This window comes from Motacilla alba, chromosome 6, assembly GCF_015832195.1.
Source record: "Motacilla alba alba isolate MOTALB_02 chromosome 6, Motacilla_alba_V1.0_pri, whole genome shotgun sequence".
NCBI lineage: Eukaryota > Metazoa > Chordata > Aves > Passeriformes > Motacillidae > Motacilla > Motacilla alba.
Window position 1 is genome coordinate 3,845,054 of NC_052021.1, and position 283,725 is coordinate 4,128,778.

At 48.2% G+C, this 283,725-nt stretch overlaps 7 protein-coding genes and 2 long non-coding RNA genes across 16 annotated transcripts in view; 6 read left to right on the forward strand and 3 right to left on the reverse strand.

The window, feature by feature from the left end:
• Nucleotides 1-1,562: 1,562 nt before the first annotated feature.
• RNLS (renalase, FAD dependent amine oxidase) lies at nucleotides 1,563-73,985 on the forward strand. The gene is given in 9 exon segments (XM_038140979.1): nucleotides 1,563-1,654; nucleotides 1,656-1,690; nucleotides 1,823-1,919; nucleotides 2,630-2,772; nucleotides 4,091-4,249; nucleotides 47,636-47,809; nucleotides 52,670-52,845; nucleotides 58,709-58,827; nucleotides 73,078-73,985. Coding segments are annotated over 9 exon segments (1,026 nt in total). The 5' UTR covers nucleotides 1,563-1,577; the 3' UTR covers nucleotides 73,124-73,985.
• On the forward strand, nucleotides 4,298-18,237 carry LOC119702619. The gene is made up of 3 exons (XR_005257400.1): nucleotides 4,298-4,381; nucleotides 15,506-15,685; nucleotides 17,914-18,237. It is a non-coding gene; the product is annotated as an uncharacterized LOC119702619 (long non-coding RNA).
• Nucleotides 73,986-108,864: 34,879 nt separating the features above from the next.
• On the reverse strand, nucleotides 108,865-158,098 carry PTEN (phosphatase and tensin homolog). The gene is made up of 9 exons (XM_038140156.1): nucleotides 157,629-158,098; nucleotides 141,899-141,983; nucleotides 137,546-137,590; nucleotides 132,308-132,351; nucleotides 128,929-129,167; nucleotides 123,491-123,632; nucleotides 120,860-121,026; nucleotides 113,747-113,971; nucleotides 108,865-112,476 (listed from the first exon to the last, which is right to left on the reverse strand). Exons 1-9 carry the CDS (start codon nucleotides 157,705-157,707, stop codon nucleotides 112,291-112,293), a joined length of 1,212 nt encoding a protein of 403 aa, XP_037996084.1. The 5' UTR covers nucleotides 157,708-158,098; the 3' UTR covers nucleotides 108,865-112,290.
• On the forward strand, nucleotides 157,792-160,627 carry LOC119702556 (translation initiation factor IF-2-like). The gene is made up of 4 exons (XM_038140820.1): nucleotides 157,792-158,414; nucleotides 159,487-159,655; nucleotides 159,841-160,056; nucleotides 160,187-160,627. The coding sequence occupies exons 1-3, from the start codon at nucleotides 157,792-157,794 to the stop codon at nucleotides 160,012-160,014; spliced, it is 966 nt and encodes a 321-aa protein (XP_037996748.1). The 3' UTR covers nucleotides 160,015-160,056; nucleotides 160,187-160,627.
• Nucleotides 160,628-160,882: 255 nt separating this feature from the next.
• Nucleotides 160,883-176,883, forward strand: ATAD1 (ATPase family AAA domain containing 1). 4 transcript variants are annotated; one of them, XM_038140154.1, is made up of 11 exons: nucleotides 160,883-161,066; nucleotides 162,699-162,826; nucleotides 163,406-163,580; nucleotides 164,888-164,986; nucleotides 165,214-165,334; nucleotides 167,176-167,376; nucleotides 168,573-168,679; nucleotides 170,414-170,503; nucleotides 172,253-172,303; nucleotides 174,446-174,582; nucleotides 175,456-176,883. In XM_038140154.1, the coding sequence occupies exons 3-11, from the start codon at nucleotides 163,419-163,421 to the stop codon at nucleotides 175,574-175,576; spliced, it is 1,089 nt and encodes a 362-aa protein (XP_037996082.1). In that variant the 5' UTR covers nucleotides 160,883-161,066; nucleotides 162,699-162,826; nucleotides 163,406-163,418; the 3' UTR covers nucleotides 175,577-176,883. The 4 variants fall into 4 exon arrangements, with proteins under 4 accessions (XP_037996082.1, XP_037996081.1, XP_037996083.1 ...); XM_038140153.1 differs by lacking the exon at nucleotides 162,699-162,826; XM_038140155.1 differs by lacking the exons at nucleotides 160,883-161,066; nucleotides 162,699-162,826 and adding an exon at nucleotides 162,843-162,863 and having other exon boundaries at nucleotides 174,446-174,552.
• A 1,724-nt stretch (nucleotides 176,884-178,607) lies between these two features.
• On the reverse strand, nucleotides 178,608-206,662 carry PAPSS2 (3'-phosphoadenosine 5'-phosphosulfate synthase 2). 2 transcript variants are annotated; one of them, XM_038141038.1, is made up of 13 exons: nucleotides 206,608-206,662; nucleotides 193,122-193,227; nucleotides 191,485-191,720; nucleotides 190,635-190,773; nucleotides 190,253-190,371; nucleotides 190,033-190,146; nucleotides 189,276-189,387; nucleotides 187,666-187,686; nucleotides 184,912-185,117; nucleotides 182,953-183,088; nucleotides 182,130-182,398; nucleotides 181,435-181,664; nucleotides 178,608-180,689 (listed from the first exon to the last, which is right to left on the reverse strand). In XM_038141038.1, exons 1-13 carry the CDS (start codon nucleotides 206,626-206,628, stop codon nucleotides 180,548-180,550), a joined length of 1,851 nt encoding a protein of 616 aa, XP_037996966.1. In that variant the 5' UTR covers nucleotides 206,629-206,662; the 3' UTR covers nucleotides 178,608-180,547. The 2 variants fall into 2 exon arrangements, with proteins under 2 accessions (XP_037996966.1, XP_037996967.1); XM_038141039.1 differs by lacking the exon at nucleotides 187,666-187,686.
• Nucleotides 206,663-216,744: 10,082 nt separating this feature from the next.
• Nucleotides 216,745-234,313, reverse strand: MINPP1 (multiple inositol-polyphosphate phosphatase 1). The gene is made up of 5 exons (XM_038141065.1): nucleotides 233,729-234,313; nucleotides 232,987-233,175; nucleotides 232,032-232,129; nucleotides 230,549-230,682; nucleotides 216,745-220,433 (listed from the first exon to the last, which is right to left on the reverse strand). The coding sequence occupies exons 1-5, from the start codon at nucleotides 234,267-234,269 to the stop codon at nucleotides 220,034-220,036; spliced, it is 1,362 nt and encodes a 453-aa protein (XP_037996993.1). The 5' UTR covers nucleotides 234,270-234,313; the 3' UTR covers nucleotides 216,745-220,033.
• A 2,979-nt stretch (nucleotides 234,314-237,292) lies between these two features.
• On the forward strand, nucleotides 237,293-240,046 carry LOC119702660. The gene is made up of 4 exons (XR_005257414.1): nucleotides 237,293-237,417; nucleotides 237,978-238,092; nucleotides 239,671-239,741; nucleotides 239,844-240,046. It is a non-coding gene; the product is annotated as an uncharacterized LOC119702660 (long non-coding RNA).
• An 18,786-nt stretch (nucleotides 240,047-258,832) lies between these two features.
• Nucleotides 258,833-283,725, forward strand: part of SGMS1 (sphingomyelin synthase 1) — a 93,008-nt gene continuing 68,115 nt past the window's right edge. For 2 of the 4 annotated variants that reach the window (XM_038140219.1, XM_038140225.1), the window contains exon 1: nucleotides 258,833-258,964. The gene's annotated coding sequence lies outside the window, so the exon portion shown is untranslated. Of the gene's footprint in view, nucleotides 258,965-275,234; nucleotides 276,579-283,725 lie in introns of those variants that run through there. The other 2 variants (XM_038140220.1, XM_038140226.1) reach the window with 1 other exon arrangement.

Sequence of the window (283,725 nt, forward strand, 5' to 3'; positions counted from 1 at the left end):
ACAGAGGTGTGTGACATGGGTGTGTGACACGGGTGTGTGTGTGACACACTGGGGTGTGTGACACAGGGGTGTGTGACGGGTGTGTGTGACACACTGAGGTGTGTGACACACTGAGGTGTGTGACACAGGGGTGTGTGACACAGGTGTGTGTGACACAGGGGTGTGTGACACAGGTGTGTGTGACACAGGGGTGTGTGACACGGGTGTGTGTGACACGGGGTGTGTGACACAGGGGTGTGTGACACAGGTGTATGTGTGTGACACGGGTGTGTGTGACAGGGGTGTGTGACACGGGTGTGTGTGACACAGGGGTGTGTGACACAGGTGTGTGTGACACAGGGGTGTCTGTGTGTGTGTGACACAGGGGTGTGTGACACGGGTGTGTGTGACACAGGGGTGTGTGACACAGGGGTGTGTGTGTGACACGGGTGTGTGTGACAGGGGTGTGTGACACGGGTGTGTGTGTGTGACACAGGGGTGTGTGACACAGGTGTGTGACACGGTGTGTGTGATGGGTGTGTGTGACACAGGGGTGTGTGACACAGGTGTGTGTGACACAGGGGTGTCTGTGTGTGTGACACAGGGGTGTGTGACACAGGTGTGTGTGACACAGGGGTGTGTGACACGGGTGTGTGTGACACAGGGGTGTGTGACACAGGGTGTGTGACACGGGTGTGTGTGACACACGGGTGTGGGTGTGTGACACAGGGGTGTGTGACACAGGTGTATGTGTGTGACACAGGTGTGTCTGTGTGTGTATGGGTGTGTGTGACACAGGGGTGTGTGACACAGGGTGTGTGTGACACAGGGGTGTGTGACACGGGTGTGTGTGACAGGGGTGTGTGACACAGGTGTATGTGTGTGACACAGGGGTGTCTATGTGTGTATGGGTGTGTATGACAGAGGGTGTGACACAGGTGTATGTGTGTGACACAGGGGTGTCTGTGTGTGTATAGGTGTGTGTGACACGGGGGTGTGTGTTTGTGTATAGGGGTGTGTGAGTGTACAGGTGTGCACATACAGGTGTGTGCCCAGCACAGATCTGTCCGTTCAGAGGTGTCATTCCAGGTGTGTGCCCAGCACAGGTATGCCTGTACAGAGGTGTCATTCCAGGTGTGTGCCCATCACAGGTGTGTCCGTACAGAGGTGTCATTCCAGGTGTGTGCCCATCACAGGTGTGTCCGTACAGAGGTGTCATTCCAGGTGTGTGCCCAGCACAGGTGTGTCCATACAGAGGTGTCATTCCAGGTGTGTGCCCACCACAGGTGTGTCCGTACAGAGGTGTCATTCCAGGTGTGTGCCCAGCACAGGTATGCCTGTACAGAGGTGTCATTCCAGGTGTGTGCCCACCACAGGTGCGTCCGCGGGTTCCCGCGCGCACAGGTGCCGTCTGTGGGCGTGGCCTCTCCCGCCCCGCCCATGGGCGTGGCTCCCCGGGGCCGCGCAGCGGTGCTGCAGGCCCCGCCCACCGCGGGGCGTGTCCTTGGGCGTGCCCGTGTCGGCGTCGGTGTCCGGGGCGTGCCGGTGCCGGTGTCACTGCCGGTGTCACTGCCGGTGTCGCCGCCGGTGCCGCGGCCATGGCGCGGGTGCTGGTGCTGGGCGCGGGGCTGACGGGCGCGGCGGGCGCGGCGCTGCTGCGCGGGGGCCCCGCGGGGACAAGTGGCCGTGTGGGACAAGGCGCGGGGCGCAGGTGGGTCCGGCGGGGCGGGGGGGGGGGCGGGGACGGTGGGAAACCCGGGCCTGGCGTGCTCCTCGTGTCATGTTTGCGTGGTGGCATGTGTGGCGTGGCGTGTCGCCGCGGTCTCTGACCCCTGTCGCGCAGGGGGCCGCATGAGCACCACCCGCTCCGACCACGGCAGCGCCGACCTGGGCGCGCAGTTCGTCACCTGCGAGCCGGAGCTGGCGGGGCCGCGGCTCAGGTGAGACCCGCCCCATCCATCCCGCCCCCCATCCCTCCCCATCCCTCCCCATCCCGGCCCCATCCCGCCCCCGGCGCTTCGGTCCGGCCCCATCCCGCGGGATCGGGAGGGCTCGGTGGCCCGGCGTGGGGACACGGGGGGACACCGCTGGTGCGGTCCGTGCGCAGGTGTTTTAACCCCTGCCGACACGCAGCCCCCCGCTCGCTGCCCTGCCTGCGGGACCTGGGGGCAGGAGCGGACGGGGGGAAGCCGGGAAACGCGTGGGTTGGGATGAAAGGCGCGGGGGTAGCTCAGTGTGCCTTGGGGAAGGGGACGGAGGTGCAGCAGCGGTGTGAAAATGCAAAATTTTGCCTGGAAAGCAGCGAAAAGGCAGGCGCGTTTCAGGCGCCTGGAATATTCCTGCGCTCCGCCGTTGATACGGAGTTCCTGCTGCTGTTCAGAGCTTTAGGGGGCCGCTGTGTGTTCCTCTGCCTCCGGGTCAAGCTGCTGGTAGTTCCATCACAGGTAGCCTTGCTGTCAGGTAAAAGGCCAGGCCCAATGCAGTTAGCAAGGTAGCTTGTTCTTTTCTTGCTGCATTTATGCGTAACCTGCCTTGAAGTGCAGCCTGTTGAAATTCAGGCTGGTCTTAACTTTGCTTGTTAAGGGAGCGAGTTTTCACGTGTATTTCCGCGCATTTCATCCGCATTTCCTGTGTATTTCTTCCTTTCTAGCTTCTACGAGGAGCTTGTCACTCAGGGCGTCCTGGAGCCGCTGACCGCTCCCGTGGAAGGAATGGTGGTGAGAGAAGGCTCCCGCAATTTCGTGGCCCCCCAGGGCATCTCCTCGGTTGTCAAGTTCTATTTGGAGCAGTCAGGTAATGCTTTTGGGTGCCTTGGTGCGAAGGGGAAGGTTTTAATGGCTGTGTTTTTGGCGGTGCCTTTGAGCGGTCTTTCGGATTTCCATCCCTGATGATGATGATGATGTTTAGTTCCTCGTTGGTTTGGGTATGTCTGGAAGTCGCCTGGGTGGATAAACGTGTCTGTGGGCTCGGTGAATTTCCGACTCCTGCAGGTACAAAAGTCTCTGTACAAACAGAACGCCTCCTGTGTAACTCGGGGGAAGAGGGGCGAGCTACGCCCTGTGTTCTGGGGAAGGATGTGACCTGCTGGGCGGGGAGCCCTTTGGAAAATGAGTTGAAACTTTCTAACTACTGCCTTAGATGTCGTGTGGCACGACCACGTGTACAGTTCAGTGACTTATTTAACCCTGTCCGGAAAAGTTTGAGCCGTGAGAGTAGTCCAGCTTTGGTCCTTCAGTGCAATTGTTTTCATTTTTCTTTTTAATCATCTTATTTTTTAAAACCCTAATCTTATAGTAGCTATAATAATATAATATATATATAATTAATATATAAAATTAATAAATTATAATTAATTATATATAATTAATTAACATCTATTATATAATAATATAATATATAACTAAGAATAATTATATATAATTATAATAATATATAAAATTAATAAATTATAATTAATTATATATAATTTATTATATACATTATATAATTAATTAATATCTATTATATAATATTATATATAATTAAAACAATTATATATGATATATTTTATATATTATAGAATTATATACAATACACTTATATATTATTAATATACAAATATATTTATATATAAACATTATAATTAATATATAAATAAGAATACAATATATTATTATATAATATGTAATAATTATATGAAATATATAATTAATATATAGATCTATTATACTATATAATATATTATATATAGTTTATATACATACTATATACTTTATATATGTATGTATATGTATATATGTATGCACATATATAATTTATATTTTAGATATTATATTTTTTACATATTCTATATATATGATATATATACACTATATATTATATATATATACTAATTTTTATAATTATAAAAATTTATAATTTAATTATTTTTATATATATATGCGTGTGTGTGTATATATATATATATATATATATATATATATATATATATATATAATTAGCTATATTCCTGCCCTCTGGCAGTGGGAAGCCATCATTCCCCCTTGTCCCCCTTGTAATCTCTCTCTGTGCATTTTCCCTGTGGAATTCCCTGCTGTAAGGTATTTATTTAGCTGCTGCTTTTTCCCGCCAGGTGCAGAGGTGTCCTATGAGCAGCACGTCACTCACATCTCCCTGCGGGATGGCAGGTGGGAAGTCTCCAGGAAAGCTGGGCCCCCGGAGCACTTTGACGTGGTGATTCTCACCATGCCTGTCCCACAGATTCTCCAGCTGCAAGGTGACATTGGGAACAGTAAGTTCAGCCCTCGGGATCGCAGGTGTCGGATTTAAAATAGCATTTGAGCATCTCGTGAAGCAAAAAATAACACTCGGCAGTCTGAGCTGCTTAATTATTCCATCAGGACAGGCTGCAAAGTGATAAGAGGTGGGTAATTTCGAGGCCACACGTGTAAGACTTTGACAGCATAAAGTATCTAAATGGCTGAGTCGGTTTTGAATCTGATCTTTAATTTTTTCCCAGAACTTCTAAAGCAGGGCTTGTCTCTGTGCAGCTTGCAAATAGTAACTGAATTGCACGAGTTTTCTGGAGCATTTCTGTAAAGAGAAGTATCTTCTTACAACCCCTGATTTTAAGCTTTGTGCCTGAGTAGGTAAATGTTCTGTTAAGAACAGGACTTCTCTGCTAGTTGCTGTTTTATGAGGCCTCCCATTTACCCTGGAAAATAATGGTGAGTTTGGCCCAGGTGGGGCGGTCTGATTAATAATGAAAGAAATAAAAATAGAATAAGAAATAGCATAGAAAATTAGAAATAAGAAATAGAAGAGAAGTAGAGGGAGTGTTTTTTCAGAGCCTTGCAGAGGTTCTGCTAGTCTGCACCTCAAGGCCTTCCCCAGCTGGCACTGATGTCTTTGCAAATTGTTTTTCTTGGGGTAATTAAATCCTTTCCTTGGCCAGAAAGCAGGCTGCTCCCCTTCAGAAGGTGTAATTAAGGTGAACAGCTCATTTCACTTGCTCTTGAGAGAGCTGGAGCTGTCAGATGCTTCCCCACAGCATCCTCTCTTCATATTCTGTGTAACTGCAGGATTGACTTTTATCTGAGGGAATCCAGCAAGTTTTGTCTTCCCCTCCCCTTCTTCCTGTTTCTCCTCCCCTCTCTGCCTGTTCCCTGGGCGAGACCAGCTTCCAGATGTCCATCCAGCTGTTTAATTCTGCATCTCAGGCTGCAGGACTGGCTCCCCCTGCCCCAGAGCTCCTTGGCAGTGGAGCCACGGGCACCTTTACTCCTGGTCCTTCAGGCTGAGAGCGAAGTGGGGGGAAGAGCAGATGAGGAGGGTGTTTCAGAGCCTGAGCAGGGTGCAGTTTCAGCTCTGTTTTGACTTGCAGAGGCTCGGGTGCATCGCTGTGTGTAAATCTCAGGGATGTTTTGGTTGTGTGTCAGAGGGCCGAGTTTTGCTGGCAGGGAAGGGAGCTTTCCCTGGATTCACCTCACTTGGCATTTAAGCTGCAATTTCCTGACAGCTGCTGAAAGGAACGGGCGTTCTCTCCCCTCCACACTGACACTTTTTAGTTATTTGTGTGTGCTCTGGTCTCCCTAATCCAGGGGTGAAATCTGGTGGTTCTAGCAGGAGCCCTGTTAGTGCGTTCCTGGTAGCAATTCCAGCTGCTCCTGGCAGGGGAGGCTCCTGCTGCCTGTTGGAAAGTTCCCTCTGGCTGTCACTGCGGGTGACAGGGCTCTGTTGCTGCCCTGGCATGGAACAGGAGATGTGCAGAGCTGGGGGAAGGGGAGGGCTTCCTCCTGTGTGGCCAGCTAAGGGTCACGTGTGGCCACTCCGCCGTGTGAGCAGCCTAAAGGGAAGGGGACAGGGTTTGGGAATATTCCCTGCTGCTCTGGGAAGCCCTTATTGAATAGAAGAAGGGCTCTGGAGCTGGATGAAAGATGTGCCTGGGCAGTGTTAATCCCAGTGGCTGTTGTGGTTTGGGGTGAGGAGCGTTCAAGGAGCAATTTCTGGCTGTTCCTGCTGCTCCATGTTACATCCCTGCTTTGGCAGCTCCTTCATCAGGGACATTTTTGGGTTTAAAGCTCTCCCACATCCCCCAGGGCCTCCGTTTTCTTGCCCCATCTGAGGCTGCTCCCTTTTTGGGCCAGTTTTGCCAGGGGTTGAAGCGCTTGGCTGGAGACCCGTGCCAGGACCCTCTTGAGCCACTTGGGTATAATTTGGCTCCCGGTTGACATCCAGATGAATTTTTAAACGGGTTGTGGTGAGGCACTGCTGGCATCAATGTGCGGATAAAGGCTGCAGGAGAGGAGAAGGAGCAAAGGAGCAGCTGGGTGGGGTAGGGGATGCTTTGCTCGGCTCCATTAGTGAGGGTTGGGATCAGCCTTTGACATTTGGAGAGTTCAAATGACTTGCCAGAGGTGGGAATTCACCCCTCTGGAATTCACCACTTTCCTGTTTGAGGGAGGAGGTCTTTTTCCCCCCCTACGTGTTTTATAAAAAAAAAAAAAAAATCACTTATTTAGATGATATTTGGAAAAATTAATATTTTGAAACAACCTCTCAAATTTCACATTGCTGTTTTGAATACTTAAACCCAGCAGACTAAACTAGACTGGATAGTTTTTGTGTCCTTTGACCTCTTAGATGAGCCTGACCGTGATGTCATTGTGTGTTTAGGAGGAGACAGAATTTAGTGGCCTTTGGCAACCTAAAATTACCATTTTATATGGGCTGAGTGAGAAATGAATGCTCCAGATTTACTTCTCTTGTGAGAGAAAAGCCAAGTCTTAGATTAATGGAGAGGTTAGTGTGTAAACATGCCCAATTTTTTAAAAAGTAGAAATAAAACAGTTAATTTTTGTAATAAACAGTGTGTGTATCTATATGTACATATATATATATATATTTCACCTTAATTTTCAACCTTTATTCATTCTTTCTACAGTTATCACACCCAAATAGATGCTAATTATGCAGTTGCATGTTTAGTTGCATATTTAGTTGCATATTTAGCAGCAGCAGAGCCAGAATTACATCCAGCATGACTTCCAGTAGCTGCTGGATAAAGGGTTAACTCCTTGCAACATGTTTGGAACAACAATAGGTGGCAGCAATCAAATGATGTTTGGGACGTTCAGCTTGAATAACTAAATTAAATTCACTGCACTGATTTGGGCTTCACGTATTCTGGTAGTAAATACTGGGGTTGTGCAGCAGATAAAAGGGAAATGAATAAATGTTTCTGAGGTTTGTACAATGTCAGTTCAAGGAAGGGAATAAATTTACCTGAAAGTAGGATCTTGGCAAATGAAAGGACAAGATTTTGCAAACTGTTCATTGTCCAACAGTATTTCAAAGGCGCTGGACTGTTAACAGGCTGCTGATGTTAGAAAAATCCTGGATTTATAGCCCAGATTCCATGTGATCACTGAGCAGTGCAGTTCTTCCTGTGCATTTTCAGATCACTTGGAGAAGCCTTCTTATCAGTCCTGGTTTTTAGTTTAAGGCATTTGGCCACATGGCAATTTAGGGTAGCAGCAATTTGCAGTAGGTTTTTTTTTTTTTTTTAATTTGTGTGTTCAGAATGTTTTCATTATGTTGCTTTCCCTGGAATTTCAAATTACAGTTCTGCATGTTTAAGCTGCTAATAAAACAGGATGGCTTGGCTTTTGTTTCCAGCCTGACCTATTTTTTTTTTTTTTTTTTCCATCTGTGTGAATGTCCCACATGTTTTAAATAATACAAGCTGATGAGAAGATACAAGTGAAATAGGGCTGTATTTGCGTGGGAAGGCTTTATGATGTGAGCTAGGAAAGCACAGAACTCTGATAATTTTTCACGAGTCACAAGTCCTTGCTGAGTGAACGTGTTTATTTTTGGATAGCGCGACGATAAATTCGGAATTCAGTGGTTCCAGTTCCAAGCAATCTAAGCAGGGCTTATCCAGCTCGGAGCTCTCATTACCTAACAGATCTGAAATGCCCACTGTAAACATGTACACTGATTTGTTAGTTGCTTATCAGGGAGCCGAGGCCGCGATGTGGAAATATTTGGGCTTTTTTGGAAACATATTTGGAGGAGTTCTTGGTTGGGCTCCTTTTAGAACCTGGCTGGGGAGCACCCAGTGCTGCCTGAGCCTGTGGCAGGGGAGGGGGTCAGGGGTGAATTTGGGTGATCCCTGGCGTGGGAGTGTCAAACACAATATTGGGGCTGCAGCAGCACGTGGAGCATCCATCCCTGAGCAGGAAACCCTCCTGTCCTGCTGGGTTTTGGGGCAGGATTCACCCCGGATGCAGGGCCAGGCTGCCCGTCCCTGTGTCCCTGTGCTGCTGCCAGCTCTGCCCCAGACCTTGCCCAGCAGCACTGTGGACCCTCCTCTGAGGACATCTCACCATTCCAGCAGGGAGATGGAGATTTCTGTCCTGCCATCCCTGAGTGGTTTGGGTTGGAAGGACCTTAAAAGCCATTGTGCCACCCCTGCCGTGGGCAGGGACACCTTCCACTGTCCCAGGCTGCTCCAAGCCCTGTCCAGCCTGGCCTTGGGCACTGCCAGGGATCCAGGGGCAGCCCCAGCTGCTCTGGGCACCCTGTGCCAGGGCCTGCCCACCCTGCCAGGGAACAATTCCTAATTCCCAATATCCCATCTAACCCTACTTTCTCCCAGTTTGAAGCCATTTCCCCTTGTCCAGGCCCTTGTAACGAGTCTCCATCTTTTTTGTTGGCTCCTCCAGGCCTTGCAAGGCCACAATTTGGTCACCCCAGAGCTTCTCCTCTCCAGGCTGAACCATCCCAGCTCTGCCAGCAGAGCTGCTCCATCCCTCAGACCCTTTCCATGACCCTCCTTTTGGGAGGTTGTTTTTGTTGGTTTTTTTTGGGGTTTTTTTTTGTCAAGGATTTGGATTTGCTCTTGGGGTGGTCTGACAGGCGTGAGGGAGGCAGGAAGGAGAAGGTGGCACTGGACATCAGGGGAGTGTCTGAGGAGGAGCAGCTGCCACCAGAGCCTCTGTGTCAGCCTTCAAAGCAGGGAGCAGGGCAGGGCTCCTCTGTGCTCGCTGCCTGCTGCAGCTCGGGTATGGCCTCTCTGAGGGAGTACTTCTAAAAATAAAGGCTGCCTGAGCTGGAATTGCACATCAGGAGGAAAAAAAAAAGAAAAATCAAAGTAGGCCGTGTGTATTCTTCAGTGTGTGCTTGGCTTAGTGTGTTTTTAGGTGTTTTTTTAAATATCTATAGTGCTTATCATGGGCTTATCCTGCAGTTATTGAGCACATTGGAAACCTGGTCTGCTTTTAGGTGTTTTTTAAAACATCTACAGTGTTTATCATGGGTTTATTCTGCAGTTATTGAGCACATTGGAAACCTGGTCTGTTTTAGGTGTTTTTTAAAATATCTACAGTGCTTATCATGGGCATATTCTTTGGTTATTGAGCACACTGGAAACCTGTCAGACGTGCTGGTGCCAGTGACCCTCTCCATCTGGGGAGTGTGGGGATTGAACCCCCTGTGTGTGAGCAGAGAGGCGGCCTGGAAAGGAGGGTGAAATCCAGTCTGTATTAGATAAAGGGCTGCTTTGCATTTTGGTGTTGTCAGCTGAGGCTGCCTGCCTTGGGTGGAGAGCTGAAGCTCTTGTTTGACAGATGTCAGGGTAAAACAGAAGGAAATCCAGATGCAGTTTGCTGGAAGAGCAAAATATGCAGCTTCTTCTCTCCAGGCTTGGTTCCCCCTCCAGGGCTGCCCATCCTTTGGCCAGCCCAGTGTGCCAGCTCTTAAAATGTCGCCCTGCTGAGAAGGTGAGTCCTGCTCTGTCACAGCATCACCTTTCAGTGCCTGGGGACGTGGCAAAGCATTTCCTCCAGCAGCCCCTGCTGTTGTCCTGCCCAGCTCCAGCTGCAGCAGCACAGCTGGCTGTGGGACCTCAGACACGCTCCCCCCACCCATTCTCCCCCAAAAAAAGGGTGGGGGAGTTATTTTTAGCAGCTCCAGTGGTGTGATCCTCAGTTCACCATGTGGCCCACAGACTTGCTGGCACATCCTGCTCTTCCAGCAAGGGCAGGGAGCAGCTCAGGGGCTGGGAGAGTGGCTGAGCCCTCTGAATGCTGGTGATTCTGTGGTTGGAGTCCTAAGCTCAGGTTTCCTGTGCAGTCCCAGGAGGGATTTCAGAGCACCTGCACGTTAAACTTGCAGCAGATTGTGCTGATTTAGCTGGGCTGGTTTGGAAAAAAAAAGTTACTTTTTTTTTGTGTGCTGACGCTTTCAAGTCTGCCTGACGTGGCTGTTTGTAATTCCTTAAACCTGGATGTGCTTCTCCTGCCCCTGCAGCCAGGGCTGGCTTGGCAGTGTCCTTCAGCACCAGGGCACTTGGTCACAGACTTCATCTGATGCTTTTTTAGCTCTTTTGTGTCATTCCAGTACCCAAAATAGAGAATGGGACCACAGGCACGTGGGATCAGCTGAAGGTGCCCAAAGATCAGTGGTGTGCACAAAGTGGGGTTTTGTTTTCTGCACAGTAAAGGTGATGGTATTTGAGCCCAGGACATACTTGGAACAGAACAAATAAATGCTCTGAAGTTTGTTTATCCCAACAATAAACACAGATACCTCTCAGTTTTTCCCAGTCTTTGGTTCTCTCCAGGGGTTAGGTTCAGATGGAGAAATCTTTCCAAAGCTGCTTTTTGCCATGGGCCTAAAAGGAGGGGGGGGGAAGAAAAGTTCCTTGCCAAAAAATGAGACCAAACTGAGCAATTCTGAAACTTCTCTATTTGTGTCTTGTGGGACATGTGTTTAATGAGCTGTGCTGTAGGAGGCTGGGATGTGCTCTAACATCTCATTCTTCAGGAAGTCCAGTTAGGGCATTTTTACCAGCCTTGAATTTTCAGATCCTGAATCTAAAATGGTTTTGATGGTTGGTTTTGGGATGTATGATAATGTTATGTGTCACCTCTCCCTTTGAATAAAATATATTTTTTTTGTTTGAAGTTTTTCACTTAGGTTTTTTTTTTTTTTTAATATATTTGGGAAATCTCTCTCTCTCTCCTTTCCTGTTACCAAACCTTCTGGGCACACTTGAGAGACATAAATGTGCAAAGGTGACCACAGGCTGATTTGGACTTTACAAACTTCTTTTTGATGTGAAATCTGCCACTCAAACTGTGGCTTTTTATAGAGCTGAAAACCCTTGAAAAGTCTGGTGCAGGTTTGCAAGCAGTCTTTACATTTAATTGCTTGCTTTGGGATTTATTTATTTTTTAGTGCTGCAGTCGAGGAGGCAGACAAAAGCCTTCACTGGACAATGTTTTTTAAATGTGTTCTCATAGCTGAGGCAGTGCTTCTGGACTGGATGGGGTTTTGTGGATTTCTAGAGGATTTTTTAACAGTTGCTAGCCACTCCCATCGCCGTAATTGAGACCATTCTTTACAAAGATTATCTTTACCTCCCACGGACATGTCTGTGACCTTTTCAGTTATTTTTGCAGTCCACATCTGGATTAAAGCAGAGAAAAATTACTAATTTTAAACCTAATGAGGTTTTGGCTCCGTTGAGTCAAACCTAAATTTTGTGTGGAGCCTGCTGTCAGCTTTCCACACTCGGCTTGGTCATTTCCAGGAATGTTGGTGAGCTCTTGGATTAAAGGAGCCCTAGGAATAACTCACCCTCAGGCACCTTTTGTAGGAATCAAAAATGATTTCCTGAGCCATCAGGTGAGATGTTACGGATGGGTTTGGATTTACCCGTGCTGCCTTGGAAGCCCCAGTTCACTACCGATGCCCTTGCTGTTCCTTAGGGTTTTAATTCCCTGTTCTGCCCACCTTGTTAGGGATGCTCAAAGCACTGTAACTCTTCAAAAAACTATTTAAAAACAAAGGGCTGGTGTAATTTAGGGAATGGGATAGGCTGGGTGAGGAGTGAAGGTGGGATTGGTCACCTTTATTGGCTCAGCTGATGAAGCACCTCCTGTTGGAGCAGTGGACTCTGCTGCCACAAATTATTTCGAGTTTAAAGAACCCTGCTGAAATGGATTAAAGCTGGCTCTTCACTTGATTTATTCCACAGAACAAGGGACACGCAGATCAGGCTTTCCAGAGTCCACCAGGAGCCTCCATTTCTATTCCCAAAGTCATCCTTTGGACATCCAGCTCTGCCTCTGCAAGGCACAGAGGATGGGTGCACACCTCCCCTTAAAGAAGGATTCCCTGCTCCCTTCCCGTTGCTTTTATACTTCAGGGAGAACGGGCTGGATGCCTGTGGAAATTCAGGAAAATAGATTTTATTCAGTGAACTGTGAGCAGGCAGCAAGTGGTTTAAGTGTCTCACAGGCTGTGGAGTGAGTGCAGAACAATGAGGTGGTGTCTGGGTTTGAAAAGCACAAAAGAAATAGATTTGCTGTCTGTTTCCGTGTCCATTTCTGTGTGGCACAGTAGGAGGTGTGTTTGGGATGGCTGAAGAGAGACCTTTTCGTGTATTCTGATTTAATCCGTGCTGCTTGCAAAACCAGCATTCACATTTTCTAATGGGAATTATGCTCAAAACCAACTTAAAAGCAGGGAAAAAATATTAACTCTGAAAAGACCACTTGGTTTGAACTGAACTACAGCTGAACTACAGCTAGGATTTGTGCCAACTGCATGGAAAAGATGCATCTTTTTCCCTAAGACAGAATTTAGCAAAAGCTGAGTTTTCTAGGTGGAAGAAAATGCCACGTAATTCTTACTGGAACAAGGAAATTTGCCTCAAAATTGGGGTTTATGTGCAGATGGTCGTAGGTTTGAGAGGAACCTTGAAGCTCAACTCATTCCATGGGCAGGGACTCCTTCCTCTATCCCAGGTTTCTCCAAGCCTGGCCCAGCCTGGCCTTGGACACTCATAGTGAGAATTAAATAATGGCAATTTCCCTGTCTTGTTACCTTTTTACGAGATGCTGGCCCTTTGCAGACATTTCGTAAGGCATCAGACAGTGAATGACACCTTTAGATGTCAGTGTAAGTCTGTCTGCCTCGTGCTGGTGCTGCAGGATCCTGGCCCTGTCAGCATCTGCACACTTGGAAAGAGGTGAACAATAATATAATATAACATAATATAACATAATATAACATAATATAACATAATATAACATAATATAACATAATATAACATAACATAACATAACATAACATAACATAACATAACATAACATAACATAACATAACATAACATAATATAATATAATATAATATAATATAACATAATATAATATAACATAATATAATATAACATAATATAATATAACATAATATAATATAATATAATATAATATAATATAATAATATAATATAATATAATATAATATAATATAATACCATATAACATAACATAACATAACATAACATAACATAACATAACATAATATAATACAATATAATATAATACAGTATAATATAATACAGTATAATATAATATAATATCAATATAATATAATATAATACAGTATAATATAATATAATATTTTTCTTATAGATCACATAATTATTAATTATATATAACATAATTATATAATATATAATTTATATTTTATAGGTCATATATTATTATATTTATTATAATATATTTTATACAATATGTTAAAATATAATAATATAATAATATAAATAGAGATAGATAGAAATCTATAAATTCATATAATATTTATTATAATTACATAATAATAGAATATGTAATATACATATAATAATATATATTATATAACAATATCATTATATATTATATAATATATATGATTATATTATATATATAAAATATAATATATAATATATGATGTATATATTATAAATATCTATATTTCTATAATTAATATATAAATATATATTTATATATTCTTTATATAACTAATAAATGACATATCCATGGTGCTATCAGAATACTTCCAGGAAGACATCCCAGTCTCAATTTGATTTCTGCTTAAAATCCTGGGAGAGGCTGTGGTTATGGCAGGGTTTTTAAACTTATATAATAATATAAATAGAAATATCTAAATTTATATAATATATAATTATTACATAACTTTATATTATGTAATATCCATAGAATATATATTATACAATAATATTATTATATAATTATACATTGTATAATATAGATGACATATCTATTATGTATATAATTTTATTATTTTTATAGAATTAATATATATTTATATATAATATATATTATTTTATTAATTTTATAGAATTAATAGATATATTTATATATAATATCTATATAACTAATAAATGATGTGTCTGTGGTGCTGTCAGAATGCTTCCAGGAAGGCATCCCAGTCTCAGTTGGTGTTCTGCTGAAAATCCTGGGGGAGGCCATGGTTGTGGCAGGTTTTTTCAGCTTCACTCCTCCAAGTTTTTGCCCCTTGGTTCCGAATTCTGTGTGATTTCCCAGCTGTCCCCTGCCTGTTGGTGACAGTCCCGACGCCTTTGCTGCTTCAGGCCCTGGAACACCAGCAGGTGTTTGGGAAATAAATGTAGCACATCAGTTCAGACATCCCTTCTTTGTTTCAAACCCTCAGGAGGTGGTGGAATGCCTCGGTAATCCCACGGGGAAGGGGTCTGACAGTTCCTTGGGAGCCGTTTGAGGCTTGTTTGGGAAAAAGTTTCTCTTTCATGTCTTGGAAGTGCTCACAAAGCTGTGGTGGTTTTGGATCCTAAGTGGGATTTCCAGGTGGTTTGCTGGCCTGAACTGGGGCTTACATCAATCCTGATTTTAAGGGGTTTGGCTTTGTGTTTTTTAAGCCTGCATCAGTCTTCTGGCAGTGGAGCTGTGCTGCTGATCCACGTGTGTTTATAGGCAGTGAGAGACTTCTTACCTGGTGTATTTTCAATTAGAACTTGTTCTTTTCTGTCAGGTTTCCTTCAGCCATAAATCCTGTCTCCCCACTTCTTTTTGTGTGTGTGTATTTTATTGTGAAGTCAAATGTCGGGGTGCTCAGTATTAACAGCAGTTTGTGGGGGTTTAAGGTTCAATTTTAAGTGAGTACCTGTGTGATTTTTTTAAATCTTAATGGGGTTTGCAAGGCAGAGAAGTCTGGACAGTGTTTTATGACATCAGTATTTCACTTTGTTTTGTTTTTTTGTTTTTTTTTTTCCCCTTTGTCACATTTATCTATTAGAGTCAATAGTCACCACCAATAAAGGCATAAGCAATTTTCCAAGAAACAGTTCCTTGCAGCAGGAGGAGTTTGGCTTTAGAACACAGCATTTGGTATGATGCACTAATAGCAAGGATTTTTTAATTCCATCTGGTATCTTTTTTCAGCCTCTGGTAGGTTGCAGCTGATCTGTCAATAACTTTCAAGGCATCGTATTTTTATTTTCCCCCCTCCACTGTGTGTCACATTTTGAGCATTAGGATTTGTTAGCCGTGCCTTCCCTTCTCACAAGCCAAAAAAAAAAAGGAGAGCGGGGATCCAGGTTTTTGAAGTTGTGCACTTGATTGTGTGTCTAATTTATGAAAGCTGGCGAAATTCTGGCAGAGGAGGGGCCAGCTGCAGTCAGGTACAGCTTGTTTAATTTATCTCTGTGCTTCCAGAACATGTGCTCTGCATGCTTGGCTGCGTGTCTAAATCCTTTGCGGAGTCGTGACAGGAGAGACAGGACTCAAAATGAAAGAATGTGTGATAAAACAAAAGAAATAAACCAGACAAGACACCCAGGACACGTGATCCACTCGGAGCCACATGAAACTGATTGCGGGTGAAGCATTACAAATGTACGCAGCTTTAATTTAATTTAATTTTCTTATTTTAGCCATCTCTGGTAGTGATTATGTCTTAGGTAGATCTGAAAACCAGGCGGGGAAGCTGCTTGAAAAACAAGCAAAGATCCCTGTTACTAATGGAAATGTAGTCATTTAACAACATTTAGCTGTCAGAACTCTGGAGTGGGGCTGTGGTTTGCACGACAGAGCAGCCCCAGCTTGGGGGGAAGTTTATCTTCCCTTTATCAGTGTCTGAGTGTGGGGTTCAGTGCTGATCACACGGATGAAGGTTTGATGAGCACTCCTGAATAACCTGGCCCTGCAGACTTGCTGGCTTGCTTTCCCAATATTCCTTTTTTTTTTCCATCATCCCACAACTGCAGCATTGGAAGGTGCTGCTTTTGGGTTTGCCCTTTTTCTCCAGAGCAGCCTGACCAACAGCTGAGAGGCCAAAGGATGGGAGAAAACAAAGGTAACACACAGTGGGTGGGCTTTATATGTGTCCAAAATACCTAGTGCAGACCCAGGGAAGAAAGCTGCTCGTGGGAGAAATCATTGCATAACCCAGAATGGGAAATTAAATATTATACAGAGAAAAAAAGCTCTGGCACTTCCCCTTTGGTGTGGTTTTGATCAGCAAAAGAAGTCCTGGTGGGAGGGAGAAATGAGGGGGTTTCTCTTTGCTCCCCACGTTCCTGGGTCAGCCTCCCTGTGTCACAAGGGCAGGTGTTTGGAGAGAAAATAAGGAATGGAAAAGAAGAACGTGGGGTCAGTTATTTCCCTGGCGTGACAGGCATGGTTTGCAAAATGTTACAAAGAATTAACAGAATGGCTTGTTAAATTCCATAGCTGAGGGAGTCACTGGGCATCACTGAAGTGTTAAATGTGAGGACAAACCACTGAACTTTCCAACCAGCTCTGGAATAAATCTGTTATTAAGGGTTTTTTTGCTCAAACAGTGGATTAGTGATTTTTTGTTTGTTTGTTTCCTCCCCATCATCGTGAGATGATCTGGAAATCATTGAGGTTTCAGACACTAAAACATCACAGGTACCAGTTGACTCCAATTCCCAACTGTTTCAAGGGAGAACACAAGAGAAGAAGCCAAATCACAGAATTCTTCTTAAAATTAAGTCTCTTGTGCGTTCACCCTGCAGAATGAATGAAGAAATGAACGTGTTTTTTATCAGTTTCTCATCAAACCTTTCTAGAAATGTATTTGCATTCCCTCAGCCCTGCGCTGGGGCCGACCTGAGCAGGCAGCAAAAAGGGGAGAGAGATGAAATTTTCCTTCTGAGAGCATATGGTTTTATTTAGAATGTGTTTCACAACCGTGACGTGCAGAGACAGGGTTTACTTGTGCTCCACACTCCCACTCAGCCACTCTGCAAGGAAAACTGCACTCAGGATTTTAATAAAAACAGGAAGAGTGCATGGATGGAGGTGGAGATTTATTCTGTCAAAGTGAGGATAAGCCTGGCTTCACTAAACCAAAGAAAAACAACTTTTATTTTCTATTTAACTTTTTATTTAATTTTTATTTCTAATAAAGTAACTTGTCTTTTTAATTTCAATTTACATTAACTTTGATGTTTTTACACGCCCTGAGCATGCTGCTTTGCATGGTAGCAGGTGATTTCTGGCTGTAGAGTAATGCTGTGTTTTCATCAGAAAATCCACTGGTGCTGCCATGGGAATGCTTGGAGGGGAAGAGTGACAGAAATTAGTCCAAACACAGATATTGCAGTGTGTGCATGGACAGAAAAATCTGTCCTTGGATAAAGATGTAGCTGTCTTGTTTTTTCTACCACCAAGATGCTGATAAGCTGCAGCCTCGGGGTCTGATCACATCCAAGTGCTGCATCTCTTGGTACTGCTAAAACACCTTTTTTTTTTTTTTTTTAAATGGGTGGTTTAAAAGCTGTTTGTTCATGTTCCCCTTTCAGCCTCCTGTAACATTTATGCATGTGACAGAACTGCTGCAAAAAGGGAAGTACAAGTATTTCAAATATAGATGTTGATCTTAAACCTGGTGACTTTTGTATGGTGACAGTTTCAGTGTTGGGTTGTGGTGGAGGCACAAGGGTTTGTCCTGTACCTGTGTCCTTCCAGAGTGTCCCAGTTTATAAATCCAGCTATTTCCAGATTCATTCCATGCAAAAGTGAATTTTCTCAGTGATGACAGTCTCACACTCATCCAGTTTTTCTGCAAATTTCTTTTTTATTTCCATTGAGTGCAGGAAAAGCAGAGGTCTACAGCTGATGTGGGGCAGGGTGGTGATCTGCAGTCCCTGTAAAGCTGAGGAAATTCCCCGTGGAAGCCACTGGAGCTCCAGTCACATTCCAGCCAGTGAATTTCTGCCACTTCCTGTGCAATATGGACTCTGTTTCTCCATGAGGACAAAAGCCTTTGTTCTGCTGAGTCACACTCCAGAAGAGCAGGCGGCTGCACAAGAGTTGACACGCTCTTCCTACTTCCACTTTTCACTTTGTACTTCTCCCCTCTACTCGCTTCTGCCTCTTTTTGGTGTTGCACTGGGGGTTTTTTTTGGGTTTCTTTTGGCTTTTTGGGGCTGTGGTGTAGCAGGCAGGTCTTTTCTGAGCTGTGCTGCTGTGGCTCTGTGGTCGCGGGGGTCACATTTGCTGTCCTGCCTCCTTCACCTACAGCCGCCTTGGGAAAGAGGGAAGTGGAAGACAAGGCTCGGCTTTCACGGCATCCCCCAAGGGGATGAGTAAGAGCAAATTGTTCTTTTTGAGGTGCCTCCTGCCCTTGTTTGATTGTCTGTGGGGACACACGTGAGGGGTGCAGCCGTCGGGGCAAGAATGGGATGTGATCCATGGAAAAGGCTGTGTGACGAGGAAATCCCCACGGAAATCTCTGCTAGTTGCAATTAGAGCAGGTTAGAAGAGAGCGTGAGCGTGGGAAAAGGGCTGGGGGTGAGAGAAGGGGTAAAGGAAGGGCCCTGTGGGTGTCACCTCCAAACTTGCAGCGGGATCAGAGGCTCGATGTGACATTCCTGCGGTGCTGTGGTCACTTCAATCCTTCTCCCTTCCCTGGAGGCTGAACCCCTGGAAGCAGCAGGGGGGGGAAACCCGTGGTGGAATAAACCCAAACAAACCCCAGGATTAAGGTTTGTGCTCAGATGCTTTAATCCATGAAGCGGAGCAGATTGCAAATTATTCCCAGGGGAGATTTTAATGGGGTCTTGAGGGCTTCATCAATTGCTTTTTGGAACTTCTGGCACCTCACCTTCTTTTGCTACAGTGGCTGCTTGCAGCTTTATGATGTTGTGTGTTTAGCTCTAGGAAAATCTGTGCTTGGAGAGGGTTTTTTTTTCCCCTATCAATGTTATTAGTGGGGTTTAATTAGGATTATTGCTCAAAATACTGATGGGCTAAGCTGATTGAAGCTCTCTGAATCAAAACACAAGGGCTAGGTTAGACTGCAATAAAAAAGCAAGGTTTTGTTCCTGTGGGAAGGTATTTTGAGCCTCTTTTTTACCTCTTTGTCACTTGGAGCACATCCTCCACCAGAAGAGTGCACTGCAAGATTTAGCTGCAGTTTGGGTATTTGTTTTACTCAAAAATTAATTTTAAATTGAGTGCCTTCAATATGAAATTGGTAGGAGACAGCTATGAATTCCTGGGTTTGGGTAATTATCTCGTGAGATATTTGGCAAATGAAAAAAAAAAAAGTCCAATAAAATTCAGGAACTATCCATGCAAATTAAAAAAAAAAAGTCCTCACACAAAGAGGAAGAGGAAATAAAATATGGAATCCCTGAATTCAGGAATGGAAGGAAGAAGTGAGAAGCAGTCAGCAGAAAATAAAAAGCTGGTTATTAAAATTGATGGAAAATTTGAGCAGCTGAAAAAACCCAGAAGGATTTGCCAGTAGGTGCTGGATATTTTCATGAGCATGCAGCAATGCCTTCTCAGAACCCTGATGAAGTGGGGGTAAAAGAATCCTGGAAAAGTGTATTTAAAAAAAAAAAAAAGTGAATTGACTTTTAAAACCGTGCTGTCATGGTGTAATCACCAGCAAAGAGAGGGGACCCTGGGTCTGGCAGTTTGTGCAGCTCATCCTGCTCACAGTTAATTGCCAAATTTCCACTGACCCTTTTATCATAACTAGGTTTTGCCTCAGTTCTTTCTTCCCCCATAATGAGGTTTGAAGGGTGCAGTTGCCTCTGTATCCTAGAAAGCCAAAAGAATGAGGGAAATGACTTTTGCAGAGCTGCTGGGAGTAGGAGGGGAATAAATAAATCCAGCTGAAAGTGGGGACAAGAAAAAAATGTTGATTATTTTTCCCCCCCCTAGGAAAACAAGTGGCTAAATTGAAGTCCAGAGGTTGTGTCCTCTAAAACCTGACTGTCACCTGTGTCACAGCTCTGCCTCCAACAGGCAGGATTTCAGCCAGCTGGAAAGAAAAGGAAGAAATAAATATAAGTGGATGCCTGTGTAGTAAAAAGGTTTTAGCAAAGAGGAAGATGATGCATGTATCAGCTTTGCAGAAGAGAAAGATAATTACTGTTAACCATCTTTTTTTTCCCCCTTTTATTTCCCCCCCTAACTGTTACTTGATTAACATAATCAAGTTACAGAGGGAGCAATTGCTCTCAATTAGTCCTTGGTTTGCCAATTAGGGCTTCTCCTTCACTCTTGATAAAGGCAGGGGAGCTTGGTGAGCCTCAAAATGTTTCTGTTTTGTCTGTGCAGGATGTGCTGAACTAATAGAGGAGATGACTCCTCTCAGCAGCTTATACCCTGAAATGATCAAAGGCACAGCCACACAGTTATTTAAGATACCTTCATGTCTGAGAAGATTTAGCACTTTTATTTCTTGGCACAGTTCTAAATCTTCCCTAAAAAGACACTTCAGAGTAAATAAAAAAAAAAAAAAAAAAAGAAGAAAAGCTAATTTGGTAGGCCTGACAAAGCTGGTACAAAAGATGACACAGCTGTGAACTGATTTGAAAAATCCCTTTAAAAACAAAGTGTGCGCAGCGTAATTTGGAATATTTACTGGGATGAGCCAGTCCCTTCTGTAGTTCTCTGGGTGAAAACCCCTAACATGTCAGATTTTTTTTTTGGTTTTCCACGTTGGTAAGGCAAGAACTCCCCATCCATTTCTCAATCAGCCTCTGCCCTTGATGACTGCAAGGTTCCCAGCGCAGGGAGCCGCTCATCCCTGGGTTTACAGCACCCTCCTTCCCAGGGTTATTCTGATGTTGGCAAAACCACAGAACCAAGAGTTGGTTTGGGGTGTGAAGGATCTCAAAGACCATCCCGGAGTGGGATTCTTTGTCTTGGCAGAGGTTTGCCAGCGCAGCACAGCACTGGCAGAACCTTACAGGATTTAATCAGAATTCTCAGCCCCTCATCGACTGGGTTAGCACTCTCTGCAGAGGAAAGGATTCTTGTTTTTCCAGCATGAACCTGTGATTGGAGACCTTTCAGCCTAAGTGAAATTCTCAGAACCTGAGGGACTGATATTTTATTTTTATTTTTTTATTTTTGCTTTTACAATAGCTACTGTTCAGTGAAGTGCCCGTGCCAAGATACTGCCAGGAGCACTTATCTGTCCTCAACAGCAAACAAAAAGTGGAGGCGGAAGAGTGAAATAAAAAAAAATAAAATATATATTGTTCAGTCAGGATAGATTAATAGTGGTGCACACAAGCCACACTTCCTTGTGGGTTATATCAGTTCTTTGTATTTTTGTACGGTCTAAAAATGTATTTCCTTGCCTTTTTAGTTTGTTTTTTTTTTTTTTTTTTTTCCGTTTGGGGAGACTGGATTGAGCGTTCCCTTTCTGTGGGAACAGTTGCTACCAAAAATGCTTCGTTTTGCTGTGTAAAAATGTTCATTTCAGGGCAGTGCAAATGCTGTGCTTTGACTGAGTTTTAGCACTTTGGGAGGGTTGTTTTTTCTCCAGAGGTGCTGGTGGAGAGCAGGCATCTCTAAGGAAGCATTTAGTACCTTTCATTTAGGTAATCAAAGAAGAGATGTGGACCTCTGGACACAGGAGCCCTGGGAATTGAAGAAAATTAGGGAGAATAAATCCAGCTTTGTGTAAATTCAGGGTTTTTTATGGGGAGGGCTGCGAAGCACAGGCACAGGGTGAGGTTCTTGCTGGAGGAATTCATTTGGATGTGTGTTGACCTCCCAGATGGGCACAGATTTCCCCCACAATTCTGCATTTTCTCTGTTGCTTTCTGGCACTTTAGGAAGTAAAGCAGTGCTGCACGGGTGTGGTTATGTGTCACATGGCCAGCCCTAAATTTTAGCACGCTTTTACAAATCAATTGTTCATTGCCACACTGGGTTTTGTGCTCCAAAGCCTCTCAGTGCAGTTTGCAGTGAGATGTGCATTCATTGCATCTCCTAAAAGCTAATTAATGAGTTGTAAATCTTTCATACTGAACAAAAGACAAAACTGCCAGGTAGGAAATTTTTTTTTGTAGGGCCAGTCCTTAATTTCCCTTTGAATACTCTGAATATTTTACTAGATTAATTGCAGCCGAGTGGCAACCTGCTGAGTTGTCATCAATAAAGTTCTTTTTATAAAAAAAAAGAATTAGGAGCCCTGGTAATTCAGACACTTCTAATTAGGCCTCATATCTCTGGTTCTATTTTTGGGAGGCATTTTGGCTAGCTGCAAGTGAGTGTGCATAATTCTGATGCCAGCTCAGCCCTGGCACCGGGGTTGATGTCAGCGCTGTCACTCGCTGGGGCTGCAAGTCTGAGTCACCGATTGTCTTGGGATTAGAAATCTCCTGCAGGCTTTGGGGAGGTTCTCCCTGGGATTTGGGACTTCCTCAGAGTGATTTTAGAAGGATGGGGAGAATCTTTTAATCTTTTGTGTCCCTGTGCGCAACCAGCAGAGGGGATTGACATTCTGGGAGCTGTGCAAAAAACATTTTCTGGGTTTTTTTTTTAATTTTTATTTTTTAATTTTAATTTTTTTAAATTTTTTGGGTGGGTTTTGGTGGGCTTTAATTTTTTTTTTTTGTGATTTTTTTTGGTCTTGTTTTATTTTTTTCCTGTGAGTTTTTTGTTTGTTTTTGGTTTTTTTGGGGTTTTTTTGTGGTTTTTTTGTTTGTTTGTTTGTTTTTCCCAGTTTATTCAGGACTCCTGCTGCCCAAGAACCCCAAAATACCTTCTGCGAAGTTTCCTCTGATTTTAATCAGCATTGTGTTATTTTTTCATCATCTGGGGGGAGTAACAAGGGCAAATCCTGTCTGCTCTTGGCTAAATTTTATTCTGCCAATCCCACTGTATGGAGCATGCTAGAAATGATATTTTTTAAAACTTTGTGTTTTGATTTGGGAACTAATACTACTTTTTTTTTTTTTTTCAGCTGAGATGACTTTATTTGGTTATGATTTTTTTTGAGTTTTTTTCTGTTCAGTTAGGTAATGTGAACAGGATAATTGGTAATAAATTGTCTATAGCTTATCCCTAGCAGAATATTTGAGATGGAGACGTGGGGTTGTGATATTTTGTGAAAATCCCTTTGCTAGGATTTTCTTCTCCTGAGAAGCTGAAGGGCCTCAGCTTCAAGTGTGAACAATTTGTGATCTGCTGCTGTGGGATGCAGCAGGTGCTTCCTCGATTGGTCAGTGTGGGATGTTTCTACTTGGTGGCCAATCCAGGAGGCAGCAGCTCTCGGACTCTCTGGGAGTCACAGAACTTTGTTATTTATTTTTTTCTATTCCTGTCTCGCCTTCTGATGAATCTTTCTCTCTGTTCTTTGTAGTATAGTTACAGTGTGGTCTTTTTAATGTAATATATATCATAATATAATAAACCAGCCTTCTGAAATGGAGTCAAGATCTCTCCTTCCCTTCACCAAGTCCTGACTGCCCAGAAGACCCACGGCAATAAATGGTGACCCCACATGTGGCAATAGAGACCTGCCTTGAAACCCACACCACTGCAGTGAGCAGTTTTGATGGCTTTTGCTGGCTGGCACAGGGATGATGAGCAGGGAGAATCCAGCTCAGGGTGTTGGAGCTCCACCTGTGGCTTTGGTTTTCATCCTCTTGTTCAGGTTGGTGAGGCTCAGCTGCAGGCCGAACCAGGTGTGATCACAGCAAGCTTCACCTTCGGGTGATTCTGAAGAGAATGCAGGAAATTCTTGGAGTTTGGGGCTGGGTGGACAGTCCAGCAGTCGGCTCACATCAGGATGGAGCTGAACAGCAGAGGGGCCAGCAGCAGATTTATTCAGGCAGCCTTTAAATAAAGGCCTGCTGGGGCAGATAGTGAGAGCTTGGAGCTGCCTCCCTGTTCCCTCCTCATACTCCCTTTTATCATAACTAGGTTTTGCCTCAGTTCTTTCTTCCCCCATAATGAGGTTTGAAGGGTGCAGTTGCCTCTGTATCCTAGAAAGCCAAAAGAATGAGGGAAATGACTTTTGCAGAGCTGCTGGGTGTAGGAGGGGAATAAATAAATCCAGCTGAAAGTGGGGACAAGAAAAAAATGTTGATTATTTTTCCCCCCCTAGGAAAACAAGTGGCTAAATTGAAGTCCAGAGGCTGTGTCCTCTAAAACCTGACTGTCACCTGTGTCACAGCTCTGCCTCCACAGGCAGGATTTCAGCCAGCTGGAAAGAAAAGGAAGAAATAAATATAAGTGGATGCCTGTGTAGTAAAAAGGTTTTAGCGAAGAGGAAGATGATGCAGTTATCAGCTTTGCAGAAGAGAAAGATAATTACTTTTAACCATCTTTTTTTTCCCTTTTATTTCCCCTTTTATTTATTTATTATGATAGTAGCTTCAAAGCAGCAGCAATGTTATCTGGGAGGGCAGGAGTTCAGCTTAATTTTCAGTTGTATTAGTATTTATAATAACATCAATATTAATATTAATAGTAATAGTAATAGCTATATAATATATTTATATATAAATATATATTTAATATATAAATAAATAAGATAAATACATATAAAATAAATTATATCATAATAACATTTTGAATATTTATAATAATTGTTATAAGTAATTTTTATTGATACTATAAATTAATATTGTCAAGTAATAGTATAATTAGTAGTTATCATGATTATATAAATTATCATTTATAATAGTTGATTATACTTATTGATAATACTAAATTAGTATTTAAAATAATACAATGTAATAATAACATAAATATTTGATATATTATATTAAGATATTAATAGATGAATATATTTAATATATAAATAAAATTAATATATATAATAATAAAATATATATAATAATATGTTATGAGTATTTATAATATTTTTTATTAAGTATTACTAATAATATTAATTAATATTATCAATTAATAGTATTAATAGTATAATTAATTATTATGCTTGTATACATTATCATTTATAATAATGGATTGTAATTATTTATAATAACAATAAAAATTAGTATTTATCCTTAAATAATCATAATAATACAGTCATATAACAATAGTAATAGCAACAATAATAGAAATAATAATAGAAATAATAATAATAATAATAATAATAATAATAATAATAATAATAATAATAATAATAATAATAATAATGGCAATAATATAACAGCCATCAGTTGCATGCAGAGAACTGTTTGGCAAAGCCTGTGCTGGTCTGGGTGGAATCCCCTTCCTTCTGCTCGGGGTTTTTTGGGGTGTTGGAGTCTTGTCCCCAGTCAGTTTGGAAGCTGTGTCCTAAATTCCTCCCCTTGAAATGAAAAGGAATTCTCGGTCGAGGGCTGGACTCTGCTTTGGAGGCGTTTCCCAGCCTGGATGGTTTTGTGGTTCCCAGCGTTCAGATTCCTGTTGCTGGTTGATATGAGAGCAGGGAACAGCGGAGGCCGTGTTGCTGCTGCTGTCCCTCATGCAAAGGCACGGTGTGTCACTCAGGGCCAGAGTGACACTTTTCAGTGACTCGAGCCCGCTGCGAGTTTGGGTAGAGAATTAAAGATGCGGGGTTGAGTCCCTGGGCGGCTCTGCTGGATCTGTAGCAGAGGTGCGTCACCGGGGGTTTCTCGGGATGGTTTTATAAAATCCAGCCGTTGTTTTGTTTTCCTTAGAGGGTTTAAAGCCTTTGATTCGGAGGCTGGTGGCTGCATCAGAGTAGAAATCAGTGAGCTGTCTTTGGAACCTCTGTAGGCACCAGGAAGATGGGGCTGTGGGGGTTTTCCTCTAAAAAAACCCCAGAAGGGTGAACTCTGTGGGACACAGGGACAGAATGAGCCCTGGCCCGGTGACCTGCTCACTGTACCACGGCCTGGGGGTGGAATCCCCCTCCAGGGCCTCTCCCAAAATCCTCCAGTCTGACCACAAAAAACCCCCAAAAAAACCAACCAAAAAAAAACCCCAAACAAAACAAAAACAACCCCCCCCCCCCAAATTACAGAAAGTATATATATATATATATAAAAAATATATAAAAATACACATGTCTATTATATAGAAATATACATAAATATTTCTATTTATATATAAAGTATATGAACATATTAAGATATGTTTTATATATAAATATATAACACTATACATATTATATATATATTTTTATATATAAATGTATAACACTATACATATTATATATTTTTTAATATAAAAGTATATACTATATATATTATATATATTTATATAATATAATATATTTTATATGAATATATACGACTATATTATATATATTATATATAATACTATATATATTATATAGTATTTTATATATATTATATATATATTATATATTTATATATATAATTATATATATTATATAATGCGATATAAATATATATAAATATATGTATGTAAAATAGAAATAAATATTTGTATTTAATAAATATGCATAGATAACAAATAATATATAGATAAAGAAATAATATGTAATAATATATAATATGTAATAATAAATATATATAAAGCATAAAATATATTAATATATAACATATAATTTATATATTTATAAAATATATAAATATATAGAAATAATAATATATTAAATAATATCTATTTAATAAATATAAATATGTATATATGTATTAAAAATGCACATATATTTATAGATATATAAAGAGATATATATTTATATAGCTATATATATTAAAAAATATATATAAAATTAAGTAAAAAATATATTTAAAAAAAAAATATATATATTTCCCTTCCCAGTCAGGTCTCCAGGAAGCTTGGGGCAGCAGGATCCCTGGCTGGGCTGAGTCCCAGCTTCTGGAGGTGCAAATAACCCAAATTGTCTCTGACTTTCACATTTCCATGCTCCCCCCACAGAGCTCTCTGGAGGAAAGGTGGTTGGGGTGATGCTGCCATTGCATTCCTCCTTCCCTCCCTCACTTGCCCAACTGGATTTATTTTAAATGGAACTCGGGCTGGTTAAACTTTTCACTTCTCTGTTTCCAGGAGGATTTTTTGGAAAACTCTGGGGTTTCTTATTCAACACGAACGCAGCTCACAGCCTTAAATCCACTGCAGGGACCATGGAAGTTTTTTTTAAACGCAACTTTTTAATGCAGGTTTTTAATTTAACTTAAATGCAAGGTTTTTTTTTTAAATCACAACCTCACCACGGAGCAATCAGATCATTTCTGTTTTTCTGGCTGAAGGGAGAGAAAATAAATTTGCAGAATTTGAGCGGCAGTAGAGCTCTTGTTTTCATTTTCTCTTTCTGAGGCGCTCCTTGCACTGCTGGATAACCCCAAATTTAAAAACCCTGTGTGTTTTGGGGGGTGATGTGCATACATTTTCGGTGTTTTAGTTTCTCTTGGGTTTGTTTTCCCTTGGTGGGGGAAGTTTGCAGTGCGTGGGAACCCCAGGCTGAGCGAGCAGAGGCTGGGAATTGTTCTGGGATCTGTCATGCAGAAAAAGACCTGGAACCTCATAAACTCCAGCTTGGGATTATTCTCCCAGTCCAGCAGGCTCTTGCTCTGAAGGCTCAGCAGCGATGAACTCCTCATGTGTGGTTTTGCCTTCTTTAAAATGTGTGTGACTTTCTGAACTTCTCAATGACACGCGCCAGACAAGCCATCACAACCTGGCCTCGTGGTGCTATTTATTGTTTGTCTGGCTGTGAGTTTGCTCTTCACGTGTGCTTGGTTCTTTCGTGTTCCTTTTAGAGGAGCTCCCGCTCAGAAGCTCACCGAGCACAGGCGTCAGGGGTTCAAAAGAGTGGCTCTCTGTCCCCGCAGTGCTGTCTTCTTCCAGAAAAGCTGAGAGGAATTGTGCATGCAGCTCCTGTGGAATGAAAATTGGGCACTTGATATTTAATAAACAGAGCTCCGCTTATCATATAAAAAGTAGGAGACTGCTCATTGTTTTCATTTATACTCCTAAGTTGCCCAAGATTTGGAATTAGTTTTTTTTTTTTTTAAATACAGTTTTTATCTAGGCTGTGAAATGTCCTATTAAAATGCTCATTAATGTTTCTTTTCTGGAGCCCCATTGGATAAACACGAGCAAATGTTTAGTTTTGTCTGTTTTTACAAGTGACTTTGATCATTTCACCATTCCTGCAGTTTTCCACTGAGCTAACTTTATATCAGTCAAATTTCTTTCTAATTACAGAATTCTTTTCAAGGAAACACACGAGACCTTCTTTTGTCTGTTGATTGTGTGGAAAATTGGAGAGGGAATAGGGCACTCAGGGAAACAAAAAAAAAAGGCATTCTTGGGCCAGGTAGATCTATTATTTGTATTTATCATAAAAATCTATCATAAAAATCTAACAAAACTTTTTGAGTGACCTTATATATATTATTGTGGGGCGGGCAGAAGAGCCACCTGGCCACCTCCACTCTGGCAAATCCACAAAAATTCAAAGTGATGGGGAACAAGCTGGGACCAGTTCAGTGCTGAGAGCCCATGCTCAGACAAGGTTATTTTTTTCAGTTCTGTTCCCATTTTGCACACCAGAATTCATCAGTGGGACGGGGAGATCTGGTGTGTATTTTTTCAGTTCTGCTTCCATTTTGCACACCAGAATTCATCAGTAGGAAGGGGAGATCTGGTGTGTTCTTAAATATATGATGTCACCAAACCTAATGTATTTCACTGCCAGGCTTTTGGGGGGAAACTGGATGAATGGGAAAGGAAAATCTCGTGGCTGGCTGAAGAGCTGGCCCTCCTTAGCCATTCCAAACCAGTAGAATTACTGCATTTTCTCAGTAAATCTTACTTGTTTGATCCTTGTTCTGTGCCTCTTGCTGTGTCATCTGATGAATGCCACGAATTAAATATAGTACATTCATTTAAACCACCCACAAATAGTCCCTTCCTCCCTATCTCAGCCCAGCCAGCTTTAAAAATAAGTGCTATGTGCTTTTATTTACCACATCCTGCACCGCATGACACTTCCAAGGATGCAACCAAGGAGAGCACATAGCAGTGCTGTTCCATGATTGGAAATGAGATTACAGATTAGAAGGCCCAGAGGGACCACTCTGACCAGATAAAACCGTGCCCTGGAGGCCACAAGACTGTTTTAATTGGGGCCAATCTAGAAAGAAACATCCAGTCTTGGCACAAACACTTCCAGTGATGGATGAGCCAAAGGATGCTGGGTGCATTCGAGTGGGGATCGCTCTGGCTTGTGATATTTCAGCTTTTGGGAAGGGCGAGAGGTCTTCCATTCCCTGCCTTTGATAGATTTATCTCTCCCTTTAAATCCTGCCTTGAGAGAAGCCTGGATTTAGCTGGCTTTGCCGGGCTTGCAAGTGAGAAGTGCTCTAGTGAATGTTTGCTTCCCAGATTTCTGCAGTCCCTGTGGGATTGAGTTGTTCCTTGGCCTCCTCTGCGTGGGCTGGACAGAGCTCAGTCCATGAGCTTTTCATCTGCAGCAGTGCTTTCCAAAACTCCTCATGGGTCCTCACCGGGGCTCCTTGCCTTTCTCTCGCTGGATAAACCTGGATTTAAATCGTACGAGGTGTGCTTCCTATGCCTGCTTTTCCTCTGGTATTATCCCTGCTGTCCTGATGGGTTTTTGGGGGGAGACCAAGAAGCTGGTCTTCTTCTTACAGAAAGCAGTTGGTAACGGGGTCGTTTGAGGAAATTGAGGGGAGACTGTGCCTGTGTTGTACCCTGGAAATAAAAACACAAAGAAAATGCAATTTATGTGAAGAACCTTCCTCCTCTTCTTCCCAGCAGGCTCCTGGCACAGCCAGCACTCCTTAAACCTGGAGGCAGAAGCCCCCTTTCCTCCCTCCTCCCTTGCACTTGGTTTGTTTTGTTTGGGTTTTGGTTTTTTTTTAATCCAGAGTTAAAGTTTAAGTATTCACCTTAAATTCTGAGCTGCTTTGACCATGTCTGAAAAACCAAATATTTAAAAAAAAGCATAAAAATTTTAAAAATTGAATATTTTCTGTGCTGGTGAGAGATGACATGAAGCAATCAGGAGGCAAACATGCTCAGTGACACTGAGGATGTGGCCGGGATCCCTGGCTGGCCCTGCAGGATCTTCCCACAGTTTCCCCAGGGACAGGCAAGTTCTTTTGCAATTAACATAATTGACTGGGAAAGAATCCTGCTTGCCTCGGGGTAAGGAACTGTGGGATTAAACCTAGACACACGGAGGGGAGGCTGCAGAAGGATGGGAGGCTCTGGGAACATTCCTGCTTGGAGTAGGTGCCCTCAATGTGGTTTACACACAGATTCTGAGTTTCTCTGATAGAACGGTGCTGAGGTGGCTTTTACATTTATCAGATCCTCTCAGCCTTGACCCATTTTACCAGCATGTAACAAATTCTTGTCATAATGCATCATTTTCTAAAAACCTCCTTTTTTTTTTTTAAATTTTCTTTTTTTTTTTTTCCTGATTCTCTGATTTACTTTGAGTAAAACTTGGGCTCTGAAGCTGTGGGCAAAACTGCCTTGGGTGAGGCCAGGACATTTTAATGACAATCGTGAAACATCGTAGACATGGGATCTTAATTCTTCGTGGTCCACACCACAGATTTGAGCCAAATCTGAATTAAACCTCAGAGCTTAAATCCTGGTTTAAAATCCCTTTTTAACTTTGCAGCCAGCAGCAATTCCGTGGCGTTGCAGGAGGTGTGTGCGCCTTGGAGCTCCCACCAGCTGCTGTTCCAGGGATCCCATTCCAGGAAAAAGGAAGGGTGGGATGGGAAAAAGCCCCCCATGGCCAGGCCAGTGGGTGCCTGGTGTGCTCTGCAGAGCCCAGTTTGTTGTGGAAGCAGCTCTGCTGTTGTGGCGCCTCCTTTAATTAAGGCTCTGACAGTATTTCCATAATAAACCATATTTTAAAAGGGTTTATTACTCAACTGTAAAATCTGCTGCAGGCTGGGACTTGGACTAGGAAAGCTTCATTCTTTAAGTGTTTTCTGAACTTGAAAAGCTGTTTTTTTATTTAAAAAAAAAAGTGTGGCTGTGAAGAAATCTTTCTTTGATCATATAGATGAAATCTTTATTTATAAAAAGAAGAGTTTGCAGTCCTATAAACAATTGAAGTGGCTGGTGTTGACTGCATTGCTTAGGGTATTTTTAACCATGAAATATCCATTATGGTCATTCTGTAATTTGATGTAATTTGAATGCTGATGTATCTGATTGTGTGTGTGTGTTGAAAAGTAAAAAGCCTCACTTAGGGCTGGGGCTTTAGTGCTTGATGGATTTCAAGCAGCAGAGGAGAGGACTCCTGCCTGTTAATAACCTTCCTGTAAATCACAACAAGTGTAGGAAGGGACAGTGTGTTAATGCCAAGCAAAACTGCAGCTTCTCCACATGGTTAGGATACACTTGTCCTGCTGTGCTCTGTTTCCAGCCAAAGGCCAGAGTCAGAATAGCATCTTTTAATGAGGGGAGTGCATTATGTATGAACTGACAGAGCACACCAGGACATGATTTTTTGGAAAGAATTCTTTTTCCAGATAACTGGACAGGTTTTCTTTGTTGTGTTATGTGGTTTTTTTGGTTGGTCTGGGTTTTTTTCTCCTTGGTCAGGTGAGAAAATCCCTGCAGTGTCCTGCAGAAGGGGCTGGGCTGTAATTGATTTTCCCTTCTGAACTGGTTCTTCAGAGATTTCTGTAGGACCAGAACCCGTGCCAGCAGGATTTCAGCAGAATGCTCTGAGACACAACAAGGTTTTCCTGGTGTTTTTATTCCTCCAGAAGAAATTTCCTCTTTTGGGCTGGCTATTTCAGCTGAAAAGCTCTGCCGTTACTTACTATGAATGTGATAACATTTAGCTGCTTATTCTGGATTATATTTAGACATACACAACTTGATCCAGGGAAGAGACCTAATACCCTGGAAGCCTGGACCACTCACTTGATGGGTTTCTGTTGCCTTTGTGACAATCCTGAGTTCCACAGAATGAAGGGATTTGTCAAAAATAAGTAGTTTCCAATCCTGGTTATTGAGACTGCAAGATTTTTTTTCCCTCTGTCAGTTTTTGTCAGAGAGCTTTGATTGTATCATGCAACTATTCAAAGCTAGAAATACTGTTTTTACAGCTATCATGATAGTATTTTTCATGTGGTTACAGTGGTATCAGTTTTATTCTGCAGCATCTGGGGGATTTGGTTTTGGTTTGTTTTGTTTGGGTTTTTTTTAATCCAGAGTTAAAGAGTCACCTTAAATTCTGAGCTGCTTTGACCATGCCTGGAAAATGAAACGTTATATTTTCTATGCTAGTGAGAGAAGTTGAAGGGAATGAAAAAAATCAGAAGGCAAACATGCTTAGTTTTAAATCTTGACCTGGGAGCTGGAGAAGCTGAAGTTTGATCATGGAATGATTTGGATTGGAAGGGACCTCAAAGCCCATCCAGTGCTCCCAATGCTCCCAGAGCTCCCAGAGCTCCCAGTGTTCCCAGTGTTCCCAGTGCCGTCAGTGCTCCCAGTGTTCCCAATGCTCCCAGTGTTCCCAGTGTTCCCAGTACCGTCAGTGCTCCCAGTGTTCCCAATGCTCCCACTGTTCCCAGTGTTCCCAGTACCGTCAGTGCTCCCAGTGTTCCCAATGCTCCCAGTGTTCCCAGTGTTCCCAGTGCTCCCAATGTTCCCAGTGTTCCCAGTGGTCTCAGTGCTCCCAATGCTCCCAGTCCTCCCAGTGTTCCCAGTGCTCCCAATGCTCCCAGTGTTTCCCAGTGCTCTCACTGCTCCCAGTGTTCCCAGTGGTCTCAGTGCTCCCAATGCTCCCAGTGTTCCCAATGCTCCCAGTGTTTCCCAGTGCTCTCACTGCTCCCAGTGTTCCCAGTGTTCTCAGTGCTCCCAGTGCTCCCAGTGTTCCCAGTGCTGTCAGTGCTCCAAATGCTCCCAGTGCTCCCAGTGCTCCCAGTGTTCCCAGTGTTCCCAGTGCTCCCAGTGCTCCCAGTGCTCCCAATGCTCCCAGTGTTCCCAATGCTCCCAGTGCTCCCAGAGCTCCCAGAGCTCTCAGTGTTCTCCAGTGCTCCCAGTGCTCCCAGTGTTCCCAATGCTATCTATACTCTCAGTGCTCCCAATGCTATCTATACTCTCAGTGCTCCCAAAGCTCTCAGTGCTCCCAGTGCTCCCAGTGCTCCCAGTGCCTCCTGCCCAGGCTGTCCTGCCTGCAGCTCTCTGTGTCTGGCTCCTGTCCTGGCCTCAGCCCCTGGCCCAGCCCCTCAGGGCTGTGATTTTGGCTCTGGGTTCATCAGGGATGGATCTCGGCGTTTCCTGGTCCCGGCTGTGCTGCAGGAAAACCAGAATTGCTGACAGGGGCTGAGGGAGTCCCTGGGCTACGCTGGACACTGGGAAGTTGTGTTTGGCTCTTGGCTCATATCCAGGCTGGGGAAGGAGAGAGGTTGCTCCCCTCAAGCCTGCAGGGTAAAGAACTACTTCCTAATATCTAATCTAAACCTAATATCTACTTTTAACCTTCCCTTCTTCACTTAAGGCCATTCCCCCTTGTGCTGTCGCTCCATTCCCATGGGAAAAGTCCTTTCCCAGCTGTCTTGGAGCCCCTCTGGGCTGCTGATATGACAGGAGAGGCTTTGCACGGGTCTCACAAACTGTTTAAAGTTGGGAAGGTTGTTCAGTCTGTGTCTTTTCCCTGACCTGCCACAGGCCATCCCTTCCTTCCCATTCTGAGCCGAGCCTGGTCTCTCAGATGACAATAAAGCACATGTAGGCTCCCCTCTGGCACTTCAGCAGAGAAATCCATTCAGGGTTTGCAGAAACCATCAAAGATGGAACACCTGTTAGTTAACCACCTGCTTTTGAAAACTTTCCTTTCCAGTTGTTGCCTCTTGAGGTGTTTTTCTGGGAATTCTCTGTCTAGAGAGTGCTGAGCCTCCTTAATTATCCCATCTCCCAGACATTTTTTTTATTTTTTTTTTTCCCTCCAGCTCCTTTTTAAGGTCAGAATTTGTCATTTCAGGATGCATCAGGAATTTAAGCTCTCCTCCTCCTTGCTACTCCAGCTTCCTGCATGGAAGGTACAGATCCTGCAGGGCTGCCCACTCCGGCAGACTTTGTGCCATTAGCAACTTTCCATTGCCATTTACTTCATTGTTTGTGCACTTTTACACTTCTTACCCATCTCTGCAGGGACCCACCCCCATGGCAGCTCCTCTCCCATTTCATGGGATCAGGGAATCACAGGATGGTTTGAGTAGGAAGGGACTTTTTAAAAATCATGCTACTCCAACCCCCTGCCATGGGACAGGGACACTTTCCATGAGACCTGGTTGCTCCAAGCCCCGTTCGAGCTGGCCTTGAAAAATTCTGCATTTATTGTATTTTTAATGTGTTTTAGCATCTCTCAGCTCCTGGTGGGCCTGGATAATTTTTCAGGTTGGGTTGTGTGTTGTCTCAGCCTTTTCTGAGAAGGTGGAATGAGCCCTGAGCTTGCTTGGGGCTGGTGGTGGTGCTGAGCATTCAGTTACAGAACACAGCAACTCTTAAAGTTATTATGGGGCCTTTAAGCTATTCTGCCTTTGTAGAGAGATCTGCTATGGTTCTGCTGTTCAGAAGAGTAAATAAAACCCACAGAGCATATCTGGGAGGAGAACAGCAGCTCTCTGGGTGCTTCTTTTCAGCAGTTGCAGTGGAAATCTTTAAAGAGACTTTCAGACATTCAGCACCGACCAAGGCAACTTGAATTAACCCAAAAGAAAACTCCCTGCCAGTTCAGTAAAAGGAGCCATCCCATTGTTTCTTCTGAGTTCAGGGAGACAGAACATCTGGCATGGGAATGCACGGAAGGGGCTGTTCATCTCAGCTGTGAGCCTTCCTTCTGGGCTGCCTCGGGAAACCTCAGCTCCACGTTTTCCTCCTTTATTCCCTTGGTTCATCTTTCACTTGCTTTTTGAAAACTGTTCCCTAAAACTTTGAAACTTTTTTTTTTTGTTTGTTTCTAAATCTGTTTCCTCTGCTGTGTTTTCTGTTGTCTTTTCCCCCTGTCCTGTTGCCTTGCATTTAGTGTTATTTTTCCTCTGTACAAACTGCCTTGGTTTTCTCATCTGCCCTTTTGCTTCTTTCCCTGCTCCTTTACCCAGTCCCAGGTTTTTTTTTCCCTTTTCTCTCCTGCCTATCCCTTTTTTATCCACTTCAGATTCTTCTGTTTGCCGTGCTGGAACACAGCAGAAATTATGTTTTCCCCTCTCCCTTGCCCTTTTAGTTACTGAAATATGCGCATAAGAATTCAAATGGGCTTCTAAAAATAGCAGAAGGATAAAACTGTTTGTTTCAGCTTTTCAGTCTTTGCTTTATTAGAACTTCTGGCAGGAAAGGCCCAGAAAGTCTAGAACTAATTCAGCTGCAGGGAACAAAGAAAAAAAAAAAAAAAGAAGAGGAAAAAAAAAAAAAACCTAGAAAGAAATATGGCCACAACTTATTTGATTAAAAACCACCCATAATAAAACAAAAGCCCCAAATTTCACCTGTGCTCTGTGTGTGGACAGTGTCAGTGTGGCACGTGGAATCCAAAGTGGCATTTTATATCCTTGATTTCAGTCTCTTGATTTCTGTGAGGAGGTTTATTGTGTTTTCCACAGTTCTGGTGGTTCCTATGAAGCCCAGAAGAACTTGGTGCGGGTTTAAAAAAGGAAAGGTTTGTCAGGGCCATTTTTAGCGGAGATGAGAGTCCTGTAAAGGGTGAAAGATCTGATGGATGAGAATTTCTTCCTGCAGGAAATGTCTGTCCAGGCTGGCAGTTGTGAAGTCCTGGCATTTTCCATTGTCCAAAAGCTTCTTCTTCCCCAGCAAGAGGATTTGCTTCCTAAGACTGCTTAGATAATTCTCAGATGAAAGTAAATGGATTTGATTTTTTTTATTATCATCCTGTATGCAATATTATGAATGTTAAACTTTAAACTCCATCCAAATTTGGATCTGTAGATGTTTGTGAGGTGATTAGAAGGATCCCCAGCCCTGTGATGCTCCAGTGTTATGTAGCTTTATCTCAGGATGAGGATTCCTGAAATGGTGTGTCCCAGATTCTCCTGAACTAATTGTTACAGTGCAGAAACCTCCTAAAAATAAACTTTCTCATTAGCTGCTAGGTTTTATAACAACTTTTCTCCTCAGAATAAGAAGAAAGAATAAAATATTCTTGAAAGAATAAACTTTATAGCTTTGTTTCCTTCACCATAACCCCCTGAAGTACTGATAATGCAGACAGGCACAAAAAAAGAGAAAAAAAGAGGAAAGTTTGGGGTGAATTAAAGGCTGAGACAGGGAGCTATTGGACCTGATTAGGCAAAAGATGATCATCAAAAAGCTTCTAGTGCCAGGTGGTGGAGTTCTGTGGTTGCACAGGCCCACTTGTGATGTATTGTATGAAGCAAACGTTTTCTCTGATGATGAGGAGGCAGATGAGTGTCTCTGCCTTGTGTCACCTCTCTGCCTTATCCCCTACTTTCTTCCCTTTAAATCTACTGCACCTCCCTCCTGCTTGTCTTGCAGGTGTTGACAAACCAAGCTCGGTTCTCTTGGCTGTGTCTTAGCAGGATGAGAATTTACCCTCTGAAATAATTTGTATGCCTTTGGAAGCTTGAAAACCTCATTGGGAGTTTAAATTACATTTAAATGGATTCAGTGTTCCAGCTTGTGATGAGATTTATCCCAACAGTAGAAAATCACAGACTTCCTCCAAATATAATATAGGAGTTTTTTGGTTTGTTTTTTTTTTTTTGCAAATATTTGTGTGTGATTTGTCATGAATTTTCTGGCACCACTGGCATAGTCCCTGTGCCAGTGCCTTTCCTCCTTTCTCACTGGTAACTTTGTCATCCTGATCCTTTTGCCTTTTACACATTCCACAGCAGGTGGAATGAGCAGTGGGATTTGATATTTTGTGAGGTTTCAGCTCAGCCATCCAAGGGAGAGCACAGAACTTTATCAGATGGGGAAAAACAGCTTCTTGCTGCAGCTCTGCCCTCCTGGGGGGGGCTTCAGGATTGTCACAGAATCACAGAACATTAAGGACTTGGAAGACACCTTAAAACTCATCCCATCCCACCCCTGCCATGTCAGGGATACCTTCCACTGTCCCAGGCTGCTCCAAGCCCTGTCCAGCCTGGCCTTGGGCACTGCCAGGGATCCAGGGACAGCCACAGCTGCTCTGGGCACCCTGTGCCAGGGCCTGCCCACCCTGCCAGGGAACAATTCCTTCCCAATATCCCATCCATCCCTGCCCTCTGGCACTGGGAAACCATTCCCTGTGTCCTGGCACTCCAGACCCCTGTCTAAAATCTCTCTCCATCTTTCTTGTTGGCTCCTTCAGGCCCTGCAAGGCCACAATTTGGTCAGCCCAAAGCTTCTCCTCTCCAGGCTGAACAATCCCAGCTCTCTCAGCCTTTTATACTGACTGCCTTCAAACCCCTTTTCTCTTTGGGATTTGTTCTGTGCTGCATTTTTTTTTCCCTTCTTTGCTTTCATACTGGTCTGTGCTTTCCTGTGGTGGGAGCAGGATAGATTGGGTGGCTGATAAGGTATTTCCTGTAAGGATTCACCTCCGTAAGGGGATCATTCTTTGCAGATTTAATAAAAGAAAACCATGCTAAATTCTGGTTTTGTTTGTAGCGTCACAGCTTGCATCTCTTGGAGAAGTCAAGTGTCCAGCTTACTTCAAGGTATTGCAAAATCCCCATCAGCCTGCACTGAGGTTCTGCTCAGGAGAAGGTGGCAGTGAGCAGAGCTGGCAGAGGACCCCTCTGAGGATGGTAAAATACAGAGGCAACTTCAGGCCAAACCTCTGGAACAAGGAGAAGCAGCCTGGAAGCATTTAAGCTGTGTGACAGATAGAAACTCACAGCCATTAATAATATCAGAAAAGGGAGGCTGTTTATGATGGACTGAGAAAACAAAGCTGAACGCTGAGAATGAGCAGTAGAATAGACATCCAGAAATTCCCTACAGATGTGCAAGGTCATTTAGTTCCCCAGCAAGCATTTTTCTTAACTAAGTAAGGCAGCAGACAGATCCTTCAGTGTTTAACACTGTCTTTCCTTACCAGTAAAAACCACATGGGAACCACAGCTGGACTGGCAGGGAGAGGGGGGGATGGCAGCAAACCACTTCTTGGCTGTGCCTTCCACTTCGGCTCTGCCTTTTTGGGAGGAGTGGGGTTGGTAAATCCCACATCAGGAGGAAGAACATGATAATTCAGTTTTAACAAGGGAGAAGCTGTGCCTTGGGAAGGTGACCGTGGTGCAGGTCAGTGTGGTGCAGGAAAGGAGGTGGCTCCTGTGCAGGTTGCTGCTGTTTGTGCATCCCCTGGAGTGCCTGCAGCTCTGCATTCCAGAGGCTCCAGAGGTGCCATCCAGAGTGGATGGGGTGGCTCGGTGGCCTGGGACTCCTCAGCCTGGCAGAGACAGCTGCAGTGTGTCAGGAGTGTGAAGCTCTCCTCCAGCACGGGCACTGGGAAGCCCAGGAAGGCTGTTTGGAGTGACTCAGAAAATTTCCAAAAGCAGAGGTCCAAGTAGAGGTAATACTGAAACTTCCTAGTCTGGCCTGAATGGGGGGGAAAATCCCCTACAAGTCACCCCAAGGGGGTTCTTTTCAAAGTTGAATGCAATTTCTTTGGCTTTTTATGTGCACGGCTCTACCCTGTATTCCTTCCTTCTGCATCCTCCTGGTAATGAACCAGATGCACTTTAAAAAGAGAAGAAAATATGTTAATATCTCGTCTTAAGTGGAAATTTCCAGAGGCCAGCTGAATCCTTCCTCAATAATTAATGCCTGAAAGCATTTTCCTCCAGTTCTTATTTAAATGGAAATAGCTTTGGTGTCTGATATTGTGAAGCTGCATTGCACTGCCTGGTATTGCTTTGCAGGGCTTGATGTGAGCTGGGAAACAGGGAAGGGTTTCCAGGAGTCTGGCTTTCCTGGGACCTTGTGGGAGAATCCCAGTTGCTGTGTCCCAGCCCTACAGGCCATTAGGGTCTTGCTTCAGCCCAGAAACCACGAACATCAGGCAGATCTAATTCAATTTATTTGTGTGTTTCTTCTGCCTGAGTCACAGCACGGAGCAATAATCCACCCTCTTGCTTGGTTGCCTTGAAAAGCTTTTAATGCTATTTCAGCAACTGGTGGAATATTTAAAGAAAATAAATCCTCCTGGCTTTATTATTCAGCTCAATGCTGTGTACAGTAGGTGAAGAAGTTATTTGCTAAATGTTTTATGATGGTGATTATGTAAGTAATGAGCTTTTACGTTTTGGCACCAGAGAGTACCAGAACTGTGTGTAGTACTTTGTAACTTGATGTAGGAAGGAAGCTTAATTTGCAAATTAATCCAGTTTCATCTTCCTGCTGTGCCCTGTCATTACAGGGGACTTAGAGGAGCTTCCTTCCTACATCAAGTTACAGAGTAACTTGTGCAAATTAATTTGCAGATTAATCCGGGGGAAATGTGACAACGAGCTTTATTTTTTAGAGCCAAGCTTTTCCAAGTCTCTTACCTCAAAGGTAAGGTCTTAACATCTATGTAGAGATCCCTGAATAAATCAGATTTTCTCGAAGATGTCTTTGGTTTCTGTCAGCATCAGTGCCAGCTACAGGAATTAGTGGGCTCTGTGAGAATAACACAGTAAAAATGTGGTTTCGTATGGAAACTGGATTTGCAGTCCTGCTAATCTGCCACATGTATCATCTACATCTCCCTCTAAATGCTTACAAAGCAGGAACTGGAGTGTACACGTGCATTTTCTTTTTTATTTGGGCTTTATTGACTAATTTCTCAGGGTTCTTTCTAAGTGAATCTTATTTCCAGTCATGCCCAAAGCCTCCTGGAAAATTCTGGGGTCCTTAATTCCTTGCTGGAAGGAGTTATTCTCTACTGGAGGCTGCACAGCCAAACAAAACTGGAAGAAATTTCCCAGCTGAAATGTGGGCATTTTGAACCATGGCAGGACTGGCTTCCTTTCCCCAGGCAGGTTGTGCTGTAACCACAGGAAGGGTTTGGATGGTGAAAAACACTCAGTTATTGTCTTCTCCTTTAGTTCTATTTGCTTATAAATGTCAAATCCTGTTCTTCCCAGGGTGGAAGCTTAGCAGAGGTTCACATTTTCAACTGGCATTAATTTTGGATCTCAACCATGGATGCAACAACCCACAGGGAGCTGCATTTCCATGCTGTGGTGTGTGGCCATTGCACGACCAGATTTTGGGTTGAGTGTCAGCCTCTGCCCTCACAGCTCAGCCCTCCGAATAACCAGGCTGAAAAGTTATTTTCTTCATGAATACAAACACAAGGAGATGTGACTGTGATGTCAGCATGGGCATTAAACCCACCTGAGAGTGAGCGTGCTGGCTGAAGAGAGCAGCGCGGAGCTCCTTGGCTGTGTGTAATGCAGGGTAAAAACAGGGAGTTGGGGATGGAGGATAGTGGTTTGCCAAATTTAAAAACTGAATTGTCTATTAAAAGTAACAAAAATATTATTGCTTTGGAGAACAGAGCTGTTTTGTTTTTTTTTTAAAAAGTATGAGTTGAGCATTAAAGATTTTGGCAAAGATGCCATGGAGCTTCTCCCCTGGTTGGTTCCTCATCCCTCCTCTTTCCTTTTTTATTTTTTTTTTAATTTTTTTGCCCTTCCTGCAGGAGGCGGGAGTGGGTGGCTCTCAGCCCCTGTGCCAGCTTTGCCCCCTGTTCTAGGAAAGGTGCAGTTCCATTCCTCTGTGGGTTTAAAACTTGAACTTGTGTGGTTGTGCAGGAGATGAATGGAAATATTTCTTGGGAAAATGCAGGGTTTTAGTTTAATACTGAGTGAAATACTGGGGACAAGGAGCAGTGCCCATAAACTGAAACACAAATTCCACCTCAACAGGAGGCAGAACTTTTTTCCACGAGGGTGGCAGAGCTGCCTGGGCAGGGTGTGGAGTGTCCCTCTCTGGATTCATCCCAAGCTCACCTGGAAGTGCTCCTGTGTCACCTGCTCCAGGTGACCCTTTCTGCACTGGATCATCTCCAGAGGTTCCTTCCAACCCAGCTCTCCTGTGATTCTGTGAATCCCTAATAATCTCATCAAGAGCAGCTGATGGACAGTTATCCAAGCTTAGTTCTCAAAATCAGAAGTTTCATTAAAAACTTAGTTCTGCTGCCTTTTTCTCCCCCAGCATCTCTTTTCCTCTTCACCATCTGCATTTCTAGATCTGCCTTTCCTTCATGTGCCACGGGCTCGAGATAATGAAGCTTTGTGCCAAGTGAGCCAGGGCTGCTGTGATTTGAAGGAATTATTCAGGTCCTTATTGTTGCACACACACACAGAGGTGAGGGATCCCAGCAGGATTATTCCAGCAGTGGGAAGAATATCCCAGCAATAACTGCATGTAGTGACCATTTCAGTGCAGACGCAGCCATGGCTGCCTTTAACTGTTACGCTGCCTTTTTAAAAATAAAAAAAACCAACAAAACAACAGACTTCTGAGCTGTTTGATAAGGAAGCTGGATTAAAACCCAAGCCTTTCTCATAACCTCTGCTCCCTCCTACGCAGAGCAGCAGCAGGAACAGGCTGCGGCCAGCGCGGTGGCAGAGGGCCAGTGGCATGGCCACTGCTGAGAGCGTGGCCTGCACGGCCTGTCCTTTGTCCCCACGCAGCTGGGGAGCTCAGGGCAGCAGCTCCTGGCTCTGGAGAGCAGTGGGAGAGGTCTCTGCTGGGGAAGGAGAGCTGGCCATCCAAGGAGGCTTTGGTGTGTGAATGAACGTTGTGGTAATGCACCAACCTAAGTCACCTCCTGAGCAGAGCTGTGACACTAAACTGTCCCTGCAGGTATCATCTGAGCTGCCCATTCTGCTGGGTGAATCTCTGGAGATCCCTCAACTTGGTACCTGAGCTGAAAATATCTTTGTAGCCGTTTAACCACAGTTTCCTTTTCAGCTTTCAGAGCAGTGCTGGTCACTGGGCACTCACAGATGCCCTGTCACCGGCAGGGTCTGAGTGATGTCTGGGGATTTGCTGCAATAAAATCTTAAGCAAAGCAGTCTAAGGAAACCACAAAACCTTTTGGGGCACAGGGTCAGTGGTGGGGTTATTGAGGACATGGCTGCAAGAGAGGCAGGTGGTCTCTGAAGTCAAGTGGGAGAAGAAGTGAAGAAGGTGGAGGGTTTCAGGTTCTGGAAGCTGCAGGGTGGCTGGGCAGTGGCAAAGTCACAGAGTTCAAGCCAGGCTCTAATGCTATTCCCACTAAAACAGAATTATTAGAATAAGAAGTTTGGAGTGAAAGAAGTTAAGATGAAAAAGAGCCATCTTCTCCTGAAGTAAAAAGTCCAGCATCCTCATATTTTGCAGTTTTAATAGCACTTCCATTCCTTCAAAGTACTGCCCAAAGGGGTTTTTTTCCCTTACTGCTTTGGTGGCTGCTCATGTCTGTTAGCTCTAGATTTAGTCACCTTGGCAATACCTTAATAAGTGATTTTGAGCATTCTAGGCAGTAGCTGCTGTGCACTAAAGCAGAAGATAGTTCTGGCTGTTTATTACCCTTTTTTGGAGCTGCTGATGGTCAGGATGCAAAATCCCCTCTGCCACTCAGCAAGACTGGCTGGTGAAACAAAGTGAGGGATTTCCCTCTCATCCCTGGAAGCCTTTCAAACCAGGATCTTGGTTTCTTTGCCCAAGTTTGCCCACACACCCTTAGGGTCATGCAAGAGCTGGCTCCAGGTGTCCCAGCTGAGCTCTGGTGTCATGTGGTGACTTCATGGGGACATGAGTCCCCACAAGCTTTTAGCAGTACTGGATTAGCAACAGCGAAACTTTCCAAAGCAAGTGTTGTTTTAAGTACATCTCACATCCTAGCATCTGCTTTTCCCTGCAGTCCTGCAGTGGTTTCTCCCTGTCCCCAGCACTGACTCATGGTGGCTCTTGCCCATCTCTGCTTGCCCAAAGGTGCAGTTGGGAGCCCAGCCCTTGCTGGAGCCTCTGACAATTGCCACGAGCTGGAGGCGAGGGATGCAGCTGTGCACTCCTGCAGTGCCACTCTGCAGAGCAGGGTGTCTTCAGACTGCCAGAGGGCAGGGATGGATGGGATATTGGGAATTAGGAATTGTTCCCTGGCAGGGTGGGCAGGCCCTGGCACAGGGTGCCCAGAGCAGCTGGGGCTGCCCCTGGATCCCTGGCAGTGCCCAAGGCCAGGCTGGATGGAGCTTGGAGCAGCCTGGGATGGTGGAAGGTGTCCCTGCCCATGGAAGAGATGATTTTTAAGGTCCCTTCCAACTCAAACCAGCCTGTGATTCTGTGATGTTGCAGCCTCCTCCTGCACTTTCTGGCAGAAAGAGTAAAAAGCCCAGGGTGAAACCTTGATCACCCCAGTCAGTTCCTGGCTGCTGGAGCAGCTGGGTTTGTTTTTGCCTCCCTGGCTCTGTGGTGGGAGGCTGGGCTCCCTCCTGGATGGCATGGTGCCCGTGCTCCCAGCCTGCCAGCTCCAGCCTTGGCTCTCCTCTGTCCTGCTGGCCCTGATGGCATCGCTGGGTCCTCTCCTTCCCACAACACGAGTGAGGCAGTGAGGTGACATTAAAGCCCTGGAACGGCAGATAAAAGGCCCTGGCTGTATTTATTGAGTGTTACAGATAAGTAATCCACTCTGCTGTCAGTGTCTGCAGAAACAGCAAATAAAGTATACATGCCCCTTGCTTTGATGTGATGAAATCTCCAGAGGACACTCACTTCAGTGGCGCTCGCAGTGCAGCTGTAGCTGAGTCTTGCAGTGGAAAATACAAGATTTTCATGTCTTCGTGCACCGCTTTAAAAATATCACCGTGGCTGTATGCTGGGCAATTCTGCGTTCTGAAAGCTGGGGTTGTTTTGTTGGTTTTTCTTTTTCCAAAATGTTATTAAAATCATCTTAACCGTTTTTGTTGGAAGGGGAAAAATTAATAGTTATGTTGTGGTTTCATACTCAGCGTTAAAACAACAGTCTGGTTTTCATTTAAACCAATAAAAGTATGGAAATTCAAAATGAAGGTTCCCTCCATGTCCTTAGATCAACTTGTTGGCCTTGCTGAAATGCATCAGGGATGGAGCAGGGGAAAAACCTCAATCCTACAACTCTCAGCTTTGTTTTTGCACATAGCTCAGCTCCTTTTGTCGCTGGATTTCAAATTTGACGTCACTTTCTTGCCTGTCTTCTCAAGCTATAAAAACTTCCTCGATTTGGTAAATGTGCAGCTGCTTAGAACCCAGTGAACCACAGACCTTGTTTGTTTTTTGGTTTGTTTTTTTTAAGAACCTAAGCAGTAGTGAAGGAAATTAGTTGGCAAACACACGTCAGTAATAATGCACTTTCAAATTTTGGGGTGTGAAGCTGACTGTTGGGGATGATGGGTTTTAGTCAGTTCTGGTTTATGGTGTGGTCAGAAAGAGAGCAAAAGTGCAGCTGGGGCACAGAAAACCCCAGCCAGCCCCAGGGGAGCAGCCCTGGGCTGGGGTGCTGGGGGATCCCCATCCCCAGGGATGCCCTGATGTGGCCCCAGTGACCTGGGACAGCTGCCCTGAGCCTGGCCAGGGCTCCAGGGCGCTCCTGCAGGTTCCCTCCCAGCTCTGGTTTGGCCTGGGGCAGGCAGGGCTGGGTCTGGAGGAACCTTTTTTCACAGAAAGGGGTGCTCAGGCCTTGGCAGGAGCTTTGCAGTGCCCATCCCTGGAGGTGTCCCAGGAAGGGCTGGAGGTGGCACTCACTGCTCTGGGCTGGGGACAAGGTGGGCACTGGGCACAGGGTGGGCTCCGTGGGCTGGCAGGGATTTTCCAGCCTCAGGGATCCTGTGGGAGCTCCTCTGGGGTTGACATGTCACCAGGTGAGCAGCCTGTCACTGTCCCCAAAGCACCTGCAGGCACTGGGCACTGCAGCAGCCTGTCCTCAGCCTGGCTGCTTTCCCATCTCCTCAAGGCTTGGAAAAGTCACTTCTTCCCCAAGCTGCTCCTTCCCTGGCCATGGGAACGAGCTGCCCTGGCTCTTTACAGCCCCTGGATCTGGGAAGTCCCAACCCTGGAGCTGCCTGCCTTCCCTCTTCTCCCCTCTCCTGGCCTGCCCAGCTGGGCTCATGTCCTTCCTTCCTGCGCTTCCCCATCACCCCCTGGCCAAGCACCACGTGCAGGGGTCTGTTTACACCTGACAAAATCTCATCTTGTCCTCAATCACCTCTCTGCTGTCCAGCATCCATCCTGATGACCCCTGACGCCTCCTGAAGCTCTACAGCTGGTGGAGGCAGCTCCATAGGGACATGGTGGGTCTCCAACCAGGTGCTTCAGAGCCAGCTGGCCCCCCCAGCTTTGGCAGCACTGAACGTTGTGAAGGTTGTACCTGCTCAGGGGCTCCCTGTAACAAACCTGGAGCAGATTCCCACCCTGAGGAGCAGGGAAGCTCGGCTCCATCGTGGGGGATTTGGAGGAAGTCTTGTTTGTGTTCCTTTCCCCAAGGAACCTGGACAAAGGGCAGTGTTCTAGATGGGATCTTACAACTTCTTATCTGCTTGTTTGTAGGACTTTCCTATTCTTTTGGAGCACAGCAGGAATGTGCAATGCATGGAGTGGGATTATTTGTGGCGGCTGTGGGAAGGGCCCTGGTGGTGATGGACACCCGGGAGCCCAGCTGGGCACAGTTCCTTCCTGAGAGGGGACAGGGGGTGGGTTCTGTGTGGGATCTGTCCCCTGGGCCGTGTTTCATGTGTGCCCTGGCTGGGCTCCTGTGGTCTGCCAGGAGGAGCTGGGACAAGCCCCAGGGAAATCTCTCCCGCTGCTTGGAGGAGAGCCTTGGGATGTTCCTGGATGTTAAGCTCACGGGAGCTTAGGCCAGGGAACATTTCCAGCAGGGAGGGATGGGAAAGGTCCTCTCCTGCTGGCATCCTTTCCTCCAGGGCAGCCCTCCAGCCTGCCCCACAGCCCTGCCTAATCCCTGCCTTCCCCTCCAAGCCAAGAAATCCCTCCCCATGTCCTGAGGGATGCAAGAGCTGGAGGGAAGCTGTGGAAGAGGATGGAGGTGACAGCCTGCAGGAGACAGTCCTGCCAGAGCCTGGGTCAGCCTTTGAACAGCGCAGAAATTTGGGATGGAAGCCAGTGCCCTGCCTGGGGCGTGCCAGGCTGCTCTGGGCCTTTGGCGTGGCGCCCAGGCACCCAGGAGCCCTGGGTCCCAGGGGAGGAAGAAAGCAGAGTGACCTTGGAGTAGATCCTTCTTGGGAAGGTCTGAGTGCAGGGGTGAGAGGCAGCTGGACCCCTCAGCTCCTTCTGGGAGGGAGAGCAGGAGAGGGAAAGGGAGCTTCTTCAAAGCCCTTCGTGCTCAGCCAGTCCTGCTTCCTCCTTTGGCAGCTCCACCACCACCTACTGCCAGATGCCTGCTTCTCCTCCTTTCCTCTCCCCAGGTTTTGTGGCTTGGTCAGTGCTTCTTTCTGCTCTCCCCATTTCTCTGTTCCCCAGCGTATTTGTGGGGAAAATATGAAAAAAAAATCCCCAAGTTTTTTTTCAGTGTTTATATTTTTCCTTGGGGACATTTCAGGGTTGGTTTCTGGTGGGATTTGAGGTGGAATCTGACTTGTGATCCTCTGCTGTGCTGGGCATTAGGTCAGGCCGAAGGGGGAGACCCACCAGGAGCCCCTGAGCTGGGAGAGCTGGCAGGACACAGCCCTGTGCCATGAGTTTGGTCAGCCTGAGCCATTGTGGGGTGAGCTGTTCCTTTCTTCATCCAGCATCAGCTGAGCTGTTCTCTCTGCGTGTGCTGCTCCAGCTCACAGAGGCCTTGGACAGCCATTCAGTCACAGGAAGAGAGACATGGAACTGAACTCCACAATTAGCCAAGCTGGTGGATTTCCCTGTGGCATGAAATTAAATAGTATTTGAATGCTCACCGTGGGGCTAATGCTACTTTGTGCAGCTTTTTATGAAGATTACGAAGTTGCAGCAAAAAGCAGATCTTGGTGTAATTAGAAGAGTTAATCATAGGGAGGAATTAGGATTCATATTTGCTTTGAAATTTTCTAAACTGCTTTAAGATTCCTTCAGCTGAAGGAGCTGAACTTCACTACAAACCTTTTGTATGCTGAAGTGTGGTTTTCTTCATTCATTTGAATTGCAGCACAGAAGTCACAGGGCTCTTCTCCCCAGAGGTTCAAGAGGCTCTGAGTTCATTTTGCTGATACGTGAAGTCATTTTGGTGCTTGTCGAGCCATACAACCATTTGCTTGATGTCCTTGAGGCAACCCAAGCATTTTATTGCTATTTATTCACCCTTTGAGACAAGATTTGAAACAAAAAGTCACCAAAATCATGGAAGTTTCAAGTCAGAAGCTACTGAGGGAGAGCTGGGAGATGAACCCCCAGCAGCTGGGGGAGGGTCGTGTGTGAAGGACACGCTCCACATAATGCACCATTAAAACTTCATGAAGAGGTGTCCCAGAAAAAAAAAAAAAATACTACAAAGCACTAGGCTTAATAATAAATTCTTAGTTTTAGCAGTCTGGTCATTTTCAGGAAGGAATAATCAGCTTAACCGCAGCATTCCCATATTTAATGTTCTGAGCGGAGAGGGATTGTCTGATTTTCTTTTCCTTTTTTTTTTTTTTTTTCCCCCCCCTTTCACAGTAATTAATGAAAGTCAAAAGCAGCAACTGGAATCCGTGAGCTACTCATCCCGCTACGCCCTGGGACTGTTTTATGAGGCTGGGACAGGGATTGGTGTCCCCTGGGCTGCTCAGTACATCACCGATAATCCCTGCATACGCTTCATCTCCATCGATAACAAGAAGCGCAATATAGGTCAGTGCTCCCATTATTCCCCTTAAACACAGCCACAATGGAGGGTGCAGAGCATGAGAAATGCTGTTTAATTGAGTGTTGCTGCTCTGAACAGAGCAAGTATTTAACTCCCAGCCGCAGCGGATGGCGTTTCATGTCACATTTGGCCTGTAATGAAGCACACAATGAGAGCGGGCCGGCCCGCGGAAAATCGGCCCCCAGCACATGGTTTATGTTACTGCGTTTATGAAACCAGTGTCAGGGGATTGGAGACATCAAAATGTTGCTATTCCAAGAAAGAGCTGGGGTTCCTTTGTTTAAACACTGATTCGTGCGCTCGCCAGTTTGGCTCCCGTCACCCGGTACTCTACAACTCCTGCTCTGTCCTCAAGGCTTGGAAGCAAGAATGACTTGGATAACTGGAGCTGCTCAGCCCAGTTCAGAGGTAGCCAGGCTGCTTTTGTGATCAGGGAGAGTCCCTGAAATGGCTGCACGTGCTGCGTAGGGCTTGGAGAATATCCCCCCAAGACAGACCCTTCTCCTCTCTTTCTGGAGAATGGCAGCTGAGGAGGTGTGTGTTTTATTTATTAAACGTGTTTCACCTACCAGGAGTGGGGTGGCAGAGAATAGCTCAAGAAAAAACACTGGCTGACCAGTTAGAGTCACAGAATCCAGCATGGTTTGGCTCGTGAGGGACCTTAAAAGACCCGAAGTTCCACCCCCTGCCATGGGCAGGAACACCTTCCACCTGTCCAGCCTGGCCTTGGGCACTTCCAGTGATCCAGGGGCAGCCACAGCTTCTCTGGGCACCCTGTGCCAGGGCCTGCCCACCCTGCCAGGGAACAATTCCTAATTCCCAATATCCCATCGATCCCTGCCCTCTGGCAGTGGAAGCCATTCCCTGTGTCCTGTCCCTCCATCCCTTGTCCCAAGTCCCTCTCCAGCTCTCCTGGATCCCCTTTAGGCACTGGAAGGGGCTCTAAGATCTCTCCAGAGCTTTCCCTCCTCCAGGCAGAACACTCCCAGCTCACTCGAGCTTTCCTTGTAGGAGAGATTCTCTATCCCCGTGCAAGCACAAATTTATTGTTTTCCCTAAGAATTTAGTCTGTTGATCTGAAAAGAGTGAAAAGAAAAGTGAAGAATGGCTGGACTGGCCAAAATAATGATGTAGCCACCCTGATGTGCTTTCTCCAGCAGGGACTTTGGTGAATATGTGAAAAAAGAGCCTAAGGAAAGCCAGAGTGATCTTTTTTTTTTTCTCTGGCATTGTCTCCTTGTTACTGACAGTGTTCAGCTGGAGATTTTCTTGCATCTGAGATTCTGTTGCCATTGTTGTGTTCAACAAAAAGCACCTGATAGTTAATAGGACATACTGATGTTATCCTTACCAGTGTCAAGGAGGAGTTCACCCATACTTTCCCCACCTCTCTGCACATGTGGTCTCAAAGCCCCAGCACCAAGAGCAGCAAATATGGAACTATGATGGAATCATCTACAGCTTTGCTGTCTCCAGATGCAATTGAACCAAGCACAAAGAGCATTATTTGGGGCATATTGTTAATATGTAGAAAGTACCAGAACATCAGTGCTGACACATACCTTCCTCACTGAAATTTCCCTTGAATTGTGGGAGAGTTCTGTTTATATGAGCAGATTTTTCCGAGAAGAACAAATTGTGTGTGTGCCTCTTCCTAGGAGACAGGCTTTAGACAGCACAGGCAAGGGAGCTTGAGTGTGAAATTTATTTACATGTGAAGTCCTGCAACCAAAACACACGAATAAAAAGTTCCTTTATGCTTGCTTTAGCACATATGCAAGTATTTTGCAACTGCATTTTTCTTTCTGTGCTTCTGACTGTCCTGCAGCAGATTTCAGTGGGAGGCACAGGAGCACCTCGCTGTCCCTTTTAACTCCACTCCACTCATCATCTTCCCACTCTTTCGTTCTTCAACCTTGATTATTTGGCCTCATCTGAAGAAGAGGATGGTGACAACCAAAAAGCAAACATTCAGAGAAAGCAGAGTTGCCGGGTGAGGCAGCTGAGATCTTCCAGAGCAGTCATCATTCCCAAAAAGCCATCACTTTCTCCAGTTCTTTCTTCACCTGATGTATCCACAATAAATGGAGGCTTATCTCACCCTCACTGCCACCTCAGATAGCAGGTTTTTTATAAACAGCCCTGAACAGTAGAGATCCAGCGGAAATAACTATGGCTGGTAGTTGTCCCCTGCAGGAGGTTTGGAACTGGATGATCCTCAATCCATTTTATGATTCTATGGTCCCGTGACCTTTCTGCTGAGGGACTCAGATAACATCTCCCTAAAGCAGGTAGTCCAGCCCGCAAAAGCCAACAGGCAAAGGCTGTTGGAAGCCCAGACTGTCCTTGTCACTCATCTGAGATGTGGCAGTCCCTGCCTCGACTCAGTAAGGCAGAGGCATCCAACTCGTGGGCGTTTCACCAGCGAAACCCAAACCGGCCTTGTAGTCACGCAGCGGGGTGGGTTTGATAAAGCAATTTCCCTGATGCCCCCAATTCCTGGTGTAATCAGGAGCCTCCAGGAGGGAAGGCTTTTTCCAGCAGCTGAGGATGCCAGCTGCTGTGGGCAGAATCCCGTCCCTGCCTGCAGAGGTGACGTTACGTAAGGGAGAGCCCACCAGAAGCGTGTGCTGAATTCCCCGTGTGGCGCGCATGAATATTAAACACTTTGTGGGATTGGCTGCCTCAACCACCCCATCCATATTTATACCAGGTCGGGGGGGACAGTGGGAATTCTCCAGCATCAATTATTTCTGGAATACCGCAGTCTTTGCATCTCTCTGCATTCCAGGAGGACTAAAGATAGATGACACATCAAAGGGGAAGTGGTTCCTTTCTTTTGCTCCAGGATTGTGGGGTTATGTAATTTAAAGGGAAGATCTGTCTTGCAGGTTTTTCAGCATTGTATAATTCCTGTGTATCCTCCTCAATTTTGAAATAGAGATTCCATCCCTTCCTGAAATAAGAATTTTTAGGAAGACGAATGAGTTAAAGAACTATTTAAGTTTTTGCCTTGTTACACAGCCGGTTGTGTTGTAATCCTCTGCCAGCCCTGCCTGCCTTTTACAAAAATAATCAGAAACGGTTGGTAAGGCTAATGAAATGCTGGGTTTCTGAATATGAAAAAGTTAGTGCCATTCTTTCCATGACTCCTCCCAAATGTGCCTTGTCAGACTTTATTCCAGGGAGAATATGGGACCTTAGGAACCACGGGAATTTCTGAGGATAACTGGGGAAGCTCGCTGGCCCTCCTCCCAAACAGCAGCGTGGCATTTTGGAAGTGACCTTCCACCTCTCTTGCTTTCTAGGTGTAGTAAAGTTGATCACTGCTCTTTCTAAACTTTTGGATAGTGTTTATGAGGCCTGCACATTGACTTCTCTTTTGGCACCGTGTGAAGCCTCCCAGGGAGCAGGGATGCAGTTCCAGCCTGTCCAGAGGTGTCCAGCTTCTCTGCTGCCCTCCACACTGCCCTCCATGCTGCCCCCGCAGCATTTCCTTCTTCCAGGGTTTGTTTGGTGTGGAAAAAGCCCTTCTAGTCCTCCTACCCAGGACCAGAACGGGGTTCAGATGGCGAAACACATCTCCCCAGGAAGCTTACAAATCCCTGAGGAAACAAACACATTGTGATTATATGGGGATCCATTATGGCTCCAGGTTTTGGGCAGCAAAAAAATACTCAATGGTGTTCCCCTAAACTGAGGAGAACACTCCTGTGGGAGATGTGTGCCTGCCTATCACATCCATGCACAGTTTTCTGCTGGAGACCAGGTTGTAACCCTTGGATGACCCCTGGGCACTCCAACAATCGTTTTTGGAAAGCTGGAATGTGTCATCTTCCCAGAGGGCATCTCTGGCTTGAGGAGCTGGAGATTTCTTCAGTGGCAGGGCAGAGATAAGGAGTTTATCAAGCTTGGTGCCTAACAGCCAGAATGGTCAGCAAGTGTTCAACCACCTCTTTCTTTGTGGATTCCTGGGTCAGAAAACACTGTTTGCTGAAAATAAAATCTTCTAAGAATCTGCTAGTCCAAACAAAGGTCCAACCAGGAGAGGCTTCCCAAGGAGGGATTTGCTGGGTAAGGGAGTGAGAGGGAATCATTTGATTGAACAACCAGCTCAGCTGAAATGCAGCATAACCCACGTCGTGTCCTTGCTCCATCCTGCTCATTGGGGCACCCAAAAATCCCCTAATCCAGCCAAATTCTCTGGCTGCTGGTTGTTAGGCCACGTCTGTAAGGTGGCAAGCCAACATGGCAAGGGGACAGGAGTCACCTGCTGCAGAGAACCTGCAGCCAGCCCCAAATGTAACAAAGCCTGGCCCTTTCCAAGTCTGCTGGGGTCAACGTCAGCACTTGAGCTATGATTTCATAGATGAGAACAAACTTTGGTGATAGGACAAAGGATGATGGTTTTAACCTGAGGGAGGGTCAATTTAGATCAAATAAAAACCCCAATTTTTTTACAGTGAGGTTCTGGCACAGGGTGTCCAGAGAAGCTGTGGCTGCCCCTGGATCCCTGGAAGTGTCCAAGGCCAGGCTGTTGCAGAGATTGTCCTCCCTGACCTGTGTTGTTATTCCATGTGCTTTTTTCCCACTGGAAGAACAGACTGGTACCACAGATATTTTTGTTCTTATTGACTCCTAGGCCACAGGCACAATTGTCAGCATGTGGAGAAGGCAGGTATGAATGAGCAATGCTTCAAAAGCACCTCTCCTCTTCCTTTCTTTCTTCCAGAGTCTCCTGAAGTTGGGCCCTCAGTCGTGGTGCACACCACTGTGACCTTTGGAAGTGAGCACCTGGACTCAGTGCTTCAAAATCACCTCTCCTCTCCCTTCCTTTCTTCCAGAGTCTCCTGAAATTGGGCCCTCAGTCGTGGTGCACACCACTGTGACCTTTGGAAGCGAGCACCTGGACTCAGACCCCGCGGAGGTGCAGCAGATCATTCTCAGCCACCTGCAGAGGATTGTGCCCTCCCTGCCTAAGCCAAGCAGCATCAAGTGCCAGAGATGGAGATACTCCCAGGTACTCAGCTGAGAGGACCTGCTGGGGCTGCGCTTTCCATCCTCGGGGAGCAAGAGGAAAGGGGATGGCTGCTCAATATCCATAGCACGTTCCTCCACGCAGCCAAGAGCAGCAGCCAGGGCTGGCCAGCAAAGCCAGGTCATTTTTAGCCATTTTTTTACCACCGTGGGCCTGGCTCAGCAGTGAGTTATGCAGCTCTCCTGGTAAGCAGGGGTAGGAGCAGCATACAGGAAGGAAGTAAATCCCAAGTAATTCGGTGGGATTTTCACTGGCATTTAAAAATCACGACTCAATACATCTCTCTGCATCCCAAAGTATGTGGTATTATTAGCAGAATTCCCACCCTGCCACAGAAGAGCAGAAGTACAGACAAATAATTGTTATTATTTGATTTGGCTCAGCTCAATTTAACAGAATGTTATGTGAAAAGTATTTTAAAGTAAACTACCTAAGGGTAATAATAGCAAAATGTGTATATTTTGCAGTCTTCTTTTAAAAATCCAAGGAAATTGTTGGCGATTTCCTAAAGTATTGGAGTGTATCTCCATGTTTACCCAAAGCCTCTCAAGTTAATTTACATTGGTGAATTTGAACGTGGAGGTTGATGCAAAATATTTACTTTTAAAGCAGTCCCCTGAAAATTTTTCCTTTTTTGAAGTTGCTGTGGATGGCTGTTGTGGAGTCTGCTCATACCCCCTTGATCTGCATCCAGTTTGGGAACCTGGTCTCGTTAGCACAAAGTTTATTTTTCTGCAAGTAAAGTATTGGTGGCAACCTTAGCACGGGTGTTAATACTTATAAAAAAACCCCATCAAAATCGTGGTGTGTCCTCTAAGTTCCTCTTTATCAGTTCAGAGGGGGTTTTTTTGGACAAACAGGTGGCACTGCTAAGGTTTCCTGGTTGTGACATCTGGTCTTTTCTCCTGCCTTACCTGCTGAGAGCTGCTGGTGCTCACGAGAGCTGTGGGTGGGAGCAGGGAGAAGAGTTGGCTCCAGCTCTGGAAAGGGTTCCCAAACCCCATCCACCTCCTGCTTCTGTTGCTGCTGCCAGCAAGGGCTCCGAGTCCAGCAGCTGCTGGTGCCACAGGAGGAATTATCACCAGCCTGTAATTTGGTGGATGAATGTCAATATGTCTTAGGTTGCAAATAAGTCCCTGTAGGTCAGAGCCGTTATCTCAATAAAGAGATCTCTAAAGCCACCCTATAAAATAATCACTGCCTAAATGAAATATCTGGGGCAGAGCTCCCTCTTTCTCCTAAAGCTCTCTTTACTTTCAATTATAATAAGCTGTTGCCACAGAGGCCAAGGGAACTGATAAGATGGGTGCCTGTTTCCCCTGGCTCTTTTAGTTGGGATTTATCCTACTTGTTAATTAAATCCGGCTGTAACATCCTTCACATGGCCAAACACAATCCTGGGATTAAAATGCAGACATTACAATTATCCGTGGCAGATGAGGGATTAGGACTTCCAAAATTCTACTGACACTGCTTAGCAGCACAGCTGCAGCTCTGGATCCCTTTGCTCTAATTATGGTGAAGGCACCATTAGCATTCCGTGCCAACAGCTTCCCAGCCCACCACTTTTATGGAATTACTGAGGCTGGGAAACACCTCCAAGATCTTTGACCAAATATCAGGAGAGGTAGGAGCTGTTTGGTACAACCAGCACCAAATAAGCACTGGGTAGCCAAGAAGAAAGGACACTCAAAAAAGACTTTTTCTGCCAAGTCTTCCTGCATTGTTTGTACTCAGCTCGATCTGTGAGAAAAATTCAGGAATAAATGAAGTACTGACTTAAAACTGGTCTGAGGGAGAAGCTCTCTCTGGATTTGCCATACCTGGATAGACTCCTCTGTTAAGCTGAATAAAGGGTGAGGGGTTACAATTGGTTATTTCAGCTAGTTTCCACCTTTGGGGAGATGCTAACACCCAGTAGCAGAGAATGCAGCCACCATCATAAATGTGGGTGCTCTGCAGCTCATCCACACATGGCAGTGGCAGAGAATGGCTCAGCAGTGGCCAGCTGAGGGTACATCTGAATCCGTGGAAAAATCCCCTGGATTTAGCAAGATTCCTTGGAAGCTGACAGCCCCATGAGGGGATACAGCAATGGTTTCCTGGGTGGAAATCCATGGAATGATCAAAAGAAAATTGTAAGAGTATCATCCTTGAGCAGGTTGGACAGAGCAGGAACTTCTGCATGGAAAGGGTGCTCAGGCCTTGGCAGGGGCTGCCCAGGGAGCTTTGCAGTGCCCATCCCTGGAGGTGTCCCAGGAAGGGCTGGAGGTGGCCCTCAGTGCTCTGGGCTGGGGACAAGGTGGGCCCTGGGCACAGCTGGGACTCCGTGGGCTGGCAGGGCATTTCCAGCCTCAGGGATCCTGGGATTTTGTGATCCAGAGACAGGAGGTTCCCTTCCCTGTGTTGGACCCATTGGCAAGCCCCACTTTGCTGATGTGAGATCACCCTCACACCTTTTTAGATCTCTACACCAGGGTCAGACGAGTCATACCAGCTGAGAATAAAACAGAACAGGCTGTAAAGTTTCTACATTTCCGCACACAATTAAGTTTTACTCTAATTATTCATCTCCCAGAAGTAAGTATTTTACTGTGGCACTTTGATGGTTAATGTTTGGATCTACCTTTTGGAGTGGGAGGCCGGGCTGGACAGGGCTTGGAGCAGCCTGGGATAGTGGAAGGTCCCTGCCCATGGAAGGGGGTGGGAAGAGATGATTTTTAAGGTCCCCTCCAACCCAAACCATCCTGTGCTTCTGTGACTGCTTCTCAGGAACACAGATCTTTCTGGTGTGAAATTCAGGTAAATAAAATACTTTCTCTTCCCACTCCCTTTATGTCCTTCATTCTCAGGTTACCAGAGCTGTGCCCAATTGCCCAGGACAGATGATTCTTCACACTCAGCCTCTCCTGATCTGTGGGGGTGATGGATTCACTCGTTCCAACTTTGATGGCTGCATAGAGTCTGCCATGAGCCTTGCAGAGGCTGTGAAGCCTCATTTACAGCAATTTCAAACTCGGGCTGCTAAACTTCCTCTAGATTTGATATGAATTTTGCTGTGATGGATCGAATTTGAGTTTAACATCATCATCATCTTGCAAAAAAAACAAATAAAGGAAGATGTATCGGTGCGCTGGAAAAATTATTGGGATGGAATTAAATTGAATTTTCCAGGATCTGTGCTCAGAGTGGTTACTTTGGTTAAAATAAGACTTTCTCTGGCTCTAGGCAGAGGCATGGAGCTCCAGCACTCTTGCCAGGTCTCCTGATACTTTTACAGCCCATGAAAATTATGTCAAGGAGAGGAGCCTGACTTGAAGCAACACAAAAATCCATGAAGCTGCAGAGTTTATTCCTCGGAAACTCCTTATTTACTCCTTGTCCTAGTGACAGGACAAGGGAGAATGGCTTCCCACTACCAGAGGCAGAATTAGAGGGGATACTGGGAAGGAATTGTTCCCTGGCAGGGTAGGCAGGCCCTGGCACAGGGTGCCCAGAGCAGCTGTGGCTGCCCCTGGATCCCTGGCAGTGCCCAAGGCCAGGCTGGACAGGGTTTGGAGCAGCCTGGGACAGTGGAAGGTGTCCCTGCCCATGGCAGGGGGCGAAATAGGATGGGCTCAGAAATTACTCTGAAGTTAACCAAGAAATAGTTTATTTATTCTAAATTACATTTTCACTTGCCCTTCCTCTTCAATCACGTCTCACAAGTCTAGTACCCCTCTACCACAGCACTGAAAATAACAAAATATACCAGACAGAATTTAAACCATTAGAGGAGTACGGTTCAGCCTCTGTTTATCTTATTTTACCCCTGCATTTCACCCAGATCTGACATCCTGTATCACCCCAGCTGACCACTGTGATTTACTGCTGCCTTTGGCCATTTCTGGTGGAGTATTTTAAGTGACACTAAGAATTTAAGACTTGTTCATTTTAAAAGTAGGCAGAAAACTGGATGTGAGGCGTCTTTGGCTCAATGGTTGTTCTCTGAAGAGCTGTGGTGCTCTTTCAGGGGCTCTGTATCAGCAGCAGCCTCTAAGAGCAGCAGTGACAGACCAGTGCAGATGTCTCTGACTCCTCCTTTCAGCAATCTCTCAGCTTTGGTCACCCTGATGCCTCAAAGTACCCGAATCACAGATTCAGAGATGCTTTTTGAGTCATGAGGTTTTCAATTTGGAGCTTTTTCAAATCCTGGTGAGTCTCAAATTGCTCCTTTCTCAGATCCCAGAATCAATGGGGCGGGAAAATCCCTGCCAGCCCATGGAGTCCCAGCTGTGCCCAGTGCCCACCTTGTCCCCAGCCCAGAGCACTGAGTGCCACCTCCAGCCCTTCCTGGGACACCTCCAGGCATGGGCACTGCAAAGCTCCCTGGGCAGCCCCTGCCAAGGCCTGAGCACCCTTTCCATGCAGAAATTCCTGCTGAAAATATCATGCCAGTCCACCAGTTCTGCAGCATCTCTCCAGGTTAAGATGATTTAGGTAAAACCTGCTTGGGTTTTTTTTAAGGTGGAGAGGAGAAGCTGTTGGATGTGCTCCTCTGGGCAGCAGGAATGCTGGGAGCAGGGAGATAAGGAATTCCCACACAGGGCGGGTGGCAGGGTGATGTTTCAAAGAGCCCACTGTATCCAGAAGGGTGGCAACAGAAGAGACTTGTCTGCTTGATTTCCTGGGATTTCCCCTGATTTTTGATTAACTGGCAGATCCATCCATTCCAGCCTTGTTCCCAGACAGCAGGGATGGCTGTGTCTGCTCTCATCTGTGCCACGAGCCCAGCCACTGCCTGAAGTGGGACTGGAGCCTTCCAGCTCCCAGACCACGATGTTCTTGTCTTCCTCATCACAAGGAAAGCCAGGGCCATGGGTTCTCAGAGCCCTTCAGCTCCCAGCTGTGGTAACTTCCACCCAGGGAACATCCCATGGCAGGGCTGGCCCGTGGCGCCCTGTGCAGCCACTGCTCTTACAGTGGGATCAGGGAATATGGGAACAGGGCTGCAATGGATGGATCTGCCATCAAAAGTCACATCCGTCCAGGGAAAATCCCAGGAAATCAACCAGACAAGTCTGTTCTGTCTCCAGAGTCCTGGGCCGTGGTTTTGTGCAAGCATATGAAAATAATTTAAGAGATTAATTTAGTTTTGGAGACTTGGGGTTTTTGCGTAGTTTTTTTTTTCTCTTTTAATTATTTTTAAAAGTCAGCTGCAGGTGGGAGGTGCTGCCCAGCTGAAAGCAGCCCTGTGACCACATTTCCTCTTGGTGGAGGGGCAGCTGTGCTGGTGCAGCCCCAGACTCAGAGCAGAGGTCTGTGCTGCTGCAGTGGCACCAGCGTGGGGTGTGACACTGCCAGAAGAGTTTCCTCCTTGAGCCAGTGCAAGGAAGAGGAACCTGACCCTGTGCCACCCAAACCGTGTCTGGGTCACCAGCCCCAGCCCCAGCCTGGCACCAAGGGCTCTGTGGCTGCCCGGGCCAGGGCAGCGTTTGCTGGGCTGCAAATCCCAGAGTGACCAGCTCCACGGGCTGGTGACAGGCCACAAGGAGGCTGTGACAGGCCATTAGGAGGCTGTGACATGCCATTAGGAGGCTGTGCTGGACCCAGGAGCCCAGCTGCTCCCAGGGAAGGACCAGGGCGCTCTCTGAGCACCTTGAGCCCCTGCGCAGAGATTTCCCCGGGGCCAGAGCTGGTTTTGCCTCTAATCCATCCCCTGGCTCAGCTGTGCTGTCCCTAAGCCGCTTTGTGTGGCAGAGCTGGAGCCCTGAAATCCCAGAGCCTTCTGCTGCTGCTGTGCCCTGATCACTGCAGCTCCTCCCTGTCCCCCTCCTTGGGATTTGTGCTTCGTTCCCACTTTCAGGTGGCACCTCCAGGATCAGCCCCACGGGGCACGGAGCAGCCCCTTTGCCGAGGAGGAGGAGGAGGGAGAGTGACTGGCTTCATTTTCAAGAAGATCCAAGCAAAATGTCTCCCCTGGAGGTAAAAAAAATGGAAACAAGGGAGAGAGTTGTGGCTTGTTAGAATCTGAAATGCAAGGAGCTCTCAGAACTTTGGGCCTTATAAGCCAAAGCTTAGAATTAAACCCAGGATTTGATTTTGAGACCTTGGAAAAGGCTTCCAAACTTAGGTGCTAGAAGGGAGAATGTGGATTTTATAGTTTAAAGCAGAGACATGTTAAGGTAAAAAGAAGTTTAGAGTTTAAAACATATAAAGATAAAAGTAGTTACAAGGGTAAACAAGGAGTTTAGGATGCAGTACTGTAGGTTTGTGTGTCATAACATGATTGGCTAAGAAAGCTTACACTGTGACATGAGTCCATAAGACAAAATATTTAAAGATTAAGTAAAAACCATAAATATCCTTGTTTTATTCGTCAATAAACTTACTTAAGAAGTGAACTTACTTAATTAGTCAACTTACTTAAGAAGTCTTGTAACTAGGGGTCTTGTGACTTTCTAAACCACACGACAAAGATGTCAGCCAAACTCACCCTTCCTACCTATGTAAAACACAAAAAAAAAAAAAACCCAAAAAAACAAAAACAAAAAACCCACGTCATCAAAAACATTTTAGAAGTCCCATCTCTAACTCTTTCAAAAATCCCCATAACGGCTCAACCCTAGTGGAGAAATTCCATGTTGGGTACAGGGGGTGCAGGGCAGGTTGCTGTCATCTGTGCTGATGAAACCCCCGGAGACCCTCGGAAAACCTCTCGCTTCTCGTCCTCTCCCAATTTCCATCCCAGCCGGGCGTGTGTGGCTGTCACCCCCGTCGTCAAACATCTGGGGAAGGGTTTTCAGCGCCGAGGGCCCGCAGGGGCCGGCAGCCAGCGCCGTGCGAGCGCTGCTGTGGGAAGCGGAGCCCGTTCCGCCGTGCCCCTGCCGCCCGACCGCCGCGCCGGTCACGGGGCCGCTGCGGTCAACCGCAGCTCAGCTCGACATTATCGGCTGTGCACAGGGCTGCAGCCTGGCCCGGGCCACCTCCTGCCTCACCTGGGCCGGGCCCGACAGCCTGGGCCGGGCCCGACAGCCTTCCTTTCTCAGCGCTATCGGCCGCTCGCATCTCCGCCGCGCCGCGGGCTGCGCGCCCCGGGCTCCCTGCGGGCGCCGCCGGCATGCGAGAGCCCCGGCCAGGGGGGTGGCCCTGCTTTTTTCCAGGCTGGATTCGGGGGAAATGGTGTGTTAGAGAAAACGGGGTGGGCAGCCAGAGCTGGAATATAGGTCAGCCTCTGTCCCGGCAGCTGGCTCCCGAGGCAGAGCGCAGGGAAAAGGGATGAGCTGGCGGCAGAGCGCAGGGAAAGGGGATGAGCTGGCGGCAGAGGAGGGGATCGGCCGCTCTCCTCTGCTGCCGGATTATGTTCTTTTCTGACCCAGAGATGGGGTAACTGACAGGCCTTTATTCTTTTATTCTTTATTCTATTAAACTTTCATTCTATTCCTAGTCTTACGAGAAGAGTGAGATAATACAGATCTTATAATTCGCACTATTCCAATCAGAAACTATTTCTTAATTACAATACACTAGAAGTGTTTCTTATACTTATAAGTCTTATATATACTTATATAAGTATATATATATATACTTATTCTTATACACTGTAAGTGTTTCTTAGCCTATCAGCTTTAGCTACACTATGCTGTAAATACCTTAAAACAAATCATCTAAAATTACCCCTGTAAATCTTACCACAATGCATCTTTCATAATTCTATTTCTCCAAAGTATCTAGTCTTATATTTATAAAACTACCTTTAAAAACTTGTTTCTAGTTCTATTCCTCTCTTAACAATATCTGTCTTATTCTATAGCATTTCCAGGTCAGCATTTCTTTTCTCAAAGTTTACAAATACACATTATTTGAGCCTTCTGTTAAGTTTTCAAAATCTTCTATAAATCCACTTCCCACACTTTGCCACCTTCTCCAGCGCAGAAAATCCCGAACTCAGCACCTCGAATTTAGCCAGGCACGGCCGCCCGTTCCCGTTTGCAGCAAACCATTTACACATTCCCCGGCACGGGAGGGATGGAGCCCCGGGAACACGCCGGGACAAAGGGATTCTTGTTCTCGGGCTGCTCACAGATGTGATGCTGCAATAGCCACGGGCTGTGCGCGGGTGTTGCTCTGTACAGGGAGAGCTGGAGCGAGTCTGGTCCAAATCGGATCATCAGCACCCCTCATGCCGCTCCTCTGGGGTTTGCTGCCTCCCTCAGCTCACCTGGGTAGTGCAAATCCCACTTTCCTTTGATTTAAAAGGCAGTCCTGGGGGCCAGTTTGGGAATGCAAGCCCAGCAGGACGGGAGCAAGTGTAAATAGTCCCTGTTGCACATCACATCTCCAGCCGGCCCCTGGCCCTCGCCAAAGGATTTTTGAGCAGATCTGTGTTGGGCAGAAACCCGGGGTTTCTGCCTCAAATGTGGCTGGAGATTGTTCCTGGCTGTTTCTCCAGAGCTCATCTCAAGTCCACCCCCTGCATCGTGTGCTGGAAGTGGGAAGTGAAGCAGCAAATGAAAGGGACCCTTCTGCACATGGTCCTTGACTGACCCTTTATCAACCTCCTGCTCTGGGTGGATTTCCTTTAGGTGTCCTGGGCTTTTCCCTTAGACCTTAACTCACAGGTAGGATTGATGCTGAGTGAGCAGCTCAGCTCCAGAGAGAGGAATTTGGTCGGGCAGGGAGAATTTCAGGAACAGTTCATGCCCCAGCCACACGGTCAAGAGATCCTTGGCCAAGGAGGGGACATGAATTGGAGGAGTGTGTTTTTCTTTGCTCAAATCTGCCAAAAAATAGGTGATTTTTTTTTGGTGGGACTTGTCTTCTTCTGTCCTTCTTGTCTGCAAGTATTATTTTTTAATTTGGTCAGTAAGAGAATGATTTTTATTTTTTTTTTGGTAGGGATAATTTTAAAAAGATTGCTTCTGATTTTCCCTGGAGGTCATAAATGGAGATGAAAATCCTGAGCCATATTTGCTGCTGCAGTGTACACACAGAGGACTTCATGTGGGGGTGCTCAGCCTGGCCTGGGTCCAGGTAGTCATTCTGAGAGGAATAAGATATCCAACTCCTAAACTAGTGAGAAAAACAGAGCTGGGACACTGTGAGGCAGATTTTCTGCCTGCATCTGTAAGCACAGGGTGCTAAAGAAATCCCTGCTTCCAGGGAGCGGCCAGAGGGTTAATTTTGGCTCCCTCTGCCTCACTTTATTCTTTGAATAATGAAATTAGTTGTTCCAGAGTCTTTTGAAGGGCTGAGCTGAGCCTGCTTGCAGAACAATACACGCTGTGCTCTCGATGTGAGTGCCCTTATGGTGAACTTTGAGCTACACATCTGCTATAAAGAAGTAACTCTTATTCCCAGTTGGCCACGGCTAGGAAAGGATTCCAGCTCCATCCACGCCTCGGCACAGTTCTGTTTGCTCCATGCAAGCCTGGCCTGGGAGCACAGGGCTAGGAACCATTTGGAAACCTCGTTAGGACGCCCCGGCACGTTCAGCTCTTTCCCTGGGCAGGGAGAGCTGGAGATGAGCCCTGCAGGAGCTGAGCACGCGACTGAGCTCCAGCCCATTGCCAGCAAAGCCCCCTAAATCCAGCATCAACTTCCCAGCTGGGCTGGAAGCTGCTCCAGCAATTCCCTCCAGGTGCTTTCGGTTGGTGTTGAGAGAATCTCAGAATGCCCGAGGCTGAAATGCCCTGCCAGCCCATGGAGTCCCAGCTGTGCCCAGTGCCCACCTCGTCCCCAGCCCAGAGCACTGAGGGCCACCTCCAGCCCTTCCTGGGACACCTCCAAAGCTCCCTGGGCAGCCCCTGCCAAGGCCTGAGCACCCTTTCCATGCAGAAATTCCTGCTGCTGGCCAAGCTGAGCCTGCCCTGGCCCAGCTTGAGGCCCTTTCCCCTTGTGCTGTCCCTGTTCCCTGGCAGCACAGCCCGACCCCCCCTGGCTGTCCCCTCCTGGCAGGGAGTTGTGCAGAGCCACAAGGTCCCCCCTGAGCCTCCTTTTCTCCAGGCTGAGCCCCTTCCCCAGCTCCCTCAGCTGCTTCAGCTTTACAGCAAAGCTGGTCCTGCAGGCTTCACTTTTCCTGCTCCCTTTGTTATCCCTGCTGCTGGGGCTGAGGGATGCCCAGGAGGGGCAGTGAGGGTGGGCAGGCCCTGGCACAGGGTGCCCTGAGAAGCTGTGGCTGCCCCTGGATCCCTGGAAATTTCCAAGGACAGGGTTTGGAGCAGCCTGGGACAGTGGAAGGTGTCCCTGCCCATGGCAGGGGCTGGAGTGAGACAGGCCCCTTATCTTTGTAAGCCAGAAAAAGCAGGACAAATGTGTAGGAAGGAGACTGAAATGGTGAGAGCGCAGAGTTAGGGCATCTCCCTGGAGACCCTGGTTCTCAAATGGACATGCCATTTGTTAGTTATTGCAGGCAGCACTGATGGTATCAGTGAAAACCACCAGTGGCAAAATAAGTGGCAAGCTGTGGGTGTCACAGTGTCACCTTTAGCATCACCAGGTGTCTGTGTGGGATGATTCATGCAGTCACAGTGACTTGGTCACACAAGGTGTTAGATCAGATGGTTTCTCACACCATCTCATGGAGTTCAGCATGAGAAAAGACAAGCTCTGTTGCCTTTTCCTCCTTTGCTTTTAGGGTTGTTGTTGGCTGTGGGTCAGGGTTGTCTCATTTGAAATGATTTTCCCCTTACAAGCCTCACTTTTGTCTCTCATCCTCTCAGCTCCTCTTCTTCATGCTGGTGGGACCTCCATCCCACATCAACATCCCTCTACACCTGCAGTGGGAGGAGCTGTGCCCAAAAGTGAGGTCTTCTCTCCAAAACCAGCCCTTGACCACAGGCTTTTTACCCAAGCCCCTAAATTTGAACTTGTGGAGTGAAAGTCATGGTGAAGAGCACAGAAACACAGATTTGGGGCAGTTCAGTCCTCTAGAATCAGGGACTGTTTTATTTCCCTCACATGTTGCAAGAGGAGCAGCTTGGGTTCATCCCAGGATGCTGAGGAATGGTAAAACCAGGATTTCATGCAGTGCTTGATTCATTCCTGTGTCTTTTTCCTAACGGGACCGACTGCAGCCTGAAGCAGCAGGACTTGACAGGCCTTTTGTCCCTGCCTCGAGGAGCCCATGGAACTCAGTAATTCCCTCTTCACCACACGGCGAAAGAACTGCTCCATAATCTTCTTTTCCAAGGCAATATAGGCCAAGCATCTTGATCCTTTCCTTTTCAGCCTGGATCATGGTGGAGACGCTGGACATGGCTGCAGGATCCTGTAATCCCCTGGGATGTCCAGGAGCATGCACCCTGTGCTCTGCAAGAATCAGACCCATGCCCGTGGCATTCACATTTTCTGGAAAAATCCCTTCCCCCAGGACTTTTCTCCTGGGAAGCTGAGAAGCCTCAGAGAAAAAGGAAAACAAGTTCTTATCTCATTTGCTTCTCCTGTGTTGTGCTCAAACATGGAATGTGTTTGGAGATTTATCCACAGGTGATTGTTGCATTGGATTCTGGTGTGGGTTGTTTCCACTCATTGGCCAATTGGGACTCGGGAGAGAGAGTCATGAGTTTTCATTATCTTTTTAGCCTTCTGTAAATATCCTTTCTGTATTCTTTAGTATAGTTTAGTATAGTATTCTTTAATATAATACTGTATCATAAAATAATAAATTAGCCTTCTGAGAACATGGAGTCAGATTCATTGCTCCTTCCTGCAACGGGGTACCCCGCAAATACAATACATGCCCAAATCAGAATCCTGCTGCAGCACCTGCCCAGAGACCTGGCTCTGAAGGGCAAGTTCTGAAGGGGCTCCAGGAGCTGAGCTGCTCCAGTTTGAGCAAAGCAACCAAGTGGGGTCTTTTTCCCTGGTGGAAAAACCACTGGAGATGGCTGCCGTGGAAAAGCGGAGTTATTGCCAAACACGGAAATGTTTCCTGATCTGTTTACTAACATTTGGTGCTCCTTTCTGGATGGTGTTCAAACCCAAATCCAACCACCCGCGTCAGCAACTTCCTGCCCTCCTCCCCACCCTCGGCTCCTGCACCCGGGGGAGCAGCAGGGATGGGAAGAGCTGGTGAGAGGCGAGGAGGGAATTGGGCTGTTGTTTTCATCTGGCAGGAGCTGTCCCAGGGATGCTGGCGCCAGGAGGGGCTCAGGGACAGCCCAGAGGCGTTCGTTGCATGCCACGGTCCCCGGCCGGGTCGTGGCAGGAGGGCACGGACAGGCCCTGCCTGCCCAGCCCCTCGGGCAACCCAAGGCCGTGCCAGGCCGGTTCCTAATGGCAAATAAATAGGATCTCACAATTGTGTCTTTATGATGGGGATGTTTACAGCTGTCCCAGGCTGTGGGGGAGGGATGGCAGGCACGGCCGGTTCGCGGCTCCCGAAAGGTCAGCGTGGCTTGTGGGGCTGCCGTAACCCTCCGACTACAGCAGGCCCAGCACAGCCTGGACAGCATTCCACGTGCCTCTTGCTCTTTGCCCAGGGCAGGAGCAATGCTAAATCCAGGGCTTTTTACCTTTTACTTTCTCTGCAGGTTCGCCTGTGTTTGAGGTTTCAACGTTTTCCGATCTGGCTATAAAGCAGTGGGATCTGGGGTTTTACTTCCCTGCTCTGCTTGAATCATAAAATTACAGGTGAAGAGAATGGTTTGGGTTGGAAGGGAACTTAAAGACCATCCAGTTCCTCCCCCTGCCATGGGCAGGGACACCTTCCACCATCCCAGGCTGCTCCAAGCCCCAATGTCCAGCCTGGCCTTGGGCACTGCCAGGGATCCAGGGGCAGCCACAGCTGCTCTGGGCACCCTGTGCCAGGGCCTGCCCACCCTGCCAGGGGACAATTCCTAATTCCCAAAATCCCATCTAACCCTGCCTTTGGAAATGGGAAGCCATTCCCTTGTCCTGTCACTCCAGTTACTGATGCAGGGTCCCTCTCCAGCCTCCCTGTGTCCCTTCAGACCCTGGAAGGAGCTGTGAGGTCTCCCCACACCCTTCTCACAGCCCCAGCTCTCCCAGCCTGGCTCCACAGGGGAGGTGATCCAGTTCCCTCAGCAGCTTGGTGCCTTCTCTGGACCTGCTCCAAACAGTTCCACATCCTCCTTTTCTTGGAGCACCAAAACTGTGCACAGGAACTTCCCTGCCCATTCACGCTCCTCAAGGGAGCTGCTGGCTCTGAAAACCCACCCTGAGTGCTGCTTAGGAGGACAGACACCCTTCTCAAGTCCACTTCAGCTCGAGTCTACTCCACAGGGCAGATCCATCCTAATCCAACCTGTCCCTGCCTGCAAGATGAGCAAAGAGCAGCATTTTGCCAGGGACACTCGTTGCTCCACAGGTATCAATTCTTCCAGGGCAGCTCCCAGTTTCAGTGGCTTCAGGTCTCTGTTTAATAACTTAAAGCTCACTGTGTTCATCTCATGGTCTTATTTATTTGTGGCAGAAATCAGCATTGAGTCCCCACAGAAATTGTTTACTTTGCTGTTGTCAATAGAAACTAAAGGTCAAACAATCAGAGCCGAGCCCGTGGTTCTAACTCAGTATCTGTTTATGTTTTTGCTGATGAGTATTAATAAAAATATTTGTTTGGCCAAGGAGGCTTCACGGCTGAAACAAAGGTGGCCATGTAGTTGAGAAGTGGGGGAAAATAACCCAAGCCTCCACTCAGCAGAAAGCACAGGCTGAGGGAGAATTCACAATTGCAGTCACCTCCTAAATCCATCTACACTGATCAAGGTGGGTAATTTCCCCTACAGATGCATCCCAGCCAGGCTGAGGCACCACAGTCCTCACAACAGTATCTCCTGATCCCTCCAGCTACTTGGGCAGCTCTTTACACCTTTAAAAACACATCTGTGCAGGGTCCATTGTAGCTTTTTAATGAGAGAAGGGCGAAGGATACACTTGGGGACTTTGAAAATAGCCCTATCTGGCACAACGAACAATTTTCTCTGGCTTCCCAACTTTCCATTTACAAGAGTTTTGGATATATGGCTTAAGCAAGGCTTGGGGGTTTTTCTTTTTTGTTCTTGTGTGTCAGATTCTAGTTTCCTTGGGGAAGAAATTGAGGGAGGGGAGGTAAAAGCATCTCTGGAGTCAAGAGAGTGTTGTACTTTCTAGATGCTTGAGCCCTCTCACTCCACCTTGTTCCATCTCTGCCAGACCATGCCTAGGCCCTCAAGCAGTCTGCACCAAAGCCTCTTCCTTCCTTGTGTGAGTTGGATTAGAAAAGACAGGCTCTGGGATTTTGGAGGTGAATTTGTGATGCCTGGCTAATGGTTAAGAGCTCTGTGTCATCAATAACTGAAGCCCACTTGTCCCTTCCCAGTGAAGAACTGAGATTGTTTTGCTGAGGCTCAATCAATACCAGCCACCCAGTCTGAAACAAGGACTCACTGGAATGAAACCTGCCTCAAACTGGGAAAGAAAAAAAAAAAAAAAAAAAGAGCGTGGAGATCTCGTTTTGAAGTCATCTGCTCAGAACCTCCTTGGGTTCAAAGGGTGCAAAACTTCAGTAGCATCACACGATCCGCTCTGTTAGCACGGGGCTGTGAGTAATTCCGAAACCCTCACCTCTGAGGTGGAGCCAAGTGACACAAAGCGAATCACCCACAAGACCAGGACCCTTTTCTGCTGGCAAAAGAAGCTGAGAACACGATGCAAGGGGCACAGGTTTCTCTGCTTATTCAGCATTTTGGTCGACTTGGCTTTTATCCTGCCAATATTGCTCTGTGGTTGGATCCTGAGGCAGCCTGTGAGTAGTTCTTTTACTCAGAAACCTGGTGGCACAGGTGTTCTGAAACACAATGGTTTGGGGGAGTTGAATCTTTCCATCTCTCAGTCTCTGAACTCTGGGCTTCATCATCAGGTGCTCAGCTTGATTGAGGATGTAAAGCAGAAATCACTTGCTCATCACATCCGTCTTCACAAGGGAAGGTCTCTTTGATTTCCTGTGTCAGGAGAGCATGACAATGTCTGTATTGTTGCAAATGCCCTGAGGCCAGTACCCCGCCTTGAGCTCTGCCCAAAAACCTGGGGAGAGGTGTAGGAACAAGGAAAACATGCAGGGAGATTTCACCTGGGGGCTCTTGCAGCTTCTGGTTCTTTGCTGCTCAGGGATTTTATGAAGTGGGTCGTTTTGGAAGCCACCAGCACCCTGCTCATTCCTTAACTCATTCATCACCCTTTTAAACTCACAAAAACTCCTTACATCCCTAAAAGCAGTGGACTCTGCAGGGGAAATGTGTGTCCTGAGAGCAGCACCCTTCTCCTGCCCAACCTGAACCTGTCTCCAGCTGAAGCTGGTGCCATCTGCTACACTCTAATTTCTTACAGCAGGACCTGTCATAGGCAACCAGGCGTAAATAGCTCCTCCTACAGAAGCCATTCCAGCTCTTCCATCCTACCCCAAGCTTTCCCAGCTCTGTTACCTCCCTTCTGAGCTGGGGAGACTAAAACTGCTCCCAGGGCGTGGTGGATTTGTGCAGCAGCATCGTGGTGCTCTCCCTTCCTTTCCTGGTAATTCCTCACAGCATTTTGGCTTTTTTTGGATGGTCCTGAGCAATGGACTAGTTCTTTCCAGAGACCATCTGTCTTGGTTTGAAAAGACAGCTGTCTGCTAAGGAAGGCAGGAGCCTCTCCTGAAATGGAAAATGTAAACCCCCTCCCTCTGAATTATTATTATTATTTTGAAATTAAGAGGCTCTCGGGCAAAGATACGGGATTAGGAATAACAGTTCTTTATTAGGAAAATTAAAAATACAAACGCAACAGTACAAAAAGATAAACAGAGCCAGAACAGGAGCTGACCCCTGTGGGTCAGGGTGGTGGCAGCCATTCCGTGGTGGCTGCAGCCCTCCTGCAGTGCCAGCTGTGCTTCTGCTGGAGTAGGGATCCTGGACAAGGCTGGAGTTTTCCTCTGAAGCTCCAGGGCTGCTGGAGATGGGCCTGGTCTCCCTCTGGGAATGTGTGAGAAGAAAGCTGCTCCTCTGGGAATGCAGTGAGAAGAAAGCTGCTCCTCTGGGAATGCAGTGGCAAAGGCTGCAGTGCTGTTCCCAGGCTCAGATTGTATCCAGGTAGGAATGCTTGGCTCCTCCCCTGGGCAGAGCATCTCCCATGGGATGATGGAATTTTATCAGCCATGCAGGGACACTCAGTGATCATGGACAGAAGGTAATTAATAATTAATGGCCCATGAACAGAAGAGGGAGGGAGGATTGGCTGTGGGAGAGATAAAGAAAACTGCCCAGTTAACAGAAGATAACTGCCCCACCTCTGACAGACAGCGATAGAATGCACACACCCCCAGCCACATCTTTCAAGCTCAGACACCATCCACCAGAATGTGGGGATGTCATTCTGGGGTGCTGATAGCAGTCAGAGCCAGTCACCTCACTGGTGGCATTTGGGCTATTTTCCCTTTGTGAATCACTTTGCACCCAGTTAAGGAATGGATTCTTTCAAGTGTCCCTCAGCTTTACCATCCTGCACTTCCCTTTTTTCCCAGGTAGCCAAGGAACGGGCTGAAAATGTAATATGGGAGTTCCTCTGCTGCAACTTGTGCTGGTGAATCTGAGGCTCTGGCTGTGCCCTTCTGAGCAGAGTCCATACCCCAAATCCCTCTAGAATTACCTCCATGCCCACTGACCTCCATCCACACTGGCACCAGGGGCTCCCGGTGTCCCCAGGGCATGGCAGGGACATGCCTGGAAATGGGGATGGAAATGGGGATGGTGGCACCTACAGCTGTGTTTTGAGCATTGCTTAAGTCCTGAGGAATGAGCCTGGAGCTCCAAAAATCTGCATTGACAAGGAAATCACATGGCTGTGCCTCACACAGGGGCAGTGAGCCAGGGGTTTGCCCTGGTTAATGAGCTAAAATGCAAATAAAGTAAATATCCTCATTTGTGCAGGATTCCTTCTATTTTGCATCAGGGACAGTTTGGTCTCCATCCCTCAGAGGGCTATAAGCCTGTTAAGACTAAAATAACAGAGGCAACGTCAATCCAAGGAGATGAGGATTTTCTATTTTATTTTATGGCCAGTGGTGTGTCCTCGTATCTAATATTGGATAGTGAGACACTCGTGGTTTAACCACCCTATTCCTGTGCTCTTCTAGGAGCATTCCTGGGAAGATGCTGGAGTTCAGCAGCTGGAAATTGGAAATCCCAGCACCTTTTCCTGTATTAGCCACTGCTCTGTGCTCAAGGAGAGGTGTTTTTGTAGGGACACTTTGGAAAACCCCAGAAAAAGCAAATTCTTTTCTCACACACAATTACACAGCTTATTTCCTTTCATAAAATATCTGCTAAACACCTGCTCAGCTTGAGCTCTGCTCAACATTTTTGACGTCTCAGGAGGTCCTGACATCTCCAGTGGCATCCTCAGAGATTCTTCTGCCCCCTTTGGCAGGCCCCATGATGCCAGCCCTCTTCCCTTTGGTGGGATTCCCACCCATTCCCACTCTTCCCCAGCCATAAAGTCCTTTCTTCAGTCCCACCTGCCCTGCCTGGGGGCTGGCACAGCTGAGGAAAGATTGGCCTGGCTGCCCCTACTTCAAAGGGTTGTTCCAGGGATTTCTTAATTAACCTCACACCCCACTTAAGCAAGGTGGAAGCACTGAGGCTGTTCCCCATGGAGGCACAGCTGGTTTGGGCAGGACATTATTTCTTTTTTGTGCGTGGACTTAAGGGCTGTGTTAACATTTTGGCACGTGGCAAGAAGTGCAGGGGAGGTTTCTTCCTTCTGCCTCCTTCTAAAACATCGAGGAGCTTTTCTCTGGATCTGCTGGCTTGCGTGGGGAGTATCCATAGGTTGAAAAGGGGAAGTTGGAGACCTCAGGCCAGCTCACTTCATGGATGTGAATTTGGCACTGGGAATTAAGCTCTTGGTGGAGAGACCAGCCCCAGGAAGGAGGGAGGGATGCAAATGGAAATTACCAGCTTTCTTGTGCCATCCTCTGCTGGGGCTGGTTTGCACCTGGGTCTCCATGGGCACAAGTTGAAGTGTGATCACTGCAATGCACCTTTACTGAGCAGCAGGAAGGCAGCTGATAGCCCACATCTGGGTGCTCCTGTGTTTGTGCCTTGGAGAAAGTTTCTGGAGGATTTGCAAAGGGGAAATAATCATGGAATCCCAGAACGGTTTGGGTTGGAAGGGAACTTAGAGATCATCCAGTGCCACCCCTGCCATGGTCCAAGCCCCATCCAGCCTGGCCTTGGGCACTGCCAGGGATCCAGGGGCAGCCACAGCTTCTCTGGACATCTTTGCCAGGGCCTGCCCACTCTCACAGGGAACAATTCCTTCCTAATATCCCATCCATCCCTGCCCTCTGGCAATGGGAAACCATTCCCTGTGTTCTGACACTCCAGGCCTTTGTAGAGTCTCTCTCCATCTTTCCCATCAGCTTCTTCTGGCCACAATTTGGTCCCCCCAAAGCTTCTCCTCTCCAGGTGAACAATCCCAGCTGTGCCAGCCTTTCCTCCCAGCAGAGCTGCTCCATGCCTCTGCTCATGCTGGTGCCTCCCCTGGGCTCTGTGCAGCAGCTCCAGGTCCCTCCTGTGCTGGGGCAGCTCTGCAGGTGGGCTCTCACCTGAGCACAGGGGCAGAATCCCCCCCTCCCTTGCTGCCCAGGGCACGGGTGGGGGGGTTCTGGCTCCCAGCTCTCACCCCCAGCACCCCCAGGGTCTTCTCCAGGGCTGCTCCAGCTGCTCATCCCCAGCCTGGAATGATCCTGGGAGTTGCCCTGAGCCAGGGGCAGCACCAGCACTTGAGACCTCATGAAACATCCCCTGTTTTAACACCAAGGTTTCCCCTGTCAGGTCAGTGTTACTCCCACTGCAGCCCAAAGGAAAGGACTCGCTCAGAAATCAGTAATTTTACTTCCATCGTGCCATTATTCTGACATTCCACCAGCCGAGGGTTCCTCAGCAGGCCTGGGGGTGCTCTGCAGGCTGCGGTTGGTGCTGAGAGGAGCAGAACCTCCCCTCCTCCTCTCTGTGAAAACCCCCTCATGAGACTGATAATGGAAATGGAGGTCATGACGCAGGTGTGTCTGAGAAACCCTCTCAAGTGATGGGGTGGGGAAGAGCAACAGTCAGGGCTCGCTAGATCAGCAAGCTGTGACCTTGCCTGCAAGGCGAGCAGGCCACAGAGAGCAGCCAGGTCTGTGGTACAACTTTGAGCAGAAAGCTGCTCCACTTTTAGGCGAGAAAAACGACTCTGCAAAACTCAACCAACGAGCAATGGAAACTAAACTTCAGCTTTTTGAGTTCCCACACTTCATAAAATATATCTGGGGTGTAAGAGTTTGCGAGAATGAAGAAGTGCCTCCCATCAGCCCCTGCTTGTCATGGAGGATCTTCGATATCAGCTATTGAAACACACCCTCAAGGGCAGGTGCAGCTTGCCCAGGAGCCTGGGGGGTTGCAGGAGGTCTGCACCCAGCTGCCCCTCTGCCCCTGCAGAAGCTGATACCATTTTGCAGCCTGGCACCATCAGCCAAGGGAGGTTTTTTTATAATTTATAGATGGATCTTAGAGATTGGACCACCAGTTTGCTCTGCAGTCTGCTCCTGTTTCCTTCACCTGGGTTTTCTTCAGCTGATGCTGAAGAGGACTCTGACTGTAAATCAATGGATTTATGGCCACGGAGCCTTCCTGACTGGATTTTTTTAATCTTCCCTGTATCCTCTTTGTCCTGTGCTCTGAGGCATTCACAGGATCAGGACAGGCAGGTGGGACAGTGTCTACGCTCATTCTCTATTAGGTCATTTTTAATTAAAAGCAATTCGTTTGGGGTGTTTCCAGAGTAGAAACCAGACCTACCTTGACTTATAAGGGGATAACACTCAACAATTCACCAACCCAGATAAGCAGTGTGACAAATAAAATATCATGATAAATAAAAAAGCCATGGTAAATAAAAAACCCCATGATAAATAAAATATAATTAAATTTTTAAAATAATGAAATAAAAATATAATGATAAATGAAATGCAAAGATAAATAAAATATTATAAAAATTAATTAATGGATATTTTGAGAGATGGCAAAGGTTGGCAACCCTCAGATCACAGGATCAAGACAACCTCGGTTTGTGCCATAAATCTCCATCCCTGGCTGGAACTGGGCCTGATTTTGGAAAACAAGTGTCCTTCCCCAGGGCTTGGTCTGGGTTTATTCTTCTATCAAACACTTCTAATTAAAAAGAACACCAAAACTGAGCCTTTTTTCTCTCTTACAGGATCCGTGAATGCCTCGTACAGGCAATAAATGGAGATTCTTCCTGACCACAAACACCACCTGTAACTTTTGCTTGTTGTAGCTGTGACCAGATGCTGGCACTCTGTGTGCCCCTGGAAATCAGGCACTCTCCTCTTCCCAGCCTCTCCAAGACCCTCAGCACTCTGACTCACCGTGAAGCGGAGGAGGGGAAAAAAGGAATGGGAAGAACTCAAGGCAACTGCTCGTAGTGTTTTATTTCTCCTGGATGCAGTGAAAGGGAAAGAGAACTTTGGGACTGAAGACAATAGATATCTAACAGTGATGCTGAGGTGTTATTTCTCCTTGGATTTTTCTGTTCCTCCTTTTCAGCAAGCAGGAGTCTGTGGTTTTGGTTCAAGCCACTGTTGGGAGGAGCTCTGAAAGCCAAACAACTGAAGGTAGAAATAAAAGGCGGAGGTGAAGGTTTCTTTGGAAACCAAAGCAATCTCTCTAGATTTCAGCTCTCAAAAATTTGCCAGAGCTCAAAGCACAAGAGGTAGGTTTTTTTTTTCTGCAAGGCTGTGTCCACAAATATCCCAAACACACACCTGAAAGTAAAGATCAGTGAAAGATCATCTCGTTCTAAACCCCTGCTGTGAACAGGAACCCCTTCCAATAAACCATCCAACCTGGCCTTGAGCACTGCCAGGGATCCAGGGGCAGCCACAGCTGCTCTGGGCACCCTGTGCCAGGGCCTCAGCACCCCCACAGGGAAGGATTTTTTTTCAAATTTCAACTCTAAACCTCCCCTCTTCCAGTGTGAAGCTGCACCTCCTTGTCCTATTACTACACATTCTTGTGAATAGTTGTGTGGTCTCTACTCCTGACAGCCCAAACCATGAGCTGCTGATCCTTCAGGTGTGACTTGGGTTGGCACAAACCCCTGGGGCAGGCCAAGAAAATTCCCAAGCATCACCACTCTGCTGCTAGGGAATTTAGGGTCAAGGAGTCCAAATCTAGAAAGCAAATGAAGGTTGGAGCTCAGATCCTTGGCTGAGTTGGAGCTGATATCACCATCATTGTGGTTTTCCATGCAGGGGGCTGCAAGGGAAGGAAGCAGTGAGAGATATGAAGTGATGCAGGCAGACCTGGAGCACCACTGATGGCTTGGGAAGGCTGACCCAGAACAGAGGCCAGACAGAGTTAAGGAATAAAGCAGGGATTTATTAAAAGGCCTCCATGGATCCACCTTGGGCAGCACAAGAGCCCAGCCAGGGCTGCACCCAAGATGAACCAAAATGGTCACAAAATGCACAACCGGTCACGGAGTCTCTCACTTTGATCAGTTCTGCTCCATTTGCATCTTGGAGTTCATTGTCCAGTTCCAGCTCCAGCCCATGCAGTCCCATCCTGCTTGTTTTTCTCTCTTCAGTCCACATTGTTTGTGCTCTTGGGCCTGAGATTTGGATCATTTGTCCTTGGTCCCCAGCTGGAGAAGGAATTGTTTTGTCTCCCTGCTCTGTGCAGAGAGCTCACCATCCCTTAATGTGAAGCTCAGACCCGCACACTAAAGCAGCACAGAATCTGAGAAATAGAAAAGCTGAAACCTGAGGCATCACCACCTGGGTTTGTAATGAGGCTGGGGGTCCTGCTGCCCAGCTCTGTGCCAGCAGGCAAAACCACGCTCCCCCATCCCATGGACCTGAATCATCCTTCCCTGAGCATTCCAAGGGGAGATGCTGTGGTGCCAGCCCTTGGATCTGGGGAATCCAGGTGGCACAGCCAGATCCAGGGGAGTGGTGCCAGCTGCAGGCTGTGCACAGGGCTGTCAGCACCACCTCCAGACATGGAGTGCTCCAGGAAAGCTCCTGAGCATCAGCCAAGCAGGATGGCTTCCAAGCTCCTCATCCATAACCCTCCAACTGGGAAAGGTAGCTCACCCTCCCTGAGCCAAAAATGGAAAGGATTAGCACATTTCTCATCCCCCAGAGGGAACAGGAGACTGTTTTACCTCTGGAAAATGGGTTGTAGTCACTGACTGCTTCCTAGGGGATCATATTGCCCAGAAGTCCTTGTAAGTGGTTTTTTAGAGGGATCCCCATCCGAGCACTCCATGAATAGCTCCCCAAATGCAGAGAGCCAGCACGGCAATCCTACCCCCAGCACTTTCAGGAGGTGACATTTTGCCAGGAAACACAGTGCTGGGGAAGCTGATAACTTGCCCTGGGCTCTCCACATCTCCCAAAAGAGGAGCTGCTCACAGCCAAGGCCCTGGAGAAGCAGCTGGCACAGGGCACCGCAGCAGCAGCCCCTGATGCCAAGGGGATCTCCAGAGCTCATTTCCTTAGTCCTCCTTCAGCCATGCCTTTGTGCCACTCCGGGATCACAGGTGCCCAGCTGAGGGTGAGGTTGGGAGCCTGGGCAAAGTTCAGTGACAAAACGACCTTTGCAATTCCAGCAGCACACCCAGGAATGGGGCAGGCAGTGAATATTTCTCCCTTTCCATCGTTTCCTCTCTGCCCACAGCTTTTTTTGGAGATTTTAGTTTTGGTTTTTCTTTAAATATCAGCTGTTTCAAAGCCCGACACCGAAGAATTTCCCCCCCAGTTTAAAAGCTACCCCTGAGTGCAGAAAGCTGAAATTTGGCAGGGAAACTGAGAGAAGTTCCTTGGAACAGCTTCCTTTGAAAGATTTGGGAGTTCAGAGTTCCACATCAAGGTTTCTCAGCACGTTTTGCACCTTTTTTGTTTTCAGAGCCCCATAAACAACCTGCCCTGGGAGATTTCTCAGCACATTACCCGTGCTTCACCCTTTGGGCAGAGAAAGCCAGGTTTGCCCAATTTCCCTGGAAAGCACTGTGACCATACACCAGAACCTGCTCCAAGGAGGCTTCCAGTGACATTTTTAATCTCGTGTCCACAGCAACACCAACGTGAGTGGCTACAAGCTCCTAAATTCCCATGAATGGGAAAATCCCCAAAAAAGGAGCTCTAACCAACAGTCCTCAGAGGTCACAACAGCTCAGCCACAAAGAAGAGAAGGTCTGGGGTCTTTTCTGCCTTGGGTTGGGGCTGGTTTTATGCTGGGTTTTAGACTTGCCTGTAGATCTTGTGTAATCAAAAATAGAAGTGTAAATTCATCATCTGCTTTGTTCTGTGCAAGTAATTCTCTATTCACAGCTCACCCTCATCCTGCAGAGCGACTCACATGCTCTGGTTTGTTACGCCAGCATAGTCTAATTCCAGAGATCACAAAAATAATATTCCAAGTCTAATCCCAAAGAAAGGATTACCAGGGATCAAGTCCATTATTTCATGATAAATCCCTTTTATGTCTTTTTTTTTTTTTCCCATCAGCGATCAAAGCAAGTGGATTTCAGCTCTAAAATGCTGCTGCTGTGCAGCAGAACAGATCCTTGCTCAAGGCACAAGGCTTTACATTTACTTGCCTTTTTTTTTTCCTTCCTCCTTTTTTTTTTTTTTTTTTTTTGCACAGTATCAAAGGAGATTTATTTTTTCCCCCTTGCCAAAAATAAAGTCTGGTCTAGATTCTCAGCTGCAGCTGAGAGCACTGGGAAAGAAAGTAGCTACAGCCCATTTTTGCAGCTTCCTAATCTTGTAGGACAGTTTCTAATCTTCTCAAATTGTCAGCAGCCCATCAGAGCTGTTTCTTCCTTTGAGAGTCCAAGCTGAAGAGAGAAGCTCTGACTGTAGTGAGGGGAGATTTAGAGACCACCAAAGGGTTTTTCCCCCCTCTAAACACAAGGGCAGGCTTAGCTCACCAGTTGCAGTGTTTTTGGCATGGCTGTTGCCCCAGTTTGCTGTGTGAAGCTCCGAAGTGACACGGGAGCTTTCGGCATCCCCACTGCCCAGGGGTGGGACACTGCAGCACCCTCAGCCTCCTGTTGTCCATAAAGCACAGCCAGAGCCACCAGCCCCAGCACTGCAGACCTGCTGGCCTGGCTGCTGTGGGCAGAGGCAGCCACCTGCTCCCCCTGCATCACATCCCGTGGAGGACAAAAGCAATGCCAGCCTGTGGCAGCCTGCACCACGTGCCATGTGTGAATGGCACAAACTGGGCAAAGCAGGTCCTGCCTCCTTGTTGGAACCCTGGCTGCTGAGGATTTCAGACTTTCTGTGCTGACAGGCACTGACCCCCCAGAGAACACTGCGTTTGACCTGAGGCCGTGGAGAAAGCTTCCAAGATTGAATAATAGAATTCAATTCTATCTGAGTGAATGATAGAATTCAATTCTTGCCATAATCTGGGATTGTGGGTGTGGAGTTTGAATAGAAGTGTGCAATGTCTCATGGTGGGAAACTCAGAGTTTAAGATTTTAGAATATAGTAATATATATAAACTAGATGGAGGTTTTGGGGTGGAGGCTGGTCCTTCTTCTTTACCTTCTTCTTTACCTTCTTCTTTACCTTCTTCTCCATGGGTTTGGGTGGCTTTGTGTAATTGGATAATAAAATCCACATTGTGGGCCAGGGGTGGTTGGTTATTGGGTTAAAAGTAAAAATAATTCAGTTGTCATTTCTTAATTAGTTTTTCTTTGAAAGGCCTTGTAGAGAGGGAGATAGGGCTCCATTTTCAGTTTGTTAGAGTGAAGTGCTGTAGAACTCAGGGTTTGTGAGACTGTAATGTAGATAAGAACTAATAAACATCTGAGTCCAAACAAGAAACACCATCCACACATTTAATCCTGACCTTGGCAGAAAAAAGAAGCAAAGAATCTGCACCTCCTCATGGCTCCTCCACTGACTGGGCCGTATTTTCAGTCCTAATCTCAGACTATTGGGGTTTGCTCTGCTAAAACCAACAGGATGATACAGGTCAGATCAGTGATGGTGAAAAATTCAATTATGGTTGTGCCATATGCGGCGCTATAAAAAGGACTGAGCTGTACATATGGCTGGAGAAACAAACAGCACAAATGCCCCCACACTGGGATGCCCTTTAGTCTTTCAGCACTTTCTACACGGGCCACGATGAGAGGAGGGAAAGTGCCATCACTTGTCCTTGTAAAAAAATTGCCAGCCTTCAAATGTCCCTCTCCACCACCCTCCAAAGGACCAGGAATCACCTCCTCGTGGAGGCTGCTTGGAACACCAAGAGCCTTTGAGGAGGTGGAGTTGGCCGGCCTTGTGGCATGAAAATTTCCACCAAAAATTATAGAAACATTAAGGTTGGAAAAGAGCTTTATGATTATCCAGGTCAACTATTAACCCAGAACCAGCAGCATTACAAAAAAAAACAGATTTCCCCAACATTTCCTAAAAAAAAAAAAAAAAAGAAAGAAAATCTGCCTTGTTTCCCTAGGGATGCATGGACTCCAGGGCTGGGAGTTGAACACCTGTGGACACAACCTAAGAAGAAGAATGCTGCCTGTGCTGAAGGTTCATCCCTTTTCCCAGGAATGTGGGCAAATTTCAGCCCATCTCTGGGGGGCAGAAATGAAGCAAAGCCTGCTGATTAATGCATCAGTCCTGGAAAGTCCAGCGGAATGGAAAACTTCCCAATCCACGCTTTGGAGTCACAGGAACCAGGCCTCTCAAGACCAAAAACAGAAATGGGAGGAGGAGGAAGGTCTCAATAAAGAGGAGATGGGGTGGAAGTTGTGCCATCACCCCCCTGGCTCTCCTTGTGCCATCGTCCCTCGGAGCAGTGATTCCCAAGGGGCATGCATGAGATGATCCAAAGTGCAGCAGGAGGAAACACCTGGATGGCAGCAGCACGTTATGCAATTTATAAACACACACTCAACTGAGGTGCAGCTTTAAAAATGGCCTTTGCACAAAAAGAAGTCTGGAGACCACTGACCTGGAGGAATCACCAGTCCCAGCTGGAATTTCAGCCCAAAACTCAGCTGTGGGGGAGGTTTTGGTGCCAATCATAGGCTGCTTCCAGGGAGAAACAGCGTGTCCCAAAATTCCCTTTCAGCCTCTCGTGGAATAACCACCAGCACTGCAACATGCAGCAAAAGCCTCTGAGAAGTTGCCATCAACTCATCACAGAAAACAACGATAAAAAAAGCCCTCAGTGGATTGACCAGTGTTCAAAAATACATCCAAAGGATGCTCTTGCACGTCAGCCTGCTCTGGCACGCTCCTTCTGCACAGGCTTCCAGATGGTCCATCTTTTTAGCCCTTCCTTTATTTTAAGCGGACAGCCTGAGGCACAGCAGGACCATATCACTGCTTTATTTGAGAGCAGGGGAAAAATGAAAGTTCTCCCAGCAAAAAGAAATTATTTTTCTAAAAATAATTACAAGACAAATAGTTCTCAGATTTCCTTTTATTCTTGTTATTCTTCCCCACGCAAGGCCAGTTTTCGGAGAGCCCAGCTCAGCAGAGATTTCAAGGAGCCTCTTGGTGGTTGATAGCCCCTGTATTGCAGTTACTGAATCCCAGATTAATTTATTTTTCGAGTCTAAGTCATGCACTCCACACTGGACAACTTCAAGTGCAGCCAAAGAAAGCCTGTACATTATAGATCTATTTATTAGACAGTTTTCAAGGTTTTCCAAAAGGAACCTGCTAAAATGATTTCACACCCTCTTTCAGTAAAAAAAAAAAAAAGGAATTAATTTCTCAGGGTCTGCTGTGGAACCAATCGACTTCAGGAGGCAAACCTTAAATCTTGATAATTATGTGCTGTTTAGCTGGGATACTATAGCAGGTGGGGGAAAAGCCAGCCTTGCATCTCCGGGAGCTTCAGGACTGTGAACTGAATCCTGCCACCATGTCCTGAAAAAAGGAGGGGAAAATCATCAAGAACAGCAAGCACATACAGTAGGAATCCAGCTGCTTTTTACCACTTCCCTCTTCCCTCTTTCCAAAGCCTGCTTGATGGGAAATCAGCAGAGGGGAGGGAAGGAACCCACCCGGTGATGCCACCAGGTCCAGGCTGTCACCTTGGAGTGACTCACGTGCTATGGCTCCCTCCAAAAATGCGCAGCTTCAGCACACACCCAACGAGTCCCACAGCCCCCAAATTAAAGAATCTGTTGGTTTGGGAACCTGGATTGAGGCCAGATCCTCCCTTGTGCCTCCTGGCCCTCCGTTGAGAGCTCATCCTTGGGAGATGCCAAGGGGAGCAACCCGAGTCAATCAGAAACACAAAGCCACTCAGCCTCCAAAAAACCCCTGGATGGGAGTCAAACAATACAAGTTTTGAGAATTATTTTAGACTAAATTCTTCCTCAGGACATGATCTCCGAGGGTGAAAGCTCGGCCCCACCAAGGCCAAGAGCAAAACTCCTGCAGACCTCAGCAGGACCTGGCTCCCACCCAAACCAAACTTTTCAAGTCTCAGTCAAGCTCCTCAGCTGCAGACGTTCATTTCTATTATTTCTGCAGCCTCTTTGTCTCACCAAAAGGATCCTTCCGCAGTGGCCATCCAAAAGCCGTTGACAAGACAGAAGAAATTTAATTTGCAGCTGAAAAAGAAGCCTATAAATTTCTTTTTTGTTTCCCCAATTAAAATCAGTGTGTCTGTGACACGGTCTCCAAGCGTGGTGGTGTCAGTCTGGCTGGTGCAGGAGTCTGACAGCCCTCAAACCCTTTGGGGACTGGGATTATGCCCTGTTCTATTCCTGCACAGCCCCTCACCCTGCAGGACCCTGCGTCTGCTGCGGGAGCCTTCCAGGGACCATGGTAAAAGCAATTATAAACACAAGCATTTTGATTTCAGCCCTGTTGCCTCTCCCTGTGCCAGCATTGTTTGTCATTCCCAGCAGACCCAGGGCATTTTCTCCTCCCAGGGAAGAGCACTGTGACAATGATGCTGGAAGTGCTCGCTGCTTTGACGTTTGGAGCCACGGTAACGAGTAAAACATGAAGCCTCCACTTTGTAACAAGTTCTGTGATTTCTGATTTGTTTTAAAGCTCCTTTAAAGGAAACCAGAAGTTGCACCAGTCTCCATTCTTGCTGTCAGAAGGAAACATCCACGTGGCCACTGGGGATGGCTCAAAAACACAGCTCTGAGTGTGCCATAAAGCTGGAAAACAAAGAACAGCCCATGCTGGACTAGTTTTGTTCTTGGAGATCACCCTGGTCACCCTGTGGCTGGCAGGGCTGAAGAACCATCTCACGCCAGCTCTGTGGCCTGTGACCTCATGAGCAGAGGTGACCACAGACAGACACCTCCTTCAACCAAGAAATCAATGCCAACCACCACAACCAACCTCTCTTCCCTCTGCTCCCGGCGTTAAAATGCCATGAAGTTTTGTCACAAGAGGAATTCCCCACCCCAAACGCCACAGGTTCAGACCCCAATTCTTTACCAGAACCCCAAAATTTTCCCTGTAAGCTGGCACTTATGGGATGGTTCTCAGCAACCAGAAACACAACAGGCTTTGGGAGGAAAGAAAATAAACCAGGTCTTGCTTCCACCCTTGTCTCCTCTCCACAGGCTCTGACAGTTTTTGTGCAACGGGAGCGGGGCCGCGCCCTCCTCGTTCCTATAGATGCCAAGTTGGTGACTTGCCACCTTATTGGAGCCCACAGACCTCGGGCTTGGTCCAGGGAAGGAAGTCAGGCTCCAGCAGAGGCAACTGCATTGAACTTGCTCAAACACGCAGATTTCCAGGGCTCTCAGCTCCCACAGCCCAAAGGACGTTGCAACACCATCCCGAGAGCCTGGCCTGCCAAAGCAGAGCTGGTGTCCAGGTTAGATCCAAGCCACTGCAGGGAATTTTAGACCCTGGGAAATGCAGGGCTGCAAGAACAGGTAGAATTTCCTAAGATTGTCCAACAGGACATGGGAATCTTGAGCTTTCATGTGGTTTTCTTCACTCACATTTTTCAAGGAAAGGCTGGGAGAGTTGGGATTGTTCCGCCTGGAGAGGAGAAGCTTTGGAGTGACCAAATTGTGGCCTTGCAGAGCCTGAAGGAGCTACAGGAAAGATGGAGAGAGACTCTGTACAAGGGCCTGGAGTGCCAGGACACAGGGAATGGCTTCCCACTGCCAGAGGGCAGGGATGGATGGGAAATTGGGAATTAGGAATTGTTCCCTGGCAGGGTGGGCAGGCCCTGGCACAGGGTGTCCAGAGCAGCTGGGGCTGTCCCTGGATCCCTGGCAGTGCCCAAGGCCAGGCTGGACAGGGCTTGGAGCAGCCTGGGACAGTGGAAGGTGTCCCTGCCCATGGCAGGGGTGGCACTGGATGGGCTTTAAGCTCCCTTCCAACCCAAACCATTCTGGGATTCTAAAAACTACAGGAACCATCCAGCTGTTCCAAAACCCTTTGGGTCCTCCAAGAGAGATGTGAGCAGGGGACAACAGGGCAAGCTTGAAGACAGAGCTTTCATAGACATAACTAAGTTCCTGCAAGATGGCCTGGATGCACAAGCTTAATTCTTGTTTTGGAGTGGTTCTCACAGCAGTTTGGCTCATTAAATAAAATCTTTGGTTGCATTCAAGCACACATCAGGAAATGTTCCGTTTGCTGGATGTGTTGGTCATCTTGGCTTTCCCAGCTTTAGAGTCACAGAATATCCTGAGCTGGAAGGGATTCACAGGGAACATTGATCCAACTCCTGATCCCAGCAAGCCCACCCTGGGCATGCCTGGAGCAGTGTCCAAGCTCTCCTGGAGTTCTGGCAGCCTCGGGATCGTGCCCATTCCCTGGGGAGCCTGGGCACTGCCCAGCACCCTCTGGGGGAAGAGCCTTTCTCTGATCTCCACCCTAAACCCTCCTTGCACAGCTCCAGCCATTCCCTGGGTCCTGTCTCTGGTTGCTGAGAACTGAAGAACCTCTGGGAATAATCTGCTGCAAGCTGCTTTGCCAGAGAGAGAATTTCACAGGCAAGTGACTTCTCCGGCACCCTCAAAGAACCAGCTGAGGGAGTCATGCAAAATTTCTCCTTCCTCCCTCTCTCCTCACCTCAGATCAACCCCGTGCAAGGAGTCTTTAGCTCTGCAGTCATCTGTGAGTCACTCGTGGCACCTACACACATGTAGCCACCTGAAGCAAGCTCCAGCAGAGGCAGGCTCTGTGCTGCAGGGAGGACACCGTGTTCCCCTGGGCTGCACATCTCCCTCCCTCGGCAGCTGCTGCAGAGGCTGCTCCTTCTGCCACGGACACCAGAGAGCCCTGAGAAAAGAACCAGCCCCAAAATTCCACCAGCAAAAGGAAAAGGAGGGAGGGGGGGAGATAAAAATTAACAAGAGTATCAAGTAAATATAAATCAAGGAATCACTGAGGCTGGGAAATCCCTGCCAGCCCATGGAGTCCCAGCTGTGCCCAGTGCCCACCTTGTCCCCAGCCCAGAGCACTGAGTGCCACCTCCAGCCCTTCCTGGGACACCTCCAGGCATGGGCACTGCAAAGCTCCCTGGGCAGCCTCTGCCAAGGCCTGAGCACCCTTTCCATGCAGAAATTCCTGCTGCTGGCCAAGCTGAGCCTGCCCTGGCCCAGCTTGAGGCCTTTTCCCCTTGTCCTGTCCCTGTTCCCTGGCAGCACAGCCTGACCCCCCTGGCTGTCCCCTCCTGGCAGGGAGTTGTGCAGAGCCACAAGGTCCCCCCTGAGCCTCCTTTTCTCCAGGCTGAGCCCCTTCCCCAGCTCCCTCAGCCCCTCCTGGGGCTCCAGCCCCTTCCCCAGCCCCTTCAGATGCTCCTCATCACACCTGTGCTCCAATCCTTCCAGCTTCAGCACAGCTGGATGGGATATTGGGAATTAGGAATTGTTCCCTGGCAGGGTGGACAGGCCCTGGCACAGGGTGCCCAGAGCAGCTGTGGCTGCCCCTGGATCCCTGGCAGTGCCCAAGGCCAGGCTGGATGGGGCTTTGGGATTTGGAGCAGCCTGGGACAGCAGGGGTGGAACAGGATGGGCTTTAAGGTCCCTTTCACCTAAACCATCCCGGGATTCCATGGTTCCTTGTTAGCTCAGCTCAGAGGGATGTGTGTGCTCTTTCAAACACTGGATGCCCTGACAGAACCACAAGATGAGCTTGAGAAACTACAACAAGGGGGAAATGCAAGGTAACATCAGCCAGAGTTGTGGTTTCTCTGGAGGGAGCAGACATTTTCTCTACTCACCAAAAAACCCAAAACAAACAAACAAATGAACAAACAAGCAAAAAATAAAAAACAAACCCCAAAACACCCAACACCAACCCCACTCAAAAAAAAAAAAAAAAAACAACCAAAAAACAACAACAACAACAAAAAAAAAAGCCCCAAACAAAAAAGACCAAACCCAAAAAAGGTTATTTATGGGACACTTATAATGAGGAGGATAAGAGCAGTTCACAAATCTCCAGAGAAGGCAGCAGACTAACCCAACTACAAAATAAGTGCCCAGGAGACCTGTGAGGACTGAGAATGGCCTCAGGCTGACAAACTCTCATACCAAAACAACCCACTGCACTCTAGTAAGAAGTCCCACCCTTCTGGAAATAATCTGGTTTTTTTTGACAAGTTTATGGTTTCAGATATTTTTGAGGATTTTTTTTTTCACACCAAAAAGGTTATATGTATTAGAACTGAAGCTTTTCACAGAAGCCTATAGAAACATGCCTGATGCTTGGAAGCCTTCTGGGATGACACTTAAATTCCCCCTATTCAGCCCCTGGATTTGAAGCCAGATTTTCCACCTTCGGTTTAGTACCTGATCTGGGATATCTTCTCTCTGGGATCTCTTCTTCCCAGACTGAGATCCCCCCTCTTGAAGCCTGTGGTTGCATTTAAATTATTTGGCTTGGCAAGGTGAAGTGACCCAGTGGTAGAGACATTTCCCTTTGCAGGATTTTCACATTGTGAGGCCTCTGATCACCACAGGGAAAGTTCCCAAAACCTTTTGGCTGGTGATCCTACTTCCAGTTTCACTTCCAAGCTTGTGGCCCCACTTCAGAATCCTTTAGGCTCTGCTGTCATCTGCAGAGTGCCGTCAATCCCACCAGCCTCTGGACCTTCTCCTTGGGAAACCACTTACACTGAATATTGTCACTGCTCACCTGGAAGGCTTGGAGCACACTTTTCCTTTGCCTGCTGATGCCTCAGGTTTAGCTTTTCTATTTTTCAGATTCCGTGCTGCTTCAGTGTGTGGGTCTGAGCTTCACATTAAGGGATGGTGAGCTCTCTGCACAGAGCAGGGAGACAAAACAATTCCTTCTCCAGCTGGGCACCAAGGACAAATGATCCAAATCTCAGCCCAAGAGCACAAACAACGTGGGCTGAGGAGAGAAAAACAAGCAGGATGGGACTGCATGGGCTGGAGCTGTAACTGGACAATGAACTCCAATATGCAAATGGAGCAGAACTTATCAAAGTGAGAGACCCTGTGACCGGTTGTGCATTTTGTGACCATTTTGGTTCACCTTGGGTGCAGCCCTGGCTGGGCTCTTGTGCTGCCCAAGGTGGATCCATGGAGACCTCCTAATAAATCCCTGCTTTATTCTTTAAATCTGTCTGGCCTCTGTTCTGGATCAGCCTTCTCAAGGCATCACTAGTAGCAGTAATTAATTCCTTTTCACCCAGCCCAGGTTATAAAGGGTGTTTCTGATCCCAGCCCTGAACCTTTGTGGTTTTTCTCGTTGTGGCATTTGCCCATCGTGCGTCAAACGCAGCAGCGCTGCACCCTGAGCATCTGAGCGAAGGTTTGACGAGCTCTTGTTTCCACATTCTTTTGGCCAGGGCACAAAGTCTGGTTTGTGGTTTCAGATTAGGTCTCCAGCATGTGACGTGAGCAGGCAACACCCACGCTGCTCTCCAAGCAAAGTCCTAGTGCTGAACCATGGAAATCCCAGGATGGTTTGGTTTGGGAGGGAACTTCAACTATCCAGTGCCACCCCTGCCATGGGCAGGGACACCTCCCACTGTCCCAGGCTGCTCCAAGCCCTGTCCAGCCTGGCCTTGAGCACTGCCAGGGATCCAGGGGCAGCCACAGCTGCTCTGGGCACCCTGTGCCAGGGCCTGCCCACCCTCCACATCTGTGATAAATTACTGCAAATTTAGTACAACTGTTAGACACAGAAGGCAGTGCAGTCCATGTAACTCTCTCATCAGTTCACACACTTCAACACCCTGCTAGATCACAATCTTACCCCGTATCTTTGTGGCCATCTCTTCTTTTGACATTGCAACCAAGTAAAAAGAAAGAATTGCATGCTCTAACTAACGCGTGCTTAATCTGGAAATCATTTTGCTCTTACAGCATGCAAGAGCTGTAACTGTCCCAAAAATGAGCTAGGTCCACGGGGGAGCATCTGCTCTGCTCTCTGGGTTAGGGAGGATTCAGTAGAAGACCACAGTGTCACCCTGGGAGCAGCTGGTGACAGCATCAAGCAGCCCCTCTCTCTCTGCATGCGCTGCCCAAGGCAAGGCAACATCAGGTCTCCATTAGAAGATTCTCTCCATGCTCAGCCTGGAGCTGAAGTTGTCCTGCCTGGTGGCTCTCTGGAGCTCCCACAGGGTGCTCATCCTGCCTGGACAACAGACATCCCTTCTTTCCCTAAATCCACAGGCAAACAACACCTTCCCCTACAACTCCTTAATCCAACTTGGCCAGGCAGCAGCACATGTCAGCCTGGGAGCCCCAAGATGGGCTTGGGCAACCTCCCCATCACCAGAGTCTGCTCCTGGCACAGAACCAGAACAGCTGTGGCATTTTCCACCCAAGCAGTGTGGGGGGACAAAGATCCCCTTGGTCTCTGCATGACCTGGGGTGTGTGCCCACCTTTCCTCCGTGGACAGCTCAAGCTCTCCAGGTCCGTGTCTGTCCTCTGTGTTCACCAAGAGGTGGAAGTGGAGCCCCCTGTCCCTGCTGGACTCGCATTTAAAAATGCCTCTAAATTAGGGTCTCCCCAGTGAGGGAGGCTTGTCTCAGCCTGCTGAGATGAAACTCCCCACATCCTGATGTCTGCACAGGCAAAGCTGGGGGTTTCTTTCACAGAATGCCAAGCACAGCCTGTGCTTGCACCCTCCAAACCCTCACAGTGGAATGATGGGCAAGGTTATTCCCTGAGAATTGTTAAAAACATTGAACCATTTTTTTTTTGTTTATTTGTTTGTTTTGGGTTTTTTTTTTGGTTTTTGTTTTTTGGTTTTTTTCCTCAGTAAGAGATCTTGAAAGGAGCTCTTGCCTGCCACAGGTACTTCCCCGTGGTGTTTAGATAAATGAAACAAGTGAGTGCAAGAAACAAACCTGCATCAGAAACAAACCCTGTCACTGCTTCATATTTTTGATCAAAAGGTTTTGTTTGCCTTGCCCCCCCCCCAAAAAAAAAAACCACCAGAAAGTTCCTGTGCCACACAGAGCTGTTTTCAGAGTCAGTTGGAGGAAGAGAGTGGGTCTGTTTTACTCAGCCTAGGAATTAACAGCATGCTGTTACTACAAGTTTGCACACAGGGCTGAGGCTGCAAAACACACCTTTTTTGAAAAAAGAAGAAAAAAAAGATAACTAGAAGCTTAAGCTACCTCTGAACATTGAGGTTGCAAAAGTTTCAGTTATGCAAGCACACATTTCCTGGGTGTGAACATCTGACAGGCAGTAAATGAGGTGGAGAAGGAAGTTAATAAATGAGCACAACCAGCACAGTTGGAAAGTAAGTGGATTTGAAACTTTCTAAATAAAATCAGTCATTCAAAGCTCCGTGCTTGCAGCCAGCCCACGAGGCATCTCGACTCCACAGCTGTGCACAAATGCTTGCAAGCACCTCTGCAAGGCATGGCAAAGGGGAAAAAGGGCATTTACAGCTTCCTTGGATTTTGTGGAGGAGAAATTGGTGCTGCAGGCAGGATTTCCTTGTGTCCCTTTCAAAACACCACACCTGTTACCTGAGAATTTAAACCCCCAAACATCTATTCTTGCTTTGAAACAAACCCCTGGGCTGGTCTCCCTCCTCCTCATTCTCCACGGGACCCCACACTGGACTGGCTCCAGTTCGCAGGTGCCTCTCTGCTACTGGGGGCACTAAAATGTTCCCAGTATCCAGATGTGGATCCTCATGATGAGCAGAGAGAATTATTTGAGCAACCTGGCCTAGGGGGTGGCATCCCTGCCCCTGCCAGAAGATGGAATGAAATGGTTTTTAAGGTCTAAACCAGTCTGGGATTCCATGGCTCTGTGATCCCCCCCTGGGACCCCAGACCCCCTCCAGCATCACCCTCCTCCTACCACCTCCCCATCCCTTTTTTTCCTGTCAGTACTGCCCATGTGGGTCCCACGTCTGTCATAGGAGCACATTCCATCCTTGCCATCTTTCCCTGGGTGTAAGAAATGGTATCAGCTTTCCCTCTAAAGACAAACTCTTTTTGGGAGCATCTCAGTGGAATTTAGACCTGCTAGCTTCCTGGAGAGCAAGTCCAGTCTGCACCCTCAGTGCCAAAACCCAGCCAGAGGGACGAGCCCCTTTAGATTTTAGCAAGCAGGGAAATAATTCTGCAGCCAGCCCACGATTTACTATAAATTTCCCGAATATTTTGTGATTTTTCTGTGTGCCCGTAGCTCTCCATGATTTTCCACCCCCTATCACTACTATGTTTGAAAGGCAAACCCTTACTTTGTCCCAAATTCCCTCTGAGAAAATATCTCAGTGTTCAACACGGAAGCTCTGAGCGCCTCAATTTGCTCCCTGTTATCAAATTCAGTAAAACACAAATCTCCGTGGCCAAATCCACTGAAGAAAAAGTGACAACAAACCAAGTCACAGGAACTCCCCATCCAAAAAATAACCACGCGTCCATCATTAGGGGTTTGGTTGCTCGTGGGGAATCCCAGCTCAGCAAGGTCGTGCTCCGTCACTCCTCGAGCTGGATTTGATTTCACAAAGGGAGAACAGATTCAAGCAGGAATTTTAATCTCTTTGTGGAATACAAACCACAAATTGAAGCGCTGACAGTGGTGCTTCTTGATTTGTTATTACCTGGGACTGGAAAAGAGGGATTTTGCCCTTGGGTGGGTTTCCAAGCAGAGGGGGAGCTCCATCCTCAGGACTCCCTGCTGGAGATGCCAGGTCAGCGTTAGGGACCTCCAAGGGGGCCTCCCACCCAATCAATTTTTTTTTTTTGACTGGAAAAAACCATTTTTGATGGATTTGTTTATTGATTGCTGTGTACAGTGAAGTTTATAAGGTATTACTAATAATATTGTTATCATAATAATAATATTAATATATATAATAATGTATATAAATTTATTTTGTAAAGTTTTTTAGTTAAGGTGTGAAATGTTCTTGTTTCAATAAGTTGTTTAATTATGATCCATTGTCTGCTTTAATTTGATTTGTTAAATTTTTTCGTTTTTGAAGTTGCTTGTTGATGGATTCTCAATGGTCAGATAATACAATATATATATATAATATAATTTTTATATAGTTTTTATATTATACATAATTTTAATGTAATATAATTTTTAAAAGTTTTTATAGTTATGTGTTAGTAAAAGAAAATTTATGGTGGTTTTGTTTTGACTGTTGATATCAAAACAAATAGTTTTGATAGTTTTTGTTTGTTAGTTCAGTTTGATAGTTTAGTTTTCTGATAGTTTGGTTCAAATGTTTGATAGTATTAAAATTTGTTATTATATTATTAATAGTGATGGAAGTAGCATTGATTTTTAAATTTAGTTAATATTTTAATTGGTTTAATTGTTTTAGTGTTATAATGGAGGTAAGTTGGGGTAGAAATAAATTTGATGTAACTTGTTTTGTAGGGCTTTAGCGTTTGAAAATGTTATTATAGTTTTGTTTATAATGATGGGTAATATTTTTTAAAATATTTTTAAATGTTTTTTTGTGTAGGCCCACATTGGCCAACTCCAAAAGACCTGCTCAGTGTCCATTTAAAGCTGCTGTGAGGGTGGGGTGGGGCTTAAACAAAGCCCAGGTGGAAATTCAGCTGAGGGAACCCATCCCACCACAGGGGCTCTTCCCTTTTCCCTGCTTAATTAATTAAATATTAAATAAAATATCATTATTATAATTTTTATACATTTAGTATAAATTATATTATTATATTATATTATATTATATTATATTAATATGTTATAATAAAATTAATAGCATATACTGTTATTGATATTAATATAAATATTTTATAGATAGAACGATTTAAATATTACATAAATTAATATTAAATAAATTCTGAGCACCTAATTAAAAAATATCTGAATTTTATCGTGCAACCTCTTATTTACATGACCACTTCCATCAAGCTTTTTTCTGTTTTCCTCCCATCTCGATTTCCAGAGGATTTTTTGCCGTGGTGAGGTAAAATAGGAGCAACAACAACCACCATGAGATGTACAATGGGATGGCCAAGGACCCATGAGGCCAGGCTGGACACAACTGTGACCAAACAGCACTTCTGCCCTGGGGCTGGGGCCAGCAAACTCCCAGGGACTGGGAAAAATTCAGCAGCACAAAAAAAGTCCATGAAAACCTGACAACCATGGCTTTTCCCCTCTAGAGCAGCTGATACCACCAAAATTTTAATTTTTTAAAATTTTCTTTTTTTGTTGTTTTTTTTAGTAAAAAAGAGCACGTGGACAAGACCACCCAGGAATCACATCCTGGGGCTGTTTTCAACTCGAGGGACGGCCAGACCCAGCAGCCAGTTTCCAGCCTGTTGACGAGTGCCTCGCGCACATTTCGATGTGTCACGTTCCGTCTGCCCTGAAGGACAGAAACAAGACCTTGAGAGGTGCCAAACATCTCATCTGCGCGAGATTCGGCGTTTAAGACCGGCCAGAAAGGGCTGAACTCGGTGTTTTCCCGGGATTAATGTTTCCCCTCGTTGCTGCCAGGCCTTAGATCAGCCTCCACCTGGAGCTCGCAGCCTCTCTGAGAGCTGCCTCCATCCCTCTCCAAAAGCTCCTCAGCCTTCTCCAAAGCTGCCAGGAGCTCCTTGTCCAGGAGCCAGAGGTGTAATTTTGGCTGCTTTCCATTAAGTAGTGCCATGGGAGGGCATTGCAGTGTTTGCCCACCAGGCCTCTCCCCCTCAGCGTCCCAAAGGAGATTCTTCTCGCTTCAAGGGCCTCCAACACCTTCCTGGTCAATTTATCCCACAGAATGATTAAGTTGGAAGGGACCTTAAAGCCCATCCAGTGTCACCCCTGCCATGGCAGGGACACCTTCCACTGTCCCAGGCTGCTCCAAGCCCCATCCAGCCTGGCCTTGGGCACTGCCAGGGATCCAGGGGCAGCCCCAGCTGCTCTGGGCACCCTGTGCCAGGGCCTGCCCACCCTGCCAGGGAACAATTCCCAATTCCCAACATCCCAAAGCAGTTTCTCTCCTGAGCTCTGACCCCACTGCCGTCCAGAGCTCCCTGTTTCTCTTCCCCATCTCCTGCAGGCCGTTTCAAGGCCTGCTGGGGTTTCCACTTTGAAGGCAAGTCAAACCCTCTTGTCTTCCCCTCCACACCAAGCCAGCTTCTTCTGCCAGCACCGCCTTCCTGACCAGGCCTTGGACCTTCCACTGGAACGTCCTTGAGCAGCTCCCCACGAGCTGGGACCAAAGAGCAGCTAATTCCTACAGCAGTGCCCAGATTCATCTGGTGCCGAGCCCTCCTTTAATGGATTTCATTTGCACTGGGAGACTTTCCGAGGTGGAATTACTGTCTATAACATTTAGCAATTCCAAGAATATTTTATAATTCTGACAGCCTGCATCACCCTGGAGCCTGCCATGGTAAACATACTCTCCCCTGTCCCTCTCCTGCAGATGGCAATTTAGGGGAGGTTTCGTGTTTGTTCTCGAGCCTGAGCCAAATTCCATTATTCCCTTTTTTTTATTTTCCTGGAAGGACATGGACCTGCAGGCATTGGAGAGGGTTTTCTCCCTTCCTTCTCCACATTTCCAGTGGTTTGGTGACAGACACTATTTGCAAGAAGCAGAATCCTGAAGGTCAAGTGCCTTTCTAGGCAGGGCTTTGAATTCGGCAGTGGGATATCCCAGGAAAGCCATCCCACCTGGTCCAAATAATCCCAGGAAAACCATCCCACTTGACCCCAATAATCTCAGGAAAGCCATCCCACCTGTCCCAGGAAAACCATCCCTCCTGACCCCAGTAATCCCAGGAAAACCATCCCTCCTGACCCCAGTAATCCCAGGAAAACCATCCCTCCTGACCCCAACAATGCCACTGGAAAACCATCCCTCCTGGCCCCAGTAATGCCAGGAAAGCCATCCATCCTGACGCCAATAATCCCAGGAAAGCCATCCCACCTGATCCCAATAACACCACTGGAAAGCCATCCCACCTGGTCCCAATAATCCCAGGAAAACCATCCCTCCTGACCCCAGTAATCCCAGGAAAGCCATCCCTCCTGGCCCCAGTAATGCCAGGAAAGCCATCCCACTTGACCCCAATAATGCCACTGGAAAGCCATCCCTCCTGACGCCAATAATCCCAGGAAAGCCATCCCACCTGATCCCAATAACACCACTGGAAAGCCATCCCTCCTGACCCCAGTAATCCCAGGAAAACCATCCCTCCTGACCCCAATAATGCCATTGGAAAACCATCCCTCCTGCCCCCAGTAATGCCAGGAAAGCCATCCATCCTGACGCCAATAATCCCAGGAAAGCCATCCCACCTGATTCCAATAACACCACTGGAAAGCAATCCCACCTGGTCCAAATAACCCCAGGAAAACCATCCCTCCTGACCCCAGTAATGCCAGGAAAGCCATCCCACCTGGCCCCAATAATGCCACTGGAAAGCCATCCCACCTGACCCAAATAATCCCAGGAAAGCCATCCCACCTGACCCCAATAACACCACTGGAAAGCCATCCCTCCTGACCCCAATAATGCCAGGAAAGCCATCCCTCCTGCCCCCAGTAAGGGGAAAGCACAGCCTTGCAGCACTGGCGCCATGAAGCTCCACAGCCATGATGGCATTGGGTAGTATTGAACTGGAGACCCCCAGCAGGCTCTTCTGACCTAAATTATTCTCTGATTCTAAGCCCATCCTCTCCTACACTGGACCCTTCACCAGATTTCTCCTTCTTGTTCTCTCCCCTCACGGGGGATGTGCCAAAACTCCTCAATAATTTGAAAACCATCTGAACACAACTGGTTTTCTAGAGATTTAAGGGGTCACAGTACTGTGGCACTGGGTGGAAAAATATTTTTGAAGGTGCCAGAGATTGTTTATGTAGAAAACAAGTTAGACTTTAATAACTTCTTTCTCTTTCCAGGAAGAAAAATGTTTCACAAATTCTGACAGACGTTGGTTTTCCGTGGCAGGACAAAACCAGCGAAGATTCCTGCAAAATACAAATTGCACAACAAAGAGAGCTCATAATTAATGGTAATAAAGAGCAGGTTTGAAGACTGCAGAAGCAGCAGTGGTGACTTCTGTGAGGTGATCAGCTCCAAGGGGTTTCATCTTCCTGTCTTTTCCCCCCTCCTCACCCTGCAGAGCCTTGGCTGGAGCCCATCCAGAGCCATCCACAGCAGCTTCCAGGGACACTAGGAAGAGCAGCATCGATTTTCAGCCCCAAAAGAAGCATCTGTTCCAAGAGCAGCCCTTCACCAGGCAGCACAGAGAGACGCCACATTCCTCCCCAAAGCCTTTGCCTGATCATGCCTTTGCTTATGCACCAGTCCAGGAGATGGCTGGGGATCACTTCATTTCCCCAAAGTAATTAACACCAGTCCCGTGGCCCGGCTCTGGCCCGTGACGAACGAGGTGTGAGGATTTGTGGCTCCAGGAATAGCTGGGCTTGCATGCAGCAGCCAGACAGGAGATCCTGGCTTGTTCCAGGGGGGATTTCTGCCTTGCTGAAGTGGCTCCAGGCAAGCTAAGTCATTGCTAAGCGACTTCAGGTCAGCTGCTGGAGCAAAATGGGAAGAAAGTGTGGAGAGAACTGGATTTGGGAGGTGCAGGGGCATTAAATAAGTTCTACTCAGAAGGTGATCCCAATTTCAAAGGGAGCAGGACTCCTGCCAGGGCTAGGATTCCGTGCTGGGCATTCACACACACACACACACAGACACACACACACACACATCCTCCATGCTCCTCCTCCACAGCCCCATCCAGCCTGTGCTTCCAGGTCAGGGAAGGAAATTGTCCTTAATCCATGGCAGCCACGGCGTGGGCTGGGGGCCAGCAGAGGAGAGGCACGGATGGGCAGAGCAGATGTTGCTCCAGTGACTGCAGAAGGCAGGGTCAGGGGTGAGCAGGAGGGATCCAAGAGGGAAAGAAAGAGGCTCCAGAGGTGCTACAGGGTGGGATTTTTCCTCCAGCCTCACCTCAGGAAGCCCTTCCAGGAGATACACTCCAAGGATGCTCGTGCTCCCCAGGGATGGGGACACACCTCAGTCCTGTGAATCCCTGTGAGCCCAGGGCCTCCTGCCACTGCCAAGTGGGAAAACTCCAGCACAGACCCGAAAATCCACGGCATCCACTGGCCTGCCCCGTGTTTACAGCTCAGCCTGGGCCAGGCATTCTCCTAAAAGCTCCCACAAAGCCCAAAGAGGAAGAGCAAGGAGCAATGGGGAAAGCCTGGATATCTCCCACTCTTCCATGATGGAGCAAGTCATGGCTTTCATTGTGTGACCCACAGATGTGCATTCCCCAATTTCAGGTCCCACTTTGTGACCCACAGATGTGCATTCCCCAATTTCAGGTCCCACTGAATACACAGATGTGCATTCCCCAATTTTAGGTCCCACTTTGTGACCCACAGATGTGCATTCCCCAATTTTAGGTACAATCCACTGAGCTAAAAGAGGTGGGAAGCTGGGAACCCACTTGTTTTTCTTTGCTTTATTTGTTTTGCTTTCTACAGTGACCAAAATAATTTCATTTTTCTTTTAAAATCCATACCCAGACATTGGCCTTGCTTAGGATAAGCCCAGTGTGGGCTATGACTGAGGGAAGCAATTTGGGATGGGGGAAGGTGTCCCTGCCCATGGCAAGGGGAGGAATGGGATGAGCTTTAAGGTCCCTTCCAACCCAAACTGTTCCGTGATTATGTGATTTTATGATTTTTTTAAAAAAATGGTAACAAACATAACAAAAACCAAGTCATAAGAATGAAGATCAACCAAAAGGAGGATAAAGGTTACAGCTGCAGTGAGGAAAACCTTTGGAAGAGCTGTTTATTTTCCATGACAGAGCAGCACACTGCCAATCAAGCATTAATCACCACAGCTAAAGAGTTCAGTTGAGGATTCTCCCCCAAGAGAGGTTGGACCAACGGGGTCAAAACCTCTGCTTTTATGGCTTTTTAGAGGTTCCTCACCACAAAGAGACAGCTTGAACCTCTTCACTGCAATGATTTCATTTTAAAATATCCTGGGAAGTCATTTAGATGTGAACAAGCCATGGAAAATGTTAGCCTGCTGGAGGATTTGGGAGAAAGACAACTGAAAACAGAAGTGAGAAACGGGGAAATTTCAGACTGTGGCTGCAACAACCCAGCATCAAGGGATTATTTTTTTTTTAATATTATTATTATTACTACTTAAAAAAGAATTTTACAAGCCACAATCAATAAGGTTTGGCCAGTTCATTTTCCCAAATCCCTGCGAAAGCAAGTTTGAGCTCTCAGGAAAGAGCAAAAGCAGCCATGCCATGACGCACAGAGGAATTTCAGCAGGGGCAGCGAGGACTTTGAGGAGCACAAGCCATGCTCTTGCTGCTCGAGCTGCCTCCAAAGCAGCTGTTAAAACATGCTGGAAGATATCAAAGCAGCTCTAATGAACTTCCTGCTCCAGCCCTACTTCAAAGTATTTCTGAGTTCTCAGAGCAGAGCTGGCACAGGGCAATTTCTGGAGGAGGGCGTTTTCTGGGGGCTCGTTCGCCGCTGACGCCAAACACGCCTGAGGTTCTCCAGTTGTTGGTTTTGTTGAAAAAGTGGGCAGAAAAAGGCTTCATCTACAAACCACTTTAACACAGGGCATCGCCTATCACGGGGGAGGAACCCAGCAAAACACCAAATCAACCAAATCCTTCCCTAAGGCAGCAGCTACTGAAGGATGATCCAGGCTGGTCCTTCCCAGAAACGTTCCTTTGGGATTCCTACTCCATTTTACCTGCAAAGCTTAAAGCAATTTTGGACCAATTAGAGTTGCAGAACCCCAGGATGGCCTGGGTCAGAATGCACCCTGAAGACTCAAAATTCCACCCCCTGCCATGGGCAGGGACACTTTCCACTGTCCCAGGGTGCTCCAAGCCCTGTCCAACCTGGCCTTGGGCACCTCCAGGGATCCAGGGGCAGCCACAATTCCTTGCAGTGCCTTTGCTCACCCAGGGCCACCTCAAGCTCTGGAATGATGCTGAGTTTTGATCCAATCTCTCTTTTTTCTTTCCCCCCTCAGTCTTGAGACATATGCTCCTGTGTTTATTTACCCGTTTTGTTTTGATCTTTTTTTTTTCTGCTCCAAGAGACATTTTCCCACATATCCACGTCTGCCTCCACTCTGCCACGCCAGGATCTCCATCACCATCCACTTCAGCTGTGAGGAGAGCAGTAATAGATTCCTCCTGTCCCTGCCTGAAGCTCTGCCTCTCTTCCAGCCTCATCCCACACCACTCAGACCTACACAAACCCTTGCCATGCTTTGTTTGAATCATTTGATTCCCAGAAAAAAAAAAAAAAGGGAAAAAAAAAAAGTTGTCACGGTTAAAAATAGAACATTTTTCCGCTCTGAAGAACAAGCAGCAGCATTCCTGGGAATTCAGACAAATAGCATTGGTCAGGAGATGTCTCACAGACACCAGTGACATCCCAGAGCTGCTCCTGTGCCCTGTGAAGCAGGAAAGTGTTTGGGATCCCTCTGCCTCCCACTCTGCGGGGTGAAATCAGAAGGGATGAGCCTGTTTCTGACCGTGCTCCATGAGAAAGGGTGGCTGCTCTCCACAGGGACTTCTTAATTTATTTAATTTTTTCATTTTAAAGAGAAAATGCCTCCTGGCTAAAATGTGATGCTGTTTGGAGCACAAGCCTTCACTAAGCACAATCAGCAACACCGATATTTTTACCAAGGTCAAAGCACCATTTTTGATTTCCTGTTTGAATATTGCACACAGTATTTCACCTGTCTGTATGCAATACAAGTTACCTATAAGAGTGATTCCATATATAATAGTGAATTAAAGTGTACATAATTATGAAACCATGTTCAATGGCTTGTGGAGAGGAGATTTTCAGGGAAATTTTCAGAGAGCTTCAAATGCTCCATTTGATCATTGGAGGTCCCTTCCAGCTGAAAATATTCAGTTCCAGTCAGTCACAAATCACCCAATTTGAATTTCACTGGGAGTTGCTCTCAGTTTAATTGAATTTCTTTAGCGACATTAGCTTGGGTTACATCAAGGCAAACAGGGAGCTTCGTTTTCAAAGACATCTGCAGTATTTTGGGAGCCTTTGGGCTCTTTTCTGAGAGGGAGAGGAAGGGCAGATCCCAAATGTCACCGACCCTCAGCTACACTGAAATCCCTCCAGGCAGATTGGGTTCTCAGGACCTGCGCTGGAGACCTCATGAATGGAATGTGGAAAACCTCTGGCACGATTTACACTCCTTGGGCAGAGCCTCACAAGCACATGGCACAAATATCTCACCTCAGAAAGAGCAAATTCCTCCCCTGGCAAGCTGGGGGGGTAAATGAGCACAGCTCTGACCCAGGCCAGGTGCGGGGGACAGCTCCCACCTTTGAACACTGCCACGTCCCCAGAGCAGGGGCAGGCTTGGAAACCACATCCCTGAGCAGGAGACCTCGGTGTGGCTCGAGCAGACGTGCCTGGATAAGTTCCTGTGGTTTCCAGCAGCACCAGGTCCCCTCAGGCCACTCTGGTGGATTTAATTCCCAAATAATCTCCTGCTGCATCAGCTCCCAGCTCTTCAGCTGGAGACAGTGCTCTGCACACTCGGGTCCCTCCTCATCTGAGCTGAATCTGGAATAAAAAGTGTACAAGAAAATGCCTCCAAATGCCTCCTGAAAACATCTCCATTTACTGGGGAGAAAAAGAAAATCTCTTACTCTATTCAATAGACTTGTGGGCAGATCTTACAGCACAGCCTGGAAGCTCACTGCTGTTGAACTGAACAGGTGAGGAATCTTTCCAGCTCAGGATTTATTTTTCTTTTGAATCACTGATTTGGCAAGGGTTTCTCATGGGAAAGCATCCATTTGAGCAGGGATTTTCTGTGCAAGCAGCAGGGTCATTGACAGTGTGTCACAGGGACAGGAGGGCAGCAGGGAGAGGAAAAAAAATTCAGCTCAGGCCACTTATTTAGGGTCTAACTCATTAAATTATTAACGGTGATGTGGTAACAGGAATCCAGCTAAATCAGAAAAGCAGGAAAAGCGGCAAAGGGGAAGGTGGGAAGGACACCAGCCCTCGGGAGCACACACCCTGTGCTGGGAGATCAGCAGGAGTGGGAAGTGGCTTCGTTTTTGGGCCTTTGCTGCCACATCAAGAAGGACAAACTCTGCTCAGTAGGCATGTCCATGGAGGAGAGAGCCAGGCTGTTGGCATTTCCTGCGGGTTTAGGATTTGCTGTGGATCTGCACAGGTTTGATGTCCACAGGTGCTGGATTCAACCTCAAGCTTTGGCTCCTGCCATGAAAGCCCTCGGATGGAAGCCAGGTGTCTGCCACCTCCAGGCTGAAATGGTCCAATATCAGCAAATTTTGCCTATTTGGGAAAAGAGAGGGAAAAAAAAAAACCTTTAAAAAGATGCTGCATCCACCTGAGGATGCAGCTCCAGCTGGGGGAGGCTGAGGAGGTCAGACCACAGGGGTGCAGCTGATTACGGCCCCAAAGGGATAAATCTCGAGGTGAGGAGGGTGAGAGCAGCACACGTGGCAGCGAGTGGCTCTGCTTTTCATTTCTTTGTGCTGCAGAGGCTGAAGGAAAGCGGGCTCTGAGAGACCACAGCCCGAGCTGCGCCGAGCACGGCGGGGCCGAGGCACAAATCAGAGCGGGGACCACATCAGCTCGTGGTGAAAGACCACAGATCAGATAAAAAGTCAGCTTTTGGCAGCAGCTGGAACAGAAAAACAGAAAACCTGCAGCCCTGGTGAGACCGAAGGGTCCAGAGGCTGCAGCCTGTGCACAGCCTGTTTGCAAAAGCGCTGGGCTCCTCTGAGGACACAGGGAGAAAAAGCCTCACTGGGGCTTGGGTGACAGCTGGGAGCACAGCACAAACATCACCCCTGTTTAAGACACTCCTGAAAGGGGGGATTAACCCTTCCCCGGCCACCTGCACACTGCCAAAGCCCCACGAAAGGAATGAAAGCCTGGGTCAGCTCCCAAATGCAGCAAAGAGGGAGAAAACAGGTGAGGAGCGACGGCCACGGGAGGTAACAAATCCTTGCGAGGCACGAGCACGGCTGAAGCAGCTCATTAGTTCCAAATGCTCATTCGAGAGCTCCTCTCTCCCAGTCAAACCACTTAATGGGCTTCAGAAGAAGGAAACACGTGCTGGAGACGCTGGAGATAGAAAGTGCTGACTTTGATCTCGTGATTTGAAATCCAACAGGCAGGGCAGGGAGGGAAAGTGCTCCAGCAGTGAGGGCCAGGGGCACCCACAGAATCACAGAATCACAGAATGACTGGGTTGGAAGAGACCTCCAAGATCATCGAGTCCAACCCAGCCCTGAGACATCAACTAAACCCTGGCACCCAGTGCCACATCCAGTCTGTTTTTAAACACATCCAGGGATGGTGACTCCTCCACCTCCCTGGGCAGAACATTCCAGTTCTTTATCACCTTTCTGTAAAAAACTTCTTCCTAATATCCAGCCTATATTACCCTTGGTGCAGCTTGAGACTGTGACCTCTGGTTCTGGAGAAAGAGCCCAACCTCAGCTGAGCACAGCCACCCTTCAGGGAGCTGCAGAGAGTGATGAGGTCACCCCTGAGTCTCCTTTTCTCCAGGCTGAGCACCCCCAGCTCCCTCAGTGGTCCCTCACAGGGACACCCGTGGCCATGGCCCACACAAGGTTTGTGCCACATGGGACAAAACCCCGGGAGAGCCACCCTGGCCTGTGTCACCACCAAACTCGTGTCACAAGGATGGTGACAAACTGAGTGACCTCTTGGGGATGCACAGGTCCAGCAGCCACAGCTGTGCCACGAGGGAGCAGGGGGAAAACCAGCCTGGCTCCTGGAAGGGGGATTCTGCCATGGCAGAAAACCTGGAGATGTCTGAAGTATTGCATTCAGGCTTGGAGGCTTCAGCCTGGAGGGGGCTTTGCCAGAGATCTCCAAGAGGGCCCAGAGGAGGAGGAGGATGAAGGGCTGTCCTTCCACTGCCTCTTGCAGCAAAAGGACTGGGAGTGGCTGACTGAATTCAGGAGATGTTCCCTCACTCCCCCCCAGCCCCTGTGAAACCCCTTGTCCAAAGGGCAGAGAATGCCAAGAGTTTCTGCATCAGTGTGAGGGAAATGGGAGCAGTGCCCAGGAGATGAAGGTGTTGGAAGTGCTGAGCACGCAAACCACTCCAGGGTCAGGAGGTCCCTGGCCAGCAGCTGGTTCTGGTGAAGGGCTGATCTCAGATGTGCATCCCCTGCTCTTACCCATCCCTGAAGAGTCACCTCTGTTGGGATTCAGTGCCTGTGATGACTCCCGAGGTGTTACAAAGTCCTTTTTCTCCCAGCCCTGATCCGAAGAAGAAGCCGAGGCTCGTCGGTTCTGCTTCTCAAGGTTGTTTATTTTTTCTTATCTATGACATTCTTTCCCTGACCTGCAGAGGTCTGTCCAGCAGGTCGAGCTGAAGGCACAGTGCCTGCCCTTGGGGTGGTGTTAGTTTTTTATACTAAAAACTACGTGTACTTTATTTACAATAATTTTCCAATACCCATCACCTATGTTAGACAGTCTGTCTCTACTCTAAACCAATCAAACAGTGCCACCATCACAGCAGAAGATGGAGGACAAGAAGAAGGAGAAGAAGGACAGGACATGCCCAGATCCCTCCATCGTGCCTCTTGAACCCCCATTCTAATACCCCAAAATTCTACTTTTTCACCCTGTGACAAATTAACCATCGCTCTGCTCAAACTCTTGTGGCTTGTAAATCTTCACACAAAGCTAGTAATTTTTTCCATGGGCTAAAATCGAAGGCACAGGTGTTTTAGACTCCATGCCAAAGTCTCTGAGCCCCCTGCCAGGGTCTCGAGCCATCCAGGGCAGCCAGAGGAATGTCCTGGGTTCTGACAACCTCCAGCCACAGGGCAGGACACCCATTTCGTTGAGCCAGAAGCCCAAACAGTGGTGCAGTTACACAGTTGTACATTCAGAACTGTTCCTCTTACATTGTAAGGCTTTACAGCAAGACACTGAGCTAAATAAAACCACAAAACCAACCACCCAAAGCAAGTAGAAAGCAGTGGGCCATTCAGTTCCTCTCAGGTTTTCCTTTAGATGTCGTTATGTGGACATCCAGCTCCTTTTACCTCCCTCACACCTCTTGGTCCAGACTTCTCGCCTCTCCTCTTGCCTGCAGTTAAGCCAAGCTTGCTTTGTCTGGAGGACTTTGACTCTTGGCAAAGTCAGGAGGCTTTAATCAAACGCTCTGTTGTGCAACTGTTTCCATCACTGAGCTGCATCTGGTCCCTGAGGTCTCTTAATTCCTCGTTAAGGAAGTGCCCCACGTGGAGAGGGGCGAGGGAGGACTTGGGCAGCACTCCACAGGCTCTGCTGTGCACAGCTGGCAATGCATCCCTGCAGCCCCGCAAGCAGATGTGCAGAGGAGCCCAGCCCCCAGGTGTGGAATGTGCAGGCAACCCCAACGAGGGAAGAGATGAGAATCTTGACTCCATGTTTCAGAAGGCTGATATATTATATTACATTACATTACATTACATTACATTACATTACATTACATTATACATTATATTATATTATATTATATTACATTATACTATATTACATTATATTACATTATATTGTGTTACATTATATTATATTATATTACATTATATGATATTATATTGTATCATATTATATTATATGATATTATATTATATTATATTATCACATTATATCACATTATTCTATCTACATTCTATTCTATTACTTATACTACTATACTATATTACATTACATTTACATATATATTATACTATACTATATTATATTATATTACATTACATTATATTATATTATATTATATTACATTACATTATACTACATTACATTATATTACATTATATTCTATTACATTATATCATTATATTATCACATTATATCACATTACATTATACTATATTACATTGTATTACATTATATTATATTATACTATACTATACTATACTATATTATATTAATTACATTTATTATATTACATTCTATATACAATATTATATGTACATTATATTATATTCTATTATATTACATTATATTATATTATATTATATTATATTATATTATATTATATTATATTATATTATATTATATTACATCATATATATTATATTATATTATATTATATTATATTATATTATATTATATTATATTATATTATATTATATTATATTATATTATGTTATATTATGTTATGTTATTATATTTATATTAATTATATTATCTATACTTCTACTATACTACAAGTATGGAGAGAAAGGATTTATCAGAGAGCTAGAAAGGAATAGAATGGTAATAAAAACCCGTGGCTGCTCAGAGCCTCGGCACAGCTGGACCATGACTGGCCACCGAGTGAAAACGATCCACACGAGACCAATCAAAGATGCACCTGTGGCTAAACCATCTCCAGAGCACATTCCACAGCCATCAGATAGTTATTGTTTACGGTTCTTTCCTGAGCCTTCTCAGGAGAAAATCCCAGCAAAAGGATTTGTCAGGAGGACGGGACACAAGCAGCAGCAGCAGCAGCAGCAGGGCTGCTCCTGCGTCACCTCCCAGGCAGGGCGATGGAGAGGAGTCCCCCAGAGCTGCAGGGACAGAGCGCAGAGGTGTGTGACCCCTGAGCCCTGCTCTGGGGCTGCCAGCACGCAGGAGCAGCCCAGCTCCCCTGCAGCTGCTGCGGGAAGTGGCTGCTGTGTGAGGAGCTGCAGATGGGCCGGGCGCTGTGCTCCGTCCCAAAAAGGGCCGTGAGCTTTGTCACAAAGATGCACCTTCCAAAGGGAGGGCAAGCACTGAGGAGAGGACATCAGGTCATGGCCACTAACCTGGGTCAAAAGCACACCTTGAGCACCCTGGCCATGCAGGTAGGGTACTCACTGGACAGTCTTGACACTACTGTGATATGACAATTGCTGCTGTAGACACCTCAGATCATTTTTTACCATCTCAGAACACACCTCTACAGCATAGTGAATGTTGCACGAGTCTTTTTTTTTGCTCCACATTTTGCCTTTTTGACAACCTTGGCTGCACTGTGTAATTATTTTAGAGAAAAGAAAAAAACATCTCCTGAAGCAAAGAAATGGGGGTAATGGGGGTTTTGGGCAGCGCTTCCTGGCCAGCTCACGCCACAGCACCTGGGTGAGGGTGTAGGTGCTGCCCAGGGCCCCCAGCTGCTCTCAGAGGACTGTCTTGTGCTTCACAGATCCCCCAGATTATTTCCTTTCCCAGCCCCTCCACTCAGCCCCTCCCTGGCTGGTGGAAGTGACGCCGAGGCACGTCCACCTCCTCATGCTGCATTTGCTCCCTGCCAAGAGCCACCTCAGGGGCTGCCTGAGGCTGTGTCCACCCCTCGCCTCCTGCTGCTGTGGGCATGCTGTCAAATCCCTAAAAAACAAACCCCAGCTCCCCAGAGGGGCCTGGAGTGCTGCCCTTGCTCTGCTCTGAACCAAAGGGATCAAAGCTTCCCACTCCCAAGGTTTTTTTCCTTTTGCCATGAGGAAAGGGGAGAAGAGGTGTCGGAACTCAGAATGTCCCACAGACATTCTCGGACGTTCCAGACCCAGGTCAAAAGCATCTGAGACCCTGGCATGCAGCCATTCAGCATTCAAAGCCCTGTGGCTTTGAATCTGACCCATGGAACAGTTTACCAACTTTGCAGGAAGAACAAGAAGTCACAAAAGTTTAGATATTGTAGTAGAAGTAGTCACGAAGTGAAGGGTAGGATTTCTGAGTGCTGTACAGGGGGGTTTAAGCCTTGTACACAGGGGTCCAAGTTTTGTACATGGGGGTCAGGGGTTCTAAGATGGAGGGATTTGGGTGTGCCCTGTCCTCTTTCTTTCTCCTTCCCAGCCTCCATGTCTTTGGTGATGCTGGCACTCACAGATTGGTTTAGAGTAGAAAGTCACCATTCAATACAGATGATTGGCGTTGGGGGAAAAGTATAAACATGTAACACGTAATATATGATATAAAAGATGGCACCAGCCCCCTGGGAGGGCAGTGTGCCTTTGTCTGACCTGCTGAACGGGCCACAGCAGCTCAGGAGAAGAATCTTTTAGATAACCAACAATAAACAACCTTGAGACCAGACAACAGAGGACTGCTGAGTCTTTCTTCGAAGGCACGGGTTGGAGGAGAGACTTTTCCATCTTTTGGGGTCATCCCAATCCGGGGGTGAAACCCCACAAAGAGGGATGAGGATGGATGGAGAGGGGAAACCTCTGCAGAGCTGAGCAAGCTCCCGATCACAGCCTGGGACCTTCAGCAAGGACACAAAGGATGCAGCATGAACAATGGGCTGGCTTAGGGTCAGTGATACTCCCACCTCCAGCATCCAGCTGCCTTCCAGCTGTTGGTCAGGAGATGCTTTGCCAGAGCTCAGTTTTTTGTCCAACAGGTAGAGCTTTATCCTGTGTGAATGTCAGACAGATCTGCTCATGCTCCTCTACGATGAACTCTCCGGATCCTGCTCTGGGGGAATGAAGTCTGTCAGGGGGAGCTGACAAAGAGATGACGGTGGCAAATTCTTCTCCTTGCAGAATCTTTCTTCTATGCTTCAACCTTCAGAGCAAGCCAGAGCATTCCCTGGAGTGCTGCAGCACAGCCCCCACCCCCAGAAAAGGACACAGACTCCTTGGGTGCCATCCCTTCTCCTGCTTCAAGGCACAAACACGTGAGCTGGGAGTTCCTGTGCAAAGCTTCTCCTTCCTTTCCACACGAAAGAGGCAAATTAAAAGCTGAGAGGATGAACTAGCTGGGGTGAAAACAATCCCAACCTTCCTATTTGGCTTTTTATCACTGCTCTGTGTTCCTCAGCTCAGTGGAGCTTCCAGCCCTTCCCCTTTCCCAGGGGGCTGCAGCTTCTCCAGGAAGCCCCCAAGCCCCCAGCCCTCCCCAGGCTGGTTTGAAGGGTGCCCACCTGGGAACCACTGAACCTTCAGACACTCAAAAACCATGGACCAGAGCTGCTTTTCTGCACGTTCAGGTTTCAGGGAAAAGCCAAATCCTTCCCAAGAGCTGATATTCAGGGAAGGGGAATAACTCCTTTTCGTGTGGTGAGTGGATGTTATCAGTCTCCTCTCACTGCTGCCTGAGCTTTACCATCCTCCAACACAAATCCCAACGTTTTCCTAAGCTGCCTGCAGTCCCAACTCCAGTCTGGAGCTGTCAGCCCTCCTGTTTCCATAGTTTCAAACACTTTTTAAAGCAAAGGATCCCCAAGCCATCCTCCCAAAGGCCTCTCCCGCCCTCCAGATGCCTCTCAGACACCTCTCATCAGCTGCTCCATCCCATCCTTGCAAAAGCCCAGCAAATCTCTACAAACATGTGCCATCACCCCTTTCCTCACAAGTTCCATGCCTCCACCCACGAGGTTTCACTCTCCCATTACCAAACCCTCCTTTACATTAAAGCCTTTGCTGCCTTCTCCTCCAAACTCATTAATTTCCCTTTAAAAGGCTCATTCCTGCACAGATTTCCATTACGGAATCCTTCCCATTCTCCTGCTGCCATGGGAGGATGGGGCAGCCCTGATGTCTCTGTGCAGGCTGCTGGGATTCCTCAATCCAGCGTTTCCCAGCTGCTCTCGGCCTCCTGCAGACCCCACACAACCTTCATGCTACAATTATTTTGTCAAAGGCCAAAACGACACCAGCAGGGCCTGAAGCAGCCTGAATTACACACAAAGGGTAATTTAAAGCACGAAGCTCAGCCTCTGGAGTATCACCTTTTATCACCTTAAAACCCCTCCATGAACAGGAAATCACGAAGAAAAATCATGAACATATTTCAGGGCTCAGCCATGGGAGACAAAGCAAATTACCAAGCACAGGAGCCCTCAGAAAGTAAAAATAAACCACACTAAGCCTGGGGTTTTTTTCAATATTTCTGTAGCCAGTACAGCAACATTTGCAGCTGGAAAGTGTAGGCCAGCAGTTCATTAGCAAGTTTTTTAATTCAGGTTGCTCATCACAAGCCCCATCGTTCCCATTAGACCAGAGAAACACATCCAGGTTGTGCAGAGCTCACCAAGGCAAACACATCTGCTGAACCTGCACAAAACTGATGTTTCTCAGAGCTGTTTTTTCTTTTTTTATTTTTTTAAAGGCAGCCTAAAAGTGTTCCTCCTTGCTGTGCCTTCAGAATAAAGCTTGGTAGACAAAAAGGAAAAAAAAACCTCCACAACCAAATAAAAACAACCAAACAAATAAACCAAAAAATCCCAGGCAGCAAATAATTACCTGTCCTATATTGCAACACAGAGCAGTGGCTGAGAAGTTTGAAAGCACAGAAGATAGGTGGGAAATGAGAAGAAACACGTGGAAAAATGCAAAACCAAAGAAATGCCATAAAAAAGCCCAACTAGGAAAAGTCGCAAAGAACAGGGAGCAAAAGGCAAAGAAACAAGCAATGGGTTTTATTTTAGTGGGCCCATCAGTTCAAAATAAAGGGGTTTTCTCATCTGCCTAGCACAGGACTGTGCAGGAAAAATAAAATAAAAAAAAATAGGAGCAGAATTACCAGGGACAGATGTGGAAAGATGGGGTGTGAGAAGATACCAAAGAATGAGAGGGACAAGAAGCCAAAGAAGCAATTCAAGTTCTGGTTTTGAGAAGACACTGAGCTGGCTCCTCATGTGACCTCCCTCCCTTTGCATCAATCTCCAGCTCTAGGGGTGGTTTGCTGGCTTTTTTTCTTTCAGTCCAGCTCCCCCTGCACCCAGGTCACCCCAGGGAATCAGGTCAGACTGACACAAACATGGCAGGGGCCATCACTCATTGCAGAACCAGCCAGCTGCAGAAAAACCACTTTGAAATTCTCCTACCGGTGTCTTTCCTTCTTAAAAGAGTGCAATTTATAGCTCTGCTGCAGCTTTAAAAGAAGACACAATTAATTATTAACCACCCCTTGGTGGCTGCCTGGAAAGGGACCTGAAGGAGCTGAGCTGCTGCTCCCTGGGCTTGGGAAAGCTCAGGCAGGCCCTGGAGCTGGAGAGGCTCAGGGGACATGGAAAGCACAGGTGGGGGGCATGGAGCACAGGGACTGTCCTCTGGGCTGGCACCCAGCGCCTGCCTGGGAAGCTCTGTCACCACATGGGTCACCAGAGTGGAAAAAATGACCATGTTTGGCTAGAAACCACATTTAGCTGCTGGGGGCTGGGCAATGGGACTTTGGGTCAGTGGGACAGGAGTGTAACAACAGTCAAATATAACCCTCTGTCCACAGCACTTCCCACCTGTCTCCAGAGCAGAATCCTTTCACAGAGAGAGATCTGTATTAGTAGAAACTCCTCATCGTGCTGAACCCTGTTCAGACCACTCTCCTTTGAGCTTCCTGCCCTTCCTCTGCATCTCCCCACCCTACTTTCATTTTTTCTGGATGCAAACCAAGCTCACCAGAGCGAAAGGAGCGTGCACGGACAGCTTGGGCAGCACCACGTGCTGAGGTGTAAACCCTCACCTGTGGGGTCAGCCCCACCTGGCCAACACTGCACCCCACAGAGCACCCAAACCTTCCCTGTCCCACCAGAACTGGAGGTTTTTGGAGACGCTCAGCCAAATGTGGGCCAGGGCTGGCGTTAGCAGCAGTGGGAAGGAAGGAGTGAGAAGAGGCACCTGAAGTCACCTGATTTGGGGGTGCAGCAGAGCACCCCGGCTCCTCCCCATCCCTCTCACAGTCCTGCAGGCCCAGGGTGTCCCTGGAAACAGGGAACACCACCTAGGATTGAAGTGCAACTTTAAAGCAACCAGAAGAACCCCTGAATCACCTACTTGAGCTGCCCTGAGAGTGGACTTGATGATCTCAAAGGGCCTTTCCAGCCTCAACAATCCTGTGATTCTATAGGGAAAAATGCATCTCCTCGTCAATGAAAATCGTCTTTAGGAAAAGAATTCACAGGGGGGACTCAGGTCTCATTATGCAGCAGATGCAACATTACCTTATTTACAAGGTGAATTTTGAAATGAGTTCTCTTGGAGATGAAACAGGCAATCCCAGAATGGTTTGGGTTGGAAGGAACCTCAAAGCCCATCCAGTGCCATGGGCAGGGACACCTTCCACTATCCCAGGCTGTTCCAAGTCCTGTCCAGCCTGGCCTTGGGCACCTCCAGGGATCCAGGGGCAGCCCCAGCTGCTCTGGGCACCCTGTGCCAGGGCCTGCCCACCCTCACAGGGAAGGATTTCTTCCCAGTACCCCTCTGGCAGTGGGGATCCATTCCCCTTTTCCTTGTCATTTGCGTCCATCCTGCAGCTCCTCAGGCGCTGGGGACAGGCACCCGCCCCTGTGGTTTGATGGCCCAGGAGGTGCCCCTGCCCCTCACCAGGACACCAAAGTGAGGGTTTGATATCCCTGCACACATCTGGCCCTGCACTGCTGCCCTGCTCACACCTCTGGACCGCAGCAGCCTCCGGAGCTGCAGCTCCCTTCCAATCCCTGCGTGCACGAGGAGCACCCGCGGCTCCCAGCAGCACGCTCCAAATTCCACAGCTTTACAAGCACGACGAGCCTCAGCCGTTTGCCAAGCTCGGAACACTGCAATAAAACACCCACACGGTGACAAGAATGAGACTTTAATCAGTTTTAAGTGGAGTTTTAACACTAAGAGATAAAGGGTTGTTAAACACAATAACAAACGGACATCTGATTTGTATGAGGCATTATCCTGTACATGTCATACTTGGTTTTTGTGTATTCTCAGTTACACACAGAGCCACTGTTGCACAGCACAATAGTATTTGAAGAGGCTGAATCAGAGTAAGGCTGCTTAACAGACTGATTTTTTTTTTTTTTCCTTTTAGTATCTATATATATATATGCTATATGAAAACAGACTGGAAATTTTGAAGTGGCAGAGAAAGGCAGCTCTGCCAGCACGCTGCAGTTGGAGCCCCTTTTAGTGCACAGTCCCACCCCATCCATCTGCATGCACGACACTTTCCAACAGTATTGAGAAGGTAAACGAGGCACTTCGTGGCAACCACAGGCATCGTTAACATATTGCACACATTTGCTAGGACTAAACATGGAACTTGCACACCAGCATCTTCTTTTTGGATTATTTGAAGGTGGTTTTTTTGTTTTGTTTTTAATTTGGAGAGCTAATTTTGATGCTGCATGTAAACTCCACTCCAGTTTACAATGTGTGCCCCGGGGAGGAATCTGGAGGCTGATTTTGCACAGCTGCCCTGGAGGAGCTGTGGCAAAGATTTCCACTGGGGCTGCCCAAGCCCAGGGGATGCTTCAGGGCCTTACAGTTAAGCTCTTACCAAAGTGATGCCTTCAGGTAGTTTCAGACATGTAAGCTCTTGCACATCCCAACAGGCTGAAGCGTACAGTCTGGAAACTCAAGGAAAGATTACCTACAGAATGCAGCTCAAGCTAATTATGAATACTGTCATAAATAAAGTTTTAATAAGGACTCAAAAACCTTTCAGTCATAGCAATTCTTGTCAACTTCTATGGGGGTGGTAACTGAAATAAAGTATAGGAGAGTATGTATAATATATATTTATATATATAATATATATATATAATGCCATTTTTCCATTTCCAATGACTACACCATAAAATGTAAGCAAGGCTTCTCAAAGACGTCGAAACATTAAAAAAAAAAATTAAAAAAAAAAATAAAAACCCTCATTCCAACCTTCACATTCCAAAGGAAAAATAACAGTGCAAAAGCCCATCCTTGCGTCCTGATTCCCGATCCGGCGTCACCGACTGGAACTGCACCATCCAATCCTGATTATCCAAAGTGGGACACGCAGCACTGCCAAGATCCCAATGCTATCCAAGCAGGAGCAGTTTGCTTTATGAAGCACAACACAACTTTCAACTGTTATAAACCAGACAGGGTGAAAACACGATTGGAAGGGTAAGAGTTAAAATTCCTGTTCCCGAGGGAAAACCACCTCCTGCTCGTCACACACGAGCACTGAACCTTGATCCATTAAAGTCTAATTAAACCTGTAAGTCAGAAGTGTTACCAGCTTTGTTAGAACAATGAATTTGAGGAGCAGAATTGACCAACAGAAACCAGGTAAGAAGGAAAAAAATTCTTTAAAAGCCCTTTACACCTTGGTTTACCAATTGTAATTAGTGGAAGTCCTGCCTTGTGTGGTTCAAATTCCAACCATTAATGCTGCTGTACAGGGCTCTGACAGATCCCGTTCAGAATTCTGGCTGAGAACACAGCTCATGAACTTCCGTGTCAGCACCAAGAAGTTAATTAAGCGGGGGGATGTGTGCACTACACCCTAAAAAAACCATCAACTGGGGTCAGCTGTTGATGGCCCCCCCTAGAGGGGCCCATTCACATCTGGATGTGCCAGCAGCTGGACTGCTGAGCCACCTCGGGCTGGGCATGACAATCACCCACCAGAAGCCAACTCTGAGCCCTACCCTAGGAACAAATAATCCAACACTGCCACTTGGGTTAGGAAAACAATTTGTCGGGTGGTTTGAGGGGTTGTTTTTTTTTTGATAGTAATGTATATGGGACAAGTTCTGCTTTTTAATCTTCATTTGCAGCGTTGAGAATTTACTGCAACACTGGTTTCCTGTCTCTGGTGTGTAATGTCCGTTTTTTACACATTGCAGGTAATGAGTATTCAAGTAAAATTCCCTAACAGTTAATGACTTTTTTTTTTATTAAAAAAAAAAAAGTGTGCAAAACTGCAAAACTCATTGTAATAGAATGTGTAAGGTCAAAGGGGTGGAACGGCTGACAGAGGTTTGATTGAATAAATGCATCAGAAATCTTCCAAACAAACACTAACCTGGAGAATCTCCAATGACATTTCCTGTGCACCATTACAAAATCTTTTTATATTCATGAGAGGGGAAAAAAAAAATAAAGCTTGCAAGGCAGCACATGAAGTATTCACAGCAGGAATATGATTGAAAAACTACTAATATAAATGTAAGATGTTGACTGATGTTTTTGCACTAAGAGCATCTGACTTTTAGCACTGGCCTTGATTACACAGGAGATGGAGCAGCCATTACAATTCAGAAAAAAATCCCAATAAATCATTGTCAAATTTTGTAACCATTTGTTTCAAGCTCTTACTTTAGTTGATAGCCTCCACATTTGTATGGTTAAGTCATTGTTGCTGTGTTTCCTTTTGTTGTTTTTTTTTTTGTTTTGTTCTCTTTCTCGTGACCCAAATTCCTTGTCTCCCTTCATAGCGTGGGTCTCGTGGGTGTCGTGAAGGTTCATTCCTGTACCCCTAGACAGAATCACTCTCTCTAGCTGCCTTTTCTAGCACCATTACACTTAAAAAAAATGAAAAATGCACAAACAACAAGCAGTGACAGCGGCGACTCCTCACCCATTGTCCCGGATGAATTAGGGCAGCATGCTGAGGAAAGGTGCATGGAACAGCCGGATATGGTACACAGGCCACGCTCCTTTCCGAGCATCACCTTCCAGCCCCCATCCAAAAAACATGCATTAGAATGTAGGAAAAACCTTCTAGAAACATCTCTTAGCCAACTGCAGACTTTTCTGTTGCCACACAAGTGCAAAAAAAGGGGCAGGATGTGAACCTGTAAAATTTTTTTTTTCTTTTTCGGTTTTTGAAACTTCGTTTGGTGACAGAACACAAAAGGAAAAATTCCTACGCATACACATTAGGTCTGTCTCCACTTTTATAAAACTGGAATAAAATGGGAAAGTGCCATGTTTATAGTTCCTAATTGAAGTTTTAATGTCCTTTGACACAAAAAGGTATATACATAAGAGCTACGTAACCTTTCTTTAACCCCCCCGACTGGACAAGTGTCAAACCCTGTAGATTTCTAGGGCAAAACAGGATTGGTCAGGAAAGAATTGTTCCTATAACTGGTAATCTGACACTATGTCCTTTTGCCATTTAGAAAGGTCCTTTTTTTTTTCAGTTTATTCAAGTTTGTCTGTCTTCATGGTTTGTTTTTTTTTTTTTGTATGGTTCTTTTTTATCTCTGATAAAAAAAATATTCAGACTTTTGTAATCTGCGTATGCTGATCTTCATCAAAAGGTTCATTCTCTGGATCAGAGTCAGTGGTGTCAGAGTATCTATAATGATCAGGTTCATTGTCACTAACATCTGGTGTTACAGAAGTTGAACTGCTAGCCTCTGGATTTGATGGCTCTTCTACTGTTTTTGTGAAAAATAGCTTCACCTGGGGAAGGAAAAAACAACATTTAAAAAGGGAACCCAGACTTCAACCGAGCACAAGCAACAAAGCAATCTTTAACAGCACAGGTCCTGGCTGCCCTGAGTCACACCCGTGGCTCCTCTCCCCACAGAGAGGTTTGCCAGCCTCTCAACACCCCCCCTGGCAAAGCAGCAGGATTTTCCAGCCCAGCTGCAGGAATTGTGTCTGGCTGGGTGCTCAGGTGCTCCTGAGCTGCAGCAGCAGGACATCCCAGCATAGCCTCCTGCCTTCCCCAACTCCCAGAGCACCAGGAGATTGCACAGGAATGAACAAAACCCTCTCTAATGGGTGACTCCTGTGTGGGCACTCTGACCCAAGCAATACTCCAAGCAGCTGTGACCATTATCTTCAGATGAGCTCTGGCTGATCTTTTATGAGCAAGTCAGAACATGCTGCAATTCTCACAAATGCCTTTTTGCATGTTTAAAACTCTGCTGGCAGTGGCTCATACTCCCCAGAGCTAAAGTGCCAGGGTAGGATATTCCCAGAATCACAGGACAGCTGGGCTTGAAGAGACCTCTGGAGATGATTCAGTCCAAGCCCCTGCCCAGGCACAGGAGCACTTCCAGTGAGCTTGGGATGAATCCAGAGAGGGAGACTCCACACCCTGCCCAGGCAGCTGCTCCAGGGCTCTGCCACACTAATGGAAAGAAGTTCTTCCTCGTGTTAAGGTGGAACTTGTGTTTCACTTATGGCCTTCTCTTCTCATCCTGTCACTGCAACAGTGACAGAACAGAGCCTGGCACCCTCCTGTGCCAGCCCCTGGAGATGTCCGTGTGGATTGATGGGATCCCCCCTCAGCCTTCCCTTCTCCAGACTGACCAGACCCAGCTCCTGCAGCCTCTCCTCATCAGAGAGATGCTCCAGACCCCAAATCATCCTTGTGGGCCCCTCTGCTTCCCATGGAACAGGCACAGCTGCAAACCAGCTCAGGAGTTCAGTGAGCCCAGCCCACAACTCAGGCAGGGAAGATGCCACCTGGTCACCAGCTCTCCCAACCTCTGAAGGCTTTGACAAACACCTGGAACAACCTGAAGACTTCAACCCCAGCCTCTCAGCATGCACCAGCTCCCCAAAAAGCGGATAAAAGCACAAAGCTCAAAGCTTTGCTAAGTGATGGCAATACCAACACACGAACTCGGCTTCTACACAGCAGTTGCACATGGTCCCTCCAAAGACAAGACAAACAAATCATGCAGCTTTTCAGCTTTGTTCACACATAAAATATACTGACCTTGAAGTTTGGAGAGAAATATCTGTTGGCTTTGTCTTTATTTGCTTTGTCTAGATCATTTTTTGTTAATGTAAGGATTAAATATTCCTTATCATTATCTGAGCGCTCTGTACTGAAAATACCATCAAGTTCCTGATCTGCAACTAGACTTCCATTTTCTACTTTGTCTGAATTTTCATCCAGTCCTATGAAGAATGTATTTACCCAAAAGTGAAACATTTTGTCCTGGGGGAGGAAGAACACAGAAAACAAGCTTGCTTTAGTATTCACTAATGGCACGTTAATTAGACTGCTATCAGCATCTGGTCAAAAACAGATTTGTAGTATCAGGCAAAACTTGGTTGGACAACAGTATGTCATTTGTTACATCGCATGCAAAGGCATTTTCACCACATCTCCTGCACAACACACAAAAATCTGCATTCATCAAGCTCAATTTTAACCAATTAAGCTTTTAGAAGTCGCTCATAGAGAGCCAGGCTTAAAGCTATCATACCTGCAATAAAAGCAGATGATAAGAACTTTAATAAACTTAAACTTGCAATCACAAGGCATAAATAGATTTTTTTTTTTGCTCACACCTTGCCAAGCAATCCCTAAACCCAACAGACAACCTGTGTGAACCAGGTGAGGTGAGTAATACCGAATCTCCCTTGCACCAGAAAGCTTTTCTTATCTTTATACAGAAATAGCTACAATTGAGCAAAACCACAAAGCAGTAAAGGATTCATGGGTGCTTTCATGCAGTCAGAGCTTTGCTGAGCAGCACTGAGAGGAAGGCAGAGGCAGTGCCTGCTCTCCAGCAGGAAGTTTTTAAGGAGAAGCTGAGGCAGTGGCAGCTGAAGGATGTTCAGCTCAAGCAGAACTTGACAGATGACCTTCAGCAGTTTGATTCTCCACTCTGCCACAGTCCCAGCTGCACCAAGAGGCAGGACATCCCTGCATCAGAGATCCTGAAGGCTCTCTGAAGGAGAGCCAGCTTTCTGCCAGCCCGGAGCTGCTGTTTCCAAGGTCAGCTCGGTCCTGATGGCACAGCAAACCCCTCTCTCTGACACTGAGCCACATCCACCTGCTCTTTACACACAAAATCTCCTCTCTGACTCTGATGTGCCTTTTCAGGCTCAAGACCCAAGGTGCAGATGGCCAGTTCTCCCCACAATGGTCAGTACTGCTGCTAAAGCTGCAGGGAAAGGAAGCCATTGCAGAACCTAACATTCCTTGGTATTACACAGCACCAGAGCACAAACTCACTCCTTCTGAGCTAACTTACATATTTTGGTTTACCAAGGAGCTCGAATTCCAATTTCTTACTGGAAAATCCAGGTCCTGCCCTATCTTCCTATTCATCTCTGCTGGTAAGGAAGCAGGGGGGAAATCAGAGGTGGAACAGAAGTGGTTCCAGTGTGTGTGACACGAGCAGGCCTCCTGCTGAAGGCAGTCTGGCACCAGCAAAATACCACAGCATTTTCCTGAGCCAATGAAAGAGGCAGGGAAGAGCTGGACTACTTAACTCACACTCATCCTCCTCAAAAATTTATTTAAACAGGATACTGGGAATTCACAAGTGTCCCTCTCTGCCAAAGGTCAGCAGACTGATTTTCAGTATTTTAGGTAAAGCCTCCAAAACCACTTCCAGCTTGTCTGCAGTTTTGTAAGCACCTGAGAGACCCCAGGACAGAAATTAGAAATCCAGCCAGGAACACTTCTGGTAGCTGAGTTCCCCACTTCACCACGTGCCTCTCTCCAGCACTTTGGGAATCAAATCTAGCAAACGAGTTGTTTGGGGAGTCTACCAGACATTTCCCAGAGCCACGGAGTCCCTTCAAGCCATCCCACCTCTGAAGAAGCCTTGTTGGAGCCCATCCATGGAGGCAGCACTTAGTAGGTTCTTGCCAGGCCCTGCTTATACATTTCCCACCCTCCTCTTTCCCCAGGAACAGCCGTGGAAATGCCCTGCCTGGGTCTGGAGTTGAGGATGAATATCCTGGGTTCACTCTGCTGATGTCTCTGCCCCAGAGGAAGAGGCAAGCTCAGGGTACCCCAACCCAGGCTCCTCCTCACCCACACAGTGAGTCCCTCAGAAAGAACTCCAAGGAGGTGAGCAGTTTACTTCTGCTCAAAGCAAAGGATCTGCTCAGGTCAAAACAGAGACAAGCAGCAGCTTTCCTGCTGAAAGCCCCTTTGGTGCTGGTCCCCAGTGCCACCCGTGTCCCCTCCTCACGCTGCAGGGGATGGATGGATGGAGAATGGCTCCTGTCACCAGCAGGAAAGCAGTGGCACAGGAAAAGAGGCCCCTGGGTGGGAATCAATGCCAGCAGAAGCAGAAGGCACAGTTTTGTCACCGTCAGCTCCATGAGTGCAGAACCAGGAGGGATTTAGTTGGCACTTTAGGAGCTCGGGGGACTCAGCTCCACTGACAGGGGCTGACAGACAACAAACCTCTCCCTAGACAGCTTTTAATCTGTGTTCCTTGGGACAAATTTGCAGAGGTCTTCAGGGACTCAAACTAAACACTACAACTCAGCTGAGCTGGTCATTTCTCCTTTTATCTCCCTCCAGCTTTTTAAAGCATCAAGTTATTTTCCTTTCCTTCCCACTGCACAACTTAATTAGCCTAATAAACTGAGTTCATGGGTCTTGGAACATGGCATGGCCACTCAAATTGAGGGAAGACTTGGTCATGTTCTTCGGAATTAGCTCTTAAGGCTGATAACTGTGTCACTGTTTTCACAGAAGAGCAAATCCATTATTCAAAGTGAGGATTCAGCTGAAGCATCAGGACCCGAGATATTTCATGGGAGACAGGGAAGAAAGATGATGTAATATGGGCCAAAGACAGGAATTTTAAAAATCAAGGCATGAACTGAACTCAGGCTTTATATAGCAAATCAAAATACCAGACCAAGCACTCGCATAACACAAGTTAATGAATAGACTTCTGGAAAAAAAAAAAAAGTATTAGAGACTGTTTTTCAATGTGTTTTGCTTCACTTCCAGTTACATCACAGACATCTGTCTTAAAAAAAAAAATAAACCACAGATGTACTTCTTCCCATAACCAAATCTGTGCCATAAATCTCCAGTGCAGTATCAGATGAGACAGAGGCTGATTTAATCCCACAAATCTAACAAACAGTGCTTGTCCCCACCTCAGACTGACAGAAAAACATTCTCCACTCTAGAGCTGGTCTCTAGCTGCAGACTGGGATCCAAATGCAGGATTTGGGGAATTAATCAGGAGTTCCCATGTCCTCCTGAGAGCTCAACTTTTGCAGAGATCCCCAGGCACTCACAGTCACTCTGCAGCACCCGCTGAGGGGCTGGAGACGCTCTCCAAGAATGGGGATCTTGGTTCAGCCTGTTCCCCAGGCCTGCCTGATGGAACTTCCTGTACCATTTGCAGATCAACACTGAGTCTTCTGACATTTTCAGAGTTCATTCCTCAGCGTTTGTTTAACAGCAACTGCCCAAAGTCTTGTTGAACTCTGCAGCAGAACTTATCTCTAGACTTGAGAGATGAAATGCAACTGCTCAAACAATGCTGTCAGCCCTCCTACGCTGGAGTCTGGGGATAAAACACCACTGACTCTCACAAATTAAACCCACATCAACATTTCCCTCTCATTTGTACTGGGAGGACTCCCAAAAAAAGGTCTCCTTCAGCCCCAGGCTGTGGAGGCAGGAAGATGAGGAGATTTCTGTATTATTTTTAAGCAGACTCCCATTGAAGCGAGTGATCTAAGGATACTCTGAAATACTTTCAGATTATCATGTCAACATCAATAACTGGAAGAAAAAGGCTTTGCAGAGATCCATGGAAGCAAAACTAGAGGAAAAACTACAAAAAACCCCAGCAAAACTACAGCAGCAGTATGAGATGGGAGAACAGTCAAGCTACAAGAAAAAGCCATGTTCAAGAAAAAAAAAATCCCCCAAATTACAAATTTCAACCCATCAGAAATTCATCCACAGTCACAGCACTTGAGCCTCAAGCCATTTTGTTCTCATGTGGGCATGCATTTCATTCTTGAAAGGAAGTAGCTACAGCTCACTGAAGAAACAGTCTGAGGATAAAGTAAACAACTTGATTAGACAAGAAAAGATCAAGAGCTGGGGACTTCCTAACTGATGCCAGGTGACAGAAACCATGGAAGGGATGAAACTTTTCCAAGGCTGACAGCCCTGTACCAACACCCCAGTGGCACCAATGGTCCTGAGGCTGAGGTCAGTTCCCAAAAGCCACCGAATGTGCTTAAATTGACTTTTGCCATTAAAAGGAAGGATATGTGGCTGCTTTAAATCTCACACTGACTCTGCAACATTAGGTGCTTGCAGTCATTCAGGTTTGGTCTGGTTTATGGATAATAATTTTATCCAAAATTGAGGAGGGCCCTCCTTAGAGAGAGCTCTGTTCTTCAAAGGATTGGGAAATTTGGAAGCAAATACAGGTGAGGGTATCTGGGGCACTTCAGCTGAGATCAGTGTTATCAAACACCAAACCAGAGCCAGGGCAAAGAGGTTTTCTTCATCTCCAGTGATGAGACACAACAATTCTCCAGCCTGAGGCTCAGAATGGATCAGGAATTACACTTTTAATTCATATTATTAGGGTTTTTATTACGCTACAGTTAAAATGCACACTGGTCAATATGTGATGTCTTTAAGACTTGTTCAGCTACCTATAATCTGCTATCAGAAAACCTGGGAACAGCAAGAACCAGTGACAGGCAACAGAGTTATAATTCCACTTTTCATAAACCTGGTTGATAAAGCAGAAGCTCTGAAAGAGAAGATGCTGATGCTCCTAATTATGCTGCTCCTCATGAATTAGGTGATCATTGCATAAAGGGATCTTTAAAATACCAGTCTCCCCAGTGGAGGGCCTTCAGTTTTGGGTAAAAGTTGTGGAGCTAGTTGATGCAGAAAAAGGAGCAGGACCAGATGTGAAACAGCTGGACAGAGAAATGTGTTCACTTTGAGCCAAGGTAGGTTCTTCTGACACCAACGTTCCCCTTGGCCCTGTTCCCACCTTATTCACTTTATGCAACAACCTGTGCAAGGACCATGTGGAAGGATCATCTCCTTTGCAGCAGAGCTAAGAGAGGTGATCTTACCACAACTGTGGAACATCTCACACCTATTTTCCTCTGTCCTCCATTCATACTGAAAGCTGAGGCAATAAGACACTTGATTCAACAGATATTTTAGAGAGATTATCAAAGGTGTTTTTTTAACTAGGTGATGAAGGGGCAGTTTCCATCTCAGAAAAGTTTGCAGATGTGAAAAGAACTACCTTCACCATTTCTTTGGCTCTACCAGGCCAAAACAACTGAGAAACTGAGCACCTCTGCACTATCTGTAATCCACAGAACCCAGATAGTTTGGGTATTTGATAAGAATAGACAAAAAGGAAAAAAAACACACCAAAAAAAAAACCCCAAAAACACCAACCAACTACTCAGAAACTACAAAGATTCTTAAGAAATGAAACCACAATCTGACACTGAAATGAAACTCCAGCACAGTAATCCTCCTGCTGTGGTTCTGCCCTTCTACACACTCTGCAGCATGATTTGGGTCTTCAGGAATCTGTGGGTGCTCATGAGGGGCTCTCATTACACTGCCTCTGCATCTCAGTACTCTCTCCAGGGGTAAAACAAATTTTAAAACGAATTTCCAGGGGTAAAACAAACCAGCAGTTTGTTCCTGGGGCTGCAGAGCCAAGATCCTGACCTGAACACTGGTATTTCAGGGATGGGCAGGGCAGCACAGCACTTCCCATCAGCTCTGTCTGCAATCCATGCGTTACTGGAGATGGCAAAGGAACAACAAACTCACAATCCACGTAGGAGAGGCTAGATAAATGTCTCAGGTGTTGGGGCTTTGCATCAGCTCCTCCCTGCATCCCTTATGTTCAGCTCACAGTACTCATCTGGGTGCTCCTTCAGAAGTCTCTTCTCAGAACTGGCTGCCTGCATGTCAATAATCTCAGCTTTGAAACAGAATTTCTACTTTTAAAATGCTTTTACAGCCTCTGTACTGCACATAACTGCACTGACCAACTAAAACATCTCTCAAACAGGCAGAGAAGGAAAACAGGGCCACTAAGGAACTGTCCAGAAACTTCTGCATAAACCAGCACCTGAATTTCACACGAGCAAGCCCACACAACAGTGTGCATGTTTACTCACACACAGCTGGCAGCTAAAACCTGTGTGCACAGCTCTAAGTGATGTTACCTCATCACTTCTCTGTCTCCTGATCCACTCGAGCATTTCTTCCTTTCATGAATTCACTCACTGAATGCTCTTCAGTTTGCTAACCTCCACTCAACAGTGAGTAAGTACTGATGAGGAGTTTTAAGTAGCAAATACCAAGGTAGCCTTTAATCAGCACAGTCTCATCCTCACCTTTCACTCTGCGAGATCCAAAGTGGCTCCACGAGCACCAGAACTAAAGACACTCAAGGATTCAGCTTTAAGAACTGGCTGACTCTGGTTTCAAAGTAAGTCCTAGGTTAATTTTTTTTTTCCACTGAGACTGAGACTTCCACTTTTTCCAACTGAGACCCTAATAAAATCCTCACTCTGAGGGAATTCTCTAAACCTCTCATGTCAAGGCACTGCAGCTGAGAACAGAGAGGTGGTGGAGGAGATTGCAGAGATACTTTTACAAAGTGCGTGGGAACTCAATTATCTCAGAAATTCAGCTAAATTTGACAGATGGGTACAAATCAGCCAACAGCACAGACAGGATCTTCTGTGCCTGCTCAAACCTCAGGAAAATTTAGTGAAGAAAACAGCTGGAGTTAACTTGCTCAGTATGCAAGTCTATTTTTAGAAGGTGAATGTTTCTTCCTCAATTAGATTACTCACTACTACCCAAACGACTGCAATACAGAGCCAGGATCATTTTTACCCAACCTTTGTACTTCATCTCCCAACTCCCCAAACATCCAACTTTCATTTTGTGGTCGATTGGCTCCTTGGGAAAACCAGACATCAAAGAATTAAACGCCATGATTACACACGCCTAAAAAATAACCAACATCCCAAGCCCCAAGCATCAGGGGCTGGCTTGACAACGTTTTTCAGAGAAAGCGAGGAAACCAACCTTTTTCAACATCTTGTTCTGTTTGTGGAAAAATTCCACTTTGATATCACCGCATACCGGCAAAGGTTGAGGGAATTCAAAGTACATGTACTTGTCTTCACGTCGTGAGGGTCCTGAAGGGGAGGTGAATATCTTTACCTTTAGCTGGTACACCACAAACTGAGGATCTGTGGGACAAAGAACAGAGTGGCTCTCTGTGAGAAAAGCCTCCAAAGTGGCCAAAAAAGCACAACATTGGTAGCAGAAACAAAATCGTGAGTTATGATATTTCCAAAGTTAGCTAAATTTCTCTTAAGGGTTTAACACCACAGGGGATCAAACTTTGCCAGATGCTACTGGAAACAGCCTTGGAGACTTCTGTCCTTCATGCCAATACTTTCAGGCCACCAGGGAGTTCCTAAAATGTTATTTCGTTTTAATATAATGACTGTAAAATGTGAATTACTTGACTGTTCCTCGCATTTTCCCCCTCCTCTCTATTGCACAGACCAGAGTGAGAGGTTTTATTCTCTCTCCCCTCTTCTTCCAGTTGTGGAGTCGCTGTCATGTCAGCACAAACTCACTCTGCTCTTACACAAACAAGCAGAAACAAGGACAAAACTGAACATTAATATCAAAAACCAATCAAAAGAGCCTAAAAGCTGGTCCTGTAAAATACCAACACCAGAGAAGTGCCAGCCATGGCATCACTTCCCCAATTAAATCTGCAGGGGTAACACTGAAATTAAAAGGAGCTTTTGGTCCAGTTCAGGAAGAGGTGCTTTGGATATGCTCAGGTCAGACAGCCCTGGAGAGCTGTGCAAGCCCCTGCAAACACACCCACACTGTCCTGCTGAGGGGCCCAGCGATGAAACCCTTACTGGCAGGCTCAGAGAATCCCGGGATGGTTCAGGTTGGAAGGAACCTCAAAGACCATCCAGTGCCTCCCCTGTCACTAAACACCTTCCACTGTCCCAGGCTGCTCCAAGCCCTGTCCAGCCTGGCCTTGGGCACTGTCAGGGATCCAGGGGCAGCCACAGCTGCTCTGGGCACCCTGTGCCAGGGCCTGCCCACCCTCACAGGGAACAATTCTGTGTATCTCACCTGAATTTCCCCTCTGGCAGTGCCAAGCCATTCCTCCCTGTCCCATTACCACAGCTCCTGCTGCAGGTCCCTCTCCAGCTTCCCTGTAAACCCTCCAGACCCTGGAAGGTGCTGTGAGGTCTCCACACTCCCTTCTCTTCCTGCCCTTATCTCCCTCAAACCCTCAGAGCTGTGAAACTCTGCCATCCCCTCATTCTGCCCTAGAGGCTGGACTCTGCTCTGTCAGTGCCTTCAGAGCAGCAGAATGATACCAAGGAAGGCAGATTGAAAGTTACCAGGTCGGTAAAATACTGCCAACACAGCTGACAACACAACTAAAGACACACCACCATCGATTTCACATGCTGAAAAATCACTGAGAACTCCACAGAAACTTCAAATATTGCAGCATACAACTGCTGAGCTTGACAGTCACTTTATCTTCTCAGGTGCTTGGGCAATCTGTTGTCTACCCCAACACCATGGACACACAAGTCAGCACTCACTTGAGCAGTTCAGCCTCAAAAATACAGCCCAGTTCATCCAAAACACAAAATAAGTGGTAACTGCAGAAATCTGTAACCTCCACACCTCCTCCCTAAGGCAGAAGGATTTTGGCAGAGGCTCCTCCCTCCCTCCTCCTGTACAGGCTGACAAGCTGCTCCATTGTTTCTTGTGTGTGTTACATGTTCAGGTACCGTCTCACAACAATATTAACAGGGCAATTTTAATCAAAGCCACAGGAGGCACTGGAATTAATTACACATTGCTGTAATCCCCAAAGCAAAACCATCAGATTTTTTCCACCAACAAAAACCAAGCACGCAACACAAGGCAGTCACTGCCCTGTAACACAGCCCACAGGACAGAGCAGAATTTGTTTTTGTATTTCAAAGCTTCACAAAATCTGCTGTTCCTCACTAACACAGTGTATCAGCAGATGAGATTAATCATTTACAGGTGTATTAATGCTTTAGAAGCCTCCACATAAAGAAAAGTTTACTCCAGAGTTAATTAGGTATTTACCCAGTTGAACTGATTCATTTATTTTTTTTTTTGTTTTTGAACATCATGGGAAGAATGATGTTGCTGCATTGGAAGCCAACATGCCATTAGGCAAATGTTTTTCAGCAATTCATGTTTCCCAAGAGTTGCTGTGTTAAAAAAAAGGGAGGCTTTTCATAAAAGTAAGGAGCAAATACCCAAATATACATGAAATTGTGGAGATTGTGGAGTCCCCATCCCTGAAGGAGTGGATGTGGCACTCAGTGCTCTGCTTTGGGTGACAAGGTGGGCACTGGGCACAGCTGGACTCAATCTTGGAGGGCTTTTCCTGCTGGAATCACTCATCTTCAAGCCATTAAAACACTTGCATGTAGGAAAACAGTCCTGAGTGCTTCACAGCCTACACTGGGAGATCCCAGTGGACAGAGCCCACAAAGCCAGCAGAGTTTGGACTGTGAGGTGTTTCCGTGTGATTTCCTCCAAGATGTGCAGCTCCTGGTGCCATCACCCCATCCCAAATGCCACCAGGCTCCCTAGCAGAGGTGAAGGGCTGCTGGTACTTACTGCAAGTTCCGCTGCTGAACATGGGAATTGTTTCAAACATCATCTTGTGGAACAGCAGTGCCACCGGTCTGTAATCCAGGTGATTCTTTAACAGGTAGCTATAGTAGTACACGTAGCGTCTCTGACTGGGAATTGTCACTCCCTAAACAGAGGGAAAACAAGGGTCAAAAACCTTGGAGCAGCATCACTGAAGGGCTCCTGCCCATCACCTCCAGCCCAAAGAACAGCTCAGTCACTGCTGAGCAGCACACAGAGCAGGGCACTGCTCTGCCAGGAGCTCAGGGGATGGAGCACCTCTCCCACCAGGAAAGGCTGAGGGAATTGGGATCCTTCAGCCTGGAGAGGAGAAGCTTTGGGGTGACCAAACTGTGGCCTTGCAGTGCCTGGAGGGGCTACAGGAAAGATGGAGAGGGAACCTGGAGTGACAAGGACAAGGGGGAATGGCTTCCCACTGCCAGAAGGGATATTGGGAAGAAATCCTTCCCTGAGAGGGTGCCCAGAGAAGCTGTGGCTGCCCCTGGATGTGTCCAAGGCCAGGCTGGAGGGGCTTGCAGCAGCCTGGGACAGTGGAAGGTGTCCCTGACATGGCAGGAGAGCTGGAACAACCCTCTAAGGACTCTTCCAACCCAAACCCTTCTGTGATTCTGTGCTCTCCAAACATCCATGCCCAGCAATGAAGCAAAGAATGCAGATTTTTCTCATTTCTTAAAAACAAACACCACAGACACCCTGAGGGTCACGTCAAAAATAGTCTCATGCTGCTGCTTTTTTGGGGATGAAGAGCAAAAAATGTTTAACAAGAGGTGCCTTGAACATACTCAAACTTTAAAGCACCACCACATTAAGGAATTCTAAAATCTACCACTACAGGAATTACATTTTGACAGCAGTTTAGATCAAAAGACTAATGTTTGCTAATATCACTGTACTCAAGACTGGTGCTGACTTCTCTTTAAAAAACATCCTGGAATATTTTCCCAAAAATGTGGAAAGTTTCATTAAAGCAGGCCCAACAGCCCAAAGTGTTCAAACTCTGAGGTAAAACATTTGCTTTGAGAGCATAAAACCTAAGAATGTTTTTATTACTGATTTTAAATCAGCTCAAAGCTTCAAATAAGGGAAAAGTTTTAAAGCTTTTAGAGCCAATACTTTCAAGTAAAATGGATTGAGATGAAAAATTGTTTCATTTCCCAGAAAATGCATTACATGGTCTAGAACAACCTGTTACTGCAGACTTGCAACAGCATCAGTAAGGAATCTGTCTCATTAATAGCTGACTGTGGAATTGGAATAAACTGGAAATAAACAAAGATTTTTCATACACAAGTCTGTGAGCATTTGGTGACACAACCTAGACCTCGTATTTCTATAAACTTTTAGTTTCACCTCACAACAGCCAGGAGCTAAGAGGAGCCAGAGTGCTTTTAATTTAGTAAACCTCTATTATGCACACATGAAAATAGTCACTTCCTGCCATTTTTTTTTTAAATGTTGATTATTATGTCTCCTTATCACTTGAGCTGCTTCTAAACTACACAAAAGCCTTTTCCCTGCAGCACTTGCACAATGACCTTCCCAAGCAGCCTTGTACACTGGCCCTGCTTTTGGCTCACATGTCCTCATGCTTATCACACCCACTCCTTAAGGGAGCTCCAAAGTTCTCCTTCCTGGGATCTGAGCTTCAGGACTGAGCAAATCCCAGCCCCAGCAGTGCCTGCCAGGGCTGCCAGGCAGGAGGAAAGCACAGAGGTGAGGAGAACACGTGCTTTCCTGCCCAGAGCTTCCCCAGGCCATAATGGATGTGTCCTGAGGAAAAACCCCAGGACACCTGGCCAGGACAAGCAAGGCTGGGAGCAGAACCAAGGGAACACTTTCACACTGATAGTCAAAACCACAGCAAAGCCAGCTCTTGTCCAACAGGGCAGTTCCAGCCCTGCAGCCACAGTCTGACTCCCTGGAGACACAGCCCTTAGATCCTGAGACCCTAAAACCAGTCCCACCGAGGCAGAACTCGGAGTTCTCCATTTCCAAAGGTCTGAATTCCAAGCAGAACACTTTTCTAACAAATTAACAATACTCCAAGGGGTGCAATCAACCAGCACTCGCTTTTACTCCAGAAGAATAAGGACAGGGAAGCAGTTCAAGCTTGTATTTCCCATCTATCACTATTTAAAAATAAATGTGAGATAAACTCCTCTGGTCCCTATGCCAGAGCTTCCCAGGGCATCCCAAACATTGTCAGGTTCTCCTCTCAACGTAGCACAGGCAGGACTATGAAGAACAAATATTTTGGAAACGATATTCCCACAGTCCCTTTAGAACACACCCCACTGTGAGAGTGCAGCTGCAGCCTCAGAGCATCAGGTTTGGCAGAGGGTGGCACCTGAGCACGTCCCCCAGACAGACACCACAACTGATGAGCTCTGACACCAGACAAGGGAACTCTGCCCTGCTCACAGGGTCATTCTGAGGCTTCCTCACACAAACTAATTGGGTTTCACTTCCTGTTCTGTTATAGCAACACCCCAGAAACACAGTATGGTCTGGGTTGGAAGGGATTTAAAGCCCATCCAGTGTCACCTCCTGCCACGGGCAGGGACACCTTCCACTGTCCCAGGTGGCTGCAAACCCCAGTGTCCAGCCTGGCCTCGGGCACTTGCAGAGATCCAGGGGCAGCCACAGCTGCTCTGGGCATTCCCAACCCTCTCAGGGTAGAATTCCTTCCCAATATCCCATCTAACTCCACTCTGCCTGCATGAAGCCATTCCCCTTGTCCTGTTCCTCCAGGCCCTTGTAAAGAATCTCTCTCCATCTTTCTTGTCAGCTCCTTCAGGTACTGGCAGGTCACAGTTAGGTCACCTCAAGGCTTCTCTTCTCCAGGCTGAAGAACTCCAATTCTCTCAGCCTTTCCCCATATGAGAACTCTTAGGAGCCATCCTTGAAAATAAAACTGTATGGTGCTCAAAGAATGCTCCTGAGTGGATCATCTCCAGCACTTGAACAGCTGATCCCTATCCACTGAGCTTCTTTCCAAGCCTAATCCTCATCACAAAACCCTCCAAGGCAGAGGCAGGAATAAATAAAGGCCTTCTCCAGCTGTGGAAAGGTAAGCTGCCAGTCTTTGTCACCACAGCAGTGTGTCAGTATCTATCATAAGAAAAAAAGTGGGATAAACTAATCACTTCTCAACAGTGGAAGCAGCAGCTTCTTTAGAAGACTTCTTGGGGGTTACTTCTTCCCCAGCTCTGACAACAGACATATATTGGCCTTTATCCCATTTCAGGAAACCCTTTGTCTCCTTTGGTTCACAAGGAAAAGAAAAGTCACTCGTGGTGGAGCCAGACAGACACAACCATGCAGCCCACACTTCCTAATCTTCAGCACTCCCTTCTTCTGACTAAGCTCCCCCCACTACAAAGAGTTTCAGAAGCCAAAAGAGGCAGCTTGTAGAGGAAATAAAATACCCCCTGAGAGGGTTTGCTCAGAGACAGCCTGGGCTCTGCCATGTCTTGCTGCCCAGCACAGGAACAGCCTGTGCAGCAACTCTGAGCTCACCTCCAACAACTCTCACTTGATGGTGCAAAGGCCTCCCCGGAGCTGCTTCTCCCAGCAGGCACTTGGGAAAAGCTGGCTCCAGAAGTACTCAGGGCTGTGCTCTTGGCCAATTAGTCATACTTCCTCTTGCAATTAGACTCACACTTCCTGCCAGCACAGCCTGAGCCCTCGCAGCAGCACTCTGCTGTGAACATTAATGGCAGCAGTGATTGTAGCTGGGCTGCTCTCAGCAGCTACAGGTGCAAAGTTGTCCTTGCTTTAAACCAAGAAAATCTGGTCCCTGTTAAAGCCAGTTTTCCTTTATCCTATCTATGTTGGCCCAAAAAGAAAGAAAAAAGGCATTTGCTTGTCCCTTTGTGCAAACAGCTCTTTTGATGCCTCATTGACTTTGAATTGAGGAAGTCAGTTATACAAAGGTGTGGTGAAATATCAAATCAGAGAGCAGCACTTGACATATAACGCTGAAATATGGGCCACAAGGGAAGAAAAGGCTCCAGAAAGCTGCACTGGAATACCTGTTTATAAACACTACTGAAGGATTATGTGAATCACATGCTGCCCGCTGACCACATCAAGATAACCATGCTCAAGTGGAGCTGGGAAGGGAAAAAAGTCAACTCTTGCAGTAGAGACACTGAAACCAAAACAAGTTGCTGGTTACAGACAGTATTTACAGTCAGGTAAACAAGGCTCTCCCTACTCCTGTTTACTGAGTTCTCCTCCCCTCCAAGATGCCCAAGGTACCCCGGGGTACTGATAAACACCCAACTGGCCTTACCCCCAACTTGCAGATATACAACCTTCTTTTCACAACAGGGAAACTGAGGCACAGCATTTCACTGTGCATTCGTTCAGTTCTGGAGCTTTCAACGCTGCTTTATCCAGCTCTGGAGATAACCCTTATCAGCAGGGGTAATCTACTCTGTTTATTCAGCACCCTGCTTATTCCTAGCCTCTCTCATGCACTTTTACCAAAAGCCACAAAGTTTTGATGGCAAACCTTGATCTTGTCTCCACTCCAGCATGACACCACAACCAACTCAGCAGTACACAGAATAACAGCTCCACCTCGTCAGCAGAGCAGACTGAGGAGTTTCTTGCTCCTTCCAATGAATTAACAACCAAATTCTAAAATTCTTTATGTGACACTCTCAAGAGCCTTCAGACATGAAGCTCTTCTTACAGGAGACACATTGAAATGAATTCTTTGTGTAAATACTCCAGGAACAGGGAGAGCTTTGTGCTTGAAGAGGTTGAAACTGGCCAGCAGGGATGATCCCCCTGGGATGCTCAACCAACACATTCAGGGAAATAATGGAATACAAGCAGAGAAACTTGTTATAATTACCTTAAAACTCACATCTTATAATCTTAGGAGAAGATTTCAAATAAGGAGGTTAAATTCTCATTAATGAAGCCTAACCCTGCCTGAAAGGTCCTTAACTACCCTTTGCAGACAAGGGGCATCCAACAGTAAGGGTCTCCCAGTTGGGATATTCCCCTATGCATCTCCAAACCCCACCACAGCAGTTAAGGGAACATGAAGAGATGAACAACTCATCCATCCAGGCAAAAATCAGCTGGAACAGTCCTCTCATTTGGGCTGAAAATGCTGAATGAGAAAGTTCACTGCCCCTCTGATGCACCACACAGCAGTGCTGAAAAAGCCATTTAAAATCGACTGGCCAGGTCTTCTTGGACAGGACATGTTAAAATCAGGCTTTATGTTGTGACTAAAGCTTTTCCATTTCCAACTGCACTGATCCAACCCTACTGGAGCTGAATCAGACAACACAGCTTAAAGGGTTTGAGCATCAAATGGATCTCAAGGAGGAAAAGCAGCAAGTTTTAGGTGGAAGGACAGAAGAACAGCAACAGCTCACCTTCTTGTCTCTGGTCCTTACTTCCCCATAGAAATCTAGGGCTTCTTGGGCCCTTAAAAACTTGCCTCGATGCAACAAATATGCACAAATCATTACACCAGTTCGTCCCTTTCCAGCTTTACAGTGGATTGCTGCCACATGATTGTCATCTTCACTTAGCCACTGGTCAAGATCTTCACAAAAAGGTTTGATGAGCTCCAGCTGTGGTGGGTTATGGTCTTCAAAAGGGTACTGTGCAACTGCAGGGAGAAGGAGGAGTTCATCAGAACCTCAAAAGGCAAAGCAAGCTCAGGTCACCTTTGTGACAAGCATGTAAAAATTAAGCTATCCATCACCCCTCCCCATCTCACATATCGATATGTATTTTTAATTCCAGTATTATTTAGTGTATCATAAGCACTGCAGACATTTCTCTGCTCATCTGTAAGCAGGCATCCTGCTCCACGGAGCAACTATTTCACACCTCTATTGAGCTGAGCTGCACAGGCTCTGTAACATGAATTTTCCAGAATTTAAGAGCGTGCTGGCACACAGAATAACCTTGTGAAAAGCCATTACTCCAGCAATAATTAAACTACCTGCTGAGAGAGAACAAGGCCAGGCCTCAGTCATCGAGCAGACAACAGGAACTTTGCTGAAAAATTACTGAACATGGCTGGGTCTACATTGGGAACAAAGTCTCAGAATCTGCTCAAAGGCCTTGTGAAACAAAAACCTGCCATTTCCATATTTCAAAAATGGTAATTGGCAGAGAAATCTCAGGTAAGGCACTGGCAATGCTTATGGGGTTTAGAGTCAAAGCCCTGAACAATGCTGTCCTTTCTGATATGGGTGGATCACACACACTTTCCCATTTAGGGATGAAAAGAATTTCCATCGATGCAGGAAATGCAAGAAAACTCAAGAGAGCTAAAAATAAGCACTAAGCAGAGAGAAGCACCCAAACTTCTCCCACCTCAGATTAGATGAGGGACAGTATCACCCTGAGCAGCAGAACTACACACAATGTTCTGCTTTCAGCAGAACAGCACTTGATGAAGCACACCCCAATTCTCCACCGACAGCCTTGGGACCTTACAAACACAACTCTGGTTCACTTCAAAATTCTCAGCTAGAAACACCATTTCCTTTTCTGGGCTAAAAATGAACGCATTTCATTTTTTTGGCAAGTGTCTGAACTGGTTTCGTAAGCACCACTCTGTAGTCACACATGCAAGGCTCCTTTTGATGAATCCCCAAGGACTCCAAGAGCACAAGTGAGGGAATGAAGCTATGGAACTGCTGAAGGACTGCAGGACAGGCCCACAGCTTTTTGGAGGGATCACCAACTTTATTCACTCCCAGCACAGACTGCCCCCTTCATCCCCCAGAACAAATGGGGAAGCTGAGAAAGTGAATCATCTTTGCTGAAGAGGTAACACACGTTCACAAACATGAATGCACAAACTCTTTCACATGGAAGATCCAAAGGCTCCCCAAATGATCTTTAAAATTTTATGTGAACTTAAAGATGGAATTTATTTAGAAAGCTGTAAGAAAAGAAGCTGCAAAAATGCTGCAAATTTGTCTGTACAGCTTTGAGTCTGTCATAACTACAGCCAGCAAGGTTTCCATGAAAAGGGGAGTAAAGAAGTCCTGAAAGAAAGCCTGAAAACTCCCAAGTAGTCACAGGATGCTGAAGATGCTCTCAAAGATTTGGAATCAAAGGCCAAACTTGTGGTACTTTCTTCAAAGCTGGAGTGAGAAGATGAAATGGGTGCCCTGGGATGGTGTGGAGGGATTAAGAAGAAGGAAATATTAATCTGCACAGTCTTGAGCAGGGCCTTGAGAGGGTGTAGCTCCTCCATGGATTTTATTCCTTACAATGGAGAATAATCCTGCTTTATTTCTCCCAGCCCCTACACATTGCAAGAAGAATCCCATAGCACATAAAAGAGTTTAAAAAAAGAAAATCTGTGGCAAAGCAGAAAGCAATTCCAGCATGGAAGGATTTCAGAAACTGGAAAAACCGTGGACACAAAGCTACTTCCCAAAGAAGATGAGGAGCTTTCAGTGTTTGGGGTTTAATGTGATGCAAGATCATCCCGGGTGAATAATGAACTATTCTGGTGTTTCATGCTCAGTACAATCAGAAGTTCCCTTTGCAGTCAGTTCACTTCAGGAGACTCTCAAGTACAACTTTTGTTCCTCTGCTTAGGGAAGTCCTGAGTCACCACTTTGGTTATCTGAGGTTAACTAATTCGGGGATGAAGCTGAAAAAACTCAGCACGTCTTGTGCAGAGGAGCTGTGAAAGGTGCTGTCACAAACAGCATTTGGGGCTGGGATTGACAGCGCAGGGAGCCGAGCACCCCCGGATCAGAAAGCAGAAACTCAAACAAACATATGTTGTGGCCATATTAGAACATGTCCTCTTCTCTTCTTCCCCAAAGCACTGCTCAAGCAGATCCTAAAATATTTTTTCCTTGCTGGTGAGTATGGAGTGAGGTTTCAGGGCACTGTCATTCAACATCTGAGAGGAATCAGAAGCGCTGACGACTTCAACAAGACAATTTCAGTCCTTCTATATTCAGACATTAAAGCAGCCAATTACATTTTGGTCACGTTCTAAACTCTCTTTCATAATTAGATGGATGGTTTAAAAGAATAATAATGAAAAATAGAAGTTGAGCCATTGCTATGATGCAGAAGAAGCCCAAAATTTGTTCATCTCCTACGGTTCCTCCTAAGGACTCCTCATCTACCCTCATCTGAAGCACAGGAACTACAATTTCTGAGCAAGAAATGCTCCTCTGCCCAAAGAACAAAGGTAAATCTGCATTTATTTATTACCAGGAGAGATAATTCTGACACAACAGCTACATCAGTCAAGGTCAAAAGGCACCCCTGAAAGATTCCCCACTGCTTTTGGCAGCTCTGCAGTATCCAAGACCCAACTCATCTCTAAGAGACATCACATGGGAATTCATTTTTATTTTAGCATCTGAAGGTTCTGCCATATCTTCCCAAAGTTGCTTTATATACATAGTGATAATGGCTTAAATGTTCTCCGTTTCCATCCTTCACAAAAACCAGACTCCTCTGAGCCTCACATGTAAATTGTACAAGGAGTTTGTACTTCACTGAACTGAAACTTCTGTGGAACCCATTCTGCAGAAATTTTTTTGCAACTGTAGACTTTTCATTAGATCTTGATCTTTAACTGTCAGGAACACACTTTTTTGAAAGCACCAAGAATATAGCAAGTTTTTCCAATGACTCAAAGCAATCTGACATCATTCCTTGTGCCCAAATCTCCTCCATGACTATTCATCAGCTCCTCCTTTAGGCCTTCATTCACTGAGGTTTAAAGAGAACACACATCAGGCAGTAAAAACCTACCTCTGCAGTTAAATTTGGCGGTGTCATAATGTCTTTCAGCACATCTGAAAAAGAAAAACAGACAAGAGTTCAAGACAACTCTCTGAGGCACTCCCAGCATCTGTCACACCCTGGAAAATCATGCATGCCCATCACCTTTATGATTTAAAACTAGAGGTTAGACACAGGGAAAAAAAAAAAAAAAGCCAAATTGTTTCGCAGCAGATTGCTCACTAAAATGTGAATTATTTTACTGAAAGGCAAATACTCACCCTCTGGTAATTGTAGTCCATGGCTATGTTTTAGTCAGTGTGACTCAATTCATGCAAGTGTGAGTTGAGCGTGCACCTTCTAACCCTGTGCATGAGCAGCTCCAGCACTGGAGCAGCTTTGTGCTGCCACACCCCTGGAGAGCAGGGAGCCGTGACCTTCACGCAGGGATGCTGAACCCAGAGCACAGCTCAGGTGCCTCAGCAGCAGTGTGGGGATATCCACAAGGATATCCACCACTAATGTTATCAGAGATCACTTGTAGCAAGCAGAGACTGTGGCACTGCTCTGCCGCCTGGCATTGATTCCCGAATTGAAGTGACCTCTGAAGGCCAGGCAGGCACGCTCCCCCTCGGAGCTGGGAAATGGCACATGGAGTAGAATACCATGAGGGATTAAAAAATAGTTTTCTTGATACCAAGGATGTACAAGCAATGGTTGAACACAGCCAGTGCAGAGCTCCTGGCTCAGCTGCACTAAGTTCGTGGGTATTTGCAGCACATTTCTGAAAGCTCTGCAGCTGCATCAGTCTCTCCCCACTCACAGAGACCCTCTCCAGCTGGACAAAACCACTGCAAACCACACTGGATTTGCCTTGCCCAGGGATAAACAGCAGTGATGAGACACAAATCACCCCTAAGCTGGGCTCTAGACCAGCCAAACCAGCACCTAAGGAACGACAGATCAGATCTTGGGCTAAGGGGAAAGAAGGCAAGAGTGGATACCCTGCAGAATTTCCCCTGGAGCTGCTCCCTGCAGGGAAGATGATGTGAGTAGAGTGCAGTTCAGAAAGGAAAACTGACAACAATCCTGCCTCAAATCCTGCCAAGAGCAGCTTGGATGGGGACCTGAGCAGCCTGACCTAGAGAATGGCATCCCTGCCCACAGCAGGGGGGTGGAACAAGATGGTGTTTAAGGTCCTTCCAACCCAAACCATTCTGGGATTCTGTGAAAGAGGACACCAGGCTGAAACACAACTGCTGGAGTCATCTCAGCAGACAAATCACACCTAGATCTTCAGTTCTGATTACAGCCTGTGCTCTTCGCAGGATCCCAATTCCCACAGCAGTTTCAGGACTGCTATGAACTCATCTCTGCTCCCCAGGTATGTTATGATTGCAGCCTCTGGAGCTTAGCTGACGCTTTCAGACACACAAACCTTTGGGCTGCTCCTTGTGGGACTGTAACTGGAGCCTCCTAGTGCTGCCCTGAGCTCTGCCCATGACACAGCCACAGGCAGGGCTGCTGGGGCTGCACATGCTCTCAGGGCTTCCCTTTCCTGAATTCCAGAGCCCTCCCAGCTCTACCCTCTGCTAGGGAAAAGCCTGGCAGCTCTCACAGCTCCAATCACGTTGCTGACACTTCCTCTGGGTCAGAAGTGACCAGGTTAAGCTGGCAGAGGGGACTCCCAAAAATATTATCTGCACTGGAGCCTTGGAGAAGAGAGCTGGATGCAAGATGTCCATCCAAGGGGGATGGAGCAGCACAGGAACTTGGGAAGCTGCTGGGAAGCAAAGCAGGTACCACAAAGCATCTTATCCAGGAAAGTTTCCTGCTTCCTTCTAAAGAAACACCCAGCTCAAATGGGCAGTAAGAGATGAAAGTCTTCAAAACTTTAAAAAAAATCCACAAATGGGCAGAAAAACAATCAAATTTGGAACTTTGAGTATCAATGAGTAGAATACCGTGAGGGATTAAAAAATAGTTTTGTTGATACCAAGGATACCCAAGCAATGGTTGAACAGAAGCAATGCAGAGCTCCTGGCTCAGCTGCACTGAATTTGTGGGTATTTGCAGCAGAAATCCCACATACACACACTCTGGGGATGCTGGTGGGGCTTAATGCTCCAAGTGCATTTAGGCTGGGGTTTTAAACACTATTACAACTCAAACAGCATCAGATCTCCAGGTGAAAACTGAATATTTTTTGGCTTTTTTTTTGGTTAAGGAGAGGTTTGGCTGTTCTTAGGATCCTCCTTAGGATTAAAGTGAGTTTAAAGCCCCACCAACACACACTCTGGGGATGCTGGTGGGGCTTAATGCTCCAAGTGCATTTAGGCTGGGGTTTTAAACACTATTACAACTCAAACAGCATCAGATCTCCAGGTGAAAACTGAATATTTTTTGGCTTTTTTGTGGTTAAGGAGAGGTTTGGCTGTTCTTAGGATCCTCCTTAGGATTAAAGTGAGTTTAAAGCCCCACCAACACACACTCTGGGGATGCTGGTGGGGCTTAATGCTCCAAGTGCATTAGGGCTGGGGTTTTAAACACTATTACAACTCAAATAGCATCAGATCTCCAGGTGAAAACTGAATATTTTTTGGCTGTTTTTTTGGTTAAGGAGAGGTTTGGCTGTTCTTAGGATCCTCCTCAGGATTAAAGTGAGTTTAAAGCAACCCAGAAACAAGGTGCTGCCAGGCAGGCACCCTCCTGATCACTCATGGTGCCACTGCTGACAGGACTTGGGGCTTCCTCTGCCAGAGCCCAGCCCCAGGGACACAGCAAGCACAGAAAATCCCCATTCTCATCACAGCTCCTTCCTTTCACCACCTGCCTGCAGGACAGCTCAAGGAAACCCACTGGAGAAGATGGAGATGATTCCAACAGGGCAGGTGACAATCTGCCAGCGTGGGAAGTTAGGAGATCCAAGTGGAAGAACAGATTTAAAGGAGATTTAAAACAGATTTAAGGACAATACTGAAGAAAGAGCAAAGGCAAACAAGACAGAAGCAACACAAGAGGGAAAATGAAACTGCTCAAACTGCTGCAAAGTTAAAAGCCAAGATGTGAGGATGGGGCATAACTGACACAGTTTCAGAAAAATCTCTAAATCCTTTTAGATAAAGCTGCTCAATACACACATTATTATCAACTTCATGGAACAGCTACCTTAAGGGAACTCAAATCCCATGACAGATTTTGAAATAATTCTGACTATAATCATGTAACTGCTCTGAACTCCCACCTCCTCCTTTGAAACACAGACAATAGGCCATTATTTACAAAGGATCAGTTTAATCTGAAGAAATGGAGTTCTCTGGAATACCTGATGGATGCAATTCCCTCCCATCTCCTGACCAAACCTTGCCACAATTCACCTGATGGCATATGTGTATAAATTTTGCCTGCACAAGTATTAAGATCTCTCCAGACAGTTCTATCCTCCAAAATTTTTCATCTGAGGATGAATAAAGTAATTCTTAGTAAGATTCATTTGTGATTGTTTTGCAGTTAACAACGAGAAAATCAATTTTTATATAAGGAACCTGAAGACAAAACCTTTGGCACACGGGGACAAGTTTTTCCCACAGCTGAAAACACACAGAGCAGCAACAATAAATAACAAATGGAGAAATAACAAATGCATTTGTCTCATCACTGCTCTTCTCACTGACAAACTTTAAAAAGCTGTTCCTGTGCAGTGCTGGGGGTTTGAGCTGTGCTTTTTTACAGTAAAATGAGGCAGCTGGCAGACAGCAAAGTGGAAACTTAGCAAGGAGCTCCTCAGGGAGGCGGTACTTGAAAAGATGCTCAGTCTTCCTAAAAATCCTCCTTCCTGACTAACTTCCTCCAGCAGCCTCTGGTTGTTACCCAGCACCTCTGGAGGGGCTGAGCACACCCTGACCTGTCAGGGACACCAAAGCCACCCTCCCCAGCAGGTGACAGCTGCACTGGCCCTAGGCAGCAGCAGGAGAGTGGCTTTAGCTGCCCTTGCTCTGCTCTGCTGCTCAAAAACAAGCAGGGGCTGCCAGGAGGCTTGCGGGGGGGATGATGAACCCAGGGAGTTTGAGTTTAAATGATCCAGATCTGCTGAGCTCCAGAAGATTCCAAAGGCAGAGAGCCAGGAGTTACCTCCTCTACCTGCACCTCCATGCCAAGGAGCCATCAGCCCTTCTGGGAAGCACTGGCCTTTCCACCCAGAAATTTTATCCAGCTAATAAAAGGATGACACTCTGATTTTCCTAAGCTGGAAAATCTAATTTTGCTACTGAACTCTATGAAAGGTGGCCAATGTCTCTTCTTTTTATATATCTTTTTCTGCCCCACAACAACTTCAATGAGCACTGGAAGGTTCCTCAGCTTCTACTGTCACTTCTCTCCAATATCAGAGAAAATTGATGCACAATCCTTTAGCTAACCCAGAGGCAGATTTAAACCCTTATTTTTAAATATTTGTTTTAATGACTGACAGGTTACAATGTCACGCATTGCCTGGATTTCAGTACTACAGTGATTTTTCTATTAACTGCAGGTATTTAAAAACATATTCATTAAAAAATTAATAAAGCTGTAACAGTTCAGAGAGTCAATCTTCAACTTGGATTTTTAGGGAAAAAAATGAGGGGTAGGAAAACCACAACTCTTCGACATCACTAAATCATTTATACAAATGAAATTATTCTAAGCTAATGAATAAATTAGATCAAGGAACAGCAACGAAACCCCCCCAAAAAAAATAAAACCAAAACCAGAAAACTCCTGTAACAGTACCAGCTTTCTGCAGAACTTAATTTTCAGAGAAGTCAGAAACCACCACCAATTGCTCCAACAGCTTTTTTGAAGTAATAAACAGGGACGCACAAGAAAAGGGAGGAAGCAAACAGAGCCTTGGTACCAATGCAGTTTGATTTAAAAAAAAAATAGAGAAAAAACAGGAAAATATTCATTTGGCAACTGGACATTAATACATGAACAGAAAGCCTGCTGTGAATTACTTTTCACTTTTTAATCACATGGCCCAAGCTCCAGATGGGCTGGATGCCAAGTCATTTAAAAGCGTTCAAGTAACATGAATACACACCAGCATTTCATTTAACCTCACTCAGCTCCACTAAATGAAGTACCAGTGCTCTCAATCAGGCTTAATTGTTTTAAGAAATGTGCAAAACATCTCCAGCTCTGCTTCAGGACAGCAACAAGCCACTTGCACTCCCCACTTATTTTTAGAAGTCATTATTTTGGAGAATGTATCTTTAAGAGCATACTTACAGATTGTATATCTTGTAATGGTTTTTATGCTTTGAATCCAAAAACCTTCAAGAGAAAAAAAAAAGTATGCATGAATATACATTGAATAATATTGACCTAATTTGCAGCACCCAGCATGTGCAGTCCTGCATTCCCAGTCCCAGCCCTGCAGTGCCCCAAAAATCAAGGAGGCAGCGTGCTGGAAACCTCCCTCCTCCAAAGAATCCAACAGCATGGATAACACCACTAATGCAACTAAGGGAAGCAAGGTCTGACCTGAAACTGAAATATTTACTGTACATGGGCTGATTTCCTGATTCCTAAAACACCTGCAGGTCGCTGTAAGGAGCTGAGGAAGGCCTGGCTATTTTCAAACAGAAAGCACTGATCACACCAGGTATCTGGAAACACTTCCTATTTAATCACCTCTGCCAAACATTTTGCCACAAGGAAGAAAAGCAGGTAAAGGAACTCCTGTGTTCCAGTTCCAGCCAGAATCATTCACCTCAAGCCCAGGTTTTTTATTATTTGCCACTGAAGTCTGTCCCAGTGATATTGTGGGTTTTGGAAGGAGGACCCCTCCACTTTTTCACACTCATTTTATTTCCATGCTCACTTTGGAACACAAACTTCCCCTACAAGCCTTGGCGAGCCAAACTGCAAGCATGATTCATCAGAAGTGCTGTGATTATATATGATGTGTCACCTGGCAATGTGCAAGAAGAAATAACATGCAAATGTTTACACTTAACATCATCAACAGTGTGTATCTGCACATCAGCCAGAAGGAATTTAATTAGCCGTGACAGAACATGCTGTTCAAATTGAAAAGAAACACTAGCTGCTAAAATCCTGGAAAGCTCAAGCGAAAACAAGCTCTGGTTATCAGTCATAATATTCCAGAAGAACCTAGAACAGCTCTGTGGTTAAAGGCCTGCACTAAAATGGGAACAGATGTGAGTGCTCCTCGTGAGCGTGAAACTCCCAAGTGCAGCAGGAAAAAAATTCCAAGAGTGCCACTGGTGCCCCTGTTGGCAGCTCTGGAGAGCCTCAGGAAGATGGTGGACACGGGGATTCGTTTCAGGAGATGTTCCTGATTGCTAACACACACCAGAGAGCGTGTAAACTGGCTCTGCTTTGCCAGGAATATCCACACAGTGGAGTATAAGCTTCCAGGCAAGGATGTTTTTAAGGACAAAATTCCATCCAAAACCTCTCCAAGTGTCAGTCACAGGAGACAGCCAGCAGTGCAGGTTGTACTTCTCATCCAGCATTAGCCTGGAATTTGTCAGGGAACCAGCTATTCAGAAAAAGCACACTGCTGGATCCTGGCTCAATACCAACTGCTCAGGAGCTCGAGCACCTTGGATTTCTGCATAAAAAGCACTTGGAAAAAAACTCCCCCATAAAAAGATGACTGGAGCAGATGAGGACTGCAACATGCACAATGCTGCACGATCACATTTTCTTCTTGTTTAAAAAGAGAAGGCAACAAACGTAATAACACTTGAGCATCGAGTTCCCTGCAGCCACTTAATTTACATCTCTGCTTATCTTAATTTGGTTGATGATGCTTTTAGGTGATCACTACTCCTTTTGATCAGTGTTTATGGACAGCTTAATAATTATATAGGCATTCCTGTACTGAAATCTAATTTACACACATCTACCTACTCAACCACTTAAAATGTATTTTCCAGAAGCTACTGAAATCAAGGCTGTGAATGGAAGAGGGCCTTCAAAGACTCCTGCCTATCAATATTTATTTACATTATTCCCATGTTAGGTTAGATATTGGGAAGGAATTGTTCCCTGGCAGGGTGGGCAGGCCCTGGCACAGGGTGCCCAGAGCAGCTGGGGCTGCCCCTGGATCCCTGGCAGTGCCCAAGGCCAGGCTGGATGGGGCTTGGAGCAGCCAGGACAGTGGAAGGTGTCCCTGCCCACGGCAGGGGTGGCACTGGATGGGCTTTAAGGTCCCTCCCAAGCCACAAACTCCACATTTTCAGCAAGCTTTCTTTCCCAGCAGTCAGAGGCACCTTTTCATGAAGCTGATGGAATATCCAGTCCCTGATGAACTCCACCTTTGAAAATTGTGGGCAAAGGCTGGACTTTGGATAAATCACAGAATGGTTTAAATTGGAAGGTATTTAAGGCTCATCTCCTTCAAGCCCTGCCATGTCAGGGACACCTGCCACTAACCCAGGCTGCTCCAAGCCCCGTCCAGCCTGGCCTTGGATATTCCCAGGGATCCAGGGGCAGCCCCAGCTGCTCTGGGCACCCTGTGCCAGAGCCTGCCCACCCTCCCAGCCAAGAATTTCTTCCCAATATCTAATCTAACACGGGAATAATGTCCCTGCTCACCAGGGCAGCAGAGAATGCAGGCACTGCACCTCCCCCAGCCAGCTCAGCTCCAGGCTCTGACACTCTCAGTGCTATTTGTGGCTGGTGATTTTCGTCATGACAGTGGAACATGCAAAACCAACCCCCTGGAGCCCAGCTGAGTGCAGCTGTGCAGGGAGCCACTGCCTCCAGAGCACTGGCTGTCAGGTAAGGCTGAGTCCTCCTCCCAGGGTGGGAATGGAGGAGCTCAGCTCACTTCTGTCCCAACCTGGGTGCAATCCCTACAGAAATTCCTGCAGCTCTAGTTCTGCCTGCCAACAACTGTAGAATCACAGAATCTCAGAACAGTTTGGGTGGGAAAAGACCTAAAGGCCATCCCGTGCCACCCCTGCCTGGCTCCAGCCCCATCAGCAACTCAGTGGCCTCCTCTGGATTTGCTCCAAGAGTTCCACATCCTTCTTATGCTGGAGGCATCAGAATTCCAGGTGGGCTCTCACCTGAGCACAGGGGCAGAATCCCCCCCTCCCCTGCTGCCCACGCTGGGGCTCAGCCCAGGGCACGGGGGGGTTCTGGCTCCCAGCTCTCACCCCCAGCACCCCCAGGGCCTTCTCCAGGGCTGCTCCAGCTGCTCATCCCTGGACTGATCCTGGGAGATGCCCTGAGCCAGGGGCAGCACCAGCACTTCACTTGGCTGGACTCCAAGAGGGTGGTGCAGGCTCAGCCTTCCAGCCTGTCCAGGCACCTCTGGATCCATCCCTTCCCTCCAGGTTGTGCTTGACACCCAGCCTGGTGTCACAGCTGGACGTGCTGAGGGTGCCTCAATCCCTGGGTCAGTGTCACCCACAGAGCTGCTGAGCAGCACCAGCCCCTCAGAGACCCCCGGTGTCCCTGGTCTCTGCAGGGAACATGAGCTGCTGCCCACACCACTTTGCCTGCAGCCATCCAGCCAGCCCTGTATCCACTGAGTGCTCCAGCCATCAAACCCAGGTCTCGCCAGTTCAGACACAAGGATACTGTGTGGGAACACTTTGCACAATTATGAGAGGTGCCCCGTGGCACCTCCCAGCTGGGAGAAGCACCTCCCTGCCCAGACACACCCAACCCCTTCCCTGAAAACCTTCCTGCATGATCCCTCACCCCAAAGGCTGTCTCTCACAGAGCTCCTGAGCTCATTACTCCAAAGGATCCCCCTCCAAGCACCTCTTTTCAAAAAAAAAAAATCACAACTTTGAATCCTAAAACCACAAGCTTTTGGCAGCTTCTACCACGTGTTTGGTTTTTAATGCAACCTCTCACACTCTCCAGGTAGGGTTTTAACTAAATGAATTCCATCAGTGTTCCGACAACACTCCCCATCTTTTCCTCAATTGTAGCCAGTAGTTCAGAGTAATGACTTTTATCTGAAGTTAAAAATTACAAACTAGAGAGGTTTTTTTACCAGCAGTAACAAATTTTAGGTCATCTTGCTCCTTGTCCATAATTATTCAATACAACCAAATGTAAAAGCCTTTATTAAAAGTCATTTACTTTTATGCTTACTGTTTGAAACACGTTTCAAATTTACTATTTGAAACAAATGTTTATTACGTTTACTAAATGAAATCAAAATTTACTAATCAAGCACTTCATTTATTGATTGAAGAAAAGATAAGGGCAAACTTATCCTGAAATACCATCAGTTACCTGAGGAAACGCTTGACACTGAAGAAAGCCATTGGATTGATGTCTTTCTATAACCTCTTTTTACTCCAACACAAGTTACTGCAGTCAAATTTTCCCATTAAAAAAGCAGATTATATGCATTTGAAATCAACCCAGAAAAGCAGCCTGCCCACTTTTTGTTGTTTCCAACATTTTTCAGGAGAGCTATTAACATCTATATATAACATCTATAACATCTACAAGATGCAAAAAAAAAAATCTCAGCATTTCTACAAGTCAGAACACACAGGATTTCCTCAGCAAAATATAAATGAGTGTAGAAAAGATTATTCAAAGTTTCATAAGTTAAGGAAAAGAAAAAGAAAGCCTTACCTTACTACATCATCAATGTTGTTCCGGTACACTCCTTCAAGCCTCTCCGCAGGAAAGCCCATAGCAATTATGTTTGGATAAATATCTGAATATGCAAGTTATGGAAATATTTATAAAGCATGTGAAATGGCTACAAAAGCATTAAGTTGATATTAATCAAATGTGTAATTGTATCCAAATCAGAGCAACAACTCAGACTGCATGCAATAGGTGGAAACCTGCAGATCTGAAAAGGATTTTATATGTCTTGCTTATCAAAAAAAACCCCAACAATTACCCACTTCTGAACAAATATTCTTATTTCTTATTCTGAACTACCTGCAATTCACTCGCCAAAAGCAACCCAGGATAAAAGAATTTAAGAAAAGCAGCTCTTAGCCAAACAAATCAATGCTAAGGAAAAAGGGCAAATAAGAAAATTTTAAGTTTACATTTAGAGTTGATGTAGTAAAGAACTCAAAACTGCTAGAAAATTACTGGTATTTATTTTCCCTGTGGTAAAATGATATACGGATTTTTTTTTAACAGAGTTCTAGAAAAGAAAGTCCTCCCAAGTTTAAAGCATTATTAGAAATGATAATGCAGTGAAAAAGCTCAGCTGAAGAGTGAACCAGAAATGAAAGCAGCAGCTCGAAACAACCCATACCCTGCCACATTAACATACTCCTCCTCAAACTAATTTTAGCAGGAGCAAGAACAAAGCATGATATGTTTGAAGTTGGCCCTGCTTTAAAAAGGGGGGCTGGAGGAGGTGATTTCCAGAGGGCCCTCTCAACCTAAATTATCCTACCCTTTTAAAACTCGTTTTTATTTTCATGGACAAAATATACCAAAGCTCCAAAGATTAATCGCATCAGAATGGGAGATACTGCACTGGCTTCCAAGAGACTAAAATTCCAGTTATTTGTGCACAAAGAAAAGCCTGAAGTAGGACACAAACTACTCTACTCCACCCTTGCAAAATTCCCACAAGTCCTCAAGAGCAGAGCAGCACAGACCAAGTTCTGCATTGACACCATTAACTGCAAGGCTTCAGAAAAACATTAGGAACTGAATACACGGAAATCATGTTTTGTACTCTTGAAAAAAAAATAATAAATTAGCATTTACTGTGTTGTAATCCAAATATTAATAGACATTGGTCTGCTTGGGCCATTCAACAGATCATTTGTACAGACAAAGAGAAAAATATGAAAAAGCTTTGGAGCAAGCCAAATAAATATTTGTGGCTGCTTTAAATACAGACACTGAAACAGGTTTGTGTCTGGTTTCCAGTTTATTCTGTACTTGCCCAAACACTAAAAAAAAAAGAACATATTGGGGGAAAAAACCCAACCAAACATTCAAGTGCTTAACTTACAGAGCTTGGGATAACCTCAAATCACAAACTTTGAATTTCCCACTGATCTATTTTACTCAGCAAGCAGTTCACACCTCTTTAATTAACAAAAGGTGCAATATAATTAGCAATGTCTTCACTGTTTTATCAGTTATTCCCTGCCATAAGCAGAAGAAACTGGTTCTATATTATATTAACTGAATTACCTGGCTACACTCCCTCCTCCTTCCCAATTTCATCCTGATTCCTCCCCGCTCCCAGTTCCAGCATTTATCCTCCAAAGCCCATCCTCGTGCATCCTGCTCTGAGCAGCAGGGCTACACAAACCATAAATTACCACGGCAAAATAATCCAATGTATCAGTCTGCTTCCCACAGCACTTCTTGTGGAAGATAAACCCTCATGCTGGCAACAGGGGGAAAGCAATTTCATTTTGACACATCAAAACAGAACTCGGTTTCAGCTGCAGCATCACCCATGGGACAGATGCCCAAACTTCACTGAATTGTGAGTGACTTGCTCACACTTCTATTTGCAGTCATGAGCTTTGCTACATTTGTTCAGGCACTGCAGCCCGTGGTTGAGGTTCAGATGCTTCTCCTCTCCCAGGGGCTGAGACAGGAGATACTTTCCAGGATTCCCAGCTGGTTCAAGATGGGAGAGAGGCAGACACACCCCCCGAGCCAAGGGAACAGAACATCTTAACAGCAGTGTTCCCAGCCTGCTCACACGCTGCTCCAAACACCAAAGCCTCCAAACACACAGGCACAGGCAGATAAAAAGTTCCCAAAGAACTTTTGGAAGCGCCATTCCCGCTCCCCTCCCTGGCTCAAGGGCACAGCTCCCAGCCATTCCTGCTCCCAAACTGCTGCACCACTGCCCCACAGCAGCCAGCAGGCTGGGAAAGCCCTCCAGGATCAGGAGAACAGCCTCAGACTCACTGATCACCACCTCGGCAACCAGGAGGCACTGGGAACCCTTCAGCTGATCCTGGCAGTGCCCCAGGCCAGGCTGGACAGGGCTTGGAGCAGCCTGGCATGGTCGAAGGTGTCCCTGCCCTTGGCACTTTAAGGTCCATGAGCTTTAAAGGTCCCTTAAACCATTCCATGATTCTGTGACCACTACAATTATTTTTACATTTTAAACCAAAAGTGGGAATTGCAAAAGGTGTTCCCCAATATGCCAGTAAGGAAAGACAATGAAAAAATCCTTCAAATGGCGTGTGGGGTGGGAAATGTGAATCTATTTACTGAGGCCACCTCGACACGAGGAACAACTCCCCTGGAGGGTAAGAGAGCACTGCCCAGGGTGGGTGTTGAGTTTGTCTCTCTCTGGAGACAGTCCAAGCCCACCTGGAAGTGCACCTGTGTCACCTGCTCCAGGTGACCCTGCCTGGAGAGGAAGCTGGATTGGATGATCTCCAGAGGTCCCTCCCAACCCCAACTATTCGGTGAGCCTGTGATGCTGATTCACTAAAATTGTTTTATGTGATCTGAGCTTTGTGACCTGACAACACAAAAACCCAACTCAACTGTTGCTCAGAATGAAATACCCAACAGGGAGCCTTATGGAGAGGAGAAAGGGTTGTTTTTAGAAAAACACGATAATTTTTTCAAACAGGCAAGCCAATGTCTCCCCCACCTAAATATAATCGTCCTGAAGCACCTCAGTGATTATCTCAAAGCATTAGACTGGAATGCAGCTCGCAGCCACTGCTGACTCACCCTGGTGTCTGCACCGGGCTGGTGCCAAAGGACACGGCCCCAGCGCCGCCCTTCCAGGCACCAGGCTCCATCTGCTCCCAAGGAAAGCAGGAGCAGCAATCACAAACCCACTCTTACTGCTGAGGAAGAGAATTTTGGGGCTTTTCAATACATGCTGACATAAACGCTCCTGACAGCACGGTGAAGAGATGCAGAACCATCAAATATCCTGAGCTGGCAGGGACTCACAGGGATCATCCTGCCCAACCCTGGCACTGCACACACACCCCAACCATCCCACCCTGGGCATCCCTGAGAGCATTGTCCAAGTGCTCCTGGAGCTCTGGAAGCCTTGATGTGTGGCTTTGAAGCTCTTGTGGTGGTTCAAACAATTAAAGAATGCCTTTGCTTTAGGGAGCACTAAGATGGAAGAACGGAATGGAAGTGGTGGTGCTGTTTGCACAGATGAATTCAATCTCTGAGCAGAAACTGAAGTTTCATCACTTAAATGGAAAAGCTGTCATAAAGCCATCCTTCTTCCACCCAAGATCTGCAGCAAGTGGAGGGCATGGCTGTGCCTGCATCCCTCCCAGCCTGTTTTTATCCCCATGCTGGGGAATGAAACTCCTCTTCAGGGACAGGGACAGCCCCTGATCACTGCAAGGACCAGTTCAGGAGCAACCATCCACTGAGCATCACCTTCAGCAGGCTCTACTCTCACCAGCCACACACAACAGCTCCCAGACACCCCTTTTCACACCTCACTTCATTTAACATCCATTTCCAAAGCTGAAATGAAGATACTCACTACCAAGATGAGATTTCTTACACAGGAGCTTGGGAAGCTGGGCTTCCATTCAAAGGAAGAACTCTGAGTCATCATGAAATTGGTAACCATACAGCTAATTTTAGAAATCTGGGAGAACTGATCATTTAAAATGTGTAACAAGCTCATTATCAATTCCAAGCTTTTTTTTTTAAGACAGGAAAACAAAAATGGAAAAAGCTTCAGTCATTTACTGAGGCCGTTCAACACATGCAAAAACAAAGTCAACCAAAGTGGTGTAACTACCAAAGTTTCATAGGATCATAGGATATGCTGAGTTGGAAGGAACCCAAAAGGATCCACAAGGATTTGAAATGGGCTTTTTAAAAAGCGTAAAATAAATCCCACCACATTTTGCCAAAGTAGCTCTTTCCTAAGATACTCGTTCCCAAAAACGGTTCTAACAGTTTTTAAAGTACTCATTCCTTTCTCAGTCTTGTAAACATGGAAGCTGGGATTTTAGTGCTGATAATTAAAAAAAAATTACCATGGACAGGCCCATGATCACAGAACCATGAATATCCTAAGCTGGAAGAGATCCCAAGGATCATGGATGCAGCTCCTGGCCCTGCCCAGACACCCCAACAATGCCACCCTGGGCATCCCTGGAGCAGTGTCCAAGCTCTCCTGGAGCTCTGGCAGCCTCGGGGCTGTGCCCATTCCCTGGGGAGCCTGGGCAGTGCCCAGCACCCTCTGGGGGAAGAGCCTTGCCCTGAAACCCAACCTAAACCTGCCCTGGCCCAGCTCCAGCCATTCCCTGGGTGCTGTGCCTGTCCCAGAGAGCAGAGATGGGAGATGCAGCCCCTGGTGAGCTCTGCCCTCAGGCTCCTCCAGCTGCACAGCCCCAGTGCCCCCAGCTGCTCCTCATGCAGCCCCCCCAGACCCTTCCCCATCCCCGTGTCCCTCCTTTGGTCACCCTCTGGCAGCTTTGCACCTTTTCTGTACTCTGGTGCCCCGTGACACACAAGGCAGAACACCAGAACATCCTCCACTCAAGTGCTTATCACCAACTACACAACTCCACTTCCAAAGGAGCCAAGACAACACTGTGCCGTGCCCAAGGAACCTTAAAATCACCACACCCAATGATCTGCTAAATCACTCAATGCCACCACGATGCTTTGTCAATACTGAAAGGAGACCAATGCAAATCATCCATGCGCCACTGCAGAAATGCCTCTGCTCTACTGCTGCTCACAGACTGCACAAAACACTCTCCTTAAAGCCTGAAATCATTCCCACATTGCTGAAGATGACAGTCTTTCCAGTTGCTATGAGAAAAATCCTGGATCATTATGTAAATCAGCTGTTATAATCACTTTCAAAAATAGCTGTCTATATATTCACATTATGCCAAGACCAAATTAAAGAATATGCAGTATACACTTGCAATTTTTTACATACATAGAGATATAAAAGTAAATTACTCATGTTGGTCCTGTAACTGATTTTGTTCACAAATTCAGATTTTTTCCTAATAATGGAAAGTGGCCAAAAAAGCATAGCAAAACATTTACCAATTCTTAATTCTCCAACAGTCACAAGGAAGCTGCAAAAAACCAACAGCTGCAGCTTTTCCTGCAATGATCAACAATGCCAGTTAGAAACTGTAACATCATTAGAATGTCTGAGTGATTTTATGAAGTCCTAGATTTCCAAGTATTTAACCCCTGATCCTCGCTCCACTCTTAAGGTGGCTATAACAGGAAAACAAAGAGCAAACGACCTCATCTCCTATTTTATAGGCAGGCCAGAGCATGCAGTGCTTCAGAATTGACACACAGCTTTTGAAACCCAACACTGAGACAGGTTTTACATCAAAACACAAACGAAAAAGAACTTTAAAACTCATAGCCCTTTGCAATTTTACAATTAGTTATTATTTACAAAGGCCTGGAACAAAAGGAGAAGGGGGAATGGCTTCCTACTGACAGGCAGAAGGTTTATATTGGACATCGGGAAGAAATCCTTCCCTGGGAAGGTGGTGAGGCCCTGGCAGAGGCTGCCCAGAGCAGCTGTGGCTGCCCCTGGATCCCTGGCATGTCCAAGGCCAGGCTGGACAGGCCTTGGAGAGACCTGGCATCATGGAAGGTGTCCCAGCCCATGGCAGGGGGGTGGAACTGGGTGAGCTTTCAGGTTCCTTCCAGCCCGAACCATTTTGGGATTCTGTGCATCGACCTAGTAGGCATTAGATTTCATCTTTCTTTAGAAAGGAAATTTCCAAGAAGCTGAATATTCCTGAAGCTGTGAATAACGGGGCTGTTCAAGTTGTGCTTTGGAGCTAAAAACCTTTTTGCACACCCTGAACCTGACACCTGCAAATAAAACAACAACAGCCCATTTCTCCCAACCCTCAGCTTCCAGCTCCCAAACTGGAATTTCATTTAACAAAGAACAGCCTTAAATTGAGGAATCTACAGCCTGAAAAAAAGCTTCACAACTGCCAGGAATGCTAATTTTCACTTCCAGTTCAGGCAGGGGAGGCTTGGCCCTGCTTTAATCTGCTCCCCACCAGCCCACTCCTCATCTGCTGCCAGCTCTGCTCCGTGTCACCCCTCACCCTCCTGCCTGCGAGGGGACCCAGCCACCGGCATGGGGTGGCCAAGCTGTCACTGCCACGTCCCATTTGACAGCAAAGCCCAGGAGCAGAGGAGCACGGCTTTGAAGGCTCCCAAAGTTGCTTTGTTGTCTGAATTAGCCCGCAGGTTTCAGGAACTCTGGCTGCAGGAGCCGTGCGAGGCGGTCTGGCAGCACAGCTGGGCTGAAACGTTCCCCTGGTGACCTCCAGCCCTTTAACTCCAGCTTAAACAAGTCCACAGAGCAGCAGCAAGGGAAGAAAAAAAAACCAGCACTGCTCTAACTGTTCAACAGCTTGACAGCCTGGAGCTACAGGGGGAGTGTTACAAGAAGTGTCCACACTCCATCCTCAAACAGATTTAAGAGCCCTGACAAATGGCCAAGCTCTTATTAGTGCCATTTGCTTGACAGCATCCCAACAACAAAAAAGAAAGTGACATAGGAAAATACACCCAGACAAATCTAGAAGACTTTCCTGATATACGTGCAGTTTAAGCTGTACCCAAGAGTGCCTTCTTTATTTAACAGGCAGCATTTCCATTAGCCAGCATGAAATGCAATATAATTTTAGGATTTTTCTACGAGCCTGGATCATCAGGAAGCATAGAGGAAACGAACAGGAAGAAAGTTCTTCAGAGCAAAGGAGGATTCCTTGTAGCCAGCCAGCTGCACTTGTCAACTCTACCATCTGTGCCTTAAACAACAAGCAAAGGGACCAACTCAGATGTGGCTGAAACATTCTATCATTTAGAAGAAATGAATTTAACCCCTTGATGCTCTATATTCCAACAAGGACTCTATTTTCCCCCCCCATTTTTAAGGTTTTTTTTAAGCTTTCAGCCTGCAATTTAAATGCAACAACTCAGATATGGAATAACTGCAGCTCCTTCATATCCAGGAGGCAAAGCTGTCCACATGAGGTCATGGGGCTGACAAAGGTCTGCAGGGGAACTCCAATTCCCACAACATAAAGAAATAAATCACAAGATGCCCCAGGAGGAAACGCCAGGTTGTCTACATCCACAACTCACTTCTGGAGCTGCTCATTATATTGCATTTGGGAGTCATCCCAGAGCAGGAGTCTCTCCCTTCATCTGTGGGGTGTAGGAAATGTGTCAGGAACTCTCAGCCATATGGAGGCTTGGCTGAAGAGCCAACGGGGTCACGTTAAAATTGGGGAAAAAAACCCCACAGACCTCACAGCATAAACAGAAAAAATGGGAACAAAGGCATGAAAGATGATGGCTGCTCTAGAGAACAGCTTGTTCTGACAAAGGCTGAGAAAAAGGCACCTGAAACTTCCATTTCAAAATGGTGTGGAATCATAAATAAAGATAGAAAAGCATGCAGAGAGTAAAGGAAACAGGAGCTCTTGTGTAGAGCTGCAAGAAATGTTTGGACAATTCTCTTAGGCACAGGGTGGGATTGCTGAGATGTCCTGTGCAAGGCCAAGAGCTGGACTTTGATGATCCTTGTGAATCCCTTCCAACCCGTGAAACCCCTCTAAAACAGCTGACCACATTAAAGGCACAGAAAAGCTGCCCTTCCCATTCAGAAAGAGCTAAGAGCAAACAGGAACACAACAAATGATGCACCAGACTCTGTGTTTCTGACATCAAGTTTGACAGAACTCTTCAGCTGTGAAGGCAGAGACTGGGCCTCGACTCCCTAACTCAACCCCAAATCCAGACCTACAATCCCAACAGATTTCCAGAGGGAAAATTCAGGAAAGAAAGTTCTTTTGTTTCTGCTGACATGTTGGAAAGGCAACATCCCATCTTTCCATAGCCAGCCTGGCATCCCAACAAGCTGCAACAACACACGGTGGCCCAAGGATGACGGGGCAGAATCCCAGGATCACTGAGGCTGGAAAATGCTCTGGGATGATCAAATCCAGTCTGTGACTGATCCCCACCCTGTCACCCAACCCAGAGCATGGGTGCCACATCCAGGTGTGCACATGAGGCAGGCCAGGGACTGAGCAGATCCCCTGCAGAGGAAGCAACGCTGTGAGAAGCTGGACTGCCACACCTCAATTTGAGTTTTTAAGTGCCAAACTGACCTGTTCTAACCACCAACCCAACTCAGCATGAGCTCTTTCAAGCAGAGCTGTGAGATGTGACCGTGTGTTCCCAGCACACCACCCCACTTTGCAGGATCTCCCTGAACCACCAGTGTGTACTTAAGCATGTCCTAACCTCAAACACCCCCAGAAAAACACAGGAATTTTATTCAGTAAAGAGAAGCCAGCACAGAAGAGTCACTACTTTGATATTTACTGACAGGAAGTGAAAAATGGCTCAGACTCAACTTTTTACAAGCCTGAAAGAACATCCAAAAACTCTTGAGAGACAAGGGAATTTAAAATAGCTATGGGGCTTGCAGGACAAACACAGCACACTAAAAACCTTCAGAAAACAGAAACTACAAAAACGTAGGGTTTGTATGGATTTATCAAACCTTTATGTGTGTGGAGTGGGTCAAAAGAAAATAAAGATGGGTGGCAAAACAAGACACAAGGCCATTCTAATAAACCACTACTCAAACAATAAGCCCCAAGTAGATAATTTTATCCAAATGAGATCTGGTGTTTCCCTCCTCTAAATGTTAGCATAAAAAAAGGACATTACTTCTCTAACTCACCCACACAAGAAATGAAGGAACAGAAAATACACAACTCTTCAGTTGTAGCCCAATATATACCCAGGCAATGCAATGAATTAAGCAGAGGCCTCGAAGAAAATTAATCACGCAATTAAAAGCTATTATACTACAGCTCCACAAAGGCAGAATTAAGTTTATAAAGACGTTTCTTAAGCACTTCACTACAAAAAACTGGATATTAAGCAGTTTTTCTGCACTGCTGCACGCTGGGGCTGTGGAGCTGGGAGTTCATCTTTGAAGGGAACAATGCCAGCTTTTGCAATAGTCATCATCCCAAACACAGAGCAGTTGAGTTTAATTTTTTTAGCTGCACAGTCAATTACCATTTGAATCACAGAGCCACCACTTGAGCTCCATTGCCTAAGAGTCGTTATTAAGATAACCTAGATTTATGCAGCATGATACAGGGCCTAATTGCACAATTATTTACTTCCATTCTACAAAAATGCCTTTTTTTTTTTTTTCCAGGGCCTCACAGGCAAGACAGCAAAGGAGGCAGATGACGACAGGAGCAAGGAGGATGCTGGCTTGAATTAGAAACTGGAACAAGGATTTGTTTACATCTGAAATATCAACCTGGGCCTAAGACACATCCAAAAACTAACAGAACCCAAAGGAGAGTCAACAATCCACAAATAATCCATGTTTCGGGAGACATCCTGCTCTACAGGGCCACACATTTCCAAATAAATTCCCTTCTTACAGCCCAGAAATTCCAGTAACAAACTTGCACAGCTTTAATCCCAAAAAAAACCTTCACCCAAGTGCCAAATCAAAGGAGCCCACACCTCCCCTGGGTTTAAGATGAGGCACAGGGATATCCAGGAATTACTATACACAACTCCAGGCTACAGATCCTATTTTCCTCCCTGAAAAAGCCATGCAATAAATTCAACATCCACCCTGTATCAGGCACAGTAAATGAATAAAAATCACACAAAGCTCAGAGCTGCTCCAAACTAGAAAGGAGCTGGGCTCTGGGAGTCAGTCATGAGTAGTGACAGTATCTTTGGTCTCTAATGTAATGAAGGGATTTGACAGCTCAGCTGCCTATTCCCTCCCTTCTCTTCCCGTTTGCCAGAACACAACAATTGTCCTTTAAATCACTATACAACAACCATTTTCATGTTTAAACCTGTTGCAGAGGAAGACTCTGGCTAAGGCACCAGGGTATAATTTGTCAGCTTATGCAGCATTAATATGGCAACAACATTAATCCATTATAAATAGAATTTCATTTAAGGAACTGTTCAGCAATTCACAACCTGCAAAAACTTGGTGGACAGAAGTTTTACAGATAACATTTCAACTTCGTATTTGTACTCCCTGAAGTTTCATTTTGGCTTTATGCTTTTTACTATGGGGGGGTTTTAACACAACATCCTTTCAGCCACATTATCACTGAATAAATTATATCCATTGCTTCCACAACAAAGAGGACTTAGGTGCCCAAACCAACCTACAAGGAAGAGACTGGAAAACACAGCCACCTCTCTTCTGGGAGAAAATTAACATGATTCTGTACTCCTCTACAGTGTTTTGAGACATCAATACTCACTGTCTGTACAGCAGTCACTGCGCTCCAGAACATTTTGGTAAGACAAGCAAGTTCTTCTTGGTGTCTTAAGTGTAGCACTGGGTAGGCAGCAACAGGAATTTCATCCCAGAGAAATGTGCCAGCCCCAGCCCAGCAGTTATCTAGAGCCAGCTAATCTCTGTGCATGTGTTATGCTGCAGCAGCCACAGCAGCTCCGGTGTTGCATAAGCTGCACACTCAAGGCTCCATCCGCTCCCAGGTCAGGGGAAGGCAGACGGAATGATCCCGTGGACAGAAAAGGCTTTCCTGACTAGCACAGATTCCTAGAAAGATCCATTTCCAAAATTCACCGCCCTCCAAGGCTCCAGCTGCACCCAGTGTTGGGGCTGGCCAGCCAAACACACAGAATAAATGTGGGGTGGGATTTCCACGAGTCCTCAACAGTGACAGAACTGTCCTCAGCGAGCAAACCCCACAAAGTAACTCCTCGAGTGCCAGCACCTCATCAGTCTTAATGAAAGCAAGAGAAAACTTGGATTTTTCCTTAAAAAACAACACTCAGACCCAGTGCTGGTCCTAGCAAAGCTGGCACTTGATTCAGCACTAGCCTCTTCACGTTTAACAGCAAAGCTCTGGATGTCTGAAGACTTCACACACTAAACTGAGCTTAAAGCCAGGCGCCAATCATGAATCACTTTGGGCATTTTCTAAGAGGTCACCATTTATGAAATACTACGCAGGGCCCACTCATTTCTGTGCCCACCTTGAGAAGAACACAGAGCCACCCCTTCAGCAGCTTCTGCCCACTTCAAAGCGTGCACAGGCAGGGATTTTTTAATTTGGAGTTTATCTTGTGCAAACAGTCTCCACGTGCACCGAAAATTTCTGATGATCCAAGCTGAAGCATTTCCCTAAGAATCCTGCACTGCATTTAAACAAGTGCAGAGGGACAAGCTGTGATTTGTTAGGGTTTTTTAGAAGTCCCTTTCTGAACAACAGCAGTGGAAAAGCAGGGCAGGAAGGGGCTGGGTGACTCTGGATGGGATTGCACCCCACAGCACCTGCTGGAGCGTGGGGTTTGAAGGCTCCAGCTGTCCAACACCCCTATCCATCCAACACCCCTATCCACACAACTGTGGCACAGGGTTTGGGGTTTTCTGGGTTGTGAGGAGCAGTGAACGACCTAGCCCATGTCAAACCCCAGAAGAGAAAATGCAGGAACGCATTTGCAGCAATCACCACCTTGCTTTCTCCATCTGGACAGGTCAAACCCCTTCTTCCTTGCTAAGTGCAGAAATCTTCCTGGGATCAAACACATCCTGGAGCAAGCAGGGAACTGAAACTCTGCTGAGTCCCCAGCCAGCAGGGCCGCTGCAGTGCTGTCTATGCAAACAGACTTCTGAGAGGAATTCAGAGCAAAACTGGCACTAATCTTGTCCAAAACCCAACATCATCCCAGGCTCCAGAAGCAAAAGGAGTCTGTCGGGCTCTAAACACAGCTAAGGAACATGGTTTACTTCAGAACAAAGAAATACTTTCCCACCAATAAAATGCACTGCCAGTTGGTCTCTTCTAGTTTCTTCTAAACCCTCCCTGTGCTCGTGTGCAAGACAAAACCTCTAACAAACTTCAGTTTTTTAATGAGACCAAGTCTTTTAAACAAATGGCATTTCCAGCTCCAGCTCTATTTTTAAACACAGTATAGACCTCATGCCACTAATTCACTTTTTTTTTTTTTTTTCCTGGAAGCTGAGCCATTTTGAGTCCAGTCCCATAATTTAAAATTGCATTAAAAATGCAAAGAGCTTTAGGACTGCAAACAGCACAAAGCAGTAAGAGATTCTAAGGATCTTCCTGCAGCAATTTCAGCATTCCCTGCCTTTCATTCCACGAGACAAACGACGTGTGAGACGTGTAAACTGCTCCCAACATCTCATCTGCCTGAATGTTGCTGCAGTTTGTGCCACTATGTAGGTCACGAGCTCCACATGCTTCAGTCAAGCCCTAGGCTCAGCCTAGCTGCCAGTTTGCACCCCTAGCAGAAGGCCTGGGGACACGAGGCAGAGTTTAACCCGAGCTAGCACAGGCACAAGCAGCATGATTTTTTTCCTCACTTCCTAAACTCACACACAGAGCTCTTAAGACACAGGCAAGCCATGGAAGTGCTTTCTCTCTGCTGTTCCCTGCAGCATCAAGCTGCACATTTCAGAAATAACACACACAGTGCCTCAGAAAACATTCTGGTGCTTGCAGCATCAAGAAATGCAACCACCAGAGAAGAAAGACATGAATCCAAACTTTCCTTCTCACCCGTGGGCACCAAAAAGTATCCAGCACTGCAGAAATTAATTAAAAGCCAAATAAACCAGAAAGAAATATCTGCAGCATTAAACTGAAGCTGATTTAATGTCTCCACCACTAAAACCCTTTCTTCTTCTAAGTTCAGAATATTTTTTTCCAAGATGTGCGTAAAGGCTGCTCCGAGAGAACATCTGATGAGATGACAAGCAGCAGCAGTGTGGTTTTTAAAGACACACAGGCCCATTTTCATGCTCTGCACTGATTTTGGGAAGATGCTGGCTCCCTTTGCTGAAATCCCACATCACACACACAAGGATTCTTAACCAGCTCCTCGGGAACTGAGGGTTCCAAGCACAATGTCCTGCATGCACATACATCAAGATCCCTTTTAAAAGGCTCTGACCCAGCCCCAACCAAGGATTTTGGCACTCCAGCACCTCACCCAGCCTGCCTCTGGCACCCAGGAGTTCCTGCAAGGCCTCTGGATAATATCCATGCCCAAAGATCTCTGATCACAGGGGACCCTGAGACAGGACAGGGGAAAGGGCAGAGCACAGAACACAGGCAGCTCACCTGGACTCACTGCAGCTCCTTTCACCCTCCAGCTCCCAAAGGCCAGGGGAGCAGCAGTGCTGAGTGTTCAGGAGCTGCAGGAGGAACCCAGGCCTCCATTTCCCAGAGCCCAGCCCAGTGCCCAACTCCTGGCTGCCTTTCCCTTTTGGCTGGACAGAGGCAGCTACCCTGAACTTACTGGGCATCCTAACACCTGGTCCTCCTGCCATGCCTTGTCAAACAGCTCGCTCAGGCTTCTGGTTTTCTCTTTTTTCCCCTTAATACCACATGGTTGGAGAGCTAAATCCACGGCTACCAGGATTGGTGAGCAACAGTTCCATGGGAGCCCTGCAAAAAGAAGCCTGCACAAAGTGATGAAAAAAATTCAGCTTTCACTTCTGCAGCAACATCAGCAAAGTCACTGTACAGGCAAAAGTCTTCATTCATTAATTATCTGTTCAAAATGTGCAGCAATTAAAAACCTCACTTCTTCCTATGATATTTTTTATCATTAAATAAACCATACCATCTTTTCCACAGATTTCATGGCAGAATTGCTGCTTTTAGGAACACCATCCTAAGCCCAGCGTAACAGCCTCTTTTAACACAAAATCCTAAGAATAAAAATTAAAAATAAGCAATCACTAATCACTTCCATTTGACGCATCATCAGGCAATCTTGAGCAAGAAAGTCGAGGTTCAGCATTCACAAATTTTCTTGCTAGGAACATATAACCAGTTAAAAAGATGTGTTTGGGTCAAAATAGCTCTCACCACCAAGGGCACATCTGGGCAAAGATGCCTGAAACACCAAACTCTTCAACTGTGAAGGCAAAACCTTTTGGTCTTGTCACCACTTAACTCTTTCCATAAAGCCAACAAAATCTTCCCAACAGCCAACAAAATCACCAAGTCCAAACAGCTAAAAATCCAGGCCTAAAAGTATTTTTATCACAAACATAACGCAGGAATGATGAACCAGAGCTGCTGGGTTTTCAACTAAAAGCCAGGCAGCCACTTGCTAAAGTCCAGAACATTTCAGGTTGTTCTGAAGCCACCAAAATTTTAGGCCAATGTTCAAGGCAAAAGCAAGAGCTCTGTACTAGCTACAGCTTTTATCAGCTTTAATCCTGCTCAAAAACTGGATTTATTTGGAGCACTCGCTCAGACCTGAATGTAATTGCTCCGAAACCCAATAAATTTCCACCTAATCCCGTTGCAGAACAGAAACATCTCTCCACAGGGAGAAGTCCAGCTCTGAGCACCACTGTCAATATCCATTTTGCCGACTTCTAAGCCAAGTTCTTGCCCCAAAATCTTTCCCACAGCACCAATCTCTCCTCACCACGGAGCAAGACCCTGCCGACAGCAGAACCCCTACCCACCACGAGCCCTGCAGGGCATTCCGAGCTAAACATCTGCCTGACGCCGCTCCAACACATCTGCTCCAAAGGCCACCAAAACTACACACCGGGTTTAGCCTCATTAGCCGTAATTGCACGCTAATTACTTATTCCAGAAACAAGCATTCTATACAATCCTCCTCGATGAGACCCGACGCGCTCTGGTTTGTGACACATCCTCGTGCAGTTCACCGGGGAAAAAAAAAATGGTGGGTTCTGGCTGTTTTGTTTTTGGTGTTTTTTTTTTAAATTTGGAAGAAGCGATTACCACCTCTTGTCATGGAGAGCCTTGCTGCATCCTAAGGTACAGCCCTGCCTTAGCGGAGGGCTGGAAATCAGGGCAGAGGACACAGGCTTCCACCGAAGCAACCCGAGGAAAGCCACAGGCCTGCCATGATTAGAATCGCAATTCAAGACGAGTTACTAAATTAAAAGAAAATAAAAAATATATATCTACAAAGCGCTGGGCACGCAAATCGCGGCGGGTCGGGCGCATTTGCTGCGTGAGCCCAAAAAAACCAACAGAGCCGGAGATAAGCGGCTGCTCCGGAGCGGCCAGGGGCTCCGGGGCCGGGGGGGCACGGCCCCTGGGCGGCTCGGGGGGGGGCCGCGGGCCGGCCGGCAAGGAGCGCTGGCGTTAATCCTGGAGCTCCCGTTAATCTGCCGGGCCCGGACAAAAGGCGGCCGAGGCGGCGGCGGCGGCGGGGGAGGGCGCGGCGGCCCGGGCGAGCCCCGGCGGCGGAGCGGCCGGGGGCAGCGCGTTAGGTAACGCCGCGCGGGTCTGATGCAATCGCGGGACGTGCGGGAGCAGGAGCGGGAGGAGGATACAGGTCAGGTCCAGGTCGAAGCCATCCTCCTGGTATCGCCTTTTGTTCCTGCTGACGATCTCTTTGATGATGGCGGTCATGTCTGGCAGCCGGGGGCCGCTCCGGGGCAGCGCGCAGGGCCCGGGCGGCGGCCGCGAGGCACCACCGGGCGGCCCCGGGCGCTGATGCTCCGGCGGCTCAGCCCCGGGCGGGCCCGGCTCCCGGCGGCGGCACCGGCTGCCGCTCCCTCCTCCTCCTCCTTCTCCTCCTCCTCCTCCGAGCGCGTCGGGAGCCGCGCCGAGCCCCTGCGGGCGGTGCCGCCGCCGCCGCCGTGTTTGGGGCGAGCGCGGCGGCGGCGGGGGGAGCAGCTCTGCGGCGCTCCGGGCCCCGGCAATGGTGACAGCGGCGCGGGGCGCGCCCCCGGCCCGGCCCCGCTCCGCTCCCCGCCCCGGGGGCCGGGCGGTCGCTCCCTCGGCTCTTCCCGGCGGCGGCTCCTCAGGGCGGCACGGCCGCGCTCATCCCCCGGCCCGCTGCGCTCGCCGGCGCGGGGCGCCCATCATGGCCGCGGCTTCCGAGAGGGACGGCGGGCGGCGCCGCCACGCCCACGCGACGCATCCGCCAACACACAAAGTAGTCCCTCCCACCCCGCCACCGGAGAAGCGGAGAAGCGGCGCGCCGGATATACCGGGGGGACGGATCGCGCTGCGCGCGCCGTCCGTACCCCTCTGCCCGCCGGCCCCTCTCGCCCCACGGAAGCGGCGGGGGAGGGGGGGGCGAGCGGAGAGCGGCGAGCGGAGGGATACGGGCGGTACGGTGAGGTGGAGCGGCCCTGCGTTCGGTCACGTGGGCGCTGGCGGCGGCGCCTCCCCCGCGGGCGGAAGTGGCCGTGAGGGGCCGTGAGGGGCCCGCGCCGGCCGGGGGCCCCCGAGCCCCTCGGAGCCCCGGGGCTGCCGCCCGCCCGCCCGCCTCTCCTCCTTCCTCAGCCCAGCTGGGCGGGAAGAAGGCAAGGGGAAGGACGGGCTCGGTGCGGCCCCGCGGGGAAAGGGAACGGGGCGGGAGGGGGGTCAGCCCGGCGTCCTGAGGGGGCTCGTGGTCCGCCCCTCACGGTCCCCGGGGTTGGCCTGGAGCGGAGGAGCCGCGGTGAGCGAGCGCCTGTCGCCCCCTGCAGCCACCGGGGCACGGAGGGAAGGGGGCTTTGGGCCACCTGCTGCCCTCGGAAGGGCAGAATCATTTAAATTGGAAAAGCCCTGCCAGCCCTGGAGTCCCAGCTGTGCCCAGTGCCCACCTTGTCCCCAGCCCAGAGCACTGAGGGCCACCTCCAGCCCTTCCTGGGACACCTCCAGGCATGGGCACTGCAAAGCTCCCTGGGCAGCCCCTGCCGAGGCCTGAGCACCCTTTCCATGCAGAAATTCCTGCTGCTGTCCTCGGGGTAGCCTAGGTGGGGGACAGGGACATGCCAGTCCCCCCAGGTCAGGCCGGCTGGCCCAGCAGCCCGTGGGATTTCCATGGAGCTTTCTGTCCATTCTCCTTCCCACACTGATCACACTTACCCTGGCAGGGAGAAAACCCTGTCTATAAATCTCCAACTCAGTCTTTATTTAAAACATTAGGGGATAAACCCCATTGTACAAGGCTCTTTGCACTCTGAGCCGAGAACTGTAACTTTTTGGGAATTTCATGTTTTGCAGGGAAATGACCTTTTAAGGGTTCAAAAGAAAGTGGAACATCAGGTGGAGGGATTTCCCAGGCTGCTGCAGCCTCCAGCCTTTGCATATGCTCTATAATTCCTTTCAGAAACGTTACCAAGTTGCACCTTGAGATGTTTTGCCACCGTTATTCCCACTGCAAAGCTGTTCCCAGAACCTCCTCTTGCTTTTCAGGCTAAATATATTTGGGACCGATCTTCATCCACTTACCCCGGTGCCAACCCTGGCCTCCAGGAGCACTTTGTGGCCACAGATGTCCCTGTCAGCCCCCTCGATTTCCACACTCCCCCTTTCCTCCAGCTGCAAACCCCAAACTGATGAGGTGCCAAGTGTCCAAGGCCAGGTTGGAGCAATGTGGGACAGGTTCCCAGCCATCCCAGCTCGTTCTGTGTCTGAGTGTCACCTTGTGTCCCCACCTCCTGGGTCTGTTTTCAGGTGGGGAAGCGTTCCAACACGCCAAGGGCTTTGAGGACAGGGCTGCCACCAACATTTCCCCCCCGGTATAACCCCGTGGCTCCCCTCTTCCAGCCGGCCCGTTCCACTGGAGCTGCGAATGGAAAGCCCACGCGGACCCTGGGAAGGAAACCAGTCACACCCCTGAGCACAAACCCTCAACATCTGCATGAACTGGAGCCCAATCCAATCCTGGCCACCAGCCTGAAAAAATTGCGCTTCTCCACATCTTTTAGAAGTATTTTTTGATGGGATTTCTTTCAGGGGTTGCCACCTCAGCAGTGACAAAACGCAAGTTTCGAGCTCTCTGTGTGTGTGTGTGTGTGTTTGCATTTCTCCATAATTGCACCAAAACAGATGTCACTTCTTTCCAGGAGTGGGAAGAAAACCAGAAGGGTCCTAAATATTATTTTTTTTCCAGGAATGAACGAGCACAATGGTCCACATGAGCTGAGAAACAAAAGCCTCCAGGAGATTCTTTGCTTTATTTTTACCATCAAAGCCTGCAGGAGCGGCATGAAAGGGAAGGACTTGCCTGAAGAAATTCCTGCTGCTGTCCCACCTGAGCCTCCCCTGGCACAGCCCGAGGCCGTTTCCTCTCGTCCTGCCTCTCCTCAAGGAAAAGCTTGGCTGGAGAGCAGAAGGGCAGGAGCGAAATTGCCAAAGCTCTGGGTTAATTACAGCTCTTGGAGACATCTTGTCATTTCCACCTTTTTCCTGGGCATTCTTCTCTCACTATATGTGCCTGTTGTAAACACGTGAGGTACGTTTTATATCGGCTATGTATGTATAAATTATATATAACCTAGATAAAACATAGGTCTTATTTTAGATTTATATTACAATTTTGCGTTTCTCTCCACACGTTGCACACGTTATGAACGTGAGGTGTATGTGTTGGTGGGGATGGAGCGCACTTCCCGCTGTCGTTACGCGTCGTAGCCGGGAGCCGTGGCCCGGGGGGTGCCGGTGGAGCCGCTCGGCTCGGCTCGGCTCGGCTGCCGCTGATCCCGGCCGCTCCCGGTCGCTCCCGGCCCTTCCCGGCCCTTCCCGGCCGGGGCTGCCCCGCATCCGGTGGGCGGAACCTTCGCGCGGGGCGCCGCCGGCCGGAACCTTTGGGCGGGGCAGCGAGCGCCGCACGGACGGAGGAAGCGCCGGACGCGCCGCCGCCGGGCCCTCGGTGCCGCCGCCGGCTTTTGCTCCGCTTCTCCCTCCTGCTCCTCTTCCTCCTCCTCCTCCTCGCCTTCCTCCTCCTTCTCCTGCCGCTCGTCCCGCCCCGTGTCCCGAAGAGCCGCCGCACGGTGAGTGAGCCGGCGGGACGGCGGCCCCGCCGCGCCGCACCTGCCGGGCGGCGGGAAGGTCACGGGCGGCGCGGCCCGGCCCTGCCCGGGGCAGCCGTGACGGGGCTGCCCGGCACCGGGGGGGATCCCCGCGCTGCAGCGGGCCCCGCGGGGCTCCCCGGGCCCGGGGCAGGCCAGGGTTTCCCGGCAGTGCCTCAGTTTGCCCTCGGAGCGGAACGGAAACCAGCGCCGCTGCCGCTTTTGGTTTCCCTTTTGCGCCCGAGCGGGGAGAGCGGAGCCGCTGCGGGCCCGGGGTGAGGCGTGCTCGCCTCAGGGGAAACAAACGCTGGGTTCCTGCGGGTTTTAGCGTTTGTGTGTCGCTGGGGCTTTGCTCAGCGAGGTTACGCTTCAGTTCCGCTCGTGTTCCAGCTTTTCCTTTCGGTTGGCGCTCAGGGCACGGGTTGCATAAGAAGGAGGTTCCTGCACGGGGTTTTTGGGGGGGTTTTCTCCTTGGTCAGGGACTACAGAGCCCTTTTATTTTAGCAAATTAGGCTGACGGGGACACGCAGAATCCCTCAGCTCCAGAGTACTTCCTCAGGTCCTTTAGCAGGGATCCAGGGATAGTTTGGCTGTGGATCCTCTAGCATTGCCCTGGGGAGGGGGATCCTGGCGTAATTTGGCTGTGGGTGCTGCAGGGTGCCTTGGGAGGGATAATTTGGCTGCAGGGTGCCCTGGGGAGGGGGATCCAGGGATAATTTGGCTGCAGGGTGCCCTGGGGAGGGGGATCCAGGGATAATTTGGCTGTGGGTGCCCTGGGGAGGGGGATCCAGGGATAATTTGGCTGCAGGGTTGTCCTGAGGAGGGGGATCCAGGGATAATTTGGCTGCAGGGTTGTCCTGAGGAGGGGGATCCAGGGATAATTTGGCTGCAGGGTGCCCTGAGGAGGGGGATCCGGGGATAATTTGGCTGTGGGTGCTGCAGGGTTGTCCTGGGGAGGGGGATCCAGGGATAATTTGGCTGTGGGTGCCCTGGGGAGGGGGATCCGGGGATAATTTGGCTGCAGGGTGTCCTGGGGAGGGGGATCCGGGGATAATTTGGCTGTAGGGTTGTCCTGGGGAGGGGGATCCAGGGATAATTCGGCTGCAGGATGTCCTGGGGAGGGGGATCCAGGGATAATTTGGCTGTGGGTGCCCCGGGGAGGGGGATCCGGGGATAATTTGGCTGTGGGTGCTGCAGGGTTGTCCTGGGGAGGGGGATCCAGGGATAATTTGGCTGTGGGTGCCCCGGGGAGGGGGATCCGGGGATAATTTGGCTGTGGGTGCTGCAGGGTTGTCCTGGGGAGGGGGATCCAGGGATAATTTGGCTGTGGGTGCCCCGGGGAGGGGGATCCAGGGATAATTTGGCTGTGGGTGCTGCAGGGTTGCCCTGGCTGCCAGCTTGGTTTGGAGAGTGGCCAGGGAGTGGCAGGAGCTGCCAAAGGAATTGCTGCTGGTTTTGCCCTTGCAGCAGGAAAATGGGGCAGTGCCCGAGGAGTGATTTGGGGCTTCTCAAGCAGATCCCCCCCGGCAGCTGAGGAAGAAGTGCACCCTGATTTTTTGAGTCCTTTTCCCAGTGTTTCAGCAAAGTTCTTTCCTCTGTGCCTTTTGTTCCCAGGACTGAGGGCGCTGTGCTCTCTGGGCTTGGCTCCTGCAGCAGTCAGGCTTTTCCCTGGATAGCTGTGTGCCACATCCAGCATTTTCAGGTTTCCAGGGATATTAATAACTCCCCATACATCCTGCCAGGTGCGGGCTCCAGCTCTTAACCTCCTTTTAATCAAATGTGAGTCGCTGATTGCTCCTTAATGTGGCAGCTGCTGCCTTTCCTGTCAGCTTCCTCTCAGGGAAAAGACCTCTCTGCTCAAACCCTGGAGTTCCCCGCCTCCAGGACTCAGCACTCAGGGTCAGCAGCAGTCCCAAAGTGTCATTGTCACTGGAAATGCCAACTCTGTGCCCACTGTCAGCACAGAATCCCAGGATGGTTTGGGCTGGAAGGCCGTCCATGGGCAGGGACGCCTTCCACTGTCCCAGGCTGCTCCAAGCCCTGTCCAGCCTGGCCTTGGGCACTGCCAGGGATCCAGGGGCAGCCCCAGCTGCTCTGGGCACCCTGTGCCAGGGCCTGCCCACCCTGCCAGGGAACAATTCCTTCCCAAAATCCCATCTGAGCAGCAGTGGGAAGCCATTCCCTCTTGTCCCGTCTCTCCATTCACTTATCCCGACTCCCCGCAGAACACCTTTTATCCAACAGCGTTCCAACGCCACGCAGGTGTTCTTCCAGCTCTGATTTTCCTTTCCTTGCCTCCCTGTGCTCCCTTTTCCCCTCAGGGCAGGAAGGAGGATGGTGCACGCCGAGGCCTTCTCGCGGCCCCTGAGCCGCAACGAGGTGGTGGGGCTGATCTTCCGCCTCACCATCTTCGGGGCCGTCACCTACTTCACCATCAAGTGGATGGTGGATGCCATTGACCCCACCAGGAAGCAGAAGGTGGAAGCTCAGAAGCAGGTAGGATTGCATTCTGCAGGGTTTCCTTGGCATGTTGAGGTGGGAAGCTGGAGGTTTTCAGTCGGTCTCTGGGTTCAGGCTGTCGGTCTGTTCAGGTTTTGTAACAAATTATAGAACAAATGACAGTTTTATAACAAATTACAGTTTCCAGCTTGAAGTGGTGGCAAAACTGTTGGTCTGATCTGTTGCTGAAAATCAGAGCAAAACTTGCTGAAAGTCAGAGCTGTTTGCTCTTTCCTGTCAGCTTCCTCTCAGGGAAAAGACCTCTCTGCTTAAACCCTGGAGTTCCCTGCCTCCAGGACTCAGCACTCAGGGTCAGCAGCAGTCCCAAAATGCCTTCTCTGCTTCTTTTTTGAGCAGCAGTGGCCTTAAATCATCAATCTCTTGGTTGCTTTTGGAAACCTTGAATTAATTCTTGAGAATTAATTCTTAGTTCTTAAACCTTGAGTTAATTCTTAACTTAAAAGAGAACTTGAAAGCTCTGCATTTCGGGCAACTCAGTGGCAGAGACCTTCACCAGCAGTCCAAATGCCTTGGAAAGAGGCGGGGAAAAATGAAAAGCCTCATTCCTTATCTTCAACTAGAACAATTTGTGCTCTGGAAAAGCTTTAGGGGCCCTTCAGAACCAAAAGGGAAAGGTTTGCTTTGGAAATGTGGCAGCTTTCTTTCGGTTTGGTTTCTGACTGACAGGAATTTTGCAGGTTTTGAGCAACCTAAGCCTGTGTTGGGTGATTTTCCTTCTGCAATGAACTTTTTAGTTGAAAAGCAGCTTTCCCCGTGGGTTCAGTGCCAGCTGTTATCTAAGAGGCTGCACTGTCCCAAAGCCTTGTTGGACTTCTGGTTTGAGTAGAAAGTGAAACTGAATTGTGCAAGGGTGTTGGCGCAATGAGTTTTCCTTGTAAATTAGGGAAAACCCACTGGACACGTATTAGAAATTGTGGGAATTTAAAAATACATTAATCTCTCCTTGATTCATGTGAAAATGCACCAATCTCTCCAAGTGTTCTGGAGGCTTGGGGGGCACACTCCATGTTTTGAGGTTTGCTTTGGTTGTTTCTTAGCTCAAAACAGAGGAGTTGTGGGTTTGGGCATGTGAGGGTCCAAGCATTTGTCGGATGGGAACTGAGACATCTGACTTGGTTTCACTCAAGTGACAACAAAGTCATTAGGAAACAGCAGAAAACAAGATTTCACCTCTTGGGGAGAAGCTTTTCAAACCACAGCCAGCAGCTCTTTAAAAAAGCTGATTTTTGAGTCAAGCATTCCGTTTCTTTCCTTTGATTTTCCCGGTGTTTGGTTCCCCCCAGGCTGAAAAGCTGATGAAGCAGATCGGAGTGAAGAACGTCAAGCTGACTGAGTACGAGATGAGCATTGCTGCCCACCTGGTGGACCCGCTCAGCATGCATGTGAGCACCTTCCCTGCTCCCCAGGCCTGCAAAATTCCCCTTTGGCCCTGGGTTACATTATTTGCACCTCTGTGGAAATATTCCTGTGATGTGAAACTGCATCACAGAGAGCAGAGGGCTTTTCTCCCTTCTCTCTTTTATTTTCAAGGCACTCTTGGAAGCTGCTGGGTGCTTTTCCTTGGCAGGATCCATGCTGATCGTTCCCAGCACTGTTTTTCCCCTTGCAGGTGACCTGGAGTGATATTGCAGGCTTAGATGATGTCATCACAGATTTGAAAGACACTGTCATTTTGCCCATCAAGAAGAAATATTTGTTTGAGAATTCCAGGCTCTTACAGCCCCCAAAAGGTAGGAAGAGAATGTGATGGATTTATACCTTGGTATTTGAAATAGAAAAGGTGCAGTTTCTCAGAAAGGGAAGAGGAAGTGGGTTGTTAGGTCAAAGTGCAAACATTAGGACCAATGCCAGGGAAAACCCTCAGATTTTCCCTCTTCCCCTGCTTTGGTGAAGAAGTGTCATCTCAATAATGAAGCAGTAGCTGCATTTTGGATGTGATGGTCCATTTTTGTGCACTAATCACAGAATCGTGAAATGATTTGGCTTGGGAGGACCTTAAAGCCCATCCAGGGCAGGGACACCTTCCACTGTCCCATCCCTTCCACTGTCCCAGGCTGCTCCAAGGATTGGAGCTTGGGCACTGCCAGGGATGCAGGGGCAGCCACAGCTGCTCTGGGCACCCTGTGCCAGGGCCTGCCCACCCTGCCAGGGAACAATTCCTAATTCCCAAAATCCCATCCAAACCTCCTCTCTGCCAGCATGAAGCCATTCCCCTGGTCCTGTCACTCCAGGCCATTATAATCCATGTATCCTGCATTTTTAACTGCCTCAATTGTCATTTTCATTGTCTTTACACCCTGTGGTGTCCTTTGGCAGAGCTGAGCTCTAACTCTGCTCTACAGCTTTGACACTCCTAGCGATTGCCATCGTTCAGCAGGACAGGCATCCCATTTTTCCTCTGGAGATCCCTTGATTCTCTCTGGAGTTGGGTTACACGGCGTTAATGCAGGTGGCAGATTCATTTTCCACACTAAAACAGAAGCTGGACTCTGCTGAAATCCCTACATATTTGTTGTATGTTACTGAAGAAAAAGAGAGAAAAAAAAAGCATAATTTAAACCTAAAATGTTGGAGAAAAGCCCCAGGTTTACAGCTTTGTTCCCTGGAATATTGATTTCTGGAGCTCTTAATTACTGCCTGGATCTGCGAGCACCTCAAGGGTGCTCACAAGGGATGGAAAATGCAGCACTTGGGTATCTGGTTTAGTTTTTCCAGGCTGCTTTCTGTGTAAGTCACAAACTGAAGCTGTCTGGAAAATTACATGAATGCCGTGATCTAATAAGCTGAAGGAAAAACTGATTTTTCTTATTTATCTTTTTAAAGCAGACTTTCCAGCTCAGGCTGCTCCCCAGTTTTACGAGTGGCCTGTGCTGGGTGTTAATAAGTCACTGCTCCAGAGTAATGATGTTTGTGGACATCACTCACATAAACAGAGAAAAAACCTTAATAATTCCCTGTGGTTTGGGTTCTTTTAACTGAACGTTGCTCTTGAAATTGTTTTCTTTATAACTGTGCTTAGAAAAACGCTCCTGCGAGTTCTTGCACTGTGACAAGTTTAAAAATAATGCAAGATGTCATGTTTAATTGTGGGTAATTTGTTTAAGCTGTCTGTGGGTCAGTTGTGTGATGGATTTTTTCCTTTCCTCGCTCCTCTCTGCTGAGGTTTATTAGCAGGGCTGAAAGGAGCTGTGAGCAAAGCCTGCCAGGACATAAATAGGGGTTAATTCTGTGTGACCTTTATAGACCTGGGAATGGAATAAAACGGAATCACGGAGTGGTTTGGGTTGGAAGGGACCTTGAAGATGATGCTGCACCCACACAATGAACCAGTCATCTCTCAGATGTCTCCTCTCAGCTTCACCCTTCTGGTCTAAAAAGGGGAAAAATTCCCCCCAGGGAATTGTCTTTGGCTATTCTGAGCTGTAATTTAACGGGGATTACCTAAAAACCCCTGATTGATGGAACAGCGTTTCCTTGGTTTGGTTTCTTACCTTTTCATACCTGGATCAAGCTCTGGCCTGGACACCCCCAGGCCTGTCCCAGCAAAGCATTAACACTGGGAATTTTCCAGGAGTCCTTCTCTATGGCCCCCCTGGATGTGGGAAAACCCTGATTGCCAAAGCTACAGCCAAGGAAGCCGGATGTAGGTTCATCAACCTCCAGCCCTCCACGCTGACAGATAAATGGTATGGAGAATCCCAAAAACTGGCTGCTGCTGTCTTCTCCCTGGCCATAAAGCTCCAGCCATCCATCATTTTTATTGATGAAATAGGTAAAAATCTCTTTTTTTTTATATCAGTAGCCATAGCAGAGTGACATTGAACCGTAGGCTCAGTGATGTATGGATCTGCTGTCATCTTTTCCTTCAAAAGAGTGAAGGCTCAGTAAGAGAAATAGAATTGTAAAGGAATGGGGGCACATTAGGAAAAACAATGGGGTTTTTTCCTGCTGGTAGTGGAGGAATTCAGAAGTAAAACAAATTCCTACTTATTTTTGGTTCACGAGGAAACCCAGCAACAAATACACTTCAGGGTTTCTGCTCTCAGGGCACATACTGGGGAGTAAAATATGGTTTCAGGAGAGCTCTGCAATAGTGGTTTCATAGGGATGAAGAATAGTAGGGGAGGTGTGGAAACCCAGAGCATTGGGAATATTTCTCTGTCTGCTCTGGGGTGCCCTGGCCCCCAGGGGAGCACTGACTGTGACCCTCATTCATGGAGAAAGTTTCCTAGACTGCAAGATAGACTGGAACCCACAAAAGTGTGAAGTGGATTATAGAGAGTAGTGCAGGTGTATCACCTGGGGAGAAATTGAGGTTTTGGGATTTTTAGTGTGTTGTGGATGGCAGCAAGATGGAGGCACAGGGTGTCCTCCTGGGTTTCTTCTTCATGCTGCTTCTTCCTCCTTCTTCATGGGTTTGGGTGGCATTTTGTAATTGGGCAGGACAGTCCCCATTGTGGGCTCTGTGGGATCAGGTATTGGGTTAAAAGGGAAAATAATCCAGGTGTCAGCTCTTAATTGGATAGTTTAGTCTTAAAAGACCTTGTGACAAGAGACTGTTGCCATTTTGTGTCTGCTAATGAAAAGCTGCAGAGCTCACAGCAGTGAGACTGTTTCACTGGTAAGGAATAATAAACACCTGAGTCCAAACATGAAACTACTGTCTCAGGTGCCTTCAGTCCAGACCCAGAGAAGCCAATAGGGAGGCTGCTTGCCATGAATTCAGGAGGGTGAATTTGGAGCTTTGGAGCACAGGATGTGGGGCAGTCTCCCGTGATGGGTGCACGCTTGTGTGCTGTCCTTTGGAAGGAGGCTTAGGAAAGAGAGGAATCCCTTTCACCCTTAGCAGCACTTGTTGGTTGCTGACAGTGGTGATTAAAAATGCATTTATGAGATCAGAGAGCAGCCCAGGTGTGCGTTCCTGTGGGGAATTGGATTGGCAGTGACTGCTTCCCTGCTTTGGCCCAGATTCCTTCCTGCGGAACCGATCCAGCACCGACCACGAGGCCACAGCCATGATGAAAGCCCAGTTCATGAGCCTGTGGGATGGGCTGGACACTGACTACAACTGCCAGGTGAGTCCTCAGGCTGCTGGGAGGAGGGATGGCATTCCCTCAGCTGGGATGTTGGGGGTGGAGCTGCTTGGCAACAGGATTCCTTACCTGTCGGTGATTCCCAGCACTTCATGGGAATGAGGGGAATGGTGTCCACAGGTCATTGCTCTTCCTGAGAAGACTGGCTTTGTGCTTAGTTTGGTTCCAATCAAGAAGCGGTGTTTCCAGATGAGATGGGATGGGCTTTAAGGTGCCTCCCATCCCAAACCATTCTGGGAGTGTAAAAACTTGAATACAGCAGAAAGCCTGCATGCCATGGTTCTGAACTGTCACCTGGGATGATCTTCTTAAAGCCCTTAAATGGGATTTTTGTTCTCTGAGTTGAAAATTTTCAGCCTTTTTAATGTGTATTTTTCCATAAATGGAAAAATCCTCCTTTCCCACACTTGCTAAAGATGATTTTCAGCTGATTTTTCCCCAAAATGAGTAAAAACCAGTGATGTGTGTGTACTGAGGAGGGTTAAAGCTTCCCATTTGTAAAAAGCCAGTGGTGTTAACCTTTCACTGGAAGCTGATACCATCTTCCGTGCACATTACCTCTTTTACCTAAAACACTGACAATTCCTTGGAGCAAGTGAAATTATTCATTCCCTGCATTGAGACAGTCTGGGGTGTCTCAAGCTCAGCAGCGTTTGCCTTTTGTAAGAAAAACCAGAATCCCAAGTGCTTGGAGGAAACTGTAAGGAAGTGTTGAAGTGGATGTGTTGATTCCACCTGGAATTCCACACACTCAGCTGTGAGCTAAACCTGCTGAGGATGGATCTGGAGTGTGGCAGGTGAAGAATGCTCCTTTTGGCAGAAAATAATGCCCAGAGAAGCGTGGATCATCCCTGAGCCGACAATCCCAGTGCCTCTAGGTGGCAGGGTGACTCTGCCGGGCCACCAGCCCTGCTGGCCCTCCTTCCTGGAGCTGCTGGGCCTGGCCCAAAGGCAGGAGCAGGGCAGCAAACCCCCTGGAGCCCAGATTAATCACCCTGTGGTTTGTCCCTCTCCTGGAGCCCCGATTAATCACCCTGCCGTTTGTCACTCTCCTGGCTGGGTGTTTACCATGTACACAGCTTAGAGTAAGAAATGGGAAAACAAGGCTGCTGTGAATGGGGAGTAAATTTGTTCTGGAGTTAAGAGCTGGAGTGCTCCAGGGAGGTAAACACTGTCCTGGTGTTGGGCTTGCCTCGGACACCTTTAACCCACTGCTGACCTGCAGCTCCTGGGAGGCTTTTTTGAATGTTTGAAAGAAAAAGACACTGTGTGGGTACCATTGCCGTGGTGGTCTCCTGGAAGGTGTCCCTGCTCATGGAGGGTTTACAACAAGATCACCTTGAAGGTCTTCTCCGACCCAAAACCTTCTGTGATTCTTTTTCCGGCACAGCACAAAACCACCACATTTTTAAGCACCTTCCCGAAACATCTCCTTTTGAATTCCACCAGGAACTAAAAGTGACATCACAAGCAGAAGTTTTAAGTTCCTCCTTGGGGTTTGAAATTTCAAGTTGGACTCATTGAAATCTCCCCCCAGGTGTCATTTGTGGCACCAGGGCTGCCCTTGCTGAGATCACTGCCAGGAGACCTTTATGTGACTTCTGTAAATGTTGATGCTGTTGATAAAGTGGGGGAGATCCCTGGCTGCTGTTGACATTCCCAGCCTGTTGATGTTTCCCAGCTCTGGTTTCAGTGATGTCTCTTGGTGTCACACAGGTGATTGTGATGGGAGCCACCAACAGGCCCCAGGACCTGGACTCTGCCATCATGAGGAGGATGCCCACCCGCTTCCACATCAACCAGCCTGTGAGTCCTGCCTGCCCTGCCCCAGCAGCCAGCAGATCCACAGCTCTGGGGCTTTTCCTCCAGGAAATGCTGCCTTCTGCCCAGCTGGGTTTAGGGGTTTTGGAAGCGTGTCCATAACTGATTTTTAAGGTGAAGTTTTGATCTCCTGGGTCTTTTGTCTGAAACAAGCAACACCATGAGCTTCCCACCCCTGCTGTCCTGTGGGAATGGAGCTGTTTGGATGTTGCGCTCTGGGAAGGGCTGGTTTGTAACAGAGTTCTGCTCAGGCCTCTCCACAGCAGACAGTGTGGAAAACCTGGCTTGTTCTGCCTGTGATGGGCTTGGAATGAGATGGTCTTTCAGGACTCAAAGCATTCCATGATTCTATGATTTGTGCCCCAGTTATTAGGTTCTTTATCAATTAAGCAGCTGTCACAAGGTTGTCCTTGCTCCAAAGGTTGCTCTTGCCATCGTTTTCCAGGTATTTCAGTCACCTTTGAATGCCTGCTGATGTGACCAGACGTTTTTGTGTCAGTGTGATCAGGAGTTCAGTTGTGGTTGAATTCCCTTCGGGCTACAGAAATCATTATCCATTTTTGCTGAAACCCAGGGACCAAACTGGAGGAGTAAAATTCTTATTGATTGTGCAACAGAGGAGCTGTGTTCCCACGCCTGTGCTGCTGGAACTGACTTTCACTCCATGGGAGTGGATCCCTTTGGGAACAGCATTTATAACCTGGGAACTGCTATGCTTCCATACCCGTTCCACACACCTTCCTCATCTCCAGCAGTTCCTTGAGTCAGCAGGGGGCAAGGATGTGGATTTGAGCACTTTGTGGTGTCATTCTATCAAGCCCCATCTTTAGAAGGATGAATTAAGTGCCCTGGGAGATTACAGGGATTGGCTCTCTCTCCCAGGATCAGGGTTACCACAGGAGGTGTCATTTAGGGAACAGATTTTCCTTGTCCCAGCAGAGCCCTGCCACGAGCTTACTGCTCCTCTCTTGCTTTGTGATCAGCCCAGACTGGGCCTGACTCCTGCTGTGGGTGGGATAATGGATGTGCTGTGCATTGGGAGCAGGCACGGGCAGCAGGGAAAGCCCTGCAGATTTTGTAACTGAGTTTGAGACTAAAAGACCCCAAACTACTCATCAAAAAATTGCCTGCAAAGCAGAGGGAAATGGCAGGAGTGGGTTTTGGGACAGAGTGGCAACTCTTCAGCTGCCAGATTATCTGTGGGGGGATTTCCCCCCTTTTTAATGATGGAAGTGAGGTTTGACAGGCACAAAACCCAGTGTTTGTTGCCCGTGTTTGACCTTCCTAGGAAGGATCTGCTCAGCTCATTCTTCAGTAACCTCCAGCACTGAGTTAGACACAAAATTTTGCCTCAAACCCCTCAGTTTGGAGCTGTGTAAAGCAGGAACAGGGGTGCAGACAACAGAGTTCTGAGAAACTCACGCGGGCTCCTGGGAAAAGGGGTCACTGTTCCTGGGGTCCAGTTTTTGCCAGGCAGGAGTGTGGTTAGTACAGGATACACCAATGGGATGGCTGGGGTTTCTGAGGGGTTTTGGTGGAGCTTTGAATCACGCAGTGTGTGATTTATCTGGTTTAGAGTTTCCCAAGCATCACCTGTGGAAGTGAATTTGCCAGCAGAGAGGTTTCCTCTGTGTGTCACATGTCATGGGCGAGGGAACTGAAGGGACTGAAAGCCCTGGGATGTCACAAGTGCTCTTTTTTGTCCTCTGGTGACTTCAGTCTCTTCTGTTTCAGGCTCTGAAGCAAAGAGAGGCAATCTTGAAGCTGATTTTGAAGAATGAAAATGTGAGTAGCCTCCTGGTAGTGGCTCATGGCTGCACTGCTGCCACCAGTGCAGCTCTGGGGTTTGTAATTGCTTGCCTTGCAGTGAGGCTGAGATGATCTGCCAGGGCATTGCTGGTGAGAACCTGGGAATCTTTTGTGGGTTTAGGTGTGGCCTGCCATTAAAGCCCTGCAGTTGGCTCCTTTGTGAGCAGGAGCCTTGGCTTGTGTGGTGAATCACCCCCTCTGAGCAGCATGACTCCATTTCTGTCTCCACTTGCTTCTTCTGTTACCAGAGAAGAGATGTCTCGCTCTAAAGAAGGCGCAGGTGAATCATGTTCAGATCAGGGAAGGAAATGTCAAGGCAATCAAGAAGATGCTGACTCTTTAACTCTTTCTTAGCTCAAGTCAAATGGCTTTTTTTGACAAGTGCTGCTTTTGATCCATAATTCAGATTTCCTTCAGAGGAGAGGGGAAGGATGAGGTGTGAGCACACCTGGAAGTGTCTGTGGCAGGATAGGGAATCCCTGTCCTCAGAACTTCCTCCCAAACTTAGTCAGCAGCACTAATTGCCTTCAAGTTTATGTTACAAAGTGTCTGTAGGCTGAGCTCCACCCTAATTAATATCTTTTATTAGTAAAACCAACTTAATTTTTTTTTTAATTTTTTGAAAAATGGCAGCTCACCAGCAGGGAACCACACAAATTAGTTTTTCAGGGAGATAAAAAACTGACCAGCCTGTGTCAGTTATCCCACAGGAGGAGGAATTGGATCTCCCAAGGGGAGTCCTGCCCTCCCTTTTCCTTGCCTGATGTAAACCATGATTTGAGGGAATAGTTTGAAAGAAGTTTGAATTACCTCTTGAAAGAAGTAATCCCAGAATTTCAGCCTTTTATTAGACTGCCTTGGATTTAACTTTTTGAAAAGGAAAAATTGATGCACATGGTGGGAAAGTAATCAGAAATTCCCTAAAAAAATGGAATAAACCTGAGGTCTTGCCTAGCAAGAGTTCAGCTTGACCCAGTGCACTGAGTTAGACACAGAATTTTGTCTCTAAATCCCCTGTTGGGGGCTGTGTGAAGCAGGATCAGGTGTGCAGGCAGCAGAGTTCTGAGAAACTCATGTGGGCTCCTGGGGAAAGGGGTCGCTGTTCCTGGGGTCCAGTTTTTGCCAGGCAGGAGCGTGGTTAGTACAGGATACACCAATGTTCAGGGTACCAAGGATATATCAACAAGGATATGCCAGGGTTAATACAGGATGGTTGGGTGTGGGGTCTCACCCCCGGATTGGGGTGACCCTGAAAGATGGAAAAGTCTCTCCTCCAACCCGTGCCTCCAAAGAAAGACTCAGCAGTCTTCTGTTGTCTGTTCTCAAGGTAGTTTATTGTTGGTTATCTAAAAGATTCTTCTCCTGAGCTGCTGTGGCCCGTTCAGCAGCTCAGACAAAGGCACACTGCCCTCCCAGGGGCTGGTGCCATCTTTTATATCACACATTACGTGTTACATGTTTATACTTTTCCCCAATGCCTACTATCTATATTGAATGGTGACTTTCTACTCTAAACCAATCTGTGAGTGCCAGCATCACCAAAGACATGGAGGCTAGGAAGGAGAAAGGAGGAGGACAGGGCACACCCAAATCCCTCCATCTTAGAACCCCCTTAGAACCTCCATCTCTGACCCCCATGTACAAAACCTGGACCCCTGTGTACAAGGCTTAAACCCCCCTGTACAGCACTCAGAAACCCTTCCTTTCACTTGGTGACTACTTCTACTACAATACCTAAACTTGTGTGTGTGGCTTGTAATTCTTCACACAGAGTTGGTAATTTGCTCCACGGGCTAAGATCCAAACCCCACATGTGTCTTTGGCTGCATGCCAGGGTCTCAGAGCCCCCTGCCAGCGGCTCTGGCCATCCAGGGCACCCAGAGGGATGTCCTGGGTTCCCACAGTTGGGGTTTCTGTGGGGTTTTGGAGCCGCTGGCAGAGTTTGATGAGCTGGCACATCAGTTTCCTGTAACGGTGTGAACCACTCGGAGGTTCCAAGAGTAAGGGAATAATTTAGCTCCCCAAAAGTGCCGGATGAAGACCATCTCAGAGCTGACCGTTGTAGAGCAGAGCCAGTGGCTTTGGAGTGTCCCAGGGCTGACCTGGATCTCCCCACAGGTGGACAGCCACGTGGACCTGCTGCAGGTGGCCAAGGAGACCGACGGCTTCTCGGGCAGCGACCTGAAGGAGATGTGCCGGGACGCGGCGCTGCTCTGCGTGCGGGAGTACGTCAACAACGCCTGCGAGGAGGACGTGTACGTGGGGCCCTGCTGCACTCCCACCGCTGTTCCTGGTGTTCCCTGCTGGGGCTGGGCTCGGCACGGGGTCACACAGAGCACCAGTGTCCCGCTTTCATGCCCAGTTGCCACTATACATCCCCCCCCGACACAGCTCGGTTGCTGTTACTGCTTTTGGCTCTGAAAATAAGCTCAGCGCCTTGTTGTTCCAAGGTGCCCAAGCTGGAGGTGGCCTGAGCCACCAGGTCCTGCTGCTGCACTGGTTAGTGCCAGGCTTCAGTGCTGCTGGCATGGTGCTGGGACATCCCTCTGGTGTTTGCCCTGCCTGCAGCAATCCTGGGTGCACTGGGGGCCTGGAACATGTCCAGGGAAGGGGAAGGGGCTGGAGCCCCAGGAGGGGCTGAGGGAGCTGGGGAAGGGGCTCAGCCTGGAGAAAAGGAGGCTCAGGGGGGACCTTGTGGCTCTGCACAACTCCCTGCCAGGAGGGGACAGCCAGGGGGGGTCGGGCTGTGCTGCCAGGGAACAGGGACAGGACAAGGGGAAAGGGCCTGAAGCTGGGCCAGGGCAGGCTCAGCTTGGCCAGCAGCAGGAATTTCTGCATGGAAAGGGTGCTCAGGCCTTGGCAGGGGCTGCCCAGGGAGCTTTGCAGTGCCCATGCCTGGAGGTGTCCCAGGAAGGGCTGGAGGTGGCCCTCAGTGCTCTGGGCTGGGGACAAGGTGGGCACAGCTGGGACTCCATGGGCTGGCAGGGATTCCCCAGCCTCAGTGGTTCTGTGATTCCAGCATGACTCTGGAGCCATGTCAGAGCTGCCGGTGCAGGGATGGCTGCTGAGTGTTGGCACAGCTGTCACAGCCCCTGGCCCCTCACCTGGCCGTTGTCTCTCTTCCCCAGGCACGATGAAGATGAGATCCGGCCGGTGCAGCAGCAGGACCTCCACAGGGCCATCGAGAAGATGAGGAAATCCAAGGATGTCTCCATGCAGAACCTGGCCATGGAGATCGTGTTTGATTAAGACGAAAGAGTGTGTTTGCAGTTCCTGATGTGATTTAGTTTGACTTCTGTAATCAGTTAGCAAAACCAGTGTCAGGGGGTGGGAGCAGGGGTGGCAAAGGGAGTTGTGTTCCTGGAATCGTTTTTATACAACAACAGCCTCTTAAGTTATTGCAATTCCAGCTGGAAGTGGAAGCACAGATCATGCGTGGAACAATTCAGCCCAGACCAAGAGCGAGTGCCTGCGTGTTGTCCCCGGGGATCCCTTGGAGCCTCCCAGCAGGAGTGGGTGGTCCCAGGGCCGGGGGCAGGACCTGGCACGGGCTGTGTGTGTACAGATGGGTGTGTGAGTGCAGGACCTGTACATAGCCACACTTTTTTTTATATATAGACATAATCTGTAGATAACTTGAGTATGGAAAATCTTTTCTACTTCCTGAAGCAAACCAAATCAGAAGCTGTATAGGGGGAAGATTCCTCGATACTCAGCTCGCTTCTACCTTTTAGCAGCAAATGCCAGGATAGAAACTGCTCCTAGAACAAAGCAACATTTGAAATGCTACTGATTTTTCTTCCACGTGACCACTTGAAATCTGGTGCCATTTAGTCAAGATAGTAAACTACTCTGTAAGAACGTTTGAATACTTTTAATTTTTTTATGAATTCTGCTTTTGAAGGCTTTTTAAATGAAGGCTGATTTTATTTTTGGTTTTCCCTTGCTGTGAGCGGTTAGAGTAGAACCCCACTCGCTCTTTCCTAAAGCCCCACATCCTCTGAGCTCTCTGAGCTCCCGTGCACTGTCCCAAGGACTTGCTTCTCCCTCGCTCTCTGCAAGCCCCGCCGTGGCACCGTCCCCTGAAGCGTCACAGCCCTGAGGCACAGCGGGGACACTGTGATGTTTGACTCTGTCCCATGGTCAGATCTGTGAATTTGAAGAGGAGGAAATGGGTTTGGGGCTTATTGATGTGGTTTAGCAACGTGCTGTCCTTGCTGGTACCAGTTCTGGTGAATTCTTGTAAAGTTCTGTTGCGATAAAGGCCAAGGGTTGCAAATGTGAGTGGCAAAAATGTTTTTTCTTTTTTTGGTGAAGTTATTGTCAGAGATAGTCAAGAACTTGAGGTTTTTTTCATGTAATGCTATGAACTGTGCACTAATTGACCCCAACTCTGTAAAGGGAATTAAATGTTCAAAGCCCAGGGGTGGGAATGCTGTGTCACAGCTCTGCTGCCTGTGAGGGGAGGGAGACATTGGAGGCACAGAATGATGTAAAACCAAATGCACTGCAAAGGAAAATAAAGTGGAATAAGGAGGGCTGGAGCCCTGCTGTGACACGGTGTCAGGGGCTGGTGACAGTGTCCCTCAAGCTCAGCCTGCTGTCCTGCCCTCTGGAATGCTGGCTGGGTGATGCTCTAGGCTGAGTTTGTCCCAGTTTAATCTTAAAACCAAAGGGGAGGGGGAGGAGAAAAGTAATTGAATAATTGCTGAGACTTCTTCCCTGTATCCAAAGCAATGGGAGATGCACAGTGGTCTCACACAGGGGTGCAAGAATTTAGGGACAACAGAACTGCTGGGATATGGAAATGGGAAAAGTCTGGGATCCGGGATGTTAATGCCATAAATCACTTCAGTGCTGAGGCTGGGTGAGCCTGGGATCCAGGAATGAGCCCAGGGGAGGCACAGGATGAGGGATGGAGCAGCTCTGCTGGGAGGAAAGGCTGGCACAGCTGGGATTGTTCACCTGGAGAGGAGAAGCTTTGGGATGACCCTATTGTGGCCTTGCAGGGCCTGAAGGGGCTCCAGGCAAGATGGAGAGAGACTTTGGACAAGGGATGGACAGACAAGGGGGAATGGCTTCCCACTGCCAGAGGGCAGGGATGGATGGGATATTGGGAATTAAGAATTGTTCCCTGGCAGGGTGGGCAGGCCCTGGCACAGGGTGCCCAGAGCAGCTGTGGCTGCCCCTGGATCCCTGGCAGTGCCCAAGGCCAGGCTGGACTTTGGGGCTTGGAGCAGCCTGGGACAGTGGGAGGTGTCCCTGCCATGGCAGGGGTGGCACTGGATGGGCATTGAGGTCCCTTCCAACCCAAACCACTCTGGGATTCCATGAGTAACCTTGAACCTGCCACTAGTGCTCCTTCCTGGAATCCCTGGGAAGGCTGGCGTGGCCCCTGTGCCCGGGGGCTGCCCCGTGTGCTCAGGCCCTGCTGTCACCCTGCTCAGGGGGTGTCACCCCTGAGAAATGCCAGCCTGGGAAGCTCCTCCTGCACCTCCTGCCTTGATTGCTGGGTGCCTCCCTTCTCGTTTCCTCCAGTGGCTGGTGACAGCGATACTGCCCCACGTCACCCAGATTTCATTTTCTCCAGGAAATACCTGGATGAAGGGCGGTTGTACAGGTTGCTGGCTCTTCAGCTTCCCATCAGACAGTGCACCGAGGGCTGGAGGGCTGGTTTGTGCTTTATTTTCAGGCCGTTTTCTGCTCGGTAAAACCCCAGCGGAGGAGGATCTTAATTGGCTTTAACTGAATGTGAAGTGTGTCCTCAGGGGGTGAATGTCACCGCGAGGGAGGGCATGGCAGGGGACAGCCCCTGGTCACTGCCTGAGCCCTGCTCTGCTGCTGGTGTCTCCAAAAGCCCGGCTCTGGGCACCGCTGGCCGGAGCTGCCTTTCCCTGCTGCCCAAAACTCATCAGGGGCTGGCTGGAGAGGCACAAGGAGTTATTTCTGATTGCTCCTGGGGGCAGTTTCTGCAGCTGGAGCGCAATTCCCACTTCTCCAGGAACTCCCCCATACTCGTCCACTCTTGCTGCTGCTGGGGAGTCCTTGTTGAAGCACAAACCCTCTGGCAGTTTCCTCGAAAGGCCGAGGAGGCAGCGTGGTTTGGAACGTGGCTGCTCTCATTCCATGGCTCCAGAGGCTTGGTCCAACCCTCAGCACCTGAAGGGGGAAGAGCCTGATCCCTCTCTGACATCCCCAGGGACAGCTGCTCAAGCACAGCAGTGCCGAGGCCGAGCCAGCCTCCAGCAGAGTTCCCCCCCAGAAATCACCAGGTGAGAGCTGCGTACACACATAAATATTTATTTGTACTGAAAGTGAGTGTTTCATAGAGTATCGAGTTCAGAATATATTAAATCATGAGATGCATCAGCTGAGGTACAAATTCCAGTCTCATGTCTTTAATAAATAGACTATTAACCCCCCAGTCCACGTGTTTTAATCAGAGGTAATCAGGACACCGTGCTGGTTTAAAATGACAATACAACACCTGTGTTTTGCTGTGACCACCTGGATTTACTGGGGAGGGGACAGGTTTCAACACTGGATGATTTGAGGATGAACAGCAGCAGAGCTGTTTCACTCCTTAGCAATCCTAAATGGGAATATCACTTTTGGCTGCCTGCCACGGGGCCCGGCTGGATGAGGCTGCTGCACGGGCAGCTCCCACAGAGGCTGCAGCTTTTGCCTTGGGGTAAAACACAGATTTCCTCCAAATGCTTAAAAAAAAAAGACTTAAAAAGCCACCCAAAAACCTTTTGCAAGAAAGTTTTCCAGTCACAGACGAAGGCTTGGACAGTGTGGCCTGGCCACAGCAGAGCAGGTCGCAGCTGCCAGCACCGAGCGGGTTGGTTTTGCTGAGCGTGGATCCACCTGGAACTCAGACAGGAGCACAGAAGGGAGGGACGCTCACTGCCGTTCCTCGGGCACATCCCGCCGGCTCCCGGGGCAGCTGCTGAGCGAGGCCAGGTGCAACAATCGCGGAGCGAGCGGCAGGGACCGAGCGCCGCTGCTCCGCTCCGCGGCCACCGCGCAGCCGGGGCGCCGAGCCGGGACCAGCCCGGTCCCTGAGCCCCGCGGGCGGCCCGGGGCTCCCGGCAGCGCCCAGGGAAGCTCGGCTGCCGTGTCGCTGTCCTGTCACTGCTCTGTCACCTCGGAGGCAGGGCACTGCCAAAGTCCGCGTCGGGCTGAGGGTGGGGAAGGCGATAATGTCCGCGGTAACTTTCCACAGCCGGGGCTGGGAGCAGCACCGGCTCTCGGCTCAGCAGCAGCAGCATCCCACAGGGCTGGGGGGCCAAGGGCTTTCCTGCCATCCTCGGGCTGTCCCGGAATAAATCGGGTCACCCGCACGCTCACAGGTGTGGATGAGGGCAGGAGCTTCAGCCTCCTCTCAGCCGGTTCTCCAGCCCCACCTCGTGCTGTGTCTTTGCTGTTTTGCCTCGGATTTGCCTTTGGGGTGGGAGCAGTGTGGGCACAGGGAAGGGGGATCCCACCCTGCAGCGTGGGAGGACACCTGAAAGCACAGCGCCAGCATCCCTGACTTTTCCTCGCTGTGCAGAGCTCTCTCAGGGATCCCAGGGCTTTATGGTGCAAAGGCTCCCCAGCTGGGCTGTGAGTGTGGGATCCCTGGGCCAGGGATCACCCCGGCACAACCTCACTTGGAGCAACAGGAACACTCAGCCCAGGATTTGTTTGACCAAAGAGGTCAAGCAGGAGGAAGGAAGGAAGGAAGCAGTGAGGAGCTGGCTCAGCCACAAGGAACTGGAGGTGGTCACAGCTGATCTTAAAAAGTCCTTTTTATAAAAGGGGCATTAAAAAGATTCTGCTGTTAATTAGCAAACACTGTCTAAGGCACACAGAGGAAAGGCACTTCTTCATTTCTGCTCCAGGCAGGGCACAGGCAGGATTTATCCTGGTCCCCTCTGCACTGGCAGCTGCTGGGTGGCCCTGGCAGCACCGCGGTGATCCCGGGTGGCACATCCTGGTGCCAGCTGGGAACCAAGGGCCCGCTCCCCACCCCTTCCAGCTCCATGGGGACACTCCCAGCAGCTTCAGGGGGAGAAGGATCAGGCTGAAAGTATTTCTGATTGGTAAAAAACCACTCTGACCCAGGCAGGAAAATCCCAGGGTCATGCCAAGTGATCTGTGTCACAGGGAATCAATCGATCATTGCTCACTCTTAATACAGGTATTTCTAGGGAGGATGAGGAGGAGGAGGAGGAGTTAATTCTTTTTTTCCAGTGACTGGTAGTAGGCGGTGAGGACTTTCCAGGCTTTGGGGGCCATGAAGCCATCTGGGGGGTTTTCCCCTTCCCGAGCAAGCTTCCTCATGCGTGTTCCTGAGATGAAGTCAAAATCATCGTGCCTGTGTGAAACAGAGACAGGTGACATCAGCACAGCTGTCACCCCCCAGGGCTGCTCATCCCAGAGGAGCTGCAGTGTCCATGCAGTGAGAGACTGCCTTCCTACAGCCTCCCAGCCCCCAGCCTGTGCTGCTTTCCCTCCCTGGTGGCACTTTCAGTTTCATGTGACACCTGGGAACAGCTCTTGGAGGAACACACAGGTGGCTTTCCCAGGCTCTGCCCCCTTTCCTCTTCTTAGGAGGAACATGGCTTTTCCCTGTCCCCAAAAAAGCTGCCAGCCCGAGGCGCCCACAAACCCCACGTTGTCACGTCACATTTTCTGGGAAAATCCCTTCGCTCAGGATTTCTCTCCTGGGAAGCTGAGAAGCCTCAGAGAAAAAGGAAAGCAGCTAATTATGTGATTTGCTTCTCCTGTGTTTTGCTGCTTTGGAATGTGGTTTGGAGAGTGTTCATCCAACACTTGAATTGTTTTTCCTTATTGGCCAGTCACAGCCGAGCTGTGTCGAGGCTCCGCTGAGAGTCACGAGCTTTTCAGCAGCACCTTTTAGCCTTCTGTCTGTATCCTTTCTGTGTGCTCTAGTATAGTTTAGTGCAGCATCCTTTAATATTATACAGATCATAAAATAATAGATTAGCCTTCTAAGAGCATGAAATCAGGTTCCTTCCTCTCCTCGCCTTCGCTGGGAGTCCCAGGAAATACGAGACCACGCTGCGGAGCACCCGCGGCGCGGCCGCTGCCTCACTGACCTTTTGGGCTCGTAGAAATCCATGGCTCTCTTGAGCTTGTTGTAGGCGGCCACGCGGAAGGGGATGATCTCCACGGAGGTGAGCCCGGGGGCCATGCCCAGCACCTTGCCGCCGTGCGTGGGCTCGTACAGGTCCTGCTTGGTGTCGGGGTGCGGCATGCCCGCCGGGTCGCGCCCCACGATGTAGAAGTTGGCCCCCGCCACCATCCGGGCCCGGCAGTGCCACTGCACCTGCAGGGAGGGGACGCGGGGACTGAGGGCCGGGGGACAGGGAAGCCCTGGGCATCCACAGGCAGGGAGAGGGAAGTGGGCTGGGTCCCATCTGGTGGCAGTTTGAATTTGCGGAGTGCCAAAGTGGTGCCCTCAGCACACCGAAGGGGAGGTTCAGCATCTGCCCCTTTCATCCCACCGATTTAGGGACACAAGGGAAAACCCCTGGGGTTTCAAATGAACGTCCCTGCCCACCAGAAAAAGGTGAAGCCCGTTTGTATCCCTTTTCCCCAGCCCTCCACCGCCCAGGAGAGGACGGGAGCAGAGGATCTCTGGGAGGATGCTGCAGCAGCAAACACATGCAGGGAGCCAAGAGTGAGGACACGGCTCCAGCTCCCTTCCCGGGGCTTTCCAGGCAGGCTGGGAGCACAACCCCCACGGAAGGCTGCCTGCCCGACCCTGCTGAGCAGCCGAGGGCTGTGTTACCTCTGTGGGGCCAGCGTAGAGCATGGGAGAGGGGAAGATGGCCACGATGGTGGACTTGGGGTCCAGGACTTGCTCCTCCAGCACGGCCGCGTGCTGCTTCATGCGCCACTCCAGGGGGACATCGTCATCCTTGGTCCACCCCCCCAGGGGGTGCAGCAGCAGCACGGGGTTCTTGTAGCCCCTCTCCAGGAGCTGGCGCCGCGTGTCCTGCATCAGCAGCGCGTGCCCGTTGTGCACCGGGTTGCGCAGCTGGAAGGCGAAGACGGCGTCTGGAAGGGAAAGGCCGGGGGGTCACGGGGGTCATTCCCACACTCTGAGCTTCCACAGAGCCATCAGAGACCTGTGTGTGCCCTGTGTGCCATGACATGCCCTGTCTCAGCCATGACACACCTGTGTGTGCCCTGGAAGGTGTCCCTGCCCATGGCAGGGGGTGGAATGGGATGAGCTTTAAGGTCCCTCCAACCCAAACCCAAATTCTGGGGTTCTATGGGACAGAGAGCTGGGAGGAGACACCTGAGCTGTGCCCCAGGTGTGAAGGGCAAGAATGTCAGTGCAGAGAGGATGTGACGTGCCAGGGGGGATGTGAGCAGGATGCTCAGCACTTCCCAGCCCATCACAAGCACTGCTCTAACCAGGGAGCCCTGTGCCACTCTTCATGCCATACCCTGAGTCCCCTTTGCTGCCCACCCTCCCAAACAGCCCCGTTTTGGGAGCTTCCAGAAGCCACCTGGAAGTGCTGTGAGCTTGAGAGCAAGTCATGGATCACACCAAGGCCTGGTGGGGCAGGCAGAGCCCTGTCACTGGTGTAACCCAGGGCACTCACCAGCATTCATTTCCCTGAACTTCTGCTTGAGAGCCAGCGGGGTCAGGCGGTACTGGTCCAGCCCATCATTCCATTTGATCTTCTCCAGGACCTGCAGGTCTCCACCCACCAGCCAGTCTCCACTCTCCATCACCATCTGGGAATTACACACACCTTCAGTGCAAAGGGGACAGCACGCTCCTCCTTCTCCCAGTCTCCTCTGTAAAGTGTGAGGCTCAACCCCGTTGCAGGATGACCTTCCCTTCTCTCAGGTGGAAAACATCATTGCAGTGACCCCGTGAACAAAGGTCATGGCCAGCAAAACCTCACAACTGGGGCAGCAGCCACCCAGCTGGGTGCTGGGCTCCCCTCTGGCAGCCAGCAGTCTATAGGAAGGCACAGGACCTTCTGCCACCTCCCTCTTTGGTCTTTCCTCCTGGGAATACACAGGAGGAATGAGCCTGTTGCAAGGCACACACCCGCTGCTGATTAATTAAACCAGGCATTTTAAGGGAGGGGAAAGAACTACCATGGCTGGAGCCCTTTTAAGCAGAAAGCTCAAGTCACCCTGTGGAACCCAGAACTCTCCCCTTTTTGAGGGACGATGCTCCTTGTACTGCCACAGACTAAGTGGGAAGAGAGAAGCTGCAAAAACATACCAACCCTGCTGGCTGCCTGTAGGGAAAAGCCAAAAAATTCAGTCCTGCCTGCTTGGGATGGGCTGGTTCCCAGCGAGGAGCTGGACTGGAAGCTCAGACAGGAAACCCATTGCCCTCAAAGCCTTGGCAAAGTTCACTCCTCCATCCCCTGGGCACGTTTTGCCCCCGAGGCCGTGCTTCCCGTGGCAGGGAAGGGCCGGACCCACCTGTGCTGTATTGCACTAAATAGTTATTTAGTTATTTGCACTGTTCACATGATTTGTATTCTGTCATCACATGGTCTTCCCCTTTCCCCCCTAAGCCTCAGTGTTGGTGTCCCCTCCTGGTTTAGCCCTCCCCTCGCCCCTCCTCACTTGTATCACATTGGCTGTTGCCCCCTTCCTCCGTCCCCCTTCCCCTCAGCTCAAAATTCCCCCGGGAGAAGACCACTCCCTTTTTTTTCCACCTGGGGAATCACCTAGATGACCTGGTGTTCTCCAATCTGGGAAATAAAATAGGACTTAGTCCCCGTGTGGAGAAGAGCGCCTCTCATCTTTTGCCTTTGGCCATGTAAGATCCTGTGGGCTGGGGTCCACAGCTGGCCGGATTGGACCCCAACAGCCTGCCAGGCACATTTCTTACAGCTGGCACTCAAAACCTGGGCAAAGTTCACTTGGTGACCAAGAAGGCCAATGGCTCCTGGCCTGGATCAGGAATGGTGTGGCCAGCAGGAGCAGGGAGGTCACCCTTCCCCTGTACCTGGCCCTGCTGAGGCCACACCTGGAGTGCTGTGTCCAGCTCTGGCCCCTCCGTTTGGGAAGGACCTTGAGACGCTGGAGCGCGTCCAGAGGAGGCAACGAGGCTGGAGAGGGGCTGGGAGCACAAACCCTGTGAGGAACGTTTGAAGGAACTGGGGTTGCTTAGCCTGGAGGAGGCTTAGAGGTGCCCTTATTGCTCTCCACAGCTCCCTGAAGGGAGGTTGTAGACAGGTGGGGGTCGGTCTCTTCCACCAGGCAGCACTGACAGAACAAGAGGACACAGTCTCAAGCTATGTCAGGGAAGGGATAGGTTGGATATTAGGAAAAAATGTTTCACCGAAAGAATAATAAAGTACTGGAATGCTCTTCCCAGGGAGGTGGTAGAATCACCATCTCTGAGTGTGTTTAAAAAAAGACTGGACATGGCACTTGGTGCTATAGTCTAGTTGAGGTGTTAGGGCATAGGTTGGACTCGATGATCTTAGAGGTCTCTTCCACCCTCATTATTCTGCGATTCTCCATCCCCTGGCCATGCTTCACCCCCCGAGGCCGCGCTCCCCGTGGCGGGGAGGGTCGGGACCCACCTGGATGTGCGGGTGGCGGGGGCAGGTGGTGCCCCAGACGCGGGCGCAGCGCTCCTCCTTCCTGTGCGGGAAGAACTCGGGGCTGCGCAGCACGGCCAGCCGGCGGCCCTGGAAGCTGAGCGCCAGCGCCGCGCTGCCCTCCAGCCGCTGCTTGTCCTCCGCCGACAGCGGCAGCACGATGGGCACGCTCAGGTTCACCACGCCGTCTGCCCGGAGACACAGAGAGGGCATCAGCACCCTGCAGCCGCTGCTGCGCGGCCTGGCGTGGCTGTATGGTGCTGAATCGTATCCCCTGTTTAGCCCAGAAATAAGTTCTGCACCTTTAGGAATGGTTCTGAGGGTGAAGGGGGGAGAGAAGGAGCGTGGGGTTTGTTACCACAAGCTGCACCTGCTCCCCGCATCCTTCTCCTGCACTGTGTTATTGTGTTTGCTGGGAATGTCCCAACGAAGGCAGGGATGATGAGTCTGACTCCATGCTCTCAGAAGGCTAATTTATAACTTTATAATAGTATATTATATTAAAGAATACTATACTATACTAAAGAATACAGAAAGGATTCCTACTCAATGCTGAAAAGCTAATAATGAAAACTCCTGACTCTGTCCAGAGTCCCGACACAGCTTGGCCCTGATTGAGCAGAGTCAAAACAGCTCCCAGCAGAATCCAACGAAACAATCACCTGTGGGTGAACAACCTCCAAACTCATTCCCCATGTGAACACAACACAGGAGAAGCAAATGAGGTAAGAATTGTTTTCCTTTTTCTCTGAGGCCTCTCTGCTTCCCAGGAGAAAAATCCTGGGCGAAGGGATTTTATCAGAGATTGTGAACGCCACAACTGTGTGGTCTGCAGACAGACAGACAGACGGCAGGACAGAGCTCTCCTTTGCTTTTAGTTAGGTTTTGGCTCGCTGAGGCAGAGAATTTCCCTGGACTGTGGTTTTTCTTTTTCTTGGAACTGTTTAAACCTGCTCTGGAATGAACACCCTGAAGAGCACCAGCAGCTCCTCCTGTGGCCCTGGGTGAGCCTGGGCCGTGGCATTTCCAGTGCCAGAGAGACTTATAAGGGACTGATAAGACACTGATAAGAGACTGAGTGAGCCCAGCTACAGCCCACAGAGGGGACTCTCTGAGTTTGCCATCCCTTCAGAACAGCGAGAGGTTTTATTGTTTAATATTGATCATTTTTTGTGCTGGCGAATGTTTTGCCTGCTAAATAAACAGGTGTTTTTCCACTTTTCTCCAAGGAAATCTTTTCCTGAACCAGCTGGGGGAGGGGCAGCTTGAATTTGCTTTCTAGAGGAACCCCTTTGGAGGTTTTCTCCCAAATTTGCCCTAAACCAGGGCACAGGGACACCAGCAGCACCGTGGGGATGCTCACAACCCTTGAAGGGGAGGGCTTGAACACCCTCCTGCCAGGACAATAATTTTAACCAGCCCTGGGAGCACAGGAGACAGAGGTTTTCATGGAAATCAGCCATTGCAGCAGTTTTCTCTGCACTGCTAGGAAATGGTGATGTTAGCAGAATATAAAAGCTCCTTGTCTAAGGGCCAGAGGTGTCTCCAGGATACCTGGAGCATCTCATTAGCTCCTCCACTCTCCCTTCCCCTGGTTCTTCTTCGTTAGCTGCCTGTGAAGGTGAAAAATTTAAATGTGCTTGCAAAATGCAACCCTGGATGAATTGAAAAATTTCAACGTGCTTGGAAAATGCCTTCTCCTCCAGGAGAACCACCTCCGTGGGGATGGCTCCAGGCTGATGTTCCCTGGAGCACCCCATTCCCTGCACACCTCCTGGGCTGCCTCTTCCACCACACTCTGTTTTAATTTGGGTTTTTTTTTCCTTGTTTGGGGTTTTTCCTGGCTATCTCCATACTGCTACTCCTCCCCCTTTGCATCTCTGCGCTGCCCATTTTTAATCTGCTTTCTGTGTGAGTCTGTAAGTGCACACACCTAGTTTCTAATTCCAGTGTTGCCCCTAAATAGCTTGAAATCATGTTGGTTTTAACCCAACTCTCCCAATTTCCCAGTGTTGCACTGAAGTCCTCCCATTTCTCCTTGGATATTTGGATTTAACAATATTCCAATGTCAATACAGGAGAAGCAGTCTCTTTGATGGGTTTCCAGTCACAAACAAATCACTGATTCAATTTATTCTGATCTGACTGAAATCAGGTTGGACCCTTTGAGAGTCCTAATTTGAGGATTTTGACTATGATATAGATTTGCACTTGAATTTTTATTAAAATATTTGCACTTACTTTAAATTCAGGACTGGCTATCATTCATCTGCCAGGCAGCAATTTTCATGAATAATCATAATTATATTCACATGGGATCCAATCAATATCAACTTCAACCATTTAAATCATATTAATAATGATCAGTCAATGAAGCCAGCACAGGAAAGAATAAAGCTGCATTATGAAACCAACAATTGCTGCTGAAAGCGAGGATCTTCAGGCTCCATTTCCAAATGCAGGATGGAGAGGTAACAAAAGATCACTCCAGTGCAGGTAATTACAGAATTGCACAACTGGGATCTTTGTGCAGACTGGTCCCTAGGACACGGGGTGTGTCAGGCCACGTCATAACTGCCTGGATCATAAACTGGCCGTGGCTGTAATAATTTCATAATAATTTCAACTTCTTTTTTAATTTTTTTTTGGTAAATCTCAAAAAATTATATCCAAAAAGAATCTCAATTGAGGTAATTTGTGCAGAGCCTGAGAACAGTTCCATAGTTCCGTACATACCAGCTCCCAAGCGCCTCTTTCCTGGGAGAACACAAACATAATTAAGATAATTAACGCTCAGGGGCACGTTACAGAAACCGTCTCAAGACTCGAAGCACTTAAAAGCTCCTGCTGGCGTGGCCATGGTCCTACCCCAGCCTCACACTGAGCGTGATCCAACACCTCCACTGTCACTGTCACCCTTCCTGACAGAGTCACGGGCCGCTGCTGCATCGCTGCAGGTCCACCCCCCTTCCTGGTTCCCTACACAAAGCACATCACCCACCTGCTGCGGCATCCAGGAGGCATTTGCTGCTTGAACAAGTGTCCCCAGAAAGCCACGGGAGCTGCCCAGACCATCAGCCATTCCAGGGCACAAGGGCTGCAGGCTCAAGCCTCTCCTGGGCAGTGCCCCGGCCTCAGCACCGTGAGATGGAACCCTCCACCACTTCCCAAACTTCTCCAGGAGCACCCGGTGTTCTTTTTCCCACTCAGATGTCACCCTGAGGGCCTGACCACACTGATGCTGAGTTTGGAGACCCCCCCCTGGAGACAGGATCTCCAGATGCTGCTGCCCTCTGCTCCCCAGAGCTCGTTGGGAGAGCTCATCCCCCTGCAAAGCTGCTCTCTCTCCTGGCCTTTGTCCCTGCTCCCCACAAAGCTCTACAAACCCTGAACATCTGCCCATGGAGCTCAGAGGAGATGTGCTCAGGGATGTTGGCAGGTTTGAGGGGGCACCCCAAAGCCAGATACGCTCTGGGATGAGCCTCCAGCACAAAGTACGGGGCTCTGGAGCAACGTGGCCACCCCAGGGCGTTCTGCGACCTCCCCAGGCACAGCAGGCAGCTCAAAGAGCACCGAGGAGGCTCTGATAACAGGGACATGTGCTTCTGAATGCTGTTTGCACACTGGGCAGGAGGTGAAAGGCTATGGCGTGTCTGGGAGCGGGGCCCCCACACGCAGGCACTCCCACAGCGCAAAGTGAGCAGTCCTGAGCTTTGCCTCTGTGCCCAAATCTGAGCAACAGCAGCAAATCACTGCCCTGTGGGACCACAGGATCCTCCAGAAGGCATGCAAGGCTCCAAGGGACTTGCTCACCCACATCCCAGATCCCCGGAGGCAGAGATCACTGCCAGGTCTACAAACCCCAACGTGAGCACCCCATGTGCGGGTGAAGTCACAGCAACAGCATCCCCAGCTGAGAAAGGGGGTGGAAACATCTGTGCCCCAGGCCCAGCTGCGGATGGGCATCACCTCAGCCCTCTTTGCCTCTTCCAGGGGTGAAGCACCTCTAGCAGGCTGCTAATGCATAGATAAATCAGATTTACTTCAAGCTGACTTGGGGCAGGGGGCAAAACCCGGCTCTGCTCCTGTTTCCAAGAAGCAGCTGCCTTCTCCTCCCACCTGCAGCTGAGCCTGGCAGCCTCCCTGCTTCCTCGGCCTTGGGTTTGCATCTCTATTTACACCCGGGTACAAGAGCCACACAACAGCTCCCAGAAGGCTTGAGCGGCACCATGAGAGACGTCAGAGCTGTGAGCCAGGGCTGTGGCCACAGCAGGGTGACTTGGGCCACCTTCAGGAGCCCTGGTGTGTGCCTCAAGGCAGGACAGGAGGACGCGGGGGATCCGTACCGTTGAGCAGGGTGCCAAAGTGCAGCACTTGCAGGTACTCTGCCTCCCGCATGAATCCTGTCAGAGGAGTGGCCCAGCCTTCGCTCAGCACCTGCACCCACTGCAGATCCAGCTGCAAAACAAACCCAAAGGGGTCACACTCCTGTCACCATGTCACGCTCAGAGGTTGCTTTTCCTTCCCTTCTGCTGAAACAGCGTTTTCATTTTGTTTTGCTTCAAATACAGGACATTCATAAGGAGGAGAAAGACACGGGGGATTGTAGCTTGGGGCTTTTAAAGCCAGACTCTCACACTTTCACAGCACAACTTAGAATCCCAGAATGGTTTGAGTTGGAAGGGACCTTAAAGCCCATCCAATCCCACCCCAGCTACAGGCAGGGACACCTTCCACTGTCCCAGGCTGCTCCAAGCCCCATCCAGCCTGGCCTTGGGCACTGCCAGGGATCCAGGGGCAGCCCCAGCTGCTCTGGGCACCCTGTGCCAGGGCCTCCCAATATCCCACCAAACCCTGCCCCCTCTGGCAGCTTGAACTTGTGGGGCTGTATGAACACAGCAGAGGAGACTGACACCCTGCAGCACACAGGGGGGAGGCATGGCAGAAAACGGCTGAGGATCAGGATCCCACTCAGCTCGCCATAAACCACAGCCACAAAAGGTCAGGGCCATCAAAAGAACACAGGCCCCTCTGGCAACATCCTCCTGGAAGCTTCCACCCTTGGAGCAGCTAAGCAGTGTCAGAAGCTGTGTGTGACAGTACCTTGGTGATCTCCAGTGCTGGCAGCTTCTCCGCCTCAGCCCGGACACTGCTGAGTTTATCCTCGGGCACAAAGAGCTCCAGAACATCCTTGACTGAGCCCTGGGGCACGATGCTCTGAAAAACAGGGACAGGCAGCACTTGTAACACGCTGGTTTTTACAGGCACACCAAAAAGGCAGCGTCCCAAAGCTGCCGGTGATGGTGACACAAGAGTGACCCACCTGTGCCTGGAGGAGCTCCACGACCTGCTGGATGCACTCAGACACGGATGCAATGTTTGTTTTCAGCACCAGCTCAGGAGCTTCGGGTTTCTCGTACTCTGAGTCAATCCCCGTGAATCCTACGGACAATTAACCCCCAAATTAAATTTATTTAGTAGAATAATCAGTGCCTTAGAGCCAAGAACACTATACAAACAACCAGGGAGCATTCAACCGTGCTGGGTACAACAAGTGACACTTGTGACAGTAAGATCAGGGGAACAGGATCCTCTTGTGCACTACAAAGGGCCTTTAGACACCCACCACTACTGCGGCACTGCCAGGACCAGGCATCCAAAGCTTTGGAAAGCAAAAGGCAAAATTAGATCTCACTCCTCCATACCTTTGATCTCTCCAGCTCTTGCCTTTTTGTACAGGCCCTTCACATCTCTGCTTTCACAAATATTTAGAGGAGCATCTACAAAGATTTCAAAGAAAGGAAGCCCAGCTGCCTCGTGAATTTTCCGTGCGTTTAGACGATCCTGTTAGAAGAAAGATGGGAAGAATCTGAATTGCAGCAAAAAGACCTCCCTGGATTTTGACACAAGTAAATTAATCTTTCTTATAGATTTGTTCAATGTACACCAGTTCTAATAAGGGGTTTTCATCTCACTTCCCTCCTTTTCTTTAAAGACACTTTAAAAAAAATTGTAAAAATCTACAACTTCGATCCGTTTTCATCTTTTCCCATGCAAAACCTCAAGATCTTTTCGTCAGGCAGAACAGCAGAACTTTAGATTGTGAACAATTATCTGCCCTATGTGAAAATGATCAGACCCAACGATCTCAGAGGTCTTTTCCAACCTCAGTGATTCCTTGATTCTACGAAAAAAGGAACTGCTTGCATCACCCTGATAACAGCAGCTACGGAAAGCGAAAACCGCAGTCAAATCTTCTTCCAAAAAACCAGTGAGAGGTCCAGGACAGGCTGCTGCTTCTGTGCCTCTTTTCTGCCTCTGAGGAGTTAATAGCAGGGGGATCTTAAACTCCTCTTAGCTTTTCATCAACGTGCAGCACGGAATTTATCCAGCGAGGCCGCCGCCCTCCAAACACTGACCATGCACGGTTGCGCGTCGGCGGCGTTCTACCAAGCACCCGACGGTGCCTTTAGGAAACCCGCTCCATAAACCATCCTCATCGTCTGAGGTGAAGCTGAGAACAGAGCAGGATCCCTGGGAGGCTCACGGACTTACCTTGGTGAAGGGGGAGATGAAGCTGGTGATGCAGACGAGCCCCGCGTCGGCGAAGAGCCGCGCCACCTCGGCGATGCGCCGGATGTTCTCCTCGCGGTCCTGGGCCGAGAAGCCCAGGTTCTTGTTCAAGCCGTGCCGGACGTTGTCGCCGTCCAGGGAGTAGCAGGGGATGCCATGAGCCACCAGGTACTCCTCCAGAGCAAAGCCAATGGTTGTCTTGCCAGCTCCAGAAAGGCCTGGGGGAGGCAGAAAAGTGAGGGGTCAGGTTTGAGGTCAGGAGAGTGAAAACAAGGGACACCAGCGGCCAAACTCCTTCTGTCTGAAGTTTCCGACCTCATTCCTTCCTAAAGAAAGTTGGATTTGTCCTTCACAGATGAAGGATGAACCTTCACAGGCGAACCTTCACCTTTTCAACCCTTATTTTTAGGGGTGGTATTAATGCCCTGAGAAAAGCATCTACAGCCCAACTTCTGGAGGGGTCCAACCCAGCAGTGCATCTTGCTGGGCCATGCTGTGTTCCAGGAACCAGGGGAGGTTTGAAAGGATGCTGCTTCCTCCAGGTCTCTCCTCGTCTTCCTTTTCCTCCCCCTGCTCCCACTGTCAAGAGCCAGCTGCTCTCCCATTCTGAACCCAAGGAGAGGCTCTTGCTGCAACCACGTGGAGTGGGACAGATCCAGCAGCAAAGGCCCCCATCGCCTCCTTCTCTAGGAGTGTATTTCAAAGAATAATCATCAGCCAGGTGAGCTCAAACCTTTCAGACACAAGATTTTTGAGTAATACTTAAAAAAGGAGCCTGGGGTTGGGTTTTTGGCTTCAGAAATTATATAAAAGCAGATTGGGCACTTCAAAATTGAGGGGGAGAACGGAACAGAAACGTGCTTTAAAGCAGCATCTACAACCTAAGGTGACAGGAAGGCAAATCAGAATGGCTTTACAAATCCTTCCAAGCACGTCCTTCAACATCCTCCAGCAGCCAAAGAAAATGCCAATATTTAACAAGCAAAGGAACAACTGGACAAGCGGCGAAAGACAGACTTGTCTAAATACTAGAAATGAGAAATGCAATTGTCATTTCTGGCAGCCCCTAATCCCCAAACAGCGAGTTTATACTTCAAGGCAGAAGAGAAGGGCAACAAAGCAAACGCAAAGGATTGCTTCCAGTGTGACTCTGTGGCTGGGAGTGTTTATTCTCCAGACAAGGTGACTGCCTCGTGCTGCCTCAAACACAGCAGACCTACATGTCCCAGTGAACTTCCCACCGCTCCTGAATGAAAACATCCGCGTTTTGGACAAGCCGGGGTACGTTCCACTGCCAGAGACTGGCTGGGTTTGAGCCAAGGCTTCCTCAGCTACACACTTGGGAACAACAAGTGCTACCCCGAGGGCCTCTGACATGTTCAAAGGAGCCTGAGAGCAGCTGGGAAATCCATCAAAACATTAGTTATGGGCAGCAGCTGCCAGGGAGGACATCTTGCTGCGCCAGCACCGCGTGTCTGCGTTTCCCATGTGGGGATGTTTTGCAATTCCCGGCTCGCAGGGAACGCTGACGTTTCCTGCAGATCCCAAATCCCCAGCTGGCAGCCACACTCCTGGAGTTTCACAGGTGAGGCCACGCTTTCACACCCTGACAAGAATACCTGTGAGCCAAACCGTGCAGCCTCGGAATCCTCCCCTGGTGCCGACAACTTGTCCTCTCTTACTCCTGCTGACATGGTGGGCTTGGTAAACCACGTTGGTGGATCCCTGGGAAAACAGAGCAGAACAAAGCACTCCTGTTACCTTTGCTGCTCTCAGGGCAAAAGGAAATCTCTGCTGGGACAAAAATGCAAATCCATTCATGAGGTAGCATGGTGTGGTGGTTCACACGGTGAACTCTGGTGCTTTGGTGTGAGTTGGTTTTCTGTCTTAGCAGCACAGACTCATTTTTTGGAGGCTCTCTGCCTCTGCCCAGGGTGTTTCTGGTGGTGATGCCTTCGTGCCAGCAGGGAGAAGGTGACTGGCTTTGCTGCAGGAGCACTGCCAGGTGACTGATCCCCCTGTGGGCAGGCAGGACACAGAGCCTGGGTACCCCCCCGCCTTCTCGACAGTTTCAAACACAGACAGCCTCAACTATTATTTTAATCAGGCCTGCAAAACAAGAGCGACTTCAGGTGCTAATTTCCTGGCTGTGTAATGCGAGAACTGCAGCTGGGGCAGGAGCAGCCCCCAGCTGGGCACACATGGGATGGGAGACAGGGGAAACAGCCCCTGATGTGTCCATATGCATTCCCAAGCAAACAGGGCACCAGCACAACGCTGAGCCAGAGGACTGAATTTTGGTGCTTCCTAATTCTGGTGCTTCCTAACCTTGCTGACCCCAGAGACTCTGCAGGGCTGCAGGTGAAACAGCCTGGCTGTGCCCTGTAGCTCCAGCAACGGCACCTCCACAAGGAATGTTCCACATGAAATATCCACAAGACCTTGCTCATTGTGAGGATGATGCTCCCAACTGAGGCATGCAAGGGAAAGAACAAGGAGGGAACAAGGACATAAATACATCCTGGATACATATGCAGAGAGAGAGAAGAGAAGGTTGCATGGAGAGCTCACAGAACTTCCCCGTATCTGAGGGAGCCCATGGGAAGCTGGAAAGGGACTGTTCCATCAGAGTGACAGGACAAGGGGAATGGGTTCAGACTGAAAAAGGGGAAATTGAGGTTAGTTACACAGAAGAAATCCTTCCCTGTGAGGTTGGGGAGTGGTGCCCAGAGAAGCTGTGGCTGCTCCTCTATCCCTGGAAGCGTCCAAGGCCTGGCTAGACAGGGCTTGGAGCAGCCTGGGACAGTGGAAGGTGTCTCTGCCCATGGCAGGGGGTGGCACTGGATGGCTTTAAGGTCCCTTCCAACACAAACCAGTCTCTGCTTCTATAAAAAACCCAAAACATCTCTAGACCTGCCCCTGAAAAGGTGACTGAATGCTCCACATCCTGTGACTCAGAGAATAAAGGATAAATAGCTCAAGACTTGGTTTCTGTGGTTTGTTCTGTTTTGTTGCTTTTTGTGGGCTTTTTTTGAGATGGGTTGTCAAAAGTTTGAACATTTTGAGCTCTCAAAGGTGAGACAGCAGCGCCATGGATTAATTTTCTCCCATCCCCAGGAGTTCAGGCTGTGTCCCACAGGAGATGAGCCACGATAACGTCCGTGCCTCGGGAAGATGCAGGATCTGGCACATTCCTACGTGGCTGATGTAAGGAGATTGTTCTAAGTACAGGGTGCTGTGCCATAAAGCTGCGCTGTGTGAGCATCTCAGAGCTGTTATTTTGCACGCTGGCACCTTTGGGAGCTTGGGAAAGCACCACTGAGGGCATTTTTGCAATTCAGCAACACTGTCACACCTCTCCCACCTGCTGGGAGCTCCAGATGGTACCAAATCCCTCAGATTTTTCTGCTCTCTTCATAAACTTCCCAGGAAACTCTTCCCAACCCTGAGCAACCGTATGGCTGGGCTGGGAGCTTGCTTAGCTGGGAATGGGAAAGAGCAACTTCCCACCTCATCATCCACCAGCTAGGAATGGTTTGGGAAGCCAGAGCTGAAGTGTGGTGGAAAGGAGTGAAGGCGCCAGGAAAACTGATCATTAATGGCCTGAGAGCAAATCCTGGAGAGATTTTTCCCTAGGAAGAGCATATCCTGCAAGATGCTTGGGAGGCAGAGAGAAGCAGTGGAGGGGGTTTAATCAGATGCAGGGCTGTCCTGCTGATTCGATTCTCAGGGTTTTAACCCTGTCACTGCAAATCAAATATGTCTCAGTAGATAATCCAATCATCATCACAACACCAACACCTGGATATTGGGCCCTAAAGCAGGGACAATTTAGGACACTGAAAAGCATGTCTTGGAATAGTTTGGGTCAAGGAAATGAGGTTTGGGAGAGGAACTTCTGACTTGTAATTCAGCCCCAAACAAGGCTCCAAAGAAGGCAATAAATGTCCCAGCAGCATCTCCAAAGAAGGGCTGCGCATCCCCTGCCAGACAGATGGCTAAAGATGACACTGCCACACTCTCCCCATTCCTTGCGAATCTGCTGTTTGGCCCTGTCTGGGTGAGCTCAGTGCTCAGCCCACCCTGCCTTACCTCATCCAGGAAATGAGAAAAAAAAACAAACACGTCGCTCCAGACCTTGGGCTGAGGCTGCAGCAGACCAAGGAACCAAACCCTAACTCTGCTTTTGGCCTCCCCTCCTACTCAGCCCTTCCACGAGGCTGGCAAACAGGGGGACACCAAGATTTTGGCTGTCTTCAGGATCAGGCTTGACGGAGCTGCCTGTCAAGGGTCTCTCGGCTTGGTTTCCAAAGGGAAGGAGCTTTCCACAAGATGCTGCCCTGCTGTGTGAAAGCAGCTTGCAGTTAGGTGCAGGAGGTTTTTCCTGAGGTGTGGCCTCTGAGAGAGTCCTGCTGGAAATCAGGAACCACCAGTGTCCTCTGCTCTGAGAGCCACCATGGCTCGATTTATGGCATCCCAGAGTGACCTCAGCTCCTCCTGAAGCAATTGGCCCTGGAAGGGAGTAGCTGTGCTTGCCCACATAAATTATGTGTGACTACTCAAGGAGATCTTATCAGGGAGCATCTTCTCCTCTCATCTGACAGTTAAAAGCACGAGGTCTGTGGGGCCTCTCCCAGACATCACTGATGCTTGTTGGGAGCAGAACCACTGCACATGCAATAAAAAATGCACCAGGCAAGACACATTTGGAATCATAGACTTATGGAGGGGTTAAGGTTGGGAAAGACATTTAAGATCATCAAAACCAACAATCAACCCAGCACCACCACTGTGTTCACCACTAAACCATGTCCTCAAGGGCCATATCCACGTGTTTTTTGAACACTTCCAGGGATGGTGATTTCACCGCTTCCCTGAGCAGCCCATTCCAATGTTCTACAACCCTTTCCACAAAAAAAATATTAGTTTCCTAATATCTAATCTAAGCCTCCCCTGGCACAACTTGGGGCTGTTTTCTCCCATCCTGTCCCTGTTCCCTGAGGCCTGCAGGCTCTTCCCCCTCCTGTCAGGGAGTTGTGCAGAGCCAGAAGGTCCCCCCTGACCTTTTCTGCAGACTCCCTGAGCTGCTCCTCATCAGAACCATCCCCAGCTCTGTTGCCCTTTTGGGTTTAGGGTTGTCCCAGCAAATTGCACGGACATTTTGCCATCTCCCACTAGGATTTCGAGTATAAACTCTGGTCCTTAGGGCAGCACCTCCTCCTGCCTCCACATCCCCAGCTCTTCAAACGAGAAGAGTGGGAGCATGGCAAGAACCAACTGCAAGTGCCACGTTCCACAGCTGAGGGGTGGAAACGAAGGACAGATGGGAGCTGAGCGGGACATTTGAGAGACCCCTGAGCGCACACAGCACCCTTGCTCAGCCACCCAGAGAAGGCAGAGCTCTGTGATGCCACAGAAGGAGATGAGGCACCAGAACGCCACGCTGGCCATCGCGGTGGCCCATCAGATCCAAGCCCGTGTCCTTATGGTGCCCTCAATTCACCCCTGCCTGCTGCAGCTGGCACAGACACGGATCTGGAAGCTGTCCAGGAGCTGCAGCTCACAGCAGGCTGCAGCAGCATCCTGCTCTGGAGAGGGACTCGCTCCCAAAACCCCGGCTCACGCCAAGGTTGAGCAGCACCGCGCTCGCCCAGCACCAGCATCCAGCTGGCAGCACCCAGGGCCCCAGGGAAAGCCTGACCCAAGAGCCAGGGCAGGGTCAGGACTCCCCCAGCTGCTTTTTATTTACAGGCCAAGCTCACAGCACCAGGAATATGATTCATTTTTTTTCCAGTCAAGCGTTTCACACACACCCTATTTCGGTACCGCGGCCTGGACACGTCTCCAGGAAGGAAAAATTGGAGCTAAATAAAAATAGAGGCTTTTGAAATGTTTGCAGCTGATCCTATTTGCAAATGGTAGAATGGGCTTTTAAAATGACAGGATGATCAAGCAAGCCTTCACTTTCACAGGCAAGCAGTGGGATCAAGCACATGGAGGGATTATTGGGGTGTCCTGTGCAGGGTCAGGAATTGGACTTGATGATCCTTGTGGGTCCCTTCCAGCCCAGGAGATTCTGTGATTCTGAGTTTGAAGTCAAACACTTCCCTAAGCCTCAGGAGACTGAGCTATCCTATAATTAAAAAAACCTTCCCAACTCCTGCCAGCATACTGAAGGGGAAAAAAAAATTAAATATTTGTTCCTACCACTTGCATTTGATGTATAAAAAACATTCATCAAATTTTTCCTCTAAAAATTCTCATTTTTTACCAGGGCTGCTGTGGCAAAAGGGTGATACTGTATCCATGAGCAACCAGAGGGGAAAACCTCCTGTAAAAGAGTCATTTGCTGAAGAAGATCAAAACTGATACTCCAAAGAAAAGGAGGAAGAGAGGGAAAATGGGGGTTTTGTCTGTGGAAGCAGAGATTTGATTACAATCATATTGAAAAACAATGGAGAAACCCTGGCATCCCTTACACTCTAGCTTAGCTCTTGTAACCCAAAACCTATGGACTTTCCCCAAATATTCATTTACTGCACTAAGGCAGAAAATGCTTCAAACCCAGCCCCATTCTTTCCCAAGGGAAATCCCCGGCAAGGAGGAGTTACCCTGGAAATTTTGCCTGTTTAACCCCTCAGCATGCAGGCCCAGATGGGGAAGTGGGACCTTGCAAGCACCTTTTGTACTGCCCACCTTCCTGTTCCAATGCTCTTGTCCCCACTGTGCCACACCTTCCTGCTGTCCCTGTTGTGCCACCACCTTCCTGCTCCCATGCAGGTGTCCCCACTGTGCCACCACCTTCCTGCTCCCATGCTGCTGTCCCTGCTGCGCCACCACCTTCCTGCTCCCATGCTGCTGTCCCCGCTGTGCCACCACCTTCCTGCTCCCATGCTGCTGTCCCTGCTGTGCCACCACCTTCCTGCTCCCATACTGGTGTCCCCACTGTGCCACCACCTTCCTGCTGTCCCTGCTGTGTCACCACCTCTCTGCTCCCATGCTGCTGTCCCACTGTCTTCCTGCTCCCATACTGGTGTCCCCACTGTGCCAGCACCTCCCTGCTCCCATGCTGGTGTCCCCCTGTTCCCTGACCACGGGCTGAGTCTCCTTTCCCAGCACCTGGAGGTGACAGGAGCTGTGTTTTCTCTCCAGACTGAGCTGGGCAGTGACACCCTGCCGAGGCTGAGGGGCTGCCAGCACTCCCAGTCCCTGGCAGGATGCTGGGCTGGGATCCCTTTCTCCCCCCCGGTGCTCTGAACAAAGCCCCAGCAGCTCAGTCTCTCCTTGGCACCCTCTGCCTGTTCCTTTGGCATCGCCTCCGGAGCCCTGCCAGGAACGAAACGCACAAAACCTTAAGGAGAGCAGCAGAGCCATCCCAGTGCCCCAAAACAAGCAGCCTTTCAGCCTGGAGACAGACAGCTGCAGATGCCAAACCTCACTAACACAAGATTTTCAAGCTGCTGTTAAGCCGAAGCCGTGTTTTCTTAAGCCACAAGAATTTCTGAGCTCTTAGCAAGACCTTATTTGCTGATGGCAGCTCAAATATTTTTCTCTTGGCATAAATTTACACAGCTTGGGTTGTCACAATCAAGTTTGATACAACACTGGCACGCAAAGAAAGAGAAGAAAATCAACAAAATCAGGCTCGTGTTCCAGTAACTTCCCAAATCAGATGCTGATTTCTACACTGTGAGTCCAAATCAGCAGTTGGGGACTGAAATCTGCTCTCTGAAGGCTCCCAGCTCAGGCGTTTCCTTATCTTGGAATGAAGCGATGTCACTGCTCTCATTTCCTCGATGCAGAAAAGCCAGTGACTCATCCTGTGCTCCTACATTTTTGGGATAAACTTGTAAGGCCAGGACAGATGTTATAAAAACAAATCTCCCCGTTTTCATTCCTGAAATCCCAAGGGACAGCTGCCGGGACAACAAATATTTAACAAACAAAGCATTTTGTCAGGCACTAACAAAAAGAACAATTTAAACAAGAAACCCGTCCATGGTGGCCCAAAGTTTAATATTCAGAGCAGTTCTGCTAAATGATCTCCCCCAGCTGAACCCACCTGAGCAGTTTGGCCCCTGCTCCTTTTGCAAACAATAGGTTTGGCTTCGCAGAAGAACTTGCCTTGGTTTGATGCCTGCCGGGAGAACCACCCAGAACACACGGCCCCGCTTCTCTACCTTCTCCTGGAGAAAAAGGTCTGGCTACAGAAATGGGAAACTGAGTATCAGTCCCTCAGATTGCAGGAACGAGAGGAAAAGAGGGCAAAGGTACAGATTCTGACTACACATTAACTTCAGTATCAAAAAGATTTCCAGGCAGGAATTGTATCCACATGTAAATAACTTCCTCCCCCCCCCCCCCCACCCCCCCCCCGAATATGAGATTCAGGAATTTAATTTGTGGGTTGTGGTTCTCTATGGTAAATATGGCACTGTACATGTCCCACCTCCTGCTGTGGCAGGACAGGCACCCTAAACCTGAGAAGAGGTCTCAATGAAATGGGGATGTGGTACCCCCTTTTACCGTGCCCACCACATCCCTCTCAAGAAAGCAATCCTCTGTCTTTAGAGAAGCTCCAGGGGTTTCACAAGCAGCACGAGCTACAGAGGATCTGTGTTTCAGGCAGCTTCATCAGGTTTTAAAATGCATCTATTTCTGAGCCCAGGGAAGGGAACAGAGCTGGGGAAGGGGCTGAGGGAGCTGGGAAAGGGGCTCAGCCTGGAGAAAAGGAGGCTCAGGGGGGACCTTGTGGCTCTGCACAACTCCCTGCCAGGAGGGGACAGCCGGGGGGGTCGGGCTGTGCTGCCAGGGAACAGGGACAGGACAAGGGGAAAAGGCCTCAAGCTGGGCCAGGGCAGGCTCAGCTTGGCCAGCAGCAGGAATTTCTGCATGGAAAGGGTGCTCAGGCCTTGGCAGGGGCTGCCCAGGGAGCTTTGCAGTGCCCATGCCTGGAGGTGTCTCAGGAAGGGCTGGAGGTGGCCCTCAGTGCTCTGGGCTGGGGACAAGGTGGGCACTGGGCACAGGCTGGACTCAAAGGTTTGGGAGGGCTTCTCCAGCCTCAATGATTCTGTAAAAGAACTCATTCTTCTGTGAGGCTTCTCCTCTGCAGGACCTGTGGCAGCCTGAAGAAAGGGAAAACCTGGACTCCAGCCCAGGCTGGTGGGCTCCCAGCCACACGGTGCCTCTCCCCGCCTCAGGTTGGATGCCCAGCCTTGAACTGGCTCTCTTGTGCCCCACGTGCCTCACTCTGCAGTGGTCAATGGTCACCAGCAGGCCCCAGGACACCTCTGTCCACCTCAGCACCTTTTTTAGGGTTTTCAAAGTGCAAAAGCAGCAGCAGGAAGGAGCTCAGGGGAACTCAGCCAGAAGCACCACACAGGACAGGGTTAAATGGGGGAACTTTGCCTGGCGGGCCAGAAGTTCACTAGGCTGGAAAAAGCCATTATGATGAATTCATGGAAGGAAAGTTCATCAAGGACTATCAGGAGGAAAGGCACAGCCTCTGATATCTCAGGCTGTACAGCAGTGGAAAGGGGGACAATGCACTGGCGTCCCAGCCATAAACTCTTTCCTGGCTGCCACTGGGAATGACAGACAGGGTCAGATCTTCCCCTCACTCAGCACCTCCTCAGTCTCCTCAGAATTCCTGCTGGATGAAGACAGGGCTGTTTTCACTGCTGTACCACTGAATGTGCTGCTCTACAAAACCAGCTGCAGGAGACGGGCGCAAGTTGAAGACTTCAGGAGGATGAAGTTTTCCCACCCCATCTTCCGGTGCATCTGAGCCCTACAAGCTGCAAGATGGGTTTTTAATGTGTGAGTGCACATAGGGTCACCTAGACTCTGGCCTAAGTCAGCACCAAGGATGTTGGACCCTTCCTGAATGAGCATTTCTCCCTAAAGCAGGTGTAGGCACAGCCCTTGGTCATTCCACACTGCTCAAAGGCTGGTCCAAGGACAGTCCCGCATTTTCCCTGGAGATTATTGTCACTTGGTCCCTCAAAACTTCATGCAAATTCCCAGCATCTCTCAGAGGGCGGCATCACCCCCAGTTTTACAACCACAGAAGGGTAGTGGTGAATAAGACCAGCAGCAGATGAAGATTTCAGCTCCCACAATATTTAAGACATAAAAATGACATATGTTTGAAGAGCAGCTCCCCTGGACTTCAGGCTGTGCCCCGAGAGCTCCACACCCCTCACATCCATCCCCAGGGTCTCAGATCAGCTTTCCAGAGATGCAATGAGCTGCCCCAGCCATGGCTGGGGGTGTTCATCATGCCCAGAGGCAGGTGCCCAGCTCAGCCCTCCATAGCAGCCCTGTAAAAAACCCTCCTCTAAAACGACTTTTTCCCCTCTTCCCACGCTCACTGGCAACACAGCCTAATAATCTTCCCATCAGAAGGGCTGGGCAGGCCTGAAAAATGACCTCCCACCCGAGCACACTTTTTGCACCACAATGGGAAGCTAAAATACAGTTTGATACAGAAGAAAACATTTTGTTCTGCCAGAGAGGCCACAAAGACCTCCAGGTCAGAAAGTCTTGGAAATGTAGGTGCAGAGGGTTGTTTTCCAGTAATGCACAGAAAAAGCTCGTCTCAACAACCCACCAAGCGCTGCAGCTAACAGAAAATCAAATCGAATCTGTGTAAAACAACTCCTTCCTCGAGCTCTGCTCTCCGAACACATTTTGGCAGCCACTCAGCAGACAGAGCTTTTGACACATGGAGCTGTAACTGAGCCAAGCTGTGAGCAAAGGAGCAAAGACCACTCTGGGAGGGACAGGAGGCAGGGCTAGCAAGGAACTACCAGCCCCACAGGCAAATCCCAAGTTCCCAGCGTCCCGTGGCATGACGCACAGCCAGGGCTTTTTTGCATCCCTCCTTTTGTTAATGATACACTCTGTGTAAATTTTCAACTTGGAAATGATTAAGCTGTGAACCCATTAAGGAGCTATTTCTCACTCCCTTCAGCTGTGACACCCCGCTCATGATAACAGCAAATTCATAAATGGCAACCTGAATTACACAGCCTTTTTCTTAATGGATTTCTGAAAAGCAAAGCGTACCAGCAGCCTGACCAAAGTACAGGTTCAAGCATTCACACAGGCCCTGCGTGCCACTTATCTTTTGGGGGCACGTACAGCTGTGAGTTTATCTAAAACACCTGGTTCCAGATAGGCAAGGGCTTTTCATTTCTAAAGGCACCCTCCAGGATCAACATCAGCCCAGTTAAAACAATAATAATTAAAAAAAAAAAAAAAAAGAAAGCAAATATGCCAGTGTTTGTCTTGAAAACCCTCCAGAAAAACAAAATCTCCCTGGCCTAAATCTAAGCTGCAGCTGCAGTGCACATGTCTGGGTAGTGTGGGATGGCAGCACCACTCCAACCACCACCAGCAGAGGTGCTCAGACCACACCAAGATGGTTATTTAATTCCCCAACCCCTGGAGGGCTCAGGCATGGAAAGGAGAAGGCATTCATATTTAAGAATCTGCAACTTTTCCTGGTTTTTCTTCCCTGAAATCCCCCAAATTGAACCAGTCTGCTCTTACAGAGCAGAGTGTGGTTATTAAACACTGGCCTGGCACGCTGGCAGCCCAAGTGAATGAAAGAGCAAGAGACTGGGAAGGGAACCTTCTAATAGTGAAGAAATTGGAAGAAAAGGGGAGAAAGTTAGAATTAACAAAGCAACAGAAGTTAATCACCTCACCTTTCCATGGTCTTCGAAGAGATATAAAGCAAACAAAGTAATAGAAAGTAAACCAGGAAATCCCAAGCGTGCAATGAGCAGCTGGAATACAATCACCTTTGGATGTCACGGTGCAATGAGCTGGGCGCCGTGTTCCACAGAGCAAATCATGCTGTAAGAACAGGCAGCTTGTGACTCGCTGGGTAAAACACGAGTTTGAGAAAACTCGCTTTATGGAGTGACTCAGTGCGGAGCAAGCCATGCTAAGTCCCTGAAATCAGAGCTTTGCTGCCCTGTCCCCCAGGCGGTGTCACTGCAATGAGCTACTCAGAACTGCTTTGAAAATAAACATCTTTCAAGTTGTTCTGCTCTTCATGTTCAAGGCAACAGTTAAGAGTAAGTGTGAGAGTGATGAATGCACAGTTTGGGTGTTTTAATAAGCTTTTTCTTTCATGTTGCTTGGCAATTAAATCGATGGAGATGTACATATGTTCCTGCTCTGCCTGGGGTATCACTCAGTCCATCTGAACTCTGCCCTGCAGCTCAATTTTTTTCAACATGAGAGTAGTTTTTAGGCAAAGAAATGAAACCTCTTTCCTCGGGGTTGATTTGATCTTGCGGGTTTGTTGCTTGTCTTTAAATAAATTTAAATAAGCCCACATCATTTGCACATAAGCCCTACACAAACACAAGTGAGCTAGCAGAAGTTCCAGCTCTTGTGACACGCCAGGCTCGCATCCCTGCGAGCCAGGGATGCCACACCAGCCAGATTCCTGGAGATGCTGCTGTCAGACCAGGCGGGTGACAAAGCTGAAACACTTCTGAAAAAGGCAGTTTCAGTACTGGGCTCCCAATCTCCCTAAGCACCTGCAAGGGCACCCGAAGAGAAACTTCACTGGCCGGGGCAGGACTCCCAACGCCTCCATCGCGTGAGATGCGCCGAGCTGCACTTTCCACACAGCCCTGGGGACACGAAGCCACGCAGGCAGTGACCCTGCCAGGGCAGGGCTGTGGCTCTGGGCTCTGTGGCAAGCTTCCCTGGAGCACAGTGCCCCGTCTGTGTCCTCCTGGCCGTCAGGAAAGCACCGCTGGCTCAGTGGGCACGGGGAGCGAGCTGCGGAAATACCGGCGGCACCGCAGGTGTGGGGAGAAGGAGCTGCTCTTTCCACAGAGCTCAAAGAAGCCCTCAGCCCTGAAAGCCACGCTGTGCAAGAGCCCACACAATGAACAAGGGCAGGCCCACAGCTGCACCTCCCTCACTGCACTCCCTTCACGGTGTGCTTGCTCCTGAGAGCAGGGTTTGCCACGGAGGCACGCAGGAGGGCTGTGCCAGGGACACGGAGGCTTTAAGGCCATCGTTACAGAACTGCCCGAAAAGCCAGACCTGAAACTGGCCAGGAATAAATGGTTTCTGTCAGTGAGGGCTGGGAACAGGAGGGCACTGCCTGGCACGTAGAGGACTTCATGCCTCTTGCAGTGTCACGAGCAGAAATGAAGAGAGCACAAAGTGTTTCCATCTTAACCAGCCAAAGAGAGATTCCTGCACACCAAGACTCTGGTCCTCACACAAGGCAGAATTAAGGTACCATGCTCATTTTTAAGGACAACACATGCAGAAAACAAAAACAAAAAAAAATAAAAAACAAAAAAAGTTTTCTTCTTTACACCTTACCATATTAACAATTAATAAATAGGTGTGCAATTGAAGCGTCCTCAAACCAGATTCAAACTCCAGAGAGCATTATTCAGGCTGAATTTAGGATTTAAATCCTGGGCTTCTAGTTACTCAATTTGCAAAATGAGGAGCACTGTCAAATAACACGGTGGTCCAGCTCACAGCTGGCACTGCTGTGCCTTTCCAAAACTCACAGCTGATCGACACCACCTGCAAAAACCAGCTCTGACACCCCCTCAGATGGTGAACAAAGTTGGTAACATCCAGCCTCACAAAACCTAGTCTATGGGATAAAGATTAAGACACCATGAAACCATGATAAAACCGAGGTTTTAGCAGCAACAAGGACTTTTAGGAGAGAGAACAAAGAACGGGGAATGAGAAGGGGCAGCAGAAGCACGATCCTACTGCTGTATCAATAGTATGAATAGGATAAATTATTGTGTCGTTTTAAAATGGAACACCTCTGGCTGTTGCAGCTACAAAAGGTGCTGCGACAAATGGTCTGTGGGCACAAAAAAAGTTCAAAGGATCCTGAACAAAGTGAAATTCCTTATCCAGGCCTTTGACATAAGCTGGAGATGGTCGAAACCAAGAAGCTGCTGAGGTTGCAGTTTGGAGAGAGTTTACACTGTGCAACCACATCTTCCTGGCAAGGGACAGGAAGATCACTAATGGGACACCACCGTTTCACTATCACTCCCCAAACCTCTTGTAATTAGCGAAATCACGCCTTTTCTCACTCCATCGGATACCTGGCAGATAAGCACACAAAAATCCGCCTACAACTGTCAAGCTGATAGCATCTGTTTTGACAGCCGCGGCACAAAGGTCAGCCACAAACTCGCTTATAAAGGTCATTTTTCCAGCCCAGGGTGGAGGCAAAGGAGAGGGATTATTCTGAAAGTTCAGCAATACCTCTCTCGTGTCACAGCAATGAACAGAACTCCCATACACAGCGCACGGCTCGCACCTCCCCTGCCTGAAATAATCCCTAAACCACAGGTTTTTGCGTTTCCAAGAACGCCGCGCTGCACAGGCACGCTTTGTTCCATGTGGCTTTGGGTGCATTCCTCCCCGGACAGATTACCACTGTGTCCAAAACGCATCAAACCCATCGGAAAAGTTTATGGCAAACTTAAACCAACCAGCAGAAAGCAGCCCCAAAGACTTACGTCAAGATTTCTTCTGGTTCTGATTTAAAACCTGGAAAACGCAGGCACAGCCAGAGGGACCCAGAGCTCCCATCCCAGACCCAAGGAGCAGGGGAGGGCAGCTGGCGAGCGGAACGCGATGTCTGGCTGCGGCTGTGATTTGCAATTTTAATTTTTAACTGAGCGGTGCCCTGGCTGCGATCCCTTTGCTTTGCCGGGCGCGTTCTGAAGCGCTGGCTGCGCGGCGATGCTGAGAGCGCCCCGCCAGCTCCTTCTGCCGCCTGGGACGGGCGCAGGGGACACCCAAAAAAGCCACGAGCGAGGCAACGAGCGCTGCTCGGACCTCCGGCCGTGCCTGGAGGGGACCCGCGGGGCACAGCGGCGCGGGATGCGGAATGCCAGCCGAGGATGCTCGGAGCGCCCGGCCAGCGCGCCCATGCATCCCCCGCCGCCCCGAGTGATGGATGGGCTGGCGAGCTCCCGACGGGGAGCCGCTGCCCGGGGATCCCGGCGCAGGAGAGGCAGAGGGATCCGCGGGGATCCGGGGGGACCGCCCGCCCCGCGCTCCCCGGCGCGTCCCTACCGTGCGCTCGCTGCTCGACATGGTGCTGCTGCGGCGGGCCCGGCGGGCCGGGGCTATAAGGGCTGCGGGACACGTAGCGCGGCCCTGGGCCGGCCCCTCTCGCCCTGCGCCCGCCCCCGCCGCCGCCTCCTCCGGCCCGGCCCCCGGGGGAAGCGGGCAGGGCGCTGCGGGCCGGGGGCGCCGCCCGCACCGGGAGCTCCCACCGAGCCGCCCGGGGAAAAGCGCCCTGGAATGAAGCGCTTGGGGCTCTGCTGCCACGGCCGGGGAGAGGAGAGGGAGGAGGAGCAGCAGCCCACACAAGGCTCCTGGGCGAAAAAGCAGCTCCCGAGGAGGACGATGGTGATAAAAATGGTGTTTGAAACAAGCAGTGCTGGAGGCTGGTCCCGGAGGGTTTGGCCAAAATACAAAAAAAAGTTGATAGGGAACACAGAGGAGCCTCGCAGCAAACAAAGTGCAGAAGGTGAGGGGAAGAGAAACCCCGTGACTGACAGCTCTGCCCCAAATCCTCAGTTTCGCACTGCTGGAAAAGCTCAGGTCCCAGACTGCGCTGAAACAGAGGAGAAGGGAGGCAATGCCCTGGTGGAGAGAAACCACAGTACAAGCCGGGGATGGCCCGTGAGCCAGGGACAGAAAAAGGAACATCCTGGTGGGTAGGTGGGTAATTCTACACCTGAGGGTGAACGGTGCCGTCCAGCATGGCACTTGTCCTCCTGGAACACTGCCTCCTGCTCCATAGCCATCCATGGATCCGTCCCAGGATCCGTCTGTGCCAACTGTGCTGCCTCTCCTCTAGGAGGAGATACCTCACTTCTTGTAGTGCCTGCAAGAGCAAAGCTCCCTCCAGGTCCAACATGATAAACTTACTTTAACCCTTCAGCACACGATCACCAGCGGTCCATAAAATATTCCTGTTTCATCCCTGCCCTTCATTCCAGCAGAGTTTAAAATCACTGATGCCCTGACTGAGCCCCTTGAAGGAAAAGGAAAAAGGTGTTGGGATTCTGCAGTGCTCCCCGTTCTCCTGATGAACTCTTAAAACAGGAAATGGGAAACCCCAAGAAAGCAGTGAAGGGATAAATGGGGTTCCCCAAACGAGGTCTTGCTGCAGGAAGAACAGGGCCCACTGTGGGAAAATAGGGACATGAAGGAATGGGGCTGGAAGGAGGCAAAAGCACCTGCTCAACCAATTCCCAAAGCCAGGCAGCTATTAGAGTGTGATCAGCTATCAACTGAACTAATCCCCAGTGTAATTCCAGTTAAACCCATAGCATTACATTCAGGATTAACTCAGCTAAATAATACCGGGGTTGCTTTTGAGCATCACTCATTCCTTGCTTTTCCTCATATTGTTTTTCTCAATTAAGGACAGATTAAATTTCTGCCATAGGAAAAAAAACACAGCAAGGTTGGAAGAACAGGGGAAGAAGGCTGAATACAATATCCATTGGAAAAGTCCATTCTGGTACACTTAAATCCACATCTTTGTGCATTACCTTGCCTTTCTGAACCTTCAGGAAAGCAGAAGGGTGGAAAAGGTGCCCAACAGACCAAGGCCAGCAGGGAAACACATGTACTGAAGAACAAGGAGCAGCACAAAGGGGATTGTGAAGAAGAAGAGGCACAAAGAGGGGCTTCTATAACAACAGACCACTCTAAACCACCCCGGCCTGACACACAATTGGCTCTAGAGAGGGCATTTTTGAAGGAAGACATTTTTGTTTCATCCAAAGTGAGCAGTAGAAAGGAAAGGGGAAAGACAGAAAAGTAGTGTTACAATGTAACAGAAAAATTAGCATCCAGAGCATGTAACACCTCCATGTTTCCCCTAGATACCTATCAGTGAGACAGAAAATGAGTCAACATTATCTCCATTTGTTGCATCATTCTTCACTTCTAACTTCAACAAAGTTATTTCCCTTCTAGGAATTAAACGGACTGCTCATAACCTGCCTGAGAATCGGAGCAAATAATATTTTGTCTATAAGAGATCCAAGGGTTTTTCACCCATTTTCCACTTATTTTTCCCAAGCACAATGGAAAGAATGGCGTGAACTTTCATTACATTAAGCTATAATAACTAAATATATTTGGATATCGTCACAAGTTTTACTTTGTGTGGGGCTTTTCAAGGAAGTAACTGATGAGACAATCAGAAACAAAGCAGGGAAGAAAACAAATCTAGTTGCTTACCTCAAGAGACACACAAATTAGTGACACTCAATTTTCATCAAAGAACTTCTTGGGCTATTGAACAAGAGCTTCAGCCTCACACAGCCAGGGAAAGCAGCAGCATCCCAGCAAAGCAGGCAGGGACTGCTCCTGGATCCCTGGAAGGGCCCAAGGCCAGGCTGGATGGGGCTGGGAGCAGCCTGGGACAGTGGAAGGTGTCCCTGCCCATGGCACAGTGTGGAATTGGGTGAGCTTTAAGATCCCTTTCAACTCACACCATTCCATTATCTTATGATTACAGGGAATATTTTTATTTGTGGGGATTCTCACTCTGTTTACAGGAGTAAACTGGGACCCCTCTCCTTAACTGGGAAGGACAAAAGAAAGCCATGCTCCTGTGACCTGCCCTTGTGCACTGGGATTCAGCATTTTCCTGCGAAGTCTGTACTGCCCTGACAGCCTGATCTCAAAGAAACAATAAATCCCTAGAGAAAGAGCTCTCTCAGGAGCCCATTGTGCAAGCTGTTACGCTAACAGAGAGCAGAATCTATATATAAACTCCCCCAAACAGGCCCAGCAAGCAGCTGCTTGTGAGGCATTTGCTCCATCCATCTTCCCCATTCCAAATCACCTTCTTAGGCCAAATTCCTGTCCCAGCATTACCCAAGAAATTGCCCCAAAGCACCAACACTCAGGTCAACGTCCCCAAGCTGGCCACGACCAGAGGGATAGATAGCCTCACCAACACCTTCTGTCACCTACAAGGTGGAAATGAGGAGCCCACATCCCTTGTGCTCTGAGGTATCAGCCCCAGAAGTGCTGCAGCCTCCAGGCAATGCCATGGAAGGAGGGGCTGTGCCTGGCAGAGCTCTCCCACGTGAAGCTACAGGGGGGGAGCTCACTGTCTCTGAAGTTGCACAGCTATACCCTGAAATCCTTGCAGGATTTCCCTTGTTTGATGACTGCTAGGTGGAAAAGCACTCCACTACTCCCTGCACTCAAGCTGCTCCACTGCTGCTGCCTCTGCTCTTGTTAATTTGCTTTCCTAGCACCAGGGAACCTGCAGATCGAGGTTCCGGGCCTTTCAGGTGATGGAGACATTCTTGTTGCCTTCAGCACCATTTCTTCTCAGGTTCTCTGGGTATGTTTTTCCACAGTGCCAGGGGCAGCTGTCACCCAGTGAATGGAGCATCCTGCAGCCACTGGGACTGGGACAAATTCTGCTCATCCTGTCCCCAGTGCACGAGGTACCTTTGAAATCTGAATATTCCCCAAATGAGCACACGTAACTCCTCTGGCATCAGCCTGCAGAGATACCAGAGATACCGAACTGCCCCAACAAGCACTTCCAGCTTATCCACCTCACCTTTCACCCTTTGCACAAAGGGGGTTGAATTCTGTGTATAAGTCAAGGGTGGATCTGCAGCCCTAAAGCCTCACTTGTGAAATGTCAGATCAGAAATAAGCTATGAAAGCCAAGCATAGATTGCTGGAAGCATCAGAGATCCCAGGTTAGGGCATTACCTCCCGGAGTCAGCAATCAGACTTTAATGAGAACAGGAAATGTTTTTCCTTTCCTTGTTCCATAATTCAAACACACGGGATCATCCCCAACTTTCAGAAAGCTGGTTGAGAGGACAAGAGCTCCAGAAGTGACAAGAAATCAGCCACTGAAGCCTCCAGCACTGGCAACACCCACTGCTGCTGGGGACTGCCACAGCCAAAAACTGAGTTCCAAACCAGTTTGCCAGGATTTCACAATGGAAGAGAGAGCCCAAGGCAGCAACAAGCTCTGCACCTACCTGGGTCTTCTCATAGTGCTGCAGAGCTCACTTTAAACAACCCAGGCCAGGTTTTTAATGCCTCAGTGACACAAGCACTCCTGCTCCCCAGCAGGATCTGGCTTTCCCACACCCCCTCTGGGCTGCACTGACAGCTCTGAAGGACCCCAGTGCAACTGGTCCAGCCTTGGGGATGGCATCCCACGCAGACCAAATCCCCAGAATCACAAGGGAAGTGGTAAAACCACAAAATAACCAATCCCACAGCTGCTTCTGCCATCTTCTTTTTTAGGGTGGGTACAAATGTGTCCTGTTCTCCAAGCACAGCTTCACACAGGGTGCCAGGGTGTGTGAGGCTGCAGGAGCTCAGTGGGCAGCTGGTGGCACCTCCCTGCTGCAGCAGGGCCATCCCAGAGCCCAGGGCACAGCATTGTGTGCCCCCAGCTCTGCCACAGCCCCAGGGAGGAGAGCCCCCAGGCTCTGTGGGCAATCTGCTCAGGGCTGGGCAGTGCCCAGGGAAGAAGTTGTGCCTCCTGGGCAGGGCAATTGCTGCGCATCAGCTTCTACCCACCAGATCTGACAGGGCATCAGCTTCTACCCAACAGATCTGATTTTTCTCACTCACCTATTTTTAGTTATTTCTTTTTTTCCCCTTGTATTCATATTTCTATTTTCCCTTTGCCTGTCTATAAAGCTGTAGTGCCTTCAAGGTTTCCTTGCCTGTCCCACAGAACCCAGAGCAATCCCAGCTCCCACTTGCAGACAGACCTCATGCTCTCTTTCTGATGGCACACCACAGCTCCAAGATATAAAATACATAAAATATATATCCCTACCAGGGTCTGGACACCACTCTACAAGGAAGGGAATATTGACTATACAAATATCTTTCCTTGGGAGCAAAACAAGAATTCTTATCCTTTTGTGGTATGTCATATGCCAGTAAAGATATTTATTTATTGAGTGTAATTATCTACTACAGGTCTGTTGCCTTTGCCCTATGTGATTTCTTATCCCTATTTTTGACTACTTTTGACCCTTGCTCCTTTTACAATACCAGAATAAAAATCCCAGCTACTGAAATTTTTCCAGACTCATTTTCCCTTACAGTAATCTGGGAACTCAGGAAGTCAGATTAGAAGCCATCTATGTCTTCTTCCAAAAGCAGGCTGGCAGAAAAAAAAAAGGCCAAAGATATCTACAGAGATACCAGGCTGGCTAAAACTGCCACCAGGACAGTGGTGATTGAAGCTCAATCAGTTAAGGAAGGGCCAGTTTAAAACCTGGCCTCTCCAGGGCCAGGCAGTGTTGGAGCTGGACAAGCCCAGACAGGTAGGGAAGTCAGCTCCTATCACATTCTGAAGACTAATTTCATCCTAATCCTTTTACAAAGCAGCCAGCTGTGACAGCAGCTCCTACCTGTCACTCCCTCCATCTCCAAACACTTGTGAGCAGGAGCACCAAGCACTTTGCCAGGCAGCACAGGGAAAACCCCATGGTCCCCACCTGTTTTCACTCCTGTCCAGAAGCAGATTTAGGATCTGCAGTTCACTGCTGGATTGTAGCACTTTCCCCCCTGTGCCATTTCCTAGTGGGATTTGTCACACAGATTTCCAGACAAGCTGTCAACCGTGACAGATGTGTGCTGCCACCAACTAGGAAAAGGTTTCTCATGGTTTCTCACAGGAAAACCATGTGAAGGGAAACTTCTTCTGCTTTGCTAAACTCAATTTTGCTATTTTTAGAATAATCCAGAGAAGCCTTTTTACCACTCTCATAGAAAAGCCACTCTTAGGAAGAAGTGATAAGGTTAAACAATCAGAGTGATAGATACTGTTTGTGACAGGTGTTGGGTGCTTTATTCAAGCACTGATTTGGAGGGACCTCAAAGCCCATCCAGTGCCACCCCTGCCGTGGGCAGGGACACCTTCCACTGTCCCAGGCTGCTCCAAGCCCTGTCCAACCTGGCCTTGGGCACTGCCAGGGATCCAAGGACAGCCACAGCTGCTCTGGGCAAAGCGGCCCAATAACCACGACAGAGTTCCAAGCTCCTGAAAGCTCTCCATTTCTGTGCAGGATGGAAACAATTCCTCATTCCCCAGCAGAATGTCTCCTGCAGCCCAGGTCTCTGCTCTGCAGGCTGTGTGTGAGAGCTGAACAAGTAGGTCACATGAAGCTCTGCTGCTCCTTGTCTTGCCTCATCCAGCTGGAAGCTCCAAGCACGCCCCCAGATTTGGCTTGGACACCCAACTCCAGCCCTGTGCCCAAAGCTGGGTTGATCAACACATGCAGCACCTCCTGGGGGAAAAGAAAAAGAAAAGAAAGAACCTAAACCCATCAAGAAGCCCTTGAGTCACCACCTCTTTCCTGCCTGAGCAGGGACATGGAGCACAGGGGCACAGGGCAGTCAGGCCATGGCATGCAGGGAGTGGCATTTGCTCCCAGTTCTGCCTGGAAAGGATGCAGATGGAGACGGGGGACATCTGCTCCATGGGAACACCGGAGGATCCATCTCACCTGACCTCAAACCCAGGAGAAGAAAGGCAAAGGGGAAACCTCCTGATTATCCCCAGGAATAATCAAGCCCTGGAAACCCAAACATCCTCACTGGTGGGCTCAGGGCAGAGCTGCATTCCTCACAGAGGAAAGATGGGCTGTTCTTTGCCACACCAATGCCCACGAGGGCTGAAGAACAGCCTGATAATTCTGGGTTATGAGAGATGAAATCTGAACCCCAAAGGCTTTCCTGCAAGGCCAAGACCCAGCAGGATTTTGCATATGCTTCATGCTTGAGAGGGCTGGGAGCACGAGGCCCTGGGGAAGCAGGTCCTGGATAATAAAAGCAGCAGGCATGCAGGCAAAAAGAGAAATGCAGGATAGAGTTAGCAACTCTCTTTATATTGCAAAAAAAATGAAATTTGTTCTACACAAATCCACGTGCAAGAAATGACCTGTGGCATCTTGTGAGAAAAGTTCTGTAGCAGAAGATGGGAACCAGAGCACAAAACCTCCACAGGGCCACAGAAAACAGCCCTTGACCATATAAAAACCTCACTGGCCTAATGATTAACCTTCCTGAGAAAAAAAGGGAGGAAGATCTCTGCCAGCAGCAAGCTGTTTGTTGGACCTCATCTGGAAAACCAAGTACAATGGCGGTCATTAAAGTTCAAAAGAACTGAAGTGAAACAAGCCAGCACACACATGAAATAAGTCAGGTGAGGAGGAGAGGTGGAGAGGGACCAACTTATCAGATCTGGCAAAGCCAAGACTGAAATGAGATGCGAGGGGCATCTCCAGAGGGATCAGGTCAATGACTGTGTCAGGACACAACAGGGGACAAAGGGTGAGTATAACATTACAGGCTGCAAACCAAACCCCTGAGGACTTCAAATCTCCCTTCTGGCACTTAAACCAGGAACCGGAGCTTAGGGGGTTGGGTTTTTTAATTTGATAGGTGAATGAGAGGCTGGACCTGGCAGCCCAGAAAGCCAACTCTGTCCTGGCTGATCTGGCACAAAGGTGGGATCAGAGAGGAGCAAGAGCCACCTCCCTGTGCTTTGGACACAACTATCTGATTGTTTGAAAATATTCCCTCTACCTCAACCCTTGTATATTTATTCTAACAAACCAATGATTCATTTCAAATGACCATAATTTAAAAAAAACCCCAGCATATTGCACATTCATAAATATTAGAAAGCTGTTCCAATTTTCAGAAGTATTTTTAGGCAACCAAAATCCACGGAGAGCAGGAAATAGCATTAATAGCAAGAAGAAGCAATACATCATCCATAGAGGACATCTTTGAGATGCTATTTCATGTGGGGGAAGTGTGAAATAAAAACTTAGAAAAGTTCACAAGAATTACCATTTCACTCCTTTTCAAGTCAACAGCACAGCCTCACCTTGAACAGTGTGTGCAAGTGTGGCCCAGGAAATGTATTTATAGGCACAGGGTGAAACCAAGCCAAAAATCAAAGTAGCAGTGAGAAGTATAACAGAGTAACTTCAGCACAAGGAATAAAGAAGCAAGATGAGCCCCTCTCACGTGGGGAAAAGAAAATCAAAGTCACAAGTAGCACAAGTGTGATGCAAAGAGGTCAAGTGTTTAACTGCTCTCCCAATAAAAGCGCTCCAAGGAATGGGATGAATTGCTGGTGTTGAGGAAAACGACACTGAAACAAGATCAGTATCACAAGAGCTGCTCCAGAACACATGCCAAGCCTCACCATTTGCATATGGTAACTAACTCTGCTAACTGAGGATGCTGGAAGCTCTCACTGTTTTCAAATCACAGCTCCTGGAAACGTGGCTGAAACTCCAGTCTAGCAGGAGACTCAGATGAGAGGAGCTGGACTTCCCAAAGCTCCAGCTGAGCTCCAGCACCCACCTCATCCCACCGCAAAGAATCACAGAAAGGTTTGTGTTGGAAGGGACCTCAAAGCCCATCCAGTGCCACCCCTGCCATGGCAGGGACACCTTCCACTGTCCCAGGCTGCTCCAAGCCCTGTCCAGCCTGGCCTTGGGCACTGCCAGGGATCCAGGGGCAGCCACAGCTGCTCTGGGCACCCTGTGCCAGGGCCTGCCCACCCTGCCAGGGAACAATTCCTAATTCCCAATATCCCATCCATCCCTGCACTCTGGCACTGGGAAGCCATTCCCCTGTCCTGCCACTCCAGGCTCTTGTCCAAAATCTCTCTCCATCTTTTTAGTAGCTCCTTCAGGCCCTGCAAGGCCACAATTTGGTCACCCCAAAGCTTCTCCTCTCCAGGTGAGCAATCCCAGCTGTGCCAGCCTTTCCTCCCAGCAGAGCTGCTCCATGCCTCTGCTCATGCTGGTGCCTCCCCTGGGCTCTCTGCAGCAGCTCCAGGTCCCTCCTGTGCTGGGGCAGCTCTGCAGGTGGGCTCTCACCTGAGCAGGGCAGGAGGGCAGAATCCTGTCTTTGGGTTAGGAAAGCCAGGAGAGCTGTGTAGAAGAGAAATTCCTTAAGAGAAATATGTAAATCTAAACACAAAGCCACCGTCCTTAGCTCAAAAAACCCCTGCAGACAAAACGGGGATGGGGAATGTTTGCTCTGTCCCTATGCTCAAGGCACCGCATCCCACCAAAACCCAGAGGGCACCAGGCCAAAGGACCTTGAGCTTGATCCCAGCTGGATCCTCTTTCTGGAGTGGTTCCCAGGATCACCTGGGCACCTTCTGTTTCTCGAGGAGGTTCAGGGTCTGTTATCACAGCCAGGGAAGCATTTGAGAGCTACAGGTCACTAATCTGGACAAGCCTGCAGAGCTTTTCTGACCCTTAAATAAATAATGCAAAACTCACCTTGCTCCCTCCATACCATTCCTTCCACAGTAACCCCTTCCCTGAAAATAAGGGATTTGTTTCTGCTAACTGAACACAGTAACGGGCGTGCTCTAACCTTTCGGCAGAATGTCAGAGAAACAACATTCCCTTGAAACTCAAAGGAATTGTTAAATTGAATAAAAAAATGAGTCCATCACCATGAACACCACACGCAGTTAGCCTGAACCTCCTCAGTCCTGACCTTCACTCCAGGCCAGTCAGGGCAGGGCAAAAATCTATAATTTAAAGCCCAGGAAAGCAAGAATTTACCACTTTAAAGATAAGCCATTACTCCTACCTCAGCAGCACCTGATAATGCCACCTTCCTTTTGAAGAGTTAGACAACAAACACAACTCTTTAATGTATTAAAGACCCAAAAACCAGAGAGGGGGGAGATAGATGGTGGTGGTTGTGTTCCTTCTCCCAGGGATCTATGCGGTGTCTTCATTTGAGAGGCATTTTCCTCTTTGTCTGCGACTGCACAGTTTGGGGGGTTTTTCCCTGCTTTAAACAAAACCTGCTCCGTTGTTTTCCATTTCCAGCTGTCTTACAGACTAATACACCTCCACAGAAAATGCAAAACTAGCCCTCAATCAATCAAAGATGTATGCCATCCCAGCCACCACACCGTTTTTGCATCTGCAGAAACCTTGTCAGGAAATTGTTGCTGCTTTTTACACCAGGGTTCCTGAAAACAAGAGTAAATCTTCAGTCCCCTCAAAATGTGAGCGTAAACACCTAATTAAAGTTAGTTTTTTGTCTAATTAAGTGCCTAATTAAGGCATTTTCTATTAACCACTGAGAAGTCTGATGATGTAAAATAATCAGAGACACCAACACAGGTAACAGCAACCTCCCAACTGTATTTTGAAGGAAAACAAACCATGATTCCAAAGATCATGTCATTATTGCTGCTCAGAAAACAGATGAAGAAAGTGTGCAGTTTTATTTCACAGCACTAAAAATCCACATTTCAAGTTCTCCCAATTCATCCAGTTAGTACCAGATCATTACAAATCTGCATTTGACAGCTCCATGCTAACCAGAACAACAGCAGCTCTTACTGGACAGAAAAAAAAATCCCTAGCCAGAAAGATTAACCATTTCACAAATTCAAATGTACTTCACACATCTTGAAGGCCAGCATACCAGCACACTGTTGGTGTTTCCCACCAGGGAAAGCTTCCAGTTGCAGAAAGGTTGCAGAGAGAGTCCTTGACAGATGTCTGAGATGAGGCCTCCAGAGCCACAGGAAGGAAGAGAAAGCATTATTTGTCTTGCAGGACTTCTGCAGGATGTGGGAATGTGCACTGCCAGGAGATGTGGCAACCTAATCAAACACTGCATACTGAGCTAGTGCACGACTTTGGAGAAGTATTTTGATCCATTTTAGTCAGGTTTTTTTTTTTAAAGTATCTAAACAAATGTCTTTGTTTATCAGACAAAAGGATCAGCACCTCCCCAGTGCTAAGAACCAGAGTAAGTGCCTGGAGTATTTACATGTCCCAACACTTCTATAGTGCCACAATGGTGTAAAATTTCCACACCGAGCCTCTAATTCTGCCAGAGGAGTGAGTCAGAGCATCCTCTAAACACAGATCAGAGCCCCAACAGCACGTTTTCCTCTCCAGGTAATTGCTGACAGCCACTGAAGAGAAATCTGTTACACAGGGGTATGAGGGACCCAGGCAACAGCTTCTGAGGCATCACCCACAGAATTTAAACACACCATCAACCTGCTAATGCACAAAGGGTACTCCACAACAGGAGTTTTTTGGTTCCTGCACCTCACCTGGCACACAGTCAGAAAAGCAGTCAGGTGCAATGTATTCCTTCCTCCATAAGGAAGAAGGATGTATCTTTTAACAAATGTGATGTCTTAAAATCAGTCTTGCTGAACTGACAACAGAATCTTCCATTCATCTCACACAGTCAGGCTTTCATCCCTTCTGTTCATGAATCATCATTGACTCACAGAAAAAAAATATTTGTTCAAAGGTGGATTTTCTCACTCTCATATATGCTCTTTCCAAACTTAGCCACCTTTAAACAAAGGCTCACGTCTTTATAGCCTGACTCAAATGTTGCAAGAAAGTTCTTAACTGGGATCTGTCACAACCATTTCCATCAGTTGACTTAGTCTCCAGGTAGGATCATGTGAAAAAGGAGACATGCAAAGGTGATTGAGCAGTAGTCATATGCAGGGGCTGACAATTATCCTGACCTATATTCCTCTGGTTGTTGCAGCACTGAGCTCCTCCCTAACCATTTCTCCAACTTCAGAAACAGCTGTGGGTTTTACACAGGCAAGCACTGAAATATTTGAATCAGTATCTTCAGTGATCTCTGCAGCAAGTGGTGCACCAATCAAACAGGGCCCTGCAACCACAGGTAGGCAAATGCTCAGAGAACAGCAGCAAAAACCAGGTGTCCAGCTGCTCCTTAACTTACAGGATGTAAACATGAGGTGCTTTAATACAAGGGATAGCAAGAAGAAGAAAGTGACCAAAGGCTGAGTCCTCAAGAAAAAAAATTCTAAAACCCACATCCACTAAGGGTAACTTCTCAAGTTGAAGTTTGGCTTTTTCCTGTTTTTGTTTTTACAGCAGTTAAGTTCCCAGTTCTGGGGGTGAGCCTACCAAAAGAACTTACCAGGTGCACTATAGACATTTACACCCTCAACTACTGCAGGCTATGCTGCGGTAATCCCTTCACCTCCTGCCCAGGAAACACAGCAAAATAAACCCCACTTTACAGGGTGAGCTCTGAATGCTCATTAGATGGTGAGAGTGCACACTTCAAGAGCTACCAGCATCATAAATCCATCCCTCATTTGCTCTGGGTCAACTTGGTCAAACAGCCATTCCCTTGCAGGTGATGAAGGAATCAGTTTCTGAGTCAATTCAGACATTTCTCATCAGCTATCTTCAGTTTTCCTTTTACTGTCACACTGCAGAGCTCTAAAATACTTCCCAGCTTTCAGGCGTATTAGGGAACCTACTTAAAGTGCACTTCCTTTAAAATATCACCAGTCCTTCTGTGCCATTCACCTCTTTAAAATCAGCTGCACTTCAAAAGCCAGGTGGCACATCAAACGTGTAAGGCCTGCATAAGTGGCAGCTTGTCTGGTGCCTTAAAGTTAGCAGAAGTCAAGTCTCAGCCCAATCTTGATACAGCTCAAAAAACTGGATTTCGAGTTAGCAGCAATTCCATTTCAAGTAGGAGGCTGGACACATCAGAGGTGCTTTCCAGCCAGAGCTGGCAGGGAAACTGTCAGCACCTGGACCAAGAGATTGAGAGCCATGGCACAGCCTAACCTGAATGCCCTGGCCCAAATAACACCAGAAATGGATGGTGTTAGTGAAAGGACACTCCAGAGAATTTAGGGAATAACTGCTGCATTTCCCAGAGCACCTAAAAGGAAGAGTGGCTACTCTCCACTCCCTCACTTTTACTTCTTTTTTCCTACTTCTTTTTAAAGATAGTTTACTTACCCTGGAGACTAACTTGCTATGCAGGATGGGTCGATGATGACCTCAAGACTTTTAATTCCTTGCCCCTTTTCAAGCAGGTGATGCATGCAGGCACTCCTCCTGCTTTAAAATGCCCAAAATAGAAATGGTGCTGTCCAGGCAGAAGTTGTTCAGCTGTGGAGAAGAACTAGGTACCCTCTCTCCCTTCTAGAAGCTTGAGAAAAGGATCAAAAACAAAAGGTTTGAAATATTTCATGCGTGGCACAGGAAAATAGCAGCTAGAAACACAGGCAGCAGAAAGCAACACTGAATCAGTCCAACCACCTTCAGATCCAATAAAATAGAAGCTGCCCCAGCTCTTAAACCCATCTATGCCCATTCATAACAGCAGTGACCAATGAAATCAGCTTATTTGCACATGTAAACACACAGGTATTTGTGTCTTGCATCACGCATTTGTTACAACTTCCCTGTGACAGCAGTTGTTTATGCAGTTGTGCTTATGCAACAAAGAACCGGTGCACTGAGCTGAGACAACCCCCCCAGAGATCTGCAAGGTTAGAAAGTCAACACAGCAGCAGCAAATCATCCAAAGTGCTTGTTCCCAACACCTGTGCAACTGAACCCAGACCAATCTGAACAACACCCGCTTCATTCCCTCACAGCTCGTCGACAGCAGTGACGTTGGCTTGGGGCAACTCGCACTCCTCCTTGAAGTGGCAGTTCTCCAGGATGTCCTTGTAGTAGTCCTTGAGGTCCGCGTAGGTGGAGGTGGTCTCGTTGGAGTGATGGAAGGACAGCAGCTTCTCGTTGAGCAGCAGCTGCACCTGGTACTCCTGCTGGGAGGCGTTCACGTGGTCGCAGTGGTAGAGCACGAAGACCAGGTTGGCCGCGTAAGGCACGATGCGGCCGCTGCGGAATTTCCGCCGCGCCTGCCGCGCGTAGTTGTTGGCCAGGAGAGGCTCGTCGTCTTTGAAGTAACCCATCAGGGCAAGCAGGGGCTGCAGGGTCTCTGCGTGCCCGACTTGGACAATCAAAGGTGAAGAAATGGGTTTGGAGCTACAAAAGAAAAGAAGGGGAAGGGATGAGCAAGAGGCTGTGCTTTGAAACAGAACACCAACGCCCAGCACAGCTGCCGGCAACCACGGCCGAGGGACACCTTGAACCTGTGTTACCCCTGAGAAAAACCTCTTGGGGGATTTCAGTCTGTTACTGACATTTTAAATGCAGCTTCCTAAACTTTGTCCAAGTATTGATCCAAGGCCAATGCAGGGAGGTTCAGCAAATGCTGGCTCCTGCCCTGGGGTCAGCCCGGGCCCTGCAGCTCCAGGCTGGGCACAGGGGCTGCAAAGGGCCCGTGGGGAAAGGCCCTGGGGGCTGTGCCAGGGCTGGACAGGAGCCCAGGGGTGCCCAGAGGCATGAGGCTGATGGCCTCTGGGCTGTGCCAGCCATGGGGTGGGCACAGGCCCAGGGCAGGGCCTGTCCCCTGGGCTGGCCCTGCTGAGGGACCCCGAGGGCTGTGTCCAGTTCTGGGCCCTCCTGGCCAGAGAGCCCTGGAGGGGCTGGAGCTCACACAGTCAAGCCCTTCATTAGATGTGAGAGAGTCTCCTCCAAATCATCATCAGCATTTCCCAAATTTAGACTGAAGACAGAGGTCCAGTGATGCAGGACAACAGCTGTCCCTCCCCAGTTTAGCAGTCCAAATGACCAGCAGGAATACTGCTATTACCAATTCCTGAGGGCACCAGGCAGTCCAGAAGGAGATGATGCTCCCTCAGGAGCAGGTCAGCAAATCAAGGCAGTGACTCGTACCATGACCGAGGACGTTTATGTAACAAAAGGTTACACACTGCTCAGCCAAAGGGGAGATAAGAGCTGGCTTACTGTGCCAGGAAACACCAGCCAAGAGGAAAATCTGACCCTTGCTCCAGAGAAGGATGATGGCTTTTGGGGACCATTTCCAAGTGGCCCATGTCAATCTAGCACAAGTAAATACAGGTTTAGCTTTCAGGAGACACATCTTGACTGGTCTGAAAAGGAGGCGTTTCCTTGGCTCCAACCCAAAGCGATGGAGAAATGGTTAACTGGGAGACTTGCCTGGGGATTGGAACTTTGATCAGCTCAGCAGGAACTCAGTGCTGGGCCAGGATGGGCCCTAGCAGCTCAGCAGGACTGTTTGTGCATGTGACACACACCCTGTACCACGCTCCCGGAGAGCCTGAGCCCTTCTGACTCCATTCCTCACTCTCCCCTTAGACAAAACATCCCTTAAAAATACATCCAAACCCTGCCTCTGTTTTCTGTTCAAAAGAAGCAGCCTTCAAACCACAAAGGTTCTCTGTGGAGGACTTTGTACTTTTTCCCACCCATGCCTTTGTTGCACCAAGATCTTTACATTCACCTCACTCTTCAAGCTCCTCCAAAATCCGTGTTCCTGCTCATGTTCTTCCCTTGCTATTTATGACCCTTTCACTCACTTTAAAATTATAAAAGCTTTTGGATCCTTGAATCTTTTTCTCTTCCCTTCCCTCTCTCATCCACTTGACCAGTTCACATGTATCCTTCCCATCCACACACACCTGCAGGGAAGTATGTTTAGGACACATTCACATCCCTCCTGTCACAGCAGCAAGACACAGATGTCTGTGGAAGGAAGCAGAAGGCCATGCCTTTGATCTCCTGCAATTTCCAGCTCAGAAGTCTCCAGGGCCAGAGGTGGCTTCCAAGTAATGAATCCCTGCTTTGCCAAATCTCTCCTTCAATCCACACACATTTTAGCACACACAACATCCCGTGGCAAGGAGTTGCAAAGCTTCACAGACTGCTCTTCATTTTTCCTATCTATAGATGCCATGTCCCATTTAATCCACTCTACTGACAGCTTTCCAATAGCATTCTTTCCAAGCTGAGAAATCCTACCTTGGTCCTTCCAGAATTTCCCACATGAGCTACAGCCCTTTAGATCAGAATGCACAATACTCAAGAACCATAAGCTACACAGAAATTGATGCTACACCCATGAGCTCTCTGTCTAATTCCTGATATCCACCATGGAATCCTGGAATGATTTGGATTGAAAAGGATCCTAAAGATCCTCTCATTCCTTCCATAGAGACACCTTCCATAGGCCAGGCTGCTCCAAACCCCACATGCCTGAAGTGTGAGAGATCTCAGACAGCTACAACCAGCTCATAACAGCCCCTGAGCAATAGGCTCTCCCAGATTCTATCCAACAGGTGATAAGAAGATCATTTTTCCCCCATTGTGGGGTCTCGTGCCCCGGATTGGGATGATCCTGAAAGATGGAAAAGTCTCTCCTCCAAACCATGCCTTCAAAGAAAGACTCAGCAGTCTTCTGTTGTCCGGTGTCAAGGTTGTTTATTGTTGGTTATCTAAAAGATTCTTCTCCTGAGCTGCTGTGGCCCGTTCAGCAGCTCAGACAAAGGCACACTGCCCTCCCAGGGGCTGCTGCCATCTTTTATATCACACATTACGTGTTACATGTTTATACTTTTCCCCCAACGCCAATCATCTGTATTGAATGGTGACTTTCTACTCTAAACCAATCTGTGAGTACCAACATCACCAAAGACATGGAGGCTAGGAAGGAGAAAGAAGGAGGACAGGGCACACCCAAATCCCTCCATCTTAGAACCCCCTTAGAACCTCCATCTCTGACCCCCATGTACAAAACTCAGACCCCTGCGTACAAGGCTTAAACCCCCCTGTACAGCACTCAGAAACCCTTCCTTTCACTTGGTGACTACTTCTACTACAATACCTGAACTTGTGTGTGTGGCTTGTAATTCTTCACACAGAGTTGGTAATTTGCTCCATGGGCTAAGATCCAAACCCCACGTGTGTCTTTGGCTGCATGCCAGGGTCTCAGAGCCCCCTGCCAGCGGCTCAGGCCATCCAGGGCACCCAGAGGAGTGTCCTGGGTTCCCACACCCCATGTGGATTACTTGACAGCTCTGCAGTTTTCCAGCCCAGTCAGTCTCCCCAGGTCCTTTCACAATCTTCCTAGTAGAAACACTTCATCTTATTTATCTTGAATAAAACTGCCACATTTGCAATGTCATTGAACTTGTCAGCTTTTCTCAACATTCCAAGCAGGTCAGATCTTTCCAGCTAGGAAAAATCAATCAGCTGTCCCTACCCTCATTTCTTGTAATTCTATTGATTTTTTCCCTCTGTAAGGACCTTTCCCCTTAACCCCAGCTGCTTAATTTCTTTAGATAAGGAAACCTGTTCAGAAGGATGTTTGGAAATCATTACTGTAGCTGCCAGATCACCCTATTTTATATTTGCTGATCCCTCCCAAGTGCTCCAAGAGGAATATTTTCCTTTTAAAGAGCCATCCTAACACTTCTCAGGGGTATCAGATTCATCAAGGTGCTCAGCACTACAACTCTGGAGCATTATTTCTACAAGACTGGCCTGGAATTCTGATTCCCTCCTGGAGCTGCTTTTTTAATTTTTCCCTTATTTAATTATTTGTATTTTCATGTCATCCCAGCTGCATAGCAGTCTTGGTTTTGTTAACTAAGAGGGAAGCTGGGAACGCAAATATGCTGCTAGAATCTTCAAAACAATCTTACATAGGCATGACTGATGCCACAGGGAATGGATTGCACATCTCACCACTCAAAGGCTTCAGAAATGCAAAGACAAAAAGAAAAAAAAATGTAACATTCTGGCTATCAATACTGGCTTTAAGCAAAGTTCAGCTTTACTTTCTACGTGACGCTAAGCAGGAATGTTGAAATGGAAGTAAAACACAAAAAAATAGAGCAAAAAACAAATCATAAAAAACCCCAGCAGGGCATATGTTTACAATGCAGGAAACAAATTATTGTACAGACAAGTTTTTAAGAAAAAGGGAAGAAGTGGGAAAAGAAGGACTAAACAAGGTGCTCACTCTCAGTGTAGCTTGAGTTTTTCCTTCACTTGCTTTAGTCCCATGAAATCCTCATGCCAACAGGCCAAACAGCCTTGGGAGGCAAAACAAACTTCTCCCACTCAGCACTATCCCACTGGATTAGTGTAGTGAGGATTAAAACTGTTTCCTGATCGGACACAACCCTGAGTTCTCCACAGCCTCCTGAAGCCAGCATGCCTGGTCTTTCAGCAGTACTGTGACTTCCCAGACTGCTCCAGCACTCCCTGCTCGGGGACAGGGTCAGGCCTCCAGCTCAGATGCGGTTTCCTATCATCCAGCAATGACAATCGAAACGGCCATCAAGGTCGCACTGCAATATGTTTAATTGTGGGGAGAATGATGACACATTATGTCTTCAGAGAATACCCACAGGCAAAGGTTACCACTGTCCCTGCATCTCTGATAAGGGCAGAACAAGCAACAAAGCAGTGATAAACAGTAGCACCGGTTAATAAAGTATTAAATGGCAGGCCAGATGTTTCCATGCTCAATTTGCCTCACAATCTATCAATGACTCAGCGTCTCATTGGAGGCATCAAAGTTCTCAACATTGCACTCTGGCAATTACTAACGGCATTTCAATCCACCTTTCTAATGGCATTTCAATCTACCTTTCCCCTCCCTTTTATTTACCAGTACATGCCTTGGGAAAGCCCACTGAGGAAATCTCATTCCCACCTTGGAAGGGAGATGAAGGGGCTGTGCATAAAACTCTGCCATAAAATATGAGGAGCTTGTCTGAAGTGATTGGTTTCATAGTCATTTCATGGGGCACTTCCAAGTGAGCAGAAGGGGCACTCAGGAGGCAGAGCACAAGCAGGTTTCACAAGAGAGATGTGCCAGCTCCTGAACTGCCCACACTGGGGTTTTATGGGGTTTGTTTTTTTTTTACCTTTTAAGTAAATCTGGCCACAGATGAAAATGAAGACTGAACAATTCTGCAGCACAAACCCAAAAGCTAAGTCTCATCGTGGGGGTGGAAAAAAGCATCATGGAAAAGCACAGATGTGGGATTTTTCATCCAGGTAAATTCTGGTTCTCCTGGATCTCAGCAGATTTGGGTTTAACTCTGAATCTTCTGCAGCAGCTCGCCCATCCTCCAGAGCAGATCATTCCTACTCTTCCCAGCACTTCTGATAGTTCATTTTCCATATGGAAAAAGTGAACTTTCTTTTAACCACAGTTTACTTCCTAAGCACTGACTGGATTTTCAGTTAGAAATAACTCAAACCCCAGGAAATAGTGGGATAACAGTGGGATAATGCAGCAAAGCTCAACCAACCAACCTTCAAACCTCATGTAAAAATCCCTCCAACAACTGCACAGAAGATAAGATTTACCACCTGTTTAACAAGCAAGCTTAGACTACATTTTGTCCTTTTCTCCCTAATAAAAAGGCAGGTCAAAGGACTCCAAAACCTGCTTTCAACTATGGGATGAATTCTTCATCCTTCTCACTTCCCCCTGTGATTTATTTCAGGGAAAAAAAAAAAAAAGCTGGGCAAAACCTAAACATAGCAGGAAGCAGCAGAGATCAGGGAAGGCAGTGGTAGCACTCAGAGGGCACCAGAAATATTTAACAGTGTTAAAGCTCAGAGGGTTTTCAGCAGCGGGAAGAAGAATGAAAAAAGTTAAAAATCTGTATCTGTCAAATAGTATTAAATCCTCATAGGTCAAAACTTCCACCATAAATAGAAGACAGCCAATCATTCCCAGAATCAGCACTAACACAAGAAAATGCCACCACTAATACTGACAGGAGGAAATTTTCTTCTGTTGCAACAAGGAACAAGCTCATGACAAAAGCAAACTTGAAAAGCTGACTGGACTGCACAGAACTCATTAAAAACCCTGATTAAAAGGCTCTTATCTAGGCCTGCAACACTTTATCAGCTGGAGCTAATTAGGCTAGGCCTCCTTGTGTTTCACTGGGAGCTGCTGCACTTTCAAAGGCTCTTTCCTGGCTGACACCACCTCTCCCATTGTTTCAAAGCTCAGAGGTGAAATGCAGTCCTGCAGCAGCACCACAGTAACGCTCAATGTTGATCCATCATGAGCCAAAACCAAACCAAGAGGCTGCTGGCACTTGGCAAACCCTTTCTGCCCAAGGTGGACAGTGGTCAGACCAGTTCATTTTTCTGTTACTCGCCTAGGGACTGTTTAGTTTGGGTTTTTCATTCTTACATAAAAGGGTATGACTCTATCAAAGTTGCTCAGATACTTTTTCAGATCAATCCTGAGCAAGCATCTGTTGGCACGGGTGAGGCCACACCTTGAGTTTTGTGTCCAGCTCTGGGCCCCTCAGTTTAGGAGGGACGTTGAGATGCTTGAGCATGTCCAAAGGAGAGCAAAGAGGCTGGAGAGGGGCTTGGAACACAAGCCTTATGAGGAACCACTGAGGGAGCTGGGGTTATTTAGCCTGGAGAAAAGGAGACTCAGAGGTGACCTTGTCACTCTCTTCAGCTTCCTGAAGGGTGGCTGTGCTGAGCTGGGGGTCTCTTTCTCCGGGCAACCACAGACAGAACAAGAGGACACAGTCTCCAGCTGCGCCAAGGGAGATCCAGGCTGGAATTAAGGAGGAAGTTTTTCACAGAAAGAGTGGTCAAATACTGGAATGGTCTGCTCAGGAAGGTGGTGGAGTCACCATCCCTGGATGTGTTTAAAAAAAGCCTGGATGTGGCACTTGGTGCCATGATCTAGTTGAGGTGTTAGAACATGGGTTGGACTCAATGATCTTAAGGGTCTCTTCCAACCTAGAAATTCTGTGATTCTGTGACTAATTAATGTGAGAATTGAGGACATGCTGGAGAGTCTGAAAGGCCCAAGAAACTTTAAATCTCTAGTTCTGGGTAGACAGATGAACAGCCACACTCCCAGGGGAGAGACCCTGGGCTGCCCAGCTCTCTGAGAGAAGTCAGCAAACACACACACGTCAGAAATGCAGACACAGGGATGCTGCTGAATGTGCCACAAGGATCTGAGGTGAAGGTCACACCTCTGGCTTCCCCAGAAGCTCCCTTTAGTCATGTCACAAGTCCCATCTTTGAAAGATGGAGCAATCAAAGCCAACCACACACTATGATACAGAGCTGCTGGCTGAGACATGGACTGTTCATTAATGAAAGCCATCCCAGCAGCAGCAAAGGGGTTTTCATAAAAAACCTGACTGAACATTTGGAACTTGAGCAAAAAGGGAACTTTCAATCTTACTATTTCATTGCTGCTGCACATGTAGAAGCTTTTTGCTCATTTCCCTTTGTAGAGTTTTGAACTGTGGTTGTAGATCATCCATTACACTCCTTTGTACTGAGTCAAAGGTTTGGAAAGAACAATTAGGGCTCAGCAGTAAATGACTCCTGAAAGGTTACCAATTGTGTTGGGAAGTGACCTGCAAAAAGGCAGGCAAATTACATGCAACAATAAAAGCTACCAATAAATTGCCAAATTGGTCTGTTTACCATAACTCACAAAGATCACCTCCAATTGATCTTGAATCATATTCAAATTCAAGTTAGTCTTTTTTTTTTTTTCTTCAATACCTTGGACCCATTTACTCTCTCAGAGGAAACCATCACCAAATACTTTGCCATGCTGGTATTATCAATACATACTGTAAATACTGAGATGGCTGCACAAAGCATCCTCCCAATTTCCAGAGCCTTATGGTAAGTCACTCATACAAGCAATAACAGGTATTTCATATCCTTTCACTAGCAGGAAATATTAATGTTAAATATTTGAAGGTAGAAGGAAAAAAATGGAAAGTGTAAAACAGCTTGAGTGAATAGCCAATGTACTTTAAAGTGTGCCACAACTGATTTGCAAATCCACCTCTGCCCAAGCGTGCAGCTGCAGAGATTTTAAAAAAATCAGATGAGCAGCTTCATATTGCATTAAGGACAAAAAGACCTGAATTTCTCATCAACATACATAGACTTTCTTGAGCAAAATACTGCTCATTAAACTGCTGGGAAAACCAGCAGTGAAAAATAATTCCTCACCAGCTTCTCTGGCTATTTTTTACCCCTAGCAGGCAGACTTAGGAAAAAACCCAATTCTTTATAAGAGTGAAGACATAAGAAACTGCCCAACGATGCCATTTCAGTAGAGCAAATCCCATGGGTTTGATAGGGAACAAGAGGAACTTTTAACTAAAGTCTGTTTTTTAAGCAGAAATGGTTTCATTTTATATATATATATATATATATCACATTCTGTTTCTGGAACTAAGAAAACTTGCACGGAATAAAGAGAGTCCTGGCCCTCAACCCATCCCTTTCACAGCTTTCAACAGCAAGACCTGCACAGAAGAGACTACTGCCAGTTTAAACCCCAGAGTTATACTGGAATTCACATGATGGAAGAGCCTAAAAACATCTGAATCTTCTGCACTGCAAACTGAAGGTGGGACTGACTAGCAATAGGTATTTATTACCACCTTCATCGTGTCCTTAAGGATAGACTAACCAGAAGGAAAGGTTTTCCATCAAGGAAATAAAAGCAAGCTTTGATAAGGCAAATAAGTTTGGTGACAAGATTGCAAGGGCAACAATGATTTCATGGAAGAAACGTGTTCTCTTTTTGATTTCATTGTAACCGGGAATGAAAACAGAACAAAGCTGTTGAACATAAAGGCATAAAGTATGCTACAAAAATACAGCTTTGCCAACACTGCTCTCCACTGTCAAGTCTGGAGCAGCACGGATAATCCAGATTCCTCAGCTTCTTCCCAGAACAGAAAAGCTTCCCTTTTTACTTCTGGATAGGCCAATCTAAGCTTTCCAAAAAGCAAAGAGATTTTGGGGCAAAGATAATGCCCTGGAAGAAAATTCCTTGTTCTTAAATTTTTAGAGCAAGCAGCCAGTCATAAATCAAGGTTAAACACTTAAATTGTAACAACATTCCACTGAAAGATATTTCATCATCACAAAAGTTCATTTTCTGAAAAAGCTGCAAAAGTTGACCATCACCATAAAAAGAAAGACCTTTATATATCTTTTTATTTGTATGTTTTCTCATTGTACTCTCCCACTGCCACAGGGCGTCTCTCTCCACAGACGAAAGAGAGAGAAATCGCTCTGTAGATGAAACAGGATTAGCTGCACCTCTGCTCCCTAGATTCCAAGAGAGACAAGCCGGCCCTGGTGGATTCCCACATGCTCTCCAGGGTTACCCAACCCGGTTTATTCCCAGACCTCCAGCGCTTTACGGCTGCCACCTTCTGTTGTGGAAGGGAGTAACACATTCCTGCGCCACTCGGCTTCCCGTTCCTGTTTAGGGTGAGGCTCATCCTGAAGACTGCTCACCCAGCTTGGAATTCGGCAAGATTTAGGGTCCTGTTCCTTTACACTCACTGCCTGCTTCCCTGTGTGACAGCAAAACACGAGAGCCCCAGGTGTTGCAAATGAACTTCCACAGGCAGTGCTGAAAGAAAGTTACCACAGTGCTTGGGAGCTCTGCCTCAGACACATGCTCTTCCCACCTCCCAACAGATCAGAAATCTCTATCTGTACCTCTTCCTTCCAACTACAGCTCTCGTGTTTTTAACAATTAGTATTATTAAACTTAGAGATGTTTGAGATATAGTTGAGACACAGCTGCAACTAGTGTCATGTAATGTAAGGATTGAAAGGCTCTCACTGCTCAAAGGGGAAATGACACTAAAAGGGAACAAAATGGATCACTTTCCTTCCATTATACAATCTTATGGCCCTATCCTTGATATCCTTTACTTCTATAAAATTCCCATACTGATCTGCTAAGGTATTAATTCATGTGACAGATTATTAACCATGAATTTCTAATTGTTCAGTTTACACAAGAACATGAACACAGGCTGTAAGTTAACATTTAAGCAACAAATTATCATTAACAAGGACATTTTTAACAAGAAAGCTATATTATTTTAACTCATTGTCTCCTCTCAAACTGCAGGAAGAAAACACCACTATCAGGCATCAGCTGGCTGTCCCCCTGAAGGCCTGTGTGGATCAGCAAGTTAAAAGATGGAAATACTTTAGCTGAGCACAAAAGCATCAATGAAAGCAAAAAACATTCTCTTCAAAGTAATACTGCTCCAGAAAAATGATAGTTTCACTGTTAAAATTCTCCTCGCTCCAGCTGTCCTATTGTTGCTACGTTCAGAAGTAAAGTACTGAACTTCCTTTCAATGAAATCCAGCTCAGGACTGGGCACAGAAAGCTCACACCCTCTCTGCAGCCTCTCAATTTACCTTTTGCTCTCCTCCACTGCTTTGTCCAAGTGCTGGAAGATATCGTGGAATAAAATGCAGCTGGAGCGACTGTTGATGTCATAGCCATAGCCTCTCTTCCAGTACTGCTTCAGGTCGTTCAGGTATTCCAGCACCTAAAGTCAGAGCTCACAGGTTTTTATTGCTGCACCCAGGGAAAGCAAAAAGCTCACAGCCTGGAGCTATGACACAAAAACAACCCCAAACATCAGGGCTCCGGTTCAAACCGCTTCAGCATAAAACCAGACAACAGATCAGACCAAAGAGTGACCCAATTCAGCATCTGGTAACAATCACAAAAAAACCCTGAGGTGTGGTATTCACATGCCCTCTGAACAGAGAGAAGCAGAGAACAGAATGATCAAAACAATTATCATTTACTGCTTCTGTGTTTGTGCTCAGGTAGAACATGTTAGAAGATTGTTTATCTGAAGAAATTCAGTAATTGGAGTCTAGTAGAGATTATTTATGTTAATTAGCCTATCAAGTCCAAGCTGCGTGGATTGTCGGGCTGCAGACAGTCACGAGTTCTAGTTAGTGATAGTTCTTATTAGTGCAATATTCTGTAATAGTTATACTATAATAAAGTAATTAATTAGCCTTCTGATATCACGGAGTTGTGCATCATTCTTTTCTCTGCCTCTCTCACAGCTTCTCTCTGTTCAGAGGGCATGTGAATACCACACTGAGGTACTGCACATCACGAGACAGCCACTACCCACCGCTTTTTTAGCGCTTCTGATTTTGCCTTTGGCTTGTCATTCTTCTCACAGAATCCATCCCACACCTTTAGCCCAGCTTGTTTTGTGTCTGTTTCCAAGTTCCAGAGATGTGCACATATCTCAAGTAGACAGAACTGTGCCTTGGAATTATTCAAGAGCACACGGTGCTCTCCTCATTCTCCGTTCCTTTCCTGACGACTCCTGGCATCAAAGTCATTTCCCACCTCCCTGCTGAGTTATTTATAACTAGACTGAACAGGGCAGGTCTCAGCAGAAGCCCATGGTGACCCTGATCCTCTTGGACAGGAGATCACTTATTCCTAGCTGCCCACCCTTCAGCCAAATATCTACTTATGCAAAGGTCTCCTCTTTTCCCAGGGGAGGAGGTTCTCCTCTTTTCCCTTAAGAGCCTTGGGGGAGCCTTATTGAACATCAAAAGTTACATAACACAATTTTGAAAAAAGAGGGACAAACATTTGTCTCATTTATCTGGGTTCTGTCAACAGGCATTTATTTGGTTTAGAGAGCTGATAGTCCCCAAAACCAAACAGAGTCTTAGAGGCCCTGGAAGACCTCATTTGATGCACCCTTGAGTGAATTCTATAATATGATTCTACCATGTGAAAACCACCTGTTTGGGAATGGTTTGGGATGGAAGGCCATTTAAGATCACCTCATTCCAAACCCTCTGCCACAGGCAGGGACACTTTCCTCTCGAGCAGGTTGCTCCAAGCCTCACATACCTTGGCATCTTCTTCACTGAAGAGTGAACACCACGGGGAGGTCACATTTTTTATGGCCAGCTCATAGGAGCAGGTGAGAAAAGCCACTTGAACAAGATCTGCAACAAATCCAACAAACAAGCAAGAGATAAATCACTGCTACACAAATAGCAACTTCTTCTCCTCAGTTAACCTCTAAAATGAATTGTAATTACTATTTGGCAATACAAACAATGAAATCCAATAAATATTTGGCAGGACAAAGACCAAGCACCAAAAATACACAGTTTAACAGAATTATTGTGCAAAATCCAAATCTTGGACTGCAAGCTCTTCACATTTCATCATTATAAGAGGAAAACAAGAGCATTCCACATTAAATGCTGTCCGATTGCTGATGTGAAATAGGTGTCAGCTACTGGTGCAGCACACAGGTCACAACAGTCAATAAAGGGAAGATGTGAGGTCTTTGACAACTCCCCCTCCACAATCAGCAATAGTGTGCAAGCAGCACCAGACTGAACTTTGCTTCCAGCATGTCCCTGCTGCTGCAATCCCAACAGTAACACTTATTTTGGGGGGCTTCTCCCACCACTTGACTGCACAGGAAAACCCAGCGCTTCTGTTCTGGTCAGGAGTGAACACAGAGGGCTGCTTTTCCTCAGGTCATTTATGTGCTGGAGTTGCAATGGGTTTCACAAAAGCAAAATTAAAACATTCAAATCCCTCCAAAACCAGGTAAAGCTGATTATATCTATGGGAAAGATGTTTTCAAGCATGTTTTCCTTCTGACCACTATCCAACAATCATTCATTACTGCAACACCAACACAGACTTACAGTCTCATGCACTTAATTAGAGACTGCATCTCCAAGTCACAGCCACTTTAAATTACCTACTCTGCATAACTACACGTCTTGGAAGCTGCTCTTGGCTAGCCTTGGAGCCGAAGTCACCTGTAACAGGAATTCCTTACCTGCATTTAGCTCTTCCACTGGCAAACACAAGGCACTGGCCACCTTCTCCAGGACCTTCTTCATCTCAGGCCCCTGTTTGAAGGCATTCACCTGGCCCATGGCCGTGTCATTCTCCTCCACCAGCGCTACAAACTTGGCGCAGTGATCAAAGAACCGCATCAGGGAGTCGTTAACTTCAACCTCCACCTCTGAAAGACAACGGGGGTGTCAGGGGAAGCACCACCATCCCCAAAGGCACCAGCACGTGGCCACCATGCCACCCTCCAAGGGACAGGCCGCTCACCACAGCCATGTCCCCATGGAGGGGATGCAGGGTTCTCCTCAACCACAGGGAGAGCAGGGTACACCCCCAAGGCCTCTGAGAGCTCCCTCAGGGAGGGATTCTTCCAGCCACCCAGGAAGGCATCAGGAGTCCCCCAGACCCTCAGGGAGGTCCTGGTGCTCCCTCAGGGTTGGACCGAGGCTCCCCCAGTGCACAGGGCCCCCTCAGGAGAGGGATGGAGCTCCCGCAAAGAGCCTTTGAGGCATCCCCATCCTTTTTTCGTGGAGCCGGGAATCTCAGGGGCTGCCCCAGTCCCTCAGGGAGGACCCGGGAATCGTTCACTCAGGGAGCAGGCCCCCAGAGCGCGCCCTCAGGAGTCCAGGGAGTCCCCCATCCCCTTGGGGCAGCTGGGAATCCCTCGGCCCTTCAGGAAAAGCCAAGGGCTCCGGCAGGGAAGAGGGTGGGTGTCGCGCACTCACCGTCGCCGCCGAAGTCGAGGGTGGGCCCGAGCCCGCGGCGGAAGGCCGCCCCGCTCTGCAGGCAGCGGTGCTTGGAGCTGCTGGCCAGCGCCAGGCGGCGGCGGGCGGCGAACAGCGCGGGGAAGCGGGCGGCCATGCGCCGGGCCAGCTGCTCCATGTCGCGCCGGCCCTGCGGCGCCAGCCGCCCGTCCAGGCTCTCCTCGTACCACATGGGCCAGTCGGCCAGGGCGGCGGCGGCGGGGCAGGCGGCGGCTCCCGCGGCCCGGCGGAGCAGCCGGGCGTGCAGCTCGCCCAGCCGGCGGATCTGCCCGGCCGTGGGGTAGCGGGTGCCGTGCCGGAGCACGGCGCGGAGCTGCAGCGGAGTGCAGGAGGCGGGCAGCGACCCGCCCGCCCCGGGACCCAGCGACAGCGGGTCGCTCACCAGGTGCGGGTTCACCTCCTCGTAGCGGGACTTGGTGCCGAAGTAGGCGCTCAGCCCCGCGCTCGCCGGCGGCAGGACGAGGAGCAGCAGCAGCAGACCGGCTTCTCGGCGAGGCGCCATGGCTGCAAGTGCGCGGCTGCCGCAGGAAGAGGCGGAGCGGGGCAGCCTCTTCACGGCTCCAGCCGCCCCAGGGACCGCCCCAGCCCCGCTCCGCCCGTCCCCTCACGGCTCCGCCCGCCACCTCACGGCTCTGCCTGCTGCCTTACAACTTCGTCCGCCCCTTCAGGGCTTCAGTCGCCTCCCCCCAGCTCCTCACGGCTCCTCACAGCATCACCCGCTCCATCCCAGCTTTAGCCGACCCCTCTCGGCTTCACGCGTCCCCTCACGGCTTCCCAGCCGTGTCCTCCCCAGCCCGGGACGCTCGTACCCAGGCGGGGCGGAGGCGGGAGCCCTGAGGGGAGCCATGAGCCGTCTGACCTATTTTGGCATCTGTTTTGCCTCTGTGGAGCCTCACTGGCTTCACGGAGCTCAGTAAAAACAGAAGAAAGTCGATACACAATCAGCCACGAGGGGAATGGTTTAATTCCTCTGTACAGGCAGAACAACTGGATCGACCGCAGTAGGGAAACAGAGATGAGGTATTTGTCTTTTTCTGTGTGTAAAAATCAGAGCAAACCCCGTGAAGCAGACGGGCCCAGGACAACCTAACCCTCTTCTTGGTGGTCAGTGTCCAAGATGTGCTAGTTCCGAAAAATTTAAAATTTCTCCTCTTTCTTCTCTGCAGTTGTGCAATGTGTTATCAACTCTAAGGTTTACCATTACCAAAAATGCACCTTGTTCAGCTGGTAACAGAATGTGCTGCTGTCCCTAGGAGTCCTGTTTCAGAGAATCTATCTCTTGACATAAAGCAACAGCAGAAGCTTGCTAACAAATCCCTACCATATTTTATTATTAAAATTAGTCTAATTAGCATTTAAATTAGCTAAATATTAAGACCACTTCAGTCAAAACCCTGGGCCTAGGCCGTGCTGGGCATGGGGCAAGTGAGAAGGTAGAAGTAAACTTTAAAGCTATCTCTATTTCTCAGAGTTCTGTGAAAACTTCAGCTATGATGTAAATATCTCCATCATTAGAGAAGCTCTGGCATAGATAGATTTTTAAAAAATTAGTGTAAACTTCTCTTTGTTGCTTCTTCATGGCAGGAATTCATCCCTAACCAGGAATGCTGCAAGGGACTGCAGCTCTCCTTAGGATTCACTTTGTCCTCCAACATGAGTGACCAAAGACAAGGATCTTTCACAGGTGTTTTTGGCTCTTGTTTTGCTAAAAAACAGCTGAATGGCACTCAAGGTAAGGTTGTGAGAGAATTGGAGGTGGCTGCTGCAGGGGTTGGAAGCGTGGAGCATGAGGGTTTTCCATAGAATCATAGAATGTCTTGAGCTGGAGGGTAGGCACATAGATCACCACAGAATCCCATGGTCATTGAGGTAAGAAAAGTGTTCCCAGCCCATGGAGTCCCAGCTGTGCCCAGTGCCCACCTTGTCCCCAGCCCAGAGCACTGAGGGCCACCTCCAGCCCCTCCTGGGACACCTCCAGGCATGGGCACTGCAAAGCTCCCTGGGCAGCCCCTGCCAAGGCCTGAGCACCCTTTCCATGCAGAAATTCCTGCTGCTGGCCAAGCTGAGCCTGCCCTGGCCCAGCTTGAGGCCCTTTCCCCTTGTCCTGTCCTTGTTCCCTGGCAGCAGTCCCTGATGCCCCCCAGGTGCACCATCATGTCAGGGAATTATGGCATGATAAAGACACCCCTGAGTCTCCTCAAATGAGTCCAATTCCTTTTAACTCACTTTTTTAGTTCCCAGCAAGAGCAGGTAGGAATAAGCAGCTGTGTGAAAACAAGTGGGAGCACGAAGTCTGCAGCCAGGGCTGCTTCCAGCTGGGAGCTGTGTCCAGAGAGCCACCAGTATTGGTTGTAAAGACAGGATGCCAGGGTGTGTGAGGCTGCAGGAGCTCAGTGGGCAGCTGGTGGCAGCTCCCTGCTGCAGCAGGGCCATCCCAGAGCCCAGGGCACAGCATTGTGTGCCCCCAGCTCTGCCACAGCCCCAGGGAGGAGAGCCCCCAGGCTCTGTGGGCAATCTGCTCAGGGCTGGGCAGTGCCCAGGGAAGAAGTTGTGCCTCCTGGGCAGGGCAATTGCTGGGCTCAGGCCCTGCCCGTGGCTCTGGTGCCATTGCTGGGCCCCGGAGCAGAGCCTGGGCCCTGCTCTGCCCCTCCCTGCAGACACTCAGTCACATCCCGCTGGCACTGCTGGCAGCATGGAATGATGGCATTGTAATGACCTATCCAGAAAAGCTTAGAGAGGCTTAGAAAAGCAAAGAATAAAAAGAGGCATCCTGTGGAAAAGCCTGAGCAGCGCAGTGGTGACACATCAGGTTATAAAACAGTTTGGGCAAAAGCATAAGCAAAACATCCCCATGCTGATTATACCCATTTTCAGCTAAACCCTCACTACTGAATAGATACCAGCTTGTAGCTAAGGAAACAGAGTTATCTGAGCCTTTGGCCCACAGCACATCCTGGGGAAACCTGTGTTTTATTCAGAGTCAGACTTTACTCCCTGCCTGCATATTCAGGCTATTGCTTCTGCAGCTGAGAATTTTCAGTGAATAAATTTTCATCATCTGTTCAGTCCACTGGTGAAATTCTGTTGGAAAGTGTGTGCCTCACCTGTCTCCCACCTCCTCAGCATCCAAAAGAAAGAGTTAATGCCAGCGTGTGCTAAGGCTCAAACAGGGTAGGGAAAGCCTGTAATGGTGAAAGACAAATGGAAAAGAAAATATGGGAATAAGTAAGTGGTTTAAAGCTTCTGGGCAAAGTTATGGGCTCTCTCTTAGAGCAGGGCAGTGTGACTCAGCTGTCTCCCAGTGACTCTGTGCAGGGCTATTTGGCCCCTTTCCTGTGGCTCATTTAGTTTATATTAGACACAAATCACTTCTAGCACATCATCTTTTATAACAAAACCAGCATGAGACTACGTGCAGCGTTGCTTTGAAACCTATTGAGGGTATTTTATAAATACTGAGAAAAATACCCATTCCATCTTCCAAATAATTATTCACTGTAATGAATCTGTTGTTGGTTTTAGGAGGAAAAGGATTTTGCACATCACATAGAATATTTTGCATATTCTAGTGTGCCTGTGAGCTGCTGTGAGGGAGAAAAAGAGAACTCAAAGAGTTTTTCTGTCAGAGACTGTAAATGTGAAGTAAAAAGGTAATTAAATAAAAACTGGTTTGTGATCCCAGTTTCCGTTCCACAGAGGGATTTCTGTGTTCTGAGTTGTCAAGGGCAGACAGTTACCCCACATGAGATCCCTTCCTTGCTCCTCTCACATCACATTAAATCATCACAGCCTATTGTATCCCATGAAATTGTTCACATATCTCTTTTGAATTGTTTATCAGGATATTTTCTATTAGGACAGGGAATATCTTATCCATAAGATATCATTCAATGAGGAGTCACAACACCTGTAGCCCATATCCCAAAACTCTGGACAAAGCATTTACACAACAGCCACACTGCCATTTTCACCCTCTACGAGTATTGTGATGTTCTTTTTTTGGTCTCTGTGCCTTCTTTACATCTAAGTTGGAGGCCAAAACCATTTACAAATGAGCCTGTTCCAAATGCAACATTATCAGATTGTTGTCTCTTCTGTTTGTTTTCCTTTATTGTTTTTTTTTTTCTTTCCATCTTCAGTTCTGCTGCTGCTGAGGGTGGTTAGTTCATGACTTACATTTCCACAGCAGCAATTTCTTGTTCTCTTGCAGTGCAATCAACTAGCCCTGTCCTGAATAATTTCCTTGTTTCTGGTTCATCTATGGCTTTTCTGTAGAGGTACATCCATTTCCAAACCATGCTCTATTCAAAATGCAACTGAGAAAGGTAATTTTATAAGAAAAAGGTACTGAGAAAGGTAATTTTATAAGAAAAAGGGACCTTTTTCTTATAAACCCTTCTGCTCCTCACCGCTTCGGTGGCCTGTAATTGCCATTAATGGACGTGTATTTCTTTAGCAGTGAAAGGAGAGAGAACCCAAATTTTCCTGTGTCCCCAGCTGGGTGTGTGCCATTAGCTGGTCTTTCCAGGAATGAAGGAAATGCTCCCATTGCCAGTCTGAGCACTGGGGCAATTCCCATAGCACAGAACTCACTGCCTGTACCAGAGAGGAACAGTTTCATCTCTCTCTTTTAAACACAAAGATACTAATTACATGGGCCAGGGGGGAAAGGTGTCAGCCCCTCATTCTGTGTTCTGCTTTCCTTCTCATGCAACCTCATTCCTTCACTGTCAAGGAGCAGATCTCTAAGCAAGAATCTCTTCCTGCTGGCTGCAGCCATTCCTTATTATCTGATGAGTGGCATGATTTTAGGAGAGGAAACGATCATAGAATCACAGAATTATTTGGGTTGGAAGGGACCTCAAAGATCATCCAGTTCCAAACCCCTGCTACAGGCAGGGACACCTTCCACTGTCCCAGGCTGCTCCAAGCCCCAATGTCCAGCCTGGCCTTGGGCACTGCCAGGGATCCAGGGGCAGCCCCAGCTGCTCTGGGCACCCTGTGCCAGGGCCTGCCCACCCTGCCAGGGAACAATTCCCAATTCCCAATTCCCAATATCCCATCCATCCCTGCCCTCTGACAGTGGGAAGCCATTCCCCCTTGTCACTCCAGGCCCTTGTACAGAGTCTCTCTCCATCTTGTCAGCCCCTTCAGGCCCTGCAAGGCCACAATTTGGTCACCCCAAAGCTTCTCCTCTCCAGGTGAGCAATCCCAGCTGTGCCAGCCTTTCCTCCCAGCAGAGCTGCTCCATCCTCTGCTCATGCTGGTGCCTCCCCTGGGCTCTGTGCAGCAGCTCCAGGTCCCTCCTGTGCTGGCCCCAGGGCTGGGGCAGCTCTGCAGGTGGGCTCTCACCTGAGCACAGGGGCACAGGGGCAGAATCCCCCCCTCCCCTGCTGCCCACGCTGGGGCTCAGCCCAGGGCACGGGGGTGTTCTGGCTCCCAGCTCTCACCCCCAGCACCCCCAGGGCCTTCTCCAGGGCTGCTCCAGCTGCTCATCCCCAGCCTGGATCCATCCTGGGAGTTGCCCTGAGCCAGGGGCAGCACCAGCACTTGTTAGTTGTTGTCAGCCTTTGAGCCTCACAGGGCCAAGGTAGCAGGGAAGTCAGACACATGGGAGTGCTGCTGTGGGGACACCCTGGGTGTCACCTCCCAACCAAGGTCTGCATTGACCCTTGTAAAGTCATATTTACAAGAAAATACACATGTGCTGAATGAACCAGCCTAACCTTCTAAAACTAAAGAATTAAGCCATCTTTTTAACAAAATTGCATTCATCTTTATAGATAAAAAAGCTAATGTTAGAAGAAGAAGAAAAAGCAGAAAAGTTGCTAACAGACATAGAAGTATCAACACTTACAGCATCTGCCAATTAGATAAGAAAAAGATGCATGCTTACCTTGCAGACAAAATAGAGCTACCAATCAAAAGATGCATGGACAAAGCAGAACTACCAATCAAACAATGTAAGACCAAGGTAAGAAGTAAATACAAACAATGTTTAGAAGCACAACAAACAGCTCTTGCCTGATTCACTTTAAATCACTCAGAGTCCTTTCTCTTTTCTCCTCAAACCCAGGTGGCCCAGAGCTGAATGTCCTCAATTCGTTCAGTTTTTCTCCCTAAACAAGTGAATTCCAACGTGAGGGCAGAAAGCAAACCGACAAGGTCCCACGGCACTGCATCCTCCAGACACCCCAACTTTATCGTTCTCAAGCGGATGAGTCCTGCAGACACGGAACAGGCTGGCACTGGCTGGGCTCAGCCAAGGCACACACAGCAGCCCAGGTGAGCACATCTCCCTGAGGGTGTCCCTGTCCTGGCCCTGGGCACGAGGAGTGGAGCCAGGGAGAGATGAGCTGATGGGAGTCTGATCTGGCCTAGAGAGAGGCAGGAAGGTGAAGGGGTGTGCTGGAGGCTCAGAAGAGGTGGAGGGTGTGGGCTTGGAGCAACTCAGCCTGCTTTTGGGTCACACCTTCACACTGGGAGGTGATGTGGCAGCACATTACCTCTGGGAGTTCCTTGTGCACCTTGCCTCCCACGTGGAGGGTGTTCCTCTTCCCCCTGAACTTCCCTGGCTCACATGCAGCAGCTGGTGCTTGTGCTGAGCAGGCAATGCTGCGTTCTTGCTGCTGGGTTGGATGGAGGCATCCAGAAACCCAGGCTCTTGATTCTCTGTCAGTTGGCATCACATCTCAGCTCACCAGTGCAAAGCCATGTCAGCAGAGTGACGCTTGATTCAGGGACCCACTTCTGTACCCTGGGTGCCAAACCTCTTTAATCTGGGGGCACTGCCAGGTCCCTGCTGCTCCTTTTGAGGTGTGGGCTCCCCAGAGGCTCTTTCTGCTCTTCTGGGCAGTCCTTTTCCCTTCTGTGTGTGTGAGCAGGGACAGTTTATTCTTACAAGGGAAACAATGGGTTTTTCCATAGCTGATGCCACATTTTGGTTAGCAGTGAGGGAACTGGAAAAGGAATGCCACACATAATTACTGCTTTCTGCAGAAAGGGCTGGATTCAGATCTCATCCATGCTGTCCTGATGGAGAGAGAGTGCTCCACATGCTCTCCCCTCGGGCACAGCACCGTTTAAATGTGTGTGACACAGCCTGTTCTCCCAGAAAACACAGAAACCTCTGGGGATCCGAAGTGGTTTGACCTCTTTGCAAGCAGAGTTTCTGGTCTTGCAGTGTGGCTTCACCCTGTGTGGGCAACATCATTAGCGTGGCCACCCCATAATTATGTGGTTGCCTTTCTGGAACATGGCAGGCCCTTCCAGTTCTGGAGCAGCATAACCCCATGCAGCAAAACAGTCAGGCTGTGGAACCGCTTGGAGATTCAAAAACCCAGAGATAAATTCAGAAAGCCTCAAAACCCAGCCAAACTGGGTTTTCCAAGGGTAAAAGTAAATTGAAATAAGAGTTTCCTTTTCCACGTAAGTAAGAGGAAGACAGAAACTACAGAAACTGCGTGGACCTGTGCTCTATATATGGAAAGGTAAATTTCTTGGTTGTATTTTCACTAAAAAACAGACACAAAGAAAGCTCAAATATTCAGGCATGCTAAAGGCAAGGGACTATTCAGGATGGTCAATCATGTAAGAACTGGACAGGACAAGGGGAAAGGTGGGCCAGGGCAGGCTCAGCTTGGCCAGCAGCAGGAATTTCTGCATAGAAAGGGTGCTCAGGCCTTGGCAGGGGCTGCCCAGGGAGCTTTGCAGTGCCCATGCCTGGAGGTGTCCCAGGAAGGGCTGGAGGTGGCCCTCAGGGCTCTGGGCTGGGGACAAGGTGGGCACTGGGCACAGATGGGACTCCGTGGACTGGGAGAACTTTTCCAGCCTCAGTGCTTGTGGAATTCTATGAACCAGCAACAGCTATTAACTAATTAATTAATTAATCCAGTTATTTTTAGTGTGGTTCTGTCAGACAGTGTTTGGGCTTGGATGGCCCAAAGAATACCATGGTGAGGAAGTTTGCTGACAGCACAAAGCTGACAGTGCCCCAGTACAGAGAACAAGTCAGAGATAGGATGAAGTTCAACAGTGACAAACTCTTGCAGCAAGCAGGGATTTCTGCTGCAAACTCCAAAGCTCAGAAGGACAAAGGAAGAGAAAGGCTTGTGCAGACCAGCAGATCTCCAGGCAGCTGGGAGCCCTCGGTGTGGCACGGCCACATAACGGCAAACAGGAGTTTGGGGCAGGTCAGAAGTGACATTATCAGGACACAGGGAGAGATTAACACTCCCCACTGTGGCCCACAGCCACAGCCACCCACGGGCAGGGCTGCAGGGAAGCACGGCTGATGGTGCAGCTTCTGAGAGGGCACTCAGGTGCCTGCAAACCAGACATGAGTGAACACGGACCAGACATCAGGAGGACTCTTGGCTGGAAAGGGACGCTTTGGGAGCAGCCTTCCAGCAGTAAATGACCCAGCTGACCTCAGATGAATTCAGCAATCTCAGTGAGGTGCTCAATCTCAGTGAGGTGCTTGATTGAGAATCTCAGTCAAGGAGGTTCTTGGTGAGATGGGATGTTTCCATCCTGTTCCCTGCTCTTCTACTCTGCTTCCAACCAGAGGTTCCAGCCTGCAGCGCTCTTTTACAAGCCAGCTCTTGCCCAAGACAAAAGGGATGTTATAGTAACAACAATAGTGTGATTTCCCCTGACCAGTGCCATCCATCCCTGCAGGAAAACAGGGGTGGAAAAGCTCTGAAAGAGCTTCAGAAAAATTCAGTGTCAGGAGTTGGCATGAAACGAATCCAACTGTATCACGCTGCATTCAAAGCCACATCTTATTAAATCATTCAGGACGAAGGACTGGAAACAGGGGCAGCTCGCCAAGTTATTCAGCAGATGTACAGTCACAGCTGGTCAGCAGCTTTCTAAAATTACCACAGTCATCTAAGACAGATTTTCTTCATGACCAAGGCAGGTTTTTAATAGATTCAGGAAACAAAGTGTTGTCTGGTAATATTTCTCCTAATTCTAAGGCAGTAAATTATCTCTGTGATACTGCTTTTCAATTCCTTCTAGGTTTTCTATTCCAGTTAAGAATTTTTATTTTCTTTAAAAAAATGCTGATCACCCTCATTTACCCTTAGAAGAGTGAAGGCCATGCTAACTTCTGTCTAGTTGTAAAAGACTGGTTTATAGGGTATTATTTCAAGAAGTCTGGAGGCAATTTAAGTATGGTTCAAAATTTTTTTCCAATCTGGAGGAGTTAACTTTATTTTTTCCTCAGGAAAAAACAACTTCACTGCTGTTCACTTTGCTTCTCTGCCTGCTCTTCACTGCCCTGTTTTATGAAGTTTAGCTTTCATCTCTTCTAGACCTGAGAGAAAGTTAGGCATTAGGAAGCCAAGGAAATTACTGTACTTGCCAATACAGTCTTACAAGAGCAGAAGCAAATATTGAGAGTGAACTCCCAGTCCCTTCAATGTCAGAGTGAAGACAGGTGCTTGTTCAGTCCTCCCCAGTATCTGCAGCCATGCCAAAGGTACCTCATGGTTATGGAAGCAAGGACAGTCCATACCAGTTGTCATACAATCATTCAATGACAGAATCCCAGGATCCCTGAGGCTGGAAAATCCCTGCCAGCCCATGGAGTCCCAGCTGTGCCCAGTGCCCACCTTGTCCCAGCCCAGAGCACTGAGGGCCACCTCCAGCCCTTCCTGGGACACCTCCAGGCATGGGCACTGCAAAGCTCCCTGGGCAGCCCCTGCCAAGGCCTGAGCACCCTTTCCATGCAGAAATTCCTGCTGCTGTCCAAGCTGAGCCTGCCCTGGCCCAGCTTGAGGCCCTTTCCCCTTGTCCTGTCCCTGTTCCCTGGCAGCACAGCCCGACCCCCCCTGGCTGTCCCCTCCTGGCAGGGAGTTGTGCAGAGCCACAAGGTCCCCCCTGAGCCTCCTTTTCTCCAGGCTGAGCCCCTTTCCCAGCTCCCTCAGCCCCTCCTGGGGCTCCAGCCCCTTCCCCAGCTCCGTTCCCTTCCCTGGCCACGCTCCAGCCCCTCCAGGGCTCTCTGGCCAGGAGGGCCCAGAGCTGGACACAGCCCTCGGGGTCCCTCAGCAGGGCCAGCCCAGGGGACAGGCCCTGCCCTGGGCCTGTGGCACCCCATGGCTGGCACAGCCCAGGGGCCATCAGCCTCGTGCCCCCGGGCACCCCTGGGCTCCTGCCCAGCCCTGGCACAGCCCCCAGGGCCTTTCCCCACGGGCCCTTTGCAGCCCCTGTGCCCAGCCTGGAGCTGCAGGGCCCGGGCTGACCCCAGGGCAGGAGCCAGCGCTTGGCCTTGCTGAACCTCAGCCCACGGATCCAGCCTGCCCTGAGCCCTCTGCAGAGCTTCCTGCCCTCCTGCACAGACACACTCCAGGCAGCCTGGTGCTGTCTGTGAAGTTACTGAGGGCACCCTCGGTAACTCTCACAACTCAGATCTGTTCCCTGCACTCACACTCTGGTTTTGGCTCTTACAATTGCGCAGTTTTTATGCTGCCCAGGCAATGTGGGTTGCAAACAAAACATATCATCCATTTATACTTTTTGCCCCACCCAAAGCCAGGCTGAGGCTGGTGGCAAACAGCTTTGCAGAGGAAATATGTTGTTGTGCCCCCAGCTCTGCCCAGGGCTCAGCTGATCCTGTGTTTCAGAGCACAGATTCCAGTAACAGGAATGAAGCTGCACATCAGTCATCAGGCTCTTTCTTTTAGCAGTGTTAGCAGTTACACCACAAAAGGCAAATGAACAGAAAGAGGCATTCAGCTGGGGCTAGCTGAGTCTTAGTCTTTTGTCTGGAAAATCCTTAACATCCCCATTGAGGACTGGAGTAACAAATTAAAAACTTTTGTCTGCTTGCCCCTCCGAATCAGCGGTGTCAGTAACACTGTGAGCATGGATAAAGGAAAAGGGAGGCGTGGGCTGGGCTTTACCATTCATTAAGGTAAAGTCATTTACTCTTATTTACCCAGGCTTGAAAAGGGCTGCCCAGTGCAACAGTGCTTGGGGCATGGATCTGGACACAGCAGGGGTGGAGGAATGGTGCCATGTCCTGCTTCGGGAATGACTTTGAGTCCAGTGCTGAAAGCAGAAAGCTATGAAAAACATCTTACTTTCTTTATGTGTGCATGGAGAATCCACTCAAACTCAAAACAATGAATGGGATGTTTTACCCCTCTTCAGGATCCTTGGTGTTTGCAGGTCTTTGGTTACAGAGCAGTCAAAGCCAAACCTTTCCTGGTAGCACAGGGAGGGACCGATGGCCCCTGACCCCAGACTGCAGCTGGGGGGTTCAGGGTGGGTGTGGGCTAGCACAACTTCCATGGAATCACATAATCACACAGTCATTATGGTTGGAAAAGGCCTCCAAGGTCTCCAACCTTTGATGGAACACCACCATGCCCACTAAGCCAGAAGCTCCAACTCAGACACCAGAAGGGTTTAGGAACCTCCCTGAAACAGCCCATGAATGAGGGACCAGTGCAACACTGAATGGAAGAGATGGGAAAGCTTCCCGTGAAGCAAAACTCAAACACCTTCCTTCGAAGGTAACTCAAATTCATGTTTGACAGGAAAAATAGTGTTTTTCTGTTTTCAGGTTTTCTGCCTTGTGGCTGAGGAAACAAACCTCTGTGCACAGAAACAAGCTCCACGTGGGAGGTGCTGCCTGATAACATGGTCAAACCCCAGCAGTTTTTCTCTTGCTTTCTGTGGGACTTTGCAGGGGCTGTGGTGGTTTTGTTGAAGGCAGTGGTCCATTCAGGAGCCATGAACTCAAGCTTTAGAGTTTCACAAGCAGCAGAGCCTCTTTTTTGATCACTGTTTTTATGTCTTGGAAAACAGTGCTGTGTGGAATGGAGTTCTTATTTCTCTTGGCTTTCCTGACATCTACCCTGATTGAATGTCTGTTTGTTTCACTCCTGTCAGGATTAAATCTCTTCTTTTTGGCAGATTTCCCCGTGCTGGAATTCACTTTTGCAGTTGATACGTTAATGGCGCATGGCTGCAAATCGATTTTGTAAAACATTTTACTTAAAATGTCAGGATAATAATTTACTCTGCTTGTCATTGGATCTCTTTTTGCTCAGGCACTCCCTGCACTTCTTGAGCTGTGGATGTGAAATAAGCCTCAGTGAAATTTGGCAGGATGTGAGCTGCAGCATTAGTTGTACGAGGTGTTAGTACCCAGACCCATCATTTGGGAAGTTTCAGTGCCTCTCCTCCATAAGGAGCTGTTACACATGTTCACTACGTGAACACGGGCACCTCTGTGGAAAATGTTCTTCAGTAGACCCACAATCCGTGACTGTCGAATAAATTCACTTGTGAACTGATTCTGTGTAAAAAGGGACTCTTATACCCGTTTATCACAATGAAAGGAATTCCTTAAGCACTATGCAAAACAGCCACCCACAATTATCACTCAGTAATTTAAAATGCCAGTTACTTTCCTTTCTGACACAGAAAATATATGTCTATGCGTGCAGTAAAGGTATTTAATGATCACATGCTGCATTAACAGGATAGGAAAATTAATCCCATCCAATATAAAAGTATAAATATCATTAGCTGAACCAAGATGAGTGTGACGTTCTTGGTGAGTGAGTCTATTTTTGGGAAATCACGGGGTTGGAATAAGATTAAAATAAAAAAGAGGTGACATTTGGCTCTTCTAAGTAACTGTAAAATACTCCCTTTTCCACTAAGAGGTTGCAACTTGTTCCTTTCATAAAGCCTCTGGTTCAGCCTCTCTATAATTTCAGCCTGAGAAAAACTTCAGGGCTGAAGCAGACCCTCTGACTGCAAACCGTGGAGTGACAGGACAAGGGGGACTAGGTGTAGATCAGCTATTAGGAACAAATCCTTCCCTGTGAGGGTGGGCAGGCCCTGGCACAGGGTGCCCAGAGCAGCTGGGGCTGCCCCTGGATCCCTGGCAGTGCCCAAGGCCAGGCTGGATGGGGCTTGGAGCAGCCTGGGACAGTGGAAGGTGTCTCTGCCCATGGCAGGGGTGGAATGAGATGAGCTTTAAGGTCCTTTCCAACCCAAACCCTTCTGTGATTCTACGTAACCAGTGTTGCTTATTTTTGCAGAATAAGTTTACAAAGCAGCTCAGCTTGTGCTGCCCTTAACATTTCCCCTGACCTCTGAGGCTACCTAAACTTCTCGTAAGGTAAAATTCATTTGGTTGGACATAGCCAAAGCTGTTGTTTATCTCGTGGAATATTTTAAAGGCCAATCTGTTCCCTCTGTTGGTGTATTTTTACTCTGATTTAAATAGACACAGAACAAAACACTTGTGGTCTCTGTGTTTAATGGGCTGTGTGTTTAAAGATCCTGCCCTGCCTTTTCTGGTCCTACCAAAGCTGCTGATGGCTGCCTGAATATCCTTTTGCAGCTTCTGTAGTCATTATAAATCTTCCTGCTAATGAACAAGGCTGTTCCTCAGAGTTTATTTAACCAGGACAAATGTTGGTTGCATTTGAAACTATCTCACCATGATGATTCTAAGCCCCCAGGTATTTTGCACAAGGAAAACACACTTTGCAAAGCTGGATCCCACCAGCCAGGGTCAGAGATCTCCTCCTGGAGGCTCTGACTCCTGATGCACGTTGGCATTTGGCTGCTGAGGCAGCAGCAGAGTCACGGAACCCATTCCAGCACATGTGGTCAGAACAAGGGCTAATTCATTCCCAGGAATAACTTTGAACTGACACAGAAAGTCAGCACTTCTCCCTGCTGAGGGAAGCCAGCTAATTCTTCCAAGGCCTTATTTTTAGCTGGAGATAGCCATGGGCTGTTAAACACCCAGAGAAGCTGCTAGAAGCCCTGTGGCACTGGCAGAGTCCTGCTGCAGCAGCTCTGTGTTCCATATGGGCCTCCACATCTGACTCCTCCTGCCCATTCCTATGGGGACTACACCTGCACAGCAGCCCCCATGGCATGGAGATAATAAAGTGGGGTTTGAAAGAAGCCAGAGAAGAACCTTTCTAAGGTAACAGACATCATATATATATATATATATATATATATATATATATATATATATATATATATATATATATATGATGATCATATATATATATATATGGGACTTTCTTTGCTGCTGCCAAGCAGACAAGGGGGCAGCAGGAGGCAAACCCACCTTTGCTCCCCTTGGCCTGGGGAGAAGGGTTCAGCAAATCACAGGCAGGATTTGACCCACTGATGTGTTTGGATTCAGTAGGTGGCAGATCTTAGGTGGAGAAAAATGTTCTTTAATCAGTATCTTTTACTTTGTCACCATTAACTCTGTCATGCTAATACAGTGCTACTGATTAAAGCTCCTGAGCTTCCCTGTAATAGTCCTGAATTACTGTCAGGATAATGAGATTTCCATTTTTTCCATTTCTAAACGTCCTGTTCGTGCCATCCAAATCACATCTGCATTCATGTACATACCCAGCAGGAATTATCCTCCCTTCCTGCATCAAATATACCACACCACGCTCAGCTGGGACCAGCTTTCCCCTGGTTTAGTGCTGGGTTCAGGACTATTATTTTCAGCCCTGGGTTATTCTGTTGTGTATTTAAACGGGTATTGGAGAACATTTGCAACTCTTGGTGCACAAGGCTGAACTCTGAGGGACACGGGATACTGGGTGACAGCAGATAAATTATTTGTGCTTATTAATCATGTCTAATAAATCCTCCTTGCACCAAGGGTGCTCCTACAGTGCTGATAATCATACCCAGTGATGGTTGGGCACGGAGGTCAAATTGCTGCTGCAGAAAGAATTGTTTCCAGCCAGGACAGAGGCAACAGACAACGGCAGTGCCACCAGAAAAGAGAGAGCAACAAAGGGAATGATGGCCAGGAGGTCTGACAGTGAAGCCACCACAATGGTAGTGGCATTTGATACAGCCCTGTGACAAGCCTCAGCTCCAAATCTGGACTCCAGCACAGCCCATCTAACAAGAGGTGTTTCAGCCACCTACAGCTTGTTTTAGGGTGAGGCTGCTGTGTTAACCTGAGCTTTGGGTGACCTCTCATAATGCCATCTCCACAATCTGCATTTTTATCCAAAAACTCAGGGCAGCCTCTCCCATTGCTGGCTGCCAGGTCACCTGGGTGTCACAGCACCCTCCAGGACAAAGCCCAAGCCTTGGCTGACTCAAGGGGCTTCAGATTTCATTTTGTTCCAGCTGTCTCATTTCAAACCAAGAGCAAAACTAATATTTTGAATTGTATTATTGTCAATCAAAAGATTGACAAATTTGTGTTGTGAACATATTGACATCTACTTTGTGCAAACAACAGGGTTTGGTGACATGAATCTTACACCTTGTTCCTGCCCCTAGGTTGTTCTGGAGCTTCATTATTCAGGCCCCTGTTCCACTGTTCCTCTTGTGTAACTTCAGATACCCAATTGAAATCAAGTTGATTTTGTATAGTTCTCTCATTAGAATACGAGGAGACAAAACATAAAAGATAAAACCAATCTCTAAAAAAACCAGCAAAATACCTGTTAACCTGTTAACAATCATTCCTTGGCATGAAAGTAAAATCACATTATGATCTGGAAGAAGAAGAAGAAAGTGCAAATAGGATTTCAGTGGATAAATCCAATAATGCTTACCATTCTCATGCAAGAGCAAAATTCCAGGAACAGCTGAGTACAAATTAGTATTCTTTTCTTCCATCTAAAAGTACTGACAGCCAAAGAAGTGGATCCTGCAAACAGAACATACTAGATCCTTCTGGGCTCCCACTGATAGTTTCCCAAAGCAGAAAAGATTAAGTTAATAGCACAAACATAGGGAAGCTCTAAAGGCATCTATTACCGTGGGTCTTCTGGGCAGTCTGGACTTGGTGAAGCGAAGGAGAGATCTTGACTCCATTTTAGAAGGCTGGTTTATTATATTATGATATATATTACATTAAAAAGTCTACACTATAACTACACTATAAAGAATAGAGAGAAAAGAATCATCAGAAGGCGAGACAGGAATAGAAAGGAATGAATCACAAAGTTCTGTGACCCCCAGAGAGTCCAAGAGCTGCTGCCTCCTCAATTGGCCACCAAGTAGAAACATCTTATATTGACTAATTGAGAAAGCACCTGCTGCATCCCACAGCAGCAGATAACAAATTGTTTACTCTTGAAGCTGAGGCCCTTCAGCTTCTCAGGAGAAGAAAATCCTAGCAAAGGGATTTTCATAAAATATCACAACCATAGGCATCCATAAACACATAACATAGTATTTTTTGCAGTTATTCTTAGATCAAAATTTATTTTTTAATAGAACTCCTGAACTTGCTTCAAAAGTATGTGATGAGATGAGTTCCAGGGCAAGAGCAGAACAACAGAAGTTTTCAGCCCAGATAAGCTAAAGTTACGGTAAAATCTATTTGCAAAACCCACTGCTAAGCAATTAAGTGTTCACCATGGCTCTCATTTATTGAATAATTTTATAGATTGAGAACTGAGGAGAAAAGCAGAAATCACAGCAAAACTTTGTTTGTGCTGATTTCTGATGTATTAAACATTAAAAAGATGGTGGTTGTTATTAATGTCATGGAAATCATGGAAACATTCCCTAGCTGTAAGTTACCCTAAGATGGGATCCGAGCTAATACAATTTCAAGGAAACATTCTCTGCTGTGATCTCCAAACACACTTTACACATGCTCTTTTATGCTCCTCACAATATTAGCCCCATTTGCAGAACAAACACATTCAACCCTCAGCCCTCGGGCCGTGACCCGTGAATAACACCGCTGATGGGATTGTGCTCCACACAAAACTCCCGCTGGATTTGATGGGAGCCGCTCCACCTCCTGCCATCCTCTCCCCTGAAAGGCACCCGCGGCCAGGGAGAGGGAGGGCTGAGCCCCAGCAATGCCTGAGCCACCCAGTTGCTTTAAGCTGCCTTTTCTTTCTTTAGCAGAGGTGGAAATGACATTTTTTTGCAGTTATAGATTGTGTGGCCATGCTGAAGGGGTCCAGCAGGAGTGAGGAGGTTGTATCATTCTGAGCTTTCTATGGCTTATACTGCTTTGCAATCCCAGCTCCACTTGGACTTGGGTGTTAAATCTTCAAATTACCAACATTTGCCATCAAAATCAGAACCTTATCACCAGCTTTCCCCCTTGTTTCTTTTCTTCCCTTAGTGGCTGGCTGCCTGCTGAGGTTCCGCATGGTGCAGGGTGGCTCCCACTGCCACCACTGCCAACTCGGGCTGCTTTGAGAGTGCCAAACACATCCTGCAGACTGACACCAGGAACCTGGGCTGGTGAGTTTTGATTCCCAGGGAAAAGGGCCGGTGTTGGTGTTCAGGGGCCTGTGGCCCTGAGAGGGTGGCTGCTTGCTGGGGTTCTGAAATCCACAAGGCCCAGATCTCCAGGCACACTGCAGGTGTAAAAGGCTTGCCAAGGGGAACACAAAACTGCCAAAGCATGGCTTCCTCCACAGCTTTCTCCTTCAACCAGTCTTAGCCCAAGGTTGTTTTTACTGCTCTGCCTAGGGTTAGGGTTACACCTAGGGTTAGGGTTCCAAAAACCACAAAGCCCAGAGCTCCAGGCACGCTGCAGCTGCAAAAGGCATCCCAAGGGGAACGCAAAAGGATGCCACTCAGACCCAAGCTGCCACCACCGCCAAGTTGGGGCTGCTTTGACAGTCCCAAGTGCCTTCTGCAAAGTGACACCAGGAACCTGGGCTGGTGAGTCTTGTTTCCTAAGCAGCACCAGATTATTGTATCCAGAGGCTGTTGCAGGGAAAACTGCAGAAACCCCGAAGCTGGGAAAATGTTTGATGCTCGTCCTCACATAATGAACGTGATGCCCTCAAGGTTTATTTGAGTCTATATATTTATCAAGCTCACAAGAGGATATCCACCTGTTTTATCTGATGTTTCCTTGAAAGGATGAGAGGATCCAGACAGAGATGTCATCTGTTTTAAGGAGACAATCATAGAATACCCAGAGTTGGAAGGGAGCCACAGGGATCATCAAGCCCAGCTTCTGACCCTGCGCAGACACCCCAATATATTCTCACCTGTGCTTGGGAGGGCTGTCCAAACACTTCTGGAGCTTGGGCAGCCTTGGGGCTGTGCCTGTTCCCTGAGGAGCCTGGTCAGTGCCCCAGCACCCTCTGGGGAAAGAACCTTTCCCCAATAACATATCCTTCATTTCCCTCACCTGAGGTATGACCGCAGCAGTGTTGGGAAGGGAGCTCTGGAGATCTCCTCTCCAGGGCAAGACTATTGCCTGCAATCAATCAGGACAATGAAGAGATATTTTATTATTATTATTGTTATTGTTGTTATCATCATCATCAAAAGAAGCTTGATTTATAGCCCTTATGCTAATTTGAGGAATGGGACACAGGGCACAAATCACTAGGCAGCTTTAGGCAGTGAGTTCAACATGACAACTGCTAAACCCACTTAGCAGAGGCTCATTCTGATTGTTGTCAGAGCTGCAGTCTCTGGGAACAGGAGTTTGTTTTTAACATACAGATCTTTTTCTTCCTTTGGGCTGGCTTCAAAGGCAACTGCTGCCCCTACAGGGAAAACCGAGAAAATCCAGCTTGGGAATGAAACTCGTGCCCTCCCCGTGTGCCAGCGCAACAGGAGCACAGAATCCCCAAACCTTTTTTTGGCAATGGCAGCTCCCAAAATCACATGAGGTGAAGGACAAATAGAGGGTATGATATGAAAAAGCCTCCAGGATGGGATCCTGGGATTGAGCAGGAAGGAGACCTGCCACTGGTGACTGCAACATCTCTGGGCTCAGCAGAAAACCACACAGAGCTTCACTGGGAGCCTCCAGGTATCCTTTTGCTCCTGCCCCTTGAGCACCATGGAGATGACACGGTCTGGAGCTCAGTGGCCAGGCACAGGGGGACAGCCAGGTTTTCCTGGGTCTCCAAAGCAGGTGACTTCAAGATGATCTGGAGGCATCATCCTGTTTGTCAACTTGACATCAGGTTGAGGGGGGACATTTCCTCCTGTTCTGCACTGGGGAGGCCATGGCTGGGTGCTGGGACCACTTTGGGGCTCCAAGGCATCTCCAAAGCAAAGAGAGCCTGGGGACACCCTGGCAGGGGTGGGTGGCAGCCAGGGAAAGCAAGGAGAGGCTGTGGGAGCCAGGCTTCCGCAGCCAGAGAGGAGGAGGAGGAGACAAAGGGGGATCCAATGGCCTCTCCTTCTGCTCACAGACATGTTGGGGACATTTGGGATGGGCTCTGCTCGGCGAGGCTCAGCTGCATCACGGGAAACCCCAGCCAGTCCCAAGAAAACAATTCTTATTCTTCTTACAAATTCACTGTTAGCCCCTTGCCTCAAGAAATCTGCCCCTTCCCAGCCTCTGCCGTGCTGTAAGCTCAGCCCTGAGTGCTGGCAGAGCCATTCCCTCCTGTTTTCCCAGGATTTCAGCACGTTGCTTGCAGAATGAACCTGCTGGCAAAGTGAATACAGGGAGCATCTGCAAGGTAATCTCTCTGGAAAGCCTGGAGCTAATCAGGCTTCCCTGAGTCACTGCAGAGCCACAGCACTGCTAAAACCCCAACTTGGCGCTGCTGATTTCCCAGAGCAAGGCTTTCTTCTCCCAGCTCCTGCCTGGAGAGGTACCTGAGTTTTAATGACTCCATAATTAATGCCTTGTGGGCTGCCGGACCTGCCCGAGCACGCAGGCTCCGTCTGCAGGGAGGAGGATGCAGCAGTGCCGGCTCCGGTCCAGGCTCAGCTGAGCCCTGCTGGTGTGTCTGGAAAATCCTTTTGGGGATAAGCACAGGTTTTCCAAGGAAACAGGCGCGCCGAGACATGCAGCACAGCATCCACTTCAACCTTTATTTATTCACAGTTCGTGTAAAGGGGGGAAAAAATAAAGCTTTTGGGACGAGCAGCGCTGGGAAAAACCACAGGGCTGCAGCACGTGAGGCATTGTTTCGGTAGGAATTTCAAAGCAAATCAGATCCCAACTCCTGCCCCAGCAGGAGCACAGAGATAATGGCCCCTGGAGCTGCGGCTGTCCCTGTCACCTCGTACCACCTGTGACCCTCCGACGCGGAGAGGGTGGCACCGTGCCCTCCTTGTTGACTCGGCAAGGGGGCTGCAAAGCACATGCTGCTGCGGAAGGGGGTGGTCAGAAACACCCTGCTCCATGAGCGAGTGCTGAGCAGCTTGGCCGGCCCGGGAACGCCTGGCGGGTTTTGACAAGCCTGGTCGGGAGCAGGCGCTCGCTCCTTGGGAGAGGAGGCAGCGCCGGAGCCAGGGACGGGGGAGGAAAGGGGGTGAGCGATTTGATGAGCCCGGGAGCCACCACTCGCAGGAAATACAGCACTTTCTGGAAACTGCTTTTTTTTTCTCCTAAGAGGAGAAGCAAACCCCGTTAGCAGCAAGGGAAAGAGGGAGCAGAATAACTTCACGGGATGCTGGAGAAGCTCGCTCGCTGAAGGGGCCGGCAGCGGGGATATCTGCAGCGGGACACCTGGAGTCGTCAGCTCCATCCCGCTCCCGCCCCCACGGCTGCTCATCATCTCCAGCCCAGTGGGAGCTGCAGCTTTTACCCCAGAGCCATTTTTCGGGATCCTCCGTCACCCTTTCATTATCCCACGGGAAATGCCTGGCATGGCGCTAAAGGAAATGCTGTATGCATCCACCGAAGGCAAGCAATGGTGCTCCTGTTTCTAGTCCTGAAGCCCAGGGACACACGCAGTTCCCAGGACCCTGGGGAGAGCAGTGCCCAGCCCAGCCAGGACACTCTGCTTCCAAGTGATGTTCTGGCAAGGCGATGACAGCCTGTGCCTCTGGAAAACCCGCCAAGAGAGATTACCTTGCAGATGCTCCCTGTGCTCACTTTGCCAGCAGGTTCATTCTGCAAGCAACGTGCTGAAATCCTGGGAAAACAGGAGGGAATGGCTCTGCCAGCGCTCAGGGCTGAGCTTACAGCACGGCAGAGGCTGGGAAGGGGCAGATTTCTTGAGGCAAGGGGCTAACAGTGAATTTGTAAGAAGAATAAGAATTGTTTTCTTGGGACTGGCTGGGGTTTCCCGTGATGCAGCTGAGCCTCGCCGAGCAGAGCCCATCCCAAATGTCCCCAGGTTCTTGCACCTGGAGAACTGCTGGCTTGCTTTCCCCTTGGAATTGTCTTGTCTTCCTTCTTTTACCATCTTCCACACTTGGTTTTTCTCTCTTCTGTTGAAATGGGGAAATGTTTTTGCCCTCCCTCCGTTAAGAGTTTCTCCTTTGACTTCCAATTTTGACGCATTTCCCCCAGACATGTGCTATTTTAATCAGAAGCAATCAGCCATTAAAGCCAGATTAATTAAAGAAATGAGTTTACGTATTTTCCTAATGATCTGAAACAATCTTGCATTTGTAATGCTGTTTGTCTGCAACCCATCACTGCTTAATATCCCTGATCAGAGAGGATGACGCCACCTCACCATTAATCACTGCTTGAATAACAAAGTAGCTGAATCGGAATCTCCTGCATCCTTTGGAACACAGGGATTTTGGTCTCTTTTCCCATTTATACTGCAGCTAACAGCCCTGCCCTGCAGTTCCTTAAAGCCACAGCATGTGGATTCACTGTGCTCTTTGCTCGACTCCATTCACCACGTATTGAATTCTGATTTTTTGCTCTGCTGCCTTGTTCTGAACAGCCCTTGCCACCATCAGGGGACAGGGACAAAGCCCTGTGGGACTCTACCCATTTGGAGCAACGACCTCTCTGGCTGTTTCTATTTCTAAGGCTTTTAAACCCATCACAGTCAGTACAACCCCATCAAACATCAGGGTTTGGTGTGAAGACGCTGAGTTAATGATGTCATATGGGGTCAAAATGATCCCAAAATGACATCTCAAAGACACTGAGCCGATGGTGCTGTTTGGTGTAAATGGTGCCATGGATAAAGGCACTAAGTGAATGATGCAACCCACAGGAATGATGTCATAAATACCATCAATGGGGAAATGATGTCATCAAGTGGTGGCATAAATGATGGGTACGGGGTCATTGCTGCCCTCAAAGAAGGACCCATGGTGAGTGAGGTAAGATGAAGGTGACTGAAATTTTACTAAAGTTAGTTTATTATGATTTCATTAATAAAGTGTCAGCATGCTAATAATCAACATACCTTTCTAAATAAAAACATCTCTTCCATTGGAACATCATCGATTTATGGATTATTGATCAGTGCCTAAGGATTGTGACCTATTAGCATTTCACTGTTGATCCATTCACATTGATTCTGATTAATCAATTTCTTCAAAGCTCCAGCAGAAGAAACCTCCAGCTGAGCTCATCCATGGGCAGGGACACCTTCCAGGGCTCCAAGCCCCATCCAACCTGGCCTTGGTGCTGGCACACTCTTGGAATGTCCCCCCTACTTGGGGGTTGGTTGTAGCCAGCAGGAAATGCTGTTTTCAGTGGCTCAGCAGGATTAAGCCCGGGCAGCAGCTCAGGACAGCTATTCCTAAGCCCCTTGGATGGCCCTTTGTCATTCCCAACAGGGAGGTCAGGCTCCCAGGGAACCAATTTGCACAGGCTTCAGGTTCCTATTATCTGCCAGAAAACGCCCATCCTGGGGGAACAACCCCGGAAAGGGGGGATTTATTGTGGAGGGAAGTGTCAACAGCATTAATCCTATTAGAGCATTGTGAGATGGGATGGCAAGAAACCATAGCCAGGAAGGAAACAGCCCCTGCTGAAAAGCAGGAACCCCCTTAACCCCCCTGCCTCGATGGCATCGCACAAGGGGAGCGAATGGAAAGATAAATTGGAATTGGGATTGCCAAGCCCTCCAAAGGCTCCACTGCCCCAAGGGAGATGCACCAGCACCCCAAAAGCCTTCCCTATTCCTAAACTCTTCCTGGTTTCCTCTTTCTCATGCAAGCCTGACCAACCTGGGAAAAACCAGAAGAGAGCTGCCAGTGTTAGATCTGCTCACAAATAAATCCCTCCTCAGGGATGAGAGAATCAAAGCTGTTGGCATCTGGTGTCCCCAGCATCACTCTCCTGGACTTCTCCAGAACCCTTCTCCAAAGCCATTCCCTTCCATCTGTGTTTCCCCTCCTAACTACCAAACAGTTTGCACAGGCTGAAAGCTTTGCCTGGACCCTGAGGTCAAACAAAACTTGTCCACTCTTCACTGGCACTGATGAAAATCTGTGAGGAGCTGCAGGTCACGGCAGACTTTAAATAACTTCCAAGCTGACTCTAAGTTTGCATTTTATTACACAGAGAATTTTCTCTCAGAATGGCTCAACTCCATTTTTAGAAAGTGCAGGATCTGACAGCTCTTTACAGAGGCCCAGCACACCTCTTACCTGTCCCAGTGCATAAATTACTATTTATTCAAGCTTAATTCTGAATTTTGCTTGGGTAATGTCTGCAATCACTTGTTGATTGGGATAAGTCACGAGGGTTTTTTTTTCAGATTTTGTTTTGTTTACGTGCCAAGATCAGCAAAACATGTCTCTTGCTCAGTGTTACTGAAACACACCGGTACATCCAGTCCCTCCCATGTGTGTTGTCATCCTCCCATGCCTGGGACAGGGGGAGCTGGATGTGTGGCTGTGCTATCTCCACAATCTCCTGGCTGGAAAAATGCCTGAAATACGGGAAAAGTTTCAATCAGACCTTGCAGATCTTCCCACGCTGGGGAACAGCCCTGCAGGGAGCCAGGCTCTGCGCATGCATGAGCCCCTCTGTGGGCACCAGGAAAGGATTTTGAACTTTTGGCATGGAAAAAAACCCAGTTTTGTGTTAGAAGTCACAATTTATGAGGCACAAGGTTTGAAACGGGTGTTAGTGCTCACGGAACAAAATTTGAGCCTCTTTCTACCTGGGGATGGTGACACCCAGGGGTTGTCCCTAAGCTAAATTGTCCTGTGAGTTTATTTTAACTGAGATTTTATTAGTAACAGCTGACTTCTCACATCTCCAGAGCTGACAGAGAACTGGAGCCCAATGGCCAGCAGAGCTCCTGCAGAGTGAAATAAAGGCAGGTAGCAGAGTTTGCTCCAACACCTTACACTCTGATTTTGGGGATACTGGGATGGGACATGTTCATCCCAATCCAGGATCATGAGGGAATTCTCCCCAACATCCCATCTAACCCTGCCCTCTGGCAGTGGGCAGCCATTCCCCCTTGTCCTGGCACTACATGCTCTTCTAAAAAAGTCCCTCTCTGTCTTTCTTGTAGGTTTCCTTGTAAGTTTCCTTTAGGTACTGGAAAGCTGCCAGATGGATTTAGGAGGAGAACTCACACCCTGCTACACCTCAGCTGCTCCAAGCAAGCTACATTGATGGCAGAACTTAGTATTTTGGGGGCACTACATATGCTCAGAAGGGTTCAGGGTGGCTTCTTTGAGGCCTCACCCCGAGGGCTGTGTCCAGCTCTGGGCCCTCCTGGCCAGAGAGCCCTGGAGGGGCTGGAGCATGGCCAGGGAAGGGAACGGAGCTGGGGAAGGGGCTGGAGCCCCAGGAGGGGCTGAGGGAGCTGGGAAAGGGGCTCAGCCTGGAGAAAAGGAGGCTTAGGGGGGACCTTGTGGCTCTGCACAACTCCCTGCCAGGAGGGGACAGCCAGGGGGGGTCGGGCTGTGCTGCCAGGGAACAGGGACAGGACAAGGGGAAAGGGCCTGAAGCTGGGCCAGGGCAGGCTCAGCTTGGCCAGCAGCAGGAATTTCTGCATGGAAAGGGTGCTCAGGCCTTGGCAGGGGCTGCCCAGGGAGCTTTGCAGTGCCCATGCCTGGAGGTGTCCCAGGAAGGGCTGGAGGTGGCCCTCAGTGCTCTGGGCTGGGGACAAGGTGGGCACTGGGCACAGCTGGGACTCCAGGGGCTGGGAGGGCTTTTCCAGCCTCAGTGACCCTGGGGTTGTGTAAAACACAGCAAGACAGCGGGCTGCTCCTGTGCATCCCAAGCTGTGCTGGGCAGGGGGGGCTGTGGATCCCTCTGGGAACGGGAAAGGGGACGGGAACGGGAAGGAGAATGGGGATGTTGAGGAGCAGCGCTGCCCGGCAGGGAGGGACGGGCACAAGATGGCGGCCGGGATGACACGGCGGTCACGTGCCGCGCGGTGCCCCCGCCCCGCCCGCGGCCGCCGCACGGGACACGGGACACGGGAGCGGGGCACCGCAAACGGGACACGGCGAGCGGGCTGGAGCCGCCGCACCGCCCGGCCACCGCCCGCCGGCCGCACCCACCCGGCCCGCAGCGAGCCGCGGCTCCGCACGGTGAGTGAGCGGCGAACCAGCGGCCTCCGGCTCAGCGCAGGCCCGGGGGTGGCGGCGGCACGGGACAGCGGCGGTGACAGCGGGGACGCGGCCGCCGCCGCCCCAGCAGGGACGAGCCGCGGGGGGTTCCGGCGCCTCCTCCCGGCGGCGGCCCCCGCAGCCCCGGGGGATGCGGGGAGAGCTCCGGCCCCCGCAGCGGCGGAGGCTCCGGGGGGGCTTCGGGCTGCTCCGCTCGGGGGTGTGACAGAGCTCCGGCCCCGCAGCACGGGCGGGTCTGGGCCCCTCGGGCCCCGGGCGCACCGGCAAGGTGCGGTCTGCTCAGCCCTGGGGAGGCTCGGAGCCCCGGCCCGGGACTGCGGCCACGGGAGCCCACGGCGGCTCGGTGCTCTGCCCGGGGGAGCTGTGCATGCCCGGCTCGCAGCCCTGGGTGCCGGGGAGCGGCGGGTCCCCGGGCTCGTGGGGCTGCGGCGGGTCCCGGGGGAGCTCTGGGGGCCCGAGCTCGGGCGGTTGCGGGTGGTGCTGGGGGAGCTCCGGACCCCCAGCCCGGGGGGCTGCAGCCCCCTCAGCCCCAGCAGAGGCTCTGTTCCCTTCAGCCTGGTCAGGTGTGTCCCTCCTCCCCAGGGCGTTGGAGTGCTGGGTCTGGTGCTCCCTGCCCTAGAGGCTCTGGGGGGACATCTGGTCCCCTTAGCTCAGGTGGCAGTGTGGGGGTGAGCCTGCTCCCCTCAGCCTGGGGGCTCCAGTCCCTCTGCTTGCTGGGATGCCAAGGCAGGGTGCTCCCTGCTCCAGAGGAAGCTGGAGGCATCTGCTCTGAGTGGGAGCAGCTCCATCCCATCCCATCCCATCCCATCCCATCCCATCCCATCCCATCCCATCCCATCCCACAGCGGTGACATTGGGGCTGTGCTGCCTCGCTGGGGCTGAGGTTTGTGGGGTGATGGCTTTGTCCCCCTCTTGAGGATGAACAGGCTGGGGGGCAGAACGGGGGTGAAAAGAACAGACCTCTCCATCACGGGCACCCTGGCAGGAGGGTGTGCTCCCTGTTTGCTCGTGGAATGGCTCGCTGATTGCCTGGCTGCAGTATTTGGATTTTTCACGGTGTATAAGGCACGGGGCTGTCTTTGTACTGTGTTTCTGCTGGAGGCCCTGTTTTGATCAAGGTTTCTAATTTATTCTGTCTTGTGTGAAAACCTCATTAAAGAGTGCCTCGGTGCCTTCAAGGCACCATAAATACATGGAGAGAGGATGGGAAGAGAGAGAAAAAGATTATTATTTGTAAAAAATGGGAGCTCTGCCATATTGACATGGTGCTGCTGAAGCTTGCTGATGCAGGCAGCCTCTCCTAGCAGAGCAGCACTGGGATGTCGATGAATGTCCTCGTGTCACTTTGGCTGATGGTGCAGCCTGGTGTGACAGCAGGATTTGTAGTGAAGCCTTCAGACTCCTTTCTCCCCCAGGTCCACATGGCTGAAAATGCTTTTCTGTTGGCTTCCATGCCCAGCTGTGAAGCAGTGCAAAACACAGAACCAGTGCAGAACACCTGGCTGAAGTCAGTGGAGGTGGTGCTGTGGAACTCGGTGGGTTTGGGCTTGGCTGTGCTTTTGTTTTGGGCAGTGGATGCTGTATTGGGGCTGCATTCTGGTTTGTTTCGTGTAGTATTTTGTGGGTGTTAAAATTGCTCCGGTTTGTGAAGTTGTGTGGAGTTTGGAAAGAGAGGGCAGTCACCCTGGTTGGTGGCAGACAAAAGGCAAAAGCTGCTTTACAATAGGGGTAATAAACCCCCTCTAAATCCAGAGAGATTGCTGTGATTTTTCTGAGTTTTTGGGCATGTGGAGCAGAACTAAATTCAGCTCAGATGCCTTTAGACTGTGTTTGTGATCTGTGCAACAAATGGCGATTCCCAAATTATTGCGCTTCTTTCTCCTTCCACATTATCAACCTGGGAACAGCATCTCTCATGTTAATTAGCTTTTAATGTGGCACAAATTTAATAAATCCAAGTAGGTGGATGATTTTCAGGACTTGGAGGTGTTATGGATAGGACTGCTCAGAGTTAATGGTTAAAAGGCAGTGATTTGCTCTTTTCCATGGATCTCATTGCTTCTCTCAACACTCATCAAGCTTGAATAGGTGCTACTTTTAATTAGATAATTCTTGAGTTCCCTTGAACTGGACCCGTGCACTGTGGGTGATGGTGACTTAAAAAGTTCTTCCTTCTTCTGGTTGCTGCCTCTGTGCATCGCTCAACGTTGGTTAATTGGTGCACTAAATATGGGTGGCCTGGGACTTACTCAGATTTAAAAGCAATTTCAGCCTGGCCGTAAGGAATGGTTGCAGAATTAAAGGCTTTTTAATTGGGGCAGCAGGACATCCTGTGAGAGGAAAAAAAAAAAAAAAGAAAAAAAATGCTCAGAAAGAATCCAGACCCTTGTTGGGGAAAGGGCCTGTTTGAGTAATAGAATAAATCCATACAGCATCATCAAAAAGTGAAGGAGTGTTGCACGCAGGCCTGAAGGCTGCTTTTGTTGGACATGGCACAGGGTCCCTGTTTCCTGGGGTGGTTTGCAGGGACTCGTGTAGGGCAGGAAGGATTCCTAAGGCTGCCCAGCCAGGTAGGTCCAGGCTGTTCTTTGCCGAAGTGGAGCAGAGCACCTGATGCTATTTCAGTCGTGATTCAAGTGCAGCACATCAAACCCAACTGTACGGCTCTGAAGTGGAGCTGAGCTTTAAAGGAGCTCAAAAACCTGAGGTTTTTAGAGGTTTCTTGGATCTGAGCTGGTCACAAACTGAGCTCCCATGTACTGGCAGTGCTTTCCAAAGGATTTTTGGTGTCATTGGGCCCAGGGCTGCAGCACACAGAGAGGGGCAGGAGCCCTCTGGAAGGGCTGGTGTTCTGCATGGAATCTTCAGCTTGAATTCCCAAAGTGTGTGGTGTGACATCATTAAGTTAATTATTAAATCCTGTCCCGCTCCTTCCCCAAAATGCTGGGGGAAAGGCAGAAGACTGAGGAATGTGTGAAACTTACTGGCTTTTTGAGATGATTTCATCCCAGTCATATTTTATTATTTTGAAACTCTGCCGAGCAGAGGCAGTGTTTGGTGCAGGTTGCTTTGCCTTTTCATGGATTGAAAGAACAGCCATCCTAATAAGCTGCCAGGCGTAACTGTGTAGTAGAGCTTGGTGGAAGGTGTCCCTGCCCATGGCAGTGGGGTGGAAAGAGAGGGTTTTTGAGGTGCCTTCCAGCCCAAACCATTCTGGGATTCTGGGATTTAAACATCTCTAAAATATTTATCTGTACTGTTTCTGGTCTTATCAAACGTAGTGCTGTAGTTGAGGGGAGGAAAAAAAACCCCAAATTCTTGAAAGTAACCCATGAGCTTTGTTCTGATAGTCCTTGATCAAGAGCTGGAAAGAGAAAACTTAATTTTGGAGATGGTAACATGTTTCTTAAAGAAATGCAGTTACTGCTGTTCCTGGGCTTTACAGTTGACTCATCCAAATCAGGGGAGCAAATCCAGAGTGGGACAGATGTCCTGCTGATGTGTCCTTTGTGTGCTGCTGCAGTCCTGCTCTGCTGTCCAATTACCCATCCATAATCAAAGAAAACCACTAATAAATCCTTATTGGGAAAGCATCTTCCCTAGGTTTTTGCCTGATTTGCTAATTTGCTTTGATTTAAATGCACAACAAAATAAATCTCCCTCTGCTTAGAGCCATGACTCCAAGACTTTTTTTCTCTCTGACTTCCCAGCCTGGTCTGCCTTGTGTCTCCCTGATTTTGAAACTGCTTGAAGTAGCTTTTTCTGTTTAAATGGAACTAAAGCAAAGCATATTGCCAGCTGGGGAAAAAAATAAGGAATCTCTGAAGTCCAGTAGCTTTGGGTTTTTCTCTTGCAGGAAAACTGGCAGCTTCCTCAGCAAGCTGGGTGAGGCACAGGTGTGGCAGCAGAATTCCTCAGGTGGCTTTGCTGGACTGGCTCTTTGGGGTGCTGTGGGCACTGTCACATCCTTATCAGCTGTGTGAGACAAGGCTTGGGAATTTTATCCCTGCTCTCTGGGTCTGGGGAACAGCACACGGTGGGGCTGCGTTGGCTAAGCCTTCATGAGAAGAAGTAGGAAGAAACTGAAGTAAAACCAGGGTAAATCCTGTCTGAAGCACTGAAAGAGCCTTAAAATTGCTCCTTTCTGAACAGGTGGATCTGGAGAGGAGAGCTTTCGCAGCCTTGGCTTAAGAAGGATTTCTCATAGCTGCCATCTCCTCCTGTCCACTGCAGCCTACTCCTTTAATTTCCTTTACTAAAAAAGAGCATTGCAATTGGGAGTGTTTTACAATTTCCCTTGCTGGTCCATTAGTGTATTAGCTTAGCTCCGTGTGTGTTGAATGCCACTAAATGTCACTTGCAAATTTAATGTTGGGAGCAGTGAGATTTGTGCTAATTGAATTTAAAGTCTTATACTTGAATTTGTTAAAATGGCAGAGGCAGACAATTGAAATGCTTTAATGGGAGAGTGGAGGAGCACTTGTAAATCTGCTCTTAGGAGTGAGTGAATCCAGCAGTGCATTTGTGTAGATGGAAGGGGAGACCCTGAGCAGACAAATCAGGGTTTGATGGGGTTTTAGTGTCCCTTTGAACATTTGCAGCCTGGTGACAGCTGGCAAAATCCACTATGTTGAAAGTCTTAATGCTTGACGTCTGCTCAGGGTCGTTGTTGGCGCCAACTTAACCTTAGATACTTCTGTAAAAATGGTAAAGATTATTGAGCCTTTCAGTGCAATTTAAATTTCTGCTTCTCCAGCCATAGTTTTAGGCACTGCTGGAGCAAGGTTAATTGTTTGGGCTGTTGGTCTTTAAACTCAGTTGTCTGTGTCTGTCTTCTGGGGTTTTTATTCAGGACATTAGCAACTTCTGCACCTGAGAGTTTGTTGTTCTGGGAGGGGCTGGGTTGTTTTTTGTTTGGTTGATGTTTTCTTGTTGTTGTTGTTTTAATTATTTTTTCCGTAAAAGAAAAACAAAACCCTGTGGCATTAAACACTTATTTATTCTTAACTTCAGCCAAATACTCAAGGATTAGATAGGCACAGAAAAAGAGACCTTACTGCTGTGCTTTTTGTGAGGTAAAGTGTTAAAGAAATAACCCTGGATTGGAAAAGAGTCGTAAAGATTGGTCCTTGGCTTTCCAAGTGTGTAAATCTGTGCCTCCCTAGATAGCACAGTGCTTTTAAGAAGTTTGTCTGGAAACACTTCCATTAAATCTCCTGATACCAGGTTTGACCTTCTGCCACTGAGCTGGCATTTCATACGGGCTTCTGGCATGAGCTCTCCTGCCACTTCCAAGTAAAATCTTATCAGGCATTGAAAAGTTTGACTCTGCAGTTGAGCGCTGTGCCAAAGCTGTAAAAGCCCTATTTGTACACAAAATGGATTTTTGCTTGCTAGGAGGGCTGGGGTAGTGCTTCAGTAACTGCAGGAATGGCTTTGAATCTACATAGTAATGAAACAGCTCCATCAAAATCGAGTGTCTCCTCCTCTCTCAGCTCTGCTCTTTGTCTTCTGTGTGTCCCTGCCTGGAGTTTTACATAGCCAGGTTATATTGCTCTGGAAAAGTTTCTCAGGGAAAGTTAATTTAAAGCTATTTGAAAGGCTTAAAAATGGCTCTGCTGTTAGGATGATGAAAAAGACCTTGAAAGTGCCTTGGGAGCGATTGCTGCTGGAATACCTGCTTGATGTGAGTGGTGAGCCGTTCCCAGAGGGAGCATTCCAGGGTGTCCTCCTTCAGTGCTGCCAGCCACAAAAACCGTGGCTGTCCCATCCCTGGCAGTGCCCAAGGCCAGGCTGGACAGGGCTTGGAGCAGCCTGGGACAGTGGAAGGTGTCCCTGCCCATGGCAGGGGGTGGAACGGGTTGGGTTTTAAGGTCCCTTCCAACCCAAACCATGCTGGGATTCTGTGATGCACCAGGGCTCAAAACCCACTTGCTTTGACTGGGAGGGAAAATCCAGCACTTGTGGGTGAGCTTTGTCCCTTGCAGGGGGTGCCAGTGGCCTGTGGGATGTTGGGTGTCTGGGGAATACAGTTTTAGTGGAATAAGAAAGTAAACCAGACTTAGAGGAAGGGAGAGGAACGCCCATGTTCCACAGTGCTGAAGTTTGGGGTGCTCAGCAGAGGCAGTGGGGTGGAGGTGATGCCCAAAACAGTGCTGTGAGCAAGGCAAGAGTGGACAGAGAAGGGTGAGTGCAAGCACGTGAAGATCCCTGCTAAATGACTCAACAGAACACGTTGTTCCCTTTCCTCGGGTGCTTTTGGAATGTCAGGATCCCTATTTAATGGAATCGTGGTTTTATGGAGGCTCTCCACCCTGGGAGAGGCTGGCCTTTGCCAAAAGCAATACTCAGTAATGAGCTGGGGGTTCTTATCTACTCTCCATGAAACACTGCAAAAACCTTATTTTGCAGTAATGAGCAATTACCCACAAATTAACAAAACTCTTTGTCACATATTGCCTTTGTTTTTGTGCCTGTGCAATTTCCTTATTCATTTTTTTCTCCCTTTCAAAACATAAATAGATGGGTTATCAAAGGCCATTTTAAAAACAAAAACAGAGCCCTAAGCACATTTATCAGAAGGGGATTATTTGAGTTCTGGTGGTTTGTTCAGAATTCCTTTGCTTGCAAGAAAATGAGTGTCTGTGCTGAGAAGACACAGACCCATCCAGCCACGTGTCTTGTATCCCAGAATTATGTTTTTGAGAGGGAATGCCAGAGTTCAGCCACGGGTTCAGGAAGTGTAAGTGGCTGGGAGGATACTTGTGGAGATGACAATCACAAACCACAGGCAAATCTATATTACTTCCTCCTCTGAGCAGGCCTAACCCCAAAGAAACGTCAGGTTTCTCAGGGTCCCACTGGGGTTTGAAAGTGTCCAAAGAAGGAGACGGGCTGCTCTGGGGAGAGGGATTCCCAGCTGGTGTGGGGAGATGCCCTGCAAGTTTGATTCAGTGCCAGGGGAGGAGAGGGAACCTGAGACCCAGCTGATATTGGATCCAGGTGCACAGATTGATGCACTAAAGGCCATTAGCTGTTTTCTCCTCTGTGCCTGGCCAGCTGAGTTGATGTTCTTAATGAACTACTCCTTAGCTGTCTTAATTTCTGACTGCTGCTCCTTAACTCATGGTCCATCAGGGCACAAGTGAATTGAGCAGCATCATTTATAACTGTCTGCAGGGAACTTTCCTTGGCCACTTTATTGAGTGGCTGCCAGTCTAAAATCCTTTTATGATTCTTCCTGTTAGACTTCTTGTACTTAATGCAAACAATCTCCTTTAACCTCATAACTTTGTAATCACCCTCACACTGTAATTGTGCTTTAATGCTGCCCATCTGTAGCTGGATATGAGCAAATATTTAAAATAATTGTCCACTCTACAAAATGTTGGTTGACTTCTTAGATTGTTTTGACTTCTGTTTATTAACTCCCTGGGGATCTCGTTTCCATGTCCAGGACACGCATTTAGGTCTTTGCAAGGTAAAAGGTTGGAAAGCAGATTAGAAATCCTAGGGAATGCTGTATTTCTTCACGTGGTTCCACTGTTCTGGCTGTGTGTTGAAATCCAGCCTGCAGGATGTGATGTCATGCTAATCAATTAATGACTTGTGTTTATTTGAAGATTGGATAATAACCCAGGCATGGGATAACAACCCAGGGAGCGCTCGGCCCTTCTGCTCTGAGCTTCCCAGAAATTGTGATGTGGGTGAAGCTTTGCCTGCCTCTGTCTTGCTGCACTTTTCACCATGAGTATTATGGGGTGGGAGCCTTGTATTCATGCAGAGACACCCTGCCACCTCACAGAGGGGGCATGGATGTGTGTTCCTGACACAGGCGGCTGTGGGGACACGGAGCTCCCAACCTTTGCAAGGTGCAGGTTCCAAACTCTGGGCTCACTGCGTGTGCAGAACTCCGATCAGAGGTGAGCTTGAAGGTCCCTTCCAAGCCAGGACGGAGCCATTCCACGGTTGTGTGCTCACTGGAGAGGAGCCTGTTGAATTTCCCAGCCTGGAACACTGGTGTGTTCCCCTGTCAGGGAGTGGTTGTGGTGGCAGGGTGGCTTGTGGCAGGCAGAGGCTTCCCACCCTGGCACCCCGGGGAGGAGGGCACACCTCAGAGCTGTAACCTCTGATCCCTATCACTGAACCTCTGCTTTCAGCTTCAGCTTTCATTCCCAGAGAAACCCAGGGTTGGGGTACAGCTGCTCCAAGTGAGCTTTCTGGGCTGATTGAATTCGTGGCTGGTAAAGAACAGGTTTTTTTTTCTTCCCTCACCTTGTCTTCATATTCCAGATTTCCAGTGTTAAAGGGTGTTCCACGAGGTTTTGGAGACAGGCTCTGTGGTTTGCCTGGCAGGGTGGGGCCTTATCAAGAGGGAAATAAATAACAGCACTGAGGGAAACAGCAGCACAGGGAATTATCAGTAACGGGCTGCTCTTAGGTCTGGGTCGTGCAAAGCATTAATGACATTTCCTGCACCCCTAAACTGGAGTGACTTCTCGGTGGCTCTTTCAGCTGTGTCAACAAACTTTGTGTTTGGGAGTGAGGTATTGCTGAGTTTTATTTTTATTTAAAGCCAAGAGGCAGCTGAGGGTCTGCAGTAGACTGAGCTGAAGTGGGTCTTGCTTTAGGAAATAACTGGAGGACGCTTGCTGGTGGTGAATAGCCAGTGCAGTGACAGGATGTGTGCAGACAGCTGGAAATGCTCAGACTTGCTTGCTTCCAGTACTGTCCTAAATTAGGAGAGTTGGGATAGAGCCCAGTGCAGCTTGTGGGGTGTATTCCAGTGTAACGTTTGCACACCAGACTGTTCCCTGTTCAGTTAGTGCTACTCCCTGTTGGGAAGCACTACTCAGGTGTTGTGGAGTCTCTGCCTGGGATTGCTGGATTTGGGGGTGCTGGAGCAATGCTTGAAGGAAAAATGGTGGTGTAGAGTTCTTGCACCCTTTTGTCTTTGTGGTGTTGATGGTCGTGGAAGAGGCCCCACAAACTTCAGCTGGAAGGGAGGAAAAATGCATTTATTTCCACAGACACTGCAAAGTGACAGGAGAATTAGGAGAGCTGAACATGCGGATGCTGCTGTCTTTATAGCCTTACAATGGGCGAAGAATTAAAATAAATAAAAAGAGGAATGGTTTCTGCAGTGGCTTCTCTGGAGGCAGTATTACCTTCTGGTTCTGAGGATTTGTTTCCTTTCCTGGTCTGCTTTAAAAACGTTTCCTTTTTCATAAAAGCAGTGAATTACTCCACGGACATTTATGTGAAGGAACAGCTGAGTGCTTAATAACCTACTTATTTTATTTGGGCTGGACTTTTTAAAAATGAAGCGTTCAAGTCAGGCCCTTAGAAGACAGATTGTCCTGCCCGATTGTCTTGAGCAAAGTACCTTTTTGGTTTTTAATTGGAGTTTTTATTGCTATGATTTACAGTGGCAGGGTGAGGGCAGCACCGTTCCTGCAGTGCCTCAGCCAAGTGGGAAGAGAAGGAGAAGGAGCAGAGCTATTCCTTATGTGGACGCTTTCGGAGGTGCTTACAGAGCTGTGTACTTAAATAATTCCTCCACGGAAGTATTGATGTGCAGCAAAGCCTCACGGGTTTAAGCACAACCTTTAATACAAGTATTCTCAGCATGACTTTGCAAATATTCCCAAGTTTGGCTTCACACCTCTGGTGCTGCCTCTTGGCATCAGAGTGAGGGGGGTTTGTGCAAGGCTCAGAAATGCAGATCAAATCACAGACTTGAAATCACCTCTGGGAGCAGTCCTTGTGGCTTTCCTGCACTGTCTGCTTGCTATTCTTCCACGTCCACTGCCACCTGCTCGTGTCCATTCTCACCTCACCGTGTCCACTGCCACGTCCTGGTGTCTGCTGCCACCTCCTTGCGTCCATTCCCACTTCCTGGTGTCCATTCCCACCTCTCCATGTCCACTGCCGCATCCTGGTGTCCACTGCCACTTCCTTGTGTCCCCTCCCACGTCCTGGTGTCCATTCCCACCTCTCCATGTCCACTGCCGCATCCTGGTGTCCACTGCCACTTCCTTGTGTCCCCTCCCACGTCCTGGTGTCCATTCCCACCTCTCCATGTCCACTGCCGCATCCTGGTGTCCACTGCCACTTCCTTGTGTCCCCTCCCACGTCCTGGTGTCCATTCCCACCTCTCCATGTCCACTCCCACATCCTTGTGTCCACTCCCACATCCTTGTGTCCACTGCCACTTCCTTGTGTCCACTCCCACATCCTGGTGTCCATTCCCACCTCCCCCTGTCCATTCCCATCTCCACAGACCCTCTCCTGTCCTGTGAGCCCCAAGTCCTGCCTTGCTTTGGGACCCCTGCGCTGCATTTGGGGTTTTTGGGGAGAGGGGAGGGGAATGTGGCGTTTCAGCAGCAGCTGCCTTCGCCAGGTCAGCCCCCCTGTTTGTGTGTGCTGTTCCCCGTGCTCAGAATGCAGGAAGAGGCAAACTTGGATTCTCCTGCCGTGTGCAGATGCGGTGAATTTCCTAGAAACTTCAGGGAGGGGGATGAAAGTGGTGTAGATAGTTTGTAACAACTGGTGATTCAGTCATTGAAGCATAAACTGGATTTTTAATGTGCTGAAGAAGGAAACAAAGCCTGGCTTGGTAAGGTCAGAGTAAAAAATTTAGGGGCTGTGTTGATTTTTCTTTTGCATTACAGTTTCTTTTGTATTACAGTTTTTTTTTTTTTTTCCTTAATTAAACTGCTTTTGCAATGTGTGTCAGTCCATCTTAAATCCTGTGTAGGAAGATCTGTGGCTGTATCTGGTGAGGGCAGAACCTTCTGCTGCTTTTGGGACTTCACCTCCCCTTTTTGCAGCTGGGTTGTGTCATCCAAGTTGTTTTTCATCCTTTCCCCTGTCAGTTTGTTGAGCAAACTTCCAAGTGCAGGACTGTGGGCATTGGGACACCCCTCAAAATGCAGGGCTGGGACATCCTTCCAAGTGCAGGATTATGGGGATTAGGACACTCTTACAGGGAAACTGGGACACCCCTCCAAGTTTAGGATTGTGGGGGACAGGGACACCCTCAAAGTGGGGGGTTGTGGGGATTGGGACACCCCTCCAAGTTTAGGATTGTGAGGATTACGACACCCCTTCAAGTGTGGGTTGTGGGGGACAGGGACACCCTTCCAAGTTTAGGACTGTGGGGACTGGGACATCCCTGCAAGTGTGGGATTATGGGGACAGGGACACCTCTCCAAGTTTAGGATTGTGGGGGACAGGGACACCGTCCAAGTGTGGGTTGTGGGGGACTGGGACACCCCTGAAAGTTTAGTATTGTGGGGGACTGGGGCACCCCTTAGGATGTGGGATTGGGAGGAGGCTCTGCCACACTTCCTTCCCCTTGGTTTAAGAAGCAAAGCACTGAGCAGAGCGGCAGGGCAGAGGAGGGAGGATCCTCATCCTGCAGGCTGTCAGGGGACGTGCCTGGCTTGTCCCCAAGCTGGCTGTGGTGAGCCAGGATGGAGCTGGAGGCATCCCAGTGCTGCTCCCTCCCAGGTGCCACTGTGCCAGGTCCTGCAGGACATCCCCCTGCATGTTCACCTCCAGAAGTGCAGCCAGGATCCCATTTCCAAGATCTGCTTTTCCCAGCAGTGCCTGAAGCCGGAGTCAGGGATCAGCATCCCCCCAAGGGCAGGGCAGGGCAGGGAGGGAGAGCTGGCTGCAATTCCAGCTGGGGGTGGTCGCATTCCAGCAATCAGGAGGAATTAATTGCTTGGCCAGAGCCCCAAGATATTGCAGATGGCTCTTAGAGGGATGGAACAGATTCCTGATGCTGAGGTGTGTCCAGTTTTGGAGAGGTGGATCCAGAAACTGCATTTTTGCCAGATTTGAGGCCAGCTGGCTCATCAGATCTGCAATAGAAGAGGTTCTTTAGCTGAGAAATGGGATATCTTGTACTGCTGATATTTCTGAGGACGAGGGAGCTTAAATTTCTTGCTTACAGTGGGAGCTGAAAGCAGACAATCAATCCCTGGTTTGGGCTGTTCCACAGAAATGGGGACAAACAAGCATTTTCAAATGGGTTTGTTTGGTGGCTTTATGCAGTGCTCCTCTTGCTGTTAAGTTCCTGTTATCCCTTTTGAGCAAGGCATCTGTGCATTCCAGGGAAGGTCTTTTCTGCTGATAGTGACTCCTTGCTTCTGAGCACAGGGTTTGTCTGCAGCCCCAGCAGCACTTCCCCATTTTATGGAAGATTTAGCTCAGTTTTGCACCCTATTTTCTGTTAATTTTAAGCAAAAATATGTTGCTTTGTTCGGGTCAAAATTGCGAATATATTTGTGGAGCTCAGTTTTCTCTTTCCTGCCAGTGTAGTGCTTTTGCACCTTTCATAAATCATCTGATGAACTGTTGAAGCTGGAAGAGGCTGTTTGGCATTTACAAAGCTAATGGAAAACTTGAGTAAAGGATGCTTTGCAGGAAATGGCCTCTCAAAAAGGGAAGTAGTGCAAAAGCCAGTTGTATTTTCCTTGTTCACAAACTTGTTTGGAAGATATTATTAATCCCTCACATCTGTGCAGGTGCAGCCTTCAGACTCCCAGCTGGGTATTTTAACAGGAGCAAACCACAGCAAGGAATTCCCTCCCCCCTGTTCCAATCCAGTATTTTGGTTTCATCAGGGAATTTGTGTGTCTTTCAAAAGCCACAGTTTGGTAACTGGGTGTCAAAATTTACCGCAGAAACTTTCAGGCGAAAAAGGGGAAGGCAGCTCCTGCTGAAATACCAAAACCACTGCAAGACCAAGTGTGAAAACTTTGGGGTGGGATGGTGGCAATGGGGGGATGCCGAGGGGGAATGGAGGGGACTGAAGGGGTCTGGGTTAAATCACAGCCTGGTTCTGCTCAAAGTGAAAGTGTGTGCTCCCTGACTGCAGTCCTCGGGATGGAGCTGTTGCTGCTGGGGGGGGGGGGGGGGGGGGAATTCCAGGAAAAGCTGTGGAATTCAGAAAAGCTATGGAATCCAGGAAAGCTGTGGAATTCCAGCCAAATGCCCCTGCAGAATAGCCAGCAGGACTTTGCCAGGTGCCAGATGTCATGCTGAGAGTGCGTGGCCAGCTTTGCCTGTCCCAGAGGGTTTTCTCCATCAGGAAGGCAGAGCCTTTGCTAACAGAGTGCTCTCCAAAGCTATTTCTGAAAGGATATATATTTTTTAATATGGAATTTCTGCCTGTATAACCATCAAATCCTAGGAAATGCCCATCCCTCACCATTTGTTTGCCTGCACAGGAGGATTGTTGCAGCAGTGCCTGAAAGAAGCAAGATTAAAAAGCAATTACTAGCTAGCAGAGGTGTGTTGTCCAGAAAGTACCTTTTCCAAGTTAAATTCCTTCTCCAAGCTGATGGCTTTGAGGCCGAGACAGAGGGTAAAAAACTTTGAGCACGTGAAACAAATTGTTGCTGCAAACTATGGGAACCTCTGAAAGTTGACATAACTTCTGTAGCTGGAAGTTTCAATTTGTTTAATTTATTTTGCTTCCTTAGGGCTCGGCCGTACTTGTTTTGTCGAGTTAGTTTATTTATGGACACGTTGTGCTGTTCTCCCACAGGGATGACCTCTCAACTCCAGCAAGTCATCTGCCACTTGTTAATGTTGGTGTTAAGCCTGTTTAAGATCTCTTCCTGAGGTTTAGAGGTCTTTTGCATCAGTCTGGGGATGTATGGGTGGTTAGCACAGAGCAATTGCTACTCTCTAGCTGCTTTCTAGACTAATTGAACACACAGCTGATTGTCACAGGTGTCATCTTGTAACTTTACCTGCAGCAAATTAATCAAGTGCAAACCCAGCTTGGATTCCTTGCCCTCAGTGCATTTGTGGGCAGGTGGCTCATTTATTCTTTCTTTGCAGTGGCCAGAAGGATCTCTTTTCCCAGGAGACTCGAGTCAGTGTTAGGAGAGAAATGTTCCTGCTGAATTTGACGTGTGGGGCAGCTGAGGGCAAAGCTTCTCTGGGAGTTTGAGGTCTGTGGTCCCTCCCTGAGCATGATGCCCTGGCAGGAGCTTTGCTGCTCGCCTGCCACGAGGGAATAAAGCACTCCCAGTACCTGGAGAGCACATGCCCTGCCTCTGGACAGCCAGGGGACAGGCTCTGTTTGTGGGATTTGGGTGAGTAAAGCCCTCCCAGCACATGAAGAGCACATCTCCTGCCTCTGGACAGCCAGGGAACAGGCTCTGTTTGTGGGATTTGGGAGAATAAAGCACTCCCAGCACCTGGAGAGCACAATCCCCTGCCTCTGGACAGCCAGGGAACAGGCTCTGTTTGTGGGATTTGGGTGAGTAAAGCCCTCCCAGCACATGAAGAGCACATCTCCTGCCTCTGGACAGCCAGGGGACAGGCTCTGTTTGTGGGATTTGGGTGAATAAAGCCCTCCCAGCCTGTGCAGAGCACATCTCCTGCCTCTGGACAGCCAGGGGACAGGCTCTGTTTGTGGGATTTGGGAGAATAAAGCACTCCCAGCACCTGGAGAGCTCATGCCCTGCCTCTGGACAGCCAGTGGACTGGCTCTGTTTGAGGGATTTGGGAGAGTAAAGCACTCCCAGTGCACGAAGAGCACATGCCCTGCCTCTGGACAGCCAGGGGACAGGCTCTGTTTGTGGGATTTGGGAGAATAAAGCACTCCCAGCTTATGAAGAGCACATCCTCTTCCTCTGGACAGCCAGGGGACAGGCTCTGTTTGAGGGATTTGGGAGAATAAAGCACTCCCAGCTCATGAAGAGCACATCCCCTGCCTCTGGACAGCCAGGGGACAGGCTCTGTTTGTGGGATTTGGGAGCAGGCTGCACCCCAGCCTGTGCAGAGCCACCCTGGAGTTGGGTTCCTGTGCCTGTACCTGCCCTTGCTGCCTTCCAGCTCCCTCCTGCTTCCCTCTGATGCCTGTGGCACCAACAGAAAAAGCACCATGTGAGACAATTTTAGTGTAACAGCAGAAATGCTGCCTCACTTGAGCTGCACTTAACCCCTGGCTTTAAGTGGCTGTGAGAGGTTTGTGAGACGTGCTTGATACGTTTAAGAAATAAAAAGCCTGGCTGTGAGAGAGGGGAGGAAGGAGCTGCAGCAGAGCTTCAGGCTGGTGAAGGCACTTCTGGGTGTGCATCCCTTCCTTGCTGGCTGAGGGGAAAATGGGCTCTCGAGCAAGAGAGCTGCTTCAGGAGGAGGTGTGCATGGTAATGGCCAGTTTGCTGATTTTTCTGTAGCTCTGCTTCCCTGCCTTGTGCAGGACTTGCTGCCCAGGTCTCGCTGTGGAACTCTTGCTCTGATGCGGTGCACTGGGTTTGGTTACTGCCTTTGCTTCGAGTGACTTGGAAAGGAGTTTCACTGACTTCTGGGTCCTCATACCAGACATTTCCTTGCTCAGCCACCACTCAGGAGTCACCTGCTCAATATTCCTCCCCCACACCTGGCCCAGCTTGTTCAATCCTGTTCTTTCCCTGTGAAGCAAGAGACAAAAAGGCAGCATTTGCTGTAGCTCACAAGGCTCCCAGATGCATTTAGGTTGGAAAACACTTCCCGGACCATGGAGTCCAAGCTGTGCCCCATCCCCACCGTGTCTCCAGCCCAGAGCACTGAGTGACCTCCCTGCGCACCCTTTCCAGGAAGAAATTCCTCCTGATGTCCAACCTGACCCTCCCCTGGCACAGCTTTTAGGATGGTGACAGGCTCTGTAAGCAGCTTGTGCCTGCTGGGATGCCACATGAGAAGGTGACATCCATGTGCCAGTACAAATCTTGGCTCCAGAAATAGTCGGTGTGAGGTGAAGGTGTAGCTGTTTTAACAAAACACGAAGTGGAAATGTCTTATTTTTGGTGTTTCCAAGTTTGCTTGCAGCTGTTGTGCCTGTGCCCAATCCTTTCTTTCCGTCCTACATCAAGAGTTATGACCTAAAAATAAATTGTGTTGTGCAGAGGAGTGGGAAATGAGACAGCATCACTGATTTCAGGTGTTATTGCTGTGTGTGTGCCCTGTGCTGAGGTACTTTCTGCTGGTCAGGGAGCTCCAGCTGGGGCTGAGCAGTGCAGGCTGTCACCACCCAACTGGGACTGAGCTCTGCTCTCTGGCCTGCTGTTAATCCACACGCCAAATTAAAAAAAACAGGATTTGGAGAAGGCAAAAAGGTTGTTAGAGTTTCCCTGAGGTGAGGAGAACCCTTGTAGATCTCTGAAAGGGAAGGGAACAGATTTATCTGCTGTGCTGCCATGCTCTGCAGTGGCTTGGAAAGGTCTCAGGTGAGGTGGCCGTGAACTGCTGTCACCACTGAAAGGGCACTGTGGTGGGGTTTGCTCTGCCTGTGCCAGACTGATGACTTCATTGGACTGACTGGCACAGTTGTGTCATTTCACTGGTGTTCGGAGAAGAAATGGAGTGGACAGTGAGGCCTGAAGGTCACTTCTGTATTCCAGCCTCTTTATCTGCTTTAGTGTTGACGTTAAATTCATGGGTTCAGGGCAGCTTTGCCTGTTGCTCTTTGTGCTTTGGCAGCAAGGACTGAAATCTCTGTTTGAGCTGGCAGCTGGCCCCAGCTCTGGTGCCTCTTGCATGATGACCTCTGTGTGGTTCAGAATTACTTTCCACAGGTTTGGAAAGTGTCTTTGGACAAAGAGTGAGGGGGATCCCCTTTTTAAAGGTGGGGGTGCTGTGTGAGCCTTTTGGTGTGTGGCAAGCCTGCCTTTCTGCCCCTCCAGTGCTCTCAGAGGTGTAAACCAGCTCCTTCCCCTCCTTTTTTCTCTTAAACTAAGCGTTGAGGATCTTGTGTGACTTGCTGATTGTGTAGTCTGTACCTCAGGAAGTGCTGCAGCTGGGTTGATGTGCTGCATTTAGGCACACCAGCTAATTTTGGCACTTAGCATGCCTGGTGTAACTACTTTTCTCCCAGGTGTAAGGTAAAAAAAAAAAGGAAATAAAGTCTGGTTTCAAATCACACCAGGCAAATTCCAGCTTGGAAGACAGTAGGAGTAAGTGAAGGTCTGTGTGGGCTTTTTTTTCTGTTTATACTTGCTTAATTCTACTGTTGCAGTAGAAAGGGGTAAGTCCATTGATTAATTAGGCAGTTGATGGGTGTGAGGAACTGGTGCAGAACCAGCTGCTGGTTGGGAACTCCCTGGCAGGGGGAAAACAACCAAACCGTATCCCAAGAAAAACATGGATCTGGAGCTCTGGGGTGGAGAGCCTGTAGAGATAGATAAGGATTCAGCCCAGGAAAATGCACTAATTGATAACTGCTCCAGAACCAGTGGGGTGGGAGATAACTGTGCCCTGCCCTCTCCCAGAGAATTCCCCAGGCTCAGCAGCCTGGCCTTGGCAACAGGGTCCAGCACATTTGATTTCCTCTGCTGAAACAGGGATTGTGTCTACAGCAGCCTTTAAATGAGAAGAGCTTTGAGCTGGAAAACGAGCTGCTTTTAGTCAATAACATTCTAAATATTCCTGTCCTGCAGTCCTGTTCCCCTGGGATAACTGGGATCAGCTGAATTGTGATTGTTGTTTGTTTCTGGTGACCACTGTGGTTGATTGCTCTTGTTTTCAACAACAGCCTTGCTGAGTGCTTGGGGCAAAGTTGTGTTTTAAGGTGGGTATGAGTGTTTGAGGGCTGGAGGACAGCAGGTGATCTGCAGGCTGGCTGGATTTCACTCCTGTAAGGGAAATTGTGGGTCAGGCTGCAGGGAAATTCCCTTTATTTTGATAGTGGTTTTCTGGAGCTGCTTGCTGGGGAAGACCCCATAAGTTTTGGGTTTCCCTGCTGCACCCTCAAGTTTTTCCTACTGTTTTATCAATTATCTGCTCTGAAAAAGTGAGCAAGACAGAAATTACAGCCTTGCTTCATCCTCAGCCTTGCTGTGACAACCCTTTGCAGCCCATTACTAAGAGGTGACACTTTCTGTTTGTAGCTTTGCTTTAGCAAAATAATCCTTCATAGCTGGAAAGCCTTAAGGAAAATAAGTTTCTGGCAGTATCTGTAGGAGTTGCAGTTCTTTGTTGTGCAAATGCTGAAATCTACATCTCGCTTTAATGTTTCTCAGAGCTAAAATATTTTTGGATAAACAAAGCTTTTCACATACTGTTCAAAGTGCTTACAGGCAACCTTTACCCCCGGAGTGGAATGCAGCCATGGGGAAAAGTGCAGTGGGAACAAGGACCTCTAACAGAGTTGATGGCCAGGAGTGGGACGGCGTGGGGAAACATGTCATATTTAAATGTTAATTTTGATTGGCATATCACATTCCAAGCCATTTATTGTATGAAAAATTACTGGCGTCCATGACCAGATTATTTCTCGTTTGTGGAACAGTCTGCAGTCAGCTTTTCTCCCCCAAATTTCCCCTGGATATTGCTGGGTAAGCAATTAGGAGCAGCTAAAAATGTGCTGGAAAATCATAGCATGGCATCTTAGGAATCATGGAGGAACCTACTGAGATAAAGTCTGCTTTGCTTCCAGAGGAGAAGCACATTCCTGGTATTTGCTGTTTTACAGTAAAGAACTTCCAAAGTCTCTCCTACACGTTATGGCAGAGGGGAAGAGTTTTTTCCAACCTGGTATCTGTGAGAGAGCAAACCCTCCCAGCTTGTTAGGCAGTAATTTAAACATAGCTGCATGGCCTGTGAACCAGAAAAAAAGGATTTCTTTGCACTCCTGTGACTGGGAGAGGTGGGATGAGGCAGGGACTGGAATCCCAAGGAGTGGGCAGTGGCACTTAGTCTCCTCTCTGTAGGGACATGTCAGACTCCTTGCCAGAGAGCGTTGCGGATACAAAGAGTTTCAGTGGGATCAAGTTGCAGGGAGTGGAGGAAAGCTGAGCAGCTCTTGGGATGAGAAATTTCCCAAAAAGTTGCTAAATCCATGCTCAGGAAGCTCCCGGAGCTGAAAGTAGCCAAAGCCTCAGGCAGAGCCTTGTCTGGTTGGGGCAGTTTAGCTGCTCTTAAATGTTGATTTAACTGCTAAGGCTGAGCAGCTTTGAGGGTTAGGGTTTGGGTGGTGGTTTTTGTTTTTTGCTTCTTCTCTGTACTTTTGCTTGTTTGCGGTATTTCTGTTGCATGAGGCTCTAAAGGAAGTAAAACCCCTAAAGCTTGGGGTGACTGACTTGGAGGGTTGCAACAGTGGAGGCAAAACCCTGACTTCTCATTGAGTGTTTGCAGCAGCAATGGGAATCTGCAAAAAGCCATCCCTGGTCTCGGGTGTGCTGACTCTTTCCTAGAGGTGCCTTGGGGGCCATACTTTCCCTTTTCCCATTTTTCAGCCTTTCTTTGATGGAGTTTTCCTGGGCAGGAAGGTGAATTGCAAAAGCTAACAAGGGATAGCTGCATGCCTGGAAGTTTGCTTTGATATCAGTACAATTATCGTGCAAATCCTCACTTTAGATGAGACCCACATATGGAATGATATTTTAAGAGCTCAGCGAAGCCTCCTTTATAAATTTAAGTGCCAGCAGCACATTTTTTATACTCAGAAGTTTCTTTAATTGCTGCAGTAACTTGAGGAAAACTGCTTGGGCACATTGTGGGGTATTTGCCACTTGAGCAGAATGTGTTTAGGTGTGTTTTATCCCACTTCACTGGAGCTCTCATGGGTTCATCACGGAGCAGGTTGTTTTTAGGTGTCCTGAGAAGTATCCCCTGGCCTCCCTGCCCAGGAGAGCCACAGCATCCCTGTGGAATTGTGGAGTTGGCCGTGCTCCACGTGTCCTTGGAGCGAGCTCTGTGCCTGGGGTGGCTCACAAAGGAGACATTCAGGCAGTCACCAGCTCAGGATCCTGTCCCCCTGAGTCTGCACTAATGCTCTTAACCCTGCTGGGGCTGGAAGAACAGCCAGCAGATCTGGGCTGCTGCCCTGCTCCTTTCCTGGGGTCTCTGTAGGCTGTAAATGACTCTGTCTCTCTGCTCTGCCCATCCTCCCTTTGGGATCTGCAGGGAAGCACCAGCAGCCATCCTGGTCTCTCTCCTCCTTCCCAGGCCATCACACCACTGCTCTGCAGGAGTCATGTTCCACTTAGTGAAGCCTCATCCTCCTAGCAATTGTTCTGGTGTTAAAAACTTGGAAAGATTCTCATGGTTTTGATCCTTGAGGATCTCTTTTTTTCTGAAGGAATTATTGTGATTCCTGTCTTTGCAGCGGCTGAGTCTCAGCTCTTACCTTTTAAAAGGTGGGATATGTCTGAGGTCCTGTTGTTTAAAGGCACTTGCAAAATGGGAAGAGCTAAGTTTAAACTGCTGTGGCTCATTTCTGAATCAGTGGATAGCTTGGCAGGGAGGCTTTTGGCTGTGAAGTCCTGGTTTAAGTACAGTGGGAATTCTGACATTATCCACAGGTCAAGGTGAACCATTTCTGTCTCCGTATCTTTAGCAGGAGCATGTAGACCAGGCCTGTCATGGAGTCCTCAGCTTTCACCCCATCCTCCTCCAAAACCAGAACAGGTACCAGTCACTGGAAAATGGCTCATGAGATGCCAAACACCTGCTTGATTGGTGAAATAAAGCTGGATAATAAGCAATGTGAAGTGGTTTCTCTTGGTGGTGGGCAACAGGAAACTTCCCTGATGTCACTGCCATCCGTAACTCTGGTCATTCCCTGAGTTCCTAATCCCTAACGTGGCTAAATGATCAGACCCTGGATTTTTATCTTGATGGGTCTGGCTGTGAACACCCTGACAAGGCCTCAACAGTGAGTAGTTACACTGTGTTTCATGTTACTAATGTTTTCTAACCTAGCCATAACTTGCTTTCTTAGAATTAACCAATCTTTCCTTTTCTCTTCAAAGCATTTTTGGGTGAATCTGGGGAATTCTAAGCATCTCACCCTTTGGGGACAGTTGAAAATATCAGTGTGCACCAAGTCACTTCTCAGTGTCCAGGCATCCGTGTAGGGCTGAGATTTCCATGGGGCACTCGGCTCCCTAAGGAGTGAGAAGAGTCGTGGCAACACTGGGGCCAGGTTTGTGGAGAGGAATGTGCCCTGGAAGGTGTTTTTTGGAAGGATGAGCAACATTAAGGTGGGGGAGGAGTTCTGGAAACAGGAATGATTATTTTGGAAACAGGGAAAGAGTCTCCTCCTGCAGAGGTCGGGTGTATGCAGGTCACCATGATACTGCAAAAACTAAGAAAAAAAAGAATCCCATGAACAAATCCTACTATTTCACATAATTATGTTGTTGTTGATTGCAGCAATGATTTTTTTTTCGCTTTTTGGGACACTAGGAATGAGTTTGCGTCGTGCTGGCAGGTCTCCTAGCAGCTTTCCGTGCCCGGAAGATGGAAGGGATGTTTCTGGGCTGCCTCCCTGAGTTCATCACTGCACTATTTAGTGGTTCCCTAGTGCAGATCTGTCTACTTAAACCAAATGAGGATCATTCCTTCCCTTTCACGTTGCTATTAGCTGGATGATTTTATTGTCTCTGCAGGAAGAGAGCAGAGACAAGCAACTGTAGATTAGGAACAATTTGCAAAATAGTTCCCTGATTAGCACGCCTGTGGAGATGTTTTTCTGTGTAAGGGCTGCACCACAAATTTTACTGGCTCCCCACACTCAAAGAATTAACTGTGAGGAGGATTAAAATGACATCTTAGACATCAGCTAAACAGCCTCTCAAAATCCCTTACGTTGCCTCTAAATCAATTAATTTGATTTCTTCAATCCACAAGCAAACTGGGTTGGTGAACTTGTGTGTGTGGTCGATTTAGGCTGAATTTCTCCAGAATATTTTAAAGAGTACTTCGGTACTGGTGAAATGGTGCAAAAAAAGAAAAAAAGGCAGTGAAATATGGAAATACCCTGTGCCACGCTGCTCTAGTCATGGAGGTGCCTTCTCCAAGCAGCATTCTTCAGCCCTCACAGACATTCCTGATCCCTGCTGGTTAAATGGAATAAGAAAATAAGAGAAGAGCCTGCTCTTGCTCTTTTTACCACGGTGCTGCTTGTGTGGATGTGGGAAGGAAAAGACACAGGAGAATCCTCAACTCCAAAGCTTTGCTGATGAACAGCACAAGGAGTTGTGTAAAGTCTACAGAAGTGGCCCTTAGCACTCAGATGTGGCCACTTAACTCTCCTGAATCCTGTGACACAGAGAACAAGGCTGGTGCTAACTTCACTCATTGATCTTCACAGCATCAAAACCTCCCGAATTTCTTCTCAGCTGGTGCTGCTGCACGAAGGGAACACTGGCTGTCAGAGCAAGAGGTGGCACAGCCAGAGCTGAGCATGGTCATGTTAGATGCTGGAATTCACAGAATTCACAGAATCACTGGGGTGGAAGAGACCTTAAAGATCATTGAGTCCAACCCAGCCCTAACATCTCAACTGAACCCTGGCACCCAGTGCCACATCCAGGCTTTTTTTGGTGACTCCACCACCTCCCTGGGCAGACCATTCCAGAACTTTATCACCCCTTCTGTAAATATCATGGGCAGGATGCTTTTCCTACCTAAATAATTCTGTGATTCTGCGGCCCAGCTTCTCATTTATGTGCAGATATTCCCCAGCTCAGCATCACTTAGCAACTCCGGGAGCTGCACTATTTCCACAGGGATACTGAGTTTAGGGAAACAGGGCCTTGAACCAGTGTCGGGTCTCACCCCCGGATTGGGGTGACCCCGAAAGATGGAAAAGTCTCTGCTCCAACCCGTGCCTTCAAAGAAAGACTCAGCAGTCCTCCGTTGTCCAGTCTCAAGGTAGTTTATTGTTGGTTATCTAAAAGATTCTTCTCCTGAGCTGCTGTGGCCCGTTCAGCAGCTCAGACAAAGGCTCACTGCCCTCCCAGGGGCTGCTGCCATCTTTTAATCACACATTACGTGTTACATGTTTATACTTTTCCCCAACGCCAATCATCTATATTGAATGGTGACTTTCTGCTCTAAACCAATCTGTGAGTGCCAACATCACCAAAGACATGGAGGCGAGGAAGGAGAAAGAAGGAGGACAGGGCACACCCAAATCCCTCCATTTTAGAACCCCTGACCCCCATGTACAAAACTTGGACCCCTGCCTACAAGGCTAAACCCCCCTGTACAGCACTCAAAAACCCTTCCTTTCACTTGGTGATTACTTCTACTACAATACCTAAACTTGTGTGTGTGGCTTGTAATTCTTCACACAGAGTTGGTAATTTGCTCCAGGGGCTAAGATCCAAACCCCACGTGTGTCTTTGGCTGCTGCCAGGGTCTCAGAGCCCCCTGCCAGCGACTCTGGCCATCCAGAGCACCCAGAGGGGTGTCCTGGGTTCCGACAAACCAGCAGCTTGTCCCCCAGCAGAGCAGCAGCCAGTGCTCTGCCAGCAGAAGGGTGTCCCTCAGGAGAGGGAGGAGTTTGGCATACAGGCTCATTGATTTGGGGAAGACAGACCTTGTGTTTTCTGAAAAGCATGTTAGCAGTGTTAGAGTTGGGCAGTGCTGTGTGTGCCACAGGACAGACAGCACAGAGCTCTAATCAAACCCTGCCACGCAGTCCTGCTGCCAGCATAGCTGCTAGTACCCAAACTGTCGCTGTGAATTGCTCCTCCTGTCCTTCCACCAGCCCAGAAATAATTCTGGATGTGGCAGGAAACGTGTCCTTGCAGGCTCTGTGTGCCCTGTGCTGGAGAGAGAGAGGCTGCAGCTGCGAGGGAGCAGCTCGGGGTTCTCCCAGCAAATGCTGCTGATTCACAGCTTGCTCATCAAAAACGTGTGTTTGTGTCTGAGCACCGCTCTGGGCTCTGGGATCCATGAGAGCTATCACGGCTGGAAGAGGGGCAGGCAGGGTGTGGAGCTTGCCCTGGCTGCCTTCCTCCTGGGTTGGCTTTTGGGGGCTCAGCAAACTGTGCAGATAAGTGAGGCTAGTAAGTCTGGGAGGGCTGCTCTTGTGAGATAATGGCCAGTTACTCGTGGAAACAGGGCCTTCCTGGCATGGGTGACACCTCTCCTGATCCTACAGCAGGCAGGGCAGGAGGCTGGAAGGCTTTCCCTGCTTTTTACATGGCTCTCTCCAGAAGGACAAAAGCTGTTTGACTTCCAGCCTGTGGCACAGAAGAATCTTCTGGGATGGGGGACACCTCTCATGATCCTACAGCAGGCAGAGCAGGAGGCTGGCAAGGCTTTCCCTGGCTTTTCCATGGCTCTGTTTGTCCATCTGGACAGAGCCTCTTCCAGCCTGTGGCACAGAAGAATCTTCTGGCCTGCAGGTGGAGGTTCCTGGTGTCCCCCTCCCTGCAGCACTCACTGAAGGTGAGGCAGTGTAAAAACTCTAAAGCAAATTTTCAAGCAATCCTAAATGTAGCTAAAAAGGAGTCTCAAGAAATCAGAATTACCAGGCTTCCATCTGCTTGTTTCCTGGCAGACAGCTCCTTGGGTTTGGTGCTGCTTCAACAAGCAGAATAGGATTTATTTATCCCCCTTCCTCCCCAATTTGTATTTAAGTGGAAATGTATGAATTGCAGTTTTCTAGCTAATGTGAATGGAGCAGGGAGACCTCTGCTTTTGCTTTTCCTTTATCTAAGAATGAAAGCTGAATTGGAAGAGCCCTGTGCAGCACAGGGCTAGTTCTATTCTGAATCTCCACCCTGGTTTTGCCTCCCTTGGGGGCTGGAGGGATGGGATGAAGAGTGGCTTTGCTTCCCAGGGCAGGATGAGTGGTTTGTGTGCTGCTGCTGGCAGAGCTGGGCACAGGGGTGGGGAGAAGCCTGGTCCCTGGGTGCTGCCACCTGAGGATTTTGGCCACGAGCATTTTGGGTGTGCTTCTCTTTGCTTCTTCCTCT

What these genes read in the sequence shown, in the direction of transcription:
- PTEN (XM_038140156.1), bottom strand. Translation starts at nt 157,707, where the DNA reads ATGACCGCCATCATCAAAGAGATCGTCAGCAGGAACAAAAGGCGATAC. An exon ending in AACATTGATGATGTAGTAAG is followed by an intron (nt 137,591 to 141,898) that starts GTAAGGCTTTCT and finishes TTTCTCTTGAAG; the next exon opens with GTTTTTGGATTCAAAGCATA. An exon ending in CGCCAAATTTAACTGCAGAG is followed by an intron (nt 129,168 to 132,307) that starts GTAGGTTTTTAC and finishes TTCTCCCTGCAG; the next exon opens with TTGCACAGTACCCTTTTGAA.
- LOC119702556 (XM_038140820.1), top strand. Translation starts at nt 157,792, where the DNA reads ATGCTCCGGCGGCTCAGCCCCGGGCGGGCCCGGCTCCCGGCGGCGGCA. An exon ending in CGAGCGGAGGGATACGGGCG is followed by an intron (nt 158,415 to 159,486) that starts GTACGGTGAGGT and finishes CTTGCTTTTCAG; the next exon opens with GCTAAATATATTTGGGACCG. An exon ending in TGCCAAGTGTCCAAGGCCAG is followed by an intron (nt 159,656 to 159,840) that starts GTTGGAGCAATG and finishes CCCCTCTTCCAG; the next exon opens with CCGGCCCGTTCCACTGGAGC.
- ATAD1 (XM_038140152.1), top strand. An exon ending in GCTTCCACATCAACCAGCCT is followed by an intron (nt 170,504 to 172,252) that starts GTGAGTCCTGCC and finishes CTTCTGTTTCAG; the next exon opens with GCTCTGAAGCAAAGAGAGGC. An exon ending in TGATTTTGAAGAATGAAAAT is followed by an intron (nt 172,304 to 174,445) that starts GTGAGTAGCCTC and finishes ATCTCCCCACAG; the next exon opens with GTGGACAGCCACGTGGACCT.
- PAPSS2 (XM_038141038.1), bottom strand. Translation starts at nt 206,628, where the DNA reads ATGTCGAGCAGCGAGCGCACG. An exon ending in TGGAGCTCCTCCAGGCACAG is followed by an intron (nt 190,147 to 190,252) that starts GTGGGTCACTCT and finishes CCTGTTTTTCAG; the next exon opens with AGCATCGTGCCCCAGGGCTC. An exon ending in GTTCAGGGAAATGAATGCTG is followed by an intron (nt 182,399 to 182,952) that starts GTGAGTGCCCTG and finishes TTTCCCTTCCAG; the next exon opens with ACGCCGTCTTCGCCTTCCAG.
- MINPP1 (XM_038141065.1), bottom strand. Translation starts at nt 234,269, where the DNA reads ATGGCGCCTCGCCGAGAAGCCGGTCTGCTGCTGCTGCTCCTCGTCCTG. An exon ending in TCAGTGAAGAAGATGCCAAG is followed by an intron (nt 230,683 to 232,031) that starts GTATGTGAGGCT and finishes CTCTGACTTTAG; the next exon opens with GTGCTGGAATACCTGAACGA. An exon ending in GCAGTGGAGGAGAGCAAAAG is followed by an intron (nt 220,434 to 230,548) that starts GTAAATTGAGAG and finishes TTTCTTTTGTAG; the next exon opens with CTCCAAACCCATTTCTTCAC.